General features: G+C 42.3%; 3 protein-coding genes across 4 annotated transcripts; 2 read left to right on the top strand and 1 right to left on the bottom strand.

Annotated features, from left to right (window-relative positions):
* Positions 1–32,942: 32,942 nt before the first annotated feature.
* SGIP1 (SH3GL interacting endocytic adaptor 1) lies at positions 32,943–229,068 on the top strand. 2 transcript variants are annotated; one of them, XM_084852291.1, is made up of 23 exons: positions 32,943–33,185; positions 96,885–96,948; positions 105,204–105,228; positions 110,011–110,088; positions 112,292–112,348; positions 117,137–117,191; positions 118,073–118,248; positions 144,108–144,132; positions 145,509–145,560; positions 148,857–148,942; positions 150,484–150,576; positions 159,282–159,356; positions 164,099–164,554; positions 169,885–170,009; positions 171,924–172,050; positions 183,204–183,263; positions 209,858–209,969; positions 212,296–212,451; positions 216,522–216,654; positions 216,963–217,165; positions 219,205–219,269; positions 224,236–224,400; positions 226,828–229,068. In XM_084852291.1, the coding sequence occupies exons 1-23, from the start codon at positions 33,176–33,178 to the stop codon at positions 226,848–226,850; spliced, it is 2,421 nt and encodes an 806-aa protein (XP_084708417.1). In that variant the 5' UTR covers positions 32,943–33,175; the 3' UTR covers positions 226,851–229,068. The 2 variants fall into 2 exon arrangements, with proteins under 2 accessions (XP_084708417.1, XP_084708418.1); XM_084852292.1 differs by lacking the exon at positions 183,204–183,263 and having other exon boundaries at positions 32,950–33,185.
* A 13,345-nt stretch (positions 229,069–242,413) lies between these two features.
* Positions 242,414–253,004, top strand: DYNLT5 (dynein light chain Tctex-type family member 5). The gene is made up of 5 exons (XM_084852290.1): positions 242,414–242,642; positions 243,868–243,985; positions 245,100–245,191; positions 249,478–249,602; positions 251,238–253,004. Exons 2-5 carry the CDS (start codon positions 243,873–243,875, stop codon positions 251,439–251,441), a joined length of 534 nt encoding a protein of 177 aa, XP_084708416.1. The 5' UTR covers positions 242,414–242,642; positions 243,868–243,872; the 3' UTR covers positions 251,442–253,004.
* A 4,547-nt stretch (positions 253,005–257,551) lies between these two features.
* Positions 257,552–258,543, bottom strand: INSL5 (insulin like 5). The gene is made up of 2 exons (XM_084848246.1): positions 258,366–258,543; positions 257,552–257,793 (listed from the first exon to the last, which is right to left on the bottom strand). The coding sequence occupies exons 1-2, from the start codon at positions 258,541–258,543 to the stop codon at positions 257,552–257,554; spliced, it is 420 nt and encodes a 139-aa protein (XP_084704372.1).
* Positions 258,544–261,631: the final 3,088 nt, after the last annotated feature.

The raw sequence follows: 261,631 nt of genomic DNA, 5'->3' as shown, positions 1-261,631 counted from the left end.
CTGCGGGAGGACGGAGTGGAGGAGGAGGCTGCTGTATGACACATGGGATGTGTCGTACAGGCATTTCTGCCCTCCCTCCCTGGAACGCCCCCAGTCATGCCCCTTTTCGGCCGCTCCGCACTCCTCTTGCGAGCACAGAGGATGGGGCTGTTCCGCACTGCCTTCAAGGCAGTGTGGAATTGGGGGGAGGTTGATTCCAGGAAAACAAGATATCCTATGGCCATCTAGCTACTGTCTAGCAGCCATAGGATTGCTCCCTAAATGACCTTCATTCCATTTTTTAAAAGATCAGTGATAATGAGCTATCAAATTGTAGCAGCCATATTGGGGGTCAGACTAAGTAGCCTCATGCTTCATGTTCTTGCTGAGCTCTTGCTCTCTGAAATATATGTTTGTAAGATGATGAGACACAGGAATTTCTTATCTTGTCAACAAAGGCTAAGGTCATAGAATTGTTTATCTTGTTCTCTGCTGTTCTCTTCTGTTCTCTGCTTATCATGGCTACCCTATAACCCATTTCTTGTATTATAAACAATGGTGCTAAGAGAAGAAATGTTGAGGACTGCAACCCCACACGGGAGGGAGAGGAGGAGCCGTTTCCTATGTGTCACAATATCAATAAAAACAATGTGCTGATGTAAATCGGGGCTTCTGGCTCTTTGGAAGTGATTCCAGCCTTAAGCCCGCGCGTTAAATAAACTCTTTTTCCTTCACTCCATGGTCTCTCTGACTCTGAGTTCTGCAACATAAATGGTGCCATGACTCGGATGTGGCAGGCTCTGAGACAGAGAGGTGGCAGTTGCCTGCTCTTAATCGCCACACCGGGAGAGAGGGCTCGGCGCATGCCTCCCTTTCTTGGCGCCACCGACCTTTTTGTCGGGTAAACGGGAGAAAGCCTGCGCCGGGATTGCCCACACGGCAGCGAGCAGCAAGAGAACCTTGGGAAGCGGAGGAAGGAACTTGAGCCCTGCCCATACTGCAGCTGCAATTGAGTTGAAACCCACATTGGAAGCCTTCAGGAGAAAGGCAAGTATATGGAATAAAAAGAGGGCCCCGCCTTCGGGAGAAAGGCCACTGGGCAGAAAAAAAGAGGGCCCCGCCTTATGAAGAAGGTCAGTGTTAGTATACGTATACAAAAGGTGACCCACCCGATTGGGGGTGGAAGGGGGGACTTGATCACTCCCCCGAGCAGGCACTAATACTCAGCAAGGCACTGAGGAAACTGCTTCGCTCTAGTGGAAAAGTGGGAAAGTGGGTGGCAGGGACATATAAATGAAGTGGTGAAATTGATAATTGTGTGAGTGGCTACTGCAGTTTCTGTTGCATACCGTCGACCGTCCGGGTGCCCAGGCCAGTAGCAAAGTGCGTGGTGTGAAATTTCTCTCGTGTCGGCCAGTGAGACCCCTTACTCGCTGACCAATCCCCTTCCCTCTTTGTGTCCATCTTCATCTTAAGTGGGAGGCTATGGTTGGTGGGGGAAGCAAGACTTGCACCCCCTTGAGATGTATGTTAAAAAAGAAGGAAAAAGGGTTTTTTTTTTTAAGGATTCAGAATAGAGAGAGGAAACAGCAAAAAGCTCAAGGTCGAGCTGAGAGAAAAAAAAAAAGAACAAGATCTGAGGCTGTTAATTAGAGAAATGTTGCAAGACAGCCTGGCTTTTAACGAAGCGTGGGAGTGTGAGGCCAAAGAAGTAGCTGTTAGCCTAGCGTGCCGAAAGGGGGGGCAGGAAAATTGCCCACAACGTTCTGAGTTGTGCAACATCATCACCTCGCCTAATTGAAATGAAATCCCTAAGAAATGGAAACTGAAAATGAAGACCCAGAAGATGAAGGCGCAAAATGGAGAATAAAAGTGAAGAATCAGCCCCCAGGGCACAGGCTAGACACCTCTTTGAGTGAAAAGTGTGCCATAAGACTGTCCCAAGGCAGAATGAAGCGGAAAGACCACGATAAAGATCTCTGTCAAGGTAGCCGTGTTTAGCTTTGAACTGTCCTAGAATTTCATAGAGCCTGTATGAATTTCATATAGCTGTATAACCATCAGCTATATGATTTCTGAACAGCGTAACCATTAAGCTTTTGCCGTGGGATTCCCTGCAATGAAGAAATCTCACTAATTTGAGTGTCCAGTGTTAGACTGCCTGAGTGTGTGTGCTGAAGAGACCGAGAAACCAGGCAGCATGTTCCTGGCCAAGCCAAAATCACGCTACTACCATGCTCCTGGAAGCTGCAATAAACTGTGTAAGCTGGAAGACCCAACCTGATTGAAGACCCATCCTCATTTGCAGCCAGAATAGGAACCCAGAGGGCTGCCAGGGGAGGGAAGCCCCCTTCTCTGCACCCAACATGGAAATGAAGCAGGCTTCTGGAGGAGGCATGGAGCTCTCGGTCCTCTGCCAAACCCCAGCAGGCTAGTAATTCTTTTTGCAGGCTAATACATTGGGGGGGGGGGGCTTCTTCCAAGGCTAGCTTATTATTACCTTATGGCCAGTGAAGTATTTGCATAGAAGTCTCACCTAAACCACTGTGCGTCCCAGAAGTTCACGGAGGGTGCAATCCTGTCTTGAGAGTCGGCAGCCTCCGGAGCCGGACACTGCTGAGCATCCAAGACAGGGCAGCCAGAGCATGGAGGTGACCCTCTCCTCTGTGCTCTGCCACCCTGCATTTTCTCTTCAGGGGCAATTTCGCCCATCTAGGCACAGCTTTGGGGAGGGGGAGGGATGGAGGGATGGAGGCCAGGACATGAATAGGGAGCTGCATAAAGCAGCTTCTGCAGTCCCCTCCCCCCTGTGACCCCCCCCTTTTGCCACTCTGTGCTCTGTTTCTGAGTGCAGAAACATAGCTGGCGTGGAGAGAACAGCATCGGCTACAAGGGGTGGGGGTGGGGAGTGTGGTTTCTGGGCCCTGGTTCCAACCTCGGATTCCAGAAACTGAAGTATCCTATGTCCCCAGATGCTGACTAGGGGACATAGGATCGCGCCCTTTATTTTTCCTTGCAAATTCCAGGTCATAAAGAGTGCCATGTACTATTTCCAAAAGACTGAAGCTCTCTCCTATACAGGAGTAAACCTATTTAGACTCGGCAAGGAGTAAACTTATGGCTAGACTCGGCGATGAGATAAACATCACAGGAGGAGGAAGGGTGGATGACAGTAGTAGCAGTAGTAATACGGTTATGTAATTAGACAAGCGGCTAATAACTTTTGTCAAAAATTAGCCTGACCTTTTTAAGTTCTGCAGTTTATAACTTCCATTGTTTCTAGCTTTTCACAATATTTGCAGTGGGATAAGAATCTGACACTCAAGTTTTATAAATAACAATACATGTATATTAATGCAGTAATTGAGAAGCACAGAAGGAGCCAGACATCCTATTATAAAAGCTTTCTAAGGACCATAACAGCCTCTTTCTCTTCATAGGGAAATAAAAATAATCAGTAAGCATATGTAAACCAAGATGTGTGGCTGTTGTTTTTCATCAGCTCTTGTGTCTGATGACAAAGGTCTAGATGCCTATGATTCCTACCAACAAATGAAGATCTGGTGTGGACTTGGGTTACTTCTGCACTAGGACCCTTTAGCACTGCTGAGGCATTGCTTTTATGCTAAAAAAAATGCTTTTTGTCAGCTAAAAGTGGTATGAAAACAGTGGTTTTAGGCGGCACTTAACATAGCACTATGTTATCTAACATCCCCCCCCCACCCCATGGCATCCTTCTCCTCAGATGTAAGGCCTGTTCAGCAAAGGTCCCCTGCAGTGCTAAGTAGTAGTTTCCTCCTTGCCATGTCTGCCCATTTTATTGCATCCTGTTCAGTGCAGTAGCATCCTTACGGATGGATAGCCTCTCAATTACTCAGTTTTTGTAGCCTGAAGAGTGGGAGCTTTCACATCTGATTTCCTCTCACTTTGCTTATTTTTGCAAAACAGCCCTCTTTTGCAATTAACAATGAAAAACAACACAAAAGCAAAAACAAAACCAGTAATTTAAGTCCCCACCCCCAGCAGGGAACAGGAGCCAAGTAATTAAGAAGCAGTGAAGAGGATATTCACAAGTAAGGCTGTTCTGTACCAACCGGGAAACAATAAAGCAAATAGGAGCTTCTAATTAATGGTACAGTAGCCTTGAAAAGCCTTTGCCAGTCTACTCTGGACAGGGTGCTGCTGCAGTTATGTTTTTTTCAAAAACAGGACAACACAGAACAGCGCAACTGCAATGCAGTGCAACTGTTTGGCAACGGAGTTATGTAGATTCCCTGAAAAGCATAATGATGGTGATTCTAGACTAAAGTGTTACGAATGGAAACAACATTTGTGGAGAGACAGTTTACTATGAGATATGGTAAGGTGACCTGCTCAATGTCACTAAGGGTAGGTGGTCTTTATAAAAGCAGGAGCAACTTTATCTTACAATCAATTCTGCAGATGTAACTAATGATAAGAGTGTGAGAGTTATGCATTTCTTTCTCTACGTAGGGCTTATTTTATAGCAGACTAGCTGATATACCCAGCGTTGCCCGGGATGTAATTTTGTCATAGGCGCTATTTGTTAGAAACACATTAAGGTAGGTTTATGCTTCTTGGAAAGGCCCCGTAAGAAAGGTTAAAAGTGGAATCCACCAGGCTTGATTAAAAAAGCACAACAATTATAATGAGCAGATTGAATAAAAAACACTACTAAAAATGCAAGAGACTGAATCTATAAGCAGTACTACAATATCATCCACACTGAATCTCATTTTGTTGTTGTTCAGTCGTTCAGTCGTGTCCAACTCTTCGTGACCCCATGGACCATAGCACGCCAGGCCTTCCTGTCCTGCGCTCTCTCCCGGAGTGTGCTCAAGTTCATATTCATTGCATCGGTGATGCTATCTAGCCATCTCATCCTCTGCCGTCCCCTTCTCCTTTTGCCTTCAGTCTTTCCCAGCATCAGGATCTTTTCCAGAGAGTTTTCTCTTCGCATTAGGTGGCCAAAATATTTGAGCTTCAGCTTCATTATCTGTCCTTCCAATGAGCACTCAAGGTTGATTTCCTTTAGGATTGACTGATTTGACCTCCTTGCAGTCCAGGGGACTCGTAAGAGTCTTCTCCAGCACCACAGTTCGAAAGCATCAATTCTTCAGCGCTCAGCCTTCCTTATAGTCCAGCTCTCACAGCCATACATTACTACTGGGAAAACCATAGCTTTGATTAGATGGATCTTTGTCGGCAAGGTGATGTCTCTGCTTCTTACTATGCTGTCTAGGTTTGCCATAGCTTTCCTCCCAGGGAGCAAGCGTCTTTTAATTTCATGGCTACAGTCACTGTCTGCGGTGATCTTGGAGCCCAAGAAAGTAAAATCTGTCACTGCTTCCATTTCTTCCCCTTCTATATGCCAGGAAGTGATAGGGCCAGATGCCATGATCTTAGTTTTTTAATGTTGAGTTTCAAACCAGCTTTTGCACTCTCCTCTTTCACCCTCAACAAGAGGCTCTTGAGATCCTCTTCGCTTTCTGCCATTAGGGTGGTATCATCTGCATATCGGAGGTTGTTGATAATTCTCCTGGCAATCTTAATTCCGACCTGCGATTCATCCAGCCCGGCATTTCTCATGATGTACTCTGCATATAAGTTAAATAAGCAGGGTGACAATATGCAGCCTTGTCGTACTCCTTTCCCAATTTTGAACCACTCGGTTGTTCCATGTCTGGTTCTTACTGTTGCTTCTTGACCCTCGTACAGGTTTCTCAGGAGACAGGTAAGGTGGTCTGGTACTCCCATCACTTTAAGAATTTGCCAGAATTTGTTGTGATCCACACAATCAAAGGCTTTAGCGTAGTCAATGAAGCAGAAATAGACATTTTTCTGGAATTCTCTTGCTTTCTCCATGATGCAGCGAATGTTGGCGATTTGATCTCTAGTTCCTCTGCCTCTTCGAAACCCAGCTTGTAGTTCTCAGTTCGCATACTGCTGAAGCCTAGCTTGTAGGATTTTGAGCATCACCTTGCTGGCATGTGAAATGAGCGCAATTGTGCGGTAGTTTGAACACTCTTTGGCATTGCCCTTCTTTGCACCTGGAATGTAAACTGACCTTTTCCAGTCTTGCGGCCATTGTTGAGTGTTCCAAATTTGTTGGCGTATTGAATGCAGCACTTTAACAGCATCATCTTTTAGGATTTTAAATAGCTCAGCTGGAATACTGTCATCTCTGCTAGCTTTGTTGTTACTAATGCTTCCTAAGGCCCACTTGACTTCACTCTCGAGGATGTCCGGCTCAAGTTCAGTGACCGCACTATCATGGCTATCAGGGACATTCAGATCTTTCCTGTATAGTTCTTCTGTGTATTCTTTCCACCTCTTCTTAATCTCATCTGCTTCTGTTAGGTCCCTGCCTTCTTTGTCCTTTATCATGCCCGTCTTTGCACAAAACGTTCCCTTGATATCTCTGATTTTCTTGAAGAGATCTCTAATCTTTCCCATTCTGTTGTTTTCCTCGATTTCTTTGCATTGTTCATTTAAGAAGGCCTTCTTGTCTCTCCTTGCTATTCCCTGGAACTCTGCATTCAGTTGGATATATTTTCCTCTTTCTCCCTTGCTTTTCGCTTCCCTTCTTTCCTCAGCTACTTGTAAAGCCTCATCAGACAGCCACTTGGCTTTCTTGCATTTCTTTTTCTTTGGGATGGATTGAGTTGCTGCCTCCTGAACAGTGTTACGGACCTCCGTCCATAGTTCCTCAGGCACTCTGTCTATCAGGTCTAATCCCTGAAATCTATTCCTCACCTCCACTGTATATTCATAAGGGATATGATTGAGGTCATACCTGAATGGTTTAGTGGTTTTCCCTACGTTCTTCAATTGAAGCCGAAATTTTGCAACAAGAAGCTCATGATCTGAGCCACAGTCAGCTCCAGGTGTTGTTTTTACTGACTGTATAGAGCTTCTCCATCTTTGGCTGCAAAGGACATAATCAATCTGATTTCGATATTGACCATCTGGTGATGTCCATGTGTAGAGTCGTCTCTTGTGCTGTTGAAAAAGAGTGTTTGCTATGATCAGCGTGTTCTCTTGGCAAAACTCTATTAGCTTTTGTCCTGCTTCATTTTGTACACCAAGGCCATGCCTGCCTGTTATCCCGGTGATTTCTTGACTTCCTACTTTAGCATTCCAATCCCCTATGATGAAGAGGACATCTTTGTTTGGTGTTAGTTCTAGAAGGTGTTGTAGGTCTTCATAGAACCGATCAACCTCAGCTTCTTTGGCATCAGTGGTTGGGGCATAGACTTGAATTACTGTGATGTTTTTTGCCTTGGATTCGTACTGAGATCATTCTATCATTTTTAAGATTGTACCCCAGTACTACTTTTCCCACCCTTTTGTTGACTATGAGTGCTACTCCATTTCTTCTAAGGGATTCTTGCCCACAGTAGTAGATATCATGGTCACCTGAATTAAATTTGCCCATGCCTGTCCATTTTAGTTCGCTGATTCCCAAGATGTCGATGTTCAGTCTTGCCTTCTCATGTTTGACCACCTCCAGCTTACCTTGATTCATTGATCTGACATTCCAGGTTCCTAAACAATATTGTTCTTTACAGCATCGGATTTTCTTTTCACCACCAGACACATCCACAGCTGAGTCTCCTTTCGGCTTTGGCCCAGCCGCTTCACTCTTTCTGGTGCTACTTGGAAATACCCTCTGCTCTTCCCCAGTAGTATATTGGACACCTTCCGACCTGAGGGGCTCATCTTCCAGCGTCATATCTTTTAGCCTTGTGATACGTTCCATGGAGTTTTCTTGGCAAGAATACTGGAGTGGGTTGCCATTTCCTTCTCCAGTGGACCACATTTTGTCAGAACTCTCTGCCATGACCTGTCCGTCTTGGGTGGCCCTGCACGGCATAGCTTATGGCTTCACTGAGTTACGCAAACCCCTTCGCCACAACAAGGCAGTGATCCATGAAGGGGACTGAATCTCATACCACTGTTAAAATGTTCAGCAAAGGCTTCCTTGCTGGATATTACAGGAAGAGGGGAGAGAAACTAAATGCTCTGCACAGTCAGAAAAGAAACCATGAGTAAAGGGGAGGGAACAAATGGCAGCCAGCCAATCCAAGGTGAAGGAAGTCAGAGTGAATGGGAGAGAAACCAATAGAATGAAAGATGGCCAATAGGATGACTGGTAGCTGAAATCAGAAACCTGGCCTGCACCATGATTGAGAGGGTGTACTTGTAAGGGAAAGTATAAACAAAGTAATAATGTAACCCAGTGACTCCTGTCATACACTCTGGCAAGTCAGAATGTGAAGTAAAAGGGGCAGCAAACAACTGTAGGGCCCAAATGGCGGGCTCAGTGGGCCCCTACAGTGTGATTACACCCAGGGCAGCTCCCCCTTATTCCCTGCGTTACAGATGGCCCTGCAGCCAGCCACAAACGTACAAACCCACACACAATTTTTGACTTTTATGTATATAGAAGATTGGTTCTTCATAAGGGAAATATGGCATGCAACTTAAATGGGAAACTAATATCCATGTGGTCTCCTTGGAAGTCAGTTAGTCTGCACTAATTGCTATACAGGGATGAACCACAGGCATTGTCAACTGGTATCTCTCAGATTTGATTTCATAAGCTTTTAAAAGAAAGCCCAGCATCTGATGTCCATGTGCATATATGAGTGCAATTAAATCATACACACAGTGAAATATGAACTGTTTCAGACCCAGAATGACTGAAAAGGTCAATCCCATCAAATAGAACACTAGTTAAATGGGCTTACTCAGATAACTAGATTTTAAGTTTTATAACCTTTCTCATGTTGTACTGAAATGTGGCTTCGTTTAAAAACAGAGTGTACATGTTTACTGCAAAGAAAAATGATGTGTTTCTTTCTTTGACTAATCAGCTATTGTCACGTTTAATGTTCATATGGGATAGTAGTTCTATGGAAGATATTAAAGATTTTAGTAACATTTCTGTCACCACTGGAGATTTGCCATTCCCCCCCCCCCGAACTCAGGCTGGAAGTTCCAGGCCATTTAGGCTGCACTCTTATGCCTACTTACCTGGGAGTAAGCCCCATCGAACTCAATGGGTCTTACTTCTGAGGAGACATGTATAGGATTGCGCTGTTAGAACTCTGAAGTAAGTCTTCTGATACTAGCTAGGAGTCTCTCTTGTCTCTGGTACCTCCTGCGTGGGATCAGTTGACTGGAGATCAAGGATAGGAGGAATTCCTGGTTGGTAAATAACTTTTCTCCTATCTCAGCAGAACATTTGAGAACCATTGTTCAATTGGAAAATGTTCTCATATGGATCCCTTTATTGTGGCAAATTTCAAAAGGACCATAAATCACTGCAAATTAAGGATGCAGTCCTAGGGTCAAGCCAGACAAGACATGTGAGCAGCCACGGAGCATAGTTTGCATGGGTGTATAATCCTTTTCCCCCAGGCTATTTTTCTGATTACACAGCTTCTTTCCCACCCATGGGATGGGGAACAGATACAGGAAAGCAAGGGCTGCAGCCGAGAAAGTGATTTCACAGTCGTGCTCTGCATGTAAGGCAGCTTTGTATAGCTTGCTATTTTGAGATGGTGAGAGAGGGTTGTTTAGCATGACATAAATATTGGCATTCATTATGGATGAGTTAAGCAGCTACAAATCCATGTATGCAAATAGGGAAACCAAAAAGATGTGGGCTACCCAGATATTGTTTTAATTTGTGCTTTGGTATTTACTGCCACTGTATTCTGGCTGGGGATGAAGCTGGTGGATTTGAGCTTTATTTAGCAAATCCCTTGCTATCAGAACCTAAAGCTCATTGCACTCGGTGAGCAGTGTCCAGAAGGCACCTTGTCTAGCAACACATGAGAGCAGCACCGCTTGGAGCTGAGAGCCGAGAGCCAAGGGATACAGCTGCTCCAGCAGGCGCTTGTCACGTGTAATAAGGCATGATTTAACTCTTGGCTATGACTAATTCATCTTATTTTTAAGGTCTGTGTGCTGAACCAAAGTCGTTCTTCATTTCTGTATGTAGGTTGCAAAAACAAAATCTTCCTTAAAGGGTTAGATTACAATCCAAGGGACTTTTCTAAGCTGCCTCTCCACACATCAGTACTGTTTAAATTGCTGTGAAAATCCCAATTTGTAGATGACAGTTGTGAGCCATTAGCATGGCTATAGCTTGGTAGTTGAGCGCACTTTATATTATTCCAAGATATTTATTCTGCCTTTCTATATAAAATATAATCAGGATGATACACTAAGGGCGCATTCCTATGGCTGCTAGTCAGCGGCAAGATGGCGATATGGTCGGTTGGTTCCGAGAACCCGCACTCCAAGATCGGTTCCTGGAGAACCACCCTCTACCCCCTCCCTCACCACCTTGTAGGCAGCGTGGCTTGGCCCTGCGATTGGAAGAGCAGCGTGGAGCAGGGGAAAGGGGGTGTTCCTGGGGGTGAGGCTAGAATCATAGAATCATAGAATAGTAGGGTTGGAATGGGCCTACAAGGCCATCGAGTCCAACCCCCTGCTCAATGCAGGAATCCAAGTCAGAGCATCCCTGACAAATGGCTGTCCAGCCTCGTCTTGAAGGCCTCCAGTGTGGGAGAGCCCACCACCTCCCCAGGTAATTGGTTCCATTGTCGTATTGCTCTTACAGTCAGGAATTTTTTCCTGATGTTCAGCCGGAATCTGGCTTCCTGTAACTTGAGCCCATTATTCCGTGTCCTGCACTCTGGGATGATCAAGAAGAGATCCTGGCCTTCTTCTCTGTGACAACCTTTCAAGTACTTGAAGAGTGCTATCATATCTCCCCTCAGTCTTCTCTTCTCAAGGCTAAACATGCCCAGTTCTTTCCGTCTCTCTTCATAGGGCTTTGTTTCCAGTCCCCTAATCATCTTTGTTGCCCTCCTCTGAACCCTCTCCAGTTTGTCTGCATCCTTCTTAAAGTGTGGTGCCCAGAACTGGACACAGTACTCCAGATGAGGCCTAACCAGTGCTGAGTAGAGGGGAACTAGTACTTCCTGGGATTTGGAAGCTATGCTTCTATTATTGCAGCCCAAAATAGCATTTGCCTTTTTTGCAGCCACATCCCATTGTTGGCTCATATTCAGCTTGTGATCGACAACAATTCCAAGAGCCTTCTCGCTTGTAGTGTGGTTGAGCCACGTATCCCCCATCTTGTAACTGTGCTTTTGGTTTCTTTTTCCTAGGTGCAGAACTTGGCATTTATCCCTATTAAATGTCATTCTGTTGTTTTCTGCCCAGTGCTCCAGTCTATCCAGATCACTTTGAATTTTGTTTCTGTCTTCCAAAGTATTAGCTATCCCGCCCAATTTTGTGTCATCTGCAAATCTGATCAGCATTCCCTGCACCTCCTCCTCCAAGTCATTAATAAAAATGTTGAAGAGCACTGGGCCCAGGACTGAGCCTTGCGGTACCCCACTCGTTACCTCTCCCCAGTTTGAGAAGGTCCCATTGATAAGCACTCTTTGAGTCCAATTCTGTAGCCAACTGTGGATCGACCGGATCGTTGTTTCATCTAGCCCACTTTGAGCTAGTTTGCTCATCAGGATATCATGGGGCACTTTGTCGAAAGCTTTGCTGAAGTCGAGGTATATGATGTCTACAGCATTCCCACGGTCTACAAGGGAGGTGACTTGATCAAAAAATGAGATCAGATTTGTCTGGCAGGACTTGTTTTTGACAAATCCATGTGTCCTCCAGCCTCCCCACCCTGCGCTCCGAGGTCCTGTGGCTAGACGGCCAGAATCGGATGTCTAGCTGCGACTGCAGGGCGGATGGAGCGCAGAGGAGATGTACTCCTCACTGCTGCTCCTGCCCTGCAATGGATAGGTGGTTGCCTCCGAGGTCGGAGGTGGCCTTCTCCCCCCATAGGATTGCTCTCCCCAGCATACAAGAGCAACAACCAATAACAAAGGAAGTTAAATACAAGAACATATGAAAGCGGCAGCTCTCTCAGCAAAAGCGAACTGCAGAGCACAATCACCTGGAAATTCCTGCTAAAGTTACATAGTTGCCACTGACCTTCTGTAGGTGAGCAGTAATGTGGCCGGCTGGCACACCTCTCTGTGGAGACTGCTCCTGATTTTGGGCACCACAGTAGAAAAGGCCCTGACTCTCCTGCCCACTCAGCACACATCTGATGGTGGGGTGTGGGGACATGGAGGTGGGACTTGGTTCTAAGGCAGGTTCCTACAGGAGGAAATGATTCTTGAGATACTCAAATACATGCAGTGCTTTAAAGAGAATAAAAGCACAACACCTTGCGCTGATGCTGGAAACAAATTGGCAGCCAATAAAGTTTATAAAGAAAGGATCCATGTAATATGGTCTGATGTGCTGGCTCCAGACACTACCCTGGCAGCTGCATTCTGCACCATTTCTGGACAGTTTTTAAGCAAAACATCCCAGCTTCAATTCCAGGCGTCTTCAGTTCAAAGGATCTCAGGTGGCAGGGCTGGGAAAGGCTTCTGCACTAGCCTTCCTCAACCTGGTGCCCTCCAGATATATTGGTTTGCAACTCTATGTTGGCTAGGAGGTGATGGGAATTGTAGTCCAACATATCTGGAGGGCACCAGGTTGGGGAAGTCAGATCTACACAGACCTTGGATAACTACTGCCAGTCAGAGTAGAAGTCCTGGGCTAGATTGACCAGTAAAGTCTGATTTGGCATAAGACAGCTTCACATGGTAGGGAATTGTTCATACTTTGCATGCATGTTGAAGTATTTCCCGCTGTTCAGTTTTGCTGGGTGTCTGACAAATCACTTCAGTGAACATTTGGGACAGACAATACTTGGTTTGAACACTTGCCCTGAAGAGGATGGCTTGGGGCACTTTGAAAATATATTCAGACCTCAAGTTTTTAGTGTAACTTATGCTGACCTCTGTACAGAACTCGCTTCCTAGACAGAAATCTTGTGATGGCTGGAGACTAACGGTATAGTTACGGTCATTATAAGTAAATGCAAAATCCTTATGTTTGAAGAAATAAATAATTTAAATCAAAACTGTAAGTAGCGGGTGCTTATTAATCATCTCAGGAAGGGTGCACCCTAAAAGGCAGCTTATAAATCTTTTAAATAAATAATTATAAGCTTGGGTTGATTTTTCATCACCATTACCTGAAGATCATTGGATTCAACAAGCCGCTGTCTCCCATGTTCAGTCCTATCCAGTTCCAAGTCTGGGTGCCTAGTCTAGTATTTCTTTATTTGATTTGTACACTGCCTTTCTACCAAAAATGGCACTCAAGGCAGCTTACAGGCATAATTAAAATTGATTTAAACAATACATTGAAATTCAGCATGCAGATACTTTGCTGAGGGAACTGCACTGGCTGCCCATTCGCTACCCGGCCAGGTTTATGGTTTTGGTACTAGCTTACTAAGTGCTAAACAACTTGGGACCAGGATACCTGAGAGAGCGCCTTCTCCCTTACCAACCTGCCCCATCACTGAGGTCATGAAAGGGCATGCTCCTGGTGGTTACGCATAGGCCTATGGCCCACCTGGAGTCCACCCAGAGAAGAACCTTCAGTGTGGTGGCCCCCTTCCTTTGGAACTCCCTGCCCTTGGAGGTCAGATAGGTGCCAACACTGTTGCTCCCAGTGCTTCCTGAAAACAGTTCTGTTCCAGGAAGGATTCCTTAAATGACCAGCCACGGTTTTTACTGGCATTCTGTTTTTTAATAATTTTAATATGTTGCTTTAATCTTTTTTATTATTGTATTTCTTGTGTTCACCACTCTGGAATCTGTTTGGATGGGGAGTGGTATACAAATCTTGTAAATAAATAAAATAAATACAATTATTGTATTTATTTTATTGTATTACCAATAAAAAAATGATTACAGAAAAAAAATAATAGTAGTAATAACAGTCTAGTGTGTGGAGGGTGTCCATCTCATTCTGTGTCTACAAAGATAAAAGAATTTAGCTGTTGTGCCAATACTGTAGTGTAAATGCTTGTGCAAGGTGCTCTATCTTGGTCAGATCCCCAGGAAGTGAATTCTAATCTTGCATTGTTGTACTGGTAGCAAGAATGACTGCAAGCATCAGCAGGACTCAAACACAACTGTTCTTTATTCAGCACACACAGAAGTGAAGAACTTGGCAGAAGCTCCACCCACTGTTGCTACTCCCAATTCTACAGGAGCTGCCAAGGTTCAAAAACAAAAAACTAACCCATAGTAACCCCTCTAGGATACATAACATTCCTACCCTCTTAGCTATCATAGTCTTCCAACCAATGAGGAGGTATCATTTCATGGAGTGGTCTTTCTGGCCTCGACTAGTGGGTGTAGCTTGCTCAGATGACTTTCTTTCAGTAACTGCCATAGGTAAGGAAGGAGTACTGCTCCCATCACTTAGTGGTTCGGGCACTTCAACTGCCAGTGAGAGAAACACATCAGTTCCAGATAGATCTTCAGCAGCTACCTCTGCTGATGATAACCCACTCTGCCAGAATGCCTTCTCAGCTGGTCAACATGGCAATGCCACACTGACCCATCTGCACACTGGACCTTGTATGAGACAGGTCCAGTGACCTCAGTGATAGAGGAAGGAACCCATCTCGGTCCAGCACCATAGTTCCTAGCAAACACCTGATCTTGTGAGGCAAATGAATGGAGAGTAGGAGCTGAGAAGGCAGCATTCAGAGCTTGCTCCTCTTTGCTTTGTAAGTCTTTGGCTAAATCTGGGTGGAGATGGTCAAGGCAAGTTTTTAAACGCTGTGCCATACGTAAATCTGCAGGACTGACTCCCATTGTTGCACAAGGAGTAAGATGTTGAGGAAGGAGAAACCTGGCAAGGCATGTTGGCCAGTTTCCTCCCGCAATGCTCTTCAGGGCACCTTTTGTTGTCTGCACCATCTGTTCTGCTTGGCCGTTTGCTCGGGGATGACAAGGTGCAATGGTAACAGCCCGAATAAGGTTCTTGTTTGCAAATGTTTTAAATTCAGCAGATGTAAAAGCAGCCCCTTCATCTGAGACTATAGTATCAGGCAACCCATGGGTTGGCAATAAGTGGCGCAGTGCTGTGATTGTTGCAGCGGCTGTTTGTGATGGAACTAAGACTACTTCAAGCCACTTCGAGTAAGAATCTACCACAACCAAAAAGTTTTTTCCTTGAAATGGTCCTGCAAAATCAATATGGATTCTTGACCAAGGCTTCTTGTTCACTTCCCATGGAAAGATAGGTGCCCTTGGTGGATTGCGCCTAGTGGCTTGACAAGTACTGCACTCATTTACAGTTTTTTCAATATCTGAGTCAATATCTGGCCACCATACATAGCTTCTGGCCAATGCTTTCATACAAACGATCCCTGGATGAGCTGCATGCAGCGTGGTCATGATGGTTTGATGATCCTTATCTGGAATAGGAACATGGTTTCCCCACAGCAGACATCCCTTATGGGCGGACCTCTTGTGCTGACGGCATTTGAATGGCTTAAATTCTTCTGGCAGTTCCTCCTCTAGCCATCCCCTCTATACCCAGTTTAAAACATGAGCCAGTACAGGATCTTCAGCAGTCAGCCTAGCAATTTGATCAGCCTGAAAAGGTGGGTCAGGAAGGGCTTCTAGCATCAAGTCTTCCAGTGGAGGAGAAACAACAAAATCTGGAATTTGAAGTGGTACCCGACTCAATCCATTGGCATTAGCTATTGCCTCTCCTGGTTTGTAGACAAGTGTATAATCATAAGCATGGAGCAGAATGCTCCAGCACTGCATGCGAGGTGTCAGTATGTGGGGAGTAGGTGTACCAGGAGAGAGGTTTCCTAAAAGAGGCTTGCGGTCCAGGCATATTTCGAAAGCATGGCCATAAAGATAGTTGTGGAACTTTTTGACTCCTGCAATAACAGCAAGGTCTTCTCTATCAATTTGTGCAAAGTTCCTTTCAATGGATGACATAGTCCTTGAATAATAAACAATTGGTGCCTCTGTACCATCTGGGAATTTGTGGCTTAGCACAGCACCATCCCTGTAAGAAGAAGCATCAGTAGTAAGGATTAGTGGCTTTTTTCATCATAATGTACAAGCACAGAATTTGAAATCAACAAGTGTTTGACATTCTGGAAAGCATTCTCATGCTGGCTGGTCCATTCCATGGAACTCCTTTCCCCAGGAAGCGATGCAGTGGCTTAGCAATAGTAGCCTTTTGTGGAAGAAACACATGCTAGAAATTGAGAAGTCCCAAGAAGGCTTGAAGTTCCTGCTTTGTTTCTGGAGCAGGTGTATCGTGAATGGCATGTATTTTGTCTTCAGTGGGGTGAATGCCAGAAGTATCAATGCAAACGCCCAAAAATGTTACGCTGGAGGTTCCAATTTCACGTTTCTCCTTTTTTACATGAATGCCGGATGTGTCAAAACGATGTAGGATTTCTTGAAGTCATTCAACAAGTTCTTCCTGGAATTCCAGAAAGTAGAATTTCCATGAATTGTTGGAACAGTCCAGAGGCCAAAGAAATTCCAAATTGCAGAAGCTTTACTCGGAATGCCCCTTGATGAGTGATTATTATTTGGGCATCTGCTGTAGAATCATCAGCGACCAACTGTTGATATGCTTGGGCCAGATCAAGTTTTGCAAAGACCTTCTCTCCACCAAGAACAGTGAGGAGTTGACTGACAGCAGGCACTGGATATGGATGCTGCTTAAGTGCCTTATTCACAGTGCACTTGTAATCCCCACACAGTCTCACCTTCCCATTAGGTTTGAATACTGGCACAATGGGCGTAGCCCACTGGGTCTGTGTAACTGGTTCCAGCACACCTTGTTTGATGAGATGCTCAAGCTCTTCTTCAGTGTTTTCCCGCAATGCAAAAGGCACATTCCTGGCTTTCATGCAGATTGGTGCAATGGATGGATCCAGATGGAATGACACTGGCTTCCCCTTGTATTCTCCTACTTCTTCAGAAAATACCCTTGGAAATGTATTAACAATTGCTGCAAGCTGACCTGTAGTAAGGGTGTGAATTCCTTGAATGCTGATTCATATTGATGAGAACCAGTTTCTTTCCAAGAGGTTTTTTTGCTGTCCCTCCACAATTATTAGTGGAAGCTTCCCTTGGAAGGAGCCATACTGTACATCTACAGTGCAGCATCCAGCAACATCAACCTTCTTTGCATTGTAATCATGCAGAATGCATGATGAACTTGACAACCTTGAAGCAAGGGTCCCAGAAAATACATACTTAAAGGTGTCCCTATTCATTATGGATACCCCTGACCCTGAATCCACTTCCATTTTGCCCCTCCGGTCATTGATTAATACTTTTGCATACAACACAGAATCATGAGGTTCCTTGCCACAGACCTTCTGAATGTGATACGGCTGTTGAGGTTCATCATGGTGTGGACAATCAACCTCATGGGACACTAGATGGAGAGAGTCTTTGTTATAGCTCCTTGGCCTTGTGCTGACAGATTTTGAATGGCAAACTCGCTCAAGGTGGCCCTTTTTCTAGCAAAACCTGCAGTCAGCATCCTTGAAACTGCACAGAGAGTGCTGATGTGGCCCTCCACAGCCTGAGCAGGAATAGGTAAGCCACCACCTATCTGCAGATTTTATGGAGGGTGCATTTCCTGTGTTCCATTGACCTTGCTGCCCAAAAATCTCAGCCTGCTTGCTCCACATTGCATTTACATCCTCTGCATCTTTCTTGAGTTCTGTAACATATAGTGATGCAGTTTCACTGGCTAATGCCTTTTCTTGAGCGATTGCAAATGTCAAGTTTGGCTTGTACAGGAGATGTCATTGTAGTGCTTCATCATAAACCCCACAGACAAGGCAATCCCTCAACATATCCTTTAGAAAATCCTCAAAGTTGCAGTGCTGAGAAAGATGACGCAGTTCTGCAGTATAAGCAGCAATGCCCTCTTCAGGTTGCTGCATTCATTTGTGACATTTAAATCTTTGCACAATAATTGAAAGATTTGGTGAGAAATGTATCTTCAGTAATCCTAAAAGTTCATCAAATGTCATAGTTTTGGGTGAGGCAGGAGCAGCAAAGGAACTTATTATGGCAAATGTCTGTGGCCCACAAACACTTAAGAGCACAACTCGCTTTTGTTCAGGATTAGCTATCTTATTTGCTTCAAGATAAAATGAAAGCTGTTCTGCATACGAATCCCAGGAGGTTGACTCACATCAAACTCTTCAATATATCCAAGAGTAGCCTTATTATTATTATTATTATTATTATTTGCACAGGAGTTGCTCAAGTTCTTAAGTGGGCCTAGTTGACTGCTTACCAATTAGCTGTATAATTGGATTCACAGTCCTTGCTGCCTGTATAGCTCTCAAATCCCATCCTCGTCGCCAAAACATATTGTATAGGAAAGACTGCAAGAATCAGCAGCCCTCCAACACAACTGCTCTGTATTCAGCACACACAGAAGTGAAGAACTTGGCAGAAGCTCCACCCACTGTTGCTACTCCCAACTCTACAGGAGCTGCCACGGTTCAAAAACAATAACTAACCCACAGTACCCCACCCCACCCCCAGGATACATAACATGCATGATGCTTTCTTGTCCCTCCACTGGACAAGAATTTGCACCCTAAATTAACATTGGTTGTGTGTTTTAAGTGGGCATGGATTTTGGACATGTATTAAAGCAGGAGTGGTCAGATTTCAGGTCTGCAAGATCTAGTTTGTTGTTGCTTTAACTAGAACTCTACCAGAACCCTAACTGGATGTGCAAGCGATATATACTTAGGATCAAAGAATTCTGAGCTCAGGAATTTGTTTTGTGTGGAGTATGAAAACTGCTCTTCCACACACAAAAATCCACTCCTGGTTAGCCCAAGCTTTCTCTGTTTCAGCAGTATAATTTATGACAGGAGGGGGGATTATTTTGTTGCTGCTGTTGTTAAATAATCAGAAATCCCTGCTGATCTACGGCAAAGAATCCAGAGATCTACCAGTAGTTCCAGGTCTACCATCTGCCCACCCCTCTCTGTGGGCATATGGTAGACCTGGATGTTGTGTGTCTTCAAAATTATGGATAAATCATCCATAATTTTGAAGACATACAACATTCTAGTTCAGTCCATTATTTTCTCCAAGAAACTGGTTAGGTGAATGAAACAATAATAAAACGTTTAACCAACCAGCTCATTGATTGCTCTAGAATGTTTTTCTTAGTTTTCTTTTGATATGTCATAGAGCAATGGAATTTAACTTACATAAACTTACTTGGTGCTGTAGTGTTGTATTTGGAATTCTCCCTAATATCTAATTGCTTTAAAAAATATTGTTCCTCACAGTGTCCATAAAGTATATATATTTTCTTAACCCTCTGAAAAGCAGATGTAAAGCAATTACAGGAAAGTAGATTTAGGTTAAGCATAAGTAGAGAAATTCTTGGTGTATGTTCTTAGAGGAAGAGGGGAGTTCAGTCACCCCTGAGTTTTTGGTGGGAGGAATCTTTCTGGCATCTGCAAGGATGTGTTTAGGTTCAGAAAGCCTCTGGATGAGGCACTGGATTAGATGACTGATAGTCACAGAAGGATTCTGCTTCCAGTTCAAAAATGGAAACACTAAATTAGGAACCATTGACCAGCCTTGTAAAACTTTATTGTTAGGGGTTGTTCATGTTGTTCAATGTTCATGTAAGCAGAGGTGTGAATAAAATGCAGGTGCCCCATCTTTTACTCCTTTCTTGTTCTTCCTTACAAATATCCTATTTAAAATAGGCAGGATTGTTAAATAAGTGCAGAGAAATGAAGCTAGTTTGTAACTTCATATTCCTAAAATAGAAATATATTATATTCCCTATATAAGCCCAATTTTAACAAACCTCATGAAACCACTGAAGATACTCAAGATACCAGTGTTGTACTTCCAAGCTGTCTTTACTTAAAACACTTTCTTTCTACTACCATTCCAGCAGGTAATTGGTTTTTACATTCAAATATTGCCAAAACACATATCTAAACTGCAGCATCTCAAGTCAGCCACGCTGCAAAATGACCACACTTGCTTGCTCACTTGGAACCTCACGGATAGTGGCTTCCTTTTATAGTACAAGGAGCAGCATGGGGGCTTCCCAGTGTAAAAGGCAGCTCTGTTCACAGCGTCTTTGCTTTCACTGTCTAACTTCATCATCATGTCTGCCTCTTATCCCACTGAGGGTGCAATCTTATGCATGTTCAGACAGAAAAAGTCCTACAACTCCCATAGGATCATAGAATCATAGAATAGTAGGGTTGGAAGGGGCCTACAAGGCCATCGAGTCTAACCCCCTGCTCAATGCAGGAATCCAAGGACTGTGCCTTAAAATGCTTTCTGCTCTACAATTCATTTGAATGGAATTGAGCTCCAGCTATTGGGCAGGATAGAAAAGAAATAAATTAAGGAAAGGAAAGGAAAGAGCCTTAAGCTAGTTTACTGTAAAATGAGGGAAGCTATCTGGGCAGTCATTAGCAAATCAAAGGTCTGTACTAAACTGGGTGTATTGTATTCATGTGTGCCCTGAAAATTTTTACACAACATAACATGGTCCAGCTGGTGCATATATGGCATTTATTCTATGATTTATACAAAGTCCATCCCGATGACAGGTTGTGTGTATATGTGGTGGTTCTCCATACTTGTGCACACACCTTGTGTTCCTTTCCAGCTCAGCTGAGAAGCATGGAAGGGGTGCCCTTCCATACAGTTCTTGAGGCCTAACACTGCCCACTGTAAACGTAAGTGTGCACTGGAATGCCTCAATCTTTTGGCTACATTAGTACATTTTGAGTTCTGAGAAACTGGCCATGTCATAGTGGCCTCTCCCCACAACACTTTGTGGGTATAAGGAGGGGGAAATAAAGAGATGAGACACAAGTATTTTGAATAAAATCTGGGCCACATTTATTGAAATTCTTTGCTCTGCGAAGGAGGAACTAAGCGGGCACCTTCTCAAAGCCAGCGTAGCCTGGCGTATTATTGGGTGAGACATTCACCCCCAATTTTGGATCAGGAGGCCTTCCCCTGTCACCTCCCCTCAAGCCACAAAACTCATAGTGGATGAGAGGAGTGGGCCTCAAAGGTAATCCCTGTCTCCCAACTGGGGCTGCAAAACCCTTAGCTGGAAGCCTCAGGCTTACCAGTCACCTGAAATGGTGCTTCCAAATGCAACCCTAATACCCACCAACGTGCCCACACATACCCGCCACAGGAGGGTGGCAAGCTTCTGCTTAGCCATTCTCCCCCCACCTGCACTGAAGTCATTCAAGAGATCCACTTTGCAGATCGGCCACAAACAAATCATTACCCTCATCAGATAAGTGGACCCCGTCTTGCCTATATGGCTCCCTCCACACATAAGAAATATTGGGATGCCTAACTATCCCATTATTGAATAAGGTGTTACCTATCTCCCTTTTCACCTTCCTGAGGGCCTTATCCAGGACCCGAGTATCCAAACCGTTGCACCATACCAGTCTGGGCAATAAACATGACCACAGAATGGAAACTTCTGGCCAACGATGCTGGAAACTTGAAAGTCGGCCAAAGCCTGCAAAATGAGGGCCTTGCCCTTCAGCAAGCTCAAATCATTCCCCCAGAGGTGTAACAGCACAACCTGCAGGGGAACATAAACCAGACTGTGCTGGAATAATGTAGGCAGGAGGCGCTCCCAACGCATGCCACGTCTGCCCAACTACTGAACGTTGTCATACTAAGTCCGAGCTGAGATCCACAGCTTGACCGGGAGGCCCTCCGTCCGGCCCAGAAGACCATGCTGTGCCCATAAATAAGCACATGCACTGGCCCCCGAGCATTCCAGAGATCAAGGAATAGGGGTGTACGAAACCCCGCTTACCTGGCTCCGCTGGGTTCCACAAGTGGGGGGAGGCGATCTGTTCCTCCCCCTGGAATCCTCAACGGGGGGGGAGGAGATCCATTCCTCCCCCCCGGAATCCTGCCCGGCTGGCTCCGCTCCGCGGCCAGGCTAACCCGCAGTAGGGCCTCCAATCGCTGCCAGGCTGCTGCGGACGCAAATGGCGTCCTGTGTAGGGGACACCATTTGCATCCCTACGCCGGCCCGTGATAGGCTACGTAAATATTTGTGTAGCCTATCATGGCTAAAGCAGGGACGCAAATGGCGTCCCCTACGCCATTTGCATTCCCGCTTTAGCCGCGATAGGCTACGTAAATATTTACGTAGCCTATCATGGCAAAAAAAAAAAGGAACGCAAACGGCGGCTATGGCGGCCGCCATTTGCGTTCCCTTTTTTAGCTGTGATAGGCTACGTAAATATTTACATAGCGTATCACAGCCTCCACAGGGAAGTAAATGGCATCTCTGCGTTAGCCGTGATAGGCTACGTAAGTATTTATGTAGCCTATCATGGCCATTCGAAAGACACAAATGGCAGCTGCAGAGGCGGCCACCATTCGAGGAGCACTGTAACGGCCGACAAAGGTAGGCTCCATTCCGGGCCCATTTCGCGGGGGGGTGGCCTTCGTTCCACCACGGATTTTGGGGGGCGAATGCGCTGGCATTCGGCCTCACCGAGATCCGTGGCGGAATTCTCCACCATGCCTATATAGGTATGTACGAAAATCACTTACCTTTCGGGGATTATGCTAATGGTTGGGGGGGAGGCGTTCCGTCCCTCCCCCCAGAATCCTCGCTGGGGGGGGAGGTGCTCCGTTCCTCCCCGCCCCCCGGAATCCTGACCAGCCAGCTCCGCTCCGCAGGGATTCTGCAGAGCCGCCAGCCAGCTCCGCCAGCGGCGGGACATCTGGCTGCTGGCTAGCAGGGATGCAAATGGCGGCAGCCGTAGCCGCTGCCGTTTGCGTCCCTGCAGTCAGCTGTGATAGGCTACGTAAATGTTTATGTAGCCTATCACGGCTGATTTAAAAGGAAAAAAACGCGCGTACGCAAATGGCGGCGCCCATGGGCGCCGCCATTTGCGTTCCTTATTTTGGCACGTCTTAGTCTACGTAAACATTTACGTAGACTAAGACGGTGAAAATAAGGGGAACGCAAATAGCGTAGCGTCTACGCTATTTGCGTTCCCCTTATTTTTGTTGTCTAAGTCTACGTAAATGTTTACGTAGACTAAGGCGTGCCAAAATAAGGAACGTAAATGGCGGCGCCCATGGGCGCCGCCATTTGCGTACGCACGTTTTTTGTTTTTGTTTTCAATCTGCCGTGATAGGCTACGTAAACATTTATGTAGCCTATCACGGTGTTTTTTTAAAATCTAGCTGTGATAGGCTACGTAAATCTTTATGTAGCCTATCACTTTTTTTTGTTTTTGTTTTTTTTAACTGGAAATGGTGGCGGCGGCAGCCGGTTGGAAGACCGGCCGCCGCAGCCACCGCCGCCGAACTGCTGCTGCTGCCGCCACCACCGCCAGGAAGATCCGCCCAAGGCAAGTCCCGTTCCGGGGGGGGGCGGGGGGACAGACTGTTCCGCCACCGATTTCGGGGGGCTGAATGCGCTGGCATTCGGCCTCCCCGAGATCCGTGAATTCTCTGACATCCCTAGTTTCATACATCACTACGCAGGAGACGTCTGTGCCCAACCCTGAAAAGCTCACCTCACTCTAAAGTCAACAGTGTTATCAGGCATCCCCTTCAGTTTGGACCAAAAGGCAAGAGCAGAAAGTTTCCCGCCAGTGGTCCAAGCCGAAAGGCCTCTCTGCCAAGCGTGAATGCAGAATTGCAACAGGTGCTCCACCGGAATGGGCCAAACCTGCAGCAGCTGCAAGGAATCCCTGAAAACAAAGAACTCTCTACCTGCCTTGAAGTAAGAAGCACTCGTGCTAGGTGATACAGCTAGGCTGCAGCATGTCCCCCTCGGCCTCATCCCACCAGTCTCCCAAAGCTTGGCTGGCATGGTCTCTGGCAGTTCCTGTGCCCAGGGAGCAAGGTCCCAAAACCTCTGTACCTGGTTATGCAACAAAGCATCAGCAATGGCATTATACGAGCCAGGGATATGTCGGGCCCAGAACAAGATATTAAACCAGAGGAATTGCGAAGTAAATGCCCTAACCAAAACCATTACTCTAGGATTACGGGATGACACGGAATTAATCACCTGAACCATGGCCTGGCTGTCACACCAAAAATGCACTATAGAGTTGGACAGTTGTTCGGCCCACAAGTGTTGTTGTTGTTGTTCAGTCGGTCAGTCGTGTCCGACTCTTCGTGACCCCATGGACCATAGCACGCCAGGCCTTCCTGTCCTGCGCTCTCTCCCGGAGCGTGCTCAAGTTCATATTCATTGCATCCGTGATGCTATCTAGCCATCTCATCCTCTGCCGTCCCCTTCTCCTTTTGCCTTCAGTCTTTCCCATCATCAGGGTCTTTTCCAGGGAGTTTTCTCTTCTCATTAGGTGGCCAAAATATTGGAGCTTCAGCTTCAGTATCTGTCCTTCCAATGAGCACTCAGGGTTGATTTCCTTTAGGATGGACTGATTTGACCTCCTTGCAGTCCAGGGGACTCGTAAGAGTCTTCTCCAGCACCACAGTTCGAAAGCATCGATTCTTCGGCGCTCAGCCTTCCTTATAGTCCAGCTCTCACAGCCATACGTTACTACTGGGAAAACCATAGCTTTGATTAGACGGACCTTTGTCGGCAAGGTGATGTCTCTGCTTCTTACTATGCTGTCTAGGTTTGCCATAGCTTTCCTCCCAAGAAGCAAGCGTCTTTTAATTTCATGGCTACAGTCACCGTCTGCGGTGATCTTGGAGCCCAAGAAAGTAAAATCTGTCACTGCTTCCATTTCTTCCCCTTCTATATGCCAGGAAGTGATAGGGCCAGATGCCATGATCTTAGTTTTTTAATGTTGAGTTTCAAACCAGCTTTTGCACTCTCCTCTTTCACCCTCAACAAGAGGCCCTTGAGATCCTCTTCGCTTTCTGCCATTAGGGTGGTATCGTCTGCATATCGGAGGTTGTTGATAATTCTCCCGGCAATCTTAATTCCGACCTCTGATTCATCCAACCCGGCATTTCTCATGATGTACTCTGCATATAAGTTAAATAAGCAGGGTGACAATATGCAGCCTTGTCGTACTCCTTTCCCAATTTTGAACCACTCGGTTGTTCCATGTCCGGTTCTTACTGTTGCTTCTTGACCCTCGTACAGGTTTCTCAGGAGACAGGTAAGGTGGTCTGGTACTCCCATCACTTTAAGAATTTGCCAGAATTTGTTGTGATCCACACAAACAAAGGCTTTAGCGTAGTCAATGAAGCAGAAATAGACATTTTTCTGCAATTCTCTTGCTTTCTCCATGATCCAGCAAATGTTGGCGATTTGATCTCTAGTTCCTCTGCCTCTTCGAAACCCAGCTTGTACTTCCGGTAATTCTCGGTTCGCATACTGCTGAAGCCTAGCTTGTAGGATTTTGAGCATCACCTTGCTGGCATGTGAAATGAGCGCAATTGTGCGGTAGTTTGAACACTCTTTGGCGCTGGGAAAGAATTCTAAAAAGGTGAGATCCCTACTACACCAGCAGCTAACCAGTCCTCCAGCCATGGCCCGCCGCACCATCGATCCTGGAAAATGACTCCAAAACCAAAGGCACCCAACGCGTCAGAGTATATCTGAAGTTCAGAGCTTCCAATAAAAGCTCCCACCTCCAGAAAGAAATGCTGTTAAATTAATCCAGGAAGTGCAGCCATACCTGCAGGTCTGCCTTCAGAGCAGCAGACACTCTGACACGGTGGTGAGGAAACCATAGACCCTGCGTAGCACCACACAGGCACCGCAGGAATGCCCTACCAGGTGCTACCACCCAGCAATCAAAATTAAGATGACCAACAACTTCCTGTAAAGTATGAAGTGTCACCTTCTTAGCTCTCAACACCACAGAGATCCTTTCCCGCAAGGCTGAGAGCTTATCATTGGGGAGCCTACAAGTCTGAGCTACAGAATCCAACTCAGTCCCAAGAAAAACATAATGACAGATAAGGGGCCCTCAGTTTTCTCTGTGGCCAAAGGAATGCCCAGTTCCTCTGCCAAGGCAGAAAATTCCTGCATTAAATAGGCACACTAGGTAGAATCCCAGGGGCCAGCAAATAAAAAGTCATCCAGGTAATGTACTGTATTCTGCAATCCCATCCAATCTCTAAGGGCCCACTCCAAAAATGAACTGAATTTCTCAACACAGGACAGGAAATAGAGTACCCCATAGGGAGAGCTCTATCAACATAAAATTGGCCGTGAAAACAGAACCCTAAAAGATCAAAATCATAGGGCAGATAGGCAAAAGGCGAAATGCGGATTTAATATCACATTTGCCCATGAGGGCCCATGACCACAGGCCCTTACAATAGAAATTGCGGAATCGAAGGATGCGTAGTGTACGGAACAAAGGTGCTCCAAGGTAGCATCATTCATAGATCCACCTTGAAGAAAAGACAGGTTATGGATCAGCCTGTATTCCCCAGGGAGCTTTTTAGGTACAATACACAGGGGAGACATTCTCAAGTTGGGAATAGGAGGTGGAGTGAATGGATCAATGAACCTGCCAGCGGCCACCTCTTTCTGGATTTTTTCCCTGACCAGATGTTTAAAACACACAATGAATTTCTGGTTCCGTGCAAACTGAGCATGACGCTGGCCCTGGAAAGGAATCTGGAATCCCTTGGAAAACCCTTTCTCTAAATAAATAACATCTTCCCGCAGTGGGTACTGCCTCAGGAGGCACAAAAGAGTCTGCAATTTAACTGGGTTGGGACCCTTTGGGAGGGGGCTGTTGCCCCCCACCTTGTTTCCTGTTGTCCTGCCCCTCCCGGCCTGCTCCCCACCAGCCTCTGGCCCTGGGGCAATTAAGACAACCATGTCGTCCCCCACACATAGAGCACTTGTGCCAGAACTCGCAAGAGGTTTTAGAGCAGGTGCCGTGGGCACTGAACCACCTGCCCTGCACCAGCCTTAAAGGCTGAAGCTGGGGCTGGCTGCTGTTTAGATAATAATTGGCCACTGTCCAACCTGTCCCCAAAGCCTGGCCTTGCTGGGGTCATGAACTGGAGCCACAGGTCGTGGTCCTTTACATCCCAACGCAGGGTGGGGTCAAGGGCGGCCCGCATACAAAATGATCATCATATGCCAGCCCTGCCCTGCCCTCATATTCCATATAGGCCCTGTAAATAATATCCAAATATTTGGTCAGGACCCAACCCTGCTCTGGGTATTTCTGCTGTATAATATGCCTAATGCCCCCCCCCCCCGGAAACCTCAGGCCTGCAGGCCCAGAAAATGCCTAGGCACACTCCAGGCCGCGCCCCTAAAAACCAGACCTGAGGGCCCTAGCAGCCAAGGCATAACTGCCTAAACAGAAAGAAGGGGGGGACAAAGCTGCCCAACTCCCTCCCTCCAATCAATCCCCACGCCCACTGTACTGGGTGAAAAAGGGATGTCTGTGTGTGTGAGGCCCTAGAGGCCAACCCTACAAACCTTGGGCCTATATGCCCAGTAGCGGTGCAAAGCCACCCGCTTCGCACCTGGGGGGAACCACGCACACACATGCGAGAGGCCTCACTGTCCATCGAGCAGGAAAGACTGCTGCTGGGAATGCTGCAGCAAGCCGCCGCCACCGAAATCAGGCCCTGCAGAGCCCCAGACGTAGGGATGTCAGAGAATTCTGCCATGGACTCCAGGGAGGCTGGATTCTAAAGAATCCAGCCCCCCGGAATCCGTGGCAGAACGGCCTTCCCCACCACCACCACCCCGCGGAATCTTCCCAGAATGGAGCTTACCTGGAGGCGGATGCGGCGGCGGTGGATGCGGCAGCAGCAGCAGCTCCAGTTGGTCTCCCAGCCACGGCCGGATTACTGCGGCCGCAAATGGCGGCCGTCATAGCGGCCGCCATTTGCGTGGCTTCCTTTTGCACTGATAGGCTACGTAAATACTTACGTAGCTTATCACAGCTTGGCAGCCACGCAAATGGTGGCCAGCGTAGTGGCTGCCATTTGCGGCTGCAGCAGCCCGGCCACAGCTGGACTTCTGGCTATGGCTGGCCCCGGCCGGCAGCTCCACAGAGTCACCGCAGAGCGGAGCTGGCCGGGGAGGATTCCGGGGGGAGGGACAGAGCACCTCCCCCCCACCGCTGATGCCCCGGAACAGATGGGTGAGTGGGATTCGTACATCCCTACCCAGACGCCGCTGACAACACCAAGAGGAGGTGGGCAGCCTCGACTCAGCCGAGGCAAAGCCGCCCAACTCCTGATCTGCCTCCTCTTTGCTGGCTGCAGGAGTGTGTGTCAACCCATCCTGCAGCCACGCTTTGAAGAAGTGGAAGGGAGGGGTGCCCTAGCCTAAAATGGCCAGTAGGCCCCTCCTCTCCACAGTGGTGCCACCCTGGGAATGCCAATCATATTCCTCTTCCTCCCTCCCCCCCACAAAATCCTTCCTGCGGCCAGGCAAGCAAGACGTAGGGGGAAGGGGCTTCTGCCTAGGGATGTACAAAAGTGACTTACCTTTCACGGAATATGTTGATGGTGGGGGGGGGAGGCGTTCCATCCCTCCCCCCGGAATCCTGGCCGGGGGGAGGCGTCCCGTTCCTCCCCCCGGAATCCTCGAGCGGCCGGCTGTGCTCCACAGCAGCTCCGTGGAGCAGCCGGCCAGGCCCGGCCAGGCCAGAGTCATCTGCACTGGATTTCCGGCCGCGGAGGGCTCTGGGTAAAAAAACCCAAAAAACCCCAAAAAACCGCGTACGCAGTCTTAATCTACGTAAATCTTTACATAGGCTAAAACGGCGAATCAAAAGGGGACGCAAATAGCGCCCGCTACGCTATTTGCGTTCCCCTTTATTTTCGCCGTCATAGCGTACGTAAATATTTATGTAGATTAAGACGGTAAAAAAAAAGGAATGCAAATGGCGGTGGCCGTAGCCGTCGCCATTTGCGTACGCCGTTTGTTTGTTTTTTAAACCCACCCAACCATGAAAGGCTACGTAAAGATTTACGTAGCCTATCATGTCTTTTTTTAAAAAAAAAAACCTAGCCATGATAGGCTACGTAAATCTTTACATAGCCTATCATGTCTTTTTTTTTTTTTTTACACAAGCCTGGAAATGGTGGCGGCGGCGGCCGGTCGGAAGACTGGCCGCCGCCGCCACCAAAGCCGCTGCTGGAGCCGCTGCTGGAGCCGCTGCCGGAGCTGCCGCCGCCCAGAAGATCCACCCCAGGTGAGTCTCATCCCGGGGGGGATCTGCGGGGGGCTGGGGGGCTGGCAGGCCATTCCGCCACAGAGTTCGGGGGGCCGAATGCACTGGCATTCGGCCTCACCGAGATCCGTGGTGGAATTCTCTGACATCCCTACTTCTGCCTTTCAGTCCATGTCATGTCTCTAATAACTTGGCTGAAGCCAATACCTCTTTGTATATTCTGAATGTAGCATTGATGCCTCCCCTTCAAAAAGGCCAGTTCCTGGCATCCATTTCTTGACCACACTAGAACATGACCAAGAGATGGAAGCAATGAATTAGAATCCTTGAGAGACCCCACCGTTTACATCCCTCCATTGTGAGAACTAACCATGTATCCCTACACTTTGCTTCATGTTCTTTAACCAGTTCATAAAACCAGTTATGTATATCCATAAAAGGACCTCTCCTCTTATCCCATGACTGCTACGTTTGTGATCTTCTAGCACTCTGGTTTCTAGGACGAGGAGCCCTCTTTCTGGAAGCACCCTCAGCGACTATAATGGAATCTGTTATTGTTTAGGGCCATGTTCCTGAACTGTTAACGCATGTTGCCATGTCATTTTTTAACATCCCCATAATAGCTAGAAAATTACCTTTCATGTTCATACTGATAGCTTGTTCACACAAACTGTTAACTGGAATTGTATACTTAGCATAGAAGCGGGTACCCTGAACGTGTATGATGCGCCATCACTCTATCTGAAAAAATGATGGAAAGAACCTGGAGAAGCTGTACATGCATTTGAAATATACATGTGTAGCTTGCATAGCACATTTCACTGGAAAGGGGGAGAGACACATGCAGGTGCCATTGTGTGCATGGCATTTCCAGTTTACAGATTATTTAGCTGATCCCAATTAAAGTCTAGCAGGGATTAAGAGAACTCTAAGAAGAAATTGTATGTGATATTTGCCATATGTGAATCCCACTACCCACTTACTCAGTTTATTGACCAGGTGGGCAGTAAAGGTACAGGTAAACTGAAGCCAGAATGAAGACACCTTTGGGGTTGTCTCCCCCCCCCTTCCCTTTCATCTTACTAACATAGGCTGGGCAGGGGCTGCATCATGTCCATGTTTGGTAGGCTTGCACAATGTTGGTGCTGCCTACTACCTAAGAACTAATTGTAGGTTAACTTTGGGTTGTTTAATCCAGGAATAACCCATAGTGCCCAGGTTTGCACATCATCGAGCAACTTATGATTGGGCCGATCAGAGGCTGCATTTTTAAAGACAGAGCAGCATGTGTGCAGCCCACAGCCCAGCAAATTAGATTAATTAACCCACAATTTGCCGCCGTTACATGCACACCACACCTTCCTTCCTCCACCGGCCCACCCACTCATATGCATGGGATTCCATGCACTCGGCTGCATACAGTTGCTTGTTGTGGTCACCAAGCTAATGCTTACATAGAAGGCTGCTGTTAAAGGCTTGCTACAATAGGGACACCTGATGGCATTTAAAAATGTGTCTTAAATACAGAACCCCGAATACGGCTGCGGTTAGCAGGGCACTAGGTAAATTCAAGTTTCTTGGCGTTAAACTATGCTGTGGTTGTATATGGCTGAAAGGCATAAAGCTGTACTGATCGGACTACCTAGAGCTTCAGTTGCTTCATGCGGTGGTAAACCACAGGTGTGTAGAATAAATGACATTGTACAGTATAACCAGTGGGGTGTAGTAACGGGTTGAAAGTGTCACACTTTTCTTTAGCGTGGTATCAAAGCAATGGAAAGTTTGTCCTGACTAGAAGAGGGGCAATGAAATGGCAAGGGCAGTCGGCTTGCTTATTAGAAATATCTAGGGGCCTCCTGCGGGCTGCATTATGAGACTTTTTTTTTTTTTTACAAAAGTCTTGTGAGTTTGCAATGAAGAATTTGCAAACCACCTGCTCTGTAATACTCCCAGCACAATGTTCTGCTGGGCCAGTCCTGTGCACTAGTGCTTCAGCTTTTATGTTGGATTGCTTCAGAGAAGACAGCAAGTTGCAGAATGCCTTGTACAGTTGAGGTGCCTAGAAGAGGGACTGGTGGATGCACTGAGGCAATGTTCCCTTTCCCTCTAACCTACATGTCATGTGGCTCCAAGAGCATTTTCCAGTACCAAGGTCCATACCAAGGCCACCGTTCTAGGAAGTGGACTGAGGTCACCTGATCCTTTGGTTTAGAGGACTTGGTTCCTTAATTAAATATTAATATGAAATTGTGAGCGGTCCAATCACGTCCCTAGTGAGACAACTGTTGCAATATTTACACATTCAAACTCCATGCAATTCAATTTGCGTCACACACAAGTTCAGATAGTAATCTGCTTTATATAGACACCTTTTAACAGCATAAGTGAATAAATCTCACTTCAAGGGGGGAAAACCCACTCGTACAGCACAGGTCACTGGAAACTACTGCAGTAATGTGTTTGACAGCAGATCCTTTGAGAAGATGCAGCATGTTTAAACAAATGGAAGATATGCTAACGTCATCAAGTTCCTCTAATCCCAGTATTACGTGAAAGAGTAAATAGTTATTTGCTTTTCCAAAACATTCATGAACACCTCAGTCAAGATAGATTAGGTACTTCCATCTAAACTTCCTTTGTCAGGATGTCTGCTGCAAAAAGCAATACTGGATGATTAAATATGGGTGCCATTGGAAGGAGGTGGTAAAAGAAATCAGAGGTGGTGATAAGCAACAATCTTGTTGTTGTGCTGCCGCTGCCCCCACCCCCACCCCCAATATTTAGCCTTGTATGGTTGAAGACAGTTTGGTGTATGAGAATAAGACAAGGAACACCCTGTTTGTTATGCCATTGCATGTTAAGGAGACTTCTTCAAAGGAGAAGTGACAGCAGTGACTGCACTGGTGCTGAGTGTTTGTGTGCTAAAGGCTTGTGCACGCTGAAAAGCTGCAGCCTGGCTCTACAGCTTTTGGTCTTTTCTTGCCTGACATTCTCATGCATTTCTGAGCCTGATGGTCACAGTCCCTCCTGCCTGTGTTTCTTTTGTTCCCTCTTCTTTTTAATGGCAATTCCATGCCCTTTGGCACGGATGCTCTTCCAGAGAAATTAATTCCAAGGCACTCTTGGAAGGTGATCTGGATGAAATTTCTTTCTGCATCCTCCTTCTGAAGATAATTGTTTATGATGCGACGTCAGGCCAATTGATTTTTCTCTTGAATGGTTGGTGGGGGCAGGGAGGGGAGGGGTGGAGAGAGGAAGAGATCAGCCGACACAAATGTGAAGCCAGGCTTACAGCTTCTCTGTGTTATGAGACCTACAGAAACTGACACCCCGGGCACAGGTGCATTCTCAGAACGCAGCTGCCCCGCTCCCTCTGTGCAGCGCCAGTGGAATTCTTAGGGTGGTGTTTTGCATTGTTTTTTATTTGATTTAAAAAAATCTAAATCAGTTCCCACCAGCAGCAGCTGGCCTGTTTACGTACAGATTTCATAGCACAGCCCTCTGCTTGTCTGACAGTGCATGATAATTAATCTTGGGTCATGCAAATACCGCAACAAGATGATACGGAGGGGGAAATACATCACAAGACACAGAAATTGAAGCGGTGTGTGTGTGCGTGGTGAAACTGAGGGAGGAAAGTCGGGGGGGGGGAGGAATAGGTTCCTGTGTTCTCCAGGGGTATTGTGTCAGGAGATGCAAGCAAGCTACCATGTGACAAGATAGAAAGCTGGAGGGATTGGCTGAGATGCTAGCAGCAGGCGTGTGAGCTAAGCCAGCCCCCTCCACCCCTCCCTTTCTTTCTTTCTGTCTCTCTTTCTCTCTCAGCATCCTTCTGTGATCCTGTAGGTGGTACAGCTACAGCAGTATCCATGGCCTGCTTTTCGCCTTAGCATACTCTTCATTCCCTTTTCATTCCAAAATGTTTGCTCTGACAGCCGCACCAACCATGCATCTAAAGCACTGGTTTTGAGGGCTTACATTAAGCATCTGGTAACTGGAATCGTAATTTCCTGTATTTTTTCAGGCTCTGTGGAAACTGAGGAATGCAATTCTGCCACCATGATGGAAGGTAGGTGCTATTCTGATTATGCCTTAACATTTCTAGTGCTGTTTGCTATAGCAGTACTGGAGGGCAAATACTATTGATGCTTTAATATGGTATCATTTATTGTAAATCCTGAGTGCGGGATTAAAAAACAAAAACAAAAAAGCCCAACTTTGGTGGTGCAAATAACTGACTCGCCAGATACTATCTAGTGATGAAATCCTCAGTTCTGTTGATGCAGCTGAAGATCTGTACATTTTTATTCATGCATTTCTTTTCAAGATGGAAAAAACATCCTGTGATAAGTGGCCTGTGGAAACATTCTGAGCCAAATAAAGACAACGAGAGGAATATCTGCATTGCAAATATGGGATATTGAAGTATTTATTTATATTTTTAAAAATGCTTTGATTAAGCATTGCTCTCTGGGGGGGAAATCACTGCCTCTTTTAAAAAAAGAGAGAGAGAGAGAGAGAGAGAGAGAAAATAGTCACATAAAACACTGTTCAGATCCAGTTTTCTTAATCCTTTTTTGGAGAAGGATTCTATTTGTTTTGCAGTTTAACATGTTTTAAGACATGCACCTGAAATGCTTCAAGGGTATAAGCATATTGAAACAGAAGATCAGAGTCCTTTGGGTTTTTTACCCGTTGATGTCGTATTTGTGGTTTGAAGACATAACTACCAACCGTACAGCCCTTAAATCTGCAGCAGTTGTGGTCATAGAATGTTAGGTTCTTCTAGCCTGGAGGTTCACTGTAGTGAAATGAATGTGACTGTATGTAAAATATCATGGCCTTCTAAGTGTTGTAGGGCACTCGTAGCCATACATTAAAACATGTACATATAAACATGTGTGGTTGAAATGTGGAACATAGTTCACCCTGACTGATTTTGGGGGTGCATTTATTTGTGGGGAGTGGTATTATAGACCTCTAGTATACTAATTTTTGTTTCATCCGTTCTGAGCTCTTTAAGTAAAGACACCCTCTCCATGGGAATAAATGTGTTGCTGTATTAAGATAAAACCCTTAATTGTGTTACAGTTTCTGAGATGATGACAGAATTAGTAATGAGGTTTAAGACATCCATAGCAGGTGTACTGAGACTGCATTTCTTCTGGCTTTTGTACCATACCATGGTGCAGAGAGACTCGCTTTTGCAAAAAAAAATAAAAAATGGTTTGCATAGTTCTGAATCCAGTACAGGTATAACTAACAATGTAGAGCCTGGAGCATTGTGCTGCTGCAACATGAAAACTGCATTTATGATTCATATTGCATCAAGAGTCATGATCTGAAAGCTAAAACACTTTGTTGTTTGAACATCTATGTGCATGTAATATTTTCCCCATAATTTAACTGTGTCTAACTAAGGATACTATCTACAGCCTTTTCTTGACCATGGCACATCTTCCATTGATCTTAATGAAATTGGATTGATTTTATATCATCTTATAAAACCAGAAGGCTAGTTTGCAGTTTACAAGAATTCAAATAAATAACCTAAGGGTTAAACCCCTACCATTTCCTGAAATTGATCAAAGCCTCTTTTATAACAGGAGAGGTCTGTAGAGCTCAAGGACCAGAGTAAATTTACATGAATTGGTCTGTATGGCCTATTGGTTATGTCAAACAACAAAAAACTTTCTTACCTAACTTCCAAGATGAATTAATACAGCCAAACACAAACTAAACTAGGATGTTTTTGTTTATTGACATTTCTGTGACATCATCCTAACATATGGCTTTGATTTGATTTTTCCTTTCCTATATCTCTCACTGTCTCATCATGGACACTGAGTTCAGTACATAATATTAAGCTTAATGAACATTCTCCTTAATTTAAAGTGTGAATTAAACACACACACCATGACTTTTATGGTATGTTGTACTAGGGCTTTCCAGGTATCTCTGAGGTTAAGAGCTTGCATTTCTTGGCAACTTAATGCTATTATAATTATTTTTGCTGTGAGAGGCAAACACACGCACGTGTGTGTGAGCACGCACACAAACACACAAATGCATTAAGATAACATACTTATTGGTATTGGAGTGACTGGTCTATTGCTTACTAGCCTTTTAATTAGCATAAAGCTTCAGGAAGCCCTAAACAACCAGGAACTGAAAGAAGAACCTCAATTTTCAAGTACTGCCAGGCTGACATTTTGGCTGGAGAATTGTGAAATCCGGTTCCAGCACCTCAAACAATTGAAATGTTTCCCCAAGTTCCTTTTCGGTATGCCTCCAAATGAAAAAATGGCACATCTGTGAGCAGATGTGAGAGTCACTTTTTAATGTTTGTTATATTTCAAAGATTGAAAAAAATACTGTGGGTTGGACCCAGACATAGTCATCCTTAGAGCTGACCCATCAATGAGACAAGTTAGTCATGACTAACTTAAGTCCCTTCAGTTCAATAGGTCTACTCAAAGCAAGACTAAGTCTGGATCCTGTTTGTTTCCTTGATTAGTACCACAAATTGTGTTTAAAATGTACAAGGCAAGATACAGAGGAAACTTTACACACACAGAGAGAGGGGTGGACCTTATTGACCCAAAATACCTTTGAAACCAAGAAATGAACCGGCTTATTCTTTAATCTCTTTAGTAGAGGCCCTTCTTGGGTCACATCTATCCATGACATTAATGGAGAGGAAGGTGCAGATGGGATATAGCAGAACCTTCTTAATTGTGACTTACAGCACAATCCTATACATGTCTGCTCACAAGTAAGTCACATTCAGGTGTGTATAGGATTGTAGCCTTGATGGGCTGTTCGATTTTTATGATGTTTTAATCTGATGTGTTGTGGTGTTTCCATTTCATATGTTTTAGTGTTGTGGTTTTTAAATTGATTTTTATGTTTTATTTTTCTGTCAGCTGTTTTGGCAAACCAAGTGGAAAGGCAGGATACAAATTCAATAAGTCATATGGCCCTCATCAAAAACCCTGAAAATCTCTGTTGGATAATAAGAGTATACAGTTACAATGACAGCAATTGGAAAATAGCACAAATCTTAATGATATAAGGCACAGACCAACCACAGATTGAGAGATAGGTTTGAACACACCTCCCACCCACTTTGACTATGAAGCCTTCCTATGTGATAATAATTCATTATGGGATTTTGTGGGGTTAATAACATTTCTGACAGTGACTGGGTGATTTCCCCTCATATCAGGCTTGGCGCAGATGGAACATCTGTGTCTCCCATTGGCTGATCTGCTCTAATGCTTGAGGGAGTTAGAGTAGGCTGAAAATGTCCTAGAAAGGAGAGGCAGAAGAAGCAAAGGCCTAGGAAAGCAGGAACCAAGGGCCTGAGAAATTGGTAGGGGAGCCTAGAAAATGAAGGTGGAAAGAAGTGGTATGAAAGAAACAGGCATGAAAGAAACAGAATACAGCTTGAGAGACAAGGAAAGCTGGGTCTAATGTAATGGGCAGAATCATGAACTGCTTGTGACCAGGAGCTGAGACATCATATATTGATTTGAAATAAATAACCAATCCAATCTTTGGCTGCCGGTTAAGGCTGCTGCTGTTCCCACCCATTTGAGGAAAGTTTAAGACCAAATAAAATAAAAGTAAAAATAGAGAAAAGAGATTGAAAGTTCAATTCAAATACAACAGATCAAATTATCACCTAAAAATAAGAACTTGATCCACTTTGTACTGGAACATGAGCTAGATTTCTATTCCACTACTGTGACACTAGGAGATCTGTAAGTTTTATAATCATACTCACCAACTGTAATCAGTCTTTCTAGGAGTGGTAGTATATGGGAGTTTCTTTAAGGTGAATAGGACAAGGCTGTACTGCTGCAAAATCTTTTGGACAAATGCTCATGCCTAACACTTGATGTGTGTGGCCTAAGAATGTGCAAACTCACCCCTGTCCGGGTTCTCTGGATGCCTGCCCAGCCCCTGCCTCCACTCGCCAGTCCCCGGACCGCACTTGAGCCCCTGCCATGCTCAGTGAGCAGCCAGCACTCACCCCAGCAGCCTCATCAAGCTCTGCGGTCACCATTTTTTAAAAAAATAAAATGGTGATAGCAAAAATGTGCATATTTTTGTATATGCGAAAATACGCATTTCTGCGAATGCGCATATTCTCATGTGCGAAACACGCATTTTGCAAAGGCTCACATTTGTGCTTGTGCAAAATGCACATGTTTAAAAATGCGTATTTCACGCATATGCGAATATGCGCATTTGCAAAATGCATATTTTTGTATATGCACAAGTATGCATACTTCTGCGATCGCCATTTTATTTCTCAAAATTTGGTGACCGTGAAGCTCAACAAGGCTGCCTGGGTGAGTGCAGGCCATTCACCAAGCATGGGCAGGGTGCAAGCAGGGGCAGGGGCTCAATGAGCGGGGCTCGGGGGTATGAGCAGGGACAGTTCTGCCACATTCCCGAACTGAATCGGGCACCCACGCCATCCCTAGTGTGGACTTCAGGAGAGTATATAGTAAGGAAGATGAATGATGAAAAAGTCAGGGAATGCATGACCACCCTAAAGAGCTGAGAGAGCTCAGCAAAGGTTGAAAATGTCATGCTCATAGATGCAGTTATTTGCAGATGTTTTTTAAAAACAAAACGGGTAACCTTGAAACTTTCATATATGTGCATTATACGGCTATTTGCTTTCTACATATGATGGGGTAGCATTGGGATCTTGCCTTATGCATGTAGGTTTCAACCATGTACACTTTATTTTGTGGTGTGCAGATTTTGCAATTTGGGCCTACATACATTGATCTGTATGCACCAGGTACATGTCAGAAGTTCAGGACTGTATCAGCTGATCTATCGTGTATAAAAAAATTACCTTTCTGTAAAACAATGGAAAATTACAATGAAAAGTTCCTAAGCAGAGACACTCATTAGAGAATTAGAATAACAAGAAGTGGGACCTGCATCAAAATGTTGCAGCATCCCTTTACAGAATGCCAGCCCACCATGCCCTTTTCCGGGATACTACATTCCATTCCTCTGAGGTATTCTGTGTCATTGTCTCCACACACACGCACCCCCCACACACACACATACATACACACACACTGCATTCCATGGCCACTGAGCATGCTCATACCTCACTGGGCTGTTGGGTGGCGGGCTGGGGGTGGGAGGTCCCATTAAGTTTCTTTTTTAAAAGATATTTTTTACTTCCGTAAACTTCTTGAGGTGGATTCTTGAGGATGAAAGCTGATTGCAGGTAATTATTGTATTCAAATGTACATACCTTCCTCTTGTTTCGCAGTGGCCATGTTTTGGCTATTGGCTTCTTCACACAGAGCTTTTATCCTGCTGTTGAGATTGGTTACTCGTGGAAGTTTGCTGGTCCTTTAGATGACATGGTTAACCTCCATGGTGTTTCTCGCACTAAATGGCCTTCATTCCATTTTTTTAAAAAAGATTGGAGATAATGAGCTGTTCAATTACCCCGCTTGAGTTCCCTTGTGAAAAGGGAAAAGCTGCAATAAGAGCAGCTAGACCACAGCACCATCTAGCCGCTGTATAATGGAACACATGGAAGACTCAGATAGGGGCGGAAAGAGGGGGGAGGAAGAATGTGTAAAAAGGGTCCGTCGTGATCCTGCATTTAAAATGGAAGCAGAAAGCCCCATTTTAAATGCAGGATTTTAAGCTGGTTTAGAGATGCTCTAGATAGCTGTTGGCACTCAGCACCTAAGATCGCTATTAGGGGATGCAATCTCATTACTAAGGAATTCTTGTTGTTACCTAGAGACAGTTCTATGTAATTGATGTAGTCCAAAATGTTATGAACACCTTCTGTAGTCAAACATCAGCAAACTTTAATTTTATGGATAATGTCAATGAGCACACCCCCATTAAAGGGCTTTCCTCTTGAAGAATCAGAGGTGAGAAATGTAGGTGGAAACCGTGGAATGCTTGTGTCAGTCTATATCTATTTTGTTGTCAAATAATCTACTTTGCAGTTGATGCTTTTTATTTTCTTCTTATTTTGGTACTTTAAATTATTCAAGATATAGAAAATCTCTTACGTTTGCATTGCACCTAGAATGACTATTATATCTTGGGCAATTGTCTTGCAGCAATAACCATTGTTTGTCATTCAAGCAAAATAGCATTGTACAAAAGTAAAGCTTGAGGCATTGCAGCTGACAGCGTTCATTCCAAATAGACAACATGCCCTCTTGTGCTATATTCTCTGCTACAGATAAATGACGGAACTATTCTACCATCTTTTCTAATTCCTCTGCTTTGAAGAAAGTGCCAAATCTTGTTAAAAACTAAAAAGCTGGCAGATATTCTCCCTTTTAAAAAAAAGATTTGTGAATGATTTTTGCTGCTTTGGAAACCTCATGAGGTGGATTCTTGAGGATGAAAACTGGTTTCTGGTGATTACTGTAATCAGCATTTACATAGCACTTTCAAATATGTACAGTGCTTTACATTCACACTCCAGTTTCTCTTTGCAACAATCCTGCGGGGTAGGCCACCTGTATTTCCAGATGCTGATGGGGAACTGAACTGCAACTTGCCTTGAGCAAGTCACTGGCTAGGTTCGCACATATTGCTAACTCATGGTACAGGTTGTTGAATTTTGAGTTGTTGTGATGTGTGAACCCAGCTGCACTAACAAGCTGTGGTTTGTTAACCATGAACTACCCAAAAAGAGAACTCATGGTCTCTTGTTGGGTTGTGAACTCTGGGTTGTCATTTATTTATTTATATGTTACATTCCTATACCGACCAATAGCCAAAGATCTCTGGGTGGTTCATAAAAACTAAAACCACAAAGAACAACATAAAATAATATAAAACATAAAAGCGTAAAACTATATTATAAAAGTACAAACAGAATAAAATGCAGAGATTTAAAATACCGATTTAGAACAGCACAGCTAAAAGACTAGAATGCTAAAATGCTGGGAAAATAAAAAAACGGCTTCACCTAGTGCTGAAAAGAGAACAACATTGGTGTCAGGCAAACCTCTGTAGGGAGATCATTCCACAGCCGGGGTGCCACAGTAGAAAAGGCCCTCCTCCTAGTAGCTACCTGCCTCACTTCCTTTGGCAGGGGCTCACAAAGAAGGACCCCTGAAGATGATCTTAGGGTCGAGGCAGGTACGTATGGGAGGAGATGATCCATCAAATAACTTGGCCCCAAGCAGTTAAAGGCTTTGAATGTTAATACCAGCACTTTGAATCTGGCCCGGACAGTGCAGCTGGAAAAGTACTAGCATAATATGATCTCATTGCCCAGTCCCTGTTAACAATCTCACTGCCCTGTTTTGGACCAGCTGAAGTTTCCAGACCATTTTCAAAGGCAGCCCCACATATAACGCATTGCAGTAATCCAGACGAGAGGTTATCAGAGCATGGATAACTGTAGCTAGGCTATCTCTGCCCAGATAAGGGAGTAGTCGGTATATCAGCCTAAGCTGATAAAAGTTGTTCTGTGCACTGAGTCCATCTATGCCTCAAGTGACAGCTCTGGGTCCAAGAGCACCCCCAAACTCTGAACCTGATCCATTAGGAGGAGTGCAAGCCCCTCCAGAACAGGTTGAACATCACCTAGCCAGGCAGATGAATCACCCACTAACAGCACCTCCATCTTTTCTGGATTGAGTCTGTTTATTGGCCCTCATCCAGTTCATTATCATGCACAGACACTGATTCAGAACAGCCACTGCCTCACCTAAATTTGATAGAAAAGAGAGGTAGAGCTTGGTGGCATCTGCATATTGATGACTCCTCAGCCCAAACCTCCAGATAACCTCCCCCAGCCATTTAAAGTAGGCATTGAACAGATAGGGGATAAAACAGAGCCCCGTGGAACCCCATAGTATAGTTGCCAAGGCATAGAGCAATAATCCTCCAGCATCACCTTCTGGAATTGGCCATTCAAGTAGGAGCAAAACCACTTTAGCACAGTGCCTCCAGCTCCCAACCCACACAACCTATCCAGAAGGATACCATGCTCAATGGTACTGAAAGCCGGTGAGAGGTCCAAGAGAATCAACAGGGTCACACTCCCCCTCTCCCTCTCCCGGCAAAGATCATCCCATAAGGTGACCAAGGCAGTTTCCATTCCAAAACCAGATCTGAAGCCTGATTGAAATGGATCTGGATAATCCTTTTCATTCAAGAGCACCTGGAGTTGTCCTGCAACCACCCACTCAAGCCCCTTCCCAGGAAGGAGATGTTAGCTGCTGGCCTATAGTTGTTAATATCCTCTGGATCCAGGTTAGGCTTTTTAAGGAGTGGCCTGATTACCACCTCTTTTAAAGAGGCCAGCACCACTCCCTCTCTCAAGGAGCAATTTACAACCTCCTGAACTTCATTATAAATGAACCCAGAACCATGGGTTGTTTTGCCAGGCTACAGAGGTGGCAGGCAAGAGCAGTAAAAAACCTCAGCCATTCTACATGCCAGTACTACAATGCCACAAAGGCATTTGGGATACAGGGAGGGAGCGAGCAAAGGAGGAGGGCAACAAACAACCCAGGGACTGAGAAAACAAACTGGTTTGTTCAATCATCTGCCAGACAAACCCTGTGTAGAGCAACAAACCATGGGCTAAACATGGGTTAACTAAACCATTGGTTAGCATTATGTACAAACCAGGTCAATGGGTATGAAGGATGTGCCCAACAACACTACAAGGCAGACTGCTTGCCACCAACCCTCTATTCATCCTGGCTTTAGGGTGAGGAGATCCCCCCAAAACATGTGGGGTTCAATCTGGGTGGTGGTCCATTGCCAGGTAAATTCCCTGGTCGCTGCTCAGCAAGTTTATCCCATTTCCCCCTTGCTTCCTTGTGGTCCAGGTTCTGCATAGCCTGCACTAGAAACTGTGCACTCCAGTCATTTTTCCTAGCATTTCTCTGACCTGCAACCAGGCAAAAGAGTCTTTGTTCTAAAGTAGTGGTGCAGAACTGAGAGCTTGAGGGTCAAATCTGGCTCTCCTGGTGTCCCAATCCAGTCCTCCAAGGTTCCCCAAAGGCCCCCCCTTTCCCTTGACCGCCTTGGCCTATGGGGGGTACTTTCATGGGGGGAAACAAATTCAGTACATTTTTGGGAAATGGGCAGGAGGAGGGAGGAATTACCTATATGTTACGAGGCAGCAAAAGCTTTTCCTAAGTATTACATCCTTTAAAACAACTCAAAGAAGTGGTGAAGATCCAGTCAGCCCATCAGCAGCTTAGAATGCCCGAATGGGAACAATACTACATCGTGATGTAGTGTCATTCCCAAGGCATTATTGATTAAAAAAAAGAAGAAAAGAAAAGATGGCTCCAGTGGCTGGAGATGATGGGCCCTGTAGTACAACACATTTGGGGGATACCAGGTTGGGGAAGGCTGCTTTAGAACTTGTAGTTTGAGAAACAGAATGGGCTTGTTTGCACATCACAACAGCTTCTTGGGGTTTCTTCACATGGCGCTTTTATCCTGCTATTGATATTGGTTACTCACAGAAGTAACCAATGAGTTCTGCTTGAAGTTCCCTCGTAAAAAAGGAAAATCCTCAATAAGAGGAGCTAGACTACAGCGCCATCTAGTGGCTGTATAATGGAACATATGAAAGACTCAGATAAGGAGGGAAAGGGGGGGAAGCATGTGTAAAGAGAGTCTGTCGTGATCCTGAATTTAAAACGGAAGCAGAAAGCCATTTTACGTAAATGCAGGATTTTAGGCTGGTGTAGAGATGCTCTTAATTTACCCATGGCTTGTTTTAGAGTTATTTTAGGGTAGTCTAACCCTCAAACAACCCCTGCCACTTGGGTTTGACTGACAAAAGAAGCCATGGCAAGCTGGGCATCCACAGACACCATGAAAAAATGGCACTCGTGAGTACCCAGCATGATGTGAAAGCCCCTGCAGGTAAATTAAGCCATGGTGGGCTGTCATGCAAACCTGGTCTCTGTGTGTTTCCATGTCTAACATACACTCTGTTCCACTCTGGAATTCAAGAATTCTGTTTTTTTCCCCCCCAGAAGTTTGTCCCTAGTGGGTCCTGGTAGAAAGAAGTGTGTGTGTGTTGCGGGGGGGGGGGGTTGAGAGTGTATAAAATGAGGAGAAAAAAATTACAAGAGTATGTGAATAAAGGAACAACTTGTTTGTTTCCAAGTCTTGTTTACTGTGTCCTTCTTACACAACTGCCCTGGGATAAATATTATGAAGAGTGCTACATAAATGCCTTCTATAATAAAATAAAGTTTCAAAAAGTTCCTGCTGGCATTTCCTGCACACGGGCAGGAGGAGCAAATAGGATCTGGCAGCAGGAAGGAGAGTAAGCATCCTAGCAATCTGGACTTTTAAGATCCTAGGGAGAGTGGGAATCAGTGCAATGGACAGCGGGCTGATCTACATTGTGTCCGCTATCGCAATGAAGTCAGTAGACTGTTGCGTTAAATGCAATCGCATTAAAACGAGATTATTCATACTCTGTGTCCCCATTCCAGTCCTTGGTCAAATGCGCAAGCATGGTTTACACTGTAGCGCTGTGCTCTTTTCCTGCTTTTAAAGAAGGCGGCTCGCATTGGAGGGGCAGTAACTCTTCCTGTTTCTGCCAATTCCCCACCCACCGTCCCTCTCTTCCTCTATCTCTCTGTGTGTGTAGGGATGGCACACGCATCCAGTTGGGCCTTGAAGCTTGGCGAGAAGTTGCTGGTTCGGCCCCCTGGACACCAGTTCATGGACCTGAGCTCTTGCCCGACTCACAGCGTGCTGAGTCGGGCAAGCACTCAGGCGCCCGTTCCCTCAGCAAGGAGAGGGAAAGAAGGCAGCGCCTCTCATTCCCCCCCCTCCCATCATTGCTACAGCAGCAGTGGCAAGGGAGAGGCTGGTTGTTTTCCTGGCCCTATGGAAAATGACCATCTTGTCCCTTGCCAGGAGGCACCTATCCTCTTCTCCCCACCCAACCTGCTGGAGGCCAGGGTGAAAGGCTGGGGGTGGCTGCTGAGGCCCTTTTCCCCGTGCTAGCCCTTGACAGCCAGTGCGAGGAAGAGGGGCAGTGGCAGCACCCCAGTGCTTTCTCCATGGCCTCCTCTAGAGTAGGCCAGAGCGAGAGGCTGGGGGGTGGCTCCCAAGGCCTTTTTCCCCGCACCAGCCCTTGAAAGCCGGCACGAGGAAGAGGGGCAGTGGCAGCACCCCAGCACTCGGGTTTGGGGGGGGGGGTCTGCTTGCATCTTCGAAGCTTCAAAGACTGCCCTGTTTTTGTCTGCTGCTTTCCCATCATGACATGATGTTAATATTGTCTCCAGACATTTTTACTGATGACAGTCCATGAATAGTGATGACTGTCTGCCTGGATGTGTGTATGTGTCTTTCCATTTGGGACAGTGCACTGCAAGCATGGAGGGGACTGTGAAAAAAATTACAGTTGCCAGGGCTTGCTTGGGCAAGTGTGCAGAGAAATTGGGCTGGAAAAGCTATGATTCTTTGAGGGTTCGAAGATAATTCCTTAATTTAAAAAAAAAAAAAAAAAAGCCAAAGCAGGGGAAAGAAGGAGGTAAAAGTTAGCGATAAAACTCCGAGTGCTGAGGAAGTGATGCTATCAGTAGCTAGGGGCGTTGAGAGCTGTGATTGGACAGGAGGGAAATACAAACACCACCATATAAGGACTAGGGATGGCTGAGAATTCCTCCACGGACTCCAGTGAGGCCGGATTCTAAGAATCTGGCCTCCCGGAGTCTGCAGTGGAACAAAAGACTCACCTCCGCCACCTGGGGGAATCCACGCCAGCCGGATCCTACCTGCCGCCGTCCGTCCACTGCCACCTGTCCTGTCCACTGCTGCCTGTCTTCGGACGCAAATGGCGTCCACTACGCCGGACGCCATTTGCATGGCAGCAGCCGGAAGTCTGGCTGCGGATGGGCCTGGCCAGCGGCTCCGCGGACTGGCCGCAGAGTGGAGCCGGCCGGGGAGGATTCCGGGGGGAGGACCGGATCGCCTCCCCCCCCCGTGGACCCCACAGCGGATGAGGGTGAGTACAATCCATACACCTCTAATAAGGACAGGCATGGGAGGAAAACTCCATGCCTGTATATGGTAACAAAAGTGGAAAAGCAGAGCACATGAATGAAATCTACTTGGAAATCACAGAATATCAGGGTAATGAAAGCGATAACAGGACAGCGGAAAATTGAAGTTCCAAAACAAAACAGCAAGAGCACCATGTGAAGCGAGGGGAATGAAAACTCATCGGAAGCGTAAAAAACCATGAGTGTAGATCGGCCCAGTGTTCTCAGAACATGTGAGTACGTGAGTTAGGCCTGTGCTGACCTGAGTACAAAAAATAAGAGCCGAACTATGTGTTATGATAAATTTGTTACAGCATTTGGTGTGAGTGAAGTTTTAAGCAGCAATTTCCACCACAACTAGTGCAAATGGGATCTTTTCTCCTGCTGCAAATTGCAGCTGGAGGAGGGGGCAGAGGAAGGAAGGGTTAGCCTGCCTACCTGTGTGCCATGGTCCCAATCCAGATTGCCCACCTGGCAGTAATTGTTACTTAAAATTGCATTTACCTTAAATGCTATGGTGCTTTTAACATAATGTGTTTGATTGATTAATTAATTAATTAATTACATTTCTATACTGCCCAATAGCCAAAGCTCCCTGGGTGGTTCACAACAATAAAAACTGTAAAATACAAGACGATAAAATAGAATATAAAAGTTTAAAATGACAGCATAAAAAATAAAAATAATAATCAAATAGAAGCTACAGCTAGATTTAAAATACAATACCAGATTTAAAACAGAAGCTGAAAAACTAAAGTGCCTGGGAGAATAAAAAGGTCTTCACCTGGTGCCGAATAGAGCACAATGTGGACGTCAGGTGAGCCTCTCTGGGAAGCTCATTCCACAACCGGGGTGCCACAGTAGAAAATGCCCTTTTCTTGGTAGCCACCCATGTCACTTCCTTTGGTGGGGGTCCTGGAGAAGGACCACTGAAGATGATCTTAGTGTCCGGGCCAAAGTATATGGGAAGAGATGATCCTTGAGGTAACCACTGAGGGGACTACTGGCTACCACTCCAAGCTAGATGAGTAGTGGAGACTGTAGAGTATTTATTTGTATTAAACTATTTAAGTCATAATGGACTTCTGAGGCATCACTTCCTATAACATGGTTGCTATGGTGCTGTAGAGATGCAGTCACTGCAGTGAATTGAGAAGGGAGGATTCCCTTCTCCCACTTTTAGATTGGGGGAAGATGGGTGTTAAGGATGTAAAATCATTCCCTTCTGTCTAAAGACTATAGACTGGGGAAGCAATGGCCCATTCTGTATGCTCGCTGTATACCAAGGCTGCAGAGTAGTCAGCTGATAGTCCGACTTCACACAGTCTGAGGACTGCTGGGCCGCAGTGCCATGAGGAAAGGAAAGAAGATATCGGCGTATTCTCTAATAGGAATGAGCGTAAGTTTCACAGTTGGAGGGACTGATGGACAGAGCTTTGTGTCTGATATTTAATTTCTTTTCCTGGTGTATCCATGCCCAAAAGATTTAACTTGGGCCAATCACTAACTTAACTTGAGCACGCTCCGGGAGAGAGCGCAGGACAGGAAGGCCTGGCGTGCTGTGGTCCATGGGTTCACGAAGAGTCGGACACGACTGAACGACTGAACAACAATCACTAAACTCTGTTGATCCCTATGATGTTTTAGTAGAGCAATCAGGAATACCCATCTGACCGATAGGAGTATGAGGAAGGATAAAAAAGCAGCAAATGAACTGTGATAAACTAACTTCAAAATGGTATCAAATGGCTTCAGATTCTTCCCTCCTTCTATGGCAGGGGTGGCCAACTTTTTTGGTCCCCAAGTGCCAAATGTGACGGGGGGGTTGTGGGCTGCATTCTAGTGGTAGATTCTGGGAGAGTTGCACCTTCTCCCACCCTAAGCCAATCAACTGGGCAGGAGGGAGAGGCTCTCCCACCAGTCTGCTAAAGAGCTGTTTTGGGGGAGCATGATTGTGCTGGAGAGTGCAGCATACAGTGAGAAACATCCCTGTGTGCCATCATCCCAGATAAGTAGCTCCTCTGCCAGCCTGCCAGCCTGCCAAACAGCTATTTAGCAGGCTGGCAGGGGCATGAATTAAATGGGGAAGATGGTGCGTGGGGATGAGTCTCCCCACAAACCATCTTTTCCAGCAGTCTTGTGCAGGTGGCTTGGATGCCCATAGTAGTCCATATTGAAGGCTACATGTGGGCCACAGATTGCCCACATTTGCCTTATGGTATATGAAGCAAAGAAACTGACAGCATAACCCTATGCCTGTCTACTCAAAAGTAAGCTCTATTGAGTTCAGTGGGACTCACTCCCAGGGAAGAGTGCATAGGATTGCAGCCTGAGAAATAGCTTTTCTAGTGGAATTTAAAACTCCAATGTGAAAATTACAGAAGAAATTCTAATCTCGCATCTCTGAAAGATGTCTCAGTTCTGTTTCTTTTACAATTTACCGCTGTTAACCAAGCTATATTCAGTGCCAGTTCCGATTACCCTCAAGAAGATAGCTCCTTACACTTGTGATAAAGCCTTTAGTCTGTGGGGATTTATCTGGACAAGAACATGTGTGTGAGAGGAAAAGAGCAAAGATAATTATGATTAGATTATACTGGCTGAATAAATCATTATTTGTAAGGTAATTCCATTTATTGGGAGAGAATCTTGTCTCAGAAAAGAATATCCAATTGAACACACACAAGCTACTTCAGATTTTCCCCTTACTCTTCGTTTCTAAGTTGCTAGTAGGTGTCTTTCATATTCTAAACAAATCCCATGATCTATTAAGGCAAAATATGAAGGTGCAGATTCACAAAATTATGTGAATGATACGAGGATATCAGCTTTAAAAGAAATTCCCTTTAGGGTTCAGTCCTATTCATACTTACTTGTGAGTAGACATGTGTAGGGTTGTGCTTTCAGTCACCCCCCGCCCCCAGGTGCTTGTTACATATAATTATATCAGTCAGAGTTCATCCATCATAAATATACCAATTTCTTATCACCTGTGGAAACAATTCAACACAGAATTTGCTGCTCGTAAACCAACTGAAGTCAGTAATGTTTTGATGCTCTGTTTCTTAAGACTTATATGTGTATAACTTTTAATGCCTCAGAATATATTTTTAAAATGGGTTATTCCCCCATAGCACTAAACTCATGCTAGTCCTGGTCCAGTGCCAGCAACATGATGTCCAGCCAAAAACATAAATAAATCACCAAATCTGAAGGTAGGGAGAATTGTATTGCTCATCACGAATGATGACACAGCTGCTGTTCAATAGACCTTGACATTTGTGTGATATTCTGTTACAATGGGTGTGCTAACACTAGGAGGAAACCTCATTTTCTCAGTGACAAAATACTGCTGTTTGAGTGCTAGAAGAATCCCATATTTCTGTAACAAGAAACATTACCCTAGAAGAAGCATCTCTCAGCTTTCCGTAGTCATATCGGAAGGTCTTTTCATTAGAATAAAATTACCCCCAAACACTCTTGTACACAATAAATCTTCTATATTCTGCTGAATTTGAAAGAGTATTTTAAGAAGAGTTTCTTTTTTTAGAAAGGTGGTCGGTATTGCCTGCATAAAGCAAAGTATATATTAACCTCTTTGCCAGCAAATCCTTTCCCTGATGGATGAAATGAAGCATTGTGCTATGGCAGCTGCCAATCTTGTCATCTCCTGTTTTTCCCTGTCCTTAAAACCAGGACAGGAAAGAAATTGGAATTCAACATAGTACAACAGTCTCTTCCCAGTTAGTAGCATTACACCTACTTCATGTGTAGTGGGAATGCATAACTGTAGTGCTGCTCCTGAAAAATTTATGGCTAGGCTGATCAATGACATTTGTAATACAGTAAAGCTTTAACAAAGAAAGAAAGAAAAGATGTTCATTGATCAGGTCTAGTATCGAATGGAAGTGAATTCCTATTCGCATACTTTTTAAACTAGGCAGCAAGAGATCCTCTTGGCTGTAATTATTGGGTTGTGTTCAGGCAACACGTGACCTATATAATTCAAAGTGCTGGTTATCGTCTTTCCCCTAAACAACTTGGGCCCTGTAGACATTGCAAAGCAGTTGTGCTATACCTCCCATCCCACTCAGATCATGGGGATGAAGCTTGTTCCATATGCCCCTTTTCACTGAAATGAAAACACTTTGGGTATACCCGGCACAGAGTAAGACTTTCCCTGTAGTTGCCAGCACTGATCCTCTGGAACTCTCTCCCTAGAGAGATTACCAGGCTGTTTCTGTCTGCAAGTGAAAATGTTTACATTCTCAAAGGCTTTTCATAGTGTCTGGATTGCTGATCATATAAGCCATGTGCAGATACTCCACCTGCACATGTCGGACTAAAAGTGTGGTGGGAGCCGGGCATACATTCAAGCCCAACCCACCATATGCCCAGCTCCTCTAAAGGCTATCACATGTTTAGCACTAAGGTCTGAAGAGGGCTAAGACAGGACTCCTGACTGTGGCTGAGGTTTGTAAGCATGTTCAGCCAAACACACTTACAACCCCCTCTTTGGGCCTTTGTGCTGACTGAGTGCACGAAGATCTTTAGAAGAGCCTGCACACCTGGGGATGTTGGGCACAGGGCTTTCATGTGCCCCTCATGCCCCGCTACACCGTTTTCGCCATTGCATGTGCTGGTGAAGTGCCTAAATAAGGCTAATATCTTGCTGCCACTGTTCCTTTTAAATTTTGTTGTGACTGTTTTCCCTCTTAGTTGTTTTACCTGTTTTAATCATGAGATGACGTTGTAGAAGGAACTAGTTTGTAAATTGCTTTGTCAGTGGGGCTGTTCACATGTAACAACAGTCCACTGGTTTAAAAACCAATGGGTTGTCAGGGATGTGTGGGCATGCTACCTCCCTCGCCCTTGCCAATTCTGGGTTAGTGCCCAACCCATGATCAGTTCCTTCATGTGAAGCGTGACATGCAAACCTGGACTGCTGGGTTGTTTAATCCCTAAACAACCTACTAAGGAACTGGTCGTGAGTTGTGCACTACAGCAGAAAAGGCATGTGTGTGGGCGGCACTGCACCTACATGTCCCCAATGACCCATTGTTTCTTAAACTGATGGGTTGTCGTTAAATGAGAACCAGGTCAACACCTTTATGGGGTGTTCATCGATGCTTGGAATTTGGCCCAGTTGCCAGAATTCTTTGAACAAAAGTCTTATTTTTGCTTAGTGCATGCTTAAGAACGCAAGAGCCACTAGTGCTGGTATTTCCAATGTGGTGCCCATGTGTCAGTGTGCCCTTGGTGCCCACCAGACTTCCTGCCTCTCTTGATTATTAAAAGATATCTATCTATCTATCTATCTATCTATCTATCTATCTATCTCTTCATTAAACCAGAAGCCTAGCAATCTGCAAAGCAAACTGCCAGCCTCCAGTGCCATCTTTATTTCCCAGAATGCCTTTAGTCCTTACATAGGCCCCAGAAGAATTATAAGAAAGTAAGAATGCAGCCTTTATTTGTAGCATGTCCAGTCATCCAGAAAAAAGACAAATGTAAGCCTGGGGGGTGGCCAGGAGCATCCTAGGGTACTTAAAAGGGGTGGTGGAGAGCAAAGGGGAGTGTTTTGCCTATGTTGTGTGGAGGAGGGGTTGCCTGTGTGTGTGTTTTAACATGGTGGGTGTTTTAGCGTGTTTATTTGTTTTGCTGCACTGTTGGTTTAGCCTTGTGTGTTAATGTGTTTTGCCTTGGGCGGGGGTTGGGTTAGTTGGGGGGGGTTGTGGTGTGGGTGGATGTTTTTGTGTGTGTTTCTTTGAGCATCACCAATTTGCCTTCTATGAAAAGGGTTTTTTGTTTTTCTTTGTGGGGGCATATATGTGATTTGGCATCAGATCCCACCTCTGCCTTGTACTCAGGTTCTTGGCCTGATACAATTTACCTTCTGTGAAATGGGTGTTTTGAACTGGGTTCAAAAGAGTGGTTTTGTTTTGGAATTCATACCCCACGTCTGCCTTCTGCTTAGGTCCTTGGACAATTTACTTTTCTTTCAGCCACACCAGTTTGCCTTCTGGGAAATAGGTCCTTTGTGATTGGTAATTCCCCACCATGGCAGCCATTTTGTGAATGGGTAAGCTCCCCCTCATCGCAGCCTTTTCATGGGAGTGCCCATGACACCCTCAAAATTCCAAATGTGCCCATTGACCCAAAAAGATTGGGGACCCCTACCCTAGTGGATTAAACAAAAGTCCTATCCAGTATCCTGTTTTCCACAGTGACCAACCAGATGCTTTAGCTATGTAGCCTGTGTCTATGCGCTAGGGCATCAGCTTGTTGAGCTCTTCCCCAACACACAATTTCACATGCTGCTGCATGTGAAACTACAGGGTGCATGTATTTTGGTTCCTCCATACCTGTTGTTGAGGGAGGGAGGCTTGTTGGAGGAAGAGTAACATGGTGATATAGCTGAAGAATAATGATGGATGCTGCTCTCACACCCACTTTTCTGGGGGGGCCCATTCTCTGCTCTAAGCTGAGCCCCCTCACCCCAGTTGATTCCAGAATTTTAGAAATCAAAACTTGACAACTCTGTTCCAGACAAATGGCTCCACCCATGAAGAGAGGTTCCATGCAACAGGTGTTCAACCGCCACTCAGCCCTGTGTTGACCTCAATGGTGTAGTGGTGGCAGGTTGCGCCAGGGCATTGCTCCAGCACTTTGTTTGAAGCCAGCCCCAAGCTGGGTCGCAGTCTGCTAGGGAAGGAGGAGGGAGCAGAGGGAGCGTGGGCGGCTGCCTCTTGGCTGCTGGCCAGTCAAAGGGAGCGAGCGAGTGAGAGACTGTTTAAATGAGAAGGGATCTGTCCATGAGGGCTGAGTTGAGAGGTTGAAGCTTCCATAGAGTATCATGTTCTGAAAACCTAAAATGTTTGTGTGTGAGTGAGCAAGCGAGCGAGCGAGTGAAAAAGATTAACACCCCTGCATATTTTTTTCACAGGGCCGATCTATATTGCGCCCGCCATCGCAATGAATTCGGTGTCCTGCCAGGTTAAACTCTCTCTCATTAAAACGTGATTATTCACACTCACCCATTTCCCCGTTGCAGTGCTTCATCGAATGCGCGAGCTCGGTTCACACTCGAGCACTGTGCTGTTGTCCTGCTGTTTTCCTGCACGCGCTTGTCTGATCTCAGATGCTAAGCGGGGTCGGCCCCAGTCAGTAGTTGGATGGGTGACTGCCTGGGAATCAGGCTTCCTGCATTGAGCAGAGGGTTGTTCTATCCCTTCAAATGAGACTAATCCCTCCTGCCTTGGAGGGATTCTCTCAGCCTAGGTGAGAGTGAGAAAATCTGCTCCCATTGGATGGATTCAAGAAACCTATCTCTGCCTCCTACGAACTGATCTGCCAAGCTACTACTCCCACTTGCCCTCCCCACTTTCCCTAAGCAGCAGAACTTAAATTCCTTTTCTATCCCATCATGAAAGGTTGTCAGCTCTAGAATGCTAGCCTAGAAAAGAACATAGCCCCTTGTGGTTTGCAAGAATATGTAAGTTTAAATCTGCATAGATTTTATAAACATGTGAGAGAGAATGAATCTTTTGTGGAGTCTGTTTTGACCCCATTCTTCATTCTCTTTCGATGTCTTCTGATCCTAAATAAATTCTGAAATTTGGAGATCTGCTTTGACGCTGGTATATTTGCAAGCTCAAGATTCCCCCCCCCCCCATGGCCTAGTAGTTTGCTCATTTTGCAAGGTTGGTAGGAGAAGAGAGAAGAGAATGAGGAAAGCCTTTGGCCAGCAGTGACAGAGGAGGCATATCATATCACCCACAGATCTCCCCGAATTTCTTCCATAAGGAGGTGGTGGCAGCGAATCCTAGCAGAAGGGAGATGAGAAAGGAGGATTGGACCAGAACTTGGGTTCAAGTTGATCAAAATTCTTCACACCAGTGTAAGATTTTACACTCTATAACATGGAGTTAATGCATTCAGCTTGTAGTAATGTTTTGTAATTTGTTAGAGCTATGATATGATCACAGAGAAGATCTGCTCAAGGGGGAATCCAGAAAATAAAATAGGGTGGGCCAAGAAAGGACATGGCATATTTTTGCACCAGAGGGCAGAGGAGGGAACACCTCTGTCTTTCATATTATAATTTTCTCAAATAGAAGCAGGACTATATTTCACCTTCTATATTTTTAATTCAGGGAGAATAGACAGGTGAGTGGACTGACAATTTTAGGGTTGGAATTTGCTCCATAGCTACCTCCCTGAATATTACATTTGTGTTTGGCTCCCTGATTAGATGACTGAAATAAATAATAATGCCAGCGCTTCTGTCTATGAAGATCTGGCATTATTAAATATTTTAGTCATCTAGTCAGGATGCAAGAACAAAGTTATTCTTCAGTGGAAATTAACATGGTGAACTTGTTTTATCTTTAGGGAGTAGGAGTCTTAAATTGACTTTTTCTTTGGATTCCAGTAGAAAATGTATTGTAGGACTGTACTACTCTGCCTATGGCTTGTGAAGTATTTCATTCAACCATATAGTGAAAAAGAACTCCCTAATGAATGTACGTAAGTGAGCTCAGATTTTCACTGGAAGCAAGCATTCAAGATTCAGCTGAATGGTAGAAAATAATGGCAAATGTGTATTTTCTTGTTATGTAGATGTTCTCTTATCAGTAATATAAATTGCAGTTCTATATATTTGTGTAGTCCAATCACATTTTTGTAAAATAATAATAATAATTCACAAAACTTTTAATAAGAGGACAGAGTTATCTTTTTTATTGAGCCACTTTCAAAACTCAGTAATCAAATGTGAGCTGTGAATAAAACCAATATGCCATTCCTGATGGTAGGTTCCAGAAGGTGATGCTCAGGGACTATGGCTTATCTGCCCATTGGCTTATGGGGTTCTGCAGGGTTCCATCTTAGCTCTCATGTTGTCTAGCATCTATATGAGCCTTATGGGAGAGATTCTCTGGAGATTTGAGATGTGGTATCAGTATGCAGATAATACCTTCCTTTGTCTCCCCTTTCCATCTGATTCCAGAGAAGCTGTGGAGGTTCTGAATCTTTGTCTGAGGTCAGTGAAAGACTGGGTGTGGCCTAACGAACTGAAACTTAAGCCAGACAAGATGAAAATACCATTGGTAGGCAGGACAGTAAATCTGGGAACTGGTGTTCAACCTGTGGGCTCGCACTCCCTCCCAGGTTCATGTTTTGGGAGTGTTTCTTAATGTGGCCTTGCTCCTGAATGATCAGGTAGTGGCTGTAGCTAGAAGTACTTTTGTACAGCTTTACTTGGTGCACCAGCTATGGCCTTTCCTAAAGTAATCTGATCTTGGCACAGCTATACATATCCTGGTCACATCCATATTAGATGACTGTAATGTACCCTGTGTGGGGCTGCCCTTGAAAAGTATTTAGAAACTTCAGTCAGAGCAAAATGAGGCAGTTATGCTCCTGCTGGGATCCTGTCAATTTGATCTTATTGCACAAATATTACATCGCCTCCATTGGTTCCCCATGTGTTTCTGAGCCTAGTTCCATGTGTGGTTCTTACCTGGATATTCTAGCGACCGCTTCCTCCCATATAAGCCTGCCTGCCTGCGCAATATGGCCATCAGGGGAGACCCTTCTCTCAAGTGTCCCTATTGGCTGAAGGATGGAGGACAGCAACATGTTACAGGGCTTTTTCATTGGTGGCATCTAGACCTTGCAACTGTCTGCCCTACAAGATCCTGCAGATTAGTTCTTTAAGCAGAAATGTGCCTTAACTTTGATTTAGCTGTGGTTAAGTTTGGCTGTTGTTTTTGTGCTATTGCTGTTCTGCTGTTGTTTTACAGTTCATTGGTTTTTATTTATTTATTTATTTAGTGTACGGCACACATTGCCAGGGAGTCTACAATGTTTTTACACGGTAGATGTTCTGGCGCCGGTAGTTGCTAGTCTTTGTTGCACTGATGCTCCACAAGAGGGAGAGCTAGCTTTGCTTCAGCTGGCCAGCAGCGTTCTTAGGGAAGTTGGCTCATCCGGGCTTTTCTCCACCACTCCTCCGCCGATCGCGTCCAGGCAGATCCAGCGCCGGTTCCTGCTCCCCACATAGAGTGCTGCCAGTGTTTCCCCCCACCAAAATGGGGGTACCTATTTATCTACTCACAGATGGTATGCTTTCGAACTGCTAGGTGGGCAAGACCTAGGGACGAAATGACGGGAGCTCACTTCCATCAAGAGGAGCTGGGCTCGAACCATTGGAGTGTCGACCATTTCTGGCCAGCAGACTCCAGTGTCATTAAGCCGCTGTGCCACCGTGTCCCCTATTGGTTTTATTGTTTTATATGGACTGTTAAGTGCCCCAAGGGCCCCCTATGGGATGGGAGGAGGGTGCAGAGCATAAATTATTTTGTGTATACATTATATAGGTTGAAGGAATCATTAGAATATCTGAAATAAGAACCCTGTGACCCTTGAAACTATGAGATTTTACTGTGGCATGAAGTGTTCTTTCATAAGAGCCTGTCAAATGCATAAAGTCTTAGCTGAAACAATCTGTACCAAGCCAAGAGGAACCATGTTGAAAACGTTCCAGGCTGATTGGCCCCTTTGATGGGAGAACATGCTCAATAATCTAACTGAAGAGTTTAATATATTCAATTTTTTGAACTCCTCTGCATCTTGGGTACTTTCATTATTTGCCGTCTTTGAAATAGAAAAAAACATCTATGCTTGGTTACAGGATTTCCAGACAAGGATTAGATCAACTATATTTTTTCTGGACATTATATGCTGATCTCCCCAACATGTTAGTTAATTCATTAGTTGAAATCTGTATTCTAAAAACGTGCTTCCTCGTTAAACCCTCTTCTCTAGAGGTAATCATGGCTTAAACAGAACTTAAAATAGTAATAGGCCTGTTTTATATAAATAACATAATGAGAGGAGAAAGTAAGTTGCCTATGTATGTTTAAGTGCAGAATATATACCATGCTAGCAGTGCCATGACCGTGTCAGCGGGGTATATGTGCCCAATATGGCAAAGAAGCAGTAACTTCACATCTATAGACTAATAAATATCCAAAGTGCTAAAGTTAGAAGCTCAAATGTCAAATGCTGCACAGAGGGAGATGACAGGGAGAGCAGGGCCATCCCACCAGCCCTGCTGAAAGAATTAATGTTCCCCCTGGTTCCCTCCCCATTCCTTTTTTCTGGTGTGTTATGTCTTTTTAGATTGTAAGCCTGTGGGCAGGGGCTATGTTGTTTAATTGATTATATGTAAGCTGCTCTGGGAGCCTTTTTGGCTGAGGAGCAGCATTAAAATACTTCCAGAAAAGGGAAAAACTAAGGCAGAGGTGGGGAATATCTGGTCCTTCAGATGTTGTTGGACTGCATCTCCCATCATCCCACACCATTGACTATGCTTGCTAGGGCTGATGGGAATTGCAATCCAACATCTTGTTATGATCCAGAAGCCCAGCAGTGACATGGACTCTGCGGCTGAAGAACCCACAGAGGAAACTCCAGGCCCAAGCATCACTGCAGAGGCTGAGATCCCTGAGCCTGAGCTGCCAGAAACCCATGAGCCTGAGGCCTCTGAGCTGAGCTCCAGCACTGGACCAGTGCCCCCTTCTACAATAGCCCTATATTCCATGGAACCAACATGCCAACGCTGGCAGTGCACCAGGGATGAGCTCGAGGAAGGAGGGAGGGGTGCTAGGCTACAGAGTGGAGGCCTGTCCCTTTAAGGCTTCCATTTTGTAGGAAAGGGCAGAGTCTGGGTCTGCAGCATAAAAGGTTTCAATTTGGTCTCAGATGTTGTTGGAGCAAATTGCTCTCTAGGAGCTCTCCTGGGTGCTGCCTTGTATTGAGTCCTGTGGGCTTCTGCTCAGATCAGAACAGGACACATGTGGTGGGCCACACATTCCCCACCCCTGGAGTAAGGGAAGGTTCAACAATGACTTTGTGTCTCCTGGGATCCAGCCAGCCATATCAATGTAATGTTCAAAGCCGTCCTAACGTAATTTGTTTGCTGCAGTATTGACATGTCCCAGCATTACAAAATTGTATTTCTATTTTAAGTTGTTGTTATCATTATTTAATAGATTTATATACTGCTAACCATATTCAAAAAGAACTCTTTTTACAAGATTCTTTTTACAAGTGATTTACAAGAAAATTAAATACATTAAAATACATAATAAATGCTAAAACCTTTGTATAAAACATTAATAAAAACACTGAAACAAATTAAAACCAATGCAACACTATAACTACAAACAAAGAGACTAGGCAGCACACTCAGGGAAGGCCTGGGTAAAGAAATGGGTCTTTAGTTGGCATTGAAAGCATGCTACAGTTTGCGCCTCCTGAATATCAGGAGGAGGTCATTCCATAAGGTGGGTGCCACGCCACCACAGAGAAGGCCCACTTCTTGGTTGTGACGAGATGGCAGTCTGCAGGTCCTGGTACAACCAGCAAGGCCTCCTCCAGTAATCTTAATGATCACACAGGTCTGTATTGAGGAAGGCGATCTGATGTATTCCATCAGATGAGGTATAGTGGATCTTATAGGATTTGCTGCTACTAGGATTGTCCATTGTGGGGAAATTTGGCCCTTTTGGGGCCCAACGGATCCCCGTGATGGACCCAGCTCAGCTTGCATTTGCAAGCCAGGTGATAGTTCCTGAAACCTAGGAACTTGGTGGCACTGGCGGCATGCAAGTCCCCACCTCTGCCATCTGCTGCCGCTGGCACTGCCATCATGTGTTAACCGCTTGCACAGCAGGAGTACCCACCTCCAAGGAGAGCGCAAGGGGTTTGCACGCAGCAGTGGGAGTCCCCACCGCCCCCAGCACTGCTACTGCCACCAGCACTGTACACAAATGACTGCTTCTACCCCACCCAGGAGGGGGAGAAGCAGCCATTTGTGCACAGCATGGGGCCACTATTTGTGAGTGTTTCCTGGGGCCAGGAGAAGGAGAGATGCACACACAGCAACCCTGCTGTGTACAGATGGCTTCTTCTCCCTCTCCCAGGAACCAGGAGGGGGAGAAGGAGCCATTTGTTAGCTTCCTTGGGACTTTGGCGATAAAGTAGGATATAAATCCAGAAAGGAACTACAGGGCATTTTCATATGTGCAAATTTGATATACATACATGGCATACTGCTATGCTTGGTTATAAGTACAAATCAGGTAGCCAGAAACATAAGCCGCTTAAACAAAGGGAACTAAAAGAAGCTACCAAACTACCAATCTTCCAGACAGACAAGGCCTTGTCACTTTTCGAAACTGACAAGGGATTTTGGGGCATGTTAAAAGTTTGTTCCAGATCCAGAGAAATTATGCTTGTGCACTAGTTGGTACTGCTGGATTTCACATTAATATTTTGTGCCATTTGTCACTTGGCATCTGTTTGTTCCACTACATCTAGCACAAGCTTTAGAGGGTCCCCCCCCCTTTGTCCATGTAGACTCAGTGAGAAGCCCAAGGCAGGACCTGACTACAATAGCACCCTCCCATTCATGTTCCCAGCAATTGGTATACTGAGGCATGCTGCCTCTGATACTGGAGGTAATATAGCTTATCCTCCATAATTGTGTCCAATCCCCTTCTAAAGCTGTCCAAATTGGTGGCCTTCATCTCATTGCAGTGAATTCCATACTTAACCTGCACTATGTGAAGAATTATTTCCTTTAATCTGTCCCGAATGTTCCACCATTCAGCTTCACTGGATGACCCCGGGTTCTACTATTAGGAGAACCTTCTTCCCATGTACTTTCTCCACACTAGGCATAATTTTATATGCTTCTGTTATATCCCTTCTCACTTGTCTTTTTTCTAAGCTAAAAAGCCCCAAATGCTGTAACTTTTCCTCATTTGGGAGCTGCTCCAGCCCCTTGATAATTTCACTTGCCCTTTTTTCTACACCTTTTCCAGCTCTATAATATCCGTTTTGAGCATGGTGATCAGAACTATACACAGTATTCCAAGTATGGTTGCACCTTCGATTTTTATAAAGGCATTATGCTATTGGCAGTTTTAGTTTCGATTCCTTTCCTAACTATCTCCAACATAGAATTTGCCATTTTCACAGCAGCCACACAGTGGGTCCACATGTTCATCAAGCTGTCCACCACAACCCCAGGATCCCTTTTTGGGTTAATTACTGCCAGCTCAGACCCCATCAGCATATATACGAAGCTAAGATTTTTGTCCCAACATGCTTCACTTTACACGGAAGCACATAGACTCTTTTAGTGCCCCTCCCCCAGTTTGGAGAAATCCTTTTGGAGCTCTTCACTGCCCCCTTTTGTTTTAATCACCTTGAATAACTTGGCCACCTCACTGTTCACCCCTAGTTCCAAATCATTTAGGAACAAATGCACTGGTTCCAATACAGATCCTCGGGAGACCCCACTGTTTACATCCCTTCACTGTAAGAACAGTCCTTTATTTCTGCTTTCTTCTTCCAGTTCTGTAACCAGTTACCAATCCATAAAAGGACCTCTCCTCTTATTCTGTGACTGCTAAGTTTGTTTGGGAATTTTTCATGAGGGGCTTCATCAAAAGCTTTTTGAAAGTCCAAGTAAATACTGTCTACCAGATCACCCCTGTTGCATGCTTGTTGAAACTATCAAAGAACTGTGTGTAATCTAACTAGGATTTGACTTTGTCTTTTTTCCTCAGCACATTTACAAAGCATTCATGTACGGAAGACTTGGTTTTATGAGAGTAGCGTTTTGTATTGCTACTACAAAACCTTTTTTCAAAGCCGCTGTAGCACTTGGACTAAAATCCAGTTTCCAAAATGTAGTGGGAGGAGGTTTTGGATGGCAGCATTGAGAACCGAAGCTCCTACTGCTGTGTAGATGAGCAATATTTTTATTTTAGTTCTTAGTCTTCAATAAATGTTTGAATGTCTAAACTGTAGAGCAGGGATAGATTATGTCTTAACCGAGGAGGACACTTCTGTGTTCATTTCTTAACCAAATGTATGATGGAAGGATGTGTCCTGTAGAGCAGCAGCAAGTAAGAAATTAACTAGTTAGATTTCTTAAAATCCTACAGGTGCATAAGGGTTATAGGTTTTTAGAATAGAGGGCATAACATGAATTTCAAAATAAAGTCCTTTAACTATGTAAGAATTGATTACACTTTTCCTTACTCCAGCAAAGACCAATTACTAGCCTACAGAAAGGTAATCACACTTAAGGCCTGTTAAAACAAATGGGACTTATTAATTGTGACTTACTTGCCCCACTGATGAATTGGTGCAATTACGTTTCCCTGTAAAGGGCCCTGTTTTTTAATGTGCAGAGAAAGACTGGGTATGTGCTTAACTCTCCAGCTGAAATCAGTGGGGATTAACTTTTGGCTTGGTCATGCCCATTTTTTTACTTCAGTTCCTTTCTGATTACTTCCAAACCTTTAGCCAAAAATAGCTTATGCCATATTGGGGAGGTAAGCACAAACAGAAATGGGAAAGGGAGAAGAAAGTGATGATTTTGGAAACCTCTGTCCTGAATACTGCAGGTGGCGCAGTGGCTATTGGTTGTGGGGATACTAAAGCCTTTCTGTATTGTTGATGTTCGGCTATTTTGTGCTGGCAGATCTACCTCCATTCTGTAAGTTTATCTGACTCTCTTCTAAATTCTACCTCCAAACAGCTAATGCTGTGAAGTTTGCACTATATAAAGGATATGATGCTTTGCAGCTTGAGTTTTAAAAATACTAAATGTGGATAATCAATCGTAAAGCCCAAGGCTTTGCACCTAGATGCCTCATGTTCAGTTTTGCACATGCACTGAATGAGAAGCTTAAGCCAGGAAAGTGAATATTTTGAAAATGAAGTACTTTTTGAGTGGCCTCCACAGTGCAACTCTTTCAGATGGTATAGACTATCTATCCTGGCTTACCATGCCTTTAATATGACTAGTTAGGGATGGAGGGGAGCAATGCAGGATGACATCACTGGTAATATGAAGTCTGTCAGCAACAGCAGCCTACAGGACCACATCCTGTAACATTCAAGCAGCCATTTTGTTGTGCTGTAACAACAGCAAAAGCAAACGAGAAGAAGGCCACAAAATCACCGACACTAATGTTGCGAGAGATACTGTCAGGCTGTAAGGATATTTATGCCTTAATATATTATTGTTTTATTTGAGGTCTTGGCCACTTCTCTTAGGGCTTCTCCAAGAGGGCAGCTTCCTGCTCTGCTGGTTATTCAGTTTAGCTCTAGATGGAAGTCTAGGAAATTACTTCCATCTTGATGGCCAAAGTAGACATTACTTTAAATTCATATCTGGCAGCTATCTTTTAAAAATGTGTTTTTTACTCTAGAGTAGGCTCAGGGCTCCCAATCTGGATCTTAAAAGCCCCTCTATCCCACATATTAGGGTTCCAATCCAGATTGGGAGCTCTGTGGCTACTCTAGAGTAAAAGCCAGGAAAAAAGAAATAGCTGCTAGATAAGAGTTTAAAGTAATGTCTGTTTTGGCCCTGAGAGGCAGAGTGGGTTTAAAGATGTGAGACTTTTGCATAACAATCTCTGAGAAGACTTTTATTTGGACTACACCACTGAAATGACTGCAAATCCATTATTGTGTAATTTGTACTTGCACATACCAATACCTGGGTTGCCACTGTCCTTGTGTGCTCTGCAGCCGCTGCTTGTGCTCCAGCTGAAAAATCCTGTGTGTATAAGGACCTTTTTTCACAACTCAGTGGTCACATTGTTTGTCAGAGATCTAAAGACTGATATATTAATTAAAATCCATCTTTCAGGATGATGGCCTGGGTGGGTTTACTTTAACTTCCTATTCATTTCTATAAGGGAAACACCTTATAAGTTTAAGATAAAATAACGATCCTTTATTATATGGTAAAACAGTACAAAGCTAATATTTTTAGAGATTTACATTGTGATATATCATGCAATTACATTTCTCTGCATAACAACCTTTCTGACCTGCCAAAAGCTTTTGCTTGTTGCACTGAGGTCTGAAGGCCCAGTGCCATAGAATTTGCCACTCTATTCAGATTGAGGAGAAATACTGCGCTAATTGGGGTGAGAATCTTCTTTTTCAGTAGCTAAAAAGGTCTGCAGCTGCCTTCCCCAAATCCAGCACAAAGAACTGACTAGGATATAAACTGAAGTGCCAGGTTCTGCTTCTCAAAAGAGCTGACTGCTTGTCGTAAGGCTTGCAAACATTTCAGCATTTGCAGGAGGTGAACTGTCCCTGTGCGAGTGTCACCACTTTGACCTTAGCACAGATGTATACTACCAGCAGGTAGAGAATATATACACATTACAGATTTTTAGAGAAAGAAGTGCTTTGGGACAGTTTTTCAAATAAGTAAACCTCGCTCGATCATTTTGTTTAATATTCACAGTATTTGAAGAAATTATTATTGACCTTTATCATGCTTACTTGTTAAAAGGCCCAAAGTGAACTAGGGTTGAAGTCTACTGCAATTTGAAAATCCCCAAGAGTAGATTAAAGATTATTCTTCCTGGTCCAAAAGATTCTACCTTTCTTACTTTTTTTTTCACCTGGGCTAACAAGAGGACCAACATGCCCAGATGTGTGGGTGATGCTTTTCTGTGAACATGCAGCTCCTGCAGGGCTGGAAGAACATATTAAATGATGCAGCTACATGGGTAGCATCAATTTGCATGGGTGTTTCTCCAAGAAGTGGCTCCCGATCAGATTGCTGTGCCTATTTCTTTGGTAATGACTTGGGTGGTAGCTCCCACCCAAGTCATTATAAACTGAGTTGGAGCTGCTCATGGATAAATGACTGCCATGTTGCTGGGAGAACAGCTAAATGGCACCCAATATACAATTTCAGTGAATACCTTAATAACTGTATCCAGTTATTTAAACCTTATTTAAACCTTATTTAAACTATGGTACAATTTTCAAGTATTGTATTTGCAAAATATTGGAGACAGCTGAGAGTTCCAGTAATGAGAGAATGACCAGGAGGACATTAGAGAAATAAAGCAAAAGTTGGATAATTTTTAAACATGCACAACTTAATATTTATGTTAAAGTGTGAACAATTGTTAATGTTGCATATTTTGTAAGCTTTTGATGTCATAAAAGACATTTCTCATCATGAGTATATCGTAGTTATAATAAAATTACACATAAATTAAAAGCGGTAGGAATTTTTCTATTGCACCTAGGCCTGCGCTATTTCACAGTTGTGCACTTGGAAGATAGGGTGATTGGCGCTGTACAGAGCAAATTTCTTTGTACTGTGCACTCTGTCACGGTAGTGCAGTAGCACTATTTCGGTGTTTCAGTGGTTTAGAGCTTTTGTCATTGGCTGTCTGTACTGGCTACTAGGCAAATCTCAGAAACAGAGATCTGCAGGCTGGAGCAGAGTGGCCGCAGCGGTTTTGACCACTCCTGCCAAGCGACTGTTGAGGTGATCTTTAACCCACTCTTTAAACCACTGTGGAGCACCAGAAGACATGATAAACTACAATAATTTCAATAAACCTCACTGCAGACCATGGCTTATCAGAGTGGCTTATTTTGGCTTAATAAGCCATCCTGGCAGGGGAAAACTGCTCACAGACGACACGATAAGCCATGGTGGTTTATAAGTTACTCACAGTAGTGGGTTGGACTCGATAGTCTTACAGGCCTCTTCCAACCCTACTATCCTATGATTCTATGATGGCTTATCATGATGTGCAAACGCAGTCTTTCTCTTGCATTGCATTCTACTCAGCATAAAGATTCTTGCACAGAACTGTGTGCATAACATTTCCCACTAGAGATCCTTGCCATTTCAGGAATGTTTAAATACCTTATGAATCAAAACTGCATGGTTATATCATTGTCTTCTGAGATGTAATCATGTTCTTGGAAGCTGGTCTTCCTGAATCCAGTTTGGAATGGCTTAAATGCCTGCCTTCACTTGTATATTTGAATTTCAGTGCAAACAAGATGAGGAAAGAAATTGTTTAGAACAATTCTTGCTGTTAATGGTACAGGTAACATTTTTTAAAATCTTTTATGAAAATAAGAGGAAAGCTAAGCAGTATATGAATAGCTGTAAATGATGCAGTAAATTATACCATGAGTGTCACTAAAATTTTCATAAAATCTTTTCAAATCTTTTCAATTGCAACACAAACCAATTTCCACGATGACTCTGGTTGTTGTTGTTGTTTTTTACCCCTGCCTATGAATGGAAGGGTTAGCTTCTCACTAAAACTCTGTTAATATTTAACGAAATGATGAATGGTGATTTAGGGTTTGTTTTGGGAAATGTAGTTTTCTCATAACTATTTTCTAAGTCTTTTGATGGTTGCTGCAAACCCAAATAATATTTATTTTTATATTGAAACCTATGGACAGGGTTTATTTATTTTCATGTATGTAGTTACTTTAGGCACTTTGGAAATATATAATAATTAGAGAGAACAATGATTACTGAAGCAATCCTATTGTTTCTGCCCTTGATGACTGTAAGTCTCTGAACTCGGAGGCTTACAATCATCCAATATAGAGCAGAGGCGTGGTGGAGATGATCTTTCCCTCCTCATCCTCCCACTTTGAATTTTCACTAGATGGGCTTTTTTGCCATCTAGCTGGGGCTTTTTGGAGCGGGGGGAAGGAGCCTGGAGAGGCCTCAGGATAGCTTGTATCCTAGGCTCTCCTGTCTCCTCACCATCTACTGAAATGCCCCCTTTCCTTGTCCTCTGAAGTCGAGCTCCCAATCTTGGAGAATAGCCGGCATGGTTCTTTCCATGCCAGGGGGGGGGGCAGGGGCGGAGCTCACTGACCTTGGATCGGGGAATCTGACATAGGGTCTGTCTAGGGGTCATAGGATTGCTCCCTCAATATCTCAATTTGACAGGCACTCCTGGCAAATTGACTGCTCCCATAGGTTATATCATTATGATTTTCCTGCATATTTATCTCTTAATACCGTTCATAAACTTTGTTCTGTTGCATGGAATTTTGATACCAACTGAGTCCTTAAACTATAGACAGTGATATGATTAAGGTGACACCTCTAATAAGAATTAGGAGAGACAGAGAGACAGAGAGAGAGAGGCCATAATCCAATGCCATTTATTTGGAATCAATTCTCATTGAATTATGAGGCCAGCTTCCAAATAAATATGCATAGGATTTGGCTCTGTGGCTTTGATCCCATCTTCACTATATAGGGTAACTAGGTAATGTTCAGGTAGTGTGTTTTGCTTATATTGCCATTACCTGACCAGTAACCAGTGCTGTGTGGGTACATGTATGTAGGTGTATCACATTTCCCTGTAGCACACGCAAAGTTTCAGAGTGGATGTGACCCACTCCCAAATAGAGGCCACTGGTGATGAACAAGCACACTACAGAAGATCGAATAGCAGCTAAAGTGGGACAATTACTTTCTGTAGTTAGAAAGACACCCAATCCTTAAGGAGTTCTAGAGTTTCAAATATGCTAATGAATTCTAACTCATCGGCTTCTTGCTTGAGCTGAAACCTACTAGCACCTACCCACAGGCAGAGATTCACATCTGACTTGTATACAAAAGTAATTTGGCTAATAATCAGGAAATGGAAATTGCTTCTGTTTTGGTCTATCTGTGTAGTAACATTAAATAAACAAGATGTGACAAAGTTGGAAAGGACTAGAAGCAGTAATATGATTCAAGAGTGGGAGTGCCCCAGCTGCTGCAGTATAGCTTTCTATAGCTTTCTTGGCCACCATCTAAACATTTGCTTTACCAACATTGCAGTCTAGGATCAATTTCACATGTGCCACTTAAAGCACTTTTGAACTACTCTGTTACTGTCATGAATGCATACCAGTGTTGGAGCACACAGTAATGTTTTAATTGAAAGAAAGTGACCCAGCACTCCTAATTGACAAGAATGCTTGCCTTGTATATAAGATGATTGATTTGCCCGCTGGGGCAGAGGGACGGGTGGGCTGGTAATATAGGAAGGGAGAGTTGTACACCATATTATGGGATTGCATGTTGTTTCAGGGGACAATGGGCCAGCAGATGGGGTAGACCAGAAGGGAAATGTCTTCTTCACTAGCTGGAGGGAGGTGTGGTGACATTTTAAAGCAGGAAGAGTGACTTGTGAAGAGTGGTAGTGCACATTAAATGACGAGGGGGAAGATTCCTAAAGTGCTGATAAAGCACTTTAACATGCATATGTGACCATGACCTACGGTGCATTTAGCTGAAGAGATTAATCTTCTTCTTATAGCATGTTTGAAGTTATAAGTTAAGATATAGGCAGTGAAGCAATGTACATAGTTTTGGGAAAATGCAGTGACATCTATAAGATACTTTGGCGGGCAACAATCACTAGTATATAGTATGTCATGCACGTCCCTTCCAGGATAGAGGAGTGACAGGTCAAGGGATCAGCTCAGGCAAGTGTCCAAAAACAGAGTGGGGTAGGGGTGTGTGTGTGTGTGTGTGTGGTGGCAGGCCAGTCTCCTCTCCCTGACTACAGTCTGTGGTCTTGGCTCCTCTAAGACAGGAGTGCTTCTCTGAGTCAAGACAGTCTTGCTAGGTGGTCCTCTGCAGTGGTTGCTAATCACAGAATCATAGAATAATAGAATAGTAGGGTTGGAAGGGGCCTACAAGACCATCGGCCTCTCAGTCACAGGGTTTTGTGTGTAAGAATGGTACTCCCTAGCCAGCGTAGCCAATGATGAGAGATAATGGGGGTTGTGGGCCAAAACATCTGGAAGCCCACAAGCTGCCACTCCTGTCTTCTGGTATAAAATGCAGCCACAATATAAAGTGTTATGTATCTTGCATGGTTGTCTGTGTCGATGTCACAAGTGGAAATACTATGGTTACTTGATCAGAAAAAGCTATGGCTTCATACGTAACAAAGACAATGACACCAGACTGTTATTGTCGCATCTATTACAGTCTCTATAACAATGCTTCTCTACTTACTGGGATAGGTGGTCTGAGTATAATACTGCAGGAAAATCTGTAAAATAGTGCCATAAAGACAAATAGATCCCCAAAGGGCTAATGAGTAATACATTGAAAGGGGAGATAAGACACAGCTTTTTAAAAGAAGAAAAATAAATTATTTATACAGTCTTTGCAGAGGAAAATACCTGGTAAATCAAGCCATGCATATTCTCCACTTCAAATTGCCCCAAGCAACTTCCTCTCCCCCAGAGGGTTCAGATGAATGTTTGCCTGTGTTTTGAACCATGTAGGGGTTGGGAGTCACTTGATCAATTCAGAACAGAGAAGCAGTAAGAAATGGGGAAAGGTTACGTTTCCCTTCCCCACCAATACTCTGTTCAAAATCGGCCTCTCCCAAAGCTTTTTGTTTCAACAACAATAACTTGGGGTCCTGTTGTACACATTTTTGCATAATATGTAGCTTAGCCCTTACTTGGGAGTAAACCCCATTAAACTCAGTGAAATGTACTTTGAGTAAATATAGACAGGATTGGTCTGCCTGTCCTTCAAGGCATATATGACTGGCCTTCTTCCGTCATTATTACACAAGCTTGTGTTCCTAACATTCTGTAAAATAATTTTGTAAAAAATGAAGGCAAAAATAAAATGGGATACAAATACTAATGATATGCTAGAGCCATTGTGTGCCCATGGTGTGTACACACTTTTTTATCCTGCTATCATCTATTTTGGAAGCACTATAAAAATCTACAAAACGTTTTGACTACAGCCAGTAGTGGAATAAGTCTGTGCACCATAGGCAACAATATCTCTGTTATGCTACCTCTTGGGTCTTGTAAAAACCTCATCTACTAAACCCAACTGGAAGAATGAGCATGATGGACCTAACTAAATCTAGCAATAGGAGGAAAGGAGCTGCTGAATCTGGACATCAATGCCTTGGTCCTTTCTTTGCTCTTAATGACCCCGAAATCTATGCCAATAGATAGATACCTGTTATTTTAAAGATAATTATCTTCTAGGTTTCCTTGAAGTGCTTTTCAGTCCAGCAATATTCCATAAATAAACTAGTGACAGTCCATTGTTGTTTAGTCGTTAAGTCGTATCCGACTCTTCGTGACCCCATGGACCATAGCACGCCAGGCCTTCCTGTCCTGCACTCTCTCCCGGAGTGTTCTCAAGTTCATATTCATAGCATCGGTGATGCTCTCTACCCGTCTCATCCTCTGCCATCCCCGTCTTTTGCCTTCAATCTTTCCCAGCATCAGGGTCTTTTCCAGTGAGTTGTCCCTTTCCATTAGGTGGCCAAAATATTTGAGCTTCAGCTTCAGTATCTGTCCTTCCAACGAGCACTCAGGGTTGATTTCCTTTAAGATTGACTGATTTGACCTCCTTGCAGTCCAGGGGACTCGTAAGAGTCTTCTCCAGCACCACAGTTCAAAAGCATCAATTCTTCGGCGCTCAGCCTTCCTTATAGTCCAGCTCTCACAGCCATACGTTACTACTGGGAAAACCATAGCTTTGATTATACAAATCTTTGTCGACAAGGTGATGTCTCTGCTTCTTACTATGCTGTCTAGGTTTGCCATAGCTTTCTTCCCAAGGAGCAAGCATCTTTTCATTTCATGGCTACAGTCACCGTCTGCGGTGATCTTGGAGCCCAAGAAAATAAAATCTGTAACGGCTTCCATTTCTTCCCCTTCTATATGCCAGGAAGTGATGGGGCCAGATGCCATGATCTTAGTTTTTTCAGTGTTGAGTTTCAAACCAGCTTTTGCACTCTCCACTTTCACCCTCAACAAGAGGCTCTTTAGATCCTCTTCGCTTTCTGCCATTAGGGTGGTATTGTCTGCGTATCTGAGGTTGTTGACAATTCTCTCGGCAATCTTAATTCCGACCTGTGATTCATCCAACCTGGCGTTTCTCATGATGTACTCTGCATATAAGTTAAATAAACAGGGCAACAATATACAGCCTTGTCGTACTCCTTTCCCAATTTGGAACCGCTCGGTTGTTCCATGTCTGGTTCTTACTGTTGCTTCTTGACCCTCGTACAGGGTTCTCAGGGGACAGGTAAGGTGGTCTGGTACTCTCATCTCTTTAAGAATTTGCCACAGTTTGTTGTGATCCGCACAATCAAAGACTGTAGCATAGTCAATGAAGCAGAAATAGACGTTTTTCTGGAATTCTCTTGCTTTCTCCTTGATCCAGCGAATGTTGGTGATTTGATCTCTAGTTCCTCTGCCTCTTCGAAACCCAGCTTGTACTTCCGGTAGTTCTCGGTTCACATGCTGCTGAAGCCTACCTTGCAGGATTTTGAGCATAACCTTGCTGGCGTGTGAAATTAGCACAATTGTACGGTAGTTTGAACACTCTTTGGCATTGCCCTTCTTTGCACCTGGAATGTAAACTGACCTTTTCCAGTCTTGCGGCCACTGTTGAGTGTTCCAAATTTGTTGGCATATTGAGTGCAGCACTTTAACAGCATCATCTTTTAGGATTTTAAATAGCTCAGCTGGAATACTGTCATCTCCACTAGCTTTGTTGTTAGTAATGCTTCCTAAGGCCCACTTGACTTCACTCTCGAGGATGTCCGGCTGAAGTTCAGTGACCGCACTATCATGGCTATCAGGGATATTCAGATCTTTCCTGTATAGTTCTTCTGTGTATTCTTTCCACCTCTTCTTAATCTCATCTGCTTCTGTTAGGTCCCTGCCTTCTTTGTCCTTTATCATGCCCTTCTTTGCACAAAACGTTCCCTTGAGATCTCTGATTTTCTTGAAAAGATCTCTAGTCTTTCCCATTCTGTTGTTTTCCTCGATTTCTTTGCATTGTTAATTTAAGAAGGCCTTCTTGTCTCTCCTTGCTATGCTCTGGAACTCTGCATTCATTTGGTTATGTCTTCCCCTTTCTCCCTTGCTTTTCGCTGCCCTTCTTTCCTCAGTGACTTGTAAAGCCTCATCAGACAGCCACTTGGCTTTCTTGCATTTCTTTTTCTTTGGGATGGATTGAGTTGCTGCCTCCTGAACAATGTTATGGATCTCTGTCCATAGTGCCTCAGGCACTCTGTCTATCAGGTCTAATCCCTGAAATCTATTCCTCACCTCCACTGTATATTCATAAGGGATATGATTTAGGTCATACCTGAATGGTTTAGTGGTTTTCCCTACGTTCTTCAATTTAAGCCGAAATTTTGCAATAAGAAGCTCATGATCTGAGCCACAGTCAGCTCCAGGTCTTGTTTTTACTGACTGTGTAGAGCTTCTCCATCTTTGACTGCAAAGTACATAATCAATCTGATTTCGATATTGACCATCTGGTGATGTCCATGTGTAGAGTCGCCTCTTGTGCTGTTGGAAAAGAGCGTTTGCTATGATCAGTGTGTTGTTTTGGCAAAACTCTATTAGCCTTTGTCCTGCTTCATTTTGTACACCAAGGCCATGCTTGCCTGTTATCCCGGTGATTTCTTGACTTTCTACTTTAGCATTCCAATCCCCTATGATGAAAAGGACATCTTTTTTTGGTGTTAGTTCTAGAAGGTGTTGTAGGTCTTCATAGAACCGATCAACCTTAGCTTCTTCGGCATCAGTGGCTGGGGCATAGACTTGAATTACTGTGATGTTGAATGGTTTGCCTTGGATTCGTACTGAGGTCATTCTATCGTTTTTGAGATTGTACCCCAGTACTGCTTTTCCCACCCTTTTATTGACTGTGAGCGCTACTCCATTTCTTCTAAAGGATTCTTGCCCACAGTAGTAGATATAATGGTCACCTGAATTAAATTCGCCCATGCTTGTCCATTTTAGTTTGCTGATTCCCAAGATGTCGATGCTCAATCTTGCCATCTCATGTTTGACCACCTCCAGCTTACCTTGATTCATTGACCTTACATTCCAGGTTCCTAAACAATATTGTTTATTTTATATTGTCTTTACAGCATCGGACCTTCTTTTCACCACCAGACACATCCACAGCTGAGTGTCCTTTCGGCTTTGGCCCAGCCGCTTCACTCTTTCTGGTGCTACTTGGAAATTCCCTCTGCTCTTCCCCAGTAGTATATTGGACACCTTCCGACCTGAGGGGCTCATCTTCCGGCGTCATATCTTTTAGCCTTGTGATATATTCCATGGGGTTTTCTTGGCAAGAATACTGGAGTGGGTTGCCATTTCTTTCTCCAGTGGACCACATTTTGTTAGAACTCTCCGCCATGACCTGTCCGTCTTGGGTGGCCCTGCACGGCATAGTTTATGGCTTCACTGAGTTACGCAAGCCCCTTCGCCACAACAGGGCAGTGATCCATGAAGGGGACAATCCATTATAAGCTGTCAATTAAATGTTGATCTTTAAAGTCCTTTTATAAAAATGGAGAGGGAATGCTAATTGGCTTGCTATGAGTGGTATGTATGTGGACTGTGATAACATCAAAGGAATTGTCTACTGTGTCTGGGGATATATGGCAGTGGTTTTACTTTGCTAATTTAGATTGCATGTATATTGTGTGTTAAAATATGAGGTAATCTGCTCTAGTCTGGTTGCAACTTAGCTACCCTTCCGTTGACCTATGTTTTCAGATACTCTGGTCTAGCCTATATTTCTGAGATATAGGTCTACTACATTGTAATAACAAGGCCATTGTCTCACTCCAGCATTTCTAATCATTTTTCCTTTCATCCCCACTGTGTGACATCTACAATTCCACTTGTTAATGACTTGAATAAAATATTAATGGACATATCAAATTGTCATGCCTGCCATTCAAATCTCTTTTGTGGCACTAGAGGCTTTTTTCTGTTTTCCAACCATTAATATATTGAAGAAGTCAGAAAAATATAGTCTTACTGAAGTTAATACTAAATTTACATGATGAAGATATTTCTGTGTCATTTGAGAGAGAACATAATAATTTTTCCCCAGATTTTCCCATCTGAAGTAGGACAGCAAAATTCAGTTTCTTTTTATCACTACATCTTCAAATATGTTCTACCAAACATTTAATCAAGTGACAGCCTTTCAGGCCTGGCTTTGCTGTTGTAGTAGAAAACATATGGTGGTTAGACAGTCATATCCCTGAATTTCTATCATTACCTGCCATGTGATCCAACAGGATGAACTTATACCTTTTCTATAATGAAGGGTGGATATATTAATGGAAGATAAGGCTACCAATGGCAACTAGTCATGATGCCTCTATATTTCCTCCAGTGTCAGAGGCAGTATGCCTCTCAATACCAGTTGCTGGGAAATGCAACCTATTGCCCTCAGGTCCTGCTTATGGGCTTCCCATGGGCATCTGGCTACTGTGTGAACAGAATGAAGGACTAGGGCCTTCTTCACATGGAGCTTTTATCCCACTATTGAGATTGCTCACTCAACGGAAGTTTGTGGGTCATTTTCATGACCTTGTCAACCTCCAGGGCACATCCAGAGGTATTTCCCGGTTATTCCATGTTAAAAAAAATCCGGAGAAAATGAGGTATCAAAATATCTCTGATTGTTGCACTATTAAAACAGCCACTGTTTCATTGAGTTGTATGGAACCTTGAAAATTAAAAACTTCCCTTCTCAGCAATCATGTGGTCGCCATCTAGGAGCCTGCTGTAAACGCGGAAAGGCTCCACAATGGTAGGACTGCGGATTTTTGCTTTAATGTAAAGGCAGCCTAGATAGTGTTTTGATCTGATCCAGTATGGCTCTTCTTATTCCTTATGGCATGGGAAATTGCATAGCCATGGCCACTTCCCTAGTGGGAAACAGAGTTGCAGGAGTGGAGCAAAATGGAGTTAACATTACTCCTGCTTCTCAGGCAGCAGACCCTGTGACCCCATTGTTTATGCTTATCTTGAGAATATAGCAAGAGTTCCTCTCATAATCCAAAGGTTTCACAGAAAATAGCTACAGAAAACTGCTCTTTTGCTTCAAACCACAAGTCAAGCACTCTGTGTTCACAATTGCACAGATAGTTTTGAGTTCCATTTCTCATATCACTCGGAACAGACACACGTACTCTTGGAAATCTTTAAGATGCGTGAAAATATAATGGAAAGATAGATGTTATGTGTACTTAAAAATACAGGAACCCTGCAGCTGCTTTTGGAATCTTGACCAATATTCTCCCAGATATTGCCACATTAAGTATTGCTCAAGTGATTCTCAATGAAGGTATCCTCAAGCACTTATTTGTAAAAGTAACATGAGTGATAGCCTGATTGAGGTGCAGTTCAATATTTATTTATTATTATAATTATATTTTTAATCTGTCCAATAACAGAAGTTCTCTGGGTGGCTCACACGAACTAAAAGTATAAAATACAACATAAACCTGTGAAAGTTAAAATAATAAAATAAAGTATAAAACTATAAAAGCTAAAAGAATAAAATACAAAACAAAACAAAACAACAAATAGTACAGGAGTAAATATAAAATGTATAAATACAGTAATAAAATCTAAAAAAACCTAAACTCTAAAATGCCAGGGGGTAGGGGGGAGAGAGAAAGGTCTTTGCCTGATGCTAAAAAGATAACAATGTAGGTGCCAGGCGAGCCTCCTTGGAGAGCACGTTCCATAAATGGGGCAAAACAACTGAGAAGGTCCTCTCTCTTGTAGCCACCTGCCCAGTTTCCTTTGGCGTGGGCACCCAGGGGAGTGCCTCTGAAGATGTCCTAAGGGTCCAAGCAGGTACATATGGGAGGAGATGTGCCTTTAAAATGTAAAGTTTAGATACTCCAGTCCAAAGTTATTTAGGGCTTTAAAAGTCAACACCAACTCTTTGAATCGATCTCAGAAACAGACTAGAAGCCAGTGCAGCTGACAAAGTACTGGCTTAACATAATCATATTGTCCAGTTCTAGTTAAAAGCCTAGCAGCTCTGTTTTGAACTACTTGACGTTTCCAAGTACCCCACATACAATACATTGCAATAATTCAACTGGAAGGTTACCAGAGCCTGGATAACTGTTTCCAGGCTATCCCTGTCCAGGTAGGGTCACAATTAGTGTATCAGCCTAAGCTGATAAAAGGTGCACTGAGGCAATTTACTGTAGGTCCTAACCAAGAATTTCCAGCAACACACTTGTCTGGATATAGGCCAGCCTTCTTGATATGTTACGCACTACTTACATTGCCAAAAGGACAGAAAAAAAATGCATATCTGTGACAGCAGTTCTCAATAGCATTTTCCCTTTTCATTACCTTTCCTGCTGTGAAAAGGGAAAGTGAGGAGATCGACAATAACTGTAATATTCCTGCTGATTTGTTTCTTTCTGTACCTTTTTTCTTGTTTATAAGAAAATCTAGTATTTTAATACTCTGAATAACTTGTGAATAGTCAGCATAACAGGATGAATGTAAGTACAGTAGTACTTAGCATTACTGCCAAAAATTATTTATTCTTCGACATTCCAAATGTTCATCCTGTATTTGTATATTATTTGTTCAAAATAGTGTTTGGTTTGATTACTAAAAAATGCAACCCTGCCCTGTTGAACTGCAATGGCCATGCTGGCTGGGGATGATGGGAGTTGTAATGCTATACATCTGGAAGGCACCGGATTGAGGAAGACTGCTGTAGTATAAAATCAAATTCTCTTTAAGTGCTGAAAGATTTCTGATATATAAATTTTTCTTGTAACATCAGTGGAACAGATTTCCAAATGAATTAATTATTTATTGTAAAGATGCATGCCACGCAACCAAAAGTTAACCAAAGCCAGAGACAGTTTTAAAGGGAATTGAAAGTGGATTGAGAAAGGCATTGCTTCCTCAGACACAGAAACACATTTCTTTAGTGCCATTCTGTTCAAACAGATTTGCTGATTTTTTTGAAGGAATACACTTAAAGGTACGATGAACAGAAGTTCCTCTTTCAAAATGCCTTCAGCTGTTTGTAAAAACAAATAATCTGTCTCCATCCTTACTGCACTGATATTACATTATTTGGTGTGGTTAATTTCTGTTTCCTGTTTATAGTTAACTGTGAATATTCCAAGGTAATAACTATAATCATTGTGTTTACAAGACCATATGACTCTGTTGGTGTTCAGTTATGCCACTGTTATTTAGTCAAATCACAGGGCCTAAATGGGGAGCTATGCAGTGCGTGCATATAATGGTAAAACTCTCCTCATAACCAGAAACCATTCAATCTCTTGGGTCATCTTTTCTTTCTTTCTTTCTTTCTTTCTTAGATTTCCCTAAGCTGAATGATCAGCACATAACCTTTTAGACAAGATACTTTTTAACCCTCGTGTGACAGAGCATTAGATGTGTAATTTAGCTGTCATCACTATTAAAGAAAAGAATGAATTGCACAGGATACAGGAGTCTGTATATTCAAAGTGACCATAACAGAAAATGTGCATAATTAACACTTCTACATGCTCTATGCCAGAGCAAGAAAGCTGATAAAGTCAGAGAACCTCTCCCCAATCCAAAGCCAGATGTTACTGGGCTGAAAGGCTTTTATCCCTCGGTTCCAGATTGAGAGGCACTTCATGTAGCCATCTTGCTCATAGTGTCCCCACCTTTTGTTTTTGTTTCTCAGTGTGCGATAGCTTCTTGATTTATTTCCTAGAGCAGAAGCTGTAATTTTGTATATCAGCCCACATGGAAAGCAAAATCTCAGCTTTTACTTTTGATGAATAAATTGGTTGACTGGTTTGCTAAGAACAGGATATGGCCATTAGGGGTGTATGAAACACTTATCTGGTTCCGCTGGGGCCATCCATCTTCCCTGGCTGGCTCTGCTCCCTGAGGGCCCACACCCTCGCAGGGGCCCATTGACAAGAGCCCTCTGGACTTTCTCTTCCTCTTCACCATTGAAGTCACAATTGACTTGTTCACCTGCCTCTTGGTCTGGAACAGACAATGGTAGGGGTGAAAAGGGGGAGCAGTAGTTGCCACTGCCTACCTGCTCCCTGGCTTTCTGCCTGCCAAGCAAGCAAGTGGTAGCAATAATTCGAATGAAAATGTGGAGCAATAGCAGCTGGTAACAATGGTGGAGAGAAGGTAGACTCACTGAGGGAAGGAGCCCATTGAGGGTGTCTTGCCCAACAGCTCTCAAAACCCTGGAATCAGCACTGCTGCCTCCTTCTGAATTGTAGCTTGCCAAGGATGCACAAAAGGGCCTAGTTTATTGCAACATCCAAGGTGTGAAACTCTGCCACAACTTTAGCCCCCTTGTTTCAATATTCTGCTGGCAGTTGGACCTCATTGTTTTGGCAAAGCTTTAGTCTGCCTGCTGCTGGAAGCTGAAGTTGTTTTGCTGTTTAGTTCTCCTTATTTGATTATTTTACCATTGTTAAAAGTTGTTTTTATTCTATTGGTTTATTGTTTCTGTTTTTAACTTGTTAAGGCTGTCTTGAGCACTCACTTGTAAATAAAAAGATGGGATCAAAATCCACTAATATATTTGTTTTAAACCTAAATCTTGTTCTTTCCCCTTAGCAGCGCAGAGCAACTTGTTGTTGTTTGGTCGTTCAGTCGTGTCCGACTCCTCGTGACCCCATGGACCATAGCACGCCAGGCCTTCCTGTCCTGCGCTGTCTCCCGGAGTGTGCTCAAGTTCATATTCATAGCATCGGTGATGTTATCTAGCCATCTCATCCTCTGTCGTCCCCTTCTCCTTTTGCCTTCAGTCTTTCCCAGCATCAGGGTCTTTTCCAGAGAATTTTCTCTCCGCATTAGGTGGCCAAAATATTTGAGCTTCAGCTTCAGTATCTGTCCCTCCAATGAGCACTCAGGGTTGATTTCCTTTAGGATTGACTGATTTGACCTCCTTGCAGTCCAGGGGACTCGTAAGAGTCTTCTCCAGCACCACAGTTCGAAAGCATCAATTCTTCGGTACTCAGCCTTCCTTATAGTCCAGCTCTCACAGCCATACATTACTACTGGGAAAACCATAGCTTTGATTAGACGGACCTTTGTTGGCAAGGTGATGTCTCTGCTTCTTACTATGTTGTCTAGGTTTGCCATAGCTTTCCTCCCAAGAAGCAAGCGTCTTTTAATTTCATGGCTACAGTCACCATCTGCGGTGATCTTGGAGCCCAAGAAAGTAAAATCTGTCACTGCTTCCATTTCTTCCCCTTCTATATGCCAGGAAGTGATGGGGCCAGATGCCATGATCTTAGTTTTTTTAATGTTGAGTTTCAAACCAGCTTTTGCACTCTCCTCTTTCACCCTCAACAAGAGGCTCTTGAGATCCTCTTCGCTTTCTGCCATTAGGGTGGTATCGTCTGCATATCGGAGGTTGTTGATAATTCTCCCAGCAATCTTAATTCCGACCTCTGGTTCATCCAACCCGGCGTTTCTCATGATGTACTCTGCATATAAGTTAAATAAGCAGGGTGACAATATGCAGCCTTGTCGTACTCCTTTCCCAATTTTGAACCACTCGGTTGTTCCATGTCCGGTTCTTACTGTTGCTTCTTGACCCTCGTACAGGTTTCTCAGGAGACAGGTAAGGTGGTCTGGTACTCCCATCACTTTCAGAATTTGCCACATTTTGTTGTGATCCACACAATCAAAGGCTTTAGCGTAGTCAATGAAGCAGAAATAGACATTTTTCTGCAATTCTCTTGCTTTCTCCATGATCCAGCAAATGTTGGCGATTTGATCTCTAGTTCCTCTGCCTCTTCGAAACCCAGCTTGTACTTCCGGTAGTTCTCGGTTCGCATACTGCTGAAGCCTAGTTTGTAGGATTTTGAGCATCACCTTGCTGGCATGTGAAATGAGCGCAATTGTACGGTAGTTTGAACACTCTTTGGCATTGCCCTTCTTTGGAATTGGAATGTAAACTGACCTTTTCCAGTCTTGCGGCCACTGTTGAGTGTTCCAAATTTGTTGGCATATTGAATGCAGCACTTTAACAGCATCATCTTTTAGGATTTTAAATAGCTCAGCTGGAATACTGTCATCTCCGCTAGCTTTGTTGTTAGTAATGCTTCCTAAGGCCCACTTGACTTCACTCTCGAGGATGTCCGGCTCAAGTTCAGTGACCGCACTATCATGGCTATCAGGGACATTCAGATCTTTCCTGTATAGTTCTTCTGTGTATTCTTTCCACCTCTTCTTAATCTCATCTGCTTCTGTTAGGTCCCTGCCTTCTTTGTCCTTTATCATCCCCGTCTTTGCACAAAACATTCCCTTGAGATCTCCGACTTTCTTGAAGAGATCTCTAGTCTTTCCCATTCTGTTGTTTTCCTCGATTTCTTTGCATTGTTCATTTAAGAAGGCCTTCTTGTCTCTCCTTGCTATTCTCTGGTACTCTGCATTCAGTTGGATATATCGTCCCCTTTCTCCCTTGCTTTTCGCTTCCCTTCTTTCCTCAGCTACTTATAAAGCCTCATCAGACAGCCACTTGGCTTTCTTGCATTTCTTTTTCTTTGGGATGGATTTCGTTGCTGCCTCCTGAACAATGTTACAGACCTCCATCCATAGTTCCTCAGGCACTCTGTCTATCAGGTCTAATCCCTGAAATCTATTCCTCACCTCCGCTGTATATTCATCAGGGATATGATTTAGGTCATACCTGAATGGTTTAGTGGTTTTCCCTACGTTCTTCAATTTAAGCTGAAATTTTGCAACAAGAAGCTCATGATCTGAGCCACAGTCAGCTCCAGGTCTTGTTTTTACTGACTGTATAGAGCTTCTCCATCTTTGACTGCAAAGGACATAATCAATCTGATTTAAATATTGACCATCTGGTGATGTCCATATGTAGAGTTGCCTCTTGTGCTGTTGGAAAAGAGCGTTTGCTATGATCAGCATGTTCTCTTGGCAAAACTCTATTAGCTTTTGTCCTGCTTCATTTTGTACACCAAGGCCATGCCTGCCTGTTATCCCGGTGATTTCTTGACTTCCTACTTTAGCATTCCAATCCCCTATGATGAAGAGGACATATTTGTTTGGTGTTAGTTCTAGAAGGTGTTGTAGGTCTTCATAGAACCGATCAACCTCAGCTTCTTCGGCATCAGTGGCTGGGGCATAGACTTGAATTACTGTGATGTTGAATGGTTTGCCTTGGATTCATACTGAGATCATTCTATCGTTTTTAAGATTGTACCCCAGTACTGCTTTTCCCACCCTTTTGTTGACTATGAGTGCTACTCCATTTCTTCTAAGGGATTCTTGCCCACAGTAGTAGATATGATGGTCACCTGAATTAAATTCGCCCATGCCTGTCCATTTTAGTTCGCTGATTCCCAAGATGTTAATGTTCAATCTTGCCACCTCATGTTTGACCACCTCTAGCTTACCTTGATTCATTGATCTTACATTCCAGATTCCTAAACAATATTGTTCTTTACAGCATCGGATTTTCTTTTCGCCACCAGACACATCCACAGCTGAGTGTCCTTTCGGCTTTGGCCCAGCCGCTTCACTTATTTATTTATTTATTGCATTTATATCCCACCTTTTTTCCTCTTGCAAGGAACCCAAGGCAGCTGACATTATCCTCCTCCTCTCCATTTTATCCTCACAACAACAACCCTGTGAGGTGGGTTGGGCTGAGAGTCTGTGACTGGCCCAAAGTCACCCAGTTTCCATGGCTGAGTGGGGGCTAGAACCCGGATCTCCCAGCTCCTAGTCCAACACTCTTGCCACTACACCACACTGGCTCTCCATTCATTCATTCTCCATTCATTTTTAAAAAGTTTTTATTAGTTTTCCAAAATAAAATCAAGCAAAGCAACAACAAGAAGGAAAAGGAAAAAAGAAAAGGAAAAAAGGAAGTAGATAAAAAGAAATACATTAGGTTTAAATCTAATTATTAACAGAGGGTAGTACATTTCACATCTATTCATATTTTTTTTTGTTTTACTTTATAAACCAAGATGGCTGCATAAAAGTTTTCCTTATAATTCTTCAATATATCAAGTTTATATTTAGTCTCTTTTCCATAATCTGAAGAAAGGCTTTGACAAATACTGCTGTATATGTCCCTGATCAGTATGTAGAATAAAATCCTGCCATATTTTATAAAAGTCAGATATTTTGTCTTTGCCTTTAGCTAACTTCAGTTGGTATGTCAATTTTTCTGCCATGGATATTTGCCATAATTCCATATATCATGATTTCAATGTTAAAAGTTCTGCAGTTTTCCAACTTTTAGCTATCACTCTGGGCTGCCATCAGCATGAACTCAATTAAATCATTAGATGTCACTTTTGCATTTTGTTCTTCCCATATTGTTAATGAGGCCAATGCTGGTGTCACATGTATGGTTTGATGTGTAACATTTGCCATTTCTAAAATTATGGTATTCCAAAACTGTGACACAATAGAACATCTCCACCACATATGAATGTATAAACTTTGCTGATTGCAGTTTCTCCAACATTTTGTATTATTTGTGTTGGCTATTCTTGCCAGATGCACTGGCATAATATACCATCTGTGTAACAATTTCAACATATTCTGCCTGAGAGTTATTGAAACAGTTTTCCTTGATTGTGTCACCCATACTTTATCCCATACCTTTTGCTCTAATGGTATCCCAATATCGTCTTCCCATATTATTTTCAGCCCATCTGACTTGTTCATATCTATTTCAATAATTTGTGAATACATTTTCAAAACCAGTCCTTTTATATTAACCATATGTTCCAATAATATACTTTCAATTTTGTCATGCTTCTAGTCATACTTTGTTTTACTAAAGGATTTGTAATAAAATGATGTATTTGATGAAGGAGCATCCAGTTTATTCGCATTCCCTGAAGCTTTTCTTATACTTTTACTGCAGTAAGGGGGATTTTACTTTCATAGAAATCTCTCATTCTATAAAAACCCTTTTGTTTCCATTTTCTGTATTCTGTTTATCTATAGAAGCAAAATTCGGATGCAACAAGAATGGAAACAATGGGGATATTTCTGGAATTAATTTATTTTTCCATTTCCCCTTCAAATTTTTAAAGTAGCATATAAAACAGGGTTATCTATCCATTTCAAATCTGTTACATTTTTCCCTCCAAACAAAATTTGTTCAGTCAATAACAAATCTTTCTGTATTCCTTCCATACCTACCCGCAGCTTCTCTGAGGTTCCCTCTAGATATGATACTACTATTCTTAATTGATTTGCTTCATAATATTTGTGAATACTTGGCTCTCCCTATTACACCTGATCTAATCACCTTTGCCTAAAGTTTTTTGCAAGTCTTGGTCTTTTCCCTTGATGTCTTTCCTTGCCATTCATGATCACCGAAGTGACTCTATGCTCTTGGTCTCACAAATAGGGATTAGAATTCTCCAGAGTACATCTCAGCTTGGACTGAAAGACTGTGGAGAAATTATTTCTCCTCCCCTGCCCCCTAAATTATAAGCAGAAAATGATTATTGAGAGGTAACTAATCCATAGACAGCTGTCTTGAGTGTGTAGCTTGAGGCACCTAAAAGCACTGGTTGTTTCTGATCTGATGCTGATGGAAGTTCCTTTCTTAAATCGCCTTTGACACCATAAATCATCTATACATCCCACTTGTATTTCCTGTGTGTCATAAAGACAATCTGACCAAATTACATACATAGCATCTTTGCGTCCACATACCCTGCCCAATGCTGGTTCTAGGAGATGCAGGTTTTGAAGTAATTATCCACTCTTCCTTTGATCTAGATATCCCTGTCTATCAAATAAAAATATGTTTTTGCCAAAATATTAACCCATCTCATTCCCAGACCATCCTGTCACATAGGATTAAAAAGTTATAAGGAACCTAAGCAGAAGCTCTCTTGTATATGCTATTAACATGAATTCTAGCTTCAAAGGAACTACTGTGACTCCCTAGCCAAGCCTGGACGTTTTGAGAGTATCTTAAGACTGTTACCAGCTGTAGACTTTGGGGCTTTAACCAGGAGTTTCATTTGTTTTTAAAACAGTGAAAAGCAGAACAAACGTATCCCTTTCATTTTCATTCATTTAATATTAAAAAAATGAATGAGGGAAACCAAATGAAATGCTATTTTTTATTTTTCCCTTAGTTTTAATGGCATTGTATTGGATTGTTTGTATTAGATAACATTGTTTGGATACAATGTATAGTTCACAGAGATGGGGAGGGGGGAAGAGGGAAAGATAATTGAAACTGACAGATTGGAAAACTCAATTCGTTTAGATCAGGATTGGGCAATGTGGTTCTTGCAAGCATGCATTTGCCTCCAGACACCTTTATTGGCACCCCCAAGGTTCCTTACCCCTCCTACTTAAAAAAAATAAAAATAACACATTTTATTACTGGCAGCTAGAATCACTTCTAAGCAAAGTGAGGGCCTACAGCTCCTACCATCTCAGATACATTTTTAGCAACATTTTAGGAACATTTTAGGCGGGTGGCTGCAGACCAATGCTTTCCTCTGCAGCAAGCCCAGCCACCAAGAAAAAGAAGGGAAAAAGAAAAAGGCACTGAACTGTGGGTTCAAATGAATTGTTTAGCGTGTTGTGGCTCAGATTCCATCTCTACCTTTTACACAGTCATTTGGGCAGGTTACTTGTCCTTTGTGACTAGCCATGCCTGCCATAGCAGCCATTTTGTAGTGGTGCCCACAACAGTTTCTCAAATTGCCAGATGTGCCCATGGGCCCAAGCTCCTCCTGATTTAAATAGTAGTTAAGCTATATCAGTGTACCCTTTTTAAATGGTTGTAAAATGAGGACCTTGTCTGAAATTTGGCAGGTCTGATACTGGGGTTGAGGGTAAGTAGAATGCCTGAACATTTCATGTCATTGGGTTAGAAAACCCCAACGTTACAGGCATAATTAAGTTTTATCAATACAAATATTTTTCTGTTTAAAAGCTCTGGACTAGTGTGGTACTGCAAGCTCAGAAACATACCCTCTGTGCCTAATTTTTTAATGTTACTGATGTTGGAGAGGTAGGAATAGGAAATATTAGAACAGGGATGGGCAACTTGCGGCCCTCCAGATGTTTTGCCTGACAACTCCTATCAGCCCTCGCTATTGGTTATGCTGGCCATGGCTGATGGGAATTGCATGCCAAAACATCTGGAGGGCCACAAGTTGCTCATCCATGCTTTAGAAGGAACCCTGAGGACGAAGGAACAGAGACCTTCCATGCCCATAGAATATCCTTTTCAAGTGGATTCTACCTGAGAGTAGGATAGTATTGTTAATGGTATAAAGGAACTGGTAGAAACTGAATGAAACCTGCAATGTGCAGTATCTGATATAAAAGGTAGTAGGTGAACTTTCTCAGTGAGTTGTTCTATGACACTGCTGCTCTGGCCTTTGCCATTCTGTGACTGTAGTTAGCGCATGAGACAGGGATGCTGAACTTCAAGCCCAGGGTCCCAATCTGGCCTTCCTGAGGTCCCAACCTGGCCTCCTGGGGGTTCCTCAAATGCCAGTGCCACATTACTCTGGCCCTACCCCTTTCCCCCAACCACCAAACACTAGGTGGTTTTCCAGTTTTTGTATAGTTTCCCCACATTGTAAAAGGTTGATGCCTCTTCTAAGTCTTCTGGCAGTAAAAGCTTTAGGTTAAAATATGCTGGTATCTTTCGTATTTTTGGTCCCACCCTTTTGCCTTGTCCCCATCCCTTTTGCCTTCAGCCCCAGTTACCACTGGAATGCGTCACCTGAAAACTTATCCAAATTGGAATTCAGCCCTCAGGCTGAAAGAGGTATGTACCCCTGCCATATGTGCAGGAGTTGCAACATAACTCTATTTTATCCAGAATTTGTCTTGGGGGGGGGGGGGGGCATTGTATGTATAGAACCAAGAATGTCTAACCAAGTATGCGTGCACATTGCTTGTTTTGACATGCTTCAAAACACAGAGAGAAGTACACAGGATAGAAGTGTTTTATATAAAAATGTGTTATGGGAATCATCTAGAGCTGACAGGACTATAATGTTTTAGAGAACCTTGTAAGAGATTGCAATTCAAAAATGCATTCAGAATAAACAAACTAACTGATTGAGAGGTACAAGAACACTGTGAGGAAAATAATAATGTAATAATGAAAACATTCCTAGTACAGGCCTGTGTGTTATATGATGTATTAATGTGTCACTTCAGATATATCACAGTTAGTAGGTATGCTGAATCACTGTCCTCATTAAAGTGGAATGAAAAGCAACACAAAAATGCCTCTTTGCAGATGTTCAGTTTTCTGTGTTAAGGTTATCAAACTATGAATGTATTAAAAATGATCTGTGTGTGTCTATATATATATATAAGGTGTAGCCCACTCCAACATCTAAAATCATGTCGGAAGGACGAATGCATGTTATCACCTCTAAGGATAATGAGTATACAGCTGAGTGACTTATTAATGTAATACAGGAAATTTCTAGGGATTGTCTAATTCAATGGCTGCCTCGAGCTTTTGATAGTGTAAAAGAGACCATCAGCCTGTATGGCTTTTTGGCTTCATCCCACCTAAGTGCTACAGTGATGAGGAAAGCTGTAATGTTCCGGCAGGCCTTTCGGGATAGCTAGTCTGGACCTGTGAGAACAGGACGGATGGATACTATATTTCCTGCTGTCTTTTAACGTTTTGATATTTTATACAATTTTAATATTATTGTTGATTTAATTATATTTTTTAACTTTTGTATACTTTTATTTATACTTCTATTTATAGGTTTTAATTGTACAAGTTTTAATGTTGTAAAACCGCCTTGTGTCCCAGTATTGGGGAAAAGGTGGGATATAAATTAATAAAATAATAACAACAACAACAATGACTGGAATTATTACCAGTGCTGCACACCTCTAATAAAAGTGCAGGAATCTAGATGGGTACTACATTTGACATCCCTAAGTAGGCTATAAAAATGTAGGATTATGTGTCTAAATCCATATTGAAGCATCCATGTAGAGGTTGCAATTTTGTGGCTGTTTATTGATGACTCAGCTCTCTAAATACTGGGCAGTATCCAGCTGTGTCTGTCCACTAGCGGAATGGATGCTGCTGGTGGAACAGATTCTTCTCCCCTCTGCATGCCCTCCAAATCTGCCCAGGTGAGTTAGGAGTCGATTTGGGGACTTGGGGTGGAGAAAAGGAATTCCCATTATAAGAGCCGAAGTGCATTCACACAATGTAGGGTAGAACCCAATGTAGCCACTGAAGGGACTGGATTAGGATTTAGGGTTTTTCCACCTCCCATTCTTGGAATTCTTGTCTTTTTCCTTTGAGATTTGTAGGGGGTCCAAATACTAGTTTTCTAAATTCAAATGATACATGCTGTTTGTTCAAAAATTCTTTATGTAAAAACGTAGTCATTGGAGCCTTTAGGACAGAGCACTGGAATAGCAAGCAAAGATGTAAATAGTCTAATTTTCTAATCCTGGCACCTTTTTGTGGGTAAATAACCTGGTATATATTGTCTTAGTTTACCATTCATAACATGAGAATCGTGGCGCTGAAGGTCTCTCAGGAAGAAAGAGGCAATGCTTGCTCTACTAAGAGAACAGTAAGAGAGGGTGTATTATTCTGTTGTTGTCTTTTAATTATTTATTCTTCTATCTCCTTTTTATCATCTTGTGTATGCGTGTACACAGCACTCGTTGATCTAAACAGTAATGACAGAATTATTTTGCAAATAATTATTTTGGCAGTTATATCAACATTCAGTGAGGCAGCATGCTGTATGCATTGTTGCTATTATGTGCTTCCTGGTTTACTTTCAGTGTCTCAGTTCCCAAAGGTGATCATTCTCTTGTAGTTAAATGTCACTTCCTATTTTCTGGGCAGTAGCTTAACTGTCTTTTCAATTTGGTTGTAGCTTCAGGATATTGTGTCCAAATACTCCATAGCATCTTTATAGTCCTGCAATATTTTGCAGAATTTGCCTTACTAAAAAAATTATGCTGTTGTTCATGTGGCCATACATGTAGTCAAACAGTATAATTTGGCTACACAAAGACTGAACACCCCAAAATTATGACAACAAGTGTGAGTTGCAGCATTGTTGATTTTAGCTTTAGTAATTTGATATACTCTTCACAGTTCTTTTCCGTATCTCCACAACAAATTGACACAATAGCCTAATCTGGGAGACAATGGGCAATATCCAACTCTGCCGTTTTGCTTATGCCACTGATGTAGCACTAGTATAAGCAACCTCTAGCGCAATGCCAATAGCATATACTGCCATGATGGGTTTTCCAGGGAAACCTGCATGCCAGCATACCCTATTGGCATTGTGCTAGAGTGTGTCACTTACACTAGCACTATGTCAATGGAGTAAGTGGAGCAGCAGCATTGGATACTGCTCATTGACTTGCCCCAAAACACCTAGGGACCCGAAGTGGGGTGTCTTGTATCAAAACCAAAAGTTTTATTGATTGCACTGCCACGATCTCTCTTTCTTATCTGAAAGACCACAGACAATTGATCAAGTTACCTAGGGAAATAATCACATTGTCTCTCTGTCAGAGCTGGCCTGCATCTAGCCTTCTCTCCTAAAGTCAGTGCTGAAGCATACTTTCTTTGGGCCTGATACAAACAAACAATCTTGTTAATCATGAAAGAAAAACATTCTATTTTATTTTTGAAATACCATGAAGAGACCATGTCATTTTGAGCCGGCAGCTTTTGTTCATCTACTTCTTCAGTTAGTGCATTGGCTGAGCCAGATTGCACAAATTTATTTATTTATTTATTTATTTTTATTAAATTTATTAATCGCCCATCTGGCTGGTCACCCAGCTACTCTGGGCAATGTACAAAGTATATAATAAAACAGTTTAAAACAGTAAAATTCTACAGTAAAAACATTTTCTAAAATACCCTAGAAAAGGAAAGGTTCCTCCTGTGCAAGCACTGAGTCATTGCTGACTCCTAGTCGGGACGCTGCTTTCGCTGGCATTTTCATGGCAGACTATAGCGGGGTAGTTTGCCATTGCCTTCCCCAGTCGTGACTACCTTTCCCCCAGCAAGCTGGGTCCTCATTTTACCGACCTCAGAAGGATGGAGGGCTGAGTCGACCTGAGCCAGCTACCTGGGACCCGGCTTCCGCTGGGATCAAACTCAGGTCTTGGGGAGAGTTTTGGTTGCAATACTGCCACCTACCACTCTGCGCATGCCTGCCTGAACAACCATGTTTTTAATGTGCGGTGGAAGCTCATTAAAGAGGGGACATGGTGGAGTTGCCTAGGGAGGAAGTTCCACAGAGTGGGTGCCACCACAGAGAAGGCCCTCTCCCTCGTCCCCACCAGTCTAGCTGTCTTGGCTGATGGGACAGAGAGAAGGCCATCCGAGGCTGATCTTATTAAGCAGCTTTTCTGGTGTTGCTGGAGGCGCTCCTTAAGATAGGTTTTAAAAGATTATATTCCTCCTGTTTCCTAGATAGAGAGCTCAAGGCAGCAAATAGACAAAATCAGCAGTATTTAAAACAATGTCTTAAAAATTCAAAGTAACAAACAGCAACAGTAAAAGTTTGTAAGAACAGCAGTTAACTATTAAGGTTAAAAACACTCAAGGGTTATTCAAACTTTTAAGCAAACATGTTCATAGAGCCAGGTTTTTACATACTGCCTAAAACAGTACAGAGTCAGGGCTTGACAAATCTCTCTTGGAAAAGCCTTTCACAAAGTGCATGCAACAACAGAGAAGGCTCTAGATCTGTGGCTGCCCACCTAAGCTTCATGAGGCCGGGGGATTTGAAGTAGTGCCTCAGATGACAACCAGAGAATGCTGAGAGGCAAACTTGTCTTTGCCTAACTTGTATTTATAGCCAGACATAGCTGTATCACATGGGGTACGTTATTTATGCAAAACATTTTTATACTGCTTTGCTATTAAAATGTCCAAAGCAGTTTACAAAAATAATGTATTAGAAAAACAACAAAAGGTAATTTCAAACAACAGCAGCAAGGGAAATGGTCTATAAACTCAGAGTGCTCTGGCAAATGCCGTTTAGGCTACCTTTACACTAAAGAAACCCCCCACAGCCCTCCCGTTCTAGAGCCTTTCTGCATTTATCGTGGGCTCCCAGACAGCGACCATGTGATTGCTGAGAGGGGAAGCTTTTAATTCTCAAGGTTCCATAGAAGTCAGTGAAGCAGCACCATCTAGTGGCTGTTTTAATTGCATAACATTCCAAGTTAAAAAGATAGTTAATTAGTTCCGGATTTTTTTGAGACAAAATAAGCAGGAAATACCTCTGGATGTACCCTGGAGGTCAACAACATCATGAAAAGGACCCAACATCCATGAATGAGCAATCTCAATAGCAGGATAAAAGCACCATGTGAAGGAGCCTTTAGACACTGTTTGCTGTCCCTGGTTAAAGGACTGAAGGAGAAGATGGACTGGGGTATGCAGAAATTGCAGAGAAGGGTAGGGAGAGAGAGCTGGGACCACGATTTGCTTCCTACCTTCCCCATGGTACCTTGGTTGCCTGGGTCATCATGGCAAGTGGATCATTGTGACAGGTACAGTTGTGTAGTAAAATGCTTATTTTAGATTCAGCCAGAGAAAGAGGCCTAGGCCTGAAGGACGGCCTGGTTGTATGTGATGCATTACTTCAGAGACATAATGGGTACAAGCATTGGTGGGCTTTGTATTCCTTTATCTCAGGTGGACAATAAGATGTTCTTCTTTCTTTAGCCAGGGACAGAGAGCTTCGGCTATTGGGCAGTACAGAAATGTAATAACTAAATAAATCACCCAGTTTGGACTTGTTTTGCTCAAGTGCTGGGGTAGGCTGCAAGATCAATGATCAATCATCTAGTCCAACTCCTTACCCAAATGTTGGACCAACTACCCACCAGTCCTATGTAGATCAATATGTGCAAAATAGAGAGAAAAATTAAGGTAGTGAAGCTCCAAATAGTATTTCCTGAGCCAGTGTGAGAGTTATTACTCCCATTATCATTCTTGATGTTTCCTATCTGAATTCCAAATCGGTTCATGAAGCAGATTTGGAAAGTGGTAACTACCCCCTGCCTCCGCTGTCCCATTATTAATTTGATTGTAGTGTGTATGCATACATGAACATATGGAAAAGTAGCTGCTGTATATAAATAAGCATGGTGGTGCCCATAAGGTTGCCATCATGTCGCTATTTTTCCCTGTATTGCATTTGCATTACATTAAAACTGTGGTCTCGTGTGTGTGTGTGTGTGTGTGTGTGTGTGAGAGAGAGAGAGAATGTTTGTATTGAAAAATGCATGGCTTCATTATTTGGTTTTATTTTAATATCATCTTCCTTACATTTAGCTATCTCCTTGATTCTAAGCATCTGTATCCATATTAAATAAAAAGAGCACCCCGCAAAATATAGACTCCTGCAAGCACCTCCCAGGATATTTGTTTCATGATGTGATATGTTCTCCAGATTGCATTGTTTTCAGCTCTATCTCTTGTCGCACAGGGCCAAAGCAGATGTGATGTTAAACATGCCATTGTATGTTTTGTGGGGGTTTCTTAACTTTAAAATAGCAGCTGCAGGGGGCCAGATCCAGACTGGGACCATACTGCAGGAGAGAAGGTGGGGGTGTGCTTCCGGATGGATGGCTCCTAGGGGGTGTTTCCACAATAACGGAAGGAGAAGCGAATGGAGGAGTACCAGATTTTTTTTTAAAGAATCAGCTTTGCTATGCTTTGGTCCATACAGGGCTCCAAGAGCAAGTGCTCTGCACTAGTAAAAATTGCTTCACAGAACATACTTCCGGGTGGGGGTGGGGGTTGGAGTGAACGTTGTCTGACTGGCAGGGGCTGCTCAACCAATACAAGAGGCTTCCTCCCTCCTAGGCTCTCCCCCCTTTCTCCTTTCCCCTGAAGCTCCAAATGCACCTGCATTTCAAGAACAAGCCTCATTGACCACAGTGAGAGTTACTTTTGAGTGGACACACATATGCTTGTACTGGGAAATGGGAAACACCTTTTATCTTGATAAAAATCAATCCATCTCTCTCTCTCTCTCTCTCTCCCCCCTCCCTGCATCTGCATTAAGTACTTTCTTAAAATGACTATCATTAAAAGAACAGTGTGTTCTCCCTAGCAAACAATCTCCTTCTCTCTCTCTCTCTCTCTCTCTCTCTCTCTCTCGATCTCCCCTCCTACATGGAGGAACACAGTGTTCTAGCCGCTGTGCTGAATCAATGGAAGCTTCGAAGCTTCAACATTAAGGCTCCTAAATGCATTATTTCGATTCATGGGAATCACAGTGACTCCCTGGAGTGTGCATTTTGGGGACAAGCCTCATTGAGCACAATTGGAGTTACTTCCTAGTAGACATACATATGCTTGTGCTGGGAAAGACAGGGGGAACACAGCAATGGGAAACGAGCTCCCTTCCTAACCCCACGCTGTGCAGGATCCCTATAATGAAGGTGTGAAGTAGTTACTTCCTAAGGCAATAAACCAAACAATGGAGAATTGGAGCCTCAAGATCGCGCTTTAAGTCTTTAGGGGATTTGTGCTTTAAACTGTGACATTTCAATTGAGGGGGATCTCTGTAAATTCTGATGTGCGCATTCATGGGACATGCCTCATTGAGCACAATGGTAGTTACTTCTGAGTAGACACTAATTAGTTTGTGGTGGGAGACACAAGGACAGGAAACACCCCTTGACCAGGATCATGGTGAAAGGCACACCCCAGGCCAGGACTAGCTTACTTGAGGTCAGTGCAGGGGTTGGGGCACACAACGACTGTATTGCTGAGAACCCGACTTAAGGAAAACAATCTGATTTTAAGTAGTCTCAGAAAATCCAGCTTTTTTTGATAAGCTCCGGGGTGGCTGCTGGATAGCCATGACATCATGTATCCCTAATGACCTCCAAATGCAGCCAGTTCGGAGTAAATCGCTCGTGGAGAAACCCCTCCTAGTGTAACAATAAAGAGGCACTACAGCTATTCTGTTTCTCCTTCCTTAACATATTTTTGTGGTAAGAAAAAGAAAATGGAAGAAACAGTGAGAAAACACAAGAGGGTTACAAATTGAAGATAATGCCTGGACCCCCATAAAATTCAGTGAATGAGGAAGGGTGATTAATGTCACAATAAAAGCCTAATCTAGGTATCCCTGGGGTTTAACCCTTTCCTCCATGCTGTTTCCTGCTGCAAATACCCCTCTCCCCATTAATCTTTGCCTCTGAAGGTACCAATGGCTGCATTGGCAGCTTTGGGGGAAAACAGTATTGGGTGGGATGTTTACTGGGGAAATGGTCCCCCTCTTCCTTCCATGGTTTCAGTCCAGATTAGTACCCCCTGCTGCAACTAAATTTTAAAGTTTGCTTTTTTCAAATGAGAGTATCGATGACATATTTATCATCATGTTTACTTTGGCCCACAGTTTACTTTGAACTTGTGTGTATCTGAGAAACACCTAATACTGTATTTACCTTTCAGTTACATGTGTTTGTTCAGCACAAAACTAACTGTTGAAGTGGAAATGGATTTCACAGGGAGTCCTAAAATGGAAGTCATATTTGGAAGTCATTAAAATACTAACGTCTTAGACAATGTGTGTGAGACAAAGCCTTGACATTCGCCTATGAAAAGGTGATGTCTGAGTTCTGAGAATGTGCACATTCTACCAGAACACGGTGAAACTGGGCTGTGCTTAACCATAATAGTTTCACCTTAAATGAACAGTTGTGCTTATTTTTCTCTGTCAAATGTTGGTGGAATATGTGACTGTGTTCTGGAAGTGACTAGAGGTAGGATTGCTGGTTTGGCTAGTTTTAAATTGAACTAGTTTTATGTGCTACTTTGGAAACTGCCACTTTGGAAAGTCTCTTGTCTTTCAACCATCATAGTTTTGAGACAGGAATATATAGGAAACACTTCAGAATGTTTCAGAAACCAGTGATTCAGTTAATGGGTTATCTTGTCTCGTGTCTACTCATTGCTACTTTTGTTAGAGATAAATATGATTTCAGAGGTATCATGACTGTTATTTTTTAAGTTGCTGCTAGGTCTCAGTGCTTGACTTGAAGCTTCAGGGTTTTAAGGCTGCAATCCTATCCCCATCTACCTGGGAGTAAGCCCCACTGAACTTATTGAGTAGACATGTATCGGATTACACTGTTAGACTTCTGAGTGACGAACACATGATAAATGCCTTGTGTAGAAAAGCCCTAAGTCTCCAAGGGAAGATTTTAAATCTCAGGGTGAGGAGTCAGAAGCAAGTGGTAAGCTATTTTCAACAGGGCATGTTCCCCAGCCTCCTTCCCACATGTCTGGCATATCCTTCCATTATCCATACTATTTTTCTCTCTCTTCCCATTGGAGGGTGGGCACCAAAGTATACATAATAATCAATTTTTAAAACACTTGGTAAAGAGGGCAGTAATTCTGCTCTGGAGTTCATTTTGAAAGACAGGCTTGAAATAATGTTAAAAAAAGGGTCCCCCTGTCCTGTTCCAAGAGATGTCATCTTTATGATTCCAGGCTCTGCCCACCCACCCCTGAGTCTCGAGGTATGAGCCTGGCAACCCTATATTCTAACAGTGGATTTTTTGTTTGTGTAAGACTTCCAGTGTGACCGACAGGAAAGAGCATGTTTTATCATGGCTAGAAGGTTTCTGGGAAGGAAGGTGTCAGCACATTTGGGGAAATGAGAAAGATTTTAATCTTATCACTATTGCTTTCCCCTGGGAAATGTTAAGAAACCCTTTGGTCCAGGCCCATGGTTATTGCTGTCTTTCATCTGCACCTCTCTTCACCAGTGGCTATGTGGAGTGTATAATTAGTCCAGAATAATGGGGCACAGGGCCAGCTGTGCCAAAAGGTAAAGTGAGGCAGCTGCTTAATGCAGGTATTGCTACGGGGTGGGGAATGGTACCGAGGTGTTAGAGGACAGAGCTGTGTGTCCCAAGCGGTCTGCCCTCTGTCCTCTAAGTTAGCCTGCTGCCCTCAGGTGCCATGGAGGACATTCACCCACTGTCAGCACTGAAGCAAGATTCAAGTGCCAACCTGGCCAGCTCTGTACATGGACTGTGGGATGGGAGAGGTGGCATCTTGTCCTTCATTTCAGGCAGCAGAATGTCTTGGGCCAGTCCTGATGGGGCAGGCAATTTTATAGTGGAAAGGGAGAATGCGTTTCACAGTGAACAGTGGGAGAAAACTAAAATCCTTGCTTTGAACTGATTGGTGTTTAATGAGAGATTTGTTTACCTTCAAAACAGGGGAATTATTGTGTGGTAACTAAATATATTAGGGTACTAAATATCATAGGGTATTTAGGGTTTTAAGAGCAAATATACCTTTAAAAGAACTGGCTAATCAGCAATGTGTTTGTAACAAATCAAAGAGGTGGTACCTGAAAAACAGTGAAAATATTTAATGTAACAAGTAGGAATAGGTGACCACTGTAATGACCAGTGCATATACAGAAGCTGCAGATTCCTTCTTCCCATCAATTACTGAGAGGGCCTTTTTGGTTATGGCTACAACTATGGAATGCCCATCCCAAGAATATTTTCCTGGCACCAACATTGTTGGCTTTTAGGTGCCAGGCTAAAATGTTCCTGTTTACTCAGGATAAAACATTTCTTTTATATTTTATCTGCTGCTTGTCTGCTGTTTTTTTCTGTAACTTTATTGGGATGTTGTACTTTAATGGTTGTCCTGGAATCAAGAGAGAGAGAGAGAGATGCATTTCAGTACAGTGTCTGACAACTTAATTTTTGATTAAGAAAAACCTTGGGGCAGGATTATTCCTAGGCTTTATCTGTGGCTTCTTATTTGTGGAAGGGTTAGGTTGTTCATCACTCCAGACGTACTGTCTAGAACCACTGTTCTTCCCTGCTGCAAGGTTAGAGTTGCCATTTAGCTATTTATAATGAATGGAGATATATGAGACAGACAGATGTTGTACATTAGGCTTCAGGCAGGAATCTCGTATGCAATTGTATTGCATGCTGAGCCCAGAGTACAGTAAACATATTTTACATGGAATGCGTGACTGCTTCATTTTTAGGCTTTTTAATGTTTTCCTCTAAAAATGTAAAGTGTGACTGTGATAAACATGTGTTTACAAACACTTTTATCATGCATCAGGATCAGGGAACCAGGATTGGCTGTAACTGCCTGCCAAGAGTATGCTCCATCCCAAACTCTGATTTCTTACTTTGCAATATATGAAGTAGGCCAGAGTTAGATAGGAAGGACTGCTCAAGGTATGCATTTTATGTTTTGTAATAGTCCCGTCTGACTAAGCCCCCTTTTTATAGAGAGTGCTTATGACATCAGATTACGTTGCTCCGCCACACCTCTCAGTCCTCTGGTATCAGTTATGCTGATGACACCCTTTCCCCTTGCAAGATGTTACAGTTCCACAGACTGTACTCTTTGAAGATACTTGCAGGAAATGTGGGAGTGTTTTTGTGGCAAGGTGATTATTAGTTTGGCCTCTGGAGGTTAAATGAGTGGGTATGGGTATTGCTGTAGCAATGAGTTCTAAGCTCAGGAAAGTATAACAGAAACCATTTCCTTCTGACTTTATAACATTCATATATAACATTCATAGTTGCACATGTATTTGGAGAGCCAGTGTGGTGTGGTGGTTAGAGTGTTGGACTGGGGCTTGGGAGAGCCAGATTCTAGTCTCTCAGACATGAAGCTCAGTGGGCGACTTTGGGCCAGTCACTGACTCTCAGCCTAAGCTACCTCACAGGATAAAATGGAGAGGAGGGGGACCATGTAAGCCTCCTTGGGTTCCTTGCAAGAGGAAAAAAAGGCAGGATATAAATGTAATAATAAATAAATATGATAATAATAAAAATACTACAGGTTTCTTTCATGGTTGTTTTTCTCCTGTGTCTAAGGATAGACATATGTGATTTGCAGTGCAGGAATATTGAACTGAATAGCAGCCATCTGCTATTCCCTCTGCTGTCTGTTCCCTCCCCTTCTGGTGCTGTATAGTGGAACGGGAAGTATTTTTAGAAAACAAATAACTTCAGCTATTGGGCAGTATAGAAATTAAATGAATGAATGAATGAATAAATGTATAGGGAAGGGACTAGATGAGAACTACTACTAGCCCCTGTAGTTAGATGTTCTTTATCTCGCAGCATCACAGATCTGTAGAATATTTTTGCTTTATGCCTACAAAATAGATGGCCAATTTCTGAAAAGGCCTTCATGTCTGAAACTTTGACATGGTGCCGTTCATTCAAGAAGGGAGTTTGTCTTCCTTTGCAACCGGCTTAATATAAAGAGGAAACTAAAGAGGTCCTTGTTTTACTAATGTAATAGGAGAGCCCTTGGTGTGAATACATAGCATGATAGTTGCAGCAGAGGTTGTCATGAGCCTTACCTCCCCCCATCTCATGACTGTTCTTCACATCCACAGACTTAGAATCATAGAATAGTAGGGTTGGAAGGGGCCTACAAGACCATCAAGTCCACTCCCCTGCTCAATGCAGGAATCCAAGTCAAAGCATCCCTGACACATGGCTGTCCAGCCTCATCTTGAATGCCTCCAGTGTAGGATTGCCCACCACCTTGCCTCAACAGTGGTAAACAGGCTGAGGAGCATTTGAGTGAGACTCGATGGAAGGCAGCAAGTGGAACTTCGTAGAATGCTGATAAATACTATTAGTTCTAATAACGTATTCAATATATAGATCAATAATAATTCAGTGCTTTAGCTTCTCCAGAGGCTGAGCTAACTATTGCTCTCACTAATGCATACTGCCCATTTTACATACCTTCATGGTAGACTCTGTTAACAGAAGAGAACTATTGGATATTGCTCTATTAGGCAACCAAGAGACACAAGTAATGTCAATGATGCAAAAATGCACTTGGCTTTATGTTTTTTTTTAATGTGTCTAAAAACTGTGGGGTGAAATCAGTTTACTTTTTCTGCTGTCACAACAGCTTCCTCAGTGGAACTGGGAGGAGGGATGATAACCCTCACACTTTCAAAATCTGTTCTGGAGAGTTGGGGAACCTTCCAGAAGAGATTTTGAGGGGCATGGGAGACTGCAGGGGTGAGAAGAGAGAAGGAGAAAGTCCTGGCATGTAAGCAGACTTCTACTTGCACAATGTCAGTTTCTGTCCTATGACAGGAACATGATAATAGTGTTCTCAATAGTGAAAGTACAAAATATAGCAAAAGTATGCATTTCCCATTCCTTGAAATATTTCCTTTTTATTTTCTACTCTGAAATATTTTCCCACTTGTGCTGTGGTCCTAAACATATATTACATGGGAGTAATTTGCATTGATGTAGGATTGAGGTACCAGTTATCACTTATAGATTTGTGTGAAGTACATATTTAAAGCATGATAATGAAATGTGATATTATTTGATGGGGGGAAATAAAATAACTTTTACATGTTACCGGTAAAGCCATTCTGTCTTCTGCCTGTACATATTAGTGAATTACAAAGCCATCAATAGTGTCTTGTTCATTATACCATAATTTTCATTTTATTTATTTTTAAATCTTCTACTACACCTATTACACCTTCCAGCTCAGGGGTAGGCCACCCTTTGGGCCCTTGGGCTTATTTGGAAATTTGAGAAACTGTCCCAGGCAGAACCACAAGATGGCTGCCATGGGTGGACATGGCTAAAGAGCAAGTAACCTGTCCAGAGACATTGATGGGAAATTAAGATGGCAGCATTTAGAGGCTCCCACTTCACTTTGAAGCAATACCAGTTGCCAGTAAGAAAATATAAACATATTTTTAAAATAAAAACTGGGAGGAGTAGAGTGTCTCAGTGAGCACTCAGGAAGTTGTTTGGGGGCACATTGGTGCCTGCAGGCACTATATTGCCTACCCTGGTTCTAGCCCAGCTCTCTGATTCAGGCTTATGACACATTTAAAGCCACCTGATTTACCCAATACATATTTCCCCATTTGTCTCCACAGGATTGAAAAAACGTACAAGGAAGGCCTTTGGAATACGGAAGAAAGAAAAGGACACTGATTCCACGTAAGTATGTGCAGTGAAATGGCAAGGAAGTCAACCCTTAATGGTCAAAAGATTATACCCGCACCTTATGTACAATGAAAAAATCAGCAAAGCAGTATTTAATAGTGCTGTTTCTAAATGCAGGCCAACCTAACTGCTACAGAAGTGAGACAACTGTCTGATATTGTGGGGATGGTTGAGACCACAAAGTATGTTTTCCAAGTCATGGTGGTACCCTTTTGATATTTTGTAGGCCACTTACATCCCTCCTTTAAAACAAATCTATGATGCTTGTTCCTCAGAAACCTAGTACTTCTCTGAGATGCTAGGACTGAAATGATCTGCTTGAACTGCTTATACAATTGTGCCCCTCTATAAAATTTTGTTTTAACTACAGTGTATCTGAACAGAGAGCCTTGACAGTAGGTGGAGGCCAGCTCTTCGAAAAACAAAGCATCCTGATGCTTTTATGTCCATGAAGAATTGTCCTGGCTTTTTAGCTATATTTCTGTGTCAGTGTGATTGTTCCACAGCTGAGGTTTAGAACATAATTGGATTGGTGAATAACTTCTGACGTTAAGCTGTTTTGTAACATGTAATGCTTAGAGTTCTTGGATGAAGTGGGAAAATATTCCAAATATTTTCCCACCCTCTGATCATCTTTTTTTCTTTTTTTGTACAAATAGAACTAGTTTTTTTTTCTGAAAAGCTGGAATGGAAACCATTAATGAGGGAAAAGCTAAAAAGATGGGAAGGTGGGGGTGGCAAGAAAAAGCAAAAAGTGATGTTTAACCTGTGAAAATGTCACCTTTGTGTGACGTGTTATTACTGCTGGTCAGTGGGCATGTCTCTTGGGTTGTTTTGACATTTGTTTGTTTTGTCAAATTTGAAAAATCTGTCTTAAATAAAATAATTTATATAGATGAGAGCTGTGATGTAGCTGTTGCCAGATCTCTCTGTCTGTTCATTGTTCATGAAGGGAGGAGTAGAGGAATGGAGGGAAAGAAAATAAACCTATCAAAACCAAGTTGAGAAATGACTTTTGGTGGTCTGGGCAAAAGCGAAAATGGTATTACTTGCCAATGATCTTTTTATGCCCCAATAAATGGCTGGTGTGCCCAAAGTGCAGGAGACAAACAGTCATTAGCTCACAGTGTATAGGTATACTTAAAAAAAAAAAAAAGATACTTCAGGCCTTGCTTGTGCATGGGTTGCATAGCAACAGGCTGCAGGAGGCTGCTGCAGCTATACTTAAGATCCACTTAAACTGACAGAGGAGCTGCATTCAGTGCTTGACCTTCTTTCAGTGCTAGAGCTCACTTTGAGAATATGTGACATAATAGAGATAACCGTTCCTCTGAACAAGGGCAGAGTACCTTTTCCTCACCACTAATTAAAACTAGACTCCAGCCATCTGGAGTAATTTCTAGGCAGGTTTGAATCCTGGCACTTCTGTGATCAGAAACGAAGCTATTTAATGCCAGATGGGTCCACAACAAGATCACACTCATTAACAATTTAATCGGGGATGAGCAGACCTACCTGGCATGTATTATTGAGACCTGGGTGGGTGAGCTGGGGGATGGGGTGACCTTGACTCAGCTCTGCCCATCTGGGTACTTGGTGCAGCACCAACACAGCCTTTAGGGATGGTGGGGGCAAGGGGCAGTCACCGTGGTTTACAGAACTTCCATCTTTCTCACCAGGAAACCATTCTACCTTGGAGTGGACCTTGAGGGGTTGCACCTGGTTCTGGGCCATAGGGACAGATTGGGGATGCTGGTGGTGTACTGCCCACCCTGCTGCCCAGAGGCCTCCCTGACCAAGGTGGCAGCAGTAGTCTCAAGTGTGGTGTTGGAGGAACACCGGATGGTGGTTCTGGGTGACTTTAATTTCCATGCTAAGGCTGTCTCTGGAGCTCTGGCTCAGGACTTCGTGGCCTCCATAACAATGATGGGGCTATCTCTGTCATCGGCCCAACACATGAACTGGGGCATATCCTTGATTTGGTCTTTGCTCCTAGCTATGAGGTGTCTGACGCCACCATCTGCCTGATTTTGTGGAATAAATTTCAGTTGGTGTGGTGTGATGACAGGGACAAGATGCTAGCAGCAATGTGATTGACCATATGCCCTCTCGATCCTTGCCCTTCTTGGCTAATAAAAGCTAGCCAAGGGGGAATGACCAGGTGGGACCAGGGTGTAGTAAATGCATCTTTGCATGAAGGGGTAGTTCCTGCTGTCTTCAAGGAGGCAGTAATGTAACCACTCCTGAAAAAAACCACTCTGGACCCAATGGTATTTGACCACTACAGCCCAGTCTAAATATCCCTTTCTTAGGTTGGGTACTTGAGAGGGTCATGATGGAAAATGTGCAGGCACTCTTGGAGGATATCTGATTATCTAGACCCATTCCACTCTTAGTTTTGACCTTCTTACAGGACTGAATCAGCCTTGGTCACCCTGATGGATGACCTTTATCAGAAGAGGGACAGTGGAACTGCATCCCTGATAATTCTGCTCGAAGTCTCATTGGCTTTTGATACCATCAACTATGGTATTCTCCTGGATCGACTCTATGGGCTGGGCATTGGAGGCACTGTGTTATAGTGGTTCCGGTCTTACCTGCAGGGTCAATTTCAGAAACATTGGGTGACCATTCCTCGGCCCCTTGGCAATTGAGCTATGGGGTTCCACAGGGTACCATCTTGTCCCCAATGTTGTTCAACATTTTTATGAAGCCAATTGGAGCAGTCATTAGGGGATTTGGAGCTAAGTGCCATCAGTATGCTGATGACACACAGCTCTATCTCTCTGTGGCATTTGAACCAGTGAGGCTATGCAAGTCCTTGATCAGTGCCTAGACTTCGTGATGGGCTAGATGAGGGCCAGTAAACTAAAGCAGAACCTGGCAAGGTGGAAGCCCTTTGGGTGAGTGGTTCCTGGGTCTGGGACATAGGCTCATTGCATGCTCTAGAGGGGGTTGCACTCCCTTTGAAAGTTCAGGTTCATAGTGTGGGGGCACACCTAGATCCATCACTGTCACTGGAGGCCCAAGTGGCCATTGCAGCTTGGGGTGCCTTTGACCAGCTTTGGCTCACTTGCCAGCTATGGCCTCTCCTGAGCAGGGATAGCTTGCCTACAGTGGTACAGGCACTAGTAATCTCAAGACTGGATTACTTCAATGCACTCTATGTGGGGCTGCCCTTAAAGCTGGTCTGGAAGCTGTAGCTAGTGCAGAATGTAGCAGTTCGGCTGTTATCGAGAGCTGCCCCTTTTTAGCATGCAACTCCTTTGCTAAGGGAACTGTACTAGCTGCATATTCGCTAGTGGGCCAGGTTTAAGGTTTTGGTACTAGTGTATAAAGCCCTAAATAACTTGGGACCAGGATACTTAAGAGAGCTCCTTCTCCCCTATTTATTTATTTATTTATTTATTGCATTTATACCCCGCCTTTCTCCCTCTCGCAAGGAACTCAAGGCGGCTTACATTATCCTCCTCATCACCGTTGTATCCTCACAACAACAACCCTGTGAGGTAGGTTGGGCTGAGAGTCTGTGACTGGCCCAAAGTCACCCAGTGAGCTTCCATGGCCAAGTGGGGACTAGAACCCGGATCTCCCGGCTCCCAGTCCGTCACTCTCGCCACTACACTACACTGGCTCTCTACACTGGCTATCAACTTGCCCGGTCGCTGAGGTAATCAGATGGCATGTTCCTGGAGGCCTGGTCTTATGGCCTGATAGGAGTCCACCCAGAGAAGAGCCTTCAGTGTGGTGGCCCCCTTTCTGTGGAATTCTCTGCCTCTGTAGGTTAAGTCAAGTGCCCACATTGTGTTGTTTTCAGCACCTCCTGAAAACACCTTTATTTCAAGAGACCTTCCTTGATTGAACAGGTATAGTTTTTATTGGTATTCTGTTTTTTAAAACAGAATTTTTAATGTGATGTTTTATTCTTTGGTTATTGTTCACAGCTGAGGGATCTTTTAAATGGTTGTAACTTTTGTGAACCGCCCAGAGAGCTTTGGCTATTGCGCAATATAGAAATGAAAATAATAATAATAATAATAATAATAATAATAATAAATGTAGAGCAATATATAAATACTGTAAATAAATAAAGGCAGAGGTGGACAATTTGTAGCCATCCATATGTTTTGCCTACAACTGCCATCAGCAGTAGCCAGTATATCCAATGGTGAGGTATGATGGGAGTTGCAGGCCAAAACATCTGGAGGGCCACAAGTAGCCCACCCATTTACATTGCATTTTATACATTACTGTGTATAAATTATATACATTACTGTGCCATATACATTACATTTTTCTATATACATTTAAACATTTGCCTTGTGCACATACAAGCGCACAACAAGCTCTTTGCAAATTTATATATTCTGTGCTCAGCTCCACCCCACTCACATGCACACAGTTCTGTACAGTGACACATGAGTGTTGGTGCTGTATGATATATGAAATATCTTGGAAAAGGTCTTTTTGGGAAGTAAAGAAGGTCCTTCAGTGAAATGGGTTTATTTTTTATTAATTACATTTTGAAAATTAATTTTCTATATTTTTAAAGGATTTCTATTCTTCTAAACCCGATAAACCTAAATACTGATCAGGGAGAACTGTAAACTGTTTATGTTTCCAGCATAAGTCAGTTTATGGAGTTTAGTTTCCATGTGAAACCTTAGGTTAAATAGGGGATGGAGCACATGAGAAGAAAACATCTAGAAAGGAGAAGTGAGCATGAATCAACTTACTTACAGAAATGTGTGTTTGGTTTTATCAGTCACCCAGATGATTGTCTAGCAACAAACTATACTTAAACAGCACATTTTAAAGACCTCCCCCCCTTTGCAGGCTTCACAGTGTAGTGTTGATAACATGCTACTCTGGCACAGAGACAACAAAAACAGCCTTAAATATTTTCCCCTGGAATAAATTAATGAACTAACAACTAGTCTCCTACAATGTATCAATCCAAATGCCTACCGTAATCTTTAATAATTTAAGTTGCCATTTTATTGGCACTCTGGGAACACTAATGGTATAGCTTTATAGACAGCACATCATAAAATGGAAGTGTGTAATTGTAATGGGCTGGTCAAAAATACAACTTAGAAACATATAAATTAGCAGTGACATTAAGTGCAGAGATGCCTCGTGCCATTTTCCTGTTCAGGCATTTTGTATACTATTCTTACTACTTTGGCAACACTGTAACATGAATCTCTAAATATGGCAATTCACAGGAGTGAAATGAAACTTTTCACCAAGTGAATGGGGCCTTTTCAAAGTTTCAACTGTCAGGGAACTATCGGGGTTTTGTGTTGTCACAGTTCCATTCTACTACTGCAACTATTAATGTATGAGGTTCTTCATTTGCAGTGGTGCTTTACAATATTTTGTTGTGTTCACACTCACAAATAACGGTGTGCAAGGAAACTGTTTTCAATCCCTTTTACATAAAGAAAAGAGATGGTGGGGGACTTGGCTCAGGACATCCTTTGGCCTCTCAGATTGCAGTCCAGCTTCCTTTCTCCTGCCTAGAATAGGTTCCATGTTTTAGTGAGTGAAGAATTATTTATGTTTTTATTTAAAGTATTGTTCTTCTACTCTTCAGCCGACATGGCTTCCAGAGATCAATAAAGCTCAATATGATGACTAAACCCCAATAACAAATCATTTAAACAGTAAAAAATTGCATGTGGTCTTTAAGTAGCCTATTTAAAGAGGTGATGTTGATAGTAATTCCTGTTGTTGGCAGTTGCTACTTTGTCCAGAGCAGTTGCTTCTGATGGTGTTGGGGGGTGGGGGGGAGGCAGGAGAGGCCCAGTTCCAGCTGGTGAAGCAGCAGCAGGCGGAGAAGGCCATGTTGGCAGTTTGCCTCTTTGGCTGCTGCTTCTCTTCCTCACAGAACAGTTGCTTCTGATGGCCTCTGTGAAGGGGGGGGGGGGAGCCCAGCTGGTGAAGAAACAGGATGTAGAGATGGTGGCGATGTCAGTACACCTTGCTGGCTGCTTCTTCTGTTCTCTTATGTTCAAAGTCAACTAACCTTTCTTAACTTCAGTGTAAAACCATCCAGCAGGTGTCTCAAGTCACTTGCAAGTGAATCCCATGCATAGAACAGCACCGTGGGACTGCAGCACTGGACCCACCCCTGAGGTCATGTAGCTCCTCAGTCCCGCCCACACATTAGGCATGGACATCTGTATGGGAAAGCCTATGCAAGCAGACTTCCCATATATTATGAAACCCCAGTTGTGCAGAGTTCCAGAATGTGTGAAAAAAGCCTGTGCACACAGAGGTTTACTTGTGTAGGATTTCCCCTGCAAATGTCCACATCAAGGAGTGGACAGTCTGGGGATTCTGCTCGTGTACCGTCCACCCCACTTCACAACAGACTCCCTGGCTGAGGTGCTTGAGGTGGTCTCTGATGTGCGTGTGCAGTCCCCTAACTTGTTGGTGTTGGGGGACTTCAGTATACATTCAGAGGCTATCCTCATGGGGGCACCTCGGGACTTCATGAAGACCATGACTTCCTGGGAGCTGCACCCTATTCCAACTGGACCCACCCATGTAGCCGGTCATGCGTTAGACCTTGTGTTTGCTTCCGGAGAGTCGCCTTGGTGGATGTTATGGGGAGGAGCGGGCTCTGGATAGGGGCGAACACTCCTTCCTTGTTCTCCTTGATCTCTCAGTGGCTTTTGATACCGTCGACCATGGTATCCTCCTGGACCGCCTGGAGGGGTTGGGCATAGGGAACACTGTATTACGGACAGGTACCAGAGGGTAGCTCTGGGGGAGGAGACTTCATACCCTTGGCTGCTCACTTGCAGGGTGCCCGATGTTATTTAACATCTATGTGAAGCCACTGGGGGCTATCATCAGGAGGTTTGGGGTGCAGTGTCACCAATATGTGGATGACACGCAACTCTACCTCTCATTTAAATCTTTGCAAGGTTGGCTGCAGAAACCCTGTCCAAGTGTCTGGAGTCGGTGAGTGGCTGGATGGAAAGGACTAAGCTGAAACTGAACCCCGACAGAACTGAACTACTTTTTGTGGGAGACAAAGGGAGGTTGGGAGAGGTTGACCTGGTGTTTAATGGGGTGTAGGCAGCTACCCCTGAAGGACCAGGTCCACAGTCTGGAGGTCATTTTAGACTCCCAGCTATCCATGGAGGCTCAGGTGTCAGCCATGAGCTGGGCAGCACTGTACCAACTCCATCTGCTACGGCGGCTGTGCCCCTATCTCCCTAACCATCCGCTCCCATCAGTAGTTCATGCCCTGATCTCCTCTTGCCTAGACTACTGTAATGAGCTCTATGTGGGGTTACCCTTGAAGATGGTTCAGGAGTTGCAGCTGGTGCAGAACATGGCAGCCCACCTGATTAAAGGCAGCAATTGGCGAGATCACATCACTTCAGTGCTGAAGGAGTTGCACTGGCTACCAGTTGTTTTCCAGGCCCAATTCAAGGTGTTGGCATTGACCTTTAAAACGCTATATGGTTCCGGCCTAGACTATCTTAAGGAGTGCCTCCAACAACACCAGGGAGGCCACTCAACAAGATCAGCCTTGGTAGGCCTTCTGTCTATCCCATCAGCCAGGACAACTAGGCTGGTGAGGACTAGGGAGAGGGCCTTTTCTGTGGTGGCCCCCACTCTGTGGAATCCCCTCCCTAGTGACCTCTGCCATGCCCCTTCTTTGATGAGCTTCTGCCAGGCTTTAAAAACCTGGCTGTTCAGGAGAGCATTTGGGGTGGGTTAGAGTTTTTTAGAGCAGTGTTGTTTTGTGATGTTGTTTTGTTCAGTTGATTATGTAAATTCGTTGTATTTCGTGTTATTAGTATTGTATGCTGCCTAGAGTGGCCCGGTAGCCGGCCAAATGGGCAGCTGATAAATAAATAAATAAATAAATAAGCGGCATGATCGGAGGGATGGGGCCAGTGGTGTGGCCCTGCAATCCCTTTCAACACAAGATGCTCCTTCATGCCCTTTACAACTGAATGGCGCTATAGTTGCTAAGAAGTTTGCAGCATATAACTCCAATCTATAAAAACAATGAGAGAAAAACACAGGGTTTTCACAGGGTCGGATCCAGATTTAGTCATACTTAGAGTGGACCCATTGAAATTAGTGGGACTTAACTGACCTAAGGCTCATTGATTTCAATGGGTCTACTCTAAGTATGACTAAATCTGGGTCTATCCCACAAATTAATGTAGGTTGTTTGATCCTTTATGGTAATGGTACATATTTTCACTTTGTTACAGAGGATCACCAGACAGGGATGGAACTGTAAGTATTTGAAGGAATTTATTTATTAAATTAGTCAATTTTAAATTAGATGCGTCTAATGGAAAATGCTTCCCTCATCCCATGAATCGTCAAAAGCAATCCTTAACCCTTTGCCCTATTTCTATTTTGATATATTGACTATATTAACATTATCAGTTTCTATACACTGTCTGATATTCAGTGTTTGCTTAAATCCAGAGTTTAAGCCTTTTATCTGGGAGAATATTCTCCTCTCTCTCTCTCTCTCTCTCTCTCTCTCTCAATCTCTTTCTCTCTCTCCCTCTCTCCCCCCGCCCCTCTCTCCCTTTGATCAAAGGACAATCAGTGAAATATTTTTTCTTCACATTCTATTTCATATATAAAATGATAAACACTACAATGAATAAATACGTTCAAAGATATAAAAGGTTTAAAATCATTTACTGACTGAAGTATTTAAAATGGGCTAAAAAAAAAACCCTAGCAGGAAATAATCTGAAAATAATGGACCACCTATAGAGAATAGAAATAGGAGAACGGTTGCTGTTGAGTTACTGTTGCTTTTATTTATGGTTTTAGGTTTTCTGTCTCTGCTGGACTTTAGAAGGAAACGTACCTATTCAGCTATTAGATTTTAAGTTTGCAATGAAGAATGTTGGGCTCAGATATTGATTTTACTTTGTTTTATATTAATTCCTAACTTTAAAACTTTTGCTTAAATTTATCTTGTGAAGAAGCTATGGGAAATTGGAGCAGTTGTTTATTAGCACTCTTCACCAGATTACACTAATGGAATAGAGGCACTACTACCAGCCATACAGATTGTCTTTTCTCTCCTGAAATTCCAGGAATTGGAGCACTAAGGGCCTTTCCAGATGATCATTTTTTGCACAGTAAATGAGCAGCTGTTGCACTGGTCATGATCCATATGTCTTCCTTCAAGAAAACCCATGTGTTTGGAACATCGTATTTTCCCAGGATTAGTTGTATCACTGGGAAAATTGGGTTCTTCCCCCAGCTCGCATGTTCCACCTTGCTATTTGAGTGTGCTCTATAAGATGTATCGTGTGAGTGCCATGGCCATAGACAGAACCTGTGGTATCATCAGTGATGAACACTCCTCTCCCTTCCTGTGATTACATTTTCTGACCCTAGGTTCTTCCCTCTTTTAAAAGAAATGTAGCTACTTCAAAGACTGAATGCTCTCTGTCTGTGTAGCATCTGCTGGAGCATTTACGTAGCCCAGGGGTGCAGAACCTCAGGCCTGGGGCTCAAATCCAGCCCTCCAGGGTTCCTCAGGTGGCCGTGGCCTCACCCCCTTTCCCCCACCCACTGATCACGTGATGGTTTCCTGGCTTTTGTGCAATTTTTCCCCATTCTTTAAGCCTGAAATGCCTCTCCTAAGGCTTGGTTACTGGTAGTAAGAGCTTTAAGCTAACATATGCTGGTGTTTTTGTTATTTTGGAACCACCCCCTTTGCCTTTGGCTCCATCCTTTTTACCTTTAGCCCTGCTCACCACTAGAATGCGGCCCCCGAGAGCTTCTTCAAAATGGAATTCAGCCTTTGGCTGAAAGAGACTCACGGCCCCTGATCTAGCCCTTCCAACAACCACGCAAAAACAGTGGCAAGCCTCAGAAAGCCTGCTTTTCCCCTCTCCTGCAGCAATCCTTTACTGCAAAAATCACCCCCCCCCCCCAGTTCTTAAAAGGTTCTGCTGTTCCCTTTCCACCACAGGAGAACACATCTGCCAAGTTCTTCTTTCTTGAAGTGCTGAATGTTTGTCCTCTGTACAGCAAGACTGCAGGTCCCCTCCCACAGCCCCAGTTCATTCGTGGAGATGAGATATCACACTACTCGTGTTGGAGTGGGGCTAACACAGTTACATCTCTAAAAATGAAGTCCAGAGTGTGTGAGAGAGCAGCTTTGTCTTCTGGAAAGGCCCTAACATATATTTTTACAAACCTAACTTTTTTAACTGCTGACCCAAGATCCTTAATCCTCAATCCTAAACATATTTACTTGCAAGTAAATATTTTTGGTTTAAAAAGAATTGAATTTCGAAGTAGATGTACTTAGGTTCGCAACTGTAGATTGGAAAAAGCCTGCATCCACACATCCTTCTGCATACCCATTGTGTACTGTCAAGTGCGTTTAGTTTCATTTTTTTTTTTTTTACAAAGCAGACCACATTTGGAACTGTCAGCTTTGTTTAATGAATTGGTCAAGGCTCTGTTCAGCAGGAAAAAAACCCAATTGTAGACCTTCTAAACTTGCATGTTGATTTCCTTCCCCAGCCCCATCTGAATTAAAGACTTGAAGAATTACAGGTCTCATGCCACTGGCAGAGTCTAAAAAGCAGGAGGGAAACAACACAGAAGTCCTGTGCAAACAAATTATCTCCTCACCTGTGTACTTCTCCCGGTGTACAGTCCTATTTGGCACCAAAGTGCTGAACAGAAAGCAGGGAAGGCTCTTTTGCAGAAATGTTCTTACTTTCATCCTGTGGTTTACTATTTAGTATATTTTATCAGATTGCTCTGAAGAAAAAAAACGATATCACAGTTTGGTAAAGTTGAGCCTTTAAGGCTCTTAGACATTATTGTTTGACAGGGTCAATCTAGAAGTGACTTGAGAAAGCCACGTCTTTTCCTTCGGTTAAAAGCAGCCAAAGGAGTAAGGGAGGATTTGAATTGGGGACACAGCACTGGAGAAGAGGGGTTGAATCCTTTCCCTCCCATGCCATTTCCCCCACTGAAACTCCTGTTAGATGCAGAGTGAGGAAATGAAAGAATCATAGAGTTGGATGGGGTCTTGTAAACCATCTAGTCCAACTCCCTGCTTGATGCAAAAGATCCAGAGTTAGTGCTATCTAGTCTCTGTTTGAAGGCCTCCAGCAAGGGAGAACCCTAGTTAATTGGTTCCATTGTTGAACTGCTCCTACTGTTAAGAGGTTTTTCCTATTGCTCAATAGACAACATCCTTTTTGTAACATAAGCTCAATCTAGTCCTGCCCTATAAGGCAGCATGATCCTTAGCCTTCTTCTATATGATGGCCCTTCAGATATTTGAAGAATGTTACCATGCCCCCCCATTTAGACTTTTCTCCAGACTAAACATACCCAGTTCCTTCAGCCTTTGCTAATAAGACTTGTTTTCCATACTCCTGATCATCTTCATTGCCCTCCTCTTAATCCGTTCCAACTTGTCTACATCCTTCTTAATGTGCAGTACTCAGAACTATACACAGTACTCCAGAGGAGCTCTGACTAATGCAGAAGAAAATGAAGCTATTCTAATATAGGTACCTGTGTTTTGTCCCCTCCATGGCTAATAGCAGCTTTGGGGTGGGGAGCAATTTATGTTGGGGATAAGATTAAACTCCCCTGCCATAGCTCTATAGGCCTGGTCCATATCCCCCCCACCCCACCCTGCCATGTGGATGCTTTTAACCAAGGAAAAGATATTGGAAGATGTGATTATGGATTTCCCACATCACATCTAGTTTGGCCCACATTCTCTTGGTTTCTACCCAAACAGCCAAGCAGGTGATATGTGTTGTCTTTTGTTTTGTTTCTTCTGCTTGCAAGGCAGCCTGCTGTTTCTGGAAAGCTCAAAATAGCTTGTACAAAATAGGATGTAGCCAGTTGGGAAGCTGTCAAGCATGGTGCTTCCCTGCAACTTTATTGTCCTGATGCCACCAGCCATGTTTGATATAGGGCTCTGGCCATGCTGCTTCACCACCACTACTGCCACTACCCTGGAGTGTACACTGTGACACACTAGTGATTCTCTGTTTTTCTTGATGCAGTTAAGGCCTGCATGTCTGAATTTGATGATCTTTCAAATGCAATAATTTTCTCTTTTCCTTTCCAAGGTTGTTGTTTGCTATTCAGAGGCTGTGAGATCTGTGGTAACTTAATTTATCATTTAGTAGAGAAGCTACACCAAACTTCTCTTAAAGTATGTGGAAAGAGAGGAACCCAAACTGTGCATAATCTGTTCTAAAGTTAAGTCTAGGAAGAGGTGCTTACTTTGTGAAACATGAACATGAGCAGCAAGGATTTATGCTCATTCTGCTATGTTTAGTATAATGTATTTCTACTTTTATACTGACTTTAAAAATGGCGAAGTCAGAATTCCAATTATAGTAATAAAGACAAGACTGATAAAATTACCAGAGTTTTAAAGCATTTAAAAAGTAGTCATGTTATCAGTTTTCTCTATATTATGCAGAGGTTATAGGGGACTATATATGATAAGTAGGAACAGAGCTGACACTTAGGGAAGGATCATGTTCCCAGGAACTATTCAAGACTTATTTAATGTCAAAACATTGCCAACCTTTTTCTTGTTCAAAATCAGGATGAAAACACTCAGGATCACCCTTCTTTTAGGTACATGTTCAGCTAGAAAAGAGATGCTGAATTATATCACAGGACTCCGAAGGCCCAGTGGTAGGGTTGACAGATGAAATCAAAAAGCCTCTGTAGAGTTTTATGAGGGCGTGGTTCTGAGATGTATGACAATGTTATGTCTTGTAAAAATCTTGTTCTAGAATAAGGGAAAGCCTGTAGTGATATTTGTCCCTGCCTTGCTGCTATAAGAGACCTAATTTCTGCTGAAGAGAGCCCTATAATATGCTCCAAACTAGTCTGCTGACAGCAACATTACATTTGGCAAGTAATGCCTTTGAAAAGTGCATTCTGAGCTTGCTTACTCCATGTAGTTTCATGTGTTTTTTTTTTAAATCAAACCACCCAGCACTTTAACCCTTTTTCTATAAAAAACAAAATCCATTCCAGCCACCCAGCCCTCATCCTCATGATCCACCCTCCAATAGCAAACCAGAGTGTGCACAGGAAGGAGGAAAAGCAGTTTCGGTAAGGATATGAATATTAGTTTAAAGCTTCCAGGGGGTTGGTTGGAACAATTTGTAAGCTAGGCAGATATGTGTGCGTGTGTATACATATACATATATATATTCATATATATATATATATATATATGGTATTATTTATGCCTTATGTATTTCAGTGTACTGTATTTTTCATTCTTGATGCTCCAGATAGGATGCCCAACTATATATATTTTCCCCCTGTGGTTCTGATGTGTTTCTGGCATGTATGCATATGGATATCTAATTATGTTTAGCTACCTGTTAGTGTCTCCTAATATTCAGTGGGATTTTATTGGGATCATTTGTAATTGGTAATGATCCAAGTTACTAGAAATGGAAGTGGATTACATTGTCTTATGTGCCAGGCTTGGTTTGAAAACTATAATAAAAGACAGTATTCATACTGTATGCATAATATACATTTGGAGGTGAAATTAAGCAAGTTTAATTCCACACATGACATGCAAAAATATTTTAAACATGGGCATGCTTTCTAGGGCATTCCTTAAACTTTGAAGATAACAGATTGTTGAAATGAAATATTTTATTTGTATGTACAACTACATAAAACTTTGTGACCGGTTTCTCACCATAAATAGGCCTTTTCAGCAATCTGCATGGTGTATGCTTCTCAGGGTTTTGTGAATGGTTCAGTACATGATTAGATCATCTGACAGCTTTGGTTTTGGAGGGTTTGGAAATAAAGCATAGAATCAGGCTTTTTAATTAAAAAAAAAATGCCCTAAATTTAAATCAGAAGTCTTCATTTTTCCTTTCAGTTCTGATCTAATCAGGTTTATTTCAAACATAGGAAGCTGTTGAAACTAGGACAGACCATAGCCCTATTCAGGGCCCCATCTACGCGGAGATCCTTCCCAACGCAATTCCATTTAAAAGCAGATGTTCAAGAAATTGAATAAGCGCCTTCCACAGCACATGGAGCCAGTAAAGCAGTGTATACATTGACAAAAACCTGCTTTCACAGGGCAAATGGCACCTGAAACCACATTAGTTTGGGGTTGGGTGGATGGAGTCCTGCGAGTAGAATAGAACATCATCAGCTGCATAGGTGCAGTGCAGTGAATGAACAGAGGCTTGCTCTCTGCTCCAGTGTTCAGTGAAGTACAATTGAAGGCACTTAGTTACTTCCGAATAGACATGTTTAGCCCACTCCTCTCCTCATGTCCACACTTTAATGACAGCAACTTTCCCTTCCATCAACCAGTGCCGCTCCTCCCCAGCCCACACTAAAGCCAGTTGATGTCACACAGACTCCCAAACTGCACTGAAGCCTCCGCAGTGGGAAAATCCGTTGCAAAACGAGTTTGTAAAAAAGTGGGTTTTCTGGCATTAAAACACGCACTTGCTGCTGAGAGGAGCATACGTCATGTGCCATGATTGTTGGGGAGCCGCAGTAGAGCCAGAGTAAATCCCCCATGTAGGCACCCAGGTGTTCAAGAGAGCACGTGAGGAAAGTGTGTACTGGAATGGGGCCGCAGTACTACTTACTAGGACAGGAGAAAGCAGGATGCCTGATCTCGCTGAGAGTTTTACTCATGTTCAAGAGAATGTGAGTAGAACTCCTGTTCAGCCCTTGCTGTTTAGCATGACACAGTCTGAACTGAACACAGAGATGCAGGGGCAGGAACAGCAGGAGTAGTCCTATCCCAGTACACACTTTGAGCCCTCACATATTCTCTCGAATGCCTGAATAGGGCTTATTAGTCCATTTAAACAAGACAGTACTGTGTACTCTGAACTGGCTGCAGTTCTCTTGCGTCTCAGGTAGAAGTCTTCAACGTCACCTCCTACTTGACCATTTAACTGGAGATGCCAGGGATTGAACCTGGGACCTTCTGCATACAAAACATGTGCTCTACCCACTGAGCTATGGTCTCGTCCACATTTTTCTTTTCCATGAGCCATAACATTTACCCATGAAAATATAGCGTAGTGGCTTGTCCCTGCAATCCTTGCTCAGGCCCTCAGCTTTGGAAAATTCAAGAGTTCAAACACTGTAACTTGCTTTCTGAATGAGAATTGAGGGACTGCTGTTATCTTTCTAGATCTTGATCAATAGGGAGCCCTAGCTGACCTGAGACTTCATCATTTCTTCTGAGAATCTAGCACATTTTTATGTTCTTAACTTTAATATAAAACTTAACGTTTTTAACTATGTGTTACAGAAGAGAACAAATGGTGCTCCAAATGGGTTTTATTCAGAGATTGACTGGGAAAGATATGTAAGTAAGAGTAACTGCCTGACACTCATACTCTCCTAGAGCCTTCTTTGTTCTCAAGGAATCCTGATCACTTATTTCTGTATTTCTTTTTGGTGTTCATGGTGGTTCTTGCTTACTTTTTAAAAGACTCTTAATACATACCATCCTGACAGCACAAAATGGGCAACACTATCTGAATACCAGGCATCTTGTTGATACACCCAGCTATTGAATGAGTACTTAAATCTGACCCACATAGAAATATCTTATTCTTCAGGGTAATTGGCTCTATAGGAGGGATGTCGGAAGACTCCATCTGGGAGGTGTTCGTTGAGCTTTCAGCAGCTCAGCTCCCCCCCAGACTCCGGCTTGCTTACCCAGGAGCTGGTCTGACTCTATCTGTATCAGGCCAGCTTGTGGATTGGGGGGGTTTTCTCCCTAAAAATCACCATTTATGCAAATTTCAGCCATAATTTGCTTAATTTGCACAAATTGCAGAAATAATATGCTTAACTTATGCAAATGCATTACAATTTGCACAAAATTAAGCATATTACAGCCGCAGTTTCTGCAAATTAAGCATTATATGGCCATTTTTAAAATTGCCATTAAATGGCAATTTTAAAAAATTGGAGAGAATTCCTGGATTTCAGGGAAGAAGCCTGCGGCTTGGCTTGCAAATGCAAGCCAAGCCAGGTGTTCTGGGGAAATCCAGCGAGCCCCAAAAGGGCCGGATTTCCCTGCAACGGCCATCACTACTCTATAGGCAGGGATCCACAAATATCAGCTTGGCTTATTAACCCCTGCCCCAAGTCCCCTGGCATGCAGCATGCACAGAAGGTTCTGGGGAGAGACAGGGATTTCTCTTGATTATGGCAGAATATAAGTCCTTTCCAGGTATTCAGCCTGAACTGGGTACATGAACATGTGAGTTGGGGAACGGGGTCAGGCATGCTGGCCCCTGTCCCTGTGTCCCTCAGTTCAGTGCAGCAAGGTATGAAGAACAGTTCTACTTACATTCATTTGAATGCGAGTAAAAGTCTCAGTGAGATTGGGTAACCTGATAAAGCTTGCATGGCCCCCATGCCCCTTGAGGCTGAACATCTAAATGGGCATTTCTAACCTTCTCCAAAATGATGGGCAAGTAAGAGTTCACCTCCCTTCCAAGCTCTCTAGAACATGCAGAGTGCTGGGAAGAGAAGCAGAGTCTTGTTTCTCTTGTGCAGAGGTTTAGATAAGAAAAAGCAGGCATCACTCTCACTGTTTCTTAAATTATTCAAACTTCATTATGAGTGAAAAAAGTCCCCATCACTCTCTGAGTCCTCTGTGCTTGTCAAAAAGCTCAAGGAAGAGGTGGAGTCTTTGCTCATACAGCCGCCTGGAGAAGATCAGAAAAAGTAGAAGTTTCTCCAGCTGTTTCTTCTTCACATCGCAATGCAAGTGAGACAAGACTCTGCTTCTGACAAGTGCAGAGAACTTGAAAGAAAGATGGAGCTTCCTCTCACTTCAATGCAGTTTGAAGAAGGGAAGAAACTCCTGCTGCTGCTTCCCTTTACCATACTATAATGAAGCTTCTGGGAGTGCTGCTCACCAGAAGGACAGGGACACTTATTTTATTTACATATGTATTTACTCATAGTTCTTATACCCTGCCCTTCCTCCAAGCAGGCACACAGAGCAGCTTACAAATACTGATAACACAAATACCAGTCAAACAACAATAAAATCTTCCTATTACAATAAAACAGTTAAAACATGACAATAACCTATCAGAGAGGCACAGAAACAAACAAGTCAGGAGTCAAATATTTGTGTGACTCAAAAGGTAAAACTTATATTTAAAATGTTCATAGTGGGAGCCAATCACACCTCTCTTGGTTCCACAAATGGGGGGCCGCTACTGAGAATGCTCTATCTCACATTCCCACCCTCCTCTGTGCTGATCTATAATTGTAATAAATTTATCTATCTATCCCACCTCATTTATGGGGGAGGGAGACCATGAGCAGGGCATCTCCTGCAGATTGAAGGGCATTAGTTGGCTGGTAACAGGGGAGACCCTCCCTCAGGTACCTGGGTGCCAAGTTATTGAACATTCTGTATGCTAATAGGAAGACTGAAATTGTGTGCAATAGCTCCTACCAGCAGCTGGGCTGCACCATTATGCACTAGCTGCAGCTTCTCGACCATCTTCAAGGGAAGCCCCACATAGAGCTCATTGAAGTAATCTATCCGAGATGTTACCATAGTATGGACAACTAAGGACAGATTTTCTCAATTCAGGAATGATCAGAGCTGGACAAAAGCCACTTGTGTTTCTGGATTCCAATTTGCTGTAGAGGCCCATCTGAGCTCGATACCTGTTCCTTCAGGGGGAGCACTACTTTCCCTGAACAGGCCATCTACCCAATGCTTGGACCTCAGAACCATTGACCTATAGCACCTCCATCTTGGCATGTTTCAGCTTCAGTTTAATGGCCCTCATCCAGGCCATCACTGCCTCCAGACATTGGTCTAGCACTTGCACAGCCTCTCCTAATTCAGATGGAATAGAGAAATGGAGCTGGGTGTCATCTGCATATTGATGACACCTTGCCCCAGATTTCCAGATGACAGTTCCCCGCAGTTTCATATAGATACTAAACAGCATGAGAGACAGAATGGGACTTCTGGGACCCCAGAACATAATTGCCACGGGGCCATACAATATGCTATTTTCTGGTAGCAACCCTGCAAGGAAGATTGAAACCACCAAAAAACAGTGCCTCCACTTGCAGAGCTGGTTCAGAAGGATCCTGCAGTCAATGGCATCAAAAGCTGCAGAGAGATCAAGAAGAATCAACAGGATAGCACTCCCCCTATCCCTTTCCCAATAAAGGTAATCAACTAAGGTGGCCTAGGCTGTCTCAGTGCTGTAGCCATGTCTGAAACGAGACTGAAATGGGTCTAGATAATTCACTTCCTCCAGGAATGCCTGTAGCTGGGCTGCCTCTAGCCTCTGGAGTACCTTGCCCAAAAGGGGAATATCAGTGACTGGGCAGCAGTTATCCAACACCTCTGGATCCAGGGAGTCCTCTTCAAAAGGGGCCAAGCCACTGTCTCCTTCACTGAGGTGGGAACAAACCCCCTCACATAATGAGGCATTAACCACCTTCTGGATCTGCCCAGTCAATCGCTCCCCTGCTAGATTTACAGCCCAAGGATATTGGAATTGACCTTGCTATCAGCATCCAGGATCTCAGCCTGCAAAAGGCAGTCAGGAGGACTGTCCAGGGGGACTGTGTGAGCCAGATCAAGGCAGGCTGTGCCCACCTTGATTTTGCTCACAAACATTCAAGCAGGAGTGGTTGCATATTCAAGCACACCTGCTTCAACTGGTTGCTCCATCCCTACCCCGGAATATATTTTATATCTTCATATTAATCAGATTGTGTAAAACCACTTTGGAGGAACAGAAAAGAGCCTATAAACCATTAAAAACCAATTATGCTAATAAGGAGAGTTCCATTTCAGACAGATTGTGCTGTTGGTATGGAAGATGTCCAAGTTAATTAGAAGAAATTAAAATTTCTGTTGAAAATTTTTTAGCTTAGTTTAGCTGAAAAGAAGCTACACATTCAAATATACTTTTGCTTACAGTTCTTATCTTTAATACTCATACAGCTTGATTAGGCAATATAACAAAATGACTCTATGGTTAGTTCCTAATCTTGTGTGTGTGTGTGTGTGTGTGTTTGTATATATTCCCTTTATTTTTTTTCTGGATGTGCAAGTATATATGGAGGTTCAATACGGTAATCTATGTATAGATAAGTATTACTACTGTTTTGTAAGATGTCCCTGAAGAGGTTGAGTTGTTTGGGTTGGAGTATTATTTGATATGATTAATGGCCTGGATCTAGATTTAGTCATACTTACAGTAAACACATTGCAATCAATGGAACTTAAGTTAGTCATGACTAACTTAAGTTCTGTTGATTTTAATGGGCCTACTCTGAGTGTGACTAAATCTTGATACAATGCATTATCTCTAAATTAAGTGGTATGCAACAATATATTTAACATATAAGTCATACATCCTTTCCAGATGCATTTTGGAAAATATTTCAATAAACAAATTTTCTTTTAAAATAAGGTCGAATCCTTACATAGAATGATACAGAGACAGTGTAGTAGTCAAAATAAACTGGTATTTCTGGTGCTACCTTTTTGGCTTTATCAATCAGCTGTGTCACCCTGTAGTGACAGGTGTCATGGCCATATAAACGAAATGAAGGATATATTATACTTTACTATATGAGACCCAGCCCAATATGCTATACAACGAGCAACATCTATGGGAATAATTTTTGACTTCTGTTCTCTATACATGTAGAGGCGTATTGGAAAAATATCTATCAGGAACTGGAAGTATGTCTTTCTTTTGCAGGAGACACTCATGCAAATATATTAGTAGTTTCTTTGATGTATTTTACATTAGAGACAATTTGGTACAGACATTCCAAACAACAGTTTTCTTTTATTGATGTGTGCTCTGTTTATTTAATTATAAGGCATATACCCCACTTTCCCCCTCCTATGCAGAGACCAGAGCAGTTAACAAAGGTGTTCATGCATGGCTGAGAAAACAGGTTCCTGGGCAGACTCGTCACTCAAGCCCCTCACAACTGGGAAAAAATTATATATGCCAATAGTTTATCAAACAAATACTCCTTATTAATAAGGTATTGGTGGGAGAGGGGAAGAGGAAAGCTGGTGGCTATTTTATGTTTTTCAAGTAATCTTATTGCTTCATTTTGTTTGTACCAGAATTCACCCGAGCTTGATGAAGAAGGATACAGCATCAGACCAGAAGAACCAGGCTATATCCTTCACCATTGATTTTGCAACTGAGTTGCAAAATTGTGTGTTGCTGACATGGTCATTCTTATTGCATTTTATCCAAAACCAATGATATACATAATATGAAACGCATATATTATTGTCCAGGGAGAGCAAAATTCCTAGGACATTTTGGAGTGTTTATCTTTGTTGGTGACAGTTTTGCCATGAGTGGAACTGCTCAGAGCCATCATGGGCCACCCCACCATTATTCCCCTGCCTTGAATGCTGCTAGAATTAATGGTATGTCATGTTTTTCCAAGGCGTCTTCTGGAGCAAAAATTGTGGCTATCAGTAAATTATATTTTTAAGGTAATTGTAAAAAGAAATGAAAAAAAGGAATCACAGTGCATTATCTATAAATTACCTTTGCTCACACCAGCACTTTTTAATAATTCTGCTGTCCCCAAAGTTGGCTACCAGTTTTGGACACCCCTTGAGGAAAGAAATTGACGCCTATACAAATATATTGAAAGGACTTAACAGAAAGAAATTACCCCTTGAGGAAAGAAATTGACCCCTATACAAATATATTGAAAGGACTTAACAGAAAGAAATTACCAGTAGGCAAATATATCGAGTAGAAATTGTTACACACTTCACTATAAAAGTCAGGGGCAGTAGTAATGGCTATGGCTAGTAACCACTGACAGACCTGAGTCATGAAAACATATGCCATAATAAATGGTTTAATCTATAAAGTGCCACCAGATTCTTTGCTGGAATCAACTGCCATACAGTACAATCTGGAATTTGTTGCTGATAAACCTATTCTCCTTAAATTTACCATTCTTACTTTATGTCAACAAGTTCCAAAAGTTATATGCCATGGCTCAGTTGTATTGCTCTTTAACTGTGATCTACCTACCAAAGGAAAGCACTTTTATTCCTCAAGTGAGTCGGAAGAGGAAGAGGAGGCACACAAGAAATTCAACATTAAGATCAAGCCCTTACAGTCTAAAGACATTCTTAAGAGTGCGGCAACTGTTGATGAACTGAAAGCTTCTATAGGCAACATTGCACTTTCACCATCTCCAGTGGTAAGCAAAACATTGTTTAATATGCTGCTTAATTAAAATTCAAAAATGAATTTTATTTAATTTTATAGTGGCTTATCCTAATTTGTTTGTGTTATTAGCATTTTTATTATACCAAATCATGGTTTCATCAAGGCGCTCACAGTGTCAAGACTTGCCAGAAACTATTTTAAGTTTAAGATGTGCTTAAAAAGAATGTAAAGTCATTATATGTGTTTGAGATTTTTGACAGGCATTTGCTTTTAGTATATGGTTGACCTGTTTTAGCAACTTTCTGTGTATGCTGAATACATTTCAGTAAATCTTAGGTTTCACAAATCAACAAATAGCATTAATTTAATCTATACCTAAATAAAAGGCATTTGCAGTGGAAATAAGAAAAAATACAAATTATCAGTGACTTTCCTTATTCAAATAGGGCCACAATCCTCTTGGTATGCCTTAATTACAGTGGCCCCAATCCATTCTGTGAACTCAGCAGATATTTTTCCCTCTGAAAAGCTGCACTTCATGTTGAATCACATTTAGAAACTTGGAAAAGCTTCAAGAGCTACTTTTAACCAGGATGGGAGCAGTAGGTTTAAAAGGGGGAAAGTTTAAACTCAAGCTTGTTCAGTCCAACCAATTAGGCATGCTTAAATCTATATTTTGACAAAGAAAAGATTCTTGTAAAACCTGAACCTAATTTCTCTGAAATAATCAGGACTATTGGGTCATAAGGAACCACAGAGAATGAGTGAAGATTCCAGAGTTTTGTCCCTTGGAGCAGAACTAGACATGACAAGTAATTCTGTGATTTGTTTTGGCGTAAAACGCTTTTTAGTGCTTTTGTGTGGAAATTGCATGCACAAAGAGTGCTGGCTTTATCCCTGCACTCCTATGCACACTTTCCTAGGAGTAAACCCCATTGAACACAGTGTGTCTTACTTCTCAGTAAAGACGCATAGGATTATACTGTAAGGGCTCAATCCTATGGGAATAGGCAGCCGCCTCCAAACTTGGAGGCGACCGCCTATCCGGTGCAGGGCAGGAGAAGTGTGGAGGGGATCATTCTCTCCAAGCTTCTCCTGCCCTGCATTTGCAGCTAGACAGCCGATTTTGGCTGTCTAGCTGCGTGAAGGCGGAGCGGGGGAGGAGGCTGCCGGAACAACACATAGGATGTGTTGTACCAGCATTTCTGCCTTCCCTGCCCTGGAACATCCCATTTTGGCCACTCTGCACTCCTCTTTGGAACACAGGGCTGTTCCATGCTGCCTGCGAGGCAGTGCGGAAGGGGGGAAGGTTAGTTCTCCGGGAACCAACCTTGGAACACAGGCTCCAAGGTCACTTCCCAGAAAACCAGGTATCCTATGGCCATCTAGCCGCTGACTAGTGGCCATAGGATTGCTCCCTCCAATGCCTTACATGTATGCCTAAAAATATAAAATATGAAGTGTGAATCTGACAAAAATGTGTATCATACAGCTCCCTGTTTGTTGCATACTTGAAGTTAAATAGCAAGCAATAGGGTGCTTGTGCAACCCTAGTCAATAGAAAATAGAAAAGTTTTAATATTGTTTGTTGCCATTATTCCTAATCTAGCCATGCTGGGGATTGGCCTGCCCCCACTTTGGTGTTTCAGTGGACTTGTTTTCAGTTAATTTAGGCAGTTATCTTCATTTTAATTGACTTGTTGGGATAATCCAGTTTGTCCATTTACACAAAGATACAGCCACAAAATTCTTCTCAAAGAGGTTTACAAAACAGTGTGAACAACATACTTGAGACAGGTAAGGTGTGGCTTCACTGAGTTACACAAGCCCCTTCGCCACAACAAAGCAGTGATCCATGAAGGAGAACATTCACATGAGCTGCTCTTAAAGGCCTAAAAACAGAGGCTGAATCTACACATAGCAATTATACCATTATCATGCTGTTATCATAACTATTGGTGCCCACTGGTGTCATGTGTACCAATAGTTATGATAACGGTATGATAATGGTATAACTGCTATGTGTAGATTCTGCCTGGAGCCTATTCTGAGTTTGACTTAAAAGCTGAGCCTACACTTTCTGTTTATAAGCAGATGTTTCAACCAGCTGGTCTGTACTGTGGCCCTTGTCAATTTAGAACAATGTCTGTATACTGGGGGGAGTTTACCTGCTTTCCAAGCTTGGGTTTGGTCTGGGTATCTGACTGAGATTGAAGTTTACTGCAGCCACTCAAGGCTTCTCTGCTGAAGTAGATCATAGAATCATAGATCATAGAATCATAGGGTTGGAAGGGGCCTACAAGACCATCGAGTCCAACCTCCTGCTCAACGCAGGAAGTCTGATTCCCAGGCGGTCTCCCATCCAAGTATAAACTGGGGCTGACCCTGCTTAGCTTCCAAGATCAGGCACATAAGTAGAGCTGCAAGAACTCTTCCCTGAGATTTGGCTCATGAACTATGAGTTTCTAAAGGCTTACCCTCAGAGGATTTCGCTCCTAGCTCACAGTGCCCTTTGCTGTACCTTTGTTTCAGCTTCAGCTGATGATTAATAAATTAAATGCTGATTAAATAAATTGAATCACATCTATCTTCTCCTCTCACAGGTGCTTAACTTGCCTGTCTGCTTAACCTCTAATTACCGTGATGTTGTGTCTCTGGGCTTGAGATACTTTATCACCTGGGGCTCTCCCTCATGCTTCCATATCTACATTACTAGATTTACAGCTATTTTCCCCCCTCCAAGGATTCCTGGGAATTTATAGTTCTATGAGGTGACCAGAGTGTAATAATTTTCAGCACCCTCAGAAAACTACTATTCCTGGCATGCTTTGCGTGGGAAGCCACAATAGAACATACGCTGGGAATATAAAAAGAGGATAACTGCAACAGTCCTCAACCCGGTCCCTGATCACTTCTGATAATACTAACACATATACAATTCATTACTGTTACTAAGTAATAACATTCTGTTGGGGACATAATTGCCTAAAAACGTTTGAATTTCCAATTTAACAAAATAAATGATTATTATGTGTTTCTAACTTGCAAACAAAGATTACAAATTGGTTTTTAGCAATTGTATTTCATATGTCATTTAGGTTTTAATAAAATGGAAACAAGCTAAACCCATGTAAACCAGAGCATGAAAAACTGAAGCTGTATTAAGCTAAAATAAATAAAAAAATGTTTTAACTGTACTACTGGGATTACATTCATGCTTCTTATTAATTTGCTGATGTATTAAGTTCCCTGCTTATGTGTCTGGTGTATATGTGGTTGGTTAGTTGGATAGTTGGTCTTTACTCCAGTAAGTGAGCTTTGCAGTCATTACGAAGTCACCAGGCTGTTGCAGCTGGGCTTGGAGACAGGACAACAGTGTATTATATTGTTTATGGAAGCCAGGTTCAAGAGTTGATTTGTGACACTCATTTCCTGGACTGTGGAAGATGTGGGAACAGTAAATCAGAATGATGGCTTTGTTGCATTGCAGAGAATGCAGCTTCCTGATCTACTGATGCTGTACATCTTAAGGAAGCTTGGATGTGTGGCTGTAATACTTTTAATGGAAAGCAGGACACTGAACAGAATAACTGAGCTAGATAACACTTTAATTATACTATGCAAAAGAAGACTTGGGATATGCCAAGCAAAGGATTCCTTTCATTCACAAAGGTGCATTCCTGCATCTATCCTACTTATATTTTTCAATTCTCCTTTATTTTTCCTCGGAGCAAATTCAGATCTTGGCATCCCCAGTGCAGTTGCCCATCATTGGTTTTATTGTATTCATTTTTTATTATGTATGTTGCCCTGAGAACTTCGGCTATAAGGCAACTCATAAACAGAATAAATAAAGAAAATCCGTACACCATCCTAAATATGACAATTTTCCAGTAGAACAGCACCAGAGGTCACATGAGTTGAGTTGGCTCCCAAGAATTTAACCAGCTTCTCTGCTCCTTTAAGCTCTTAAAAGAGAGGGAGAAGTGTGTGTGTGTGTGTGTGCGTGCATGCGCGCGCATGTATGTGCGTGCATGTGTGCTTGAGAGCTGCATGTCAGAGGAGGAGAAAGGGGAGGAATAAGGGGTGGTTGCTTTAGTTCTTCAGTCACTGTCTCTGCTGTACCTGGTAGGGATGTAGTTGATCAGGCTAAGAAAGCAATAGGGTAGGGCAGCCTTCCCGAACCCAGCCCCTTCTAGATGTTTTGGACTTCAACTCCTGCCGTCCCCAGCCAGCATGGCCAATGGTCAGGGTTGCTGGGAGTTGTAGTCCAAACCATCTGGAAGGAACTGGGTTGGAGGAGGCTGGGATAGGGGAATGCAGCTTCATTCATAACTTCTGTTGCCACATGTTCCTGGAAATTCAAAAACTTTAATGAAGGTTAAGTAGGGTTTTTTTTCCTTTTCACATGAATGTAATTTATTTATTATTGCATTTATATCCTGCTCCAAGGAGCACTGGGTGGCATCATCCAGACCTTCTGTAAGACCTGCTGTTGCCGTTTCCAAAAGGGAGGTTCACTTTTGTTCAACAGTTCACTCTTCAACCTACATCCACCTCCTCTTGGAGTCCTTTCTCCCTCTCCCTCTCTCTTTTCCAGTTTGTACCTTCCGGCATATTGCTTTCTAGGCCTAGAATAGTTCCTCTACTCTCTCTTTCTCAGACCTGTTCATTCAACAAAGCCTTTCCTGAGCCACATTAGTTTCATCTTACATGAATTCCACCTGAGTCGCCTAGCTTAGCCCCTTAACAAAGATTCTAACTCACTAGAACAAGCATGAAGGATGGGCCCCATCACAGTGACAGGCTCTACCGCAACCTACACATGTTAATTTAAACATCTTGTGAAGGCAGGGTGTTTTTTTTAACATGCGGAGAGATCCCTATGCATATTCACTTGTTTCAGTTGTCGAAGCATGTGTGCATGGAGTAGGGGTGGGGTCTGCTACCACAATGCTGCTGTTCTCAATTATAACATATATTATAAAGCTGGGGGTGGGAGAAGTCTCACTTTATCAGTAAAAGGAGTACATGGGAGAGGGTCACTGAATCCTCCCTTCCCTCCAGTGCCTTACCTCCAGACAGCCACTCTTTGCTAATCCTGGCTCACTTCTAGTTTGGAGCCAGGAATGGAGAAAGGTGGCTGGAGCAATCAGTGGTGGAGGTAAGGCACAAAGAGGGATGTAAAGTACACGTGTCCTCCTATATACTCCTTTTACTGTTAAAGTAAGACACCACCCTTACTTTATATGTGAATAGAGTGGGCACATGAATGATGTCCCCATCATGTCTAGTTTGGCTGTAAGAACTCCTTTTATTGTGGCATTTGTCATTTCTAAATGTTGTTAATATGATGTAGAGAGCAGAAGAGTTATTTAAAATGAATGCACGTTGCAGCTTTTGAATGTGATTTCCAGGCATAGGAAAGGCAAAAATCAATTTGGAAAATTTGCCTCAAATGTAGAAAAATTGCCTCAAATATAGATTGTTGTAATGTGCTGGGCCCTTCATGGATCACTGCCTTGTTGTGGCGAAGGGGCTTGCATAACTCAGTGAAGCCATAAGCTATGCCGTGCAGGGCCACCCAAGACGGACAGGTCATGGCAGAGAGTTCTGACAAAATGTGGTCCACTGGAGAAGGAAATGGCAACCCACTCCAGTATTCTTGCCAAGAAAACCCCATGGAACGTATCACAAGGCTAAAAGAGATGACGCCGGAAGATGAGCCCCTCAGGTCGGAAGGTGTCCAATATGCTACTGGGGAAGAGCAGAGGGTATTTCCAAGTAGCGCCAGAAAGAGTGAAGCGGCTGGGCCAAACCCGAAAGGACACTCAGCTGTGGATGTGTCTGGCGGTGAAAAGAAAATCCGATGCTGTAAAGAACAATATTGTTTAGGAACCTGGAATGTCAGATCAATGAATCAAGGTAAGCTGGAGGTGGTCAAACATGAGATGGCAAGATTGAACATCGACATCTTGGGAATCAGCGAACTAAAATGGACAGGCATGGGCGAATTTAATTCAGGTGACCATCATATCTACTATTGTGGGCAAGAATCCCTTAGAAGAAATGGAGTAGCACTCATAGTCAACAAAAGGGTGGGAAAAGCAGTACTGGGGTACAATCTTAAAAATGATAGAATGATCTCAGTACGAATCCAAGGCAAACCATTCAACATCACAGTAATTCAAGTCTATGCCCCAACCACTGAGGCCGAAGAAGCTGAGGTTGATCGGTTCTATGAAGACCTACAACACCTTCTAGAACTAACACCAAAAAAAGATGTCCTCTTCATCATAGGGGATTGGAATGCTAAAGTAGGAAGTCAAGAAATCACTGGGATAACAGGCAGGCATGGCCTTGGTGTACAAAATGAAGCAGGACAAAAGCTAATAGAGTTTTGCCAAGAGAACACGCTGATCATAGCAAACACTCTTTTCCAACAGCACAAGAGGCGACTCTACACATGGACGTCACCAGATGGTCAATATCGAAATCAGATTGATTATGTCCTTTGCAGCCAAAGATGGAGAAGCTCCATACAGTCAGTAAAAACAAGACCTGGAGCTGACTGTGGCTCAGATCATGAGCTGCTTCTTGCAAAATTTCGGCTTAAATTGAAGAACGTCGGGAAAACCACTAAACCGTTCAGGTATGACCTAAATCATATCCCTGATGAATATACAGTGGAGGTGAGGAATAGATTTCAGGGATTAGACCTGATAGACAGAGTGCCTGAGGAACTATGGACGGAGGTCCGTAACATTGTTCAGGAGGCAGCAACAAAATCCGTCCCAAAGAAAAAGAAATGCAAGAAAGCCAAGTGGCTGTCTGATGAGGCTTTACAAGTAGCTCACGAAAGAAGGGAAGCGAAAAGCAAGGGAGAAAGGGGAAGATATACCCAACTGAATGCAGAGTTCCAGAGAATAGCAAGGAGAGACAAGAAGGCCTTCTTAAATGAACAATGCAAAGAAATCGAGGAAAACAACAGAATGGGAAAGACTAGAGATCTCTTCAAGAAAATTGGAGATCTCAAGGGAACGTTTTGTGCAAAGACGGGCATGATAAAGGACAAAGAAGGCAGGGACCTAACAGAAGCAGATGAGATTAAGAAGAGGTGGCAAGAATACACAGAAGAACTATACAGGAAAGATCTGAATGTCCCTGATAGCCATGATAGTGCGGTCACTGAACTTGAGCCGGACATCCTCGAGAGTGAAGTCAAGTGGGCCTTAGGAAGCATTAGTAACAACAAAGCTAGCGGAGATGACAGTCTCCCAGCTGAGCTATTTAAAATCCTAAAAGATGATGCTGTTAAAGTGCTGCATTCAATATGCCAACAAATCTGGAACACTCAACAGTGGCCACAAGACTGGAAAAGGTCAGTTTACATTCCAATTCCAAAGAAGGGCAACGCCAAAGAGTGTTCAAACTACCGCACAATTGCGCTCATTTCACATGCCAGCAAGGTGATGCTCAAAATCCTACAAGCTAGGCTTCAGCAGTATGCGAACCGAGAACTACCGGAAGTACAAGCTGGGTTTCGAAGAGGCAGAGGAACTAGAGATCAAATCGCCAACATTCGCTGCATCATGGAGAAAGCAAGAGAATTCCAGAAAAACGTCTATTTCTGCTTCATTGACTACGCTAAAGCCTTTGATTGTGTGGATCACAACAAACTGTGGCAAATTCTTAAAGTGATGGGAGTACCAGACCACCTTACCTGTCTCCTGAGAAACCTGTACGAGGGTCAAGAAGCAACAGTAAGAACCAGACATGGAACAACCGATTGGTTCAAAATTGGGAAAGGAGTACGACAAGGCTGCATATTGTCACCCTGCTTATTTAACTTATATGCAGAGTACATCATGAGAAATGCCGGATTGGATGAATCAGAGGTCGGAATTAAGATTGCCGGGAGAATTATCAACAACCTCCGATATGCAGACGATACCACCCTAATGGCAGAAAGCGAAGAGGATCTCAAGAGCCTCTTGTTGAGGGTGAAAGAGGAGAGTGCAAAAGCTGGTTTGAAACTCAACATGAAAAAAACGAAGATCATGTCATCTGGCCCTATCACTTCCTGGCATATAGAAGGGGAAGAAATGGAAGCAGTGACAGATTTTACTTTCTTGGGCTCCAAGATCACGGCAGATGGTGACTGTAGCCATGAAATTAAAAGACGCTTGCTCCTTGGGAGGAAAGCTATGGCAAACCTAGACAGCATAGTAAGAAGCAGAGACATCACCTTGCCGACAAAGGTTCGTATAATCAAAGCTATGGTTTTCCCAGTAGTAATGTATGGCTGTGAGAGCTGGACTATAAGGAAGGCTGAGCGCCGAAGAATTGATGCTTTCGAACTGTGGTGCTGGAGAAGACTCTTACGAGTCCCCTGGACTGCAAGGAGGTCAAATCAGTCCATCCTAAAGGAAATCAACCCTGACTGCTCATTGGAAGGACAGATAATGAAGCTGAAGCTCCAATATTTTGGCCACCTAATGCGAAGAGAAAACTCCCTGGAAAAGACCCTGATGCTGGGAAAGACTGAAGGCAAAAGGAGAAGGGGACGGCAGAGGATGAGATGGCTAGATAGCATCACGGATGCAATGAATATGAACTTGAGCACACTCCGGGAGAGAGCGCAGGACAGGAAGGCCTGGCGTGCTATGGTCCATGGGGTCACGAAGAGTCGGACACGACTGAACGACTGAACAACAACAACAACAATGTGCTGGGCCAGGGACTGTTTCACTTGGTTGTTCTACAAATTGCCTAGAATGTTGCTTAAACCATTAGCATGTATGAGGTTGATGCATTCATTTCTCTATCAACAAAACCTAATGCTTTCAATCATCATCATCATCGGAGTTTCATCTTATGAGTGGAATTTTGTTCCATTTTTAGCATACATGCGCTCCCTCAAGGTGCTTTAAAAAATAAACATAGTGAGATGGAATTACCTCCAACCTTAAAGAAATACTACCTGAGAATTCTTAGAAATTGAGCATTTTCATGTCAAAGTCACCCTTCACTGATAGGAACTTTATTTTTCTCTTTTTTTTCTTAAACTATTTTTATCTTTTGAATATGCAGTCACTCCTCACTACACACCAATTAAGTTAATAGACTTAGCAGTGCTTTGCTCTGCCCTGTACCCTACTTTAGACAATGGCCATTTGCTCAAAAATAGAGAAAAATATAATAGAGAAATATAATGTGGGAGCACTTGGGAGTAAGTAACATTTGTCAGATATTGCAATGTCTAAAAATAGGAATTGATACATGATAGAAAGGGGAACTTGTCACCAGAAAGAAACATTTTAGCTAAAATCTTGTTTGCAATTCCGTAAGCAGATTGCAAACAATTTTTTTTATTATTGAAAATGCGGTAAGAGGCTTCTTCTCTCTGGTAGGGGAACTACTCTGAGGCTTCTGTTGAGCTATAATAGGTCTCTGATTAGATTACTAAAGGAAATGCATTGTTCTAATGTACAACACGTGAGTTCTATTCTCTGTTAAATGGTGTGGTAGACCCTCAGTACTAACTTGTTTGGCAAAGGACTGCGTAATGTGTGTGTCTTTGGTTCTTTAGTAGATCACATCTGTTATTAGCTAGGGTAAATCTGATGATAGTAGCCTATGACTGGCCTTTTCTTGTATCATCAACAATACCAGAAGGATGCTGAGGTGTTTAGCTCTTTAACAAAGTAGCCATAGCACAAAGCTGAGATTTTTAAAAATGCAAGTGAAGGTTCATCTTAAAATAAAAGAGCTTCTTATGGTAACGTCAAATAAGAAACAACTTATTTCAACACACGTTTGTTGCCAATGCCTGTTTTAAAGACAATAACAATAGATTCCCTCTCTTTGGAAGACTATAGGTTTTCATGATCATCAGGCTTTGAAGCTTGTTTAGTAATATGGTGTCTCAAGTGGCAGTTTAATGCCATATACATATTTGAAGAATAAATTAACTATGGGATGTTTAAATACAGTTTCTCTTTATCTGACATTCCAGTAATATATAACTGGACATTTACAATGTAAGGCTGCAATCCTATGCCCACTTACGTGGAAGTATGTCTCATTGATCTCAATGGAGCTTATTTCTGACTGAACATGCATAGAATGGGGTCAGGTTACAGATATGTTAGTAGTATACACTGCAGTATGAGTTTCTATACTTGTGCATATGATAGTAATCGTTTAAGCTTTTAATAATCTGTTTGTTAAGTTACACTTCCTTTCTTAGAAGGTATACTTAGAAGCATACTTTCTTAGAATTAAGCTTAATTGAAATCAGTTAAAATTTGCTTCTGCTTAGGGTTGGTCTAAAACACTGTAAGAGTTTCATTTCATGGAGACTGATCTTTATTTTCTCATAAGTTTATGCATAGTAGAAAATGCCTATTTGTTTTTCTTGTCTTTATATGTTAATGCATTCTATAGAGGAAAAGTCCGGTAAGAAATATTTTTTCCCCTTATCTTTGGAATAGATTATTTTCCTTAACAAGTATTGCTTCATTTTATCCTTTTTTACCAGTCTATAGATTCAAAAATATAACAACATTCAAGAACTTATGATTTATGGTACTGGTCACTGTGCATTTGGCCTACATTATGAATGATGGCTATGTCTTTTTGCTGTATTTAGATATTTTTATAAATTTTGTGTAATTGACATTGCATATATATGATGTTGTGCTAGTGCTGGTTTATACTAGTACAACGTCGTTAGTGCTGGCACTGCACCATTTCTCCACTACAATAGCCTATATCCAAAATATGTCGAATATAATGATATGGCATTTGTTACAGTGGAAAAAACTGAACAAGAAATTAATGTTTTATATTCTAGGAATGTTTATATAAATGGGGACTCTGCAAATTTCCTGAACTAAAGTATGAACTTCTGTAATTCTACAGCTGGTTTCCTGATTGTTCCTGAAACTATGAAGTCATCTTTTAAGGCTCACAGTATTTTGAGATTTTATTACTGCCTATACAGAAAGTCCTTTGACTGAGAGGTTCTCAGCTAATTATTTTAAAATACTATAAAAATATCTGACTTTGTTAAATGCCACTATAAAAGGTGGCTCACTCAGAGACAACCCATGGTATTTTGGTGCTTGAGGCAGAAAATCCAAATTCTCCCCCCCCCCCCCCGCCAGTAAATATAATAAACTAAATAATTCACCATTTGCTGCCCTTTAACAGAACCCCAAAGTTTGCTGTCTGAGACAAACTGCTTCACCCTGCCTTCTGACAGACTGACCATTGGCTCGATGATCTTTCATTTCACCACACAATTTGCCTTGTTTGAACTTTTAAACAACATGCAATTCAGTGTAGTAATTATGGACAGCAACCAGATTAAATATACAGTTGTGAACCACCCAGAGAACTGTGGCTATTGGGCGGTATGGAAATGAAATTAATTAATAAATACAAGGTTTTGCTATATTAATCTGTTACTTTGTCTTCTTACCTGAATTATCCAGACCTAATAAAGTCTGGAGTAACACCTGCACTAGCAAATTAATGTGTGAGCTGTACATTCATGGTGGCTGTCAGGATTGATTCTGAGCACAGGGAGAGAGTTAGCAGCTCAGATTCAGAAGAGGAGCAACCAGAACTGGGGGAGGTTTTTTCACAGGCCAGTTCAGATATGGGTAGGCATGCTTCTCAGGTTACCAACTCCCTGATGGCCAGGCATGAAGCTTCATCCCTACCCTGCTCTGTGAGAAGGAGGGGGGGGGGCTTGATGTCTGCGACCTAAGAGATGCCAGGAGGAGAGGCAGAGCTAAGAGGGAAACGTCAGGGGCGGAGCTTAGACGTTCAAACAGTTTAGCGATGCGTGAGAGGCTACGCTGGGGAGCAGAAGGCGAGGGGCGGGACCTCCTTCTCTAAGTTAGCCTAGTCAGACAGTCGCCCTTTCAAACTGCGGGCAACTTGCCTTTATTCCATTTGAATCCCCTGGAGGCATTCCTTTGTAGCCAGAGAGTCTTCGAGGATTTGCATCTTTAATGAACCTTTGAATAATGAATGAAAGGCATGACACTGAAGCCTCTCTTTTTGTGTGTTTGTGAGTGCTTGAGGAAGGAGGGGGCCAAGGGAACCCTGACTGCGGCTTTATTTCACATGTTGCAGTTGAGACTTCTGTATCCTTCCAAGGAATATATGCCAGGCACTCATGGCAACTGGACCTGTTTAGATTTGTGTAGTGTACCATACAGAGGTTATGGCAACACCGTAATTGTAGCAATAACCCACAGTGGGGGATAGCAGTGAAGCATCACAGGCACCTGCACTTAGTTATTTGTGGACTGCTCAGCATGATGAACTATATCCTGCAAACCTATGCACACTTGCCTGAATCCAGCTAGCAGCTATATATGCATGGAGACAGGCTTTTATTTGTGTATCTCTGATGGGAATCACATGTGCAAAGGGATGCTGTACACACAATTCCTCTTCCTGATACCCCAGTTGCAGCTGAACATTTGCAGCCCTCTAAACTGCTGATAGGCTGTTTGAAAGCAATGGCAGGAACATACATGATGTTGGTAATGTTCGTCCGCAGAGTCACCGTTCTCGAAGGTGTACTGTAGAATTGCATAGATTATAGCCATGAGCACAGCACTGTCAGCCATACTTGTTCTTCAGAATTTAAAATCAGAGCAGTGAACTATGGTCATTGAGAGGACTGGCTTATTTGCAGTGAAGGGTGCAGGATGACTTGAGGAGGAGGAAGCTAGCACTAGAGGAAGGCTGGAGGAGGAGTAATGGAGAACTAACTGTTGGAAGGGGAAGCTGTGGGGGGGGGGAAGGGGGAGCCCTATGAACTGGAAGGATGGTGCATACTCTCAGTTTCCCTAAATTTCCAAATTTGCCTCTACTCTAAAGGCACTTTTTACATCATTAGCCACAAGGGCTTATCCTCCCCTTTCCTGTAAGCTAAATAGATTTGTTTGTTGCTGTGTGCTGTTATCTGAAGCACACAGCAGAGCTGCCACCGTAACAGGAGAAGCTACTTGCCCCCATGGCCACCTCCGCAAGTCTGAATAAATGCAGGCTCTCAAATCTAAGGACTTCACTTGTTATGGCATTCACATCTTCTTTCATCCCAGCTCCCCTGTCCTCCTTTTGATATAGGTATCTGCAAAGGAGTCTGTATTGACTTTCAAACATTCTCAGACAGTCTCACTGAAGTTGGAAAGGGGGGGGGGAGGGATTAGTTGGAGGACCGTTAGAAGCACAGAGGATTTTGGGGGGAGTAGTGGGCGGGAAAGGGAAAGTGCAGTTACTAACACAGAAATGGCATTAATCATAGGACCCACCAGCCTTTCCCTGTTGAGCATCTACATATGAATGCACCTTTTCTCCTCAGGTGTTTGTTTTTTCTACAGGGAGAGGCACACCTGTGCCCCATCCTTGCCTGCGCTAACCCCATTGCTCTTCTTTTCTCTTTTAAAACCTAATATGAAATGCCCTTCCTTCCTCCTCATCTCCTAAGCCTTCTATTGCAACTTAGTTGCACAATCTTGGAGAGAAGCGTCCTAGAGGCAGAAACACCCCTTTACCTCTCAAAATGCTAGGAATAATGGGGCATCAGTTTCAAGGCTATATTACTGGAACATGAGTAGGAGGACAGAGGGAATGAGAGAAAGATAGAGCAAGAATTGCAGAGTTGGTGTATTACGTGGTGGGGGGAAAAAGAGGAAATGCAAGAATATTATGCCGGGGGATTAAACACCAGAGCTGTCTCTCTTCCCTTATCGGACTTGACATGCTCAGATAGAACAGCAGCCTCGGTGGGGATGTTTTCTTCTATGTGAATGTGGGAAACTGTGCGTGCAGGACTACTTATGGATGCCCAGTTACATCCTCCACATGCTGACCTGCCTTTCAAGAGGCATGAGTGGCTCCAGCTGGCCAGGAACAAGAGGCTGTAGGGGCACATGATGAGGCCCAGGACCTTGAACTGGAAGCCCAACAAAGGGTACTTGAGCATGTCCTACATGTTGAAAGTGAGGTGGAGGTGTTGCAGGCAGAAAAAGTCATTGACCATATGGAAAAGGATGGTAGGCAGCTGGTGCCAAATGACCTGGCAACGCGGCTGTCCGGGCTGCTGATAACATTTGTAATACATTGGCCTGGCTTTCCATTGCAGCAATCCTTTCCACCATGACCCTTTCAAAAGTCCTGTCCAAGGCCTCCATACCTTCTCTCCGAGCAGTTGCCACAGACTCTCCTGTCCCACGAATGCTTTCAGCGATGTGCCTCGTCACCCACACAGACAGGAGATGTTTGCTTGCCCTCTGTCGACTCTCCCATTTGTCCAGCTCCAGAAGAACTTCACAGGTCCGCTCGCCTGTCATTTCTGTTGTGCACACCAAGTCTTTAGCTAGCTGGACACAATTGGTTTTGCTCCTGTTCCTCAAGTGTGCCACTCTCTGAGTGTTTGTCATTGGTACCTCTCCTTCAGCTCCCTCTTCAGGGGCTTCTTGAATTGGAGCATCTATTGCCTCCTGCTGTACAACTTGAATTGGAGTGTGTCTGGCCTCCTGTAGAGGAACTTCCCCCTCCTCTCCTTTAAGCTGCAGCTGCTTTGCCTGCAGCTCCTGTTTAGTTATAAAAGGCATGTTGTGTGGGAAGAGAAAAAGAAATTCAGTCACAGAACTAAATTCAGCAGTGGCTCAATAGCACCTTCCTTATATACCCATCTCCCTTACATTCTCACTTAAAGTTAAATGCTCACCAAAGGAGCAATAGATCAGACATGAGCAGCTCTTTGCTGGCTGGCTCATATGCATAGAATACACAGTTCAAAAGTCCCTTATGAAGCACATTGATGTGTACTTTGCGCTCTGAATTCACAATTGCAAACCCTCCCTCCCTAAAGAGGCAGCATCTTAACTCATGGGATCTTCTACATACTGCTGAACTTCCACAGGAGGGAAACCAGTGACCAAGGGGTTGCTCAGTTCAGGAAAAAATACAAGCCAATACAGGATCAAGCAGTGGAGGTTCATCAAGCCCACCATCCCTCCCTCCCTCCCTCTAAATTTGGGAGAAGTGCACAAGTGCAAATTCCTCTGTGGGAGGTGGGGCACCAGAGTGGACCAGAGAGTGTAGAAGGAGATAGTCTAAATCTGATATTGTATGGTATGACAGCTGATGCTCCTCTTCCTGGAATAGTTGCCGTGATGGGACCCTAGGTAGTGTGGAGGGGCCAGGAATGGCGGAGGCACACATGTCAGTAGCTGTCTCTCTGGCAAGGTCAGTCTCCAACAGCATTGTCCTGGGAAAGGACTTGTTCTTGGGTGCAAGTTGGTGGGGAGAGACGTGTAGTCACTGTGGTATGTGATGGCAGAGGTGGTTTTCTCTGGACTGACAGAAATGGACTTGGTCTCCTTGTACTGGAGGAAGATGTGGGGCTGCTAGTACCCAAAGTAGGATGGCTTGCTTGCAGTGCCAACAGGGATGGGCTCCCCAAGTGAGTGCTGTGATGCTCATCCCTCTTAGACCAATCAATTTTCCCCCAAACAGCAGTCGGGTGCTGCGTTCTTACTGCATATGAAGCAGTTTGTGAGAGAAAGCAGCACTAGGAGATCTTGAGATGGTTGCGGATGGTATGGGATGCTGTTGAGAGGTATTTGTGGTTGGTTTCTATGGTATGGTGTGGTCCGTATGCGGAGGAACTTTTGAAATCTGTAGAGACAGTAGGAGTAGAGATTGATGTGCACCCACCCTCTGTGCAGCCACCACTTTCCTTGATGGCCAGGAGTAGATGAAGTTGAATCCCCGATTGGAGAAGGGCTGACGATTGGTGGGTGATGCCTAGGTCTGGGGTGCTGTGACACAGGGATGCCACTGCCAGTGGTATACCCAGGTGTGATGCCCCTCCTGTCCAGCATAATTATTGCCAGCTTGTCATAGAATGACATAGTTCATGGCTCAACACCCAAGCATTTGTTGTGGGTAGTAATCTCTTTGAACTTCTTCAGTCTGTGCAACTTTTCCTTATACTGTTCAAGGTAAATGCAAAGCCTCATGCTGACATTTGCTCAGAAAACCATTTGAATACCATATCATGTCTATAGGTGCTCTCTAGGGCCTGCCATGTGTAGGGACTGGTCCAGAGATCTATAACATGCCCAATTCAGCATGAGTCCAGAACAGAGCATATAATCTCTGGTTTATTTGGGTCTGCTTGCATGAGAATGTGCCTGCGGTACCTGAGAGGTTTGTGATGCTTGTGAGATAGTATCACCAGTGGAAAAAAGTGAGGCAGAGTAGTCCTCCTCCTCCACTCTGGACTCTAGGGAGTGTGGAGATCTCCCAGCCATGGTGGGTCAGTGCAAAATGCGGTAATGGCAAGATCTCTAGAAGTGGCTATGGAGAAGACCGGGTAGCAGAAGGTGCAGAGAAAGCAGTTCTCCCACCTTTTCTCATGGCTTGAAGAAGGAAGGAAGTTTGGAGTGTCCTTAGACTACTTCAAATGTTTTCTTTTCTAACCAGGGAAGGCATCTCAAGGCATGAGAATTTTTCTCAATTTTTGTTGTTGTTGAAAACCACATTTGTTGTTATTGTAGGACATTCTAAAGTGCAGACACAGCTAAGTGGGGCTAGCATAGCCACAGGTCGTCAAGGACGTTCAATAGTGATAAGAGCAATGTTCTCACTGAAACACAAAGCAAACTGGAAAAAGTACCCTGCCACTTTCATGGCAAGCTGAAAACTGCAGGACGGAGGAGGCGGGATGAATGCCCTCACTGCTGTTACTAGGCAGACTTCTGAGACCCTGCACGGAAGGGAAAAGGGCTACTGATATTGTGTGACAGCACTTAGAGCTATTGGATCTTTACTGCTGTTGCCCACTGCCTCTGCCGCCTAACGAAACAGTGCGCACACAAGCCATGATTCCGGGTTCAGACAAAACAACAGCCATGGTTTTAACAACCCAGAACTCCCAATCCAACAACTAACCATGGGTTCTCTTCATGGGTTATTCATGGTCAACAACCTGCAGTTAACCCATACTCAGAGGTAATGACAACCCATGATTCAACAACCCATGGTTTAATTAAGCCATGGGCTGTTGTTACGTTCAAACAGGGTCATTGTCTATCTTGTTATCTAAGACTAGCCCTGAAAATTGTGTGTGCTTGGTGGTCTGAGACCAAAATACTGAAAAAGAAGTTGATTAAATCTGTGGCTAAATTAGTAGCATTCAACTAGAGTGAATATTTGACGATATTTGCAAAAATATTTTCCCTATGTATAATGTGAAATCTATCACTGTTAAATGGAAATTATGGACAGTTGCATCCTGAAAGGAAATAAGGGAAAATTTGTATTGACAATACTTGGCCAATGTAAATTGGCATAGTTCCACTGAAGTTATTGAAGCCATGTGAGACATGACCTGAAGATCTGCACAGTAGTATCCCAGCCATAGTAAAAAAATACTCCAACACTCTCCAGAACTGCAGCTTCAATTATATATAATAAGTTACTTGAAATTTCTGGTTTGTACTTTAAGATGATTCCAGAATCATTCTGGTGCATCTTGAACTCTTGTTGTTTTAATAATTGCATCCAAATCAATAACCAGGAGAAATACTAAAAAAAATTAAGAATGTTTTTCTGTACTTATGCACTGATCTTACAAGTATTCATCAGGTACCCTATGTGACTTAGGAAATCATATACATACATGTTATCTGTTTTGGTAGGTGGAAACCAAAATGGCTGGCTTGCCTAAGCTCTTTAGGGCCTCATATGTTGTTTTTTTAAATATAAGGATGTACTTTTAATTCATGTAGATCCAGACAATGGTATGAAATACAAATGTTACCCTTAAAACTCTGACACATTTGTCCATCTCTCTCCTACCCGTTTCTCGCTGCAATTAAGCAGCCATAGTAGAACTCTAAATTGCCAATTTATTTCTAAATATAAATTAGCGGAGAGAGGTGAGGCAGGAACCTTGAGGTCAGATTAAAACATTTAAGACTTCCTGACAATTGTTGCCTCCCCCTTCCATACCTATATCATGTGCTTCTTTTGCTATCTTTATGGATGAACAATATGTAAGGTGGGAGATCTGTGACTGGATCACCTCAATGTGTTTTTTAAATGCTTAAGTGCAACTGCAGGAAGTGCCAAGCTGGGTCACTCACTCTGGGAGGAGGGGGCATTTAACCCATTTTCCCCTGCAGGGCCAGCTCCATGATTTGGGGAGCCATTGGTGGGGTACTGCCCTGGGCTTCCTCCCACCTGAACCTCTGGCAGGGCAGTTCCCTTAGCAACCTTGATTGTGGCTGTCAGCTTTATTTTCCCAGAATGAGACCTTGTGGGTAAAAAAAAAAAAAAAAGACTACCACCACAAAAAAAAACATAGCTAAGCTGTTGTTTCGTAACCCTTGCCACAGTGTTTGTTTGTTTTAGCAACAAGGTACCAGAACTGGAACTTCAGGTTCAGTACATTTTGGGGAAATAACAAGGGTGAGTGCAGCTACCTAGGGGACCAGAGTAGGTGGCTCAGGTAGTGTTTGCCTGACCATGCCACATGGTAACACCAGGTCTCTTCCCCTGCACTGTTTTCCAATTGAAAGTGCCCCCTGTTCCCTGGCTGATATTTTGATAGGAAAACAGCATGGGAAAAAAGGTTAAATACCCCAGCATTGCTGACCTAAGTCAATTCAGGGGACCTATTCTCTGCTCTCAAGCTTTTAAAAGAAGGTGTCTTAAGATCCAATCACAGATCTCCCATGTCATGTCTAGTTTGGCTGAATGATTACTGATGTGCTTGTGCATTTCTACCCTCAGTTTATCTGAAACCACTTAAGAACATAAGAACACAAGTAGAGCCATGCTGGATCAGACCAAGGTCCATCTAGTCCAGCATTCTGTTCACACAGTGGCCAACCAGCTGTTGACCAGGAACCCACAAGCAGGGCATGAGCATAAGAGCACCCTCCCCCCCCCCATGTTCCCCAGCAACTGGTGTACATAGGCTCACTGCCTCTGGTACTGGAGGTAACGCATAACAATCAGGACTAGTAGCCATTGATGGCCTTTCCTCCATGAATTTGCCCAACCCCCTTTTAAAGCCACCCACATTGTTGGCCATCACTACATCCGGTGGTAGCGAATTCCATAGTTTAACTATGCACTGTGTGAAGAAGTACTTCCTTTTATCTGTCCTGAATCTCCCACCTATCAGGTTCATAGGATGACCCCAGGTTCTAGTATTTTGAGAGGGGGGGGGAATGTCTCCCTATCCACATTCTCCACACCATGCATAATTTTGTACACCTCTATCATGTCTTCCCTTGTTGTTGTTGTTCAGTCGTTCAGTCGTGTCCGACTCTTCGTGACCCCATGGACCATAGCACGCCAGGCCTTCCTGTCCTGCGCTCTCTCCCGGAGCGTGCTCAAGTTCATATTCATTGCATCCGTGATGCTATCTAGCTATCTCATCCTCTGCCGTCCCCTTCTCCTTTTGCCTTCAGTCTTTCCCAGCATCAGGGTCTTTTCCAGGGAGTTTTCTCTTCGCATTAGGTGGCCAAAATATTGGAGCTTCAGCTTCTGTATCTGTCCTTCCAAGGAGCACTCAGGGTTGATTTCCTTTAGGATGGACTGATTTGACCTCCTTGCAGTCCAGGGGACTCGTAAGAGTCTTCTCCAGCACCACAGTTCGAAAGCATCAATTCTTCGGCGCTCAGCCTTCCTTACAGTCCAGCTCTCACAGCCATACATTACTACTGGGAAAACCATAGCTTTGATTAGACGGACCTTTGTCGGCAAGGTGATGTCTCTGCTTCTTACTATGCTGTCTAGGTTTGCCATAGCTTTCCTCCCAAGGAGCAAGCGTCTTTTAATTTCATGGCTACAGTCACCATCTGCGGTGATCTTGGAGCCCAAGAAAGTAAAATCTGTCACTGCTTCCATTTCTTCCCCTTCTATATGCCAGGAAGTGATAGGGCCAGATGCCATGATCTTCGTTTTTTTCATGTTGAGTTTCAAACCAGCTTTTGCACTCTCCTCTTTCACCCTCAACAAGAGGCTCTTGAGATCCTCTTTGCTTTCTGCCATGAGGGTGGTATCGTCTGCATATCGGAGGTTGTTGATAATTCTCCCGGCAATCTTAATTCCGACCTGTGATTCATCCAACCCGGCATTTCTCATGATGTACTCTGCATATAAGTTAAATAAGCAGGGTGACAATATGCAGCCTTGTCGTACTCCTTTCCCAATTTTGAACCACTCGGTTGTTCCATGTCTGGTTCTGACTGTTGCTTCTTGACCCTCGTACAGGTTTCTCAGGAGACAGGTAAGGTGGTCTGGTACTCCCATCACTTTAAGAATTTGCCACAGTTTGTTGTGATCCACACAATCAAAGGCTTTAGCATAGTCAATGAAGCAGAAATAGACGTTTTTCTGGAATTCTCTTGCTTTCTCCATGATGCAGCGAATGTTGGCGATTTGATCTCTAGTTCCTCTGCCTCTTCGAAACCCAGCTTGTACTTCCGGTAGTTCTCGGTTCGCATACTGCTGAAGCCTAGCTTGTAGGATTTTGAGCATCACCTTGCTGGCATGTGAAATGAGCGCAATTGTGCGGTAGTTTGAACACTCTTTGGCGTTGCCCTTCTTTGGAATTGGAATGTAAACTGACCTTTTCCAGTCTTGTGGCCACTGTTGAGTGTTCCAGATTTGTTGGCATATTGAATGCAGCACTTTAACAGCATCATCTTTTAGGATTTTAAATAGCTCGGCTGGAATACTGTCATCTCCGCTAGCTTTGTTGTTACTAATGCTTCCTAAGGCCCACTTGACTTCACTCTTTAGGATGTCCGGCTCAAGTTCAGTGACCGCACTATCATGGCTATCAGGGACATTCAGATCTTTCCTGTATAGTTCTTCTGTGTATTCTTGCCACCTCTTCTTAATCTCATCTGCTTCTGTTAGGTCCCTGCCTTCTTTGTCCTTTATCATGCCCGTCTTTGCACAAAACGTTCCCTTGAGATCTCCAATTTTCTTGAAGAGATCTCTAGTCTTTCCCATTCTGTTGTTTTCCTCGATTTCTTTGCATTGTTCATTTAAGAAGGCCTTCTTGTCTTCCCTTACCCTCCTTCTTTTCCAAGCTTTTTTCCTCCTTTTTTCCCAACAATCCCAGCTGTTGTAACCTTCTCTCCTAGGGGAGATGCTCCAGCCCCTTGATCATTTTAGTTGCCCTTTTCTGCACTTTTTCCAGCTCTACAGTATCTTTTTTTAGGTGTGGTAACCGGAACTGTACACAGTATTCCAAGTGTGACTGCACTATAGATTTGTATAGGGGAAGTATGATATTGGCAGTTTTATTCTCAATCCCTTTTCTAATTATGCCTAACATGGAGTTTCCTTTTTTACAGCAGCCACACAGTGGGTTGACATCTTCATTGAGCTGTCCACCACAACCCCAAGATCTCTTTCCTGGTTGGTCACTGCTAGCTCAGATCCTATCAGGCTGTACTTGAAGTTGGGATTTTTTGCCCCAACGTGCATCACTTTACACTTCCTTACATTGAACTGTGTTTGCCATTTAGATGCCCGTTCTCCCAGTTTGGAGAGATCCTTTTGGAGCGCTTCACAATCCCTTTTTGTTTTAACCACCCTAAATAATTTGGTGTCATCCGCAAACTTGGCCACAGAAAATCATATGGCTAGATGATTATTGCCAGTGTCCAAACCTCTCTATCTCTGTGCCTTTCAGAGGGGAGAAGAGGTCAAATCATGGAAGTCTATATACTGGGGCCCATTTCAAATGCAGTGGATACCTGCCACTTTACAAGATTGAGAAGAGGCTGATAACAGTTTGCTGCCCTGACAATGAGGTCTACAACTGTCCCCACTACTCCTATAATTAAAATAAAAATAAGAACACCAGAGTTGATATTCTAATCTTTGCATTCTTTCTAATCACATTCCTAAATTCTTAAAAATATGCACACATTTTTGTTGAATCCAGGCTTCGGCATGGTTAGAGTAGACTCATTGAAACCAGTGGGACTTCATTCTCATTAGGCAACTTCTGGCAAAATTACTTATTTGAAGCTTCTTAATCAACTGCTGTAAAGTCAAGCAGCTAGTAAGTTCAGATCTAAAGTCCCAAAAAGGCTTCTCGCAAGTCCGTATTTATGAGTGAGTTGTTGAGATTAGTAAGATTATTTTAAACTGCAATCATGTATGCAGTTGAGCTCAGTGGGACTTACTTCTAAGTAGTCATGCATAGGAGTGCACTGTTAATGTGCAAATGAGAGGCCTAGTGTGCAGGGTTGCTGTGCTGAATCCTTTAGAGTGCTTTGCTTTATTTTAGCAAGCCCAGCTCAGTTCTTGGACTGCTCGCCTTAACTGGTTATTAACATTACATCAAAGTTTCACAAAGGTAAAACCATATAGAACAAAGGCAAAGTCTGCTGTTAAAGTAAAATGTAGACCTACCAACTCTGTTTGCAGCCTGAAATCCATGGAGTGGATTTGGTGGACCGTTTGAGATGTGACAGCTCTCCATCTTTATGTACTTCCAGAGCATCCTGCAAGTGACATATTCAGACTAAGCTAGAAATTGTTCCAGATTTGACTGGTCAAAAAGGATAGAAACTTCAAAACTTTTGACTGTTTTGCTATTGGAATTGGCACAACCTGCCCACAAGGGATCAATTTATCTTAAAATAACTTAATAGCCCCCTACTCTGATCATTGCCAGGCAGCCATACCTCAAGCCCCAGCAAGGTTGTCTGCAAGAGGTTCTTCTTGAGTTTTGGTACACTTTTCCTTTTAAGATCGTGGAAACAAGAATGGATACACATTTGTAAATATGCAGTAGGAGCAATCAGAAATCTTAAGAGGGCTCTTGAGCTGCATGATATATGTATAGACATATCCTGTAAAGGTTGAAGGTATGGTCCTTAATGATTTAATTTGAACCCCAAAGTCCCTCACAGCTAACAATTTATTCCCCAAATTTCTGCAGACCATTTTACAATTATTTATTTTTGAGAAGGACACCAAATAGGTTTACTGTCTTGAACAGAATTGGGGAGGAGGGAAATTTGGGGAAATTAGTTTTTGAAGTTGCCTATTTGTGAAGCTTAGAGGAAGATCTCATATCATCCAAAGCCTTTTTTATTATTGATCCATCACTCTCTGACTAGGTATCTGTTCTCTCTTCCTTTTTGCTGATCACAGAGGCGCAGCCCGGTAAGAAGTTGCATGACCTTTCATGTTAAATTGGTAGCAGAAATGACTGAGGGTGACTATAACCTAGCTTTAATTTAAATTGATTTTCTAAACTACGAAGTCAGCAAATTAATCTAACCTATGTGTAATAGTGTAAAAATTGCTGCTCTTTCAGGTTGTGTGGCTATCTGTAGTATTGTCTGTTTTTCTATAAATACAAATTTGTTGGAACAGAAGGAAGTATATTGCTTAAAAGGCTTTAATACTTTATTTACATTATGGGACAAAACATGCTGCAAGTTTTGTGCCACGCTTGAAACACTATTTTTCTCTATCCCATTTGATAGGATTCTTCATTTTGGATAAAGCAATCTGCCAATTCTCATGATTATTAAGGAAAATTCAAACCAATATGTGTAAAGACCCCGGCCAAGGAGCAAATGAATGAAGCCTGTGTTAACTGAATTCAACCATTTCCAAAATGGGATTATCTAGGTTTTGATTTTCAGGGTCTGACTTGAGTTTTTTTACACTTGGATTTAGAATTCCAGAGTAAGAATACATGTGCTGACTGCAGCACAGTTGTGCTTTGGTATCTACAGTTGTCATAAAAATGATGTGTTTCATGTAACTAAAATATGCAAACAAAGCTGAGCTTTACAGCTTAATCTTGGCTTCAGAAGAAAGAATCTGGTGGAACATTATTTGTTTTATTTTTATTTTACATTAATTTTAAAAATTAAAATTTCCAAGGGAAAAAAGAGATCTACAACAACATACTAAACAATCAACTTCTACCAACATTTCTTCTTCCTTGTACCAACAAAAATGGGTTACCAATCATCATAATTTGTTGACTGCTCCAGAATTGTTTAAACCACTTCCATTGTTGCTTAAATGTAGCACAAGACCTCCTTCCCATTATTTGTTTTATTGGGACATGTTAACATAAGATACATAAGATAAATCTCAATATGCCTTGCGTATTCTGTAAAATCTGTTAGGAGAGTTTCAGAACAGCTGATTCTTGCCAAGATTTCCAGAAATAGGCTTGGCTGGAAAATAGTTCTCATCTTCATTCTCTTTAAGCAGTCTTCTACCTACCATGGTAATGATAATTTTGTTCTCTTTAACCACTCTTCCTTGAGCTTTGGTGTTACTATGTCTCCTTCTGGCATACCACTCAAACAGATATTATTGCATGAATATGATTGGAAAAGAGCAGTGTGTGAACAAAACATTTTCTTGAAAGACACATGAAGAAATGTAGCATGAGTAAGAAATACTGTAAGATGGTGATAGCAATATTAGGAACAGTAACTCACAGCAAGCTTGCCATGTTTTTGCCTGATACTATAGCAGAACTAGAGCAGCACTTAGTGGAGTTCCATTCACAATGGAGGAAGGGAGCAGGAAGACAAACTTTTTGATTTCTCCTTCCCTCTGCAGCCCCCTGTGCCTCCTGAAAAGCTGCTCTGGGGGACCCTCTGGAGCAACACGAGAGACAATGCAGGGAGTTGCAGAGGGAATCAATGAAGGTTGCCTCCCTGAGTTTCTCTACACCAGTGTTTTATCCCACACCTATATTGGGCTTCTGCTTCTGGATTCTTCGTGGGATTAAGATTGGCTCCTTGACATGCTTACACGTGCTTTGGGGGAGGATTTACTTTTTCTGCAAGTTCTATATGTTTCATTATTCAGCCATTAGATGGCACTGTGGTATAGTGGAATCGTGGAAGTACACGCAGCCACTGCAGCGCCTCATTGCACTTCTAGAAAAAATGCCAGACTTTCCCCAATCTTAAAAAAAAGGTTATAAAGCATGGGAGAGGCCCTGGAGGTTGATGACATCATGTAAAGGACCTGCAAACTTCCATGAGTGACTAGTCATAAGCACATGATAAAAGCCTCATGTAGAGATGCCCCCTGTTTACTACCTCTAGTAGGGAACCTCTGCTGGATTGCGGTGCTTCCCATGAATAGAAAGAGCCCTTCTGTTCATGGAATGGCCAATCTGGATTCAACCCATTGTCAGCAGCCATTCTGATAGCTCCACGAAGATGTGCCTTTTGCACATACATGCATTGTTTCCTATTGTCTTCCTACTTTCAAAGGTTTATCTTTTTTGTTTCAATTATTTCTTTACATCTTCTGAAATATCACAGTCTACTTGAAAACATTCTTTTTTTCATTTCAGTCAAATCTGAGTGTTCAAGTGTGTGAGATTATATATGAATGCATGACCCAATTCTAGAAGAGTAAACAAGTTAATGTTGATATTTGTTTGGCACACCACTGCAATTAAAAATTGTGAGCGTAATCGATTTTCTATTAAGAATTAAGGAAGTCTCAGGCAATGCATTTGTAACTTCTCATCAGATCTTCTATTCAGTTATATCCGGTGTTTGTGTGTGTTTGTGAATCAGCAAAGAAGATACACAAACATCCAAAATGGGCTGTGTGAACCAAAGTTAATGTATATTTTGTTTTAATAGTGTTATTTTCCTATTTTTCTGTCTTTCCAAGCAAACCAACCATTTATGTAACTGTCTTAAATCATAGAATTGTTAGGAGTCGGAAGTGGCCATTTAGTCCATTGAGTCCTATCCCCTGCTCAGTAATCCTCTAGTCCTAAACTGTAGTTTTTGTTTTTAATTTTAGGGTACAATTAAAAGGAATTTATCTAGTAAGTATATATGTTTTGAAAATTTTTGTTGAGACATAATATATCTCTAAAAGGTGGGTCTGCTTAGGATCATTAAAGATGGCATAGATTTGCTTCTAAATGTTCAAACTAAAATGATTGCAACAACTAATTCTTAGAAGATATTGAATTCTGCATGTTATTAATGGTGTAGTCCTCAAAGCAGACAGGGGACGTTGTTCCACATACTACTATTAAATTCTACATGAATTTATAGCAAGTAAAATTAACAAACTCTGGTGGTCTCAAAATGAGATGAGATTTTAAATCAAAAGGCATATGGAGTGTTTGCAACTAGCTGAATGCACAAACTAGTACAACAGGCCCTAAAATAACAGATGTTAGATATCTGGAATGATGAAGGGAATGGTTGATGTTTGAATTTTGAACGGTATGGATTTTTTAAAAAGTTTTGCATAAAATTGGTCCTCATGAAAATAAATTAATTGCAAATCATAGAATACGCTGTCTTGTCTAACAACAAATAATATACTCTGTGCCTGTGGGATTGCAAATGAATAATATTTTCAGCATGTTATATACTCTTAAGGGACCATATATTACATCCACCATAAGTAATCTGGGGAAGTAATCCAAAGGTAAAAGTTCCAGTAGAGGTAGAAAGAGTCAAACACATGACAACAGTCAGGTTAGAATGAATTGTGAAAATGTGTTCAAATTACCATTGTTATGTTAAAGAACATCATGGTTATGTTTAATTAAGCACTAAAAACTAGAAAGAGAACACAAGTGATAACTGAGCTAGTGTAGATTGCACAACTTTCTATTGGTATTTCTAATATGCATTATGCAAATATTAGTACAGACTAGGGATGGACTGATTTTGTTAAATTAATTCCATCTGTGTTTCACAGATTGTCGGGCATCTTTTGTTCCATCAACCACTCATTGACAGAACTGGATTTTTTTCCACCAGATTTTTGTTCTACTTGCGCTAATTCACAATAGCACTAATTCACATTAGCACTTACGCAAATGCGCTAATCCGCATTAACTGATTCTTAATGCAAATTAGCGCAAATCCCCACCCACCCCAAAAGTGAAAAACTGGTCCACAGAATCTGTGTGACTCAGAAAAAGCGAGTCCCCTGCAGAATCCATATGTCAGATTCATAGAAATTTGAACTCATTTGAATCTGTTGCAGATTTCTCTGACATCTCTAGTACAGACATACGTCTTTATCCTGAAAAGATATGCTTGGAGAAATAGCCTAGTGTTAGCCTGAGGAGAACAAAAGAGAAACTGTGGAGCTGTCGGTTTTGAATAGTGGTGCGAACATTTTTTTTCCAGAATATGTTCTGAGAAAATAACCTTAAAACTGTATCTTATGTGCCAGGTGAAGAGATAGCAAGACCCAGGCGTTCAACACCTACTCCAGAGCTTCTAAGGTTAGTGTAAAACAATTCACTCAATCCATGGGCTGATCTACATTGCGCCCGCCATCGCAATGAATTCGGTGTCCCATCGGGTTAAATGCTCTCACATTAAAACGTGATTATTCACACTCACCCATTTTCCCCATTGCAGTGCTTCATCGAATGCACAAGCTCGGTGCACACACAAGCGCTGTGCTGTTTTCCTGCGCGCACTTGTCTGATCTCGGATGCTAAGCGGGGTCGGTCCCGGTCAGTAGTTGGATGGGTGACAGCCCGGGAATCAGGCTTCCTGCACTGAGCAGGGGGTCGTTGTATCCCTTCAAATGAGACTAAGTTTTATTCCCTCCTATCCCCCGCTCCAGATATTTTTTTAAAAAAAAATCAGGCGTTATCCTCGCAGAATCAGGGCTTCTCGGCGATGTTTTTTTTTCTAATTGAGGCATGATCTTCATAGCTTCGAAGTTGTGAAGCTTCACAACTTCGAAGCTTCGAAGATCATGCCTCAATTAGAAAAAAAAAACATCGCGGAGAAGCCTCGATTCTGCAAGGATAATGCCTGAATTTTTAAAAAAAAACATCCAGAGTGGGGGATAGGGGGAGGTAAAACTTAGTCTCATTTGAAGGGATACAACGACCCCCTGCTCAGTGCAGGAAGCCTGATTCCTGGGCGGTCACCCATCCAAGCACCGACCGGGACCGACCCCGCTTAGCTTCTGAGATCAGACAAGTGTGCGCACATTCACCTATTTGCTTGTTGCTGAGGAAATGGGAGCTGCTGAGGAAGCTATGCGATCGGTAGCTGGAAGAAGACATGGGGCCGTCGAGAGCTGTGATTGGACAGGGGGGAAATACAAACACCACTGCGTATGGACAGGCGGGGGAGGGGACTACAACCAGATATGGTAGCGAAGGAGGGAAATCAGAGCACATTAAGGGGAAATACCAGGATATTAGGGTATTGAAAGCGGGAGCACGGAAGTGGGAAATTCCGGTTCCAATTTGAGGCGGCTACTACGTAGTGTGAAAGGAGGGCGGTGAAACCTCATTGGAAGCGAACAAAGGTGGTAAGTGTAGATCTAGTCCATGAATGGTGTGTACCTAAAGTGGAGAAATGCAGTAGCATTACTATTATTATCTTCCTGTTTTATCCAATATGTCTCCTCAAAAGGTTAATCCTAAATTTGTTTTCTTTTTTAAAACAATGTACATACTCCATAACCTCTCATTATGACTTGACAAGTCCTATGTCAGGGTGGACACTGAGCCCATAGAATCCCAGAGTAGTTCTGATTCTGAGGAAGAGCAGTCGCTCCTGGGAGAGGAGCACGCTCCTCTTTCCCAGGGCCAACAGCTGACGGAGATTCCTCCCACCAGCATTCCTAGCTTAGACAGCAGTCCAGGGAGTGACAGAGCGCGGATAGCAGACTTGGTGGACGCGTGACGCCGACGCAGAGAGTGGCGCCAAATGGAGGGCGCAGAAAGGAGGCGTAGTGCCCGGTTGGCGCGCAAACAACGGCTGCGCCCAGAGGATCCAAGGGAAAAGGGGAGGGACTCTCCCTAGTCCTTAAGTTCAGGGGTCTGCCAGTAATTCCCTTTCAGACAGGGACCAACTGTTTCAACTTAGGGCATAGGTACTGTGCTGCTCAGATCTAGTTGCAAACGGTAGAGTTGTTAAGTTGTAAAAGAAGAATAAAGCTTTGAAAGGAATCCCTTTGTCTGTGTCTGGACGTGGCTACTGGATTAGACTGAGAGAGGCCTCCAAGGAGCCCTTGACATCCTATCTCTCACCATGTACACGTTTCTATATTCAAATTGACCCTTTAGTGAATCCACAGTATAGAGTCTTCAATATCAGAACAGTAAAGCCTCCTCGCCTCCCGTCAGTGTCGGCTCCAGGTTTTTGAGGGCCCTTGGGAAGGCACCCTCACTAGGCCCCTCCCTCAATGAGTGTACCACTGCCATGGTCACCAGCTTCTGTTTCTCTTCCTCCTCTTTCTCATCACTGCTACCATTTCCTTGCTTGACAGGCTGAGAGCCAGCGAACAAGTAAGCAGTGGAATTTACTGCTCCTCCTTCTCACCACCACCATTGTCTGGGCCAGAGCAAGAGGCGGGTGAACAAGCAGGTTGCAATGGTGAAGAGGAGGAGCAACTTCAGGGGGCACTTGTGAGTGGGCCACTGCTGGGATGCAGGCCCGTGGCAGTTGCTCAACCATGCTTACTGTTGACACTGGCTCTGCCTCCAGCTTTTCTGGAGCTGGAGAGTACCCTCCCCACCCCCCACCCTGCCACTTCCACCCGTTGCAGAGTGTGAGTGTATACAAATCTAATAGCAAGGTTGTCAAATAATAAGTTACCAAAGGAATATATGATTCTAGCACAAATGTTTAAGCAAAATTCAGAATGGTGAACCCCAGTTCTTGCCAAGCTGTTTACATTTATTAATAATACTGATAAAGCTCCAAAGGGGTAGAAATTTAGCGTAATTGTGCTGATCCATAAAAAAGCGAGTAAAAAGAATCCAGAAATACTACTGCTCTATTATTTTACTGGATTACTGTTTACTGGGTGTTGCCTCTAAAATACACAAATTACAACAGAAGAACAGGTCATGATCTGGAAAGGAAAAAGTAACATTGATCAATGCATTGTTCAGATCATATGATTACAAAATATGTGCAGAAAGAAAGACATCAGCTTTATGTGGCTTGCATTTATTTAAAATTAGTGTTTGACCTAGTCTAAAGACAACTCTGTTTTAAACTATTAATTTAGGTGAAAACTCCCTATGAGAGTAAGAGAGGTCTGATTGTCAGAAAATACTTCCACCAATAGGGGAGTTATTCAGGGCTGCCTGTTGGTTCCTTTTCTCTTTTCTATTATTTATGTTGTTGACAAACAAATTAGATCTCTAAGACCCTTGATACTTGCTGGCAATTATAGTGGTCCAGAAACTTTTGGTCCTTTTTTTATACAGTGATGATAGAGCCATCTTCCCGTAACACAAATAGAGTCATGTTATTTTGCAGTTTTTTGAAGGGAAAAAAGAACAATTAGTGTGGCTTGCAACAGAATATTTTCCTTCTGTAGACATGACAAAGGCAAATGTATTAGCAAACCCATAACTAGCAATGTTTAAAATAAGGTATACAAGCTATGATTTGTTATGTAAATATCTCAGATAACGTTCAGGGACTGGTCTCTTATCATATACACACACACACACACACACACACACACTCTGTCATCTCTGCTGAAAAACATAATCTTCATCAATAGTTATCATTCAGTATCTGTATTGTACAACAGTAAAAAAGCCCCAGAAGATCCTGCTGTCCTAGCACCACTGTTTGGTCCACCCCTAGAGTCTACATTTGAGGAAGAGAAGTTGGAAGGTAGGTGTTGTTGATTAACTTTATGTATATAGCTTTCTGTGTCAGACTGGTTAGTCTGAAATATTCAGGCAACATTATGTTTATTTTGTTTTACATACATTTTTAACTTCTTGTTACCTACGCAGGACCCTCTGATGTAGAGTGGGCTAAGAAACGAATGAACAAGATAAATACAAAGCAGATTAATTATGTATCTGTGAACACAAGTCTGTCTGTGTATATATATATATTCATGCATACATGGCAACATTTGCAACAAGGAAAAGTGGGGAAAGAATTGCTATATAATCACATGGTACAAATCCCCAAAATGGAAACAAATGGGGTGCATTGGATGTTTGCTTTTCTGCCTCTGAAGTAGGTGGTGCCAAGGTTAACTAGTCATTAGCCTTAGTGTGGAATGAGCTAAGAACTTTTGTATTCCCCTAGTTGCATCCTATCAGACCTTTCTATCCTTCTCTTCTGCCTGTTTCTTCCTGAACCCAAGAGCAAAGTGGATTGCTGAATTCCTCTTACCTGAGACCCAGCAAAACATGGAGTCATGCTAACCCACATTAATAGTGCGGGCCAGTACATCCTTTCTGCATATATTAATACCAATGGACACAGCTGCATGAAAGGCAAATTAGGTATCTGAAATCTGTGCTGTGTTCATCCTGACTTAGCAATGAATCAGGTTATGAACCGCCCAGACAGCTTCAGCTGTTGGGTGATATAGAAATGTAAAAAATAAATAGGCACATGTGCCAATTTAGGTGTCAGTCTAAAGTTTTTATATCTATCTATCTATCTATCTATCTATATGAGAGAGAGAGAGAGAGCTCCTACCTTCATTACTTTTATTGACAGGGACCTATGTAACAGAAAAAAGCATTCACCCTGTATTATATGAATGGGCAGAGTTAATGTCTCTTACACATTGGGCTGGTTTCAACATAATGACAAGCCACCATAGATTAATTTCTTTGTGGGGTTTGTTGTCGTGTGCAGGCCGACATTTTAAAATACAAGCTGCAGCAGGAGATGCTCTGTCTTGTCGTTAGTTGTGAACCCGCCTGGGGTGGGTTGTTGGGGTGGTTAACAAACTACCCACAACCCCAAAACAGGCAATGGGTTCTGGGTAGTTTGTTAACCACCGCAACAATCAACCCCAGGCAGGTTTGCATGTAACGACAAGGTGTGGTGGGCTCCGCCATGGCTTGCATTTTAAAAATGGTGGACAGTGCTGCAGTGACAAGCCCCATGGGGAAATTAACCCACGGTGGCTTGTCATTACATGCAAACCAGGTCACTGGTTACATGCAGTAGAAAGCCATTAGTCTCTACATCAGACTTCTAATTAACATATCCACAGTGAAAAAGACACTGAGAATGGTATTTGTTCTGTTGGAGTATATGCATTTTCCAACACAGAGATTAATCTGTATTTTTAAAAAGTAACCTGTCAAGTAGCTCTTCCAGCTAGAGAAGCTATATGTGGAATCAAGTTCCTGTGTTTTCTAAATTTGTATGTATAATGTTGCATATATCTCTGGCTTCAGCTCCCATAGATGAATCTGAAGTGTGGGGTACTGTGCAACCAGCGAATCCAAGTGTAGAATCTCCAAATTCACCACGACCCTTTCCATCTGGAAGTGAGTTAAAACATCTCCTCTTTGAAAAACGGTCTGTTGTTGTTTTTACTGCAAATCACCAAAACATGAGATGGAAGTAGCACTGTTAAGGGTTATTGCTCATTATACTGTCACGAAACAAAGATATATTAGTTGAATTATGCATTGGAAACACAGCTTTCAGAATGGGGAAAGAGATGATTCTCAGTCCCTGGGGAGAAAAGCCTCTGTCTTTGCGATCTCAGTTTGCAAAGCTAAACCTGACTCCTTATCAGAAAGACAATCACCTAGCAACCAGCGCAGTGTGCCATAAATACATGAGCTCCTAATAAGAACCAAAAGTTTGATTCATGGCTGCGAAAGGCAGAATAAAGGTTACTTAAAATCTTTTTTAAGTCTTTTTAAGATATACAGTTGACTCTGGAGACTGAAGGCAAAAATTATCATACGAAAATTTCACAGGAGAACGAAATGTAGGTAGCATCTGGTACTAATACCCTCTGTGTTGCATGTGTTCACATATCATAATGGTGATCAAGGGTGGAGGGAATATTTGGGTCACTGCTCATCTATCCTCTACTTCTTCTAGCATTTGCTATCTCATTTGTAAACAAAATACAAACGTATAATGTAGTAGCCACGTGATGAGATAATCCGGATTTCTTTAGGGATGCTTAAGATATTCTGTCTTTGGGAATTCCTATATGAAATGACCTGACCTGCACTTGTCAGGCTAATGTGCAGATCAGAATGTAGCAATCCACCAGATTTCATACTACTCCACATGTTGCAATGCAGTTCTTGGCAGTTTAAATGTATCAAAATATCCATTCAAATAATATTTTGAGAGAAAATGCACATTTGAAAACATTTAATTTAAGGCAGAAAAAGAATGGAATGGAAACATGAATAAAAACACATGGAAGTGACACAGCCTAGAAATAGACAGATTCATCCATCCCCAATTTTCTTTTCCCATTTTCTATTAATTTGGATCACACCAATCCTGCTGCTTCACTTAAAAGGCAATACATTGTTATACAGCAGAACACTGCAAATTGCACATTAGCTTGTAGACTGTGAAGGCATTTCGTAGCATTCTCTCTTTTTATTTGGACCACGTAGCACTGTATAATCATATTTTTAACTACATTTGTATTATCCTCTTATAAATGTAAATGTATAGTTTAAATTTCTTCCTTCGCCTCCACTACCACCGAGATCAGTATTGCTTTGCCAGGGTCATTCACCTTCAACTGTAGCAGGTAGTGGTCAGCCAGTCAATGTTGCTGTTCCTATGTCTGACCATCCAAGCTCACCAGCTCCTGTACCTGTTTAGAAGACCACAGAAAGAAAGAGACCTTGGTCCTGAGACATCACCACATTCTGAAGATGACTACCAGTTGGATTCCACTTCATACTCCTCAGTTCCTCTATCAGTATCATCTCCGGATTATGCCATTTGTACCCAGGAAGTGACTTTTCCATCAGAGGACATGGGGCATTTCATGGACCAGCTCATGAGAATGGCACAATCCCTGGATATTGATACACAACAACCCAGTGAATATCTACAGGATCCAGTGTTCAATTATGTTTACACTGAAGATTTGGCTCCAGTAACGATTCCCTTCCTTCCAACATTGCTACAGACTGTTAAGCAATGTCTTGGAAAGCACCCTCATCCATGACACCAATGTCAAAGTGCCTTGAATTCTTGTAGTGGGTTCAGGAGAGAGAATCAGGAGTTTTATTCACACATCCCTGCCCAAAGTCAATTATCATGGACTCATCCCAGAGCAGGTCGCAAAAGATCCACACTTCAGTAGGAAGTAAGGAGGCCAGAGACTGGACCTCTTAGGAAGATGCATTTATTCTTCAGCGGTATTGGGGCTTCAGGTAGCTAAATACCAGGCCACCATGTCACGTTGGTAGGGGTGGACGAAAGTCACTTACCTTTTCTCGCAGCTTGTTCGCGGTGGGGGGGAGCGCTTCGCTGCTCCCCCCGCGAAGTTCAGGCCGGGGGGGGGAGGCTTCCCGCCTCGCCCGGCCGAAATTCAGGCCGGGGGGGGAGGCTTCCCGCCTCGCCCGGCCGAAATTCAGGCCGGGGAGGAGGCTTCCCGCCTCGCCCGGCCGCGAACACGAAAGTAAAAAAAAAAAAAAAAAACAACGACCCCTGATAGGCTATGTGACGATTCACGTAGCCTATCACGGCTAGATCTGGAAAGTCAGCCGTGATAGGCTACGTGAATCGTCACGTAGCCTATCACGGGTGACTTTAAAAAAAAAAAAAAAAGCGCGTACGCGAATGGCGGCCCCCATAGGGAGCCGCCATTCACGTTCCTTATTTAGTTGCTGTAGTCTACGTCAATGTTTACTTAGACTACGGCGAAAATAAGGGCAACGCAAATAGCGTTGCCCTTATTTTCGCCGTAGTCTACGTAAACATTGACATAGACTACAGCGACCAAATAAGGAAGGGGAATGGCGGCTCCCTATGGGGGCCGCCATTCGCGTACGCGCTTTTTTTTTTTTTAAGTCACCCGTGATAGGCTACGTGACGATTCACGTAGCCTATCACGGCTGACTTTGCAAATCTTGCCGTGATAGGCTACGTGAATCGTCACGTAGCCTATCAGGGGACGTGTTTTTTTTTTTTCTTTCATTGCAATGGCGGGGGCGGCAGCCGGTCAAAAGACCGGCTGCCGCTCCCGCCCCACTCGAACACCGGACAAACCGCCAGCCGGACCCGCCGCCGGGAGGGACATTCAGGGAAGGTAAGTCCCGTCCCGGGGGGGGTGCGGGGGGCGGGGGGGGTGCGGAGGATTTCTCCCCGAAACTTGTTCGGGGGGCTGAACACGTTGGCGCTCGGCCCCCCGAAGTTTCGGGGAGAAATTCTCCGCCATCCCTAGTTATTGGTTGTTTTTATGGGAGAAGGTCAGCTCTTTGTGTGATTACCTCCCTGTTGACCAAAGAGAACTGGTGAGAGTCTTCCAGCTGGATGCTTTGAAATTGTTCAAGCAGCAAATCAATACCTCCAGGCACCAAGCAGATTGTGAAGCCAAAGCTATGTGCTCTCTGAAGACATGTTTGGCTGTGCTCTGTGGAACGAACACCTGAAACTGATCTCACATGGAGGATCTTCCCTTTGATGGGGAAGGCCTTTTTAATGCGAAAATGGATGAAGCTATGGACATGATTCAAAAGGCTAAAACAACTTCCAGGAAAATTAGAATTACACAACGACAGACAGCTTATAAATGTCACAGATGGTCTCGACAACAGATGTAATATCAGTCACGATGAGAACTGGACTGCAGTTTTTGCTTTCAGCACACTCAGCAGCTGAGGAGGCAACTTCCTGGCCGTCAGTTCCAGCAGTACCACAGGAAATCGGACAATGTTTCCAAGTGGCGATTTTGACTTCACTCATCTAGTTCTTCATTCCTCTGCTCATCCCCACTCCACCCCCCCATCTTTGTTCTGTCTCATTTCCTGCCGACTTGGGCCACTATAACCTCAGATTCTTGTGTCCTCACCATCATCCAAAGTGGATACAAGATAGAGTTGAAGTCCTTCCTCCTGTCGGTATCACGAGTGTTACACCTTACTCGGATGTGCTACAGATGGAAATGGAGTCTCTTTTGCAGAAGGGAGTCATCAAGACATCCTCCCGTACTGAACAGAGGATGGTTTCTTCTCCCGATACTTCACAGTACTGAAGTGGGATGGGGATCCTTGACCACTATTGGAGCTCAGAGACTTAAATGTGTTTATCAAGCCCAGGAAGCTCCAAATGACCACTTTGGCTACCATCTTTCCACTTCTTTGAAGAGGAGTACAGTTTGCAGCAATAGACCTCAAGGATGCCTATTTTGACATTGCAGTTGAGAACACACATCAGAGACATCTCAGTTCATCATCAGCTCTGAGTTGTTTCAGTTACGGGTCCTACCATTTGGCCTGCCCACTCCTCTGAGGGTGTTCACGAAGTGTATGGCAGTGGTATGCACGTATCTTCAAGTCTGGGACATGGAAGTTTGTCCCTATCTAGATGACTGGCTATTAGTTGCATCGTCCGAGAAGCATCTGGTACAGTCAATAGTGGTCATTCAGAGTTTTCTGAGCTCGTTGAGCCTTTACATCAATGAGGGAATATCCAAGCTGAGTCCAACGCAAGTAATTCTATTTATAGGGGCATTGTTGGACTCTGTATCATCTTATGCCCACCTGCCGCAGGTTAATAAGGCAGGCAAGCTGTATTGGAGGGGTAATGCTACAGCATTTACCATCCAGTGCCTATTTGGACTCATGGCGGCCACTGTCTGCATTGTGGGTTGGGCAGACCTTTGAATGCAAACACTACAGGGATGGTTTGTTGGTACCAGGGACTTGCATTGGACATGAATGACCATACTGACAGAAATCACTTCTCCACTTCTATGATGGATGGATATACACAATCTGTTTCAAGGTACTCCCTTTGTCTGTCCAGCTCCATCATGAGTGCTCACCACCAATGTTTCACTTCTGGGGTGGGGAGCATACGGTGGCCCACTACAAATACAAGGATTGTGGACCAAAGCTGAGACACGACAGCATATCAATATCCTCAAGTTACTGGCTGTGAAGAAGGCCCTCTATGCCTTCAAAGTCTGTCTCCAAGACACACACGTCAAAATACTTAGCGACAACACTGCAGTACTCTGGCATCTCAACAAGGAAGGGGGAACGTGCTCATCCAGACTGGTAACACTGACTTTGGAAATCTTAAGTTGGGCCATTCCTCATGGGATCAGTCTGTCGGCGCTCCACATTGCCGGCACAGACGATACCTTAGCAGATTCACTGAGCAGGACTTACCTGTTGTCACACGAATGGCAGGTAGCTCCATCAGTGGTTTGCTTTCTGTCCCAGCGCTGGGGAATCCAAACAGTAAACCTGTTTGCGATGGCACAGAACACGGTTTGCAGGAATTTCTGCTCAAGAGTGGGAATGGGCAGATCTTTGCTAGGGATGCATTCATGGTTCCATGGAAAAGAAGACTCTTCTGCCTTTTTCCTCCATTCCCATTACTGGCAAAAGTAATAATGAGAATCAGAGTAGAAGGTACCAGTTGTATACTGCTTATACACCATGGTGACCGAGACAGGCTTGGTTTGCCCCATTTCTCAAACTGGCCAGAGCAGAATTCATTTACCTACCACTGATACCAAGCCTACTGTCCAAGGACTGAGGCTGTGTCCAACATCCAGATCTATCCACACTCAGATCGATGGCATCGAGGATGCATCAATGATGGAGCAATACCCTCTGAGGTGCACAAAGTGTTGGATGCTGCTATGAAACCATCTGCGAGGAAGTCTTATGCTTCCAAATAGAAAGTTTAACTGCTTTTGCAAAAACCAATGGGTTTGACCCAATTTGGAATTCGGTAGACAAGGTTCTTAATTTCCTGTACTCACTGTTTAAGAGAGGGCTCACATTTTCTTCAATTAGAGTCTATCTGGCTGCTGTCTTGGCAAACTATCACCCAATACAAGGTTTTTTGGTTTTTACACATCCAATGGTTCAGCAGTTCCTGAGGGTCATAAGAAACCTTGTGTCCCCAATTCGGCTGCCAGTTCCACAGTGGAGCTTATCTCTGGTCCTAAAAGCTCTGACTGCAAAACCCTTTGAACTGCTTGTAGCTGTAGATCTTCAGCTGTTATGTCTCTTCATATGTTATGGCAGTCCCAAAAAAGGGATGCCTGTATCATCTCGGGGGCTGGCATCATGGATTGTTCATACTATAAAACTAGCCTATGAGCTTTCTGGACTCTAGTTATCGAACTCGATCAGGGCACGCTCTACACAGGGAGTATCAGCTTTTGGACATTGGGTTTCATTGCCAGACCTCTTTAAAGCTGCGACTTGGGCAAAGCCATCAACATTCATCACACATTGCAGGCTCAGTGTTCGAGCTTGAAAGGACTGCTGCCTTGGTCAGGTTGTTCTGTCATCACTTTTGCAATGATACATCACTACGCACTGGCCCACCTCTGGTAAGTCAGCTTGTTAATTGCCCATATGTGTGATGCACAGGAACCACAAAGAAGAAAGGCAGGTTACTTACCTGTAACCGTAGTTCTTCGAGTGGTCATCTGTTCATTCACACAGCCCACCCACCATCCCCGCTTTGGTGTCGATATCGATGTCGATAACGAGGTATGTTTCTCACCCTCGGATCCAAGGCCACATTAGGTGGTCTCAAGGAACTGAGGGACTGGGTGGGAACCCACTATGGGCATGCTGAGGAGGACAGTGAGGGAGGGTTCCTTCCAAAACAATCCTCAGCTATAGAAGTTTCCTGAATTGAGGCTCTGCACAGGCACAGAGCCCATATGTGTGAATGCACAGATGTCTACTCAAAGAACTACAGTTACAGGCAAGCAACCTGCCTTTCCTCAGCCTGTATTAAAAAAGATTTCTTCTGGTCAGTTACTTGACAACCAGGATACAGCCAAGAAGTTGCCTCCTGCTTCTTGAAGTCTTCCTTCTTCTTGAGACCAACTGTGTTCTGCTGTCACGCTGGCCAGAAGCCATATTGAGAGCCACCTTCTCAGTCTTCCTGTAGTGGCTAACTCTGGCTTCTGTGATCTCAGCTAGGGGGTGGTGTTTTTCACCTCTTCCTAGGCTCTCTTTCAGCTGCTGTCTCTGAAGACCACCAGGCCACACTGCTCCAACTGACCCATGACAGTTTGGAACTGCCCCTTTTATACAGTTTCAGTCAGGACCCTTTGACCAATGACCTACAATTCTTCAGTATCTCCTTGGCCTAAATCTGAGGCCAATGAGAGCCAATAGGATGTTTGTAAATGACCCATCAAAACTCGATCTTTTGAATCCTCCTGTCGAATATATAAACGGACAAGTCTCTCTGTGAACCACTAAGATCATAATAGCTTATTTGGTAATAACAGTAACAGCTTTACTGGCAGATAGCAGGCAGCCAACTGCAAGGCCTCAGTCACAAAGTAACTGGCCTTAGTTAGAGGTACCTTTCTACTTCTCCATGATAACCTTTATTATTGTAACAATACTATATTACAAAACACACTTATTTTTAATTTTTTCACAACATTTTAAACATCTTTTACCTCTGGATGTTTTGAATCTTCACAAACAGTGACACACATTGACCATGCTCAGAAGTCACAGTAGTGTCCGGTGGCAAATTGTGGGTTAATTAACCCAACAATTGCAGGCACACGTGCCACACTGAAGCCACACGTGAGTCACTTCCTGTTTGCATTAACAACCCTCAAGTGCCGCATTCGAGTGTTGTTTCTATGATGTCTGAACAGGGGCACTTGGGGTTGTTTGTGGGTTAAACAATTTCACGTTAACTCATGGTTTATTAATTAACCCATGATTTGCCATTGGACCCCACTGTGCAAACTGAACAGGGCCAATAATTGATATATAAGTGTCATCTAATAGAGCATCCTGATTAGCATATTATTTCATGATAAAATAGTAGCTGCAGTAATCCTTATCTGTAGCACATTGCAGATTTGTTAGAGGTGTACACTTAATTTTTGTAAACACTGCTCATCATTCACTGTGAAAATGCCTTTGTCTTTTCAGAAAATAATGGAATAAGCTTTTTATCTGTCATATTGTCTGCAAAAATACCCTAAAATATCTAAACAAATGGAGTGACTAATTTCTTTATGGTATGTAGGCCAGGTTGATATCATTAATGACAATGTAGAGTTCCTACATATCATAAAGAAATTACCCACACTGTTTGTAGAATTCTCTTCAGGAGAATGGAGATGGATTCTTTTTCTTGTGTTCTTCTAGCTATTGTATTAATCTCTTGCTTTGGGGGGAGAGCAATCCTATGGCCTCTAGACAGAGCCTGGGGGGCCATAGGATCTTTGGATTCCTGGATCCGAGGTTGGAGACTCTGCTCTTACCTCAGACCCAGGAGTCCAAGCTCCCCTCCCCCTCACAGCCAGCACAGAGAGAACTGCACCAGCTGCTTCTCCAGGGTTGCAAAGGCAACCTCGGAGGGATGGGAAATGGGGTGGTTCTGTGGGTAGGGAGGGGAGGAGACCGGGGTGGCTGGTTTACGATGTACCCTCCAGCCTCTCCAGCCTCCTTCCCTCCCGCTCTGCAGAGCCACAGGTAGACGGGCAAAACACCCATCTAGCAAAAATGCAGAGCAGGAGCAGTGCAGAGGTGAAGATCTCCTCCATGTTGCTCCTGCTCTGCATAAGATTCCCATCTGCCTCCAAGTTCAGAGGTGAATGGGAATCCCAATAGGATTGTGCTCTAATATTTTTTTTCAATAAGTCTCTAGAGGTAGAGACTATATGTTTCCAGTGCTTGAATACAGAGAAGCATGGGAGGAATTCCACTTACTCAACAGAGCTTTCCTGCTTCTCCCCACCCCCCGAAGCCTCTTTCACAGTTTCACCTCTCACCACAGGGCCGCTTCTGAGAGTTGAGTGACTCTGCAAAACAGCATGGGATGTGGTGCAGGGGCTGCAGCAGGAGTGGGGAGTTGATAAAAAAATGTGGGCCTTACACAAGCAGAAGTGGCTTCTGCTTGTGCAATGGACTGTCTGGATCTCAACTGTATTTTCGATTACATCTCTGGAAGTTACTATGTTATATTTATTTATGTATTGAGCTTTGTCCATCTTTTACTTTACATTCTTACCTTTGTTTCCCAGCACCTCCACCACTTCCACCCAAGAACATTCCAGCTACACCTCCTCGAACTGGTTCTCCTTTAACAATTGCAGTAGGTAAGAATATTTGGCAACAAATGGCTACTAAGTGTGTAAGATCTAGATTATGCTGCCAAATATCTATGTCCCTATTCAGTGTACATTATGAACTTTTCATGTGAATAGCATCTAAATCCTATTAATACTTTCTTAATAATGACCATATAATTACATGCATTATGCATACATAATACCCTGCATTTAATATTTCCATCCGCCTTCAGATATCTTAACAGATGTTCCTTCTTTAGCGGAAAATTGGAATGAAGTCTAATACATAACATTTTTCTAAAGACCTTGAGATTTTGAAATGATTTTTGCTACCTGTGTTGTATTGAAATATTGAACAGGTTTTCCACAAAAATAGGGCTATTGTAATAAAAAAAATTATGAGCAATTTGTCAGTAATTTTGTCAGTAGACTGTTAATTTGTTTGATCCAGTTTTGTGTTAAAAAAAAATAAGTTAGGAAGCTTAGTGAGTCTGTCACGAATCTCAGTACATGCTGGGTTCTCACTGATATCGGTAGGAAGCCTAGTTGTAGAACGAAAGCTGGTTCTAGCCTGGAATTATGTTCATGTGGAACTATGAGTAAATATAATTAAGATGGTATAGGGCTCTTGCTTAAAGCAAAAAATCATGGCTTGGATCCTAAGTTGCTTCTCCATTCACATAAGGGAGGGAGAAACTCACCAACTCCCCTTCCATCAGCAGTCCCCAACACTGTTCCCAAGAGTTCCAAAATTCCCAGGAAGAGATTTGGGGGGAAGCAGAAGGCTGCAGAAGGAAGGGGGAGGCAGGAAAGCTTTATTCAATGAACGTGAATTCTTTGAAAGAAAGCTAGAATCAAAGATATTGTGGCACATAGAAACTAAGGTACTTACAGCCGCTTATACAATTCATGTTGCAAGTGAACGTGATTAGCTGTATGATTCTATTTGTAAACAATGGGAGTGCCATTGGTCGGAATAGAATGTATAAGTATGTCTTAAGTTCCAGTAAGAAAATGCAAAGATGGCTTCTGAAAAGATGGGCATGGTATGGAACATAAATGTTATTTTGTGCAATGCATACAAAGTTGATGTTTTAACAGCATTTCTTTATAAATATGTGTATTGTTTTGGATTACACATTTTGTGCTCTTTTCATCAATATTTATTCACATACACACTACCATTTTTCCCAGTATCTATGTTCGGTAGATAAAATGCATACCTGCAAACAGTAACGTTCATCAAGTTAAATGCACTTCCAAGTTTGATCATTTGTTTCCTGAATTAGCTTGCTGCACATTTTACATGAATCATGACCAGGGCAATAACGAAAAAGGTTTTATATGTTTTCCTTTTATTTATTTATTTATTTATTTATTTATTTTCTATACTGCCCAATAGCTGAAGCTCTCTGGGCGGTTCACAAAAATTAAAACCACAGAGTGGTTTTATACAACAGTGTAAAATATAAAAGCTTAAAACCACAATATAACAATACAACCAAAAAAAACCTCCAGCAGCAATGCAGAGATTCAAAATATAAATTTAATTGTTGTTGTTGTTGTTCAGTCGTTAAGTCGTGTCTGACTCTTCATGACCCCATGGACCATAGCACACCAGGCCTTCCTGTCCTCTGCTCTCTCCCGGAGATAAATTTAATTAGGCCTTATATAATTCCTAAAATTTAGTTTTCTCAATGACAATATAATGTGAAATATAATTTCATCAAATTTCTTGTACTTTAAGGTAAAGGTAAAGATTTAGTATAAGTTTTTGCAGAATTATAGCTGCATCACTTCATCTTCCTGTGTGCATACATAACTTTTGCACCAAAGAGATGACTGGACAGTCATATACAGATACGTTACAAGATGCCCATTCAGTAGTTCTACTAGGCCAAATAATAGGGAGCTGACTGCAATGGAGGGTTGATTGAAAAGAGATATACCACCTAATATAATTTTTCACCGTTGCACAAATTGAGCGTCTTGGCTATATATAACAGACATTTCCCTCACCTTCATGCCATAGTCTGCTGCTTTGGCATGAACAACATAATTGAAAGGCAACAGGGGGCACATTCCGGTAGCTTTTCACATACAGAGGATTCCCACTCGGTCCTTTCTATGAAAATAAAATATTTCTATGAGCACACAACCATTTCCCATTGTGTGCATGGTATGCAGTTAGAACTGTGTACAGTTATGACTGTTGGATACTATGGTGGGGGAAGGGTTTCTCTCCATGCTGCCACCCTATGGGGAACCTGCTCCTTCACTGTGCAATCCCACCTATGGGGTTTCTTATTTCCAGCAAATGCTTATATTTCAGGGCCTAAGGAACTCTCTGCCACTGTAACTTAGATTTTCCCAAGCTGACCCTTTTCCTCTGCCACCAGTTCTCTTACAATACATTAAAACCTCCTAGTAGCCTGGTATAAGAGGCTTAGGCATGAGATAAGTACCAACACTAGAGAGAAGAAGAACTATTAAACGAGTTAATGTATTAAAGGGGTATTTTGTATATAAAGGAATACTAATATTTACTTTGAGGTTTTCAAAATACTGCTTACTGACAATTCTTTAGGACTCAAGAGACACTGTTGCTATTACAAGCCTCTTAATGACTTCTTTTACTCAAGTCAAATTCCATAAACCTCCACCCCAGCCAAATTTACTCACAACCAGGGTCTTGGGTACAGCCTTCCTTTGGTTCCCAAAGCTCCCCCTGTTGTATTTCTGGCTGCCAGGACAGTTTATTTGGGTTTTTACTTCCTGATTGTATCACCTTATTCTGGCAAGATCTTAGGGCAGCCTCCTGGCATAACACAGCCACGTCCATTCCTACTCCTGATCTTCGCCAGCCACGTATGGTTACCCCAGAGAAAAGGAATAGCCCTAGTATTTAGGCCTTAGCTATTCACTTTCTCCTCAGCTTTCTCCTAGTCCTTCTGGTTTTTGGTTTTTTGGTTTTTAAAAAACAACTTTATTTTTTAAAGCTTTTGTGAATACATGAAGGCAATATGCAACGTATCATTATATAACACAATCAATAGGCACATCCAAATCTAATAGATTTAGTTACTCAACCAAAATATCCTGTGTAACACCAAATATATACATTTAGCATTAAATTAAGTATCAAATAGGTTAAATAGCACATAGCATCAAATTTTACTTCACACCAATAATTTAAGAAGTAACAAAACAATATATATTGATTTCTACACCATAATTATTTTTCCAATATTCCAATATTCAATAAAAGGTTTCTTCATAATTTGAGATTCTTTTGTCTACTGTCTCTCAGTCTCACTACCTCACTAATTTTCAATAATTGTACAATTTCCCAAACTTTAATAAACCGTTTTTAGATATGAATGGTTTTATAATTTTTCCAGTTCTTGGCAATTAACAACATAGATATTATTGGCTGATCAATTTTGGGATCTCAGATTGAAAGAGCTCTAATCTCTTAGTCCTTCTGTAACACTATACACCACCCAGCAGAGCTTCTCCCTCTCAGATTAATAACCAAATGACTACACTCCTGTCACCTCCTTAACTGCCCTTTTCCAATTGTTCTTTTCCAGCTAGCAAGAATCCTCAGCCAATCAAAATTGAATTTAACTGATCCAGGCCCCATCTATAAATATTCAAAACGATTGTCTCTCTCTTCCCCTTCAGAACATCACTAAGCAACTACTACACAGGCCTTTGATAGTAACAAAGCAAGGCCTCAGGCCTACTTAGATACATTATAGCCTCTCAGAGGCCACACAAAGTAAACATTACAGAACAACACCAGTGATATACATTCCATTTCTTCACAGATGCAATCCAGAAAAAGAACAGGCAGGCTTAAATCCTACTGATTTCAGTGGAAATTAATTTACAACTTTCTCTGGATAGCATCCAGCTAGAACCTAATCACTGAGCAGAACTCATACATTGAACTCGGAGCATTTTCTCTCCCAGAAGAGAATGTATTTAGAATCAGTGTGTTAATTTTCAAATGTTCCAGGATGCTGTAAAGTTATAATACATCGATTGTTTATCATTTATATAGCAACCTTTAGTATACAAAAGTCTTCTAGCCTAGATGTTCTTGCAGTTTTTTTCAGCAAGAGGCCCAGATGAAAAAGTACAAAATCTGTTTCCTTTCCTTTAAGCCATATGTATAGATGGACTCTGCTACATTTGCTCAAACATAACAAGCAGTAATGATTGCTCAACTCAATAACAAAGTCCTATAATCATCTATTTTCTCATTTATTACACTGAAATAGTACCATAATGTATATGCAGAGCACAAATATGCATTGTGTAGTTACATTTTCAGTGTACGTATTCATACCTGTATGCAAGTCATTATGTTTGAATTTCAAGTTACTTTGCAATTTCAATTTTTGCTTGTAACATTTACTAATAAAGTCACTTCGTTAGCTGATTTGTCCAAGCAATTTTCTCAGATAATAGTGCACTCCATTTGGGTATATTTGTATGAATGCGATATGCAGGCAGTATGCTCTGTATGCTGGTTTACATGGAATGTACTTCAAAAAAATATGTATAGCATACATTTCACCTGATATATAGATATTTGTGCACATTAATTATGTTCCCTGATAGTACTTTATAAATATGTTTTTAAAATGTCTGTGCTAGAATGTAGCTGATTTTAAAAGCCCCATACATACGTAGAGCATTAGTACAACTTAGCTGTACAAGTTGATGTTAAAGTTTAAAATCAACTACTTTGACCACAGGAAATGACCAGACAGCAACAGAGGTCAAAAGTGACAAACTACCATCAATCAATGACTTGGACAGCATTTTTGGCCCAGTATTATCCCCCAAGTCTGTTGCTGCTAACGCGGAGGATAAGTGGATCAGTTTTTCTGATCAGTCCCCGGAAAACGTAACTCCAGAGGTGACTTCAAGGGAAAAAGTGGTATCCCTGCCTGTGGCATCAGAAACCCCAGATGAGCCTCCAGAGGCAGAAACCTCTCGCAGTGTTCCATCTCCACTCAATTTAGAAGAGGTTCAGAAGAAAGTTTCTGAGCAGACCCACGTTAAAGATGATAACTTAGCATCAGCAGCATCTCCTAAAGATTTTGGGGTGGGACAGAGAGCAACACCACCTCCCCCTCCACCTCCTACCTACAGAACAGTGGTGTCATCACCCGGACCCAGCTCTGGCAGTGGCACAGGAAGCACCAGTGGTATGTCTAAACAGCTTTGAGTGTGCTTCAGTGTGGCCGTGAATGCTGCCGTGTGAACACAAAACCTTTTTAGCTACTCTTAGTTGGTTGGCTTTTGAGCATCAGTCATTCCCTTTGTTTGATTGTACTGTGCCCAGTGGCTTTTATTTTAATTTTATTCCGTGCTCTTGTGGTCCAACTTAACCTTGATCCCTTGATACTATGTGTTATTTCCCTGCCATTGCTGAATGTCTAGTGTTTATGGGGGAACTCTACATCTTTAAGACGTAGGTGGAAAAGCTATCTCTTATATCAAATGAGGAATTGTCTACTTTTATCAGACTTCCTAAGCAAGAAAACATCTAACTCTACCCTCTTTCACTGTGTAGCCATTCTTCATTTCTGCCTAGCAAGGGGAAGGAAGCTCCTACTTTTTCTCCATGATAAAGTTATAAGCAAAGATATTCTGTTTTGCCAAGTGACCACAGACTCTCCTTGACAGCCATAAAAACAAGGAAGCTTTAATAGGCGTTCGTCTTACCCTTCTAATTTAGAACTGGTTCAATTTATGGGCTGTGGGCATGAGGGAAGCGATGTGTGTCAGCTGGGTAGTCACAGGGAGGACTTCATGCTTTCCTAGGAAATACTTCCTGTGCCTCTTTTGGGAATCAAAGTTCATCTGTGTTGAGCCTTCAAACATCTCTGTAGTACGTATGAGTAATGTAAGTATGTCCTTCATTGGATCAGTGGAGTGAGAGAAATGCAGATTAAAAACATGAGTTTAATTTTGCATTTCCCCTCAGAGCAGTTTTAATGTATCCCATCAGCAATGCAATATTTTGTAGAATATAACTGCGGGTGAGGGTGGGGTTGTTGCAAATGGTTACAATAGCCTTAGAGTCAAAGGTGATACTATCAAAGATTATTTTAGTTTCCAGATCGCCTTTCAAAGGCAGTCAGTAGATTTCCATTATGACTGCAACATATGGCAAGGGGGTTTAATCCTTCCCCCCACCCCCGATTCCCTGTTGTCAAAGGTATCAGGGACAGGGACCACTAATCAGAGACAGGAGAGGCCTTACCTTAACTGGAAATGATTTCTTGACCATGCTCAGAAGTGCAACATCCTGCTGGAAAGCATAGGGTTTGTAGTTTTCTTTGACTCCCAATTTGGTTTCGAAGGAAGGAAGGAAAAACTACAAATTACATGCTTCCTGGTAGGAAATGGCATGCTTTAAATTAAGGAGAGGAGGTTCCTCCCTGCTATTGTTTACCTCCTCCCTGTTCTCAAAGGTAATGGCCTTTTTTCTTTTCCGCTAGGGGAGAATTAGCTAGTTGCGGCGTTGGGGCAAATCCCATTTTGAGATAGGCCAACATTTAAAGGGATCTAAGCCCAACTTGCAATGATGTGAGAATTTTTAAACTCCTTCAATTGCAAATTGCCCCATCTAATGAGCAAATCAAATACTAGTACTCCCCTTTAAAAAAAAGCATGCTTGGCTATTTATTTTTTTAATTAAGGAATGGCATATTTGTATCTGTAATATGACCACTGAATTAGTTTAAGGCTAACACTCCCTATAAATAAAGATACAGTGAATAAGCACTGGTCTGAAGCCATACAGTTATGTATGGCTTCAGACCAGTTACAGTTATGTAAGCCATACAGTTATGTATGGCTTATCATTGTGGTAAAAGCAGTGACACTATGTATGACATAACCTAGCTTCTGAGAAATTGTTATTTTTTATTTAAACCATTTATTTAAAAAAATTAAAATGAAACTTTGCTTCTGATCACTAAATGTGTAATGAGCACTGGTCAAACACTGACCAAGAATCATGTGAAAATATGATTCTTCTCCTAGACCTCTAGACCTTGTGTATTTTCCTGAAGTTTGGTAGTTGGTTCACATTGAGTAGTTCATCTTGAAATGTGTGTGCGTGGGATGGATTAGCAGTAAAATTCCAGCACCTGTTTTATGACAGCCTAGGGTTCCTATCCAAAGAATTGCAAATGCAAAAGATAGGCTGTGCATTGTCTACCGTGCTTGCAGTTCTCACAGAGCAAATTGGTATGGAGAACTAAAGTGGCTCACTTGTTTAGCAGCCTTTAGGAAGAGAGCCTTTCATAGATCTAATTAAGGAGAAGAGGGTGTCTAGACCAATCTTCCCCAACCTGGAGCTTTCTAGATGTGTTAGACTAACATCCCCTAACCAGCTGGCTGGGGAATGGTATGAATTCCCCTTAGGTCCAACATATCTGGAGAGCACCAGGTTGGGAGTCATCTAGAATAAGTCCAGATGGGTGCACATGTAAACACACCCTTTTCACAGAGCTCATTCCCTGCTTAGCTTAAAAAACTACCTCACAGTGTAGTTTTTCTGTTTTTGGTGCACCCTTCCAAGACAGATACGCAGGCATGTTGCTGGATGTGGCAGATGTTTCCCCTTGTACTCTCGAGATCTGCATACAGAAAATTGTTTTCATGTGTAGATTGCTGTTGTTGGACTGGGGCAAAGGACTGTGGTGTGCTTTACATTTCAGGTGGACCTAAGTCCCACCAAGATTAATGGGACCTAATTCTGAGCAAGTATCTTGAATTCTGTAACACGTTAAGAAATTTTTTAGTTCATAAAACAAATAAGCTGCAAACTGGACACATCTGCTTAATGACTGGAAAGAAAGGAACTATCTCAATTATCACCCAAACTACTAAACTCCTTGTTTGGAGTTTATATCAGTAGTTTCAAAAATACTTCCTTTTCCCCTGTCAACATATTCAAGATCAGCAAACTAAGTGGGCACTTATTATGAGTTGTACTTATTTCTATAATATAGAACCATCAATATAAATAAATTAGGAGCCCAGTTCTTGGTCTGATTTTGAGGTGAAAGTTATTTTTAGTGAACCCATCACTGGGGGGAATATACTGAAAAATTTTTAAAGAAATTCTAGTGAGCTCTATCTTAGAAAATGGTACTTTAAAAAATTGGCTTGGCAAGATATCTGCAGACTTCGTAAACAAAAAAAGTTTTTCTAACACTTACCTTATTTCCTACATGTAAAGTGCTATTGGTGCTTCTATAAGGGATCTTCAGTTTTAGTTGATCATTGAGCTGATGGATGTGTACTTACAAAAGATCCAGTTGTTTCCCTGGAATTGCATAGGGCAGGTTTCTAGTAGCTCTCTGAGACAGGATCACACATGCTACCATAGTTTGTCATATTGTTACTTCTAATTTTTATCAGCAACTTTAGCACCACATCCTTGAAAATTCCTGTTGCTGTAATTCACCAGCAATAGGCAAACTCAAGTCTCTTCAGTAATCTGGGATTAATATTTATGTAGGTATTGTTCAGAATTAGGTTTTTATGGTATTTTAATTAAGAAAAACCTGTGCTTTCAGTGCACAAAATTTCACACTTGAACAGTATGTGGTTTTACCTGTGACACTGAATGAGAAATGTTTTAAATGGCCAAAGCTTTTCCAAGACCTTACCCTGGTTAAGGGAAACATTCAGGGAATGCTTAGCAAATGCAATATCATTTCATAATCATTTATAGTGCTATATTTTTAAAGCTCCAGCCATCTACCATCTCCCATTAGCTGCGTGTTTTATGTGTGTATTCCACTGACTGCATGAAGCATGTGATCAGTCAGTGTTTATGATCAACACTGTAATACTGGTATGATAAACTAACCCATATCTGGTTTATGGATTGACTTGAATGTAGAACGGCTTTGAAGGACTGATTTTAGTACCTATGAAAAACAGGAGGAATGTGATTTATTGCATATAGAATATATTCCCCTTTCGTTTTCCACTTGAAATATGTATTTGCCATTTACCTCCCACAGATGTCTGGTTTTTTTAATCTTGGGTGGGAGGAGGAACATGTTGAAAATACTGTATGCTGGACTGGCCAAATAGAAGTGGGAGGGAGTTTTAAAGCAGTTTTATGTTCCCTTTAGCAGCATAACAGCCACTGCCATGTAGTTCCTTCCTGTATCACTCAGTAATCCCCATCATATGTTCACAGTATGTACAAGGAGTCCATGCTGTAGATCCTTCCCACACTGCTGTTGTTCCAGTTTCCAGAAAGAATAATGGTGGAGTGGGAAAAAGGCACAGCATGAATTCTTCCTGTGACAGCATACTTTTGATGTTACCAAGCATGTGCAAAGGAGCAACACAGCAGCAGCTCAGGTGCCACTGAAGGTAATTTGGGATCCTTACACAATAGTGTTCTTTACAGTCCTCTTCACAACAGGGGTGGGCAACTTGTGGCCCTCCTGATGTTTTGGCCTACAACTCCCAGCAGCCCTAGCCAGCATAAACAGTGGTGAGGGAAGTTGGGAGGTACAGGCCAAAACATCTGGAGAGCCACCAACTGCCCACCCCCGCTTTACAGTAATGATCAGTAATAGTCCTGATCAGTTAATTTCTAATATTACCTCTTACTCTTCAGTTCATAAAACATCTTCTTGGCTTTTTTGGTTAAAAAAAATGTAAATTATGTTAGTTGATACAGTATTGTTGAACTTTATTCTGAAACATATCAATAACTGCATCTACAACAGCATGCAACCTGTCTTATCTTGGAGGAGAGGATTTTTAAACATTTCTTGAAATACCTGTATTTTATTCCAAGACAATGTAACATTAGCCCTTTCATTATCCTAGTTGTCTTAGTTGTTCTCTGATTTGCTAGCATCTTACAATCACATGAAAAGACCTGTGCAAGGTTTGTCCATTTCATTGGAAACCATGATTCTTTAAGGTTGCAATCCTATGCACATTAATATGGGAATAATTCCCACTGAACACACATTAGTTTACTCCTGAATAGGATTGCAGCCCCAGTAATGTTTGTGTAACAAGAACGCATTGTGCTTTTGTAGCAAGATGATATTAAGGAACGGTAAATTGCAGGGCTGCCCAAGAAACAAGACAATATTTTAGTAACCATCTTTCATCTAAAATGAGTGTAATTCAACAACCACTGCTTCATTATTTAAGTTAATGAGATTTATAGAAAGGCAGTATGTGAACCATAGCAACAGTGTCTTCATTGTGAAGTGCATGTGAATATTCCATTGGCATAGCACAGAAATAAGCTTTTCCATTTTACCGTGACTTGTTCACTTAGCAACTTTCTGACTTCATCCAATCCCCATCCACACATATGAACTGTATTATTATGTAGTAGCTGCCAACATAAGTCAGAAGCTGGCTTGGCAATTGTTTGCTTGGTGGCCTGTTCTCTGTTGAGAGGGGTACTGACCAAGGGCAGGGGGGAAATGCGCTGAGAACAGCTCCATTTTATAGTGTGCATTTATTTCAGGGTCGTCGTCTCCTGCTCGGCCTGCAACCCCATTGGCATCCTGCAGCAGCACTACTCCTCCACCTCCTCCACCTAGACCCCCATCTCGTCCAAAATTACCTCCAGGGAAGCCTGGAGTTGATGTGGTATGTTCTAGCTTTTTCATAATCACTGATTATATTGGAGGAGCATATCTTCTGCCCAGCATAGAGCAGATAAATAGAGATGAGCAAATCATTCATAAGGAACAAATGCTGTTTGCCTAATTTCCCCCCTTTCTTGTTTGAAACAATAGACAGAAGAAACTGTTGATGACAATTGATTGGCAGATCTTTATGAAAAGTCCACATTTGAAATTGCAGACTTGTCTTGTTGGGTTTTCTATCATGCCAGATATCAATGTTGGCATAGTTATTGTGTCAGGAATAAGTCAGAATTTTTCCACATGTGTGAGAATATGAATTTACTTTAACAAGGACATCTATAAAGCATTTGTCAAGCATGGCATGTTCAAAAACTGTTAAGCCTCAATGAATCTGAAACTGCCAGACAAGAGAAGGCTTATACCTTTTTACATCTCCTGAAATACTTGGACTTGTACATACTTAGGCATCATTAAGGGCTGCTTAAGATGTTACATTTTCCCTACATGAAAAGCACTTCTATGTCAGAAGAAATGTGAATATTGTATGCAGGCCCTGGTCATGTCACAATTGTGCATGCACCTTTCACTGCATGTGCACAAGCTTGGGAAGAGAACTTCGATTACTGGGTGGTATAGAAATGTAATAATTTTTTTTTTATATATATATATATATATATATACACACACACACACACACACACACACACACACACACAGTATATATAATCAGATTCCAGCTACATATTCACACAGTGAAATTGTCATGTACAGTCATCATCCATGACTGTTCACATGTTGTCTTACTTTCTGTTACTAAAGAGAAGTGCTTCTGTATAAGGAGAAATGGAACATTTGAAACAACCTTATATCTTGAGATGTTATCAAATTACCATTGCAAAATCTGAAAAATCCAGGATGTGGATTTCCAGAATGAAACTAACCGATGAATTTAATTTGGGCAATTGTTTGTTAATTTTAACACCTGTGCCGTGTTTCATTTGCTCCACACTTTTGCAGTTTCAAATGCATCCCATGTTTATTACAGTCTGCAAAAGGTTTCTCCAAAAGGTTTTCTCATCTTCATTAAAAAATAGAGAATTGGATCCAGGTTTGCACTCAGCAGAGTTCCAATGGGGATGGAGAAAGGGGCATTTTTTGCTGAATCCTTCTTCCCCTTTGCCGCCCAAATAACAGCTCCTGAGGGCTGAGGAACCTCCAGAACACCACAGGACAGCCTTCCCCAACTTGGTGCCCTCCAGATGTGATGGACTACATCTCCCAAGATGCCCCAGCCAACCATGGCTGGCTGGGTCATGCTGGGAGTTGTAGTCCAACACATCTGGAGGGCACCAGGTTGGGGAAGGCTGCCATAGGAGGTGACAGTTGAATACGGATGGGTGAGTTATTTTCATTCAGTTCCTTTTTGATAATAACTCACAGATATCCTCATAAACAGGACAGAAAGGACTTGAGATTTTAAAAAACAGAATGTGGGAGAAAACGAGATAGAAAGATTTGCCCATCCTGCTCTGGAAACTGCAGGAGGATGGAGGAATCAGCAGCAATTGCCACCCCATCCCATTTCTACAGCAGGAAACCTCAGAAGAATCCTGGTTCCCTCTATGTACAGAAGAAGCCCTTCCATTTGTGTAGGGGCACGTCTGGATCCAACCCATAGTTTGTGTGCATTAAAGAGCATAGTGAAACTTGCAGTCATCTAACTGGGTTAATAGTCAGTGAACAGCAGCTGAGAAATCAATGAGTCTGTATGTCAATTTAATACATATTAATTAATTCTGGGTGTTCCAAGAGCCTAAGAAGATAGCATGTATGTTTGGTTATTAATATTCTTTGGCGTGTTCAAATTCAGTGATCCATGGTGTGCATTTTTAATCTTGTTTGTGTTTGTCTACAGTCCAGACCGTTTAGCCCTCCAGTTCACTCATCCAGCCCTCCTCCGATAGCACCTTTAGCACGTGCTGAAAGCACCTCTTCCATATCGTCCACCAATTCCTTGAGTGCAGCCACTACTCCCACAATTGGTAACAAAAAAGCTTTTTTCTTTTGAAGAATATTTCCATTAGCGGAATGGCTTAAATCTTTTTATTTCTGGAACCCTTTGTTTGGTTATATTTTCTTTGTTTTTGTTGTCATGTTATGTTAAAGCACTTTTTTTTAACATAAATGAGAATTGCAATTTTGCTTAACTTTAGACTGCTGCATCTGTGATATACATGCATATATATTGACAGGGATCTAACAGGGCACACACACAAGTTCTGCATAAGCACCCATTTTTTTATATGGACAGAATGTGCCTTCTAAGAGTCCCCAAATTACACTGAGATCAGAAAGCATTTTTAATTGGATTTGAGAGCTTTTGGAGCTCATGCAGTGGTGGATTTTTCACAATGAGGAGCTCTTGGGAAACTCAAACAGTGTTTTGTGGATTCAATGCAGCACTTTCTGATAAGTCACTCAGAAAACAGCACATACATGGAACATCATGTGTATGCCTTAATATCCTGATCCCTACAGATATAAAAAGTTTTACTGTGTCACTCTAGAGGCTATAAAGCTTAGTGTGTCCATTGGATAATAGTGCATCTCATTACTAAATTAATTTGATGTAGTTAACTAGATAAATGCAGTAAAAAGAATGCTTAACACAAAGTTCATCTTAATAAGGAAAGACAGGAAAGGATAGCAGGAACTGAAAATACACCATGGAATTGCTTATTGTCAAAAACCAATGTTATAAATCAAGTATTGACTTTTTGAATTGCAGATACTGAATAGCTGCAACATTTTAAAAACAGCTCAAAATGTTTCTGATCTGAAACTTCTTAACATTTGAAATATTGAACATTGTGCATTGTTTTTTCTTATTAAGTAGAGGTCAGATTACACCATAACAGTTCTATGGCTGACAGTACCTAGATTTTTATGCCTTTGGGTTTTGTTTCATTCTCTGTTCTCCCTGAACCTTTCCCCTTCTTTTTCTCAGACCAACATAGATTTGGAATCTTTCTGCTATTCTTCATTTCATTTGCAAGACTTTCCCTCCCTTCTTTCTACTTTAAAATCATCTTCTCTCTGATATAGTTCTTTTGTACTGCAGACTCCAGGTTTTCCTTTTTGACCTGCCTCTCCTTTCATCGGTGCTTCTGCTCTTCTACAGACCATCTCTGTCTCCTTCAGTTCTCATTGTTTGCCAGGTTGTTTTCTTTTATTTCTTTTTCCTTGTTTTACATTCATTTGGACCCGTTCTGCCATTAGTCTAAACTTTGTTTCATTGGCGTGCTTGCTATGTGCCTCTTATTTCGGTCATTTTCTAATCTGTGTGGAGGAGAAAAGGCATTTGAACTACCATTCAAATTGACTACCTGATTGTTCTTAATGAACTAAGAATGGCAACAATTTGGATATTCCTTCCAAGAAAGCCAAACTTGGCAATCTGAAAAATTAAATGAATTGAATTATGTGTGTTTTGTCTTTGTTTGAGTGATGAGCCATAAAACATACTTCTGACTTCCCATTTATAGGAAATGTCTTTTAGTCCTAAAAGGCTCATATTATTTTTAGATATTGGCTTTGATTATTAGAAAATGAAGATGCTCTCAATTGGAGCATATTTTCAAACCTCCTCTATTAATTTGTTTAGTGCTGAATATGGTTTGAAGTGCTTTCAGTTTTGGTTTGTCCTTCTGAAAAATCAAGTTCACTTTCAATTTCTTTCTGGGCAAGGGGCAGGGTGGGAGAGTGCTTGAGGCAATTTTCTGACTTCATATTTCCTTCTTCAAATCTGTGTCCTTTGTTTCTGTTTGCTGCTGGTCAGTCTGATGACCACCAGTGTGATGTAAATGCATGTCAGTCAATGGACTGAATGGCATTTCACTTAAGAAGTTAAATTTACCATATGTGTTCTTTTAACTAAGAGGCTGTGCCATCCATGATTCAACTCCTTGCATGTGAAATATTATGTTCCATGGGCTGGTGTAATTTGTCTGACACAGACATCATTGAGTGTAGTTTTTTATGAGGCACACTGCTTTGTCATTCTTATCAGAAATTATATTTCAGAAACGAAGGTAACTTTACAGCTAACTTTTAAGTTGGAGTATTTCTCTAGGTTTTGTGCAAGTATAAAAGGTGAGAGAAAGCACACAATTTTCCACTGAAACAATTATGTGTGCGCGCGCGTACTCATACACATATATACATACACGTACCCACACAATGAACATGATTACTTTGAGGGAAAGCATGTAATTAGTCATTATGTACATTTTAATTAATGTAAGCAAAGTTCCTCTCTACTTATATTTCATTTACATGCTGCTTCTGTCCGTGTAAGGTATTTCAGAAGAGCACAGCATGAAAGTTGTAGAGAAGGTTTTTGCTGTAAAAATAAATCACTATTGATATGCTGGCTTCTGCTTATTTTGTGACAGCAGTTGTGGAAGTGAAGGTGAACATTCTATATCGGAATCAGGATTCTTGTACTGTTATGCAATATGCTTCCACACATTTGCCTATCCTTTATATTGATGTGCAGAGATACAGTGACTGCAAAAATGTCCAACAATTTACTTTTACTTAAAATATTTATATTCTGCTTTTCGCTAAGTTACATCAAGGCAGTTACTAGTCCATTCAATTTCTAAATTCAACACAGTATTTTAAAAAATCAGTTCAAATGTGTTGTTGTTTATTCATTCAGTCGCTTTCAACTCTTCGTGACTTCATGGACCAGCCCACGCCAGAGCTTCCTGTCGGCTGTCGCCACCCCCAGCTCCCCCAAGGTCGAGTCCGTCACCTCCAGAATATCATCCATCCGTCTTGCCCTTGGTCGGCCCCTCTTCTTTTTGCCTTCCACTTTCCCTAGCATCAGCATCTTCTCCGGGGTATCCTGTCTTCTCATTATGTGGCCAAAGTACTTCAGTTTTGCCTTTAATATCATTCCCTCAAGTGAGCAGTCTGGCTTTATTTCCTGGAGTATGGACTGGTTTGATCTTCTTGCAGTGCAAGGCACTCTCAGAATTTTCCTCCAACACCACAGTCCAAAAGCATCTATTTTCCTTTGCTCAGCGTTCCTTATGGTCCATCTCTCGCAGCCATAGGTTACTACGGGGAATACCATTGCTTTAACTATGCGGAACTTTGTTGTCAGTGTGATGTCTCTGCTCTTCACTATTTTATCAAGATTTGTCATTGCTGTCCTCCCAAGAAGTAAACGTCTTCTGATTTCCTGGCTGCAGTCAGCGTCTGCAGTAATCTTTACGCCTAGAAAGACAAAGTCTGTCACTGCCTCCATGTTTTCTCCCTCTATTTGCCAGTTATCAGTCAAGCTGGTTGCCATAATCTTGGTTTTTTTGAGGTTTAACTGCAACCTAGCTTTTGCACTTTCTTCTTTCACCTTCGTCATAAGGTTCCTCAGCTCCTCCTCGCTTTCAGCCATCAAAGTGGCATCATCTGCATATCTGAGATTGTTAATGTTTCTTCCAGCGATTTTAACTCCAGCCTTGGCTTCATCAAGCCCAGCACGTCGCATGATGTGTTCTGCGTACAGGTTGAATAGGTAGGGTGAGAGTATACAACCCTGCCGTACTCCTTTCCCAATCTTAAACCAGTCCGTTGTTCTGTGGTCTGTTCTCACTGTTGCTACTTGGTCGTTATACAGATTCCTCAGGAGGCAGACAAGATGATTTAGTATCCCCATACCAACAAGAACTTGCCACAATTTGTTATGATCCACACAGTCAAAGGCTTTAGAATAGTCAATAAAACAGAAATAGATGTTTTTCTGAAACTCCCTGGCTTTCTCCATTATCCAGCAGATATTGGCAATTTGGTCTCTAGTTCCTCTGCCTTTTCTAAACCCAGCTTGTACATCTGGCAATTCGCGTTCCATGAATTGCTGGAGTCTACCTTGCAAGATCTTGAGCATTACCTTACTGACATGTGAAATAAGTGCCACTGTTCGATAGTTTGAACATTCTTTAGTGTTTCCCTTTTTTGGTATGGGGATATAAGTTGATTTTTTCCAATCTGATGGCCATTCTTGTGTTTTCCAAATTTGCTGACATATGGCATGCATCACCTTGACAGCATCCTCTTGCAAGATTTTAAACAGTTGAGCTGGGATACCATCGTCTCCTGCTGCCTTGTTATTAGCAATGCTTCTTAAGGTCCATTCAACCTCACTCTTCAGGATGTCTGGCTCTAACTAACTGATCACACCGTCAAATCTATCCCTGATATTATTATCCTTCCTATACAGATTTTCCAGATATTCTTGCCACCCTTTCTTGCTGTCTTCTGCTTCTGTTAGGTCCTTGCCATCGTTGTTTTTGATCATACCCATTTTTGCCTGGAATTTACCTCCGATGTTTCTAATTTTCTGGAAGAGGTCTCTTGTCCTTCCTATTCTATTATCTTCTTCCGCTTCCGCGCATTGCTTGTTTAAAAATAATTCCTTATCCCTTCTGGCTCACCTCTGGAATTTTGCATTTAATTGGGCATATCTCCCCCTTTCACTGTTGCCTTTTGCTTTCCTTCTTTCTTGGGCTACTTCCAGTGTCTCAGCAGACAGCCACCTTGCCTTCTTGGTTTTCTTTTTCTTTGGGACATTTTTTGTTGCCGCCTCCTGAACAATGTTGCGAACTTCTGTCGATAGTTCTTCCGGGACCCTATCTACTAAATCTAGTCCCTTAAATCTATTCTTCACCTCCACTGCATATTCATGAGGAATATTAGTGAGCTCATATCTAACTGATCTGTGGGTCTTCCCTATTCTCTTCAGTCTTATTCTAAACTGTGCAATAAGAAGTTCGTGATTTGAACTACAGTTAGCTTCAGGCCTTGTTTTTACCGACTGTATAGATGTCCGCCACCTTTGGCTACAAAGGATGTAGTCAATCTGATTTCGGTGTTGACCATCTGGTGAAGTCCATGTATAAAGTCGTCTTTTAGGTTGTTGGAAGAGAGTGTTTGTTATGCACAGTGAGTTGTCTTGACAAAATTCTATCAGCCTATGTCCTGCTTCATTTTGTTCTCCCAGACCATGCTTGCCTGTAATTCCAGGTGTCATTTGACAACCCACCTTAGCATTCCAGTCTCCTGTAATGAAAATAACATCTCTTTTGGGCATATTATCTAGTAGGTGCTGCACATCCTCATAGAACTGATCTACTTCTGCTTCTTCAGCATCTGTGGTTGGGGCATGTATTTGGATCACTGTGATGTTAAATGGCTTACCCTGAATTCGAATTGAGATCATTCTATCGTTTTTTGGATTGTATCAAAGCAAGGCTTTAGCCACTTCATTATTAATTATGAAGGCTACTCCATTTCTTCTGTGGTCCTCTTGTCCACAGTAGTAGATCTGGTGGTCATCTGATGTGAAGTGGCCCATTCCAGTCCATTTCAGTTCACTGACACTCAGAATGTCTATATTTAATCTTGACATCTCCCCAATAACCACATCCAATTTGCCCTGGCTCATAGATCTTACATTCCAGATTCCTATGGTGTGTTGATCTTTAGAACGTCGGATTCGTCGTTCACCACCAGCACTGTTGGCTGCTAGCCGTCCTTTCAGCTTTGAGCTAGCTGCGTCATCACATCCGGGGCTAGTTGAATTTATCCTCTGTTCCTCCCCAGTAGCATTTTGACCATCTTCCGACCTGGGAGTCCCATCTTCCGATGGTATACCGACATATCTCTGGTTGTACTGATCCATTTAGTTTTCACGGCAAGGATACTGGAGTGGGTTGCCATTACCTTCCCCAGGGATCGCATTTAGTCTGACCTCTCTGTCATGACCTTCCTGTCTTGAGTGTCCCTTCATGGTTTAGCTCATGGCATCATTGAGGTGCTCAAGCTCCAGCACCATGACAAGGTAGCGATCTCCTTTGCTGGAGAGTTCAGATATAAACAACCATTAAAATATCCATCACAGCAATATCAGGAAAAGGTTGCCTTAAATGGAAGGCGTTACAATCTTCCTAAAAGCCTGTACATATGAGATCTGGTTAACCACCTTTGATCTTTTTAAGCTTATCAGTAGACATACAGTCAGGGCCAGAAATATCGGAACAAGGATAACTGTTTTGGCAGTTGGCCTCTGTACACCACCACATTGAAGTTGAAAGGAAACACACCCAGATGGGAGTGAAGTCAGGACTTTCAGCTATAATTCAAGGGGTTTGACAAAAGTGGGGCAATAAGCATTCAGGAAGTACAGCCAGTGGCATACACATATCCCTATCGTTAGTGGCTTATAAGTAATGGAATGAATGGCTGACAAGCAGCTGCATGGCCAGGTGTGGTCTGTTTCCTGGGTACTCCCAATCAAGCAAATAAAAGGCCTGGAGGTGGTTCTGAGTGTTATATTTGCATTTGGTAGCTGTTCACTGGAACTCCCAACATGAGGTCCAAAGAGTGAAGGAGGTCATCATTAGGCTGAGGAAACAAAATAAACCCATCAGAGAGATAGCAAAAACAGTGGGAGTGGCCATTACAACAGTTTGGAACATCCTGAAAAAGAAGGAATGAACTGGTAAGCTCAGCAACAGCAAAAGGCCTGGAAGACCACGGAAGAAAACTAAAGTGGATGACCACAGAATGCTGCTCATGGTGAAGAGGAACCCTTTCACAACATCTAGCCAGGTCAAGAACACTCTTGCGGAGGTAGGCATGTCATTGTCAAGATCTACAGTCAAGAGATGGCTGTATGAATGTAAATACAGAGGCTTCACAACAAGGTGCAAACCACTGGTAACGCTCAAGAACCGAAAGGCCAGATTAGCCTTTGCCAGCAAACACCTAAAAAAGCCTGCCCAGTTCTGGAATAAGATTCTTTGGACTGATGAAACCAAGATTAACTTGTTCGAGAATGATGGGAAGAGAAAAGTATGGAGAAGGACAGGAACAGCTCATGATCCAAAGCATATCACATCATCTGTCAAACATGGTGGAGGCAGTGTTATGGCAGGGGCATGTATGGCTGCCGATGGAGCTGGGTCACTGGTGTTTATTGATGACCTGACTGATGATAAAAGCAGCAGGATGAATTCTGAAGTGTATAGGGCTATACTTTCTGCTCAGATTCAGCTGAATGCTGCCAAACTGGTAAGACGCTGCTTCATATTGCAGATAGATAATGTCCCAAAACATACAGCAAAAGCTACCCAAGAGTTTCTGAAGGCAAAGAAGTGGGATGTTCTTCAATGACCAAGCCAGTCACCTGATCTCAACCCAATAGAGCATGCTTTTCACTTCCTGAAGACAAGACTGAAGGCAGAAAGACCCACAAACAAGCAGCAGCTGAAGGCAGCTGCAATAAAGACCTCACAAAGCATCTCGAGGGAGGAGACTCAGCATTTGGTCATGTCCATGGGTTCCAGACTTCAGGCAGTCATTGACTGCAAAGGATTTTCATCCAGGTATTAAAGGCGATCCTTAAGTTTGAAATGATGTTGGTTTGTTCCATTACTTATGAGCCACCAACGATGGGTGTGTGTGTATGCCACTGGCTGTACTTCCTGAATGGTTAGTGCCCCACTTTTGTCAAACCCCTTGAATTACAGCTGAAAGTCCTGACTTCGCTCCCATCTGGGTGTGTTTCCTTTCAACTTCAATGTGGTGGTGTACAGAGGCCAACTGCCAAAACAGTTATCCTTGTTCCGATATTTCTGGCCCTGACTGTAACTTGCATCCTTCAAAAAATGTCATATATGACCCAAAAGCCTTATGCTTAACCAATGCAATCATTAAGGTGTACTGTGATAGGGTAGTGCAAAGTCCAACTTTTAGGTACCAGTACTCTTAAAATGTAAGGAGCTCTATGAAGGCCACATGCTTTTAACTAATTGGCCAAGAACATGAGCAGGACTTTGATTCATATTCAGGACAAGAACGTGTTTCGTTAGCCATATACAATTTCATTCAGAGTAATTACTATCTCTATTGGAGCTGCTCAGTATTCGTAATCAGCCCTTTGATTCAAATTACCTAAGTATAGTGGCCATGTTTACAGTAGCTTGATGATCTTGGAGATTTTTTCAGGTATATGGTGGAACAAAAGAGACTGTGGCACAAAATGATTCAGGAAAATGGCTAATAAGGAGTAATGCTGTGTGTACTTGGGTCATCCCAGCTGTGTTTGGTCGTTGTTTAATTGTTAATAGCAAGTAGCATGAACACTGTTTATGCTGACAATATTAAGGTCAAGACGTCAGTTCTAAATATATTTAACATGTACTGCCTTAGACTACCCACTCACTTCCTCAACTTTTAAATGGGAAGCGTTTGGTTTGTGTACCCTTTAAGATATTTGAAATTATTTAGGACTTGCTTCTAGAGAGAGCCATGAGAATGGTTACACTCTTACACAAGGAAAATGAGTGGGTTATTAAATACAGGCACATTTTTTGTCTTAATATTAGAGCCAAGTTGTTTTGTCCTTTTGGTATTATTGGGTATTTGTGGATATGTGCAGTGAATTGTGTTCATTGTAGTAAATAAAAGGAAAACATCATTAACTTTTGTAAACCACCCAGAGAGCTTCAGCTATGGGGCGGTATAGAAATGTAATTCATTCATTCATTAAGGAAGTTCAAATTCTGTGTTCTCCCCAATGCTCTTCCTGAGTAGGGACAGAGGGAAGGACCATGTTCCCTACAGGTATCTTAATTTTAATACCCTTCCTCCAGCATTTCTCATATCATGAGAAAAAAATGGTAGTTTCCAGAATACATTGGCTTCTAGAAGAACATAACTGGATGTAGACACCTACATGTTGACAACAGTGATCACCTGTTTGAAAACCACTTTCCAAATAGGCAGTTGGTGGAGTGGGCTTCACACATAGGCCACTACGAATAATGCCATAAGGTGTGCTGAATATGGTGAATGGCTTGGCATGTAAAGATCTTCTAGCTCAAGGCGGAAACATGGCAAGCATCTATTGTGGGGTGGGGATGGCAATTATTGTGGGGCAAGCAGAGCTAATTCCACTTCAAATCTTGTACAGAGGCTAGTTTGATCCCTTGGTTAGTATAATCAACTATAGGTTTCAAAAGTATGTGCTAAGAACCTGCCTTTTGTATTTTTTCCCATCACAGAAAATATTGAGCATGGATTACTTTGATACTGCTGGGACTTGGACATTTTAGTAGGGACACAAAATGTGGAGGCCATTAACAAGAAGCAGTGGGTCCCAGATATATCAAAGTAGATTAAGCACTGAGAAATGCCTCCTCGTTGTAAGACATATTGGATGGTAGAACATGAATTGGGCATTGTTTTCTAGAAGATTTTAGCAATAGTAAATGACCTTTCTGCAGGTATGATTGAGTTTCAGTAACTTTTTCCTGTTGCAAAGGGCTGGAGCAGATTTGCAGGGAGGGAGCTTTTAAATTCTATGGATTTAAGAGACTGAAAGTTTTGGCCATGCGTTAGAAAATTCTGCATGAAAAGTAAGAGTAAAGCTGCAATCCTGTACACACGTCCCTGGGAGTACATCTCATTGAGCTCAACAGGACTTACTTCTGAGTAGACATGTACAGGAGTGCAGCTTAAGTAACTCATAGCCAGCAGATTTATCAGCCTATGCTACTTTCTCACGTGTTTCTGAATTGCTAATGATTATATATGTGGGATGTGCCCAAGGAAATATGGCACAAAACTATTTCATTAACTTGTCTGTCCTTTTTTGTATTTGGTTTTGGGTTTTTGTGGTGGTTATTGCATATGATTTTGACAATAAAAAGATGTATCCACCATTTCTATGTCTATGATCTTTTTTTTCCATTGTAATGTTTGTGTTTTGGTTAATGAGCAGCTACTTGATTTTCGTTTGGAATTTGTGTTTTCATTGTTTTTCTTTTACATTTCTTTTGCTCATGGGTTTCAGAAGATGATGCTTATGTTGACAAACTGCACACGTTTGAAAGGCACTGTGAAACGCCTGCAGGTACTGTACTAGCAGTGTGGTTTCAAGAAATCTGGATTAAAAACCCAAGCCATTGTCATCTGAATGCCTCCTTCACTACCACCCTCACCACCATGAGTGTCAAGTGTATACAAATACATACTTAAAATCTAACAGAGGAGCTAAAGTCACACACACAAACGCAGAGTATTGCATGGCAGTTTCCCAATGACAAGAGTCTGGGAGAGGTGGCATACTGCTGACTCATGATTCTTTTATATATAAAGAATAACATAACTATTCAAAGGCCACTCCTGACAAAATACTTATTTCACATACCCTATTCTTCCTCCAAAGAGCTCAGAGCAACTTACATATATCGTTCCAGGAGGTTTACAGGGCCAGATGGGCTTAGGTTCAGCAGTAGGATCTCATTGTGTGTTACCACTGTTTCTTTATGTTCCCTGGATCATTTTTAAAAGTGTTAGTCAAAGTAAGTGGGATTTTTTTAAGAGAGGAAGAAATGTAGCTTTAAACATATTTGACTTGGTTTGTTTCTTGGTTTTACTTAGACATTTATAAAGTACAGGGTCCAATAAAATCACATATTTAGTCTGCATTGCAAAAATCCTGCCCAGTAGTTTATTAATCCTAATTTAGCACTACTAGAGAAAACTCTCGACTAGGTATTAATGCCACCGTGGGAAGCCCACACATATTGAAGATCCATGAAAACATATCAGAATTATAATGCATGTCTGCCTCAAGAAGAATGCATGTCAGCTCCAGAAACATCACCATGTTTTCCCTTTGATCAGTCTTTTCTTCAAGACAGCTTCATGTAATCTTATTCAGTGCTACATTTTCAAATGTCATCATACTCAGGTGCCTCCCAGGATTGCAACAGTGTCTTTAAAATGGGGATGAGGCAACAGCTAGTGTAGCTAAAACAGACTAACCTATATTGCAGTAACAGAAAACTTCTACCACACACACAAATACCCAGACAGCTGTCCAGTGGGCAAAAATTATCTCCATCTAGGATTCCATAGCTTGCTTTTTTGCTTCCTGTTTCCCAAAACAAAACAAGAACATTGTTTTAAAATCCCCTCCACTTCTCCTTGCACGTTAACGGCTTGCAGCGCCTCTTCTTCCCCTGTAGCGAGATTAATGACCTGCTTCTGTGACTCACACTTATGTCCTTCTCTCTCCCTCTCCTTAACCTTTCCCATCCCGCTTCAACTCCTGGCCATACAGAGAATGAACAGCCTTCCCTCGTCTGGTTTGACAGAGGAAAGTTTTATTTGACTTTTGAAGGTAAGTAGTACATAGCATACTGGGTTGGAACTTTAATCTCCCCTTTGCTCTTACTATTTAATAGAAGCCCTTTGGTTTCCTTCAAACAAACAAGCAAACAAACAAACCAATTCTACCCTTCTGTATGGAAATGCTATGGCTACTTAGATGACATGATAAGTTCAATCAGAATCACTTTAAAATTTGGTTTGTACAACTGTGTCCCTTCAATTGTTCCAGTTGTTATAATTTAAAGGGAGAAGGGGGAAATATTAAAATATTATAGTCTTTAAAATCTTCAGGAGTTACTGATTATCAAGGAACTTGACTCTGTCAACCAGGGCTTTTTGTATACACTTTGCAAGCAATGTTTACACTTTTATATTAGCTACACAATATCAATATAGGTAGAATTTTCTATTGGCCTACATCGCCTTTTTGTAGAGTTTTCCTTGCCATCATATTCTAAACCTTGAAAATCTCCCATACGCTTAATAAATAACATATTTCAGAGAAATATGAAAAATATGTTTGTTCCCCCAGATTCTATTTTAACACTTGGGTCATGTATCAGCACCTTATTTTGGAGGGGAAATGTATAAAGATAGTATTATAATCATAATGTTGGTCAGTTAATAAAGGTAAATTATTCCTCTGGTACATTAGTGTTGTCCAATTAGCCTCTTCATTTTAATTTATATGTGACCTTTTCCAGCTTCACTATCATGGAGATTTAAAGCTTGCCTATAATGCTTGATTTCGTGAACCTCTTACTTTCTGTTACAATTGTCCACTGGAGGAGGGATGGTTTGGCATGAATTGAAATTGTGTTTGGGATTTTAAGGTATTTTAAAGTGTGAGATTGGGGGGCGGGGGGAGGGAAGAGAAATATTACTGAGATTAGTTGTTTATACTACATCATCCCCTAAATATGTACACATCATATGTTTTGGGATTGTGTACTAGTTCAGCAGTTGTTGCATCCCATCCTATGTTCTTGTGAAGTTTCACAACATCTTGGGGTGAGTTTCCACAATAGAATGGATCCAGAGTTCAGTGAACACAGTTCCACTTACGAAACAGAGTGCCTTCAGATCTCATCTCCCCTCTCCCTGCAGCCCCCCCCCTGTCCAGATAGTTGGGGATTCTCCTGGACAGCATGGAAGGTGGAACAGGAGCTGAAGGGGAATCAGCAAAACGTTCCAGTAATTCTACTGTGCTTCCTTATCCTTGTAAATGTGTTAATATACAGTGAAATGGAGGAACAAGAACACATGAAATGTACTTAATTTACTATGGAATCATTTCACATATCTGTTACCTGTAATTCACCACTTGCGATGAATTCAGAAGAAAAAGTAAGCATGGCAGAATTACTGAGGTGGGCTTTTTTTATGTGACCATGAAATGTGGTCAGAAACCGATCATGTAAGTAATATAGTCCTGATGAAAATTAACAGGCTAAATTTGATGGCTTCAGGAATGGAACATTTCTCTTTCTGTCTTCGACTAGGCATAGCAAGTAGAAAAAACAGTGCATCTTTCTAGCCAGTCAGCCTCTGTCTAATCTTACGAGGTCCTAATAAGTCATTTGACTTGCAAGTAGTAACATGGCTCTTTCAGTCTTCTAACTTAAAAGAAGACCTCCCCAATGGTTTATATACCTTAAATATAGTTTTCAGAAATACCATCATAATACAACTATTTTGCTAACTGGAAAGGTCGCCATCCATGTTATCAGTGTTTTATCAGGCTTGTGAAATTACTCATAATGGGAGTCAGTTGACATTGCTTCTATAGCTATGGGAAGAACCATTTTAATTGCCCATATGCGTGCATTTCTCCCAGCAACTAACCACTCAAGCCTATACTCCAACTGGGGCATAGGTTTGCCACATCTGCAAACACACCCATCCTTCCCATGTTCTCATTCCTTGCCTAACTTAGAAACATCACAGTGCAGCTCTGTTTTGGGGAGTTTCCAAGGGTGCATCCTCCCAAGACAAGTGAATTTGGCAAATCATTAAAGGTGGTAGAAGGTTCCCTTTGTGCCTTCCCTACAGCAGATTTGCATGTGAAAATTTGTTTCCATGTGTGTCGTTGAGCTTTTGTGAGTGTTTCAGTCAGTTCTGCAAACAGCTGAGGGTGCTCACATAGCATCCAACTCTGCCTCCCACTTTTCCTGCTCCAATGCTCAGAAACCTTCCTTGAGGCAGGGGAGGGTGGTGGCAGCAACAGGCAATCTCAGAACTTGGTACAACGTCTTTTCTTGGTGGGGGCTGGAACTATAGTCCTGGGTGGCAAGCTGATGCTATGCATGTCATATTCACCACAGAGAAAGCCTATGCAAGTACCCTTTCTCAAATGTTTACAAAACCATTACTACCTTCAGCCATCTTTCCTCTAGGCTGTTCTCTCTTAGGTTCCTTACCTTCTGGGATCTCCTAGTACAATTTCCAGTCCTTAACCTTCCCCACACACCTGCTCTTTACATAAGGCCTGGATGGAGTTTTAATTCCAATCAAACATATGTACATACTTACAACTACCCCTCCTCACAGAAGCTGAGCTGAGAACATTTTGTTGACAATAATTTAGTTCTCTGAGCAGTTGGAATGTTCACAAACATTTGGAAACATTCTACCATCTCAGGCAATAATTGTCAGGAGGTTCCCTCCCATGGGTGCAATACAAGCAATCAGCTCTCCAGAGAGCTTAAATGCGTGGCATCATCAGGGCAGTCTGTGTGGAGATTTCCATAATAGCTGCCATTGCAGCTCCTGTGGCCCATGCTTCTTGTAGCATTAGAGCTGCCCAGATTATGAAAATACTGTGCTATGATAAGGCTTCAATCCCATGATTGGGATAATGGCATTTGAACAACACAGAAGTGTCTGTGCAAGTCAGCTCTGCTAATAACAGCAAAGGAGAATGATTGCCCTGACCTGTCTCAACACCTGATCGCTATCTTGTGTTTTACTGAATACATCCTTATAAAATTTGCTGTATGAAAGATAAGCTGATTTCTACTGCATCACATTGAACGCAATCCAATTGACCACTGCTGAAGGAATCTCCATAGGGCATAACCATGCCTTTTTTCTCCCCTCCCCTTTGGTGTATGTGCAGCACTGTGGCAGACCATATGGGGAACGGGTAGGCATGTGTGCACCTCCTGTATACCCATCTAGACCTTCTCATCCCTCCATTTGCTCAAACAACATACTTAGGGGGATGGGGGAGAGAAAGGAAATAGTCTCTGTTATGCTTTATGTGGATTAGGGATGGATAAATCATTCTATTTCCATTCTGTATCGGTTTTTCATATGTTCATTCATAAACCCGTACCATTCTGTTTCTGCATCAATCTGCTTTTTTTAAAAAAACTGCACAAAATTTTGCATTATATTTGAACATATTTTTTCACAAAATACACACACTCACAGACACTTATCCTTTTCCTATTTCAGAAGTTCTACTAACATGCTGTGAGGGTAGGAAGAGCCATAACTTCTCAAAAGTGCTTACTTCTGTTCTATTCCTGCTGAATGTAATCCCCAGTCTGTAGGAGAGGAACAGGAATCGGCCTGAAGCACCAAAGTCATGTGCATTAAAGTCAGGGGGGTTGAACCTCTTTCAGCCCAAAGGCTGAATTCCATTTTTGGAGAAGTTCTGGGGGGCTGCAATGCAATGGTGGGTGGGGCCAAAGGCAAAAGGGATAAGAACATAAGAGCCGTGCTGGATCAGACCAAGAGTCCATCTAGTCCAGCATTCTGTTCACACAGTGGCCAACCCATTGTCAACTAGGAACCTACAAGCAGGGCGTGAGCACAACAGCACCCTCCCACCCATGTTCCCCAGCAACTGGTATACATAGGCTCACTGCCTCTGGTACTGGAGGTAGCACATAGCCATTGAGACTTGTAGCCACTGATAGCCTTTTCCTCCAGGAATTTGTCCAACCCCCTTTTAAAGCCATCCAAATCAGTGGCCCTCATCACTACACCCATGGTAGTGAATTCCATAGTTTAACTATGCACTGTGTAAAGAAGTACTTCCTTTTATCTGTCCTGAATCTCCCACCAATCAGCTTCATAGACTGATCTCAGGTTCTAGTATTTTGAGAGAGGGAGAAAAATGTCTCCCTATCCACATTCTCCACACCATGCATAGTTTTGTAGACCTCTATCACATCTCCCCTTACCCTCCTTTTTTCCAAGCTAAACAATTCCAGCTGTTGTAACCTTCTCTCATAGGGGAGATCCTTTTAGTTGCCCTTTTCTGCACTTTTTCCAGCTCTACAATATCATTTTTTAGGTGCAGTGATCAGAACTGTATACAGTATTTCAAGTGTGGTCACACCATTGATTTGTATAGGGGCAGTATGATCTTGGCAGTTTTATTCTCAATTCCCTTCCTAATTATGCCTAACATGGAGTTTGTCAGCATGGATGGGGCCACAGGCAAAGGGGTGGGACCAAAATACAAAAAACATCAGCATGCTTTAGCTTAAAACTCTTTCTGCCCATAGCTAAGCCTTAGGAGAAGCATTTCAACCTTTTAGAATTGGCGGAAAACTGCACAAAAGCCCAAAAACCACCAAATTATTGGTGGCCAAGGAAGGGGGCTTGGCCATATGGGGGACTCCAGAGGGCCTGATTGGGACCACAGGAGAGCTGGATTTGGCTCCTGGGCCTGAGGCTCTGGATCCCTGCTAAAAATGAAGGGGGAAGCAAGATTATAAGTGAGAGGTTGGTCTCTAGTCACTCAAAAGAGGCTGTGGTGAGATCTCTATTAAGCCATTGTTAGTTTCAGCTGCTTATAGGCCCATTTCTGATATACCCTTCTTGGATAAGGTAACTGGTGGGTGTTTAGCTGCAGGCACTTTGAGATGAAGTGGGTTATCTGGATCCATTTGAGCTAAGCATCAGGGCCTCATTTTGGAATTGTAGCTGCCTTGCTTGCAGTAGTGAGTGACCTTTGCTGGAGAATGTGACCCGGTTGATTCTCCTAGATGGCTTGGCAGACTTTGGTATCATTGATCATGATAATCTTCTGCACTGCCTTGAAGGATCAGGAACTGGAAGTACAACTTTGTGGTGGTAACATTCATACTTTTCAGGAAGGATGAAAAGAAGTGGTGCTGGCAGACAGTTGTTCCACTCTTTTGGAATTGTTTTGCAGGATGTCACAGGGTTCAGTCTTGTCCTCCATACCCTTTAACATTTACATTACGCCACAGGGAGAGGTTGTTGCCATCTATTGAAAACCAGACACTATAGTGTGGAGGAATTTGTTGATTGTTGTTTTAGTCACTTTGCAAAATGCACTCTCTTGGGAGAAAGTTGTGTTATATATGAGGTGAGATAGGTCTTGTTTAGTTTAGAGAAAAGACAGTGGAGGGCAGTCAGGAATGGAATGTGATCTCCAACCTTTTTCTCTATATAAGTACCCCCCAAAAAACTGCGACTTGCAAACTCCATCCTAAAGCATCATCAGTCTGACATTCTTCTGTTCTCTGCTACCAGTTAACCTTTTCCAACTGATTAGTCTTTTGTCATGCCTCAAAATGGAGACTGTCATTTGCTACTGTGTTTCATATGTTGTGTACTGGCGCTTAATAAATGCTAATATTTGGAAACTGCTTTTTGCCACAGGGGCCATAGCAGTCCAAATAGTAAGCTATGGTCTACAGATACATTTTGTGATATTGAATTTGTCATTCAGCTTTTACTCCCCTGAAAGAATATTACGCCTGAAAGTTATACAGAACTTGCACCTTGTGCAAATTTGTAGCTATCTACTTGTGAGGTAGACTCTTATGCCATTAAGATATTAATAGGATAATTTATTTTGAAACGTTGCTTCCCATTTGGTGCAGATGCATTAATAGCCAGCTTTTCTTCAGGCCTAACATATTAGCTCCCTATTTCTTCTTTCTTCCCTGAATTCTTCACCTGTTAGATAGGATGGTCACTATCCCTACACTTAATTCAGTTTGAATTTGTCAGTTACCACTGCTTGCTTAGAAAACATGTGATTAAATTGATTGCTTTGTGAATAAGAAGGCTGGTGTGTGTTATCATTTGAAGCTTATTGTAGGAGCTGGGTCTTCAATTTCTTGTATAAAACAAAAGTAAAATGATGCATTATTCTAGGGTCAGCAACTGGAGCTTTCTGAAGTATGTTGCCTGGCTCCCACTCGCCTATTCAGAAAATTGGCACCTATAGCAACTGACTAAGGCTTTATACTATCAGGAAAAGTTCATTCACTCCGTGTTTAATCTTCTTGGTACATGTTGAAATAATCATTGTTCTCATTTTGTTTGTTAGTTTTTCTTTGTTTTGTTTTTTTTCTTTGTTTTCACAACTCAGAGTATTGATCAAAATGTGATTTAAGGTTTAAAGTCCCTCTTGTTATATATACTAATATCATAACTTATACAACTCAGGTGTAACCATTCACATTTGTTTAACAACTAAACAGGCAATGTTATATTAATTGGTACTTTTAATTGCATGATTATCACTTCATAATTAGTGGACACCTGAAGCAATTAATTTTACTTAGCCATATGTGGATTTATCTTGCCCATTTTTGCATTGATCTGTTCATAGTTGGAGGGTTTGGAATTTTTAATCGTTCAATCTCAGTTTGGCCATAAGCAATAAAAACATACCAATGTTATAAAAACTCAAGGTCATATGACATCAGTGTCCTAAAGTTGTTTTTATTTTCAGTCATTTGTAGAGATAACAATCCTGTGATGTGCTGAATGTTGTCTTGATAAATGTACATGTTCATCAAAATACATTTGGATGGTTGCATTTTATTAATTTTAACTTTTTGTTGAGAGATTGTGTTGTATAATCCTGATACTTGTGTATAACAATTAGCTTTTCGATCTTAGCTCTTCTTGATTAATACACTTCATGTTCAGAGCACAGTTCGGCGGACAGATTGTACTATTAAAGCTATAATTGATGTACTTCATACACATCTAAAAGGTTTGGCATTATCAGAGATGCAGTGGATAGGTTGCAGGAAATAATTTATGCAAGTAGGTTTTATCGCTGTATGCATGAGTTGCCTAGGGGCCAAGCTATCCATGATGGGCAATTCTGTGATTCTTTCTCTTTGGGTTTTTAAAAGTTTTCTTTTAAGCAAAAAACAGCCAAGCAGCCATAGGAAGCTGAATCTGGGAGCAGTGTGGGAATGGGCTAATTAACATTTTCCCTTCATCTTGCTTGTTCGCTCAAAATCTTCCCCTAGCCGCTTTCCTTCCTGGGAAGGGGAGATGCGGGACCCTAACTTGGAGGAGCCATTTTGAGCAAATGGAAGGGAAGGGTCATGGTTAAGCAGCCTCTCCTTTTCATTGATCCTCCACTCCCCATTTCAGTCTCCCATGCCTGCTTTTTACTCAGAAAAAAGCAGTTGAGAATAAGAATCATGTAACTGCAATCATGTGTAGTTTGGTTCTGCTGCATATCCATGGTAGTGGTTTTCTTAAATCTATGATAGTTCTTCCTACAGAAGAACCTATGATGTTGTGGTTTTCCTCCATTCATTCATGCTACAGACAGCAATGGCAAAGGTTGCTTAAAACCACAAGGTGAAGTACCCTGTGAAGGATGTTTTAAGCTTCTACACCAGTTATAAGCTGTAAGTCTCTAATCCTTTTAGTATGTTATAGTACTATGAAGCTGCCAAACAAAACCCTGCACAGGAATATTGGCAGTATTTTGTATGTGAGTGAATGAGAGAAAGAGAGAATGCCTATAGTTCATTTAAGGACACTGATGAAATTCATGCTTATAATAGGAGTGGCTATATGTGGCTTACAGAATCTTACAGAGGTCCTACTCTGTCAGGGTAAGTGTCAGTACTAGAATGTCATAGTGATCTACTGGGTAAATATTGCCTTTGGATCTTGGAGATATGAGTTAAGATTTCTGCTTAGCAGTGAAAACATAGCAGTGGTCTTGGGCATTTTGTTGACTTATGGCCTTGATTCTACATCTGTAAAATAGGATTAAGTCTGCAATGACCTACTAAGTTCTATTGAACACCATGGGACTTACGTTCCAGTGGATGTACATAGGATAGCTTCTGTACTTGAATTTCCTTACTAGATCTAAAATTACATGTGCAGACTGCATGTGGATGCACATTCAGATATGCTTCTGCAATACAATACACATGTGAATGTAAAGCATCTAACGTGTGTCCACATTGCCATGCAAATTCACATTCCATATTAGCTGAATCTACACTTGACTTAGCAGTTTTACCATTATCATACTGCAGTGATAACTATTGGTGGCCATTGGTCACATGAGCACCATTAGTTATCCTAGCAGTTTTACCATTGCCATACTGCAGTGTGTAGATTCAGCCATTGTCTTAGCTTGTAGCAATGTTCTTATGTGAGATTATGGGCTCCCTCACATGGAGCTTTATCTTGTGATCGAGATTGCTCCTTCACAGAAGTTTGCGGGCTCTTTACATGATGCCATGACCCTCCTGGGTGTCTCCTGCAGTAAATGCCCTTTGTTCCATTTTTAAATAGATCACAGATAATGAGCTATCAAATTATCCCGTTGTGTTCCACTTCAGTTTCCTCTGTGAAAAGAGTTAAAGCGGCAAGAAGAGGAGCAAGATCAATGAAAGATAATGGAAGGCTCAGATACGGGGAGAAGGGGAGGGGGGAATGGAAGCGCGTGTAAAGGGAGTCAGTTGTGATCCTGCATTTAAAACGGAAGCAGAAAGCCTTGTTTTAAATGCAGGATTTTAGGCTGGTGTAGAGATGCCCTGTAACTGGATTTGGGCCGTAACCTGGATACATTCATCTATATGTTCAATGGATTTTAAAGATGTACTTACACATAAAGATTTAGACCAAGTTCTGGATTAAAGACATAGTTGAATAACTTTACAGGTTGACAAAGTTTATGCCAACATGCTTTCTTCTGAAATATTTATGTTATGTACTTAGAGTAGTGACATTGAAGAATTTACTGCAGCAATATGTGCTGGGTGTATAACATGAGCAATAAGCAGTGAGAACCCAACCACTGACGAGATGATGAAACTAAATTATACTTTGGCTATTAATATTGCAAAATAAATCTTCAGTAACCAAATCATCAGTAACCAAAAAGAGAGAGTACCAAATACTTTGAAATATGAGGACTGTTTTATTCCCTTATGCTACAGGATAGAAAAAGATTAAGAGCGCAATCCTATGAATATTTAGACAGAAAGAAGTCCTACGACTCGCAGCATTCACCATCTAGCTTGGCTGGTTAGGAAATGCTGAGAGTTGTAGGACTTTTTCTGTCTAAACATGCATAGGATTACACCGTAAATTGCTGGTGCTTCTACTCTGTTATTTCCAGATGATGGTGTTCCTGTAGTATGTCAATAAAAAAGAGCAGACATTTGAGGCAGTCAGGTAAAAAAAGACTATAATTCTACAGAGGCGAAATGGGAGAAACATCTTACAATCATAATAAACTGGTGTCTCTAAAGTGAAAATACATCACTGCTAAAGATAGATCTCTGATAAAATCGCCATGCTCTATTATGGTAATTACAGAAGCACTAAAGTTATGAAGTTCATGAGCTACAGATGCTGCTTTGAAGACAAAGGGTTGTATACAGTGCTGTCCATCTGCCAGTGGAACCAATACCACTTGTGGAATGGATTCCCCCTCCCCTTTGCTGTCCACTGCGCACACCCCAATCTTCTCTGTAAGGTTGGGAAACCCTGCCAGAACAGATTTGGAGGGTGTGGGGTGTGGGGGAGAGGGGAGGAGGGGAAGTTCCATTGTTCAGGCAGAGGTCTGCTCACATGACCTTGAATGGAGCCCAGGATTTTCCCTTTAGTTTATCTGTTTTCCTTTGTCCCAATTCAGTGAATTCATTTTATATAATTTGCATACTGCTTTTTTGGCTCACATAAAACATAATAAAACAATAAAACATAAATTAAAATTTCAAGTAAAATAATTAAAACTCCAAAATAGCTCCTAAGAAAAGTAATCAGAGTCAGTAAATGAACACAGCAATAGGCCAAATGTCAACCAAAATAAATAGGTTTATGGTCCTTCTAAAAAGATAACTAACAGTTTTAACCTCCACCTGGAGATAATTCTGCAGCCTCAGGGCCAGTGCATAAAGGGCCTGCTCCTCACCATTTATGTTGTTATTTCAGATAGTAAAGGCATGGAATGGAGCATGGCCTGGTTGAAATACAGGAAGAAGTTGTCTCTAAGATACATTGGTCCCAAGCTGTGAAGGGCTTTAGAAGTATGGATGTTTACAGCTAGCCAGTGCAGTTGACACAATGCTGGCTGAATATGCTCTTATCTTCCAGCATTCTGCACCAACTGTAGCATCTTCAAGGGCAGCCCCATGCACAGTGCGTTATGGTGGTCAATCCTAGAGGTTACAAAAGCATTGACAAGCATAAGGAAGTGGTATGGCACATGTTTTACATTCAAAAGGTCTCAGATTCAGTCCCTGGTATCTCCAGGTAAGACTAGTTTCCTCTCTGAAATCCTGGAGAGCTGCTGCCAGCCATTCTTATAGGTCATACTGAACTACATGGACCAATGGCTTGAATCAGTATAGGCAGCTCTCTGTGTTTCTAGTAGTGCTGTGCCAACCATTTTCCCCCCATATTTTTTGACCATTCTCATTCAATTTGATAGAAAAGAAATTGTTTTCAAAAAGAAATTCAAAGGAGGAGAAATTTCAGAGAAATTGGGTTTGGGGTTCTTGTGCTTACCTTACTGAGGAGTGTGCATGAGTGTCCTGTCTGCCACTGTACAGTTCTCTCTGTGGCAGCCTGTAGCCTCCTCACCTTCCCGCACTTCAGTTAAAGCCATCATGAGGAAGACATCATGAGGCAATTCCTCCCATGGGGCTCTTTCAGTTCAGAAAGTGCAGATTTACACTGGGAGGCTGCAGAGCAATGGAAAGATGTGTAATAGAGGGAGAAAACACACACAGCACCCTCAGCCACCTCACAGTGATTAGGTAAGCTGAAAAATACCACCAAAAGAAATTCAAAATTCTGACTCAAAAAAGTAGAAGCCTCAACACAGTTGATGCTGTTGCTCCCTAAAGCAGTGCAATAAACCAAAAACCTTTAGGAAAAAAGAAAGGACCTGTGCTACAACCCCTGCTGATAGTGAGCCCTATCTGTGAGAAACTGTTGGAGAATTTTTCCTCCAACTTGAAATTGTCCCCCTGATTTCTCTGCCCACAAATAGGCTGGAGAATTTTGAGAAGCCATTTGTATACAGCTCTAGTTTCTAACTAGGTCTCCACTAGCCAGAAAGTGTGGTAGCTAAGCAACAGATGCAGCTGACAAAAGCACTCTGCTTTTTTCAAGAGCAAGGAGACCCCAAGAACACCCATATGCTATCTATTTGACCACAACCACCACACACTGGTTTTGAACTGAGACGACATGCCCAGAGATGGTTTGTAATAAAATAACCAAGCTCCACATTCTCTCCCAGCAGCATCATTTAGATGTTAAACAGCATCAATAGTAATGCCCAGCCCTTTGGAACCCCACATGCCAGATCCCAAGGGGCTGACCTACCATCCCCAACAAACACACTTTGTCATTCATTAAAAAAAATTTTTTTTAAGGTGAAAACATTGGAGAGCTTGCCCAGACACCCAAACTAATTGTTCAAGTGATTTTAACCAAATAGCAAAGTCCAGAGTATTTAAAACTGCTGAGAGAACCAAAGAGATCAGCATAGAGGTATTTCCCTTATAGATCTCAAGATAAACTTCATCCACTAGAGTTACAAAGGTGTCTCAGTCCCAGCACCAAGCCTGTACCCAGATTCCAAGGGGCTAAGGAAAGATGTGTTTTCACTACCTAGGAATGTGAAATAAGGACCAACAGATGTGATGAGAGAGATCCATAATCAGATTTCCTGGGGGTTTATTTTTTTACTTTAAAGGAGTTGTGAGAGAATCTGATTTTAAGTGGTGCTGGGGAAGGGATGTTTTAACCCTTTCCCTTGCATAGCCTCCCAAATCTAAATAACTAAAAAGCTAATGCTGTTCTCTGTATTATCCCTGGCTTTTTTTCCCCCACTACAGATGTAACAGCTTCAGGGGAAATGATTTAGGTCAAGGTAATGGGGTAATCAAAATTGGAGCACCTCATAGATGCTTTAAAGTGGAAAACAGTTGAAAGATCCCATCACAGATCTCCTGTGTCACATCTGTTTCAGCCCTAAGGTAGCACCTGGCTTATTTTGTTAAAATTCCAGACAAGGAACCTGGCTCATTTAGTTATAATTCCAAGTGTTTAAGGGTCTCACCAGCATGCAGTCATAGTTTACACACATTTATAATTAAAAGACTTGTATTGGTTGTCTAATTATAAAAGTTTAAAAAAAAAATCCTGAAATCCCGGATCCTGCAGTTGATGAAAGATGTGAGATGGAGCCTTTCTACATGATATACTTATTGTGCGCTTGTGATTCCTCGCTCATGGTAGTTTGCGGATGCTTTACATGATGTCATCATCCTCCAGGGCTTCTCCCGTTATTTCCAACCATTTTCATTGGGTTTTTTTTAATTGAGGAAAGTCTGGTATATCTGGGAATGGTGGAATAAACCCTAGTGTAGCTGTGTGATTGTGCTATACCACAGCGCCACCTAGAGGTTATGTAATGGAACATATAGAAAGACAGAGAAGGGGGGGGACTGGAAAAAAGACAGGTGCAGAAGATCCGATCCCACAAAGAATCCAGAAGAAAAGCCTCAGTAAAGTGCTGGGTTAAAAGCCCCATGTAGAAAAGCCCATGGAGTATTCTAAGATCCTTGACAATCTCCATATTTAAAACATTTAATCTTGATTCAGTTCAAAATGTGTGTGTGCAGCCATTACATATATGCAGAGTTACACATGATGTAAATGATTGGTCATATTTTGCAGCTTCTCAGGAGGTATTGTATGTTTCTGATCTCATTTATTTGTGGTGGGCAAATCCACATGTGGTTTCTTCTAATCCTGGTTTCAAAGCATCCCCTTTCTAGCCACTGTATATGGTTATCCTGTTGCTGCATGCTTCCTTGCATAGTTAATTTTCTTATGTTTTAATTTTCAAGACAAATTCAACGGATCCACATCATTTACTTTAAGATGTGAACACAGGCTGATTTGCAGTGAGTCTCCACTGTTGCATAGTTATTGAATGCTTATGGAGAACCATTTATGTCAAGCAGATGCCACATGCTGAACAAGTATCTTTCCGTTGCAAAACCTAAACAATGGCACCCATCTCAAATGACTTGCCAGAAAGTGGGAGCCATCACACAATTGTAAATATGCTTCCTGGCATACATCTATATTAGCCCTTCAAGAGAAACCAAAAGTATATTAGTAGTTACTAAAACTTTGAGAAGGGTCAATACACACAACCATTTAGCAGGAATGGGAAGCAGATCAAGTGTATCAAGTTTGGCTTGGGTTTACAGTGAAGCTATAATGTCATTGATTCACTACACATCCAGCTCATACGTCATCCAGATTTTCTAGGATTACATCAAATCACTTTTGGAAGTTCTATGGACTGGAGGGTAAACGAGGTCAGATGATGCTTTTATCTGCAATAACCCTGCCTCATTCACAGAATTTCACAGGGAGTCCAGATGACATCATCTTCTATTTGGAACCCTTCCTTGTTTTCCCAGTTCTTCTTCCATCTTTTCTGAACCAGAAAAATGCCATTAAGCTGGAAAAGACAGAACAGGTGCACAATGCCTTTTGACTGGCAGCACTAGGAGCTCTCCGACTGGAAGCACCCAAGGTTCCTAATGAAGCACACAGCCGCTTTACTGTGAGTCCAGCTCAGCCTATGCTGCCTACATCTCTGACATGATATATGAACTGACTTCCTGAAGATGCAGCCAAGCTACATCTACAGGAAAACTATGTAGTAGGATCATCTGGGCACTGCATCACTTGAGGATGTGGGTTGAATGTCACATGACTGACTACTTCCCCACATTAAAAACAAACAAGTCACTGTTTCCTGCACATAAAAAGTATTGTAGCAAGAAGACGGCTAGGGTAAAACTATTTTCCCTATACACTAGCTTTCTGCAGACAAGGAGTTTTGACATGGAAGCAAATTCTGAATTGGTACTATCTCAGGAACACTGTCTAATATAGTTTCCTTAACAGATAGATTCATCCTTAACCATCTGACAAGAAGGAAATAGAAATGCATTGTTTCCTAATATTTTTCCATTGTTACTTGCATTTTGAATCGTGAAGCTATTATCGGCTTGAGCTCCCAAGAATTCTTGAAGATATTGGTCGAATCTGTATTGTTATTAGTATTGCATAAATACATATTTGGCCTCCTATTTTGAGAAACTAGGCTGAATTTCCAAAGATCCATGAAAATGTCATTTCTTGTAATGTATTATTGGATCTTTTCACCATTAAAAACAAATTGCTCCCTCATGACTGTGAGCATGAAAATAAATAGCTGCAAAAGAATAGCTTCAAGGCTGTACAGCCGTCTGGGGGCCAGTATTCCCTAAAAATTAAATTGTTCTTTGTTCGTTCACTGCTGAATATATGAACCTTATGATGCAAAGAAATCTCAGAGTATGAAAGGAGGTAGAAAGTGTTGCAATCAAACTAATGAATAAATATAGTAACAATGAAAAGTGGAAAAGTAATTAAATATTTGCCAAAGGAATTGTCTTTCAGAAGACTTTGTGGTGGGGATGAGCCAAAATGGAGGGCCTATTTCACAAACAGTTCACACACACACACACACACATACACACACCAAAAGCCCTACCCCCCACCCACCATTTTGGTGTTCATGCTGGATGAGGTCAAACCTGGCTACGCATGCCTTAGTTAGCTCTTGTCTGGATTATTGCAATTCACTCTACATAAGGCTACTATTGAAGAATCTTTGCAAACTGCATTTGGTCCAGCATGCAGTGATGGGAGTGCTGGTGGGAGCTCATATACGGGGTCATGTTACACCTCTCTTACACGGACTGTACAGGTTACCGGTTTGTTTCTGGGCATAATTCAAATTGTTGGTGATGACCTTTAAAGTCCTAAGGGGCTTAGGTCGAGGATACCTTAGTGACCACCACCTCCCATACCAACCTGCCTATGTACCCTGTTGACAGAGAGCCCCTTCTCTATGTCCTAAATCTGGTGGAGGTTCAGTTGATGGGAACAACAGAAAGGGCTTTCTCTGTGCCCACACCTCAGTTGTGGACCACTTTGCCCTGGAAGCCCCCCTCATTTATAGTATTTTGCCAGATGGCAAAATCCTTCGTGTTCAGCCAAAAAGGTTAGTTTCCTCAGATAAATGAGTTTTTCTCCAATGCCTCTCTTTGTCTGGTATCTCAGTTTTTATTATACTGTATATTTTGTTGCTATCTTTTAGCATTTGGTTGTATTTTACTTTTTTTTTCATTGTTGTTAGCTGCCCTGAGTGGTGGATAAGCACCAGAAGGGTGGGATATAATTTTTTGCATAAAAATAAATAAAATTGTCGATTTTGCATTGAGCAGATGGTTCAACTAGACGACTTCTAAGATTTCTTCAAACTCTAAAGTTCTATGAATTACTATGAAAGCCCTTCAAATTGTGAAATATATTTTTAAACAGAAGTTTATGAAAAATCATCTCTTTTGTATCTCTACTTGCATAGACAAATGTTATTTTGCTGGTCAATGAGCTGTATAATATTTTATGACAAGGGTCTTGGTCTCTGAATTGAGAATATAACAGACTACAGGCATTTAAATTCAGAATTTGTTTTCTATAAAAGCTGTAGTCCTCTGTTTACTTGAGGTGTGAAATTAAGACCACAAGGTATTCGTTGTTGGACTGATCTAGTTTCCATTGTAAGAAAGTACTTGTCGTTAGCTGTATATGATGGTTGCTATAGGCCAATTTGCACTAGAAATGTTGAGGAACTGGTGATTATTATGCACATTTTCTATCTAGCTCTGTCTAATAGAGAAATTAAATGTATATTATGAAGTTGCCAATCATCAGAGGCACCAAGTACCTTGTATGTATGCATGTGTGTGTGTGTGTGTGTGTATATATATATGTTTCAGTCATGGAATAGGTTTACTTTCTCTAACATCAGTGCAAAAAAAAAAATCTGGTACAGCTAGGCTTCCTCTGGTGTGTTTATAAAAAAAGCATCTCAAAAATGTCTATGGTGTAATAGTTGGAAGTCTAAATCTAAAATAAAATATTCAGGAGTGTCTCTAAATCAAGTTTTCTTGCATAGTCTCCCCTACCCAAAATAGTCAAGCAAGTGGATGTTTTGAGGGGCTATCTAAGAGCAAAGGAATTTGCATTGTAATTCAAAATCTTCAAAGGACTGGAGGGATTCCAGGTAAGGGAGGGAAGAGAAACTATATTTAAAAAGATACTGTCTCAATAACTACCAAGAAGACTTCTACACTAGATTGAGAAATAATTGCAGCATATCTGTTTCTGTCTGTATTCACATTCACTCAATCATAAAACAAACATATGAAGCACGAATGGTGAGGATCTACCTCACCAGGGATGAATCCAAGCACTTTGATATTCCTGACAGCTCCAACTCTGAATCTGGTAGCTCCGACTCTGAAGAGTTGGAGCAGTTACATCAGATGCTGGGAGAAGGAACCTCCCTAGGGAGCCAAGATGCCGGGAGGGATTCCTCCAAAGACCTTGACTAACAGATGGGCCAGGCTAAGTCACTACCCCTTCCTCCACTGTGAGAACTCAAGTTTCTGTTGAGGAGGAGGAAGAGGGGCATGGCTTGAGAGACACTAGAGCACGTCTCAAAGCCAAATGGGAAAAGTTAGGGGCAGGGCTCAGACGCTCTGCCAGGACAGCCAGTCTTGGAAGCCATCGTAGGAGGGGGAGGCACCCTAAGGGAGGGGCATCACTGCAAAGCAAGTCTGGCCATGAGAAATTCACACCCAAACTATAGGCAACTCTCTTAGAGATCGCAGATTAGTGGTTTAGAAGCCTAAGGCAGTCTGAGAGTGTTCCTAGCATCTGCATTTGTAAAGAGGCCAGTTCCTAGCAAAATAAAGTAGTGACATACTGAAGCTTGTCTCCATGTGGTGTTGATTGCGAAGGGGGAAGGATGATCCAAATCTAACACTACTCTTTTTACCACCCAGCTAGTCACTTACTCATGCTATAATCTTGAGTCTGTGTCACAAGTAGGTGGGCATACAGGCCTGAAGAGCTCTCCACAATATACCGATTGAAAACTGGGGGTGACCAGAAGGGGAAAAGAGAAACAGTTCAGAGAATGGACATCTGTTTCATAGTGTCTATTCAGTACAAGTCTGTCCAGACATGTTCATCTAAAGATGGAAGTGTTATTTCAAGCATGTGTGGGGAATATCCCAAAGGATTCTGGTAGCCACATAATGAGATTGTGCCCTAAGAGATTTTAAATGAAGCAGACCCCGCCTCAGATTAAAATGCAACACTGATCATAACACAGTGGCTGGGTTCGCATGTCCCTTACAGTAGCTTATAAACCACCATGGTTTATCGTGTCATCTGCGAGTGGTTTTCCCCAACCACAGTGGCTTATTTAGCCAAAATAAGCCACCCTGATAAGCCATGGTTTGCAGTGAGGTTTATTTAAACCATCCTGGCTTACCATGTTGTCTGGTGCTCCACAGTGGCTTAAAGAGTGGTTTAAAGATTACCTACAGAGTCGCTTGGCAAGAGCAGCCAAAACCGCTGCCACCACTCTGCTCCAGCCAGAAGGTCTCTGTTTCTGAGATCTGCCTAGCAACAGATTGCATTTAGTGGCTTCAACACAGTATTAAGTAAGCCCAGTTCCAAGCAAGAAAAAGAAGCCAAACAGGCCGCATTGCATGCCATAAACAACTTCCTTTTATTTTTATGTTGTTATTTTGCTGGTGGCTGGTGTGTGTTTGAGGGAAGGAGGCTAGGACATTTGGGGCTGTGGGATAGGGAGTGGGGGATGGGAAGGGAAGGGAAGGTGAAGAGGGGGAAAACGAAGGGAATGAAAGGGTAGCAAGTAGTTGGTTTCTCGTCACCTTTCTGTGAAAAAGGAAAGTCGCACAGTTATCCAGGACAGCACTTGGTGGCTCCCCATTCGGAGACCCCACATATAAAATTTCACCCCATTCCAGCAATTCAAGGAGTTAGAACCCCCCCTTTGGGGGGAGGGGATAAGGGTATGGCTTTGAATACTGGCTGGGAAGAGGGCGGTGGCAGTGGGAGGAAGGAGCAGGAGCGGGAAGGAATGCCCTGAGAATTGGGGCAGCACTGGTTGGGGGGCAGGGGGAGCGGAAAAACAGCTAACAATCGGCAGTGCGGTGACAATGGACGGGATCTGGCAGGGACAGGAGACAGAAGAATACGGTCCTAGCACGAGACAGGCCAGTTGGAGAGATGCAAGTGATGTAGCGGCGGCACAGGAGATGCTGAGATTTGGTTTCGAATGCAAAGGAAGCTGAGATACCATCCTGGCCGAGCGGGAGGACTGCAGAGGGAGGAGGGGCGAGGGTAGGGAAAACAAGCTAAGCACAGTAGCTTATTTGTCCAATCGTGTGGAGCATACAGTAGCTTATAAGCTATAGTAGTTTGTAAGCTACTGTGAGTAGGGATGGCCAGAATCCCCTGCGCCCGCCCCGCACTTTGCCCACCGAACCCCTTCTTCTTACCAGACCTGGTAAGCAGTGCAGGGCAAGCCAATGGGGCTGTTGGGGCAGGGGTCTCAGCAGCGGTGCCGTGTGTCCGCTTGTTTGGCAGCTGACCTGGTCTCCATGCAAGCCACATTTTAGCGCAAGATGGTGACTATATTTTTCGTGGATCTACTGCAGCAAACAACAGCGGCCGTGAAGTAGTGATGTTAGAGAAGTCCACCGTGGATTCAAATGAGGTGATGTTAGTGATGTTAGAGGAATCCGCGGCAGAACGGCACTTGGCTGCTTCCTTAACCAGAGCCATTCTCCTCCACACCGATAGCCATTTTTAACAAAAAAAAAATGGCGATCAGCAGGATGTGCCCATAGACTTATATGCAAAATAGAGCAGTGAATCTTGCATATAAGTCTATGTGTCCGGAACGGACTGTGGGGAATCCGTACATCCCTACCATGAAGCGTCACTTCATCCATATTAGAGGTCTCTAATATGGCTGCAATGACCCTTTATGACCCTTTATGGACACCGTTGTACGCAACAGTAGATATACGAAAAAGATCTATGAAAAATCTTGCGCTAAAATAGGGCTTGCACAGAGACCGGGCGTCCATCGTAAGCCTCTCATGTGATGCAGGCGGAGAGGGTGAGGGTTAGCTGAGCCGGGTTCAGGGGCATGGATGGGGCAGGATTTGGTGGGTTCCCAGACCCAGTCAGACACCTGCACCATCCCTAACTCAGTAGCTTAAAAACCACCATGGCGTAAAGTGATGTGCGAACCCAGCCAGTATGAACTGCCTGAAGAAAAACCTGTCTGTCCGCAGCATCTAGGGATGTACGAAAGTCACTTACCTTTTCGCAGTTTGATTTGCGGTGGGGGGGGAGGCGCTCCTTCCCTCCCCCCGGAATCCTTGACAGGGGGGAGGCGATCGGGTCCTCCCCCCCAGAATCCTGCCTGTCCGGCTCCGCTCCGCGGCGGCTCCACGGAGCAGCCGGCCAGGGCTGTCCGCAGCCGGAGTTCCGGTTGTGGACTGGCTGGTGTGGCTGCAAATGGCGGCCACTGTAGCGGCCGCCATTTGCGTCCAGCCAGGCTGCCGTGATAGGCTACGTAAGTATTTACGTAGCCTATCACGGCAGGCAAAAAAAAAAAAAAACAGCGTACGCAAATGGCGGCAGCTACAGCGGCCGCCAATTGTGTTTACTATTTTTCGCAGTTTTAGCCTACGTAAATATTTACGTAGGCTATTACGGCGAAAAAAAGGGGAACGCAAATAGCGTAGTGGGCGCTATTTGTGTTCCTTTTTTTTGCCGTTAATAGCTTCCATAAATATTTACGTAGGCTAAAACGGCGGGGGGGAGGAACGCAAATAGCGCCCACTAAGCTATTTGCGTTCCCCCTTTTTTTTTTGCCATAATAGCCTACGTAAATATTTACGTAGGCTAAAACCGCGAAAAATAGGGAACGCAAATGGCGGCCGCCATAGCCGCCGCCATTTGCGTACGCCATTTGTTGTTGTTTTGCTTGGCTTGCCGTGATAGGCTACGTAAATACTCACATAGCCTATCACGGCAAAGACCAGGATGCAAATGGCGGCCGTGGCAGCCGGTCGAAAGACCAGCCGCCGGAGCCGCTGCCGTCATCCGGAACATCCACCCCAGGTAAGCTTCGTCCCAGGGGTAATCTGGGGGGGGGGGCAGGCCGATCCGCCACGGATTTCGGGAGGCCGAATGCCAGTGCATTTGGCCTCACTGAAATCCGTGGCAGAATTCTCCGCCATCCCTAGCAGCATCATGATGTAATTATTTGACTTGCTTGCCTCCTAGCTCCTGTCAGAGTTATTTTGTATGTAGAAATTTTGCATATGTGGTGAATGGATGTCCAGCAGCCTAATGGATGTTAAATTATGTGGTAAATGTATGACCCACAGCCTACTGGATATTCAGTGATTTCAACACCAGTTGCCTCATAGTATTGTAAAATGAACAATAAGAATGTTTGTGCATGTGTTAGAAAATATTTAGTGCTGTTTGTGCTATCTAAATAGAGAGTCATGCTTATTTACTCTCTCGAAAAATTCTCTATATGGCATTCTGTATGAATTTCTAAATTCTGGAAAGCTATGCTTTTCCCCTTGAGGTGTGACACAGACTAGGAACTGTAGTTATCTAATCTCATTTACATGATGGATTTGTTTATGTTCTGTTCCTCATGATTACTACTCAGAAGGATCTTCAGAGCATTTTTTCCACATTTGAAAAAAAATATCCTGATTGTTTATGCACGTAGCTTCTTCGACAAGGTGTCTGTATCCAAATGCAGACAAATTGCCTGGATGCCTTTTTTCAGATGAGTATTGAATTAAATAAATCTGATTCTAAGTTGTCTGTCTTTGTCTATAACAACACAAGACAAGTCAAACCATATTTTGGCATTATGTCTGAACCAGTACAAAATCAACGCAATTCAGCTCATCTCAAAATTACCATCATTATGATATTTTATTTCCCTTTAATATAATTATCAGTTTCTGTTTTATTTCTGGTGGACAGCTAGACAAATAGCAAAGATCCATACAATGATATACCTAGGACTTCAGCCTGTGGCATTGCATTGTTTTTATGATCTACTGCAGTCTACTTAGAGTGCCTTAACCCAGTCTGTTTTTATAAACTTTGAAACTTGTGTTTCCCCCACCCTCCACTTTTTAAAACAGGCTCATTTCTGCTACCCTCTGAATGCAACAGAAGTGTTGAATAAACCTTCCCTTTTTTTTATATTCCCTCATGGAATTTTATTTTATTTTGAAATAAAGTTAAAAATAAAGGCAACAAAAAAGAACATACACAACAATACAAAAATATCACTAAAGAACTAAAGAAACTCACTTATTACAGTTCCTAGTATATCATGGATATGCTGGAGTAAAGCAGCCTAGATTGGACATATAAGTTATATAGCATATATAAGGCATCTGTATTTGGAATTTGATCAGAAGTTGGAATGGCTTCCACAAAGGAGATTAGGAGATAAATGAAAAACATGGTACTATTAGGATCTTGCTTCCTGCACTTGCTAAGTAAGTTTTTATACATAACCATAGTCTCCCAGATTTTACCAACCCACTGCTGTTTAGCTGGTTGACTTCCAATTACATGCTATAGATGACTTTACCACTGTTTACAATTTTTTAGAAAGTCTTCATGCAGGAACTACGTTCAAAAAGATGAAGACACATAACTTTGGGAGTTACTAGTGGTTTCATGTGAAGAAATTCCTGACAGTAACCAGCAACCTCTCCCTCTTTTAATCATTAAGCTTCTGAACACTACTGAACCAAATTGGAGCTAATAGACTAGTCCCGTCTTGGTTTATGTGGTTCTGGGTAAACAATATTTTAAAAGTACTGCTCAGTTTTGGAGGAAAAAGTATTTCTTGTAATCCTTCATTTACGCAGTACTACTTCTTTGGATTTCATCCTTTCCTTCTTAATGATAGATATATTTAACATTAAGCATTACCAGCATGTGGAGAACACTTGCATTCCAATGAGAAACAAACAACCATGCTTTATTTTAGCATTCACAGAGATGGATCCAGGTTTAGGTGTGTGCAGCTGGGCTGGCCGAAGCGGACTCCTCTGTCCCTTCCTCCCCATGTCAGCCCCTTCAGCCCACTGAACATGCTACACAGCGGGTTGGGGGACCCTGTTGAAAGGGGTAAACCATGGTGTGTAGGAAGAGGGGGGATCCCTGAAAATCAGGCAGATGACCCTCTGTGAGCCAAGTCTTTCTGTCCATGGAAGGCAGTTCCTGGATCCAACACATACAGTTTTTCCATTCTGCTCTGCAGTCTGGAAAACCTGCTGAAATAGAGAGATTGTATTTTATTTTTTTACTTCCTTGAGCAATTCGATATTTTGTTGGGCCTTTGTACACAAGTTTGGAGGCTTGCTGACCAGTAAGCCAAGCAACAACAACATGCTCACAGTTGGAGAATACATGCAATTGTTCTTTTTCATTGCAATGGCTATTTCTATGAGCAAGACCTAGCCCCAATCTACACAGCCGATTTAGTGCGCAGCAAGAGCACATCGGGGTCATTCGCGACTGTTGCCGATCTGTTGCAACCCCACAGCTTCCCTTTGGAAAAGGCGCATTTTTGTAAAGTGCATGTTGTTGTTCAGTCGTTCAGTCGTGTCCGACTCTTTGTGACCCCATGGACCATAGCACACCAGGCCTTCCTGTCCTGCGCTCTCTCCCGTAGTGTGCTCAAGTTCATGAAAAGTGCATCTTTTCCCCTTAAATCTGGCTCCTGCGCGGTTCCGCTGCAGTGTGCCCAATCTCCCCACATTAAATCCTGGGTGTGCCTCTGTGACCTGGCTGTGACCTGGCAGTGATGTGGCCAAGGGGTGGGGTTGCTCCTTCCTCTCCCATTCCTTCTTTTTCCCCATTCGCAGTAGGGCGCTTTTGGACACAAGCTTTCTTTCCCAGTTAGCACTACTTTGCGCTGTTTCATCCTTTCACTATATTACAGTAGTGCGGCTTTCCTATTCACAAATATGTAGCCTAGTGCAGTAGCCACTTTACCCATTCACAGTAGACATCCTGTTTTTCCCATTCACAATAGCGCAGTTTCAGGCATTCACAATACCGCAGTAGCTGCTTTACCTAGGGGTGTCAGAGACACCAACAATGGAACCAAATGAGTTTGGATTTTTTTTTTAATCCAACCTGTGGATTCTGCAGTGACCTGGCTTTCCCCCATCAGGTGGACTCTGTGGACTTGCAGACCATTTTTTGAACCTTTGGGAATTGTGCACAAATTTCTTCATAGAAAAATGCGCAAACATAAAAACACCCAGCCAAAAAATGCATTTCCCCCATATGCTAAAGTGTGGAAATATGCACCCTGGGAGAATTCGCACATTTGGAGAGATTCCACATTTACGCATGTGTGAATTTGTGCAAATTTGCATTTGTACACATTCAGAAACTAAAAGAAATCTGATTTCGGCAATGCATGGATGATGGAACGAAAAATGCTTGGCAATCCGCAAAACATAGAGGGATCCATACATCCATAATTTTATCCATTCAACATATGTTTGAATGTTTCTCCCATTCATAATAGCACAGTAGCGCTATTTCAAGCATTCACAATAGTGCAGTAGCTGCTTCACTCATTCAGATTATGTAGCCTGTTTTTCCCATTCACAATAGTATCTTTTAATCTTTCACAGATTATGGATGAGAGGAGGGAGATGTGAATTAAGTAAACTTCTTAATTCAGCGCTTCCCTGAGGAAGGGAGCATGGACCGAGACAGAAAACAAGCCTCTCTCATTCACTGAGCAGCACTTATGGGGTTGATGACATTCAGTTCTACTCCACCCATCCAACCCCAAAATGTGGAGGTTTTAAGTGCTGTGTGACCCGTGAGAGTGGCTTTTTAGCTAGTGTGCACTCCTCTTTTTTTGCTTCATGTGCCCTTGACGGACCAAAGCAATTTCATGAAAATCCAAATATAACTAGAAAGCGCTTCTCATTCCATTTCCATATAGATTGGGCCCTCGAGAAAGCACCACATTTTCATCAGGTAGCTTTAATTTACATCACAGACTTTCAATGGAAATGAAGGTTCTATAAATAAAATTTATATTTTCCTCCTATATCACTATATATTTTGATAGTTCAAATATGTGCAGGCTCTCAGAATGATCATCCTAATGCTTATTTATCAAAACTTTTGTGTACAATATGTTGTAAATGACTACAAATTAATACCATTTTGATCTGTTATAATGTCCATTGAGCAAGATCTTTGCCAAATGTTCACTCGATGCACAAGGTATGCTCTTCAGTGTGAAAAACCTAGTATGTAAAATTCCCACTTTTTTCTTGGCAGAGAGGGGAGAGGAGAGGCCAGGATATGCAAAACCTTATAGTCCATCCAGCCACCACCACACCAGAGCAACTCCTCTAAATGGGCTTAGAGGCCCATCCAGAGGAAAAAGTTAAAAAAAAAGGAGTATAGAGAGGCAAAAATTGCCTCCATCAGTCCTTCCGCTCTGCTGCCAGCAACCCCTGGCATGGGATACTTGAAGCCTCTGAGACTGAAGGCTTCCTTCCAATGGGCAGAAACCCCAAAGGGTTGCACCTGAAGGGCCAAACCAAATGTGATGGGGAGGCAATGGGTATTTTATCCACCTGTCTGCCCTGTTCACTTATAAAGTGCGGACAGGAGAGTTTATTCTTACATAAAAGGGGGGGATATGGCGGAGGCAAGTGAAATGTGCCCCTTCTCCACTTTATATATCTGTACTCCATTGCTTTAATTTTTTGTCCAGACTGGCTCACTATTGGAACTGAACTGGGAGAAAAGTGCTTAAAGCAGCCTTCCCCAACCTGGTGCTCTCCAGATGTTTCTGTCTACAACTCCCTGGGTTTCTCGCCATTGTCCATGCTGGCTGGGGCTAATGGGAGTTGAAGTCCAAAACATCTGGAGGGCATCACGTTTGGAAAGGCTGGCTTAAAGCAATGGAGCTCAGGAAGATCAGGTAGGAGAAATGGCAGGTTTCACTCCTCTGTGTCCCTTTGCATGTCAAGAACTCTCACCCAAACCCACTTTATATGTGAATGGAGCAGACATGTGGACAGCTTGCCCCATCATACCGTGTTTGGCCCTAATACAGACATAAACCTAAAATAGTGAAAGACTAGTTCAGACTTTGAGAGGGCCTGTTTAAGACCTATTTTATATAACTTACCTAAAGAGGAATGATGAGACCCAGAATTTATACACAACTGGCCTAGCATCATTGTTTTTTCTTCCTTTGTGTCCATGGAGGAGATTGACCTCTGGATAGGCAACAAAAACCCAATAGACCTTAGTTCTCAAAGAAAGGTTCAGGCATTGAACCATTTCGTAACATCCCCAAACCTGATTAACAAGAAGTTTTCTGACACATAAATATACATCATATGGGTCACATGGATGAGAGTGATTCTCAAAGCACTCAAGTTACCCAAGTGTTTGAAAAACAAATATCAACCATGGCAAACATCAGCATAGTTACCCCATCCAATTGAACAGCCCTGAAAAAATGTGGTTTTTTTTCTCTCTTAAAAGAACTTGTGTATTGAACTCTGTCTCTTTAGTGCCAAGACGGAGTGCTTATGTACCCTGTTTTAAATGGGAAAGTATAGCAAATCAGTTATCTTGCTGCAACATGGCAGTTCCTCCATACAATCAAGGCTATTTCCCTGTCCCCCTTCTATGTTTGGGGACAGGAAGGATACTGTGATATGATGAGTCCCAACATCATCACCATTGCTAAAAACATTTTTAACCATATTATGGACAAATCCATACCGATCTCGCTAATTGCATGGTGTCACCAGCACGCTTAGTGTCTCTGTTCTGCCTTGATGGATCCACAGGCTCCGGCTTATTTCCTTCAAAGGAGTTTTCCTTCAAGGAAAATGATTTGAATATTCCACTCCCCATTATAGATAGATTGTTTTGATGTTTATCTAAAACACCACCCTGACTGCCGTTACTAGCATATTCAAATAAATTGCATAAACTGCCATGTCAAACAAACAGAACCCTGATTTGATTAAATATATCAGAAGGTTAAAAGTTTCACTTGTTTGGATTTTCATTGTTATTTCTAATAATTATTAAAATTGATTTGTTTTTGTTTAGATAAAACTGTAAGCATTTTGTAGACCTGAAACAAAGTTGGCATAATTTATCAATGCTGACATATGGATAAAATGACTGGTTTTGCCTTCTCCTTTCATCTCCACCTTTGTGGTGTTGACTTGAAGAATTAAAAGTGTTCTGTATGCAAACAGAGTGACTATGTTCCATTGGTTGCAGGCTCGTCGCGAGGGCCCAGCCCCTTAACAATGGGTGCACAGGACACTCTGCCTGTAGCTGCAGCTTTCACTGAAACTGTTAATGCATACTTCAAAGGAGCAGACCCTAATAAGTAAGTATCATACGCTTTGATTTCATATTTTCCCCATGCGGAGGACAACTCAGCATTTGTCTTATAAGATCAATTTCCTTGGGAGGGAAGCACACTGGGGACTGGTGATGTAAACCCAGCAACAAAGCTAGAGAAAATACTAACTTGCAGCTGACAAGTATGTCAATGAATGCATGCTGAGTGGAAAAAGGACGTAGGGAGCTGTCATTTTTCAGAAAGGAATCCAGCATGATAAAGAATAATCCACCTAGTTTCATGGGCAGCTCATATTCTTTCCAATTTTACCCATTCGCTGTCTGAATTCTTTCTATAGAACAAGAATTCCCTTCAGGGCTATTTTCAGAGGATTGGATCCAGACCTGCTTTTCCATAAACAGATGGACTTCAGCATTTCACAAAAGGGACTCAGATCCAGTAGAGGTTTCCCATGAGTGGAAGGAAAAAAGGCCATGTTTACTTACTTCTGCCCGCCCCCCCCCCCCGGCGCCATCTGCCATCAAGGGCATAGGGGGCTAAAGGGTGAATGAGCAAGAAATCTCCTTCCCCTCCCTTCCGCCCATGGGAGCATCCATTTAGTGGAGTTCCACTCCATGCAACTTTGGATCCAACCCAGAGATTTTTCCTTAGTATTGTTCCAAATTCAGAATCACTGAAATCAGTATGTGAAACATATCCACATGGTCCATAGCATGGCTTCAAGGTGTACGTCGCATAACAAGTGTATATATATATTCCCCTTCAGGACTTATAGAAGTCCTGTTCTTGGTAACAATAAGTAAATGTGATTAAAAGGAACATAATGATATGAAGGGCATACCCTGATGCACTTATTTCTTGCACATGAATGCTTTTATTATAAAAACAAAAACGATATTGCTTTGTTAGGCATTTTATAGTGGAGCGCTGTGTAAAGTGAAAATCCTGGACATTATTCAGATTTATATTTATGCCATGTTTAGAATGCTTTCAGGACACATGGATTATTTTTAACATTATCAAAGTCCTCTTTCATGTAATACCACAGTGTATATTAAAGCAGGACACTATTTTCTGTGGTCCCCAAAACGGATATAAAATAATTATATCTGACTATTTGAATGTGCCATCAGAATATACTGTGTGGGAAAAATAAAGTACTTCAGAAGGTTTGTCACTGGTTTTGTTTTTGGTTGTTGTATTCAAATTCTTCGAAAAAACACTGACTCCTTTCTTCCTAATCTCAAGGGAATTATTCCACTAAATTGTTTATCTTTTGGTTCAAAATGGCTACTTTGTTTTAAGAATGTGTATTTAAAGCATGGGGCCTGCACAGGAGGAGTTTATACATTCTGGTGTAATTCTGTTTTTAACAGACTTGCTGCATTACAGCCAACCTCTAGGCACTTACCACTGGGTTTTCTTTCTCCAGATTAAATCCAGTATCACAGGAGCAGATTTCTGCCCAATCAATAGGACTTCCCCTTTCTCTCTTCCCCCACTCCTGCCCCTCCCCACCCTCCAGATCTGCTCCAGTTTTTCCCCCAACCCTGTGGAACAGATTTCAAGGGCAGGGATGCTGCAGCAGAGAGGGAAAATCTGTTCTGCTAGTACTTTTGATTCCTCTGGCAAACAGACACTGTCAGATATAACCCTCCCTTCTCTCCCATCCTTTGAGTTTCTTTTTGATATTTAGCTTTTGAGTAGATTAGGGTGCAATCCTATTCAGAACTCGGAGGTGACCGCCTATCCAAAGCAGGGCAGGAGAAGCATGGAAGGGATCGTTCCCTCCGTGCTTCTCGTGCCCTGCATTTTCAGCTAGACAGCCAACTGTGGCTGTCTAGCCACAGGAGCACAGAGCAGGGAAGGAGGATGTGTCATACAGGCATTCCCACCCTCCCTGCCCCGGAACGCCCCCAGCCACGTCCCTTTTCTGCCACTCCGCACTCCTCTTGCGAGCACAGAGGACAGGGCTCCGCAGAAGTGGGAGGAGGTCAGTTCCCAGAAAACCAGATATCCAATGGCCATCTAGCCGCTGTCTAGCGGCCATAAGATTGCTCCTTCCAATTCTTATTATATTCCATTTCTTTATTTTCCAAATGAGGGGGCTAGCTGATGCTTCCTATTCCTGATGTATTCTAGCCTCAACAAGTATATTCAGGAGACGTAACTGTTAGTGGTACTGCAGCTCATGTATACAAAACTGAAAATGAAATCTGAACTGCCCTGATGCAATCAGATTTCTTTTAACTGCTAAATTAAGTAAGTAACTAAAGCAGGTCCAGAAAAATATATGTAACTGAATTTTTTGTTCTCTTTCCCTTCATCTGCCTTTCTTTTGATTTTGAAGTTGCATAGTCAAGATTACTGGAGAAATGGTGCTGTCATTTCCTGCAGGAATTACTAGACATTTTGCCAATAATCCCGCCCCAGCTGTTCTAACGTTCCGTGTGACAAATTACAACAGGTTAGAACACGTCTTGCCAAATCCCCAACTTCTTTGCTGGTAAATATCATTTTACGTAAACTTTTATGGAATTATAGGGAAAAGTTGCTTTTGTAACTTTTGCACAAGGAACACTGCATGGGACATTTATTTATTTATTTAAAACATTTTTATCCTGCTCTTCTGCCAAAAAAGGTTCCCAGAGCAGTTTACATGAGATCAATAAAAGCAAGGCAAATGTTTTCACATGGTATTAAATGTGATTCATAGCATCATATTTTCTCTATAAAACACTTCTGCGTATGTTGACACATCAACACCTAGTTGAGTACCTGTGGGGTTCTGCTTTGTTCTTGAAGCCGCATCTCAGGATGCTTTTGGCTTTTTTTCATCTTTTCAGTTTGCTGTGTGGTGCTTTTACAGATTATCGGCATGCTCATATATGAGTATGCTTCCAGACATCAACTCTATCCATTCTTATGTTGATGGCTGTCAGTCCAAACATGGGTCAGTATGGAGAGAACAGCAAGAGCCAAACAAAAGCAGCTAGAATAGGCTCTTCTGCTTCCCAGTTTGTGGCTAATGTCTAGATGCACAGTGAAAAGGAGAGACAAAATGCCAGGATGTAAAAAAAATAAAGTTTTATTCCTTGGAGAGCCCAGTGCATTTTGGCCGTGAACCATATACTTCTGGGCCTTCTTCAGGGGCTGTACAAAAAGTGGACAATACAACAGTCTGGTTTACATTTATAAACAAAACATTTTAAAATATCTTATTAAACTTCATATATATACTGCAACTGTGCCTACGTATACTTTAAAAAAAAAAAAAGTAGCCTGCGGAGATCTCACAAAAAACTATGTCTCCAAGATTAAATCCTGAGACTGGTGACATAATTAGCAAACAGCTGTTTATATACACTCTATGGAAGTCTTTTGGCTGCTGAAGTGTTTGGGCTGCTGGCCCTTCTTCACCCATTCCACTGTTACTGTTCAGGATCCAAACAGGCTTCTTTCATTATTCAGTCACCCAGCTATGGTTGCCAGCAGGCAGGCAGCTGTTGAAGGAGAACCCCAAATCAAGCCCTATGTCTCTCAGTGCCCTTGCATTCAATTTTTGACAGAGTAAAGTCACTGCAATTTGACATCATTTCTTACATAATTAACACTTGTTACAGTTATCATACTTCTTACAAATATGTCGATCTGACATTTCCCACACTCTGTAGAACCTCAGCTTTCACTGTAGCACTAGAATGTGGTAAATGTAAGAACACTACATGTAGGCATATTCAGACGAAATATTGACCAGCTGAAAAGTACTGTGATTATGACTTATTGGTTAGAAAATAGCTATTGACTTTTACACATACAAGAGGCAGGTCACGAAATATAAAGATCACATCTCGATGACATTTTGACAGAATTTGTCCTCATGTCTCAGTAGGCGCCTGCTGATCATCAGTCCATTTCATTTCCTGCTCAGAACACTTGTCTTTTGTCTGGCCCTTTCTTTACCTTGCTAGAGCATCGAGACTATGCTCTTTTCATTGCTTCTGTTATCAGCACAAGTGCTACATGGATGCGTTCTAAATAAACTTGTTAATGCATTCTGTAAATCATCATAGCACTATATGACTGTTGCCTATACACATTCCAATTCATACAAAATGCTTTTCTCTTTATACACTATGTATTAGTTTAAGGAAACTATTAGTAAATAGTCTACAAATGAAAGAAGCAGACAAAATAATCTTCCAATGATACTGATTAAGTACTGCCACTGGGTTGTACAGCAACTTCTTCATTCTTGCATATTCTTGTAATTTTAGAATGGAAATATATACAGGCTGTTTCCACGTCTAAAACCTGTAGAAGTCCCCCCACCCATTCTTATAATGCTTTTAATGTCATTATCTATGCAAAACACATACAAAAGAAAAACCAAGAAATGTCTTCACATGAATTGTCTTCACATAAAAGCAAAAACTGTCTTCACGTAAAAAATGTTTCTGAACCTATTGTGGTGAGAGAGAAAAGAAGAAAACAAAAACAAAAAATAAATATACTATCTTGGATCCAAAGTAGCCCCTCTGGAACACCACTCATGAAACATCTTCCTGACCCTGCTCTCATAACCTCCAAGTGTCCCCCTAGAGCAAATCATGAGTTCTTTCTGTGGCTTGTCAGGGGAGAGACAAGCCAGATATCTGGGTTCCGATGCAACACTAAACAAGCCAGGGATGGAGTGAGTTGCTTAGGTGCTGCCACAGTGTGCACTAGCACGCTGCCTCATTCATGACAACCCACATTTTTTTTTAAATGATGTGTGTTATGATGTGTGAACTGGGCCTTTATTTCTTTCAACCAATTCTAACCAGCTTAAGTAAAATTATAATTATCACACAATTTCCAGAGGCATAGCAGCAAAAATAAGTCTTGTGGCACCTTAAAGACAAACAAAATTATTGGCATAAGCATTATTATTACAATCCACAAAAGTTTGTGCCATGAGAGATTTGTTAGCCTTTAAAGTGCCACAAGACAATTTCTTATAATCACACAGTTATAATTCTACAAACCCGACTACACCTAAACACTATCAGAACTAAACCAGAAAAGCCAGCCACAAACAGACTGCATTCATTAAAAAAAAATGCCAGAGAGAAAGATTTTAATTGCTGCCTAAAGGAAAATTAGTTTCTCTGGGCAGGGTAGCACAATGGAAAGGCTGTCCTGTGCCCATCTCTTGGCGCAGACAAATCCTGGAAAACTAACACAAAACACGAAGAACTGTGAGAACTTTTATTGTTGACAAATCAGGTTTCATGGACAAGGTTCTTTGCTATCATGGCAAAAGCAGAGAGGTTGCAATACTCCAGAAATCATATAGCTGATGGCTTTTAGCTATAGGCTCAATATGTAATTCCAAGAACAGACAAATGTTAATAACTATAACTATGCCAGAGATCTATACAATTTGGTTTCCCCGTTTCAATCTGTACAATTCAAAATACAGGGCAAGAGGGTCAGTTGATTCCTGGTGTAAGCTATCCCAGGCAATCAGAAACAAGGGTTCTACAAAAAGACTGAAGTAAATCCACACAGAGAGAGAGATTTAGTCCAACCTTGAAATCTTCATTAGAACCTCTGCGCTACATGGACCAAGGCCTATCAAATCCAAGAGTCAAAACATAGGTTCAAGAGTAAGTCCAGAGTAATCCCATACACAGAATGGTTTCAATGGCCATAGCTTCCACCTTGGTATCTCCACGCTAGGGTCCTGGCATAGAAAAGTCCAAGAGTCAGGATCAGTCCAAGCCAGCTGGCAGCTCTATCAACTATGAAGATACATAGTCCACAGCAAACAAGAATTCAAAGTCTATGAAAAGTATAGCAGTACTTTCCATGGCAGGTTCTTAATGATTCAGAGATCAAACAGACAATTCAGGTTTCAGGGAAAGACACTGCAGGTGAAACAAACTCAGTCCATGTGAGAAGTGTTCCTTACAGCTCAGATGGATGGAAGTCTCAACTATGAAGGGTTACAGGCAGTAGATGATGGAGAATAAAACTTGGACATTAAAGTCAATGTTCCTAGCAAAGGCTCCCAGCTTGGGCATTGACTTTAGGGGTGGGGCTTTTTCACGCACCTCCTAACTATCTAATTGACAGGGGATTTTAGTCCATAAGCAAAACCTATGCCAAACAGGGCATTTCTATTCCACCCACTTGAGTTGACATATCAACCTGTGTGATACCTCTGAAAACCCCTGCACTTTCTGCTAGTTCCTTATGGAATAGAATAAAACTTTATTACGGTCGAAGACCAGCTCAAAAGTTCCTTATGGAGAGGCTATTAGCTATGACAAAGGCCATGTACTCCAGTCTCACTTCAGAAGGCAGGGGCAGTTGGAGCAGTCCAGTCTACCAGTCCCTACCAGTCCCTCCCTTCAGCAAGCAGACTAAGATCTACCTGCTTAAAGAGAAGATGTGCAGCTGGAATTAAGTTTAACATTTTATACAAATATTCAAGATTAAATTTCATGTTACTCTTCTGTGCTGACTAATTGACACATGCTTTCTGTTTATGAAAATTGCATATTTTTCTCCTTTTTCCAATGGATGCAGTGACAGTACACAAGCTGATGCCAACACGAAGGAATTCTGGGTAAACATGCCAAATTTGATGACTCATTTAAAGAAAGTGTCAGAACAGAAACCACAAGCAACATATTATAATGTGGATATGCTTAAATATCAGGTGAGGTCTTTTACAGAGTTTACTCTTCTGAAAGTGGTAGCTAATTTTATTTAATTTTTATTTAAAATATTTCTAGGCTGTGTTTCAGGGCAGGAGAGTTGCCATGGCAGAAATCATAGGCATCGTTTCATCATAAACTTTCCAGTTAACAGTTTTACTTGCCAGGGAGTACTTCGCATTGTTTTTTGCCTATTTTTATCACGATTCCCTATGTCCATTCATCAAAATGTTACCCCAGTGACTTTTAAAAAATAATGTTATTCCTTCAGCCCTAATACATACTAAATGCTCTCTTTCTCTCTTATAAGGTATCAGCCCAGGGTATTCAGTCTACTCCATTGAATCTTGCAGTGAACTGGCGGTGTGACCCTACAAGCACTGATCTACGTGTTGACTATAAATATAATCTAGAGGCAATGACTACACCAGTAGCTTTAAACAATGTGCAGTTCCTTGTCCCCATAGATGGAGGAGTGACGAAACTTCAAGCTGTGCTTCCACCTGCAATTTGGTATGAATAAGGGCTGATCCTTGATCCCTCCTTGCTCTTATTGACCTGGTTTGGACAACACAGTGCGACTTGTCATGGGTTATTTAACCCATGATAAGCTGCAGTGCCTGCAAGCACCACTTTGCATATCCAACCGCCGTTCGGGGGTTGTCTTGTCTTGTGAACCTGGCGAGCGTGGGTTATGTGAGGGCTTAAACAATCTTCACATAACCCATGGTCTGTTCTAGTCTTGTTTAACCCACACTTCAGCCACACTTGCTGGGTTCACACAACCATGACAACCCATGAGTTTGGGCTGTATATGCAGAATGGCAGTTCCAGGCACTGCAATCTCATTGTAATAACGCATGGTGGGCTGTTGTGTCGTGCAAACTGACCCACTGCACTGTTCTTAATGGCTGAAGCTGAGCCAGCCTTTTGGACAACCTGCCATGTGTCCTGGGAAGCCACAGTCATTAAGAGCAACATGCTGATTAAAATCCTGACACAGTTCTGTCTGAACAATTTAGTGTTTGGAATGTCAGTGCAACTTACTTCTCAGCAAGCATGCATGGGGTTCTAGCAATGCCAATTAGAACACATTGTGCAGCTATTCCATCTTTTTCTCCCTAACTGATTTTCTGCAGTAAGAAAGAAGTGGCGGGAACACACATGAGGGTTACGAGTGAAAGACGATGACATTTGCACCCCTGTAAAATTCCTTGAATGAGGCAGGATGATGGCAGCATAAAAGCCTCGCTTAGAAGCATCCAGTGACTGGGTTCACACAACACGGCAACCCATCATGGGCAGCGAGCCATGGTGAGTTGTTGTGTTGTCTGAACCCGGAATGTTTTCCATGGATGGCTTATTTTTCGAGAACAAGCTACACCAAGAATCCATGGCTTGTTGTTCAGTTGTTCTTGCCCATGATGGATTATCATGTCATCCGAACCCAGGAGACCGATTTTATCATGGGTTGCAGTGACTGGCTATAGAGTCTCCCATCAAGAGCGGTAAAAAAAACCCCGTGCCACTTGCTTTTCGTGATCTCACTAGTGACTGCCTTCCACCAATGCCAGAATGGCACTTTGGAAGGACTGTCACTCATTCTCCAGCTTTTTTATTTTTCAGTGCCTCAAAAATGCAAAATTGGGGTTGTATTGTTGTTGTTGTTGTTGTCATTGTTATTATTTGCCAAGGAATGAAAAGGAATAGTGATTGGAGCAGGGAGGGAGAGACAAGACTATTTTTCCGCCAAGTCCTCTCGGATATGTGCCGGAGTTGGCTGGAGGACTGAGGGGGGAGAAAGGGGAGAAGAACTCATGGCAAATCCAACTGTCTGTTGGGTGTACTGTGGGTTGTTTCACAAACAAACAACCCACCATGGCTTATTCGCAGGGCGGCTTAGCATGACGTGTGAACCCACCCATAGACTCTCAGTGTAATAGTATATTTTTCTTGAAAGGTGCAAAGAGGGCCTTTTTAAAACATGTAAAGCAAATATTGGCATAGCCTAATATTTAGTACTACAAATAGGAGACAAGGTACTCCAATTTCCTGTAGTTAATACCTGTGATTATTTGACTTTGATCATCACCATTACTTAATAATGAGAAGAAGACTTGGGCCAAACTACAACAGCAGACCCATCTGCTTTGGCATTTATAACTTCTAAGAGCTTTTCATCCAAACAGATGTTTTGGGAATGTTAGCTTACCTAAGGCCAAATAGGTATGGGAACTTCCTGTGTTCTCAGTACAATGCTGTAACATTAAGCTGAAAGGCATAGAAAAAGCTCTGTACTAAGTGTCACAGGAGTGTTTTGCACTGACATCCTATACTGGATCATTTCAGGTTTCCTCTCTCACCCATCCACCCCTGTTGCCCCCTACTGTGCAGGCAAGCATGGGCTAAAGATGTGGTATAAATAGGACTATGGCATTAGGTGTGCAGTATTCAATTTACTTGCAATTTATAATCACACAGTTTCAATGTTTTGGAAAGGCACCATCAGTATTCTTAGTCCTTATATGAGCAAGCTCTTCTCTTGTTTTTAGGAACACTGAACAACAAAGGATATTGTGGAGGATTCCTGATATTTCACAAAAATCAGAAAATGGAGGTAATAACACAATAACACATATTTCTGCAAAATATGGCCCCTCCAGGAAATTCCTGACTTGTATGGCGGATAACTTCCTCCTACAGAAAGTAGAGGAAGGAACTAGAGGATTGGCTATCCTTGACTTGATCCTAACCAACAGAGATGACTTAGTGGATAAAGTAGGAGTCACAGGAACTCTGAGGGAAAGCGACCATGTTATACTTGAGTTCTTGGTTCTAAAGGAAGCAAAAATTGAGTGTAGCCAAACCCATACCCTGGATTTTAAGAAAGCTGATTTTAATAAACTCAGAACAATGCTAAGTAAGGTCCCATGGCAAGCAACTCTAATGAGAAAAGGAGTCCAAGATGGGTGGGAGTTTTTAAAGAAGTAACTGCTCAAGGCACAACTACAAACAATTCCAACAAGAAACAAAGGTGGAAGACAACAGAAGAAGCCAGTGTGGCTTCACAAAAAGCTTAGAGGTGACTTAAAAACAAAAAAGTACATATATAGGAAGTGGAAGGAAGGCCAAGCAACAAAGGAAGAGTACAGGCAGGTAGCACAGAATTGCAGGGATGGTGTCAGGAAGGCTACAGCTGAGAACGAGCTGAGATTAGCAAGGGAGGCCAAAAGCAACAAAAAAGCTTTCTTCAGCTACGTGCATAGTAAAAGACAGAGGAAAGAAATAGTGGCTCAGCTATTAAATAAGGATGGCAAAATGATAACAGATGACAAAGGCAGAAGTGCTCAATTCCTACTTTGGCTCAGTCTTCCCGCAAAAGAGGGTCTGTGACCCCCCTGGCAAAGGCGAAGTACAGGCCAATGGAGCAGGCTTGCAGGTTGAGATCGATAGGCATATGGTCAAGAAACACCTAATTACGTTGAATGAGTTCAAATGTCCAGGGCCAGATGAACTGCATCCTAGAGTAATAAAGGAACTGGCAGAAGAACTCTCAGAACCGCTGTCTATTCTCTCTGAGAAATCATGGAGGACAAGTGAAGTGCCAGATGACTGGAGGAGGCTAATGTTGTCCCTATCTTCAAAAAGGGTAAAACGGAGGAACCTGGGAACTACAGACCAGTCAGTCTGACATCAATCCCTGGGAAAATTCTGGAGCAGATGATAACGTAATCCATCTGTAAGCACCTTGAAAACAATGCAGTGATTAGTCGAAGCCAACATGGATTTGTCAAGAACAAATCCTGCCAGACGAATCTGATCTCATTTTTTGATCAAGTAACCTCCCTTGTGGACTGTGGGAATGCTGTGGACATAATATACCTCAACTTCAGCAAAGCTTTCAAGAAAGTGCCCCATGATATCCTGATGAGCAAACTAGCTCGAAGTGGGCTAGATGAAACAACGATCCGGTGGATCCACAGTTGGCTACAGAATCAGACTCAAAGAGTGCTTTTCAATGGGACCTTCTCAAACTGGGGAGAGATAACGAGCGGGGTACCGCAGGGCTCAGTCCTGGGCCCAGTGCTCTTCAACATTTTTATTAATGACTTGGAGGAGGAGGTGCAGGGAATGCTGATCAGATTTGCAGATGACACAAAATTGGGCGGGATAGCTAATACTTTGGAAGACAGAAACAAAATTCAAAGTGATCTTGACAGACTGGAGCGCTGGGCAGAAAATAACAGAATGAAATTTAATGGGGATAAATGCCAAGTTGTGCAACTAGGAAAAAGAAACCAAAAGCACAGTTACAAGATGGGGGATATGTGGCTCAACAACACTACAAGCGAGAAGGATCTTGGAATTGTTGTAGATCACAAGCTGAATATGAGCCAACAATGGGATGTGGCTGCAAAAATGGCAAATGCTCTTTTGGGCTGCATCAATAGAAGCATAGCTTCCAAATCACGGGAAGTACTAGTTCCCCTCTACTCAGCACTGGTTAGGCCTCATCTGGAGTACTGTGTCCAGTTTTGGGCACCATACTTTAAGAAGGATGCAGACAAGCTGGAGAGGGTTCAGAGGATGGCAATGAAGATGATCAGGGGACTGGAAACAAAGCCCTATGAAGAGAGACTGAAAGAACTGGGCATGTTTAGCCTTGAGATGAGAAGACTGAGGGGAGATATGATAGCGCTGTTCAAGTACTGGAAAGGCTGTCACAGAGAGGAAGACCAGGATCTCTTCTCGATCATTGCAGAATGCAGGACATGGAATAATGGGCTCAAGTTACAGGAAGCCAGATTCCGGCCAAACATCAGGAAAAACTTCCTGACTGGAGGCATTCAAGACGAGACTGGACAGCCATCTGTCAGGGATGCTCTGACTTGGATTCCTGCATTGAGCAGGGGGTTGGACTCAATGGCCTTGTAGGCCCCTTCCAACCCTACTATTCTATGATTCTAAGCTTACATACCCTGAAAGCTCAGTCTCTTCAGGCTGCCTTCAACCTTGATTATCTGTGTTCTCTTGTACTAGTGAGTTCCCTCTTATTCCATCCTCAGTATTCCTTTATCACTTGTACCTGTCATCTCCCACCTTGGGTGTGGAGACCTGTTTAACAGTGCTACCATAGAAGTTTTTAAGTGAATTTAAGATTGTTTGAGAACACCAGCATTTCCTGTTTGTGCACATTTATTTCTTTTGTCCCTCAGTTTTTTGTTTTTGATTTGTTTGCTTTTTAAATTCTGGTGACATAGTGTTGCATAGGTCAAACAAACAAAATCTTTGTTCAGTATCTGACATTTCAATTTCTACCTAGTTTTTAAATAATAATTAATCAGTTACTTTTATATTCCATAATTTCTTGCTCCCAGTTCTTAATACCTAGGTCACCATTGACACATCAAATTTCTTTCAGACATGTTGAAGGGAGAGTCGTGTTCCCTTAGATCTACACTCTCTGGACCACTATATATGCTGACGGAGGCGTATGCCCATGTTCTACTGAATTTACAAATTCAATAAATTTCATCCATACCCCTTCAAACTTATCTGTCTTTAATTGCCCTTGGGCTATCCTTAATTCTTGTGTCAATTTCTCTAGGAGAGCAATTTGCCATATTCTCTGGTACCAGCTTTCAATATGAAGCCCTTTACAATCCTTCCAGTGTTTGGCTATCAACCATCTTGCTGCTAACAGTAAATGACTCACCAATTCCTTACTTTGCTGTCCGACATCTGATCCTATATATAAATTTAACATGGCTAAATGTGGAGATGGGTGAACCCATTGTCTTTTTATAGAGCTAATCTCTGAAATACCATTTCCTAAAATTTATTTACCTTGGGACACTCCTACCACATATGCATATATGCTCCTATACCTGTGCACCTCCAGCACTCCGGGAAGGTCCCACGGCTCATCTTTGATAATTTCCTTGGTGTGAGATGCCATCTGTGGCTCTCTCTGTTGTTTTTGATCAGATTTGCATGTACTACAAAAATCTTCCACAGTTTGACCAGAAATGACACTAGGATAAAAGAAATGAGTGTGCACACCATGAATAATTAAGGCTCTTTATGATCACCTACAGCTCTTTGCAGAAGCTATACTCTTTGCCTATCTACATGTTATTTTTTGCCATAGGGACTGGCATACATAGGGTGAGTTTCCCATCCCTGAGCTGTATAATGAGGCAGAACTTAGTGTATGAGTTGGCACCATCAGGTAACGTATTACTGCCTCCCAGCTATCATCACTATTTACATAGTTTGTGGGAGGAGAAACTTTCTTCATAACGGGAGGCAGAGGAAAAGTTAAATATCAGGTAAAGCCTGATTCCTTCAGTGAGTTCTGCTTCACTATACGGCCTAGAGTTGGGAAACTCATCATGGAGGTGTCAATCACCGGTTAAACTAACATCTAAACAGAGTCTCAAACCTTAGAACATAAACTTTCTGGGCAGGGATGATGAGTCTCTTAACCCAGAACCACTAATCCAGCATGTTTAATTTTTTTTAAGTGGGGAGAGGCTTTTGTGAGCCATGTAATTAGAATCATGTTCCATTCCCAGCTTAGAACAGTTAAGGGTTTATATATGTTTCATGGCATCACTCCCACCAAAACCAAGAGACAGTCCTGGTTCAAAGGATGGGGCAATCCCAGGAGAGCTGTGTGAGATTTAAACTGCAAGTGCAGGAAGTGGTAGGTTGCTACTATCCAACCTCAGTGAGATCTACCCCTTTGGTGTCGCCCCTTCAGGGTTGCAATGAAGGCAAAGACCCTGATCCTGGTGAACTGCAATGGGGCATATAGAAGGTAGTACTCCACTGTGTTAAGAGGGGAGGAGGTACTGGGTCAGATCCATTGTTAGTCCTGCCTATTGTTGACCCATTGAACTGAATGGGACTTAAGTTAGTCATGTCCATGCCTTTCAATTGGTCTACTATAAGTAGCATAAAACTGGATACAGCTGAATGGATAAAAAGCCCAGTTGAGAACTGGGGATTGGGCTGTTCGGTGAGATGGAACTGCCTACTACCTTGATTATATTGGCTCCTTGTAGGACCTACTACAGAGAACAGAGTATTTTTTGGACAGCTGCTCTGATATTTTGATAATTTTGACATGTTATTGGGATAAATTCATTATTGAAATGTCATTACTATGTTACTATTATATTTATGAATTTATGTTGAAAAGTTATTTCTGTGTACCGGTGTTTTATTATTGGTGTTTTATTATTTCTTGTTCAGATATGCTCTGAGCAGCTTTGGACACAAAGTTATTGTGGACTAGTGGCATACAAATAAAAGTGCTAACAGTATATGTGCAGCACAATGCTATGCATGTTTCCTTGGAAGTATATCCCACTGTGTTCAGTGGGGATTACTCCCAGATAAGTGCGCATAGGATTGCTACCTAAAAATCTCAGTTGCTCAGGAGGAGGTTGGGATGGTATGATCCTGGTCTGACAATAGCTTACCCCAATGCCCTCCCGCTGGGCCTGCTGTGCACACACACATTTTCTCATTATGTCCCACTTTTATAATATACTTGCTGAATTTTCAACCTGAAGGTGTGGGCTCATTGCTGGCACGATTCCAATTATCTGAGGGACCAAGCAAACCTTCCACCTTGGTTGTGCAATTCACCAGTGAAGGGAGCACTCTGTCCAGCTGTGATATCGAGCTTGTTGGAGCCGGATACCGTTTTTCACTTATTAAAAAGAGGTTTGCAGCAGGTAAGAACATCCTAGATTCTCTGTATATCAGTAAGATGGAGAGCTGGATGATTAGGTCAGAATGATATGGTTTTCAGTGTCATTAGGTCTGGATGCCTACTTCCAGTCTTGCCAGCTGTTAAAAGGTGCATGGTCCCTCTAGTAATTAATAGGGGTATACACCAACCACAAATTCAGTTAGGTCCCTGCTTTGGAAAGCAGTTGACTTCAGCGCTCACCGATTCAGAGGCCGCCCATTGCAACTCAAGTTAGGGATGTATGAATCCCTTACCTGGCTCCGTTCAGGGGCATCTGCAGTGGAGGAGAGGCACTCTGTCCCTCCCTCCAGAATCCTCCCTGGCCAGCTCCGCTCCGCGGCAACTCCATGGAGCCGCCAGCCAGGGCCGGCCGCAGCCGGATTCCGGCTGCTGCAGGGCTGCTGCGGCCACAAATGGCAGCCGCTACGCCGGCCACCATTTGCATCCCTGCCAAGCTGTGATAGGCTACGTAAGTATTTACGTAACCTATCACAGCAAAAGGCAGCCACGCAAATGGCAGCTGCAGCAGCCTGGCAGCGGTTGGAAGAGGAGCCGGAGCCGCCGCATCCGCCACCAGGTAGGCTCCGTCCCGGGGGGATTCCGCGGGGTGGCGAGGGGATTGCCCCATTCTGCCACGGACTCTGGGGGGCCAGATTCTAAAGAATCCGGCCTCACTGGAGTCCATGGCAGATTCTCCAACATCCCTAACTCAAGTTTGTTTCTCAATTCAGAAAGCAGGTTTTCATGCCTCCCACTGGAAATCAACAAATGGCTATAACTTTTTTTCTGTTATGTCAGGACTGGATTATATTTGCAGGCATAGTAGTCCCTTGAGGGAACTGTGCCTGCCAAAGTTCAGACAAATAGCTGCGGAGGGTTTTGTGCTACACACCTTTAAACTTTGATTGATTGATTTTTTTAAGGGAATTGCCAGTGACTTTTTTTTTTTTTTTGACGAATTGGATGAAATTTACAGGATAGCTTTCCTCTTCTGAGGGGATCAAGCCTGCCAGGCTTCAGATAAATAGGTGCGGGCAGCTTTGTGCAAGTTTGGGGGTTTCCCAAAATCAGCAAAATCAATCAATCAGCATTGGGGTGGCCCTAGTTATGAAACCTCCAAAATTCCAGAGGGATAGGTGTAGCATTTTTGTGTGGATGGAGAGTGTTCAAATTTAGGGTGGGGGGCTGCTTATCTTCCCCTTACTCCCCCCCCCCACATGCTTTTTTTGGTGATTTGCATGGAAATAGCATATGTCATAGAGGTATGCCTAGGCAAGAAATCTGCAAAACTTCAGAAGGGCTAGGGACCTATGTTGAATGAAAAACAGTTTAAGGCTTTGTTTTCTGCTCAGTTGACAGCAAAGACACAGAAAGTGCCATAGGACAGGGCTGAATTATGGATTTTGTGCATACAGTGGTAGAGGCAGAAAGACTTCAACATCTAAGTCCCCAGTGATACACCTTCCCAGGTCCTGTAGACTCCACTAAACTTTTAACATTCCTGCTCCTAGGAGAGAGAACTAACAAAACACACTGCCTGTGCCTATGTGTTCCTCTGAATCCCAAATCTTCGAGTGTTCAGATTCAGATTCAATCTGCTTGAAATGAGCCCTGCTTCGATTTGGACATGTCCAGAATTTGTCTGAATTCGCCTGATATGGTTTGGGATTTGGCACACCCATAGTAGTTAAGGATTTAGAATGTGAAGCTGGCCACGTTTTTATAATTAATCCAGTGTTTGTTTGTTTATAATTAATCCAGTCAAATTCTGTAGGGTCAACCTTCCCATTAAACAAGTGAGGCAGCCAGGCACAGGTAGCATATTTAAAGAACAACATGTTGTAAATTAGGTTATTACAATATTTTCACCAAAATGCAGGATTCCATTTGGACTTCCTGCCTCAATTATCAGAATATCTTAGACTATATCTGGACAACTGGACCTGCAATAATCAGGAGTTATAAGTCCAGCTTCAATAAGTTATAAAAATTGTTTTGACCTCTCTCTCCTGATCCTATGCCCCTTGTGGACAAATCATACTGAGTTTCAGACAGCACTCCCTAGCCTAAATAAATTATTCACAATATTTTTTAAAGGGAAAAGGACATGTAAGCATGATTTAGCAATCCTGAAGCATATCTGTGAGGAATCTTTCTATAAATAGCAGTTTGACGATGATAGGCACTTTGTTCTATTGGATGAAGTCTAGATGCATTCAGTCTCCACTAAAGGAATGCGTGTGGAAGTCCACATTTCATAACTTAATCTACTGTTTAGCCCTCACCTTTACTCTTGTAATTTAATTTATACTATTGTAAATTGTCATGAGTTTGTTTATACAAATAAATACGAGTTTTACAAATTCTGTAAACATTTATTTTAACGCAACTTTTATTATTTTCCTTACAGGAAAATACCTGGCAGATAACTAACAGAAGTTTATGCAAGTATGTGGAGAATCCATATAGCTGAGGACTGCTGTGGGTGGACAGGTTTTATATGCTGTTTGAGGGGAAACTAACTAAATCCTGTACTCTGGACATTTCTGTTGGAAGTGTCAGCAGCTTTCAACATTTCTCCCTCAAAAAATACCGTGTTGACCAGTCCTACAGTATTTACTTCTAGATGTAATATTGTTAATGTTTTAAATTGTAATTATTGTATTTGTAAATTGTACTCATTCCAGTAAGGCTGTATTTTGGCAGTTAGACACTTGAGTTTTAGCATTTTACCATTCATGAAATGGGTGTAATTTAAACTGTGGTATATACATTTAATAGTAGTACTGTTGAATGGCACAATGCTTTCAGAGGTAGATAACATTTTGTCAATATATACAACTTGAATTCAATGCTAATAGCTGTGAGAAAGGGGGTGCCTCAAAAAGAAAGTTAACTAGATAAACTGCAAATTCACTTGATTTTTTCTTTAGTCCTCAGTATATGTCATATAAAGAGTTATATGAATAAACAGGTATATATTTAAATATTTGGTTGATTTAACTCCAGAACAGTTCAGTAAATGTTGAGGTGGTTATAATTAATTTCTCAAAATGATATAAAATGTATTTTTTCCACTTTAAACACTTTTTCATATTTTCACCATAAAAAAAATCAGCCTGTAAGAACAAGATTTTTTAAAGCTTCCAGAAAAACTAGTACAAGTTCCAGCTAAAATGAAGCATGTGCTGAAATAGTTTTCTGTTTCTTCCCATTAGTCTGACCAGATGCATATGGGGTGATAAAGAGCACTATCTACTAGAAACCTCCCCACTATGCAAGCCCTATTGAAACGCAAGAAAGCACAGCCGGGAGGCAAAGCAGTTCCAGTTATTTTCATTAAGACTTGCCTGGGAGACGTTTCTGGTGGATCATGTTCAAAGTAAGCCAACAATTTAAAAATATAAAGTAACTACTTTGAGTAATACATCTCTTTATGGCTGCTGTTTGATTTCAACAGTCTCTGACTTTGTAGGCATGCTTGTTTATTTTTACAGTACCACTGGCTTGCAAATTATTCCCTAAGAATGCCATTTTTCCTCCTCCTGTCAGTTACTAAGATGAGTGAGAGGAAGAAGAGCTTCAAAGTAACATACGATATGTTGGTTCCTGATTTAGGCCTATTTAAAGGTATACCTATCAAAATCAGTGGGACTTTAGTCTGGAACCAACCCTATGTATTTTTCTTCATTTGCAAAGGTTTGTAGCCTTTTAGAGAAAACCATTACCTGTACTTGAAAGCCAGGAAGAACAGAGGGTTTTGTGTGGAGAATTGGCAGCATAATCATTAACAGTACTGGATTCTCAGCTCTTTTTCAATTATTTAACTGCCAGGATATTCTGCTTTCTTCAAGCAGATATTTAGGCCTCAGGTTTCTAATCAGTTGTGAGGTATTTCTTACACCTATCATGAAGAAAAGAATAGCTTTAAAAATGCTTTTGAATTCACCCACATTGCTAAAATGCTTGCTAGGTATCCACAGGCAATGTCGTTTTAGTTCTGTGGCATTTGTTCATCTGGAAGTTAAGCTTGCGGTCTGAATTACAGTAGGAGCTAATGAGGGCCATGATGAGAGGGCACACTGGAGTTGTGCAGAGGGTCACAAGACTAGTGGATAGTATCCATGCCACCTTTTTGTGTGCACACAACTAGTATTTTTGTAAACTGAGGTCTAAATAGGTTGGCATCCAACTGTCTCATTTGCATGTGAAAATGGCTGTGCTTGAGAAAACAGTTATGTCTGCATTAAAACAAGCAGACAAAACTAGAGGCTCTCCTGGAACTCCGGACATAAATAGATGTCTTTAAATTTTAAACGAGCATGGGAAATATATATGCTACAGCAATATAAGCTGGAAATCCATGTAACATTAGAATGGGGAAAAATATTAGAGTGAATTCATTTTGGTATGAGCCTTGGATTAGAAACCCAAGGAGCTAATTTTGAAGAAAATATAATGTACAACAAAGAAAAAATAACTGTTTTTTCCTTTGGTTTCTCTGGTTTCTCTGTACCACAGAAAAATTATAAAAGTTGATTTTGTGAATTGCTAGAACTCTGCATGGCTTGAGACAGGAAACCTGAGCTTTGTCTTGGCATTCCTAAAAGTTGCCGTATTAAAAGTATTTCTGATCTTTTGGTGTGAAAGTAAAATCAGGCTGCTGATGACATTTGGTGACATCCATCATGATGCTTAACATTACTAAAGCTGGAGTGAGGAAAAGCAACTGTCTGTCTTGCTTTAATGGATGGAGAACTTTGGGCAGGATCCAGTGGGGCCGCTCATTTATGGAATGTGTCAGGTCAGCAGAGCTCCCTTCTGCTAACCTGCCCTGTTCTGGAAACGAGCATTTCTGCTCATTTAGGGTTATTTTTAGCACTCGATCCCACAAGCGCATAGGCACAATAAGTGTGTCCATTGCTGTGCTTTTCCTTTTTTTAACTTCTGAAATATTCCCATTGCCAGGCAGTCTGATAATTATGTCCCCTTTCAGAAATGTATGCAAATTTTAACACAAATTTTGAATCCAAAGCTGATTTCAACAGAAAGTTCACAAATTCTGACTTGAATTAGAAGCTTAATTTTGTGCAAATGACTCATGATGTACATTTGAAGAGCATTTATTTCCAAATGGACTTTCAGTGCTTGAAAGAAATCAATCTTTTAAAAAACAAAATAAGAGCAAGTAAAGGAGCCTGAAAATCTTTAAACTCTAAGCAGACAAGTAGATGGAGATAAATATATTCAAAGCAAATGAATGTGGCATATCTGCAACATAAAAATATAATCTAGCTCAGTCTTAAGAAAGATTTTATATAGATTCTCAAAATGTTAGTCCTGAACAGAAGAAAATGATGTTTTGCTTTTCTCCAATTTGCAAATTATCAGCCTTATATAGCATCTAAAGTAGTAGTACCCATACTTTCCATCAAAAAGTCCTGTCTCATGGTCAGTTTGTCCTAACTTTTAATGCAATTCTAATCCCAGCACTTTGTGCCGCAGGGTGTCCAATCTTAGCTGCTGGCAACCCTGGAGATCCATCCGCATGCCTCCCTGTAACTATTGAGACTCTTGTCCCACCACTGATGTTGAAAAAGAAAATGAATACATGTCCAGTCATTAAAAATTAAAAAAAACAATTTCTTTGCCAAGTTCTTGTTGTAAAAGAAGCTCTTGTACAAGCTTGATTTGTATTCCTCTTTCACCACAAATAGAAACACTTGCAGTAGCCACAGGCTTTACCAAGAGCTTTTTAGTGAGTATTGATCCTTATTCTAGACATACAGTTAGAAATATTAAAAATACTGACCATGTAATCTAAGATTGGCTGTTCTTTAAATTCAGGTGATGAGTATCTGACCTAGAAACGGAGAATACAAAGTGGGGGAATTAATGTCACTTTCAACTTGGTACAAACATGTACTCTGATCTGATCCTAGAGTGATTTACTAAAAATATCATACTGCTTTTAAGGGAACTTAACCTTCAAGTAAAATGTTTTTAGGATTGTAGCCTTGCATATAAAATCTGGGTTATAAATTAATCATCAGAGAAAAAGAAACATTTTGCAAAATAAAAAGGCAGTTCTAAAACAATTTTTCTAAAGCCTTAAACAGCAAAGTAATACTGGGCACAATCTATTACCATTGCTCCTCTGTAGTGGTTCTATTCTGTCAAAGTTGCGCACATCATTTTTCTACCAGCCAAAATATTGCCTCATGCAAAGAAAGCACCGGATTACACAGATGCATTCTACCTCTGAAGCATCTCAATCTAGTAATTAATATAGGAGCATCTTCAAGGCTCAAGTATTGCTGAGATACATGAGGAATGGGGGGATCTTTGTTAGAGGGTTTTTACCCAATTCAGTAAGGACTAAAATATATACTGCCTTCATCTTAACTTTTCATGGTCGAAGAAAGGATTGGGGAATAGCTGAGCCAGCCTTGATTAATATAAGTCATATTATTATGGGGAGAATCATATGATGGGGAGAGAATACAGTTAATATTTCTGAACTAGTTGCTGATAGATGAATCTTCCTAATGCAAGGCATATTCAGGAAGGCCTGCTATTTCATAAAATAAACACACAGTATGCGCTTCAAGGAAGCTATTAAACTGGAAACACCCTTCTGTATTGCATACAAGATCTCTACAATGGAAACAGTAGTTCTTAAAAATGTAAGTAGGGCTGCATTGTATGCACAGTTACTCAGGAATAAGCCCCATTGAAATCTCTGTAAATATACATAGGTTCAGGCTGCAGGTTTTCTACAGCTAGAATATAATGTAAGATTATACAATTATTTATAAATAAAGTTGAGATTACATTTCCTCTAAATTCAAAGCTCGTAAATCATTAACTTAATTTCAAGTACTTTAATAGAATCAGTGAAGAATAGAACAATTACATACTAGACTAATTAAGGGTAGAAATACTGTATTCAATATTTAGTTAGCTGCCTAAATTTTAGTGGGCTTACCACTTTTTTTGTCTTCTGAATTAACAAAACAGTTTGAATATATGTGTATAGAGGTATGTATACACACAATTATAGAATCCAATCAAGTTTTTCCTTTCATGACCTAATGCTGGGGTGGGTTACACTCACCCCGCAGCCTGCGTGCAACCCTCCTGGCCTCTAGTGTGGCCCCCATTGCTGCTGCCCCTACACCACTGAAATTCAGCAACATTGAAGCAAAACAAAAACAAACAGTAGGTAGTTTGCCAGGGAAAAGTGGCCTCCAGACCCCCCTCCCCCCGAAGTTGCCTATTCCTGATCTAATGCATCAACATTCAACCGTATTTAATTTTTCTTTGTGGCATACCCACTTTATTTTAACATGTCCCTTTCATTTCGAGAGGCAAATTGGTCAAAATTTCAGTTCATTTATTTCAGCACTATGTCACACAGTAACATCTTTGTCAGCTACAGCATATGTAGTCTGCTGCTACTGAATTGCAGAGCAGTCTGATAATTTCACATCAGCTTTGTTTTAATTGATTAGCGTAATGGCTCTACATTTTTTGCAGTGCTCATAGTATTATGAAATACTACCCTAAAATTTATATCATGCCTGTTAAAAATTGTTTCTTGACAGGCAACCATTTGACATAAAAAAGCATCATCTGATGAAAGAGGTGTGTATTTTAGTTGTTCCCTTACCGTCTGGGATTCAAGAAAATAGTAAACACTGTTTTTTGCTTGGCAGTTGGGTCCTGGTGTGTAGACTGCACATGGTGGGGCACAAGAGCAAGTCTTGATCTTGTGTGTGCCTCCTCCCACTACATGTGGAATGTCACACGTGGCATGGAGTGTACATGTTTAGATCCATACATGTGTATGAAATCCCAACTTTATTGACTGCAACTGCAACACATGAAGTACTGCATATACCCAATGGGGATGGGTGAGCACATGTGATTTTGAGGCTCACTTCTTTGCCCTGTTTTGTCAAAGACTAGTTCTTAAAATTATATTTATGTCGATATAATATTTTGGTGTGTTCTTAAGAAGCAAGTTACTACTGATTCATTTGTTTTTTGTTCTGAATTATTTAAATTTTGCTGAGCAGAACAATTACTTGTTAAAAATACGTCATTGGGTAAGTTATCCACATTTTAAAGGAGAATGATGCTGCAAAGTATTTGAGACTAAAATCTTGTCTGCTCAGATATTTATTTGTATCATTTATAGGTCACTTTCACAATAAATAGGCCAAGGTGCATACACAGTGGGTAAAACAATATAAAAGGCAAAATTCCCATTGACTTAATGGGCAAAATCCATTAATTTCCTATTGTCAGCTACTGGTTACATAATTGATATATCCATTGACATAGTCATTTATTATAAATGGAATGAATGAATGAATGAATGAATCTCAGAAAATCTTATTTAAAATGTAACATGATAAGGACCTAGTAGTGATTTCCCTTCTTTTGTACTTAAAATTACTACACTAGAGGAACAATCCTATGTCTCATAGACAGGATCTGGGGGACATAGGATTTTTCAGTCTCTGGGCTCTGAGGTTGGAACCAGGGCTCCAACCTCAGTGCTCCCTGGCCTGCCCCCTCATAGCTGGCGTGATTCCGCGTCAGCTACATCTCTGTACTTGGAAAAGGAGCACAGAGATGGGGGAAAGGGGGTGATCCTGGGGGTGGAGAGGGGAGGAGCCATGGAAGCTGCATTATGTAGCTTCCTATGCATCGCACGGCCTCCCCCTGTTCTGCTCCAAAGCTTCCTGGCTAGACAGGCAAAATTGCCTGTCTAGCCAGAAATGCATAGGAAATTTGCAAACAAGCACACAACTGTGAGTGGGTCAGGTTATGCTAGTGTAATATTGTAACAATATGAACATTCAGTACAAAATAGGATTGTTGTTACAACAATATAATTATACATATGAAAACAATGTGAATACAATTGTACATATATTGGTGAATAACAGAAGCATCTGTATCACAGCTATATACAAATTATTATTATAGTTTGTTCAAAGGATCTTAAAGTCCATTCAAGAAGTCTTTACAGGAATCCGGTGTAATCCTGTTTCGCATATGAGTTGCTTCTTCAGATAAATAATAACTGTAACGATATTAAGAATATAAGGTCTATAGTCATATGTTTATACACACATATGCACGTACACACACACGTGTGCATGTATCTGCACATACACGCACACACATAATTTAATATTTTTATATTCACATTAGTTGTCAGTTATTGTCATAATATGTACATGTACACAAACGTTCTTTTTGAGAATTGTTACCATAATATCAAAAATTATTTACATGAAAACGGGGCTTTACTTTATAAGCAAAGAAATTGTTTCAACTCACCGTCATCAACAAAAAACGCTGTGGCAGTACTTTATCTGAATAGTTTTTTTAATGAGGCCGCTTAATCCTCTGGCATAACTTGCATTTTATCTCATAGAGCGTCACAAAGCTAAGAAAGAACAACACTTAAACCATATAATATCGGTACAATACCAAAAAGTTTCTTTGAAATGAGACACAAAGTAACCAAACAAACCTCAGAACACACTCCTGCTCTAAGGTTGGTAAGTTGAGTTGGCAGCTGTGAGCATACCATTTGTAAAAGGTTTTAAATATCCAATGTTGAAGAAAGGCTGAGTCATCCACATTGCTGTTAAAGGTGTAGTGTTTGGCTTCATATGCATTCAGATAAATATCCCCAATACAAATGCCTTTCTCTTTCTCACATAAGATGCCAGATCCAGAGAAATATTCAGACCTTTAGGGATCACAGACTGCAGTTTGAAAATCCACTCAGCCTCCTTACATAGAAGTAAATTATTGTAATCTGTCCAATTATATTTATGAGAATATATTATATCAGACACTAGGAACTTAAAGTCCTTATGTATACGAGCCCATTCTACAAAATGTTGCACCAAGGGAGCATCCAAAACATGGTTTCTTAATTTGGACCAATGTTCAATCATCCTTGTTCGAATAGTATGAGAAATGTTACCTACATACAATAACCCACCTGAGCAAATGATAACATAAATAACTCGCTTGGTCGCACAATTGGAAAAATTATGTAATTCAAAATGTCGATGATCCATGGGATGTTTGAAGATTGTGATTGGTAAGGAAAGATCACATACAGAGCAGCCCCCACATTTGTTATGCCCATAAGGTAAAGTTGCATGTTGAGGAGATGGATTAATATCCGAGTGCACTAGATAGTCTCTAAAGTTTTTCGTCCGTCTAAATCCTATACATGGAACATTGCCGCATCCAGGTATATGGCTTACTATATGCCAATATTGATATATTGCTTTTTTGATAGAGAAGGACAAATTGGAATACTCCAGAGAGATTGTAATCTTATTATTAGATCCCTTATCAGGTGGATTTAATAACATAGGTCTAGACACCGCATCTGCTCATGTTTCAGCATCCCTTATTATATTCCTTGGGTAACCCCTATCCACCAGTTGTTGCCTAAATAGTATTTTTTGATTAACATACTCATGATACTGTGAGGAGTTCCTCTTGAGATGTAAGTATTATCCATATGGTAAATTCCTATGCAGATGCACTTGGTGGAAAGATTCAAAATGCAAAAGAGAATTTGTCAGTTTTCTGAATCCTCTAATATATAGATGATTTTGTCTGCAATATACCTCTGTATCTAAAAAGGAAATACACTGTACATCAAAATGAGAAGAAAATTTTATAGTAGGATGTATGGTATTGATCCAGATCAAGAATTGATGTAAAATATCCTCTTGTTGAGGGTGAAAGTGGAGAGTGCAAAAGCTGGTTTGGAACTCAACATTAAAAAAACTAAGATCATGGCATCTGTCCCCATCACTTCCTGGCATATAGAAGGGGAAGAAATGGAAGCAGTGACAGGTTTTATTTTCTTGGGCTCCAAGAGCACCGCAGACGGTGACTGCAGCCATGAAATTAAAAGACGCTTGCTCCTTGGGGGAAAGCTATGGCAAACCTAGACAGCATAGTAAGAAGCAGAGACATCACCTTGCCGACAAAGGTCCGTATAATCAAAGCTATGTTTTTCCCAGTAGCAATGTATTGCTGTGAGAGCTGGGCTATAAGGAAGGCTGAGCGCCGAAGAATTGATGCTTTCGAGCTGTGGTGCTGGAGTCCCCTGGACTGCAAGGAGGTCAAATCAGTCCATCCTAAAGGAAATCAACCCTGACTGCTCATTGGAAGGACAGATACTGAAGCTGAAGCTCAAATATTTTGGCCACCTAATGCGAAGAGAAAACCAGCATCAGGAAAAGACCCTGATGCTGGGAAAGATTGAAGGCAAAAGGAGAAGAATATGAACTTGAGCACACTCCGGGAGAGAGCGGAGGACAGGAAGGCCTGGCGTGCTATGGTCCATGGGGTCACGAAGAGTCAGACACGACTTAACGACTGAACAACAACAATCTTGTTTAGAAAATACTAGAAAGATATCATCGATATAACGTTTGTAGAAAAGAACATACTTCTAAAACAGATTGAAGTTAACATTGCATATTGCAGTGTCCTCTAAGAATGCCATGAATAAATTAGCCACACTTGGGGCAAAAGGACTCCCCATTGTTGCTACTCTAATTTAAAAATAAAATTGTTGAGAGAATCTGAATTAGTTTTTCTCAAGAACAATATCCACTAATTCCATAAGGAAATATGTGGGGGAAGAAAGATCGTCCCTAGTATCAAGGAAAGAGTCAACTATCATAACGTGCCTCCTTGTATTGGTGTATAAGGAATGAACATCCATAGTTACCAAGACAGCCTCTGAAGGAATTTTCATGCCCTCTACCTTGTTAATAAAGTCCCTGGTGTCTTTCAAATGTGAAGGAATCCTGATAACCAAAAGACATGGAAAATAGGCCAGATACTGCGATACTGTATACAGCTGTGATACAGATGCTTCTGTTATTCACCAATATATGTACAATTGTATTCACATTGTTTTCATATGTATAATTATATTGTTCTAACAACAATCCTTTTTTGTACTGAATTTTCTTATTGTTACAATATTACACTAGCATAACCTGACCCTCTCACAGTTCTGTGCTTGTTTGCAAATTTCCTATTGGTTTCTACAACTGTGGCCCTTTTTTGTACTTAGCCAGAAATGCAGGCAGCTGGAGCATGGAGGAGAGGATCACCTCTGTGCTATGGCTACCCTGCATTGGATAGTCGTCAGCCTCCAAGTTTGGAGGCTGATGACTGTCTCCATAGGATTGCACCCTTAAAAACATTTAGCAGAACTCACTATAGACACAAACATTGTGAGATAGCCTGCTACTTGGCGGTGCCACATATCCAAGAGTTGGGCATCCAAATTGCATCTTTTGACACTCCTTCCTCCAAAAATAATTATATGTACTTTTTATGCAATAAAGAAAATGCGACTTAAAAATGTTTTGCCCTTAAAGTGAGAAATAAAATAGAACTTTTATTCTTAGCTATATATTTGAAAAAATGAAAACCAAATGCTGATGACAATGGCCCCGAATTAAATCACTACATGGTGAGCTCCTTCCAAGCTCCCCTTTCAGAAACATCACCAGGTATGCTGCTCCTGAATCCCATGGAGCACTTCATAAGTGACCTCCAACGTGGCACAAAGAGACTTCTGCTGGAAACAACAACCCAAAGATATCTCGGTGTGCACACAGTAACTTTTGGATATGCCTAACAGGGGTCTTTGGAACTCAGTTAATCAACCCAACCCTATTGCTAATCTTAAACAAGATGCAAATAGAGAAAGCCACTCCTGAATGACCCAGTGCAAATGTGTTGATGGTGCTTTCTGGGATTCTTCTACCATGAGAATTATGTGAACAATCAGTACTATATCTTTTATATGAATAACACTTTGAAATGGCTGGATCATGAAAGCGATCAATATTTTTAAAAAGCCTGACAAGAAAATTGAAATAATTCTTTTATTTAAAAGGTTTAGAATAACTGTAGTGACAGCTTCCCTGTCATCTAGTTCCTCAATTTTCTACCTTTACAGTAGATTAGTAGAAAAACCAAGAGTTTCTGTATACAACTTTATTAGAAGTTACATTATAGCTCTGCATATATAGAAACTCTGGAAAAGTTAGGGTTTTTTTTAACTAAACATAGTAATAATAACACAGTCTCATTCAGACATTTCACATCTATTTGGGTGCAGTCAGTTCAGTGTACTGAAATGTAGACTTATTTGTTGTTCTTAATATGCATTGTTTGTCCAAATTTGTTCTTGTTAAATTCTTAATTTGGAAGTTTACCATGATAAACAAAATGTGTAATTACTTCAAAATACAATATCATAATAATTTTTTTTCCCATGTGAAAATTCCAGCCTTGGCCTATACCAAAGCTGGAATTGTTTTCTTGCAAGTTTATGCAAGGGTCATTTCTAGTGATACCACACATCTTATGTTGGTCAGTATTTTGCCCCATGATGTGCTTAGAAATATAAAATAACACAGCATAATTGATCTCTTTTGATTGTTTGAAAGCATCACTGTTACTCCTGCTGGAATCTTACTTTTGATTTACTAGTTGATGATGTTCAAAGGTTTATACATGAGCAGGATTTCACTACAGGCCAAGCTGCCTTTTTAGTGACACTGAGAATGTTAAACGTTCATAATCTGTGTTTCAAATTAGTGTGTATATGGGATACAGCTGCTTAACTCTTACCTCCAATACATGGAGCTTTCAACACTACCACACCATTTCTCAACTGGACACCTAGGAACACCAGTCATACTGGTGCCTTAGAAGGGGAGATGGATTTTCAAAAGATAATCTATGTTTTATGGCCGATAAATCATTTGTAGGTATGCACATTTTTGTTTTACAGGCTCAGATAAACTGAAATGTTAAACTCCAATCCTGCCAAAGTGATGTACACGTTTTCAAAAGCGCTGTTTGCCTGCATGCAATTAAGCATGTATATAAGGATTTGCAGGTCTTGGGTTTTAATTCTTAGCTGTGACTTCAACTCAAAAGGAAATCTGAGACCTGAATTAGATTCCCTGGTGTTTTATCAGATATCAAACTATATCATTTTATATTTTAAAAAATATCTTGTGTATAAACTGTTTATAGATATTTGTGGACTGAAAATACACATGTATATTTTTAAACATTTAAGTTTAAAAAGTCTGGACTTCTCAGACTATGTGTGAAATGAAATATACTATCCTTCTAGTCTAGTTGGCCCTGTTTACTGCTTAGTCTGTGATGAAAGCTTTGCTGCTAACCTGATGGTATCAGAGACGAATTGTAAACTATATAAAAGTTTGTTGCATCAGAAGCATTGCAGCAAAGCTTTGTATCTGACCACTGGTAATATGAATGTGTTGTGTTGTTGAAGATAATCATAAAACCACATTTTTTCAATGTTTCTTTCTTTATAGATTAGAATACAAATGTCTATTTTTTTTTGTAAATAATGATTTTTATAAATGTCTTTCCTTCATGATTTCTCCCTAATCATCCCTTTCACAAAATCCTGAATATGCAATTATTTATCATACATACTATTATACAACAAATAGGGTCCCCATTTCAGAACAAAGTTTATTAAATTCTATACATAAGGACAAAATTAAATAATGAATGAGTTGTAATTGAGATGTGATTTTTTTCCCCCTTCAAAATAAATGAGAAATCTAAAAACAACGTTGTACATTTGAGCTGATTTTTTTTCTTCCTAGCATTTGAAATACATTTAGACTGGAATCCAATATACGCTTACATGGGAGTAAGTTCCATTGAACTAAGTGGGGATACTTCTGAATAGACATATGTAGGATTTCACTGTTAATAAATAATAATCCTATTTATGCTAGGCACTGTACATAAAACAACTAACTACACAGAGTCCCTGTCCAGAATCTTATAATTTAAGCAGAACTGACATGAGATGGAGGGTGAGAGAAACTAAAAATGGGAGACAAAGGCTGAGTTCTTTTAGCCAACACTTCCTAATAGCTGCAGCTGCTATAATGCATATAAGGCTTAGGGCTAGTGAACATATTAAAGGGAGTTATTAGTAATGTATGGCTGTGAGAGCTGGACTATAAGGAAGGCTGAGCGCCGAAGAATTGATGCTTTCGAACTGTGGTGCTGGAGAAGACTCTTACGAGTCCCCTGGACTGCAAGGAGGTCAAATCAGTCAATCCTAAAGGAAATCAACCTTGAGTGCTCATTGGAAGGACAGATACTGAAACTGAAGCTCAAATATTTTGGCTACCTAATGCGAAGAGAAAACTCTCTGGTGAGAGAAAAGACCCTGATGCTGGGAAAGACTGAAGGCAAAAGGAGAAGGGGATGGCAGAGGATGAGATGGCTAGATAGCATCACCGATGCAATGAATATGAACTTGAGCACGCTCCGGGAGAGAGCGCAGGACAGGAAGGCCTGGTGTGCTATGGTCCATGGGGTCACGAAGAGTCGGACACGACTGAACGACTGAACAACAACGATAGACCACATGCTTTGCATGCATAAGGCCTCTGCTTCAATATCAGCATCTGCAGTTAAAAGGATCTTAGATTACAATCTTCTACCTCAGATCCTGGACAGCCACTAAGAGAGCCATCCTATGGTCCCTGGGCGAGCATCCCAGGAACCATAGGATGGTTCAGAAAAACCATTTCCAAGGTCAGAGACAGTGCTCCGATCTCAGAAGTGGGAGTCGGAGATCTTACTCCCACCCAAATTGCAGCAGGCACAGGGAGAACCACACTGGCTGCCTCTCCAAGGTCGGAAAAATCAAACTTGGAGAGGGGGGAAAGGGGGTATTCTGATGGATAGGGAGGGGAGGAGACCAGAGTGGCTAGGATATGATTTAGCCTGAGCATCCTCCAGCTTCCTTTCCTCCCCCTCCAAAGTGCCCTTGCTGGATGGGTTGAAAAGCCCATCTAGCAAAAATAAAGGAGATCAGAGGATAGGGAGGCAAAGATTGCCTCTGCCATTCTTCTGCCCTGCTGGCTTCAGCCCGGCAGGGCTTACAAATCTCGGAAGCCTCTCAGTTCAGGGGCTTCCAAGCAGTGAGGATGCAGTCCATAGGACTGCACCCTGAGTGGCCAGTACTGGGCCAGATAGACAATGGTCTGACACAATAGATACATTCAATCAAATCTCAATTTGGTAAGCTGAGATATGAACAAACTTTATGCTCTTGGACACAGCTGCTGTTAATTCTAGCTTCCCATTACATCCAGACTCGGAAACTATGGTTAATGGCTTCCAATCATGCTGACTTTAAACCATGGCTTCATATCTTGGCTTATTTGGAAGCAATTTACCAAGTTTCCCAATTCAGACGTTAACAGAAAGCTATAGTTAACTGCAGTGTCGTTTTTCTCTCATATGAAGGGAGAAATGAAATAGCTGTGTGAGGCTGTAGGAGGCTCGTTCATATTTTGGCTTATTAAGCTGATATTTGATCATCTGAACATGGTCAATACAAAGCAGCTTCATATGTTACATACTGGTGAAACATGGAAAGCAAAGCAATCCAAGAATTTTTTTTTATTGATATTGAGGAAATGATCAGACTTCCAAGAAGAAATGACAGAAAGTCAATTAGCGTGCAGTCCTACCGATTGTGCCCTCAGTAATCAGAAGTCCCTGAACCTGGAGGCATCCCATCATCTAATGTAGGGTGGAAAGAGCAGCAGAGGCAATCTTTGCCTCCCCATTCTTCCACCCTGCAGATTTCGCTAGTGAAGATACGTAGGAGTGGGAGGGAAGGAGGCTGGAAGAGGCTCAGGATAACTCCTATCCTGGCCTCTCCAGTCTCCTCCCCTCTCCACTGGAATGCCCCCTTTTCCAACCTCAGAGGACAGCCAGCGCAGTTCTTTCCCTGCCAGCTGCGAGAGGAGGGGGGCCAGATCGCCAACTCCCCCTCCCGGGGTTGGAGCAGTGTCTCTGACCTCAAAAGGGGGAATCTGAACAATCCTATGGCCCCTGGGATGTGGTTAGCTTTATGGTTAGCTTTTTTTTTTTTTTGCTGGTTAGCTTTATGGTTGGGAATCTAGTATTATCATACCAAGGGTGCTTCCAGGACTCCTAGCACTAGCAGCCAAAAGGCACTGTGCAGCAATTCCATCTTTTTTTCCTTAACAGATTGTTTGCAATGGGGGGGGAGGGGAGAGAGAGAAGTGCTGGGAAAACACAGGAGGGTTACGAAAGAAATACGACGTCATTTGGACCCCCTGTAAAATTCTGTGAATGAGGTAGGGTGATGGCAAAATAAATGCCTTGTTTGGAAGCACCCCAGTTTTTAAGAGAGGAGATCCCAGAGACCGCAAAAATGACAGGCTTACCAGTCTAATTGTTGAGGTGGCAAAATTTTATGAGAGATACTTGTTATACAGACATGAACAATAGGGCAAAACTTAAGAAACACTCACAAGCCAGACTTGGGGAAGGAAGAATAATTGCAGAGTGTTATTTTGTGCTAGCCCATCACAAGTACACTTCAAGAAGCGAGAGAGAGAGAGAGAGAGAGAGAGAGAGATGTGCAGAATCTGTACACTCATCATCTGTTTTCTACACCATATACAGAAACCACCTGTGACATAAACTGTTATATTCTAATATCTATAGGAAGGAGGCTGTTGGTTTTGATTGGAATGCTTCTTTCTAGGCGGGCACCAATGTGAGCATCAGAATTGCCCTGACCGAACCCAGTTACCCGCAGGCAATACCAAGACGCCACAGAAAACAAGGCAGGGCCTGAGGAGCCTCCGAAGACCAGTGCAAGCCACCAGCAGCTGAGGCGGACGTTGCCCCGCTGGCGCGGGGGAAGAAACGGGCGCTTGCGGAGCTGGCTCGGCTTTGCAGATGGGCCTTAGAAAGAGGCTGCGGAGGGACAGAGGGGGCGGGCCATGCGCGCGGGGGCGGCAGCTGCACGAAGTCTCCCCCCTCGGACGCGCGCGGCCCGCCTTTGTCTCCCGGCGAAAGGGCGTCGGGCAGCGGCTTGACCCACTTCGTGCGCCCGTGCAAAGCGGAGAAGAGCCGCCTCCTTCCCCGCCCCGAGGCGGTTCCGCCCCCCCCCCCTCTCCTCGCCCGTGGGGCGGGGACGGCGCCGAGGCCGCCCTTCGGCGCTCTCCCGTCAGCGGCGGCTGGCTAGAGTCGCCCTGGAAACCAGCAACAGCTCCGGCTTGCCCGGCTGCTGCCGCGGGAAAGGTAAGAACGCGCCACTGAGTGCTGCAGGCTAGGCAGCTCGTGAGGGCCTGACGGAACCCGCGGGGAGCGGACGTGGGCTAGCCTGGCCCCCGTCGGGGGGAAAGCCACGCATCGTTGTGGAGTGGAGCCCTACAAACGCACGGCGCTGTGTCGGATTGTCTCCTTCCCCGCGTGGCACTGGCAGGGTTCCTGTGCGTTTGTAATAGCTGCACGAGAGACAGGAAACCTTGCAAGACTAAGGAAACCTTCACCTGTTGCTTTTCTGCCTGTCGTGCACCTGTTGAAGGCACAGGCGCCCCCCTGCCGGGAAACAGGTGTTAATCCGTATGCTCCATGTCTGTGTACAGAATGATGACAGAGCTTCTTTACCGCTGAATTGTACATCCTCTGTCTTTTTCTCATTGCCCATTTGCTGCTTTGTGCGCTTGCGATATGTGTGTACAAAGCATACCACAGGGACAGCTCATGTGGCACAGAAGCGCGGGGCGGGGGACATGGGTGGTTTAGCGTGCTTCCAGGTGGAGGCTTCTAGCACTGCCAGTCAAAAGACACTGTGCAGCTATCCCATCCTTAACTGACTCTGTGGCAAGGGGCGGAAGAAGCAGTGGGAAAACACGGGAGGGTTGCAAATGGAAGGCAATGACGGCAGGACCCCCGTACAGTCTGTGAAAGAGGCAGTATGATTGCACAGTAACAGCCTCGTCGAAGCACCCTGAGTCTAGCTACTCCCCCCTTGCCATCGCTTCAGTTGCAAAGTAGGAAGGGAGAGTTGTGAATCTCACCTGTTGTGAGGACCAGTGAGCCCACCTCTAGAGATCACAGATGATCCTCAGTTCCACTCCCCTGGTCACAGCAGCAGTAAATAATGGGCACCTCTAGCCAGTTTTATTTGGTGTGTTAATCTTTTCACAATTTATTATTATTGATATATTAATTATGGATTTCTGCATTTGTGTACGTAAGTCACTTTGAGACTGCTTTTTGCAGTGGGGGAAGCAATGCATAAATTTAATAATAATAATTTACATAATTAAGTGGCCCCATGACCATTTCTACCAAGAGTTTGGGGGAGGCGGCACACAGGTATGACCATTCTCTCTGCCTCTTCAGTTTTCAAAGACTCTGTTACTTGATTTTGTAAAAACACGGGTATGCTTCTGTATACCAGCTGCCAATATCTTTTCAAGTCTCAGTTATGTTTTTAAAAATATTTTCCTGTGTCTAGTAAACATGTCAGACACAATGAAGGATAAAGCACCCCGCTTGTTAAAGAAAAGAGGCAGCATTTCCTCTTTAGGGAGCCATGAGATCAAGGCAAAAGAATTAACTGGAAAAACCAAAGAGTGAGTAGCACCTGTACTATTTTCTGACTTCTTTTCCCACTAAATCTCTGGTAGCTTTGTTAGATTATTTCATCTGAACAGTATAAGAAAAGCTCCTAAGTCTTTTTACATATGTCATGTTCAGTTCTTATTGTCATACATTGGAGTGTCTGGTGATGGGTGGGAACCCATATGCCTTTCAGCTGTTTACTATTTTGTGTCCATTTTAGGTAATGAAGCTGGGCACTTCTTAGATCTGTGTTGAGTCAAGGATGGTGAGGGGGACATTTTCTCATGCTGCACTTATAGCAATAAAGTGTGCATAGCATTTGGATTTCGAGAACTTAACAGGGTGAAAGGAGTTAAACATTTGCTTCATAGCATGTAGTTCTGCCTTAACTGGGCATGCACAGTCAAATACTTCCATCATCATGTACTATGGTGTGAGGAGAGGTGAGAGGAAGGGGAAAATTGAAAGAAATAGCAGTACTTGAACCAGAGGACTTTGGCGAGCTTGAGTCCTTCACCTGTTTACTCAGATGTAAGTCCCACTGGTTTCAATTGGACTTACCCCCAAATAAGTGCACATAGTATTGCAGATATGTCACTGTCTGTTTTGTCTAAAAATACAGGTACCCAGTGTCATTGCAGAGAATGGTTTAAACTCTCTGCCCATTTCTGTGATGTTGCCCAACTTCATTCTCATCTAATGAATGGGTGAAATCTCATACTGTAGTTGATATGGTCTTTCCCTAAAAGGTTGTGCATGACAAGCTCAAAGGGACTTGACATATCATAAATCTCTGTTTGACAAGGTCTGAAAGGTGGCTAAAAAATATTTTAAATAAATAAATAAATTGTACACTTTTTAGAGTGATGTCTAGAGAGGGGTAGCCATATTGGTCTGTTACAGTATAAACAACAAAGCATCTTGTGGCACCTTAAAGATTAACAAAGTTATTATGGCATAAGCTTTCATGGCCTACATCCACTTCATCAGATGCATGCATTTAATTAGTTTTTAAGATGCAACAAGACTCCTTTTTAGAGTGATGCTTCACACATTTTTGGTATTAATCAATGTAGTTTTCAATAAATAGAAATTAATACAGTTATTGTTGGGGACTGAATTTAGCTCCATAAGTACAGTGTCTTACATGGATGAACCTGGACACCATGATGATATTCTTCGTCCTGCTGTTCAGATGGAGAACACGTACCAGTTGAGTAAGTATCACTTCCTCCCTAATAGTCCAATCCCATTTTTAAGGTTCTCAGGGCTTCTATCCTATTTCAGCAGTAGACTGGGGAAGGGATGTGCGGTGGGGTAGGGGTGGAATAATTTGAATCCTTCATAGATTGTATGTTCTTTAATAAAGTTCACATTTCCTAGTAGTAAGGGGAATGTATGAAGCACATTCACTATAACTCTTCCATCGCAAGGGAGGCTGTGCAATGAATATATTTCTTCAAAGATCACATCAAGATTGATAATTCCCTTTGATTTTCCAGAATGTTCATGAGATATATTTATTTATTTTATGATAATTTATATCCTGTCTTTAATTAAAAATTTCCAAAGCAGCTTACAATAAAACACATTAAAATTACTAACTACTTAAAAATTATTAACTACTTAATAAGAGCAGCAGAACAGCTTTAAAAATAGGGCAACATTAAAACAAATTAAGAGCACAATTCTATGCAGCAGAAGTAAGTACTCCTTTGTTTAGGGGCTTACTGTCATGTAAGTGTGTATAAGAAAGTAGCCAAAAGCTATAGTAGTTCACAGAGGCAGTAGACCCCACTGAACACAACGAGACTTGCTACCACGGGAGTGTCTCCACCAGTGATTTACTCCGAGCTGGCTGCATGCTGAGGTTGTTACGGATACATGACATCATGGCCATCCAGCAGCCACCCCAGAGCTTATCAGGGAAAACCCAGATTTCCTGAGACTGCTTAAAGTCCGATTCTTTTCCTTAAGTCGAGTTCTCCCTGGTATAGTTGCTATGTGCCCTGCATTGAACTCAGATATGCCCTTCCCAGGGGTGTGCCTTTCACCCTGACCCTGGTCAAGGGGTGTTTCCTGTGTGTTTCCCATGAGACGAGCAAAGGGCTGGATGTGCCTGATCTTGTCTGATCTCTGAAGGTAAGCAGGGTCAGCTAGGGATGTACAAAATACTCACCTGGCTCCGCGCTGGGGCATCCGCAGTGGGGGGGAGGCGCTCTGTCCCTCCCCCCAGAACCCTCCCCAGCCGGCTTCGTGGAGCCGCTGGCCAGGGCCAGCCACAGCCGGAGTTCTGACTGCGGCCGGGCTGCTGCGGCCGCAAATAGCCGTCATAGCGGCCGCCATATGCTTCCTTGCAAGCAGCCGTGATAGGCTACGTAAGTATTTACAGCAAAGAGCAGGGACGCAAATGGCAGCCGCTACACCATTTGCGCCCCTGCCCTTTGCCGTGATAGGCTACGTAAATATTTATGTAGCCTATCACGGTAAAGGCAGCCACGCAAATGGTGGCCACTATGCCATTTGTGTGGCTGCCTTTACCACGATAGGCTAAGCAAATACTTACGTAGCCTATCACGGCAAAGAGCAGGGGCACAAATGGAGTAACGGCCGCCATTTGCGTCCCTTCTATATGCTGTGATAGGCTACGTAAATATTTACGTAGCCTATCACAGCTGCAAGAACGCAAATGGCGGCTGCAGCAGCCTGGCCACAGCCGGCCGGGAGACCGGCCGGAGCCTCCGGAGCCGCCGCCAGAGCCGCATCTGCCCCAGGTAAGTTCCGTCCCAGGGGCATTCCGCAGGGAGGGGCGGGAGGCCGTTCTGCCACGGATTCCAGGGGGCCGGATTCTAAAGAATCTGGTCTCACTGGAATCCGTGGCGGAATTCTCTGACATCCCTAGAGTCAACCCTGGTTAGTAGTTGGATGGGAGACCGCCTAGGAATCAGGCTTCCTGCTTTGAGCAGGGGGTTGGGCTCGATGGTCTTGTAGGCCCCTTCCCTATGATTCCTGCACAAACCAAATAGTGTCTACTCAGAAGTAACTCCCATTGTGCTCAATGAGGCTTGGGCACATCAGAATGTACAGAGATCCCCCTCAACTGAAATACAGATTTTAAAGCACTGATTCCCTGAAACCTGTACATCGCTTTACCAAACCTGTGATTCTCTGTGGCTTGGTTTATTGCCTAAGGAAGTAACTACTTCACGCCTTCCTTATAGAGATCCTGCAGTTAGAAAGGGGGTTGATTTCCCATCCCGGTGTCACCACCCCCCTTTCCCAGCACAAGCATATGTGTCTACTCAGAAGTAACTCCCATTGTGGTCAGTGAGCCTTGCTCCTGAAATGTAGGTGCAGCTGGAGTTTCAGGGGAAAGGAGAAAGCGGGGGAAGGGGAAAGCCTCTCTCATTGGTTGAGCAGCCCCAGCCAGTCAGATGATGTTGACTCCCACCCGCACCAGGAAGTATGTTCTGTGAAGCGATTTTTACCAGTGCGGAGAACTTGCTCATGTAGCCCTGCATGGACCAAAGCACAAGAAAGCTGATTCCTTTTAAAAAATCCGGTACTCCTCCATTCGTGCTTCCTTCCGTTGTTGTGGAGACACAGTCCACATAAACATGAATAAAATAGTGCTGTAAAAAGGCCTGGCAGTTTAAGGCTCTTTACCTGGCGATCAGGAAGACATAGGATTTGGTATCAGATTAACTTTTGGGGGAGAGAGTTCCACAAGTGGGGTAACACTACCAATAAGTCCATTTCCCTGGTTTTCAGCTGCCTCACCTCCAAGGATGGGAGTCTGAGGAGAAAGGCCTTTAAGGATGATCTCATTGTTTGGGTAGGTTCATGAGAGAGCAATGTAATAACATATATATGACATACACGGAAAAAAGCATTTCTGAAAGGATTGACCATGCATGCAGTTGATTCTGAGACTGCCAGTTGCTTGGCAAGCAAAATAGTTCAGATTTTGATTGTGAGTGCAAACCCTTTAGATATTTTTTAATTTTTGAATTCCCTAATAATCTGTATATCACATAGTGGGAAATGTTCCCTGAATCAATCATAAGTTTCCCCCAAAACTGACTAACTCGCATATTATTCTGAGCATAAAATGTAGTTTCCTTTATAGGATCCACAACACTTTTTAGCATCATATTCATAGATCTGATTATAATTTGAGAAATACATGCTGGAATACACTCTCAGGGTTGAATCCAATGTCACATGAGCAGATAGAAATAGAAATTAAGAATGCTTGTGCTTTGGAGATTAAGAGATGGATTTATCTTATTAAATAACTCTAAAAAGTATAATGCTGAGTACCTTGGCAAATCATAAATATTACACCAATACTAATATAAACTGAGGAAAAACAAAAAGAACGTTCTTTTTATTATTTTTAAGTTTTATTAATCGTAACAATTAATCCTGTGTTCCGTCCTATCTAAAACATTTATTTATCACATGGGTGCATTAAAGACAAAACAGATCCTCATTAAAAAAAACAAAACACATCCACATAAACAACTTGAGGAGGGACCTGCAGAGCACAAGTGTATCCCAGAAAGATGCTAGCAGAGCAAATCGCTCCAAAAGATTAAAGCAAGCAGCAGTTCTGCAGTATGAGGCATGCCTGCATATGTGTAGAAATAAAAATGCCCACTTTCAGTAGAAAATACCATTCATTTCAAGCTGCACTGTAATGTCACATAACATAGGCTTAACATCATATAAGTGGGGCTATTATCCTACCATGGTGCAGGCTTTGGCTACGTAATTCTTTTGATATTCCTATCCTTAAAACCCTCCCTTCTCCCCCAACCTCCTTTGCAATTTGTAAGTAATGAAGTTTATTTAAAAATAAAAAAGAAACCCATGAACATCCTCCAAAACACGCAAGAAGATTACAATGGCAGTAGATGTACAAATCAATAGTTCTGTGTAAGTTTCCACAAAGCACTTCAGTTTCAGTCTTCAGGACCTTTTTCTAGGGGCACAGTAAGAAGCAGTTCATAAATTAATAGGAGCAGCATGGCTGCTTCCAGGTCACTTGTGATAACATTTGAAGGAAGCGAATCGCAAGGCCATGGCCATCAGTATGGTTGCTCCCTGTACCAGTATAGCTGTACCAGTGCCCCTGTACCAGCATCCATCCCGGAAAGGGGTGATCATGCGCCTGTGGGAAGTAACCACATCACCAGAGCCACGTATGTGATTTGCTTCCTTCAAAACTTTGGGAGAGGCACAAAACTCACCCTCACTGACCAAGATCTGAGTCATTTTAACCAGATTTAAAAATAAGTCCAATACTGCTGCTTTTTCTAAGTTGCTACACTGTTGGGATCAGAAAATAATACTCAGTTATGATCTAATTTGAATACCAAACTGGTTTCACTGCTAGTCCTTTTTTAAAAAAAAACACTGGTCCTTTTTCTTAATGGCTATAATGTATATCATATTACAGCCTTCTGAAATAATGCTGTGAGCTGTCTTCATAATTCAGGTCCTGCAAAATGCTTTCCAGTGGCCACTGTGAATAATATCTTGAAGGATGTGGTAGCAAGTTATCTTCAAGAAGAAAAATATGAAGCAGAGTTGTGCAGACAAATGACAAAGACCATCTCTGAGGTACAGAATTATTAGTAAAGCAAAGTTTAAAAACAAGCATTGGGAGGTAGATCTTAGAGAAATCTCCGCAGTCCAAAAAAAAAGCCCATACTATACTTCATTTGGCTCTGGTCTCAACTCAGGAATGGCTTTTCAGTACCAGGGGTTAACTTTAAGATCTGTAAAATGGAATATTAAGATGCTTTTAAAAGGAGATAATTTTGTTCCCCTCTAGGTCAGGCTTTTCTCATATCAACAACATAATCTCCAGCTACTACTTTGTATCCAGGCTGCTTCCAGGCAGGTGGCTCCTACTGCTACTGTAGCATTGCTCTTCTGCTGTGAGCTATAAGCGGAATTGCAATTGACTTTCCAAATTATTGGGACTGTTGTGTGTTTTCTATGTGTATGGCTTGTTATGTTCCATCCACACCAGTAGTGTGACATAGCTGCAGCAGAGGTGGGGGCATTTGAACATCAGCAGACATTCACTATAACTCTTGTGGTGGGTGCCGTTTTGTGAACCTGTTCATTTTTTTTTAATCAGTCTTTTAATTAACATTGAAACACTTTTTAGGTTATGTTTTTTTAAAATAAAAGGCAGGTATAGTGCTGTAACATTATAATGCTATAATATTAATTTTTTTAAAACACTGTATTATAGTGCTATAACACTAATACAATAATGCTATTTTTTAAAAATGATTAAAAAAAACTTCCAGATCACCGGCATTTTAGCAACATGGTTGTTGGTGATGACTGGAAAGACGTCTTTAAAAGTGATTTTTTTTTAAGGTAACGTTATAGGAGTATAATGTTTATAGTGCTATACCTCTCCTTCCAAAAATTGTAGCTGGAAAAGCACTTATCATTAATTAGAAAATCTGTTAATATTAATAACAAATAGGTTCATATAATGCTGCCTACCACTAGGGTTATAAAGAATGTGTGGTAAGCTGTGATAACTTCATCTTCCTGACATATCATTGCCCAAGTCAAAACCCTGTTCTTTTTAAAAGATGGAAGTGTAGAGCTAAAGGCATTTGCACCTGTGGAGACTGCACTACTCTTCCATTGTTCTAGAAAAAGTCAGGCTTCCTGTATTCTGAGAAAAGATGGAGGAACTGTAGGGAAAACGCAGGATGACAATGATTACATGACAGCATCAGGTGGATGCCTCATAAAAAGTGGGTGAACTTAGCATGGCAGTTCCACACTAAATCCCTAGTGTGAAAGCACTCCCAGATACAATGATAGAGCTGGTTTCCATGATTGCTGATACTGAGAAATCTGTTTCAACATCTTGTATTGAGGACTGAAATCTTCTCTTGGAGTGCCTTATGTGTCATTGTTGTTTTTCGTTCAAGTTAGCTGGGCATGGACACTGCTGAAGTGGCATTTCAGATGGGGGAAGGGAGGCTTTGATGTTTTAAAACAGCTCACCGATTGATATCTCTGATCGTATGGAGGGTTTCCATGTTGGCACTCACAAGTTCCAGAAATGCTAAAGCTGCTACCCTAATCACACATACTTGGGATAAGCTCCACTGGACTTGGTGGGATTTGTTTCTAGTAAAACATCCATAGTAACTGGGAGCTTGGAGTATCAGTTTGCATGTGAGAACATATGGTTGGGGTTTTTCTTTTCTCTTTTAGGTAATTAAGGCTCGGATAAAAGACCTCATGATACCAAGATACAAAATTATTGTGGTTATATATATTGGACAACTAGACAAGCAAAGCATGCTGATTGGAAGCAGGTGCCTCTGGGACACTACAAGTGATACGTTTTGCTCATACTCCTTCAAAAATAGATCACTCTTTGCTCTTGCAAATGTCTATGCTATTTACTCTGAGTAGCAAAAAAAAGTTCAGTATGAAATCTAGCCTAAACCCATAGCTAGGTACCATTTTTAGGCTGCACTCCTATGCACACTTACCTGGGAGTAAGCTCCATTGAACACAGTAGGACATACTTCTGAGTAAACCTGCATAGGATTGCTCTGCATATATGCAGGATTGCTAAACAGAGTATTCCATGGGCACTAAAGGCTTAATACCACTGGTGCAATCCTCACAGCTATCATGTAAGCAAAGCGTTTGGTCACATACACATTCCCAGAAGAGCACTCTCAGTATTATAACAGGGATGTTAAGGCAGGTATGTATATGAGGTTTAATTAATTGTGTTTAAATACATGACAAATTCTTGAAATATAGAGTCATTTCACTTTTGTTTGTGCTTATTGACCTGATCAGAGTGTGTACCTGTTGCCTTAACTTTGAACTCCATTTTAGCCTTTGCAGGACAGCACTTAAGTCCCAATCAAAAGGGGATGGCAAACCTATCCAGACCACACACAGTGAAAGGTGGTGCTGGTGGTAACTATGTTGGCATTCCCTTTTTCTTCTTCTTTTTTGAGAGAGAGAATCACTTCATATCACCTCCACTATACAAGGGAGCACTCAGCTTCTTAAGAGTGAGCTTGTCCAGTAGCTGAAACTGAATAGTCTGAAGCCAAAAGTGTGGAGAAATCGCATGTCAGTTTTGCTTAGCAAGTTGGCTAAAGTCTTCAGGAAAAGTCTGAATAATCAGTCCAGGTCAAAACTGTCAGGGGACTTCTTCAGACTTTCCCTTTAGACTGTTTGGTTTCAGCTTTTTACACAGGTGCATGCATCATCTAGCTCTTTAAAAAGGTAGGGAAGCAAAGCACTGGTATCTTGCTCCATTGTAATTGACTTGAGGATAGTCAGTTTCAGCTTCCATTCACATCCATGGCTGATCTCTGGTATTAGGGTCACAGTATGGCAGGAGCTATGTCACTTGTGAACAGCGGTATAGTGGTTGCAGGTCGCACCGGGGCTTCGCACTTTTTTTTTTTAAGCCAGCCCCCAGCCGGGTCGCAGTCTGCTAGGGAAGGAGGAGGGAGCAGAGGAAGTGCGGCAGCGGCCTCTTGGCTGCCTCTTGTCTATGACACAGAGCTGGCCAGACAAAGGGAGTGAGCAAGAGAGGGAGCCTGAGGGAGCTCTGCAGCCTCCTCTTCCCCCTGCCCCTTCTCCTCCTCAGCTCTTGGCTTCTCTGCCCATCGCTGCTCCATGCCTGCATGCCCGACGCTGCCCTTGTCTTCTGCAACACCAGCCACCCGTTCAGGGCTGCCGCTGCTGGCCGTGGCAGCAGCAAGAGAGTGTGGAGGGGGGGAGTGCTGCCACCATTTTTTACTTATGGGGCAGGGCAGGTGGCTGGTTTGTGCCAGTTTTTAGGATTTATCACACAATCCTATGCATGTTTACTCAGAAGTCAGTCCCACTATGTTCAATTGCCAATTGCGCTTTCTCCCAGGTAAGTGTGCATAGGACTGCAGCCTTAGCTGCCTTCCCAAGATCTCTGTAAATTTAATTTGAAATAAAGACCCATTGGATTTCACTGTTGATTCTTGAACATTAATTTCTACAGTAAGCAGAACTGCCAAATGCAACCTGCTCTGTCAGCTACACTTTTTTGGTACAAGGTTGGCATGTATCTGGGCAAACAAACCCTGGTGGAGGGAAGGGAAACAGAAAAAAATCAGTTGAGGGGAGAGGAGAAAGGTGTGTGTGTGTTTCAATCCAGCTGGGTGTGTGGTCATTTTTGTTGCGGGATGGGAGAGATATAATGAAGGAGCTTAGGAAAGGCTAATAGGTAATGTTGGGGCGCTAAGGGAGTGTGCAAGGGGGCTGTTTAAATGAGAAGGGATCTGTCCATGAGGGATGAGTTGAGAGGGTGAAGCTTCCATAGAGTATCATATTTTGAAAACCTAAAATGTGGGTGGATGGGTGATAAAAAATTTTAACACCCCTGCATTTTTTCTCAGACGTCCAATTGAAATACCACTGCCTTCCTCTCAGCTGCACTGTTTTGGGATCCCAGTTGAAGGCTGTATATCTTACAAGGTTGTACAATCTTAGAAGGGGGGCGTGGCTGTGACTGTCATGAAGGGACCCTGCACTTCTGAATTTGCCACTACGTTACTGCTTGTGAACAGTGATGTCACAGGCATTATCCATTAGGCACTTGCAAAACTGACTCAAGTACATTTACTCCAAGCCAGAGTGGGCCAGTGGGGACTGCAGTCTTTTTTTTCAACTATATATACATAACCAAAGCATTGTAGATAAATATGCAGTCCAGCTGGCTGCTGATTGCAGCTCCTCTACACCACTTGAACCAGCATGGAAAATGTATGTTGTGCAACAACAACATTTCAACAAAGATGCTGCTGCCACCAGCTTTACTGTTAAGCTCTCCCCCATCTCCAAAATTCGTTGTGACTTCTCCTGCCCCCAGAAAATACATGGATTTTGCTTCTCTGACATTCACTATCATCCATTCAGTGAAAAAACACACAGCAAAAGCTCTGGAAAGCACTAGAATTTAGTTATCTTTAACTCAGTTGGGGCATATTCATCTAGAAGTAATTAACATGGGCTGGTTTTGCTTTATGTTCTAGGAATATAGGAGGCTGCCTTCTACTGACTTAGCCCATTGAAAAAAAACTAGTTCATTATTGTCTCTCCTAACTGGCAGAAGCCTGCCAGTTTCAGACAGGGTTTTTTACCAGCCCTACCTGGAGATGCCAGGGACTGAACCTGGGACCTTTTTCATACATAAAATGTTCTCTACCACTTGTTGGCAGGCTGTTGAACATAGGAACCTGGGAGACACTTTGCCCCAGTATTATTTGATGTTGGCTGATGTTGCTTTAAGAAGCCCAGCTGGGCTTTATGTGAAAGCACAAGCATGAAGGGCTGACAGTTGTAGCTAGAATGGGTGAGGAGGTCCAGCAAGCTATTGCGTCATGAACTTCTGGTCACCTATGCAGGACACAATTCAACAATGTAACTGAAAGAGGCACAGTATAATTGAGTGCCTCACAATGGGATAGGGCACATTAATCAGGAATTAGATGTAAATACTCCTAAAAGTTGCATACCCCAAGGTGTTGCATGAATACTTTTAAGGATTCCATTTTTATTTATTTCACTGTTAGTGTCTTTTTTACATTTAAAACTAAATCAAGATTGCAGGGACGGAAGTCTAACCTATTAAATCTGGTATTCATCCTGGCCAAGGCTAGAGATGTGAAGGCCTGGAAAAAAACCAGAAGAATTCGGGGAAAATGCGTTTTTCCCGAGCACCATTTTTGTGTTTTCCAAAAAATTGAACTCCTTTGGATTATGAAATATTTTCTTTTAGAATTTAAGACAAAGCATGGGGTCACGAAGAGTCGGACACGACTGAACGACTGAACAACAACAACAAATTTATATATTGCTACGCAGCCTTTACTCCCCACCAAAATGATTTCTAAAAACTATGTAATAAGAACACGTTTCTAGAAAGGCTAGAGATGTAAAATGTCTGGAAATAATGAAGCCAAGGGAAAAAATAATAATCCTCTCTATATGATTCCCAGCATAGACAGTAATTTCATTCCTTATTAAAATTATTGATCTAAAGTATATATTACTGATAGACATTTATGCTCAGGTTCCCAACATGATGTGAGTAGAGTCACCATTGTGCATTCTTGACAGTAAATGTGCATTCTTGACAGCCTGGGTTTTGTTCTATAGAATCCTGTGTTTCTGATGTTGTAGCAGTCATTTAATGTAGTTCTAATCTATTCAGACAATAATTACAAATCACTGAGTTTACTTTCAAAAGATTTAAAATATAATGATAATTTTATGAGTCAACTAAGTCATACATAAAATAACTTTAGGAAAAGAAAGGCTGTTTTATGTTCCTAAAGCAGCCCTCCGCTACAGTGCCCAGCATTCCTGACCATTGGCCATGCTGCCTGAGGCTGATGGGAGCACAAGCCCAAAATATCTGGAAGGCACCAGGTTGGGGAAGGCTGTCTTAAAGCAACAAAATGCCTCTAGCTCTATTAAGAGCAATAAAAAATAAGTATTGCTTATTTTTCCATTTTTCCAAACTTTCCCGTTTTCCCCCCAAACCCTGGAAAAAAGCGTTTTTTTTTCCTATGGCCTCAACATTTCTGGAACTTTTACATCTCTAGCCAAGGTATTTTTTCTTTTTGTTTGGCTTTGTTTAAAAACACTACAAAAACTCTGGACTTCAGGTCCCCAAGGCCCCCTGGGTTCCATTGCTCTGGTGGTTTCCACCATTCCTGCTGGCTCTTGGACCCTTGCTGAAATTCACTTATCCCTTTCCATGCCACAAACCTAAGGCTTTGCCAGAAAGCCACGCAAACCCCTCTCCCCACCCCCAAACACTGCCTGAGCCCTGCTTCAGCTGAAGCCTTGCTCAAGGCCCCTTTCCCCCACTGTAGCTATACCTCAGCTCCATCTTCAGGACAATCCATCGGGATCTCTTGAAAGGTATCTTCCTAATTCTGTCCTATCTTATGGAGGCCCTTTCCCTACAAATTGTGGCCTCCACCACTGTTACCTGCTTTCCTATGGTGTGGTTGTGTGAGTCCTTGGAGAGACTTTTTCTATTTTTAGACCCAACATTCGGTCAAAAGCACAGCCACATAAACACAGCCTATCCCCAGTGTACCAGTGGAAATTATTGCACCCAGGCACCCTTTGGGGCCCCACTTCCCTTCTATCATTTCAGTGGGCTTTTCCATATTACCAAAATCCTCTAGAGGATTTTGATATGTTCACAATAAAGATCTAGAAGAGGAAGAAGTCAAAGAGGATTAGGACAGGTCACAAGATGCCAAGACCTGTGTGTTTGTGTTAGATTAGCTTCCTCTATAACTCTCTCCACCCTGGTCACTGTGACCGGGCATATTGGCTAGCCCCTGGCTGTGCACATGTCTGAAACAAATTGTGCAGAAGCCTTCTCTCCCAGTTCTGGAGTTCTCTTCCTTTCCTAATCTCTCTCCCATAAACTTTAGAATTTTAGAATCCCAATTTGCTAAGCTCCATCCATAAAAGCACTCCTGGAACCTGAGTCCAGCCCATCCATGACAGAAGTAAGCATACGCAGCCAAGGCCTAGTTCCTAAATACAACTGTGCTCAGTTTAAACACCAAGGGTCACGTAAGCTAATTTCACCACTTTTGAGCCCTGCATATGACATTCTATGCTCTCTACTTGATCTTCTGCCTCATATGTGTAGTGTGCATAGGTTTGTCTGTTATAGATAATTCCTTATTGGAGTTTATATAGTGCCTATGACCAACAGGCTAATTCCCAACGTAATCACTGTGTACATGTTTAATACTTGTGTAACCAATAAACCAACCTCCTTTTGGAACAGAACGAGTGTGTGTGTGTGTGTGTGTGAGAGAGAGAGAGAGAGAGAGAAAGAAATTGGGACAAGTCTGCTAAGGCATGCTACTACCAAAGTTAAAAGATCCCTTTTTACACATGTATCTGATGGTATGTAAGCCTGGTTGAATCACTTGAATAAAATAAACTTTGCCCCCCAAACCTAAGGAAGATGTTGCCATCTCAAAGCCTGATCTATTTCTTTTCATTTTCATGGGGGTGTTGAGGTCTGTATTAATATTTGCAAGACAGCCTGGGAGCCATTAATACACTGAGCTACAGCCCTTCCTACAAACTGGCCATAGTTCTGATGACTTCCTGAGGAAACACAATGTGTTCTGTTTCAGAGGATTTTAAAAGAAATGCAAGCCTAACCGTACTTCTGAGCACTGACAAGAACAATCAATGAAAGCCAGTGTAGTGAACTGCATATTTATTCCAAAAGCAGAAACTAAAAGAGAGCAGATATCTTTACATGTTTGAAATACAGATGTTACAAAACATTTGTCAATGAGTACAATATCCCAAATAGAACAGCACTTAGGAAGTACTGCAGAGCTGGAAACTACAAAGTGTGATAGAAAAGGTATCAAAATTACCTATTTGTTAGACCTAACGCATTTTACTTTCTAATGTATTTGTAAATCTGTTGAGTAGAATCCATGCCAGGATCTGATACATTTTTAGCACAGTGAACTTATATTGCTTTCACTGCAGCCAACAGTACAGCAAGACACCATGAGCCTCGTGGCATCCTCATGCCTTTTGTGTATAGATTTTTGTTGCTTGCCTCGCAGATCTTTTTCAGCCTCAGAGATGGACTGGATGAATTCTTTGCTTTGGATGTCTGGATTCTCCATGTAATTTTCTTCAGCACCTGTTGAGTCATTAATTTCAAGTGGTAAATCTGGGTGACTTTCTTGATCTGTTGCATGAAAATTATAAATATAAGAAAACTGGAAAGGACATGCAAACTTTAATAAACTTCGGATAGTTGAACTACTGGAATCAATACTGTCCCAAGAATCTAAGCAAGATATTGCCAAAGTGAAGCCTGAGCTGTTTCTTTTAACTTGCATGTGGGTGTTGAGGCAAGAAAAAACTGGGAGCCTTAAGAATATCTACATAGTAATAAATTCCATTGGATTCAAAGAAATTTGCTTTCAATGGCGTGTGTTCAGGATTGGAGCCTAAGTTGTTTCCATAGAATTACCCTAGTTGTTCTGAGAGAGAGATTACCTTTAAAGTAAGATATGTGGGGGGAGTGGATGCAAGAGACAGATTTTTCTTCAAATAATTCTTTTCCAGTTCAAATAGGAATTAAGTGTCCAAGATCACAGAGATCAAAAGCAATCTGGTTGCCTTCAGTGGGATTTATAATATTTATATTAAAGGATGGCACAGTCAATTTAAAAACAAAAATACTGCCATTCATTTAATTGTGTTTTGCAGACAAAAGGCCATAGCATTTTGACAATATAAAAATAAAGCCATTACCTATGAGATTTTCAGGGAAATCAGTCAGTAGTCTTCTCCAACGAGATCCTCCGCAAGTAAAGACGACAGCTCTGACAAACTCTCTCCCGCAGAGTTTAACAGGGCTTCCTTCTGATTTTGCTTCAAATACAGCCATGAAGAGAGAGAGAGAAAGCAGCCCTAGCACCATGGCCTTCATTTTGTAGGAATAACACCTGATTAACAGGGCAGGAAAGAAGGTGAGTGCCACTGGAGACTGAAGCCAGGACCACTGGCCAATTTATACCATGTGCTCATCTCTCCTGTTAGTCTAATGATGAGGTTGATGGTGTCCTAATGTTTGTCAAATATGTTTTGTAACATTTTAAGTGCTTTTGGATCTGCACCTGGATTGTTCTCAAATAGTCATTACAGTTATAATATATCGCTATATTGTCTAAAAATAGCAACACAGAGAGTAATACAGCAAATTTAAAGAGCTCCCCCACCTTAAATAAACATTGCAAATGTATGCTTCCTGGGCCCCTCAAAGTTTTATTACATGTTTCACTCATCGCTAATGACTGTGGCTTGCTATAACTTTTTTAATAATGGAAAAGCTTGACCAATAGGTATATCTACCATGCTGCTTTGCCACTTAATACAATCTGACAGAACTCATGGACTTCTTTAATTTATTTTATCATAACAGAGATCCAAACTAGGACTTGCTGTAATCATCTATGTGCCTCTTCAGATACTGCTCTTATCCACCCCCCCATCCCCCAATACCATTTATAATTTTATTTATTAACATTTGGAATGGAATTGTTACTACAATTAATCCTTGAGCACCAGGTAACAGATTTTGCTTTTTGTTAGTGCTGGGCTGAACTAACCCTCCCATTTTCATTAAAGTTTTCACCTCCTGTGAAAGAGGCAACTTTCTTTCATGGGGGTGGGTCGAAATTCTCTAAAAATTTTGTGCGGGAGGGAGGGAGTTTGTGCTTACCGGTAATAATAAAATATACAGAGCTGTGTGGGTGTTCTTTTTAAATTGAAAACCTTTTCTGCAGTCCCCAAAGTCTCCCGTGTGGTGTCATAATTACTTTCAGCAAAAAAACCTTCCTAGGGACTTTCCAAAAGAAGGCTATCTCAGGTGTGCCTGAGAGATAAACTATTTGTTTAAAGCAACCCCTTTCTAAAGAAAGAAAAAAACGTTTAACATGACCATGCCAGTCCTCAGAGCCCTGCACGATGTGTTATTCTCCTTGCTGAGCAGGAAGGGCGGGGGGTTAGTTCGAAAGCATAATAGCGAGAGAATCCCAGCTTTCAAGGCTTCTTCCTGCCTGACTGAAAAGTTCCTACATGTGTTTACTCAGATATAAGCATTGCGGTGTTCAGTAGGATCTTTAAGACGACTTGGGGATTTTTAACTGATCTACAGCACAGGTCTGTGCATATCTACTCAGAAGTAAGTCCTATTGAGTTCAATGGGACTTACTCTCAGGTAAGTATGTATAACCTCAACCACACACATTCACATAATCACTTCTTTGTCTATTGGTTTCCAGAGCAATCCTACACATGTCAGCACCTCATGTTGCCCACAGCTCAGCTTTGTATTTCCACACCCAGCTCATTTCCAAACCTCCTGCTAGGTTATTTCAGAAGACCCAGGGGGGTGGGGGGAGTTTCCAGAGAGATGGATTGGAGGAGAAGTTAACCCCCCACACACATACACACATAATGGAAGAATGTAGTTCTTCGTATTCCCTGGTATGTTTATTCCTCATTTTGTCGTTCCCTGAACATGTGCAGAGTGTGCTTTTTATTCAAACAAAAGCTTGCTAATCTTTCCCCTCATGCTACAGTTGTACAAGTGTAACTACTTCAGAAAGAACTTTCCATTATACTGTCTCTCTTTCATGAGGTTCATAACACCAGTGTGATGTAGTGGTTCGAGTGTTGGACTGGAAGCCGGGAGATCTAGGTTCTAGTTCCCACGTGGCCATGGAAGCTCGCTGGGTGACTTTGGTTCAGTCACTGACTCTCCCTGCAACCGACTCTTACTACTCTCTTCTCTTTCCCCGCTTACCGTTGCAAAATTCTGATCCGGACTGCAGGCTCCTATCACTGCCTTAGTTTAACATAAGGCATTCACGCAGCTAACATATGCAGTCTGACCCTAGGTTCTGTCCAAAAGAAGCACTATTCCTAGACACTAGTTTATTAGAAAAGATCAAGCTCAATAGATTTTAATTAGTTTTAGTTCCTATTCATTATATGCTCTGTGAATTCAGATTTCTAGAACTTTGCTAAGCGGAACATTTTTTGTCCTCATGGCCCATGATGATGATGTTTTTGTAGGTTAGTCTAATGATTTTTATGTACTGGGCAGTAGAGGTTAGAAGTTCATTAATTTATACTTTGAAGTAAATAGTAGATATTCTACAATGACCCCTATTGATTCCTAGTATCCCCCATGTTCTCCAGAATCAAGAAATAAAAGTTTGGCTAATATTTACCTTGATGCATAGTAAGATATATTGTGGGTTACAAAAGCACTGGAAAAATCATTCAGTTCTTCAGTAAAACCAATAAGTAAACTATTTCTACTCATTAAAAGAAAGGACATCATTTTCTCACATTTTTTGGATAATGATTAACATGCTGTTCACTCTAATGGATGCCATCTTTAGAAACATAGAGGAAATAGGTTTGTCTCATAATTTCTTCATAAAAATGCAAACTGCACATGGATATAGATGTTAATGCCCTTCTTAATGGTCTATAATTTTGATCTGTTTAAACATTCAACACTTGTTGCTAAGCTGTTAAAGCCAAAGTCATTGTAGTTTTTTAAATACAATACCCATGTGTAACAACTCCAGGATTTTATAGGTTTTAGGCCTATCTATTTTAAAAGGAAGTAGAGCATTTAAATGCATCTTTTGCATCAAGAGATAGAGTATTTGCTAAGTTTAGATACAGAAGGTTAGATCTGAACTGACTGTTATGTGAACGGAAGGGCTCCTTCCAGTCACAGAACAGACTGAGATCCAGTGGAAGCTCCATATTGGAAGAAAGGGTAGGGGAAAACTATTTCCACAGTTTCCCCCTTCCGCTGCAGTCCTGGAGGTCCCCAACCCTCTGGAGCAGATTTTCAGGGGCACAGGGAGTGCAGGGGGAAGGAGGAATCAGCAAAAATTGCTTTCCTCCCTTTCTCTGGTATTAGCAGATTTCTGTCAATCATAAGCCAGGATCCAGCCTGATAGCTGGAATAAAATTTGGATAATTCTTGTCTA

This window comes from Heloderma suspectum, chromosome 4 (assembly GCF_057233095.1).
Source record: "Heloderma suspectum isolate Gila_16-S chromosome 4, 16-S_ref, whole genome shotgun sequence".
In the NCBI taxonomy this organism is placed as follows: domain Eukaryota; kingdom Metazoa; phylum Chordata; class Lepidosauria; order Squamata; family Helodermatidae; genus Heloderma; species Heloderma suspectum.
The sequence above is the reverse complement of the archived record's forward strand: the minus strand, read 5'-3'. Positions and strand labels throughout refer to the sequence as shown.

Excerpts from the sequence above, each read along its gene's own strand:
- SGIP1 (XM_084852291.1), top strand. Across the intron at positions 118,249-144,107 it reads CACTTTCACCATCTCCAGTG|GGTACAATTAAAAGGAATTT; the intron begins GTAAGCAAAACA and ends TTTTAATTTTAG. Across the intron at positions 224,401-226,827 it reads TAAAAAGAGGTTTGCAGCAG|GAAAATACCTGGCAGATAAC; the intron begins GTAAGAACATCC and ends TTTTCCTTACAG.
- DYNLT5 (XM_084852290.1), top strand. The coding sequence starts at position 243,873 with ATGTCAGACACAATGAAGGATAAAGCACCCCGCTTGTTAAAGAAAAGA. Across the intron at positions 245,192-249,477 it reads GGAGAACACGTACCAGTTGA|GTCCTGCAAAATGCTTTCCA; the intron begins GTAAGTATCACT and ends TTCATAATTCAG. Across the intron at positions 249,603-251,237 it reads TGACAAAGACCATCTCTGAG|GTAATTAAGGCTCGGATAAA; the intron begins GTACAGAATTAT and ends TTTCTCTTTTAG.
- INSL5 (XM_084848246.1), bottom strand. The coding sequence starts at position 258,543 with ATGAAGGCCATGGTGCTAGGGCTGCTTTCTCTCTCTCTCTTCATGGCT. Across the intron at positions 257,794-258,365 it reads TTTCCCTGAAAATCTCATAG|ATCAAGAAAGTCACCCAGAT; the intron begins GTAATGGCTTTA and ends TTCATGCAACAG.